At 49.3% G+C, this 288358-nt stretch overlaps 2 protein-coding genes and 2 pseudogenes across 4 annotated transcripts; 3 read left to right on the forward strand and 1 right to left on the reverse strand.

Moving 5' to 3' along the window:
* The first annotated feature begins 107386 nt into the window (after positions 1-107386).
* LOC308251818 (tetratricopeptide repeat protein 4-like) lies at positions 107387-108579 on the forward strand (annotated as a pseudogene). Its single transcript has 2 exons — positions 107387-107582; positions 107996-108579. The product of its transcript is annotated as a tetratricopeptide repeat protein 4-like (transcript).
* Positions 108580-115183: 6604 nt separating this feature from the next.
* Positions 115184-204783, forward strand: RYBP (RING1 and YY1 binding protein). The gene is made up of 5 exons (XM_080675336.1): positions 115184-115402; positions 116387-116512; positions 203451-203627; positions 203719-203817; positions 204226-204783. Exons 1-5 carry the CDS (start codon positions 115371-115373, stop codon positions 204476-204478), a joined length of 687 nt encoding a protein of 228 aa, XP_080531462.1. The 5' UTR covers positions 115184-115370; the 3' UTR covers positions 204479-204783.
* LOC308250622 (non-histone chromosomal protein HMG-17-like) lies at positions 133773-134658 on the reverse strand (annotated as a pseudogene). Its single transcript has 2 exons — positions 134650-134658; positions 133773-134032 (listed from the first exon to the last, which is right to left on the reverse strand). The product of its transcript is annotated as a non-histone chromosomal protein HMG-17-like (transcript).
* Positions 204784-243767: 38984 nt separating the features above from the next.
* Positions 243768-244549, forward strand: LOC308251819 (small nuclear ribonucleoprotein Sm D3-like; the record flags this gene model as incomplete). The annotated part of the gene is made up of 2 exons (XM_080675497.1): positions 243768-243780; positions 244107-244549. 2 exons carry the CDS (start codon positions 243768-243770, stop codon positions 244547-244549), a joined length of 456 nt encoding a protein of 151 aa, XP_080531623.1.
* Positions 244550-288358: the final 43809 nt, after the last annotated feature.

Raw genomic sequence — 288358 nt, forward strand, 5'->3', positions numbered from 1 at the left:
AAGTTCACTATTAGTGTATAGAAATGCCATAGATTTCTTGACATTCATTTTGTATCCTGCTACATTGCTGAATTCATTTATTAAGTCTAATAATTTTTTGATGTAGTCTTTAGGGTTTTCTATGTATAGTATCATGTCATCTGCAAATAAAGACAGTTTTACTTCTTCTTTTCCAATTTGGACGCCTTTTATTTCTTCTTCTTGTCTGATTGCAATGGCTAGTACTTCCAGCACTATGTTGAACAGGAGTGGTGAGAGTGGGCATCCCTGTCTTGTTCCTGTTCTTAGGGGAAATGGTTTTAGTTTTTGCCCATTGAGTATGATGTTGGCTGTGGGTTGTCCTATATGGCTTTTATTATGTTGAGGTATGATCCTTCTATTCCCACCTTGTTGAGAGTTTTTATCAAGAAAGGGTGTTGGATTTTGTCAAATGCTTTTTCTGCATCAATTGATATGACTATGTGATTTTTATCTCTCAATTTGTTTATGTGATGTATCACGTTTATTGATTTGCGGATATTGTACCATCCTTGCATTTCTGGGATAAATCCTACTTGGTCATGGTGTATGATCTTTCTGATGTACTGCTGGATCCAATTTGCTAGAATTTTGTTGAGGATTTTGGCATCTATGTTCATGAGGGATATTGGTCTGTAATTCTCTTTCATTGTGTTGTCTTTTTCTGGTTTTGGTATTAGGGCGATGCTGGCTTCATAGAAGGAGCTTGGAAGTGTTCCTTCCTCTCGAATTTTTTGGAATAGTCTGAGGAGGATAGGTTTTAGTTCTTCCTTGAATGTTTGGTATAATTCCCCTGTGAAGCCATCTGGCCCTGGGCTTTTGTTTGCTGGAAGCTTTTTGATGACTGCTTCAATTTCTTCCATACTTATCAGCCTATTGAGATTTTTAATACCTTCCTGAGTAAGTTTTGGAAGGTTGAGTTTTTCTAGGAATGTGTCCATTTCCTCCAGGTTGTCTAGTTTGTTAGAATAGAGTTGTTCATAGTATTTTTTAACAATCCTTTGTATTTCTGTGGGGTCTGTTGTTATTTCGCCTCTCTCATTTCTGATTTTGTTTATCTGAGTCCTCTCTCTTTGCTTCTTGGTGAGCCTGGCTAGAGGTTCATCCATCTTGTTTATCCTTTCAAAGAACCAGCTCTTGTTTTCATTGATCTTTTGTATTGTTATTTTGGTCTCTATGTCATTCATTTCTGCTCTGATCTTTAATATTTCCTTCCTTCTCCTCGCTGTGGGCTTTTCTTGTTGCTCTCTTTCTAATTCTTTGAGTTGTTGAGTTAGATGACTTATTACCATTTTTTTCTTGTTTTTTTGAGGTAGACCTGTAGAGCTATAAACTTCCCTCTTAGGACTGCTTTCATTGTGTCCCATAGTATTTGCATTGTTGTGTTTTTATTGTCATTAGTCTCCAGGATGTTTTTAATTTCTTCTTTGATCTCATTGATAACCCAATCATTGTTTAATAGCATGCTATTCAGCTTCCAAGTGTTTGAATTTTTTTGAATGTTTTTATTGTAGTTTATTTCTAATATTATGCCATTGTGGTCTGAGAAAATGCTTGATATAATTTCAGTTTTTTGAATTTGGAGATACTTTGCTTGTGACCCAATATGTGGTCTATTTTTGAAAATGTCCCATGTGCACTTGAGAAGAACATATATTCCATGGCTTTGGGGTGAAATGCTCTGAAGATGTCAATTAGGTCTATCTGATCTAGTGAGTCATTTAGAATTGCTCTTTCTTTGCTGATTTTTTGTCTAGAGGATTTATCCAGTGATGTCAGTGGTGTATTAAAGTCCCCTACTATGATTGTATTGTTGTCGATCTCTCCCTTGATATCTTCCAGGAGTTTTTTTTATGTATTTGGATGCTCCTGCATTGGGTTCATATATGTTTATCAGGGATATATCCTCTTGTTGTATCGATCCCTTTATTATTATGAAGTGGCCTTTCTTATCTCTTGTTATGGCCTTTACTTTGAGGTCTATTTTGTCAGAAATAAGTACTGCTACCCCAGCTTTTTTTTTTTTTTCATTTCCATTTGCCTGAAAGATGTTTTTCCATCCCTTCACTCTCAGTTTGTATGAGTCCCTTTTTCTGAGGTGGGTCTCTTGTAGACAGCATATATATGGGTCATGTTTTTTTATCCATTCAGCCACTCGATGTCTTTTGATTGAAGTATTTAGTCCATTTACGTTTGAAGTTATTATTGAAAGGAACTTATTTGTAGCCATTTTTATTTTTTGTGTCTGTGTTCCTTCTTACCCTTTTAATTTCTTCCTTTTACACCAGTCCCTTTAGCATCTCTTGCATTGCTGGCTTGGTAGTGATAAACTCCCTTAGCATTTTTATGTCTGTGAAGCTCCTATTTCCCCTTCAATTTTGAATGATAACCTTGATGGATAGAGTATTCTTGGATTCAGTCCCTTGGTTTGCATCACTTTGTAAATTTCCTTCCCTTCTTTTCTGGCCTGATGTGTTTCTGTTGAAAAATCATTTGATAATCTAATGGGAGTTCCCTTGTATGTAACTTTCTGTTTCTCTCTTGCAGCCTTTAAGATTCTCTCTTTGTCCTGAATATTTGCCATCATAATTATGATGTGTCTTGGTGTGGGTCTTTTTGGGTTCATCCTGTTTGGGACTCTCTGTGCTTGTGTGACTTTTTTCTTTGTCACATCAGGGAAGTTTTCTGACATTATTTCTTCAAATAGTTCTTCTAACCCTTGTTCCTCTTCCTGTTGTTCTGGCACCCCTATTATTCGTATGCTGCTTCGTTTCATGTTGTCCCATAGCTCCCTTAGGCTCTCCTCCTGTCTTTTAATTTTTTTTCTCCAGTTGCCATTCAGTTTGGCTGTGTTTTCTTCCCTGTCTTCTAGTTCACTAATTCGGTCCTCTGCTTCTCCTAGTACACCGTTGAAACTTTCCATGGTGTGTTTTTTTTTTTATTTCAGCTATATCACTCTTCATTTCTTCTTGATTCTCACATAAGTTGTTGATTTTTTTATCCATTTCTTCTTGATTCTTACATAAGGTGTTGATTTTTTCTTCCATCTTGTTTATGAACTCTATGACCCTTATTCTGAATTCTTTTTCTGACATATTGCATGCCTCGGTTTCACTTAGCTGCTTTTCTGGCAATTCCTCCTTTTCTTTCCTTTGGGAGTATCTTTGTCTACCCATTTTTCATCTCACCGACTGATCTAGATGTTGAGCTGTGCAGGGGCTGCTCCTTGGGTGGCAGTGGCTTCTCTGGCTGCGGTTGCTCCTCGGCCAGTTACAGTAGCAGCTGCTTCTCAGTTGGCAGCGGCTCTTCTGGTGGGTGCTGTTCGCAGCAGTGGTGCCTCCTCTGGCTAGTGGGTGAGGCTGCTCCTATAGCTGCTGTTCCTTGGACGGGGGTGGGCTGATTATGAGGTTGCTGCTCCTCGGATGGGGACGGGTTGCTCGTGTCCGCTGTCCTTGGATGGGGGCCAGCTGCTCACGTGGCTGCTGCTCCTCGGACAGGGGCAGATTGCTCACGTGGCTGCTGTTCTTTAGATGGGGGCTGGCTGCGTGCTGCTGCTGTTCCTCAGATGGGATGGGCTACTCATGATGCCGCCACTCCTTGGACAGGGGTGGGTTGCTTGCAGGGCTGCTGCTACTTGTATGGGTGTGGGTTGCTCATGCAGCTGCTTCTCTTCAGATGGGGGGTGGTCTGCTCATGCAGCTGCTGCTCCTCGTGTGGGAATGAGCTGCTCGTGCTTTTGATGCTCCTCGGACAGGGATGGGCCTCTCACCCGGCTCCTTCTCATCGGACAGGTGCAGGCTGCGTGGAGGTGCTGCACCTCGGACCAGTGCGGACTGCACAGGGCTGCTGCTCCTTGGACATGAGCAATCTGCTTATGTGGCTGCTGCTCTTCAGATGGGGGGAGGCTGCTTGTGTGGCTGCTGCTCCTCAGAAGGGGGTGGACGGCTCACACAGCTGCTGCTCCTTGGATGTGGGAGGGTTGCTCATACAGCTGCTGCTCCTCAGATGTGGGCTGGCAGCTCGTGTGTCTGTTGCTCCTCAGAAGGGGGTGGGCTGCTCACATAGGTGCTGCTCCTCAGATGAGGGCAGGCGGATCACACAACTGCTGCTCCTTGGATGGGGGCGGGCTGCTTGCACAGCTGCTGCTCCTTGGAAGGCAGCTGGCTGCTCATGCGGCACAGCTGCTGCTCTTCGGACAGGTGATGGGTGTGGGCTGCGCGCAGCTGCTGCTCCTCAGAGGGGGCCAGCTGCATGGGGCTGCCGGTCCTCAGTAATGGGTGGGCTGCTCAAGCGGCTGCTGCTCCTTGGATGGGGTGAGCTGCTCGCATGGTTGCTGCTCCTCAGACAGGGGAACTGGCTGCTCACACAGCTGCTGCTCCTTGGACAGGGGCAGGCCACGTGAAGCTGCTGCTCTTAGGCCTGAGGCAGGCTGCTCGCGGGACTGCTGCTCCTTGGACAGGAGCAGGCTGCTCATGTGTCTGCTGTTCACGTGGTTGCAGTGCCCTGGGATAAAGCGTTGGGCCGGTCAAAGGGGAGCCTGCTTCCGAACTCACAGGAGCCTGTGCCCAGGGCGGCTGGAGCCTCGTTGACTGTGGGATCACAGCCTAGGTAGCATGTCCCTGGCAGGGGTGGCTGTAGAGTCCCAGGTGTTATCTGAGGGCACTCTGGGTGGAGTTGAGGCTGGGAACCCAGTTACAGCAGCTCTCCCCTTCAAAAAAGCTAGGCCTCTAAGGACAAGCTGGCCTCCTGGTACTGTTTGTAATGGTAGCAGAAGCTGCCTAGTTAGGCAAGCCTGATTAGCCTGCCCCTGAAGGATCTGTGGGATCTAACTGTGCCTCACTCACTCTCTAACATACACACACACACACACGCACATACTCTACCTGACCACACGCTCCTCTTTAACTCCCTCACTCACTCATGCTCTTTCCCTCACTGCCACATTCTTCCTGCCTCTATATTTGGGTCTGGGGTGTTATTGACTCGTTCGTGGATGGAGTTTCCTCTCCAGGTGTCTGGTTATGTGGCTTGCTCTCAAGCCCCTTGACCAGACAGGATAAAATTCACCTCAAAAAGACACAACACAGAGGGAACTAAGCACAAATGTACACACGACACCAATAACCCCAATATAAGTGACCACCTGAGCAAAGAGAGTTAGGGCAAAGAGAGCACAAATGCTATGGAAGAGAGAGAAAAAGATAAGGGATAAAAGATAAAGGAATAAAAAGGAGAACATATATATATGTATGTGGGGGTAAGACACCACAGAACCAATAGATAAACAAACAAAACAAAACAACAACAACAACAACAAAAAAAAAAACCACACACCCAGCAAAGAAGATTGGGGCAGAATCTGTAGAGGCTGAGCTTATATAGTGAAAATAAGATTAAGAATTGGATGAAGAAGAACATCAGCAGATGTAGAACCAAAATGGCAGCGGAATAGAAAGATGTGTCCCGAGCCTTGTCCCGGAGCAGATAGAAAGAACAGCTGAGGGTTGCACGAGGAGTGTCTGTTGGAGAGTTAAGGTACAGCTATACTCCAGGAGAAGGTGGAGGACTGCTGGACAGGGTTCCCCTGACCGGGCAGCCCCCACTACTGCTGGGTTCCCTCCCAGAGCCACTGGCTTGGACACGGAGACCACGCCATCTTGAAGGGGAAAGTGGATGTTATTAGAAACCTGAAAATCTACAACTGCGGCACCCACTGAACAGCTGTGAACCCCAGAGCACCGGTCCCCAATTGGCGCAAACACACGGGTTCAGAGGAGCTCTACACTCCACCACAGAAAGGTCAGATTTCACCTGGGATAAGGTGAGGTCTCTGGTCCTGGCAGGACAGAAAAACGCGTGCACTGCGGGAGCTGGAGGATTGGGGGAAGTCTGAGCCTAGAAAAATCTGTGGCTGTTGGGACTGGCGTGATCCGTGAATGTGGAAGGGGGTCCTCAGAGCTGCTAACAGAGGGGTCTCTAAAAAGCAACCCATTTTGATCTGATGCAGAATGACAGCCTAAAAACTCTGGGAGTGTGCCAGCTGTTTGGACACAAGGGGGAAAAGGGGATTGCACAGGCTTATGAGCAAGCCCAAAGTTTGCACACTTGCACTTTCTCCTCTTTGAATCCTTGTTTCTGATTACTGAGCCCAATACATAGGATCACCCAGTTGGGGAGACTGCAGGAGAAAGTTGTGTTTCTGGAACATGGGGATCAGAGCAGGGAGTGACCATCAGAGAACCAGCTCTGGGGCAGCCCACTCCCACAAACCAGTATTGAGTGCCATAGGGAAAGCCGGATCTAAAGCAGAGGCTAGAAAGGACCCATAGACCCGGAAGTCAACCCAGAAACACTGCCACCCAGGGGCTGAATCACAAATTGACTCTTGTTTAATCACAAATTAAGGAATACAAGAAATTAAGACACACCGCCTGCTTAAAAATCAGAACTGGCTTACAACACTGAAGGGTAGTGGAACGCAGGGAACTGCAATACTGTCCTGACTGGGAAACAGGTGTGCCAAACAGAACAATAGAGGAAGTGAATGGCCTTCACTACTGCACATTTTATTTTATTTTTTTAATTATTTATTATTTTTTTATTTTTCATCTTTTACTTAAGAAACTAATTTTTTCCTCACTTGATTTTACCTTTTTAATTATTACATTTTTATTTTCAATCAGCATTGTTACTACTTCTATTTTACCTTTTTTTAAAAAAAAGTCATTTTATTTTCTCTTTATTTGACTTTGAGATTAGTGTTCTACATTCTATTTGTATCTTTCCTTTAGCATCATTCTACTCTATCTCAACTCTATCTTTATGCCATCACTCTCTTCCTAACTTTTGCCCTTTTGTTGTCCTGTTTCTCTTACCCTTTTCCTGCTTTAGATTTTCCCTATTCTTTCTTTTTACCCGCTGTTAAAATTTCACCCTACTTATATATCTAATTTCCAATCCCCTGCTCCGAGTTCATACACACCTCTCTCTTCTCTGTCTTCACTATCCAAAAATTGTTTTCTCTCTGTCCTTTTGTTCTTGTTGTTTGCTCAAATGTTGATTATATCATTTTTTAATGCTTGTTTGTGAGATTCTATTGCTTATTCTTTTTTGGTTTGTTTTCTTCTTTGCTTTGCTTTTGTTTGTTTTTTTTGCATCTGTTTTTCCTCACCTCACTTGATATTAATTGTTGTTTGTAGTTTGTATTCATCTCCAGGTACTTGTTGCTGGCATTTGCTGGGATTAGTGGCTGTTCTATTGGAGTTTTCCCCCATATATACAGTTTGTTCCCATTTTCTTCTTCTCTTTCTTTTCTCTCTTACTTTATTTTTCCTTTTCCCAATTTCATTTTGGCACTCCTTTATTTTTTTCTTCTTCTTTTTCCCCCCTCTCTTCTTTCTCTCCTATCCCCTAATTTGCCTTTCTCTGGTGGTCACCTTTATTTGGAGTTATTAATATTGTGAATACATTTCTGTTCAGTGCCTTGTGTGTGGTATTGGTTGTGTTGTATTCTGTGCCTTTAAATCAACACAGGAGAGAGAGAACTACATAGCCAGACACCCGGAGAAGCAGAGACCATGGGGAGACAAAGAAACAGCCCGCATATAAAAGAAAAGCAGGCATCACCAGAAAAGGAAGTAAACGAAATGGAGGCAAGCAACCTGCTTGAGAAAGAATTCAGAGAAATGGTCATAAGGTGGCTGAACAGAATGGAAGAAAAATTTGACAATATGAGTAAGAACCAAGAGGAAATGAAGAAGAACCAAGAAGAAATGAAAAATGACATCGCTGCTGTAAAGAACTCAATAGAAAGCATCAAGAGTAGACTAGAAGAAGCAGAGGACCGCATCAGTGAGCTAGAAGACAAGATGGGAAAAAATACCCAAGTAGAGCAACTTCTAGAAAAAAAAATTAAAAGGCAGGAGAAGAGCCTAAGGGAACTTTGGGACAACACGAAACAAAACAACATCCACATAATAGGGGTTCCAGAAGGAGAGGAGAAATAATGACAGAAAACTTCTCTGATATAGGGAAGAAAAAATCCACACAAATCCAAGAAGCTTACAGAATCCCGAGCAAAATGAACCCTAAAACACCGACACCAAGGCACATTATAATTAAATTGGCAAACACAAACGACAAAGTAAGAATCTTAAAAGCGGCCAGAGAGAGACAGAAAGTTACCTACAAAGGAACCCCCATCAGACTAGCAACTGATTTCTCAACAGAAACTCATCAGGGCAGAAGGGAAGGGAATGAAATATACAAAGTCATGCAAAGGAAGGGTCTGAATCCAAGAATACTGTACCCAGCAAGGCTATCAATAAAAATTGAAGGTGAAATCAGGAGCTTCACAGACAAAAAAGGACTAAGGGAATTTATTACCACCAAACCAGCAATGCAAGAAATGCTAAAGGGTCTGCTGTAAAAAAAAGAAATAGGAAGCGAAGAAGGAACACAGGGGTAAAGAATAAAAATGGCAACAAGTAAGTACCTATCAATAATAACTTTAAATGTAAATGGATTAAATGCCCCAATCAAAAGTCATAGGGTAACGGATTGGATTAGAAAACATGACCCATATATCTGCTGTCTACAAGAGAACCACCTCAGAAAAAAAGATGCACACAGACTGAGGGTGAAGGGATGGAAAAAGGTTTTTCAGGCGAATGGAAATGAAAAGAAAGCTGGGGTAGCAAAACTTATATCTGACAAATTAGATCTCAAAGTGAAAGACATAACAAGAGATAAGGAAGGCCACTTCATAATACTAAAGGGAGCAATCCAACAAGAAGAAATAACTCTGGTAAACATATATGCACCCAATACAGGAACACCCCAAATACATAAAAAAAACTCCTGGAAGATATCAAAGGAGAAATTGACAGCAATACAATCATAGTAGGAAACTTTAATACCCCACTATCACCATTGGACAAATCCTCTAGACAAAAAATCAGCAAAGAAACATCAATCCTAAATGACTCACTAGTTCAGATGGAATTAATTGACACCTTCAGAATATTTCACTCCAAAGCCACAGAATATACATTCTTCTCAAGTGCACATGGGTCATTTTCAAAGATAGACCATATGTTCGGTCATAGGCAAAGTCTCTTCAAATTCAAGAAGATAGAAATCATATCAAGCATCTTCTCAGATCACAGTGGCATAAAACTGGAAATCAACTACAATAAAAACAATCCAAAAAAATCAAACACATGGAGACTAAAGAGCATGCTATTAAACAATGACTGGGTTACCAGAGAGATCAAGGAAGAAATAAAAAACATCGTGGCAACAAATGACAATGAAAACACAACAATCCAAAATCTATGGGACACTGCGAAAGCAGTCTTGAGAGGGAAGTTCATAGCTCTACAAGCCTACTGCAAAAAGTAAGAAACAATGGAAATAAATTACCTAACCCTACAATTCAAAGAGTTAGAAAGAGAGCAATAAGAAAAGCCCAGTGTAAGCAGAAGGAAGGAAATAATAAAGATCAGAGTGGAGATAAACGACATTGAAACAAAAAAAAAACAATACAAAAGATCAATGAAACCAAGAGCTGGTTCTTTGAAAGGATAAACAAGATCAATGAACCTCCAGCCAGGCTCACCAAGAAGCAGAGAGAGGACCCAAATAAACAAAATCAGAAATGAAAGAGGTGGAATAACAACAGACCCCACTGAAATACAAAGGATTGTTAAAAAATACTATGAACAACTCTAAAGACTACATCAAAAAATTATTAGACTTAATAAATGAATTCAGCAATGTAGCAGGATACAAAATGAATGTCAAGAAATCTATGGCATTTCTATACACCAATATTGAACGTACAGAAAGAGAGACTAAAAAATCAATCCCATTTACCATCGCACCAAAAAAATTAAGATACCAGGAATAAACTAAACTAGGGAGGTAAAAGACCTATAGGTGGAAAACTACATGACACTGAAAAAAGAGATAGAGGAAGGTAAAGACGGGGTTTCCCTGGCTGGAACTGGGCTGAGTACACCGGAGTGAAGTGAAGCAGTCTAGCTTGGTAAGGGGTCTCCTCTCCCCGGGGTCACCTCGCAGGTATGCGGCTTCAGTATTGAGCTTTTCCATAGCCATGCTGATCCACAGCCTTGCTGTATTACAATTGAGCTATTTGCACTGAATAAAGTTTTCTCCTTCACTGCACCCCAAATTAGGGATTCCTGTAGGTGTTAAATCGGTACTAACACTCAGTGGTTGACACCATCCCTATTTGTTAAGAGACAGGGTAAGTTGCCACACAAAGAGAGTCCAAGTTATGGTGGTTTATACCGAGTACAATTAATTTCTCATGTCTCAGAGGTGGCAATTCAGGGCTGGTCAGAGCTCTGTTCTCACCATATGGCACTCGTCCATTTTTTTCCTAGGACAAGATCCAGATTGGTACCAGTATTGATCTTTCCAGCCCATTGGTCACACCAAACGGCAAGGGGTTAGGAAATGTGGTCTTTACCTGGGCAGTCTCTACATTGAAAAGTGGGGAGGATGGGCTGGAGAGGGTGACAACCAGCAGTCTGCACACCATCCTTGAGAGACCGTGAGACTATCCGCAGGAGTGTGACCTAAAAGTGCCAGCCCCAATCCCTGCTGACTCCTTGGGGGTCATCCCAAAGCCCCACTCACGTGTGATGCAATTTCCTAAGGAGGAGGCAGAGAGGAGGCCAGGCTTCTGGGAGAAACTGCCAAGAGAGAAAGTCAGGAGCTGAGTTTCCTATGTGCGGAGACCTTTGAACCTTTTGAAAGACCCGTTCTTAGAAAACAGCTCACCTGTGGCCAGAAGCCGGCCAATGGAAGAAGCCTCCTTCCAGCCTGAGGCTTGAGCTGCTGACCCTGACTCACCGTGCAAGGTGAGCGAGAGGCAGAGGAGGCTGCCCAGAGTCATCCAGAAGTTTCTTACGTTTTTGTAAAGAAGAATAAAAAGGGGAGGAGGAGGGGGAGGAGGAGAAACTCCCCCTTGCACATCAAAGCCCCCCTTAGTTGACCTGCCAATTTCTGGAATGCTGTGATTTTTCGTATTATTTGAATGACAGTATGTTTGATGGATTAGGGTCCCTGAGAAGGGGGAAACCTCAGCAGATAATGAGGCTCTGGGATTCAGTTGCCCTTTAGGAAGTCTTGCTGCTATGATTTCTAGTGAAATAGCCCAAGGTATTTTCTGAGTTTTCCCTCAGAATATTCATTCCTAACCCCTCCACTTGTCAAGGAAAATGCAAAACTGGGGAATTTCTTTTAAAAGATCATAGGATGGACCTAGGGAAGACAGAGACTAAATAAAAAAGGTGACGTTTTATTGTGAAAAATTTAACTCACACACAGCAAACCCAGCCATAGCGATCTCCAACACCTGGCCAGTATCACCTCCCCCCTCACCTCCTGCCTTCCCTCAGGGTTATTTTGAGTAAATCTCAGCATTATGTCATTTTATCTGTGTATTTCAATAAATGTCTCTGAAAGATAAGAAATCTTTACAAAAGACATAACTGTAATACACTTTAAAAATCTGTAACAATCACTTAATATCCTGTGTGTTTAATTTTCTGCCACTCTTCTCTCTTTTGTGATTGATTTGTTTACATCAGGATCCAAACAAGGTGTACTTGTTGCATTTGGTTGCTATGTCCCTTAAATTTCTTTTAATCTATAGGTTCCCACTTTGTCTGTGTTTTTCTTCTTTATCCTGTAAAGTGTCCCAAGGTCTGGATTTGCTGGCTTCATCCCAGTGGTGTCACTTAACATGCTCTTCACCCTGCAATTCCTGATGCCCAGTTGCTAGACCCTGAGGCTTGGTCCTATTCAGGTGAATTTGACTTTAAAGGTGCATGTTCATACAGCAGGCGGCCCAGCATGCCTGGTTCTCTCTCTCTGATGTTAGCAGACATCGATGATCATCTGCTTATTCCATTATTTCAAAAAGGTTTTCAAAATGCAATACTCCAATTAGGTTTTCTTTTTTGTTGACTAGCTAGAATACTTCTGGAGATGAAATGTTTCCTCCTCAGCTATTATGGTTGCTCCAAAACACAGCTCCTATAAGAAAGAAAGACAAATGCTAGACTCTTCCTCTTTGCTGAACCATTTTCAGAATAAAGAACTGTTTCCTTATAAGCTTCCTAAGGGACTGAGAAGTTTTTAAAATTTGTTAGTGCTTTGTGGTTTACGGACTCATGAATTTTTGCTTATGCAATGAGGTTCAGTCTTCCATGGTTATTCTTAATGATGCTCAACATCCCATCATTAGCTACTGAGTCTTTTTGCCGTGACCCCAGTAGTATTTAGTAGCTTTCTGATATAATTCAATGTCCAGAATTATCTTGTACATTCTTTCTCTAGAACTGGAATCAGTAATTTCTGGAAAATGCCCTGTTTCTTTTAGTGGCAAATGTATTTACTTCAAACAATTTTTAGGAAAGTATCTCTTTAATCTGAAAATGAAGTATAAGCATTGCAAAGATCATTTCAATTCAGGTACAAAATGAAAAAGTTAAATAAGAATGCTCCAGAATAACACTGTCCCATAGAACTTCCAGCAATAATAGGAATATCCCATATCTGAGTTATCCAAAATGGTAGCCACATGTGGCTATTGAGACTGGGAATGTGCATATACAATGGAGGAAATGGTATTTTAAATTTAATCTTAGAACTTACAGTCAAAATAGTTGAATAGGCAGACGCTGTGCTCACCTCCTCCCATAACCACACCAAAATGACAACTAAATTATAGAACAACCACCCTTGGGAACCACCTGAAGACTAGCTGAATAGAACTCCTATAGCTGAGATCATAAAGAAGAAGCCACATTGAGACTGGTAGAGGGGTGAAGACTCCAAATGTGCTGGTCCCACACCTCTGTGTGGCATGTAAGAATCAGGAAGGATACCTTAGCTATAGAGGTTCCCCTGAAAAGTGAGGGGTCCAGCCCCAAACGAACTCCCCAGTCCAAAGCACCAGTGCTGGGAAGAGGAGCCCCTACAGCTTATGGCTGTAAAATTAGTGGGGACTCTATCCAGGTAAGAGGGAGGGCTGCTGTGGATTCAGGAGAGTCACTTACTCATAAGCACTCTCCCTAAGCTCCAATGAAGGGACAGCAGCCTGAAAAATGCCAAGGACGTACAACGAGGAACTGAATTGTCTGGATTCGGGGTGAGAGCAGAAAGAACAGCTCTCTCTGGAACAGAATTGCTGGCAGGCTCCATTGTTTCCTTGTTGAGCCACACTCCCCACCCCAGCAGGGGCAGAAGGGCACCAAATCTGAGTCTCCGTGTCTCTATTAACCCGTTAACAATGTTCACCCCACCCAGGTGGTAACTGAGATCCCTCCCCACTAAACTCTCTAACCCAGCCCCAGCTTATTTCACACAAGCAGCCACCTTGGCCCACAAACAACATTTTCTGGAATCTTTCAAAGGTCCAAATACTCAAACTAGCAGCAGCTGGCCACAGCATGTCCTGTGCCTCTTGCTGAGAAGCCCCAAGCACAGAATTAGTGGCAACTGACCTCATTTAACAGCATAGCCTCTCCCAGGGCCCTCCAAGGTTAGGACAGGCAGCTCCAAAATGCACATCGTTTTCTGGCTTTTACCAGGTGCCCTCAACCAGGCTCAGGCAGCAGCTGAACTTGGCCTGCACCAGAGCCCTTTCCAAGAGGCCCCAGAATGAACATATCTGGTGGCCAGCTTCAGACTACACCACACCACCCAATTAGTTCCACAAATGACACACCCAAGAAATGACTCAGCAGGCACCACAGCCCCACTAAAGCAAATCTTGCTCAGTCAAGGCCCCCATACAACAGATCATTCATTATAGGTGAGATCTGGCATCCAGGCTGGAGGGAGAAACATGCAGAGCAGGGACTAGAGTCTCAGCGGGAGACTGAGCTCCACCAAATCCGCAGCCCTTAGGGTCAGTGTAGCCCTAGAATGTGGAAGGGTGTCCACAAGGCTGCTGGCAGAGGGGGACACTAGATCTAAGCCCACAGCCATGGGAGACTGCACCCAGAAAGGCAGCCTGAACTTCTATACCGGCTGCACAGTGCCAGGGGGAGAAAGACGTGAGTCATGTGGTTCCTTTGTCTTTTTCACTTCCTTGCTTTTGCTTGCTAAGCTCAGTACATAGGATCTTCCAATTAAAAACACTGACCGAGACTGCAGAGGAAGGTGGTTTTTGTGGAAACTAGGGATCAGAATAAGGAGAGATGAGCGGGAAGAGCTGGTTCTTTTAAAGGATAAACAAGATCGACGAACCTCTAGCCAGGTTCACCAAGAAGCAAAGAGAGAGGACCCAAATAAACAAAATCAGAAATGAAAGAGGTGAAGTAACAATTGGTCCCACAGAAAAACAAAGGATTATGAAAAAATACCATGAACAACTCTATTCCAACAAAATGGACAACCTAGACGAAATGGACATATTCTTAGAAAAAATACAAGCTCCCAAAACTCAATCAGGAAAAATCAAAAAACCCGAATAGGCCGATAACCACCGTAGAAATTGAAGCAGTGATCAAAAATCTTCCAGCAAACAAAAGATCTGTTCAGACTGCTTTACAGGGGATTTCTACCAATCATTCAAAGAAGAACTAAAACCTATCCTCCTCAGACTATTCCAAAAAATTCAAGAGGAAGGCACACTTCCAAGCTCTTTATATGAAGCCAGCATTATGCTAATTCCAAAACAAGATAAAGACACCACAAAAAAAGATAACTACAGGCCAATATCCTTGATGAACATAGATGCTAAAATCCTCAACAAAATTCTAGCAAATAGGATCCAGCAGTACATCAGAAAGATCATACACCATGACCAAGTAGGATTTATTCCAGGGATGCAAGGGTGGTACAACATTCGCAAATCAATAAATGTGATACATTGTATAAACAAATTGAGAGACAAAAATCACATAATCATATCAATTGATGCAGAAAAAGCATTTGACAAAATCCAACACCCCTTCTTGATAAAAACTCTCAGCAAAGTGGGAACAGAGGGATCATACCTCAACATAATAAAAGCCTTATATGACAAACCTACAGCCAACATCATACTCAGTGGGCAAAAACTAAACTCATTTCCCCTAAGAAAGGGAACAAGACAGGGATGCCCACTCTCACCACTCCTGTTCGATATAGTACTAGGAAGTACTAGCCATAGCAATCAGACAAGAAGAAGAAGTAAAAAGCATCCAAATAGGAAAAGAAGAAGTAAAACTGTCCTTATTCTCAGATGACATGATACTGTACATAGAAAACCCCAAAGACTCCATGAAAAAAACTACTAGACCTAATAAATGAATTCGGCAATGTAGCAGGATACAAAATTAACACCCAGAAATCTATGGCCTTTTTATACACCAATAATGAACTCACAGAAAGAGAAACTTAAAAAGCAATCCCATATACCATTGCACCCAAAAAAATAAGATATCTAAGAATAAACTTAACTAAGGAGGGAAAAGACCTGTACTCAGAAAAAAGAAATAGAGGAAGGCATAAACAAATGGAAGAGCATACCATGTTCATGGATTGGTAGAATCAACATCATTAAAATGTCCATACTACCCAAAGCTACAGATTCAATGCAATCCCCATTAAAATACCAACGGCATATTTCCAAGATCTAGAACAGCCGTGGGCAAACTACGGCCCACGGGCCGGATCCGGCTGTTCTATCTGGTTCTCTTGCTCTCCCCTCTGCTCCTTTACTTTGAATTTATATTAGTTCACACAAACACTCCATCCATGCTTTTGTTCCGGCCCACCGGTCCAGTTTAAGAACCCATTGTGGCCCTCGAGTCAAAAAGTTTGCCCAGGAGGAGAAACCAAGATGGCGGCATAGGTAAGCACCTAAACTGCTGCCTCACACAACAATTTCAAAACTACAACTAAAAGACAGAACGGACACCATCCAGAACCACAGGAAAGCTGGCTGAGTGAAAATTCTACAACTAGAAGGAAAGAGAAAAGCTCACAGAGAATTGGAGGTACGACAAAGGGTCTTTGTGCACGCAGAGAGGAAGGGCGGCTGAGAGCCTGGTTGACTTTCTCTGGCAGAAGGGGGAAGGAAGCCCCCGACCGCACTGAACCCCAGTTCTGACTGCACTGAACCCCAGTTCCGGGCAAGCCCCTGGGGACCCATACTCTTACGGAGGGAGTCTGGACTCTCGGGCGGAGACTCGGGAGCTGGGGAAGGCAGAAGTCTGAAGGCGCGCGCGTGCCAGTGCGCACAAAGGCTGTGGAGGTTGCCACAGGCTTTCCCTAGTGGAAGGGAGTTGGAGGCTCCTGACTGCACTGAGCCCCAGTTCTGACTGCACTGAACCCCAGTTCCAGGCAAGCCCCTGGGGACCCACGCTCTTGTGGGGGGAGTCTGGACTCTCGGGCGGAGACTAGGGAGCCGGGGAAGGCAGAGGTCTGAAGGCGCGCACATGCGCGCAAGGGCAAGGCTGACGGGAAGCCAAGACTGAGACTCCACCCCATCCAAGCTGAGCACAGAGGCTATTGCAATTTGGCAAGTCTAATCCTATAAGGCTGTCTCCAGCACCAAACTTCTCCCAGCATAGACACAGCTGATCCTTACAGCCAACTGGCCTGGAGGTCAATTCTTCCCAGTGATACCAACAACAATCAAGACTTAATTACAATAAGGCTGTACACACAGTCCACAAAGGGGTGCACCAAGAGTGTCCACCTCAGGTTAACTGGGGAGGCCGACCCACTGGGCCATATAGGAAACCTAGTACACAAAGCTACTCTACCAACTCAGGGAAGCAGTGAAAAATGGGGAGACGAAGAAACAGATCACAAACAAAAGAAATGGAGGAAAACAAACGACTGGATATAGAATTCAAAACCACGGTTATAAGGCTTTTCAAGAATATCCTAGAAAAGGCCGATAAATATAACGAGACCCTCGAAGATATGAAAAAGGACCAACTAGAAATTAAACATACACTGACTGAAATAAAAAATATTATACAGAGACCCAAAAACAGACTAGAGGAACACAAAAATCAAGTCAAAGAATTGAAATACAAAGAAGCAAAAAACACTCAACTGAAAAAGCAAAAAGCAAAAAAAAAAAAAATCCAAAAAGTTGAAGATAGTGTAAGAAGACTCTGGGACAACTTCAAGCGTACCAACATCAGAATTATGGGGGTGCCAGAAGAAGAGAGAGAGCAAGACACTGAAAACCTATTTGAATCAGAATTATGGGGGTGCCAGAAGAAGAGAGAGAGCAAGACACTGAAAACCTATTTGAAGAAATAATGATCAAAAACTTCCCCCACCTGGTGAAAGAAATAGACTTACAAGTCCAGGAAGCACAGAGAACCCCAAACAAAAGGAATCCAAAGAGGACCACACCAAGACACATCATAATTAAAATGCCAAGAGCAAAAGACAAAGAGAGAATATTAAAAGCAGCAAGAGAAAAACAGTTACCTACAAGGGAGCACCCATACGACTGTCAGCTGATTTCTCAACAGAAACTATGCAGGCCAAACGGGAGTGGCAAGAAATTTTCAATGTGATGAATAGCAAGAACCTACAACCAAGATTACTCTACCCAGCAAAGCTATCATTCAGAATTGAAGGGCAGATAAAGAGCTTCACAGATAAAAAAAAAAAAGGCTAAAGGAGTTCATCACCACCAAACCAGTATTATATGAAATGCTGAAAGGTATTCTTAAAGAAGAGGAAGAAGAAAAAAGTAAAGATAAAAATTATGAACAACAAATACATATCTATCAACAAGTGAACCTAAAAATCAAGTGAATTAAAAACCTGAGGAACAGAATAATCTGGTGAATATAATAGAATCAGGGGCATAGAAAGGGAGTGGACTGATAATTCTCAGGGGGAAAGGGGTATGGCGGGTTCATGAAGAGACTGGACTTAAATGTAAGACAGGAAACCATAAAAATCCTACATGACTCCATAGGCAGCAAAATGGCACACATATGTCATAGCAATATCTTTACTGACACAGCTCCTAGGGCAAGGGAGACTGAGGAGAAAATAAACAAATGGGACTACATCAAAATAAAAAGCTTCTTCACAGCTAAAATAACAATCATCAAAACAACAAGAAAGCCCACTGCATGGGAGAACATATTTGCCAATGTTATCTCTGATAAGGGTTTAATCTCCAGAATTTACAGAAAACTCATACAACTTAACAAAAGGAAGATAAACTATCCAATCAAAAAATGGGCAAAGGACCTAAGTAGACACTTTTTGAAAGAGGACGTACAGAAGGCTGAGAGACATATGAAAACATGCTCAAAGTCACTAATCATTGAGAGATGCAAATCAAAGCAAAAATGAGGTACCATCTCACATCTGTCAGAATGGCTATTATCAACAAATCAACAAACAAGTGCTGGCGAGGATGCAGAGAAAAAAGAACTCTCGTGCACTGCTGGTGGGAATGCAGACTGGTGCAGCCACTGTGGAAGACAGTATGGAGTTTCCTCAAAAAGTTAAAAATGGAACTCCCATTTGACCCAGTGATCCCACTTCTAGGAATATATCCCAAGAAACCAGAAACACAAATCAGAAAGGATATATGCACCCCTATGTTCAAAGCAGCACAATTCACCATAGCTAAGATTTGGAAACAACCTAAGTGCCCATCAGCAGATGAGTGTATTAAAAAACTGTGGTAAATCTACACAATGGAATACTATGCTGCTATAAAAAATAAGGAAATTTTACCATTTGCAGCAGCATGGATGGAACTGGAGAGCATTATGCTAAGTGAAATAAGCCAGTCAGAGAAAGATAGATATCACATGATCTCACTCATATGTGGGATATAATCTATCTATATAAAAGCCTAAGCGACCATCGCAACTGAACGAACGACCAAACAGGCTGCATGGGGCGACCAGGCCAGCAGGGGTTTTAGTGAGGGGCGACCAGCCTGGTGGAGGGGGGCAGTGAGGGGTGACCAGGCCAGTGGCAGGAGGGGAAGTTGGGGTGACCAGGCCAGCATGGGGGACAGTAAGGGGCAACTAGGCCAGCAAGGGGGGGGGGAAGTTAGGGGCAACCAGGCCAGCGGAAGGACAGTTGGGGGTGACCAGGCTGGCAGGAGGGGTAGTAAGGGGCAACCAGGTCAGTGGGGGAGCAGTTAGGGGTGACCAGGCTGGTGGGGAGGGGTGGCAGTTGGGGGCAACCAGGCCAGTAGGGGGGGTAGTTGGGGGTGACCAGGTCAGCAGGGGGGGCAGTTAGGGGCGATCAGGCAGGCAGGCAGGTGAGCAGTTAGGAGCCAGTGGTCCCGGTTTAGGCCCGATCTAAACCAGCAGTCGGACATCCCCCGAGGGGTCCCAGATTGGAGAGGGTGCAGGCTGGGCTAAGGGGAGCCCCCCCATGCACAAATTTCATGCACCGGGCCTCTAGTCCCATATAATAAAAGCCTAGGTGGCGTTGCGTGACACCCTCACGCAACGTCGTCACAAGATGGCCACCGCGACATCATCACAATGTGGCCACCACAAGATGGCCAGCAGGGGAGGGCAGTTGTGGGCAATCAGGCTGGCAGGGGAGGGCAGTTGGAGGGGCAACCAAGCCAACAGGGGAGGGCAGTTGGGGGGGGGCAGGCCTACAGTTGAGGGCAGTTAGGGGTGAACAGGCTGGCAGGGGAAGGCAGTTAGGGGTGACCTGGCTGGCAGGGGAGGGCAGTTCCTGGAGACCAGGCCTGCAGGGGAGGGCAGTTGGGGACAACCAGGCCGGCAGGAGAGGGCAGTTGGGGGCAACCAGGCTGGCAGGGGAGGGCAGTTGGGGGGCAAACAAACCAGCAGGGGAGGGCAGTTGGGGGGCAAAGAAACCAGCAGGGGAGGGCAGTTGGGGGTGATTGGGCCTGCAGGAGAGGGCTGTTGAGGGGGGACAAGGCCTGCAGGGGAGGTCAGTTGAGGAGGACCAGGCCTGCAGGTGAGGGCAGTTAGAGGCAACCAGGCTGGCATGAGAGGGCAGTTAGGGGCAACCAGGCAGGCAGGGGAGGGCAGTTGGGGATGACCAGGCTGGCAGGGGAGGGCTGTTGGGGGTGATATCAGGCCAGCAGGGAGGGCAGTTGGGGGTGAGATCAGGCCAGCAGGGAGGGCAGTTGGGGGAGACCAAGTTGGCAGTGGAGGGCAGTTAGGGGCAATCAGGCAGGCAGGCAGGCAAGTGGTTAGGATCCAGCAGTCCCAGATTGTGAGAGGGATGTCTGACTGTCGGTTTAGTTCTGATCCCTGCAGGATCAGGCCTAAAACGGCAGTCAGACATCCCTCGAGGGGTCCTAGATTGGAGAGGGGACAGGCCGGGCTGAGAGACAACACCCCCCCCCTTACCCCCATGCACGAATTTCATTCACTGGGCCTCTAGTGATCAACATAATTTGATGAACAAAAATAGATTCAGAGACAAATGGCAGAGGAGGTGGCGGGGGGGGGGGTTAGATAGCAACCAAAGGACTGTATGCATGCATATTGGCATAACCAATGGACACAGACACTGGGGCAGTAGGGGCTTGCCTGGGGTGGGAAGGGCTGGGGGTGTCAATCGGGGAAAAAGGAGACATATGTAAAACTTTAGACAATTAAAAATAAATAAATAAATAAATACATAAATAAATAAATTAATTAATTAATAGAAAACCTATTTGAAAAATAATGACTGAAAATTTCCCTAACCTAGTGAGGAAAAAAGACTTACCATTTCAGGCAGCACTGAGAGTGCCAAACAGTATGAACCCAAAGAGGCCCACACCATGACACATCATAATTAAAATACCAAAGGTTAAAGACAAAGAGAATGTTAAAAGCAGCAAGAGAAAATCAGTTAGTTACCTACAAGGAAGCTCCCCTAAGACTGTCAGTTGATTTCTTAATAGAAACTTTGCAGACCAGAAGGGATGGGCATGAAATATTCAAAGTGATGAATAGTAAGGACCTACAACCAAGATTACTCTACCCAGCAAGGCTATCATTTGGAACTGAAGGAGAGATAAAGACTTTTCCAGGCAAGAAAAAGTTGAAGAACTTCATCACCACCACACCTTTACAAGAATGTTAAAGGGATGTCCTTATGAGGAAGAAAAACAAAAACAAAAACAGAAGAGGAGGATAATAAAGATCAAAACTATGAATATGAAAAATATGGCAAAGAAAACAATTCTTACTGACAAAGGCAAACACATAATAAAAGTAGCAGATAACCAACACTAAAACTAGTAGAAAGGTTAAAAGGCAAAAGTACAAAGATCATGTGTAATTACAACAGTAAGTCAAGGGATACACACAAACACACAAAAGAAGTAAAAAAGAAGAAAAACAAACTTGGAGCAGTTGAGTGAAAAATGTAGTGATTTTAGAATGTGTTCAAATTTAAGTGAACATCAGCTTAAAATAGTCTGCTCTAAACATCTATATATATAAAAGCCCAGCAACCGGAACGGCGGAACAATCAGAACGACAAGAGTGACCAATGGCTATGACATGCACTGTGGCAGCCAACCAGCCTGATCCGGGTCCCAATCACCAGCCCACTGGCTGGCCCAGTCCCCAATAGGCCCCCAACACCCTGATCAGGGATGGGGCCGGCCAGCCAATCACCTGCAGCCCCTGCCCCCTACCAGCCTGGCCAGATGGGCCCCCATTGGGGCAGCCTGGCCGGACTTCACCCGTGCATGAATTCATGCACAGGGCCTCTAGTAGTTGGTATAAATGAAAAATATGGTAATCATAAATCTAAAAGTGATATACAAGGAACAAAGAGAAAAGAATTCAAACACACTATAAAAAGTCATCAACATACAAGAGAGAAAGAGAACTAGCCCAGCCAGTGTGGCTCAGTGTTTGAACATCAACCTATGACCCAGGAGGTCACGGTTCGATTCCCGTCATGGCACATGCTTGGATTGTGGGCTCAATCTCCGGTGGGGGACATGCAGGCAGCCAGTCAATGATTCTCTCTCATCATTGATATTTCTAGCTCTCTCTCCCTCTCCCTTCCTCTCTGAAATCAATAAAAATATATTTTAAAAAAGAGAGAACTATGAAAACAAAATAGAATCAGAAAGCAAAATAGTAATAACAACATACATATCAATAAACCCTTTAAATATAAATAGATTAAATTCTCCAAACCAAAAGACAATGGGTGGCCTTGGCTGGTGCTCAGTGGTTAGAGCATCTGACACCAAAGGGTCGCAGGTTTGATTCTGAGACAAGGGCACATACCTTGGTTGCAGGATTGATCCCCGGCATGTGTGTGAGGCAACAATCAATGTGTCTCTCTCACCTCGATGTTTCCCTCTCTCTCTCTCCCGTCTCTCCCATTCTATCTAAAGGAATGGGAAAATATCCTCACATTTATATACTAAACATAGTAGCACTTAACATACAAAGGAAATATTAGCAGACATAAAGAGATTGACAGTAAAACAGTAATAGCAGGGGACTTTAACACCCATTGATGTCAAAGGATAGATCATCCAGGCAGAAAATCAATAAGGAAACAGCAGCCTTAAATGACACATTAGACCAGATTGATTTAATTAATATTTTCAAAGCATTTCAACCCAAAGTAGCAGAATATACATTTTTTTCAAGTGCACATGGAATACTTTCTAGGATAGACCACATGTTGGGGAACACAACAAGACTCAGTAAATTTAAGAAGATTAAAGTCATATCAACCATTCTTTCTGATCACAGTGGTATAAAACTAGAAATCAATTACAAGAAAAAAAAACTAGAAAACACACAAACACATGGAGACTAAATAATATGTACTAAACAATGAATGGTTAACAATGAGATCAAGAAAGATATCAAAATATACCCTGAAAAAAAGTGAAAATGAAAACACAATTACTCAAAATCGATGAAACAAAACCAATGCAGTCTTAAGATAGAAATTCATAGGAGTACAGGCATATCTCAAGAAGAAAAAAAGAAAAACCTCAAATAAACAAACTAATCTCATACTAAAGGAACTAGAAAAAGAAGAACAAAGTACAAAGTGAGTAAAAGAAAAGAAATAATAAAGATCAGAGTGGAAATAAATGAAATGGAGTTTTTAAAATACAAAAGATCAGTGAAACCAAGATTTGGTTCTTTGAAAAGTTAATGAAATTGGAAAACCTTTAAGCAGACTCATTCAGAAAAACAGAAAGAGGTCCCAAATAGATAAAATCAGAAATGAAAGAGGAATAACAACTGACACCACAGAAATACAAAGGATTATAAAAAAAAATACTACAATTATATGCCAACAGATTGGAAAACTTGGAAGAAATGGATAAATTCCTAGAAATATACAATCTTCTAAGATTGAATCAAAAAGAAAGAGAAAATCTGGACAGACTTGATAACTACTAACAAAATCGAATTAGTAATTAAAAAATTCTCAACAAACAAAAGGCTTGGACCAGATGCTTTTACATGGTAATTTTACTATTCAAAGAAGAATTAACACATCTTTTTCAAAAAATTAAAGAGACAGCAAGGCTTCTTTACTATTGCTACCTCAGTTTTTTTTATTTCATTTTTTGAGGCCAGCCATTATGCTGATTCCAAAATCAGAAAAAAGACACTACAAAAAAATTGTAAGCCAATATCTCTGATGAACATAGATGCAAAAATCCTCAACAAAATATTAGCAAACCGAATTAAGTGGGATTTGTTCCTGAAATGTAAGGTTGGTTCAATATTTGCAAATCAATTCATGTGATATACTACATAAACCAAATAAAGGATAAAAATCACATGATCATATCAATAGATGCAGTAAAAATCCAATATCCATTTATGATAAAACTCTCAGCAAAGTGGAAATAGAAGGAACATACCTCAGCATAATAAAGGCCATGTATAATAAACCCACAGCTAACATCATATCAACAATGAAGAGTTAAAAGTATTTTCCTTAAGATCAGGAACAAGAAAAGAATGTCCACATTCACCACTGTTATTCAGCATAGTCCTAGAAGTCCTAGCCACAGCAATCAGAGAAGAAGAAGAAATAGAAGACATCCAAATGGAAAAGAAGTAGTAAAACTTTCATTATTTGGTGATAACATGATACTATATGTAGAAAACACTAAATTATCCACCAAAAAGTTGTTAGAACTAATAAATGAATTCAGTAAAGTAGAAGAATACAAAATTAATATTCAGAAATCAGGTGCATTTTTATACACCAAGAACAAGCCATGAAAAAGAGAAATTAAGAAAACAATTTCATTTACAATTGCATAAAAAACACCTAAGAATATATTTAACCAAGGTGGTAAAAGACCTGTACTTGGAAAACTATAAGACATTGAAGAAGATACAAATAAATGGAAGCATATAACATTCTCACGAATTGGAAGAATTAGTATTGTTAAAATGTCTATATTACCCAATATACAGATTCAGTTCAACTCCTATCAAGATACTAATGGCATATTTCATAGAATTAGAGCTGATAATCCTAAAATTATATAAAACCACAAAAGTCCCCAAATAACTGGAGTAATGTTCAGAAAGAAAAACAATGTTGGTGGTATCACTCTCTCTGATATCAAGCTACACTACAGGCTGCAGTCATGAAAACAGCCTGGCACCATAGACATGCAGTCATGAAAACCGCATGGCGCTCGCAGACATGCAGTCATGAAAACCGCATGGCACTCACAGACATCCTATCTAATAAAAGAGTAATATGCAGATTGACCATCACTCCAACACACAAGATGGCTGCCCCCATGTGGTCAAAGATCCTGCCCCCATGTGGACACAAGATGGCCACCACAAGATTGCCAGCAAGGGAGGGCAGTTGGGAGGAGGGACCAGGCCTGCAGGGGAGGGCAGTTGTGGGCTATCAGGCCAGCAGCGTAGGGCAGTTGAGAGGGACCAGGCCTGCAGGGGAGGGCAATTAGGGGTGACCAGGCCGGCAGGGGAGGGCAGTTAGGGGCAAACAGGCTGGCAGGGGAGCAGTTAGGCATCAATCAGGCTGGCAGGGAAGTGGTTAGGGGGTGATCAGGCTGGCAGGCAGAAGTGGTTAGGCGCAATCAGGAAGGCAGGCAGGCGAGCAGTTGGGAGCCAGCAGTCCTGGATTATGAGAGGCATGTCCTACCAGGATCGGGCCTAAACAGGCAGTTGGACATCCTTTGAGGGGTCCCAGATTGGAGAGGGTGCAGGCTGGGCTGAGGGACACCCCTCTTCCCCGTGCACGAATTTCGTGCACTGGGCCTCTAGTGTAGTCATAAAAACCGCATGGCACTCGCAGACATGCAGTCATAAAAATAGCATGGCATTAACAGACAACAGTGTAGCGAAGGCCTGAGGAGGGAGCAGGTGTGGGGGAGGGGGCCAAGGTTGGGAAAAGGTATACATCTGTAATACTTTCAACAATAAAGATAAATTAAAAAAAAAAAGAAACACAGCATGGTACTGGCTTAAAACACATATATAGCCCTAACCAGTTTGGCTCAGTGGATAGAGCGTTGGCCTGTGGACTGAAGGGTCCCAGGTTTGATTCCGGTCAAGGGCATGTACCTTGGTTGTGGGCACATCCCCAGTAGGGGGTGTGTAGGAGGTGGCTGATCGATGTTTTTCTCTCATTGATATTTCTAACTCTATCTCTCTCCCTTCCTCTCTGTAAAAAATCAATAAAAATATTTTTTTAAAAAACAGACATATAGATGAATGGAACAGAATAGAGAGCCCAGAAATAAACCCATGCCTATATGGTGAATTTCATGCACTGGGACTCTAGTCTTTAAAATAAACATCCAGTGCCTTGGGTGTGTTGGGGTGTTTGATGGTCATGTGACGGGCCAGTGGCACTTCCGGGTGCTGTGTCTGGGCAGAGCCAGAAGCTACTGTACCCGGTGCTCAGGGCCACACAATGAGAGCATGTCCCGTTTAGAGCCTGGAGTGATCATTCTGACCTGCTTCATGTGAAAATACTGAGATTCTATTCCAGCCACACTGATTCAGGTAATTGAAATCACATGATGAAAAGAAATCAGACTGCATAAAGGAAATCAAAAGTGGTGGGTATAATGTTTAAATACCTCCCAATGTACCTTACTTTCATGGATGTCAATGCAGGTTTTAAAAAAATATTTTTATTGATTTCAGAGAGGAAGGGAGAGGGAGAGAGAGAGAGATAGAAACATCAATGATGGGAGAGAATCATTGATCGGCTGCCTCCCGCATGCCCCACACTGGGGATCGAGCCTGCAACCTGGGCCTTTGTCCTTGATCTGGAATCGAACCCTGACCTCCTGGTTCATAGGTCGACACTCAACCATTGAGCCAGCCGGCTGGGCTCAGTGCAGTTTTTTTTTAGCTGTAGCCCTTGTCCTACGATTGTTGCAGAAAACAGGAGGGAGCTGGCCCCAGGGAGGAAATGTCACAGGCAGTGGTTGACAGACACAGGAAGAATAAACAGCCCTCCTGTAGGAGGCTCCCGTGGGCATGGATGCCAGGCCAGGGGAGCAGAAAGGCCTGCGGCCAGGCAGCCCTGTCCCTAGGGCCTGGGTCTCACCCAGAGAGAGGAGCTGAGATGCTCCGAGGCCTGAGCCAGAAGCTGCAGAGAAATGAGGGGCTCAGCCTGGAGGTGCAGGCGGAGGACGCTGCGTGGTGGCTCTCCTGGGGCAGGAGGACCAGACACCCTCTGCAGACACCTGCGAGGGACTCTCCCGGATTCGACAGGAGCCACCCTCGAAGGATTCCCACCCAGCCGCCCCTCTCCCAGCACCAGTGAAGCCGTCAGCAGCCCCATGTTCAGGTGCCATCGGTGTTTCGTTGTTTGTGCTGTAACACACACACACACACACACACACACACACACACACACACGTACAAATCCTAAGCCCGCTACCCAGTGCACACGTACAGACCCGCCATGCAAATAGGGTGCAGACCCCGTCAACACCGCTGCCAAGGCCTTCAGCACGTCTTCCTGGGCCACCAAGGTCAGTTTATCCATATGCCCTGATGAACATCTGGGTGTTCACAGGTGCCATCTTGAGAGAGAGAATATAAAGCATGGAAACCTCTCAAGATGAGAGAAACCACCCCCTTAAAAGCTGGACCTTAAAGAGACCATTTTAAGCCAGAAGAATGACCTCCAATTGTCGAGGTCACATCGTCACCTTCATCTGCAGAAATGGGGCTCCAGAAGTCAGTGAAGTGGGTTAACAGACTTTTTAGTGGTATTTTTTGCACATCTGTCCAAGAGTGTACAGCGGAGCCCCCAGACGGTGGCTTCTGGCTTCCTAAGACGGCGCCGGCTGCTCTAGGCTGTAGGCCAGGGGCTGCCTTACGTTAAAGCACTAACAACTTGGATGAGAGACACTGGAGAGGTTGTGCATGGAAAACAGGGTGAGTCCTAGAGGAAGGTGTGGCGGGGGAGTGAGTCTGGCCTGGGCAGCAGCGCCACCACCAGCCAGGCAACACTTCCTTCGCGTGCACCGTTGGTCAGGGCCGTTCTCAGCCCAACCCGCTCACCTGCAGAGAGTGGGCGGAGCCTGCGGAGGCCCTCGATGGTCCCAGTGACCAGGGGACGCTAAACGGGGCCACGGGAAAGCCCGGGAGTCGGGGCTGGCTCACCTTCAGGTGAGCACCGTGGTCCAGGCGCGAGGGCGTTTCACCGACGGGGCCTTCCTGTCCAGGGCAGGGCAGGGCGGGGCGGCGGAAGGGAACGGCCCGCCGGGCTCGTTGGCCGGAGCGTCATCTGCGCAGCAGAAGGTGGCGGGTCCCTTCCTCGTCAGGGCACTCGCCTGGGTTGCAGTTTCGACCCCGTTCGGGGCGAGGATGGGAGGCAACCAAACGACGTTTCTCTCTCAATTGATGTTTCTCTATCCCTTCCTCTCTCTAAAATCATAAAAAGGGGGGGGGGGGCATAGAATGATAACTGCACGCCGCGGCCTCCGTGGTGTCCGAGGGCGCCGCTCCGGGGCAGTGCAGGCGCAGCCCCGCCCTCACGGACAGCCCGCCGGCCTGGGCTCCCGGGGGCGGCAGGGGGCTCGGCGCCCACAGCGGGAGCCGGGGCTTCTCTCCAGAACCTGGTTCTGCGGTGGCTGCGGCACAGCCTGGGCTTCAGAGAGCCAGACCCCTGGCCCCTCCTGCTGCTCGTGTTTGTGACCCAGAAATAAACTGCGGCTGCTTCCAGCCGCTGCTACCGGGCTTGTTAACTAGCCCGCCTCCCCCCGCCCCGCCCCGCCCCGCCCCGCCCCGCCTTCCCCCCCGCCCCGCCTCCACCCCCCGCCCCGCCTCCACCCCCGCCCCGCCTCCACCCCCCGCCCCGCCTCCACCCCCCGCCCCGCCCCGTGCTCTGTGACCAGGGCTCCTCACCCCACTCTAAGCCAAGGGCGGACGCTTCACCTCTGGTCCAAGACCAGCCACTGACGCATTCTCAAACCGCGAGTGCCCAGACACCCAGCCCGGCGGGGCTGCAGCCAGCACAGAGCACAGGGCACAGGCCTGGAGTAAGGGTGGCAAATGGGGGGACTGCGGAGAGAGGGGCTGAGAAAGGAGGGAGCCCCTAACCAGCCCGACCTCGACTGTGCCGTTCCTCCCTATGTGGTTGCTGGCGCCGTTCCCTGCTTTCCGCGCCCGCGAGACCCCGTAGACCGACCCTAACTCACCCCTTTTCACCCCTTTACTCCAAGGCCGGTGCCCGGAGAAAAGCGGGCGCAGGTGCAGGGCTAACAGGAGGCTGCCTGCCTGTGGGCGGGCCTGCCAAGCACATTGTAGGAATCAGCTCCCCTATTCTCCCGGGAACATCACGGGGCACGTACTTTCTTTTATAATGATAACTTCGTAATATTTTTAATGTTGTTTTATTACATGGATTGGGGTGACATTGGTCAACATGGACATACAGGTTTCAGATGTGGGTTTCTATGCTACAAGCCCACCACCCAGAGTCAGATCTTCTCCGTCAACTTATGTCCTTCTCCCCACCCCTGCCCACTGGCACCCCCACAATGCTGTTTGTGTCCAGGAGTTGCAGTTTTATATCCCACATGTGAGTGAAATCGTGTGGTGCTTGGCTTTTTCTGACGGAGCCTGATGTGCTCCAGGTCCAGCAGGTTGTTGCAAACGTCTGACACTCACGTTGCACAGGTAGGAAGCAGAGGCACAGGGCCCAGCGCCTTCCCCAGGTCACCTCGCGGACTGGCGGCTGGTTACACCCACGCTTTAAGCCACTGTACTTATAGTGACTTCCCATGTCATTGGTGATGCTTAGTTACATAAGGATTTTTTTAAATTCTGCTTTAGCATGTTAAAATTAAAATGTTTATTTAGTTTAGCTGTGATGATTTTTTAAATGTAAGCATTGTCTTCAGAAATGTATACTAAAATATTTGTGAATAAAATGTGATGTCTGGGATTTGCTTTGAATAATGAGGGAAGCTGGGAATGGGTGGGTGGCAATAGATATAACATGATTAGACAGGAGTTGATCATTGTTGAAACTGGGTGATGGGGGTGGGCATTATTATATTGCTATTGACTCGGTGCACGAAATTCGTGCACATTAAAAGGGGATTAATTAGAGGAAATAATTTAATATTGCTATTTGCCCTTTCTCTATAATAGAAGTGTCAGAGATGAAAGAAAATTAGTAAAATGTTGAAAACCTTCCTCCTGTCAGAATCTGGGGCTCACCACGGGACCCAGAGTCAAGTCCCTGCCCACCCACATGCACCTCAAAATCACGTGAGACACAGACCTGGCCGGCCCCTGCCCCCATTGGGCTAGATCCAGACCCAGCCAGTCCCACCCTTGTCAAGCCCTGCCGGGCAGGGGGTGCAGCCTCAGGTCTCCTGGCCTGATGCCAGGACGCGGGGCATGGCCTGAGGTCCCCCAGCCCAGACCGGGATGGGGGTCGTGCCTTGAGGTCCTCTGTCAAACCCTGCCAGGTGGGGGACACGGCCTGAGGTCCCCTGTCAAGCCCCGCCAAGTGGGGAGGCGCAGCCTCAGGTCCCCGGGCCCAGCACCGGGAGGGGGGCGCAGCCTCAGGTCCCCTGTCAAGCCCCACTGGCAGGGGGGCACAGCCTCAGGTCCCCCATCAAGTCCCGCTGGGTGGGGGCATGGCCTGAGTTCCCCCAACCCAGCACTGGGGGTGCATCTTGAGATCCCCCGTCAAGTCCCACTGGGTGGGTGGGCACGGCCTGAGGTCCCCTGTCAAGCCCCACCTGGTGGGGGGCGCGGCCTGAGGTCCCCCTGCCTGGTACTGGGGTGGGGGGAGCAGCCTGAGGTCCCCTAGCCAAGCACCAGGACGGGAAGAGCACCTTTAGGTCCCCCATCAAGCCCCACTGGGTGAGGGGCGCGGCCTGAAGTCCCCTATCAAGCCCCATGGGGGTGGGGGAGGGCATAACCTCAGGTCCCTGCTGATTGCTCATTAAGGCTCCTTATGGGAACTTGGCCTCAGCTGTGGGTGCAGCCATCTTTGTGATGGAGTGATGGTCAATTAGCATATTCCCTCTTTATTAGATAGGATTCCCTCTGCTTTATATATGTCTGAAAGTTCCATAATAAAATGCAATAAACAAATAAATAACAATAGGAAAAGGCATGGAAATGGTTGGAGTTGGTGCCAAACTTAAAGGGGACCTTTTACCTTCCGTAAGCTATATTCATTTAGAGCAGGGGTTTGCGAACTGTGGCTGGTGGGGCAAATGTTTTTATACAGTTTGTAAGCTATGAATGGTTTTTACTAATGATTGAAAAAGCATGTATTTCACAAATTTCAAATTTTAGTGTCAACAAGATTTGGCTGGGACAGAGCCACACCCATTGGTTTCTTTCTTGTCCGTGATGGCTCAGACACTACAAGGGTGAGTGGGTCCTTGTGGAAGAGACCAGGTGGCCACAAAACCTAACACATGGCCCTTCATAGGAAAGAAGTTGTTGACCTTTTTTCAGAAGGGGATTTACTCATGCATAACTGTAAGTTAGGGAAGCAATACAAGACCACAGTGGACTGTAGAATGCACCGAAGAGAATACAGGGGAGTGTGCAGTGACCCGGGCACCCACTCCTGGCTGTCCTCCCACTTCTCATGACACAGTGAAGCTGCTCCCCGTCCAGGAAAAGGGGATTATCTTCTGGTGCCCAGTTAGACAAACCCTGTGACAGCTGTGAGGCCTCTGGGATCTTACTAGGATTAAATTGTACCATAAACCTCACCTGTGTCTCTAAATCCACCTGTAATAAATCTGAGGAGGTGGGCATCATAGTGACCATTGAATACAGATACAAGAACTGATAGTCAAGGTGTGACGCCAGTTACCAAATCCCTGGGGGTGGGGATGGGGAATAGCAACTTTAAAACTGACAACCAACTTTATTTTTTTTTTGAGTCTTTTTTTTTATTAAGGTATTATATGTGTACATATCTTACCATTGCCCCCCCCACCCCACTCCCATACGTGCCCTCACCCCCCAAAGTTTTGCATCCATTGGTTACTCTTATATGCATGCATATAAGTCCTTCAGTTGATCTCTTATTTCCCCCACCTCTCCCTAACTTTACTGCTGTAATTTGACAGTCTGTTTGATGCTTTACTGCCTCTGTATCTATCTTTTTGTTCTTCAGTTTATAATGTTTTTCATTATCCCCAAATGAGTGAGATCATGTGGTATTTTTCTTTCATTGACTGGCTTATTTCACTTAGCATGATGTTCTCTAATTCCATCCAGGTGCCTACAAATGGTAGTAATTCCTTCTTTTTTATGGCAGCATAGTATTCCATTGTGTAGATGTACCATAGTTTTCTGATCCAGTCATCTGCTGACGGGCACCTAGGCTGTTTCCAAATCTTAGCTATTGTAAATTGTGCTGCTATGAACATAGTGGTGCATATATCCTTTCTGATTGGTGTTTCTAGTTTCTTAGGATATATTCCTAGGAGTGGGATTACTGGGTCAAATGGGAGTTCCATTTTCAGTTTTTTGAGGAAACTGCATACTGTTCTCCACAGTGGCTGCACCAGTCTGCATTCCCACCAGCAGTGCACGAGGGTTCCTTTTTCTCCACATCCTCGCCAACACTTGTCGTTTGTTGATTTGTTAATGATAGCCATTCTGACAGGTGTGAGATGGTACTGCATTGTCGTTTTGATTTGCATCTCTTGGATAATTAGTGACTTTGAGCATGTTTTCATGTGTCTCTTGGCCTTCCTTCTGTCTTCTTTCGAAAAGTGTCTATTTAGGTCCGTTGCCCATTTTTTTATTGGATCATTTATCTTCCTTTTATTAAGTTGTATAAGCTGCCTGTAGATGTTGGAGATTAAACCTTTATCAGTGATAACATTTGCAAATATGTTCTCCCATACAGTGGGGTTTCTTGTTTTGTTGATGGTTTCTTTTGCTGTGCAAAAGCTTTTTATTTTGATGTAGTCCCATTTGTTTATTTTCTCTTTGGCTTCCATTGCCCTAGGGGCAGTATCAGTGAAAAAGTTCTTTTGGCATATGTCTGAGATTTTGCTGCCTGTGGATTCCTCTAGTATTTTTATGGTTTCCCGTCTTATATTTAAGTCCTGTATCCATTTTGAGTTTATTTTTGTGTATGGTGTAAGTTGGTGATCTAGTTTCATTTTTTTGCATGTATCTGTCCAATTTTCCCAACACCATTTATTGAAGAGACTGTCTTGACTCCATTGCATGCTCATGCCTCCTTTGTCAAATATTAATTGCGCATATTGGTTTGGGTCGATATCTGGATTCTCTATTCTATTCCATTGATAAATATGTCTGTTCTTGTGCCAGCACCAGGCTGTTTTGAGGACAGTGGCTTTGTAATACAGCTTGAAATCTGGTATTGAGATCCCTCCTACTTTATTCTTCTTTCTCAGGATTGCTGTGGCTATTCGGGGTCTTTTTTTATTCCAGATGAATTTTTGGAGAGTTCTTTCTAGGTCTGTGAAATATGCCGTTGGTATGTTAATGGGGAGTGCATTGAATCTATAGATTACTTTGAGTAGTATGGACATTTTAATGATGTTGATTCTACCAATCCATGGTATGTTCTTCCATCTGTTTATGTCTTTCTCTATCTCTTTTTTCAGTGTCCTGTAGTTTTCTGCGTATAGGTCTTTTACCTCCTTGGTTAGGTTTATTCCTAGGTATCTTAATTTTTTTGGTGTGATGGAAAATGGCATTGCTTTTTTAGTCTCTCTTTCTGTAAGTTCACTGTTGGTGTATAGAAATGCCATAGATTTCTTGGCATTAATTTTGTATCCTGCTACATTGCCGAATTCATTTATTAAGTCTGTTAGTTTTTTGATGGAGTCTTTCCGGTTTTTTATGTACAATATCATGTCATCTGCAAATAAGGACAGCTTTACTTCTTCTTTTCCGATTTGGATGCCTTTTATTTCTTCTTCTTGTCTAATTGCAATGGCTAATACTTCCAGTAATATGTCAAACAGGAGTGGTGAGAGTGGGCATCCCTGTCTTCTTCCTGTTCTTAGGGGAAATGGTTTTAGTTTTTGCCCATTGAGTATGATGTTAGCTGTGGGTTTATCATATATGGCTTTTATTATGTTGAGGTATGATCCTTCTATTCCCACATGTTGAGAGTTTTTATCAAGAAAGGGTGTTGGATTTTGTCAAATGCTTTTTCTGCATCAATTGATATGACTATGTGATTTTTATCTCTCAATTTGTTTATGTGATGTATCACGTTTATTGATTTGCGGATATTGTACCATCCTTGCATTCCTGGGATAAACCCTACTTGGTCATGGTGTATGATCTTTCTGATGTACTGCTGGATCCGATTTGCTAGAATTTTGTTGAGGACTTTGGCATCTACATTCATGAGGGATATTAGCCTGTAATTCTCCTTCATTGTGTTGTCTTTATCTGGTTTTGGTATTAGGGTGATGCTGGCTTCATAGAAAGAGCTTGGAAGTGTTCCTTCCTCTTGAATTTTTTGGAATAGTCTGAGGAGGATAGGGTTTAGTTCTTCCTTGAATGTTTGGTAAAACTCTCCTGTGAAGCCGTCTGGCCCCGGGCTTTTGTTTGCTGGGAGCTCTTTGATGACTGCTTCAATTTCTTCCATAGTGACTGGCATATTGAGCTGTTTAGATTCTTCGTGATTGAGTTTTGGAAGGTTGTATTTTTCTAGGAATATGTCCATTTCCTCCAGGTTGTCCAGTTTGTTGGAATAGAGTTGTTTGTAGTATTTTTAACAATCCTTTGTATTTTGGTGGGATCTGTTGTTATTTCACCTCTTTCAATTCTGATTTTGTTTATTTGAGTCCTCTCTCTTTGCTTCTTGGTGAGCATGGCTAGAGGTTCATCAATCTTGTTTATCCTTTCAAAGAACCAGCTCTTGGTTTTGTTGATCTTTTGTATTGTTTCTTTGGTCTCTATGTCATTTATCTCCACTCTGATCTTTATTATTTCCTTCCTTCTGCGTACACTGGGCTTTTCTTGTTGCTCTTTTTCCAACTCTTTGAGTTGTTGGGTTAGGTAATTTATTACTATTGTTTCTTGTTTTTTGCAGTAGGCTTGTAGAGCTATGAACTTCCCTCTCAATACTGCTTTTGCTATGTCCCATAGATTTTGGATTGTTGTATTTTCATTGTCATTTGTTGTCATGATGTTTTTTATTTCTTCTTTGATCTCTCTGGTAACCCAGTCATGGTTTAATAGCATGCTGTTTAGTCTCCATGTGTTTGATTTCTTTGGGTTGTTTTTATTGTAGTTGATTTCCAGTTTTATGCCACTGTGGTCTGAGAAGATGCTTGATATGATTTCTATCTTCTTGAATTTGAAGAGACTTTGCCTATGACCGAACATATGGTCTATCTTTGAAAATGACCCATGTGCACTTGAGAAGAATGTATATTCTGTGGCTTTGGGGTGAAATGTTCTGAAGATGTCAATTAATTCCATCTGGTCTAGTGAGTCATTTAGGATTGATGTTTCTTTGCTGATTTTTTGTCTAGAGGATTTGTCCAATGGTGATAGTGGGGTATTAAAGTTTCCTACTATGATTGTATTGCTGTCAATCTCTCCCTTGATATCCTCCAGGAGTTTTTTTATGTATTTGGGTGCTCCTCTATTGGGTGTGTATATGTTTACCAGAGTTATTTCTTCTTGTTGGATTGCTCCCTTTAGTATTATGAAGTGGCCTTCCTTATCTCTTTTTATGTCCTTCACTTTGAGATCTAATTTGTCAGATATATGTATTGCTACCCCAGCTTTTTTTTCAGTTCCATTTGCCTGGAAAACCTTTTTCCATCCCTTCACCCTCAGTCTGTGTGCGTCTTTTTTTCTGAGGTGGGTTTCTTGTAGACAGCAGATATATGGGTCATGTTTTCTAATCCAATCCGTTACCCTATGTCTTTTGATTGGGGCATTTAATCCATTTACATTTAAAGTTATTATTGATAGGTACTTATTTGTCGCCATTCCAATTATTTACCCCTGTGTTCCTTCTTCGCTTACTATTTCTTTCTTTTTTTTTTTTTTTACAGCAGACCCTTTAGCATTTCTTGCATTGCTGGTTTGGTGGTAATAAATTCCCTTAGTCCTTTTTTGTCTGTGAAGCTCCTGATTTCACCTTCAATTTTTATTGATAGCCTTGCTGGGTACAGTATTCTTGGATTCAGACCCTTCCTTTGCATGACTTTGTATATTTAATTCCCTTCCCTTCTGGCCTGATGAATTTCTGTTGAGAAATCAGTTGCTAGTCTGATGGGGGTTCCTTTGTAGGTAACTTTCTGTCTCTCTCTGGCCGCTTTTAAGATTCTTACTTTGTCGTTTGTGTTTGCCAATTTAATTATAATGTGCCTTGGCGTCGGTCTTTTGGGGTTCATTTTGCTCAGGACTCTGTGAGCTTCTTGGATTTGTGTGGGTTTTTTCTTCCCTATATCAGGGAAATTTTCTGTCATTATTTCTTCAAAGAGGTTTTCTATTCCTTGCTCAGCTTCCTTTCCTTCTGGAACCCCTATTATGCGGATGTTGTTTTGTTTCGTGTTGTCCCAAAGTTCCCTTAGGCTCTCCTCCTGCCTTTTAATTTTTTTTTCTAGAAGTTGCTCTACTTGGGTATTTTTTCCCATCTTGTCTTCTAGCTCACTGATGCGGTCCTCTGCTTCTTCTGCTCTACTCTTGATGCTTTCTATTGAGTTCTTTACAGCAGCAATGTCATTTTTCATTTCCTCTTGGTTCTTGCTCATATTGTCGAATTTGTCTTCCATTCTTTTCAGCCACCTTATGACCATTTCTCTGAATTCTTTTTCTGGAAGGTTGCTTGCCTCCATTTCGTTTACTTCCTTTTCTGGTGATGCCTGCTTTTCTTTCATATGCGGGCTGTTTCTTTGTCTCCCCATGGTCTCTCTTCTCTGGGTGTCTGGTTATGTAGTTCTCTCTCTCCTGTGTTGATTTAAAGGCACAAAATACAGCACTACCAGGTACAACACACAAGGCACTGAACAGAAATGTATTCACGATATTAATAACCTCCAATAAAGGTGACCACCAGAGAAAGGCAAATTAGGGGATAGGAGAGAAAGAAGAAGAGGAAAAAGAAAGAAAGAAGAAAAAAAAAGGAGTGTCAAAATGAAATTGGGAAAAGGGAAAAATAAAGTAAGAGAGACAAGAAAGAGACTAAGAGAGAAAGGGGAACAGACTATATATATTGGGGATAAAACTCCAATAGAACATTCACTAATCCCAGCAAATGCCAGCAACAAGTACCTGGGGATTAATACAAACTACTACACCAACTAATATTGAGTGAGGCAAGGGAAAACAGAAGCACAAAACAAACAAAAAAATAAAAGAAGAATAAGCAAAACAATCTCACAAAAAAGCATAAAAATTCGATATAATCTACATTCAAGCGAACAATAACAAAAGGACAGAGAGAAAAACAATTTTTTGGATAGTTAAGACAGCAAAGAGAGAGGTGTGTATGGACTTGGAGCAGGGGATTGGAGATTAGATATGTAATTAAGGTGAAATTTTAACAAGGGGTAAACAGAAAGAATAGGGAAAATCTAAAGCAGGAAAGGGGTAAGATAAACAGGACACCAAAAAGGGGAAGGTTAGGAAGAGAGTGATGGCATAAAGGTAGAGTTGAGATAGAGTAAAACGATGCTAAAGGAAAGATAAAAATAGAATGTAGAACACTAATCCCAAAATAAAATGAAGAGAAAATAAAATGACACTTAAAAAAAAAAACATAAAATAGCAGTAGTAATAATACGGATTGAAAATAAAAATGTAATAATTAAAAAGGTAAAATCAAGTGAGGAAAAAAGAAAAAAATAGTTTCTTGAGTAAAAGATGCAAAAAATGAAAATAAAAAATAAAAATAAAATGTGGAGTAATGAAGGTCATTCACTTCCTCTGTTGTTCTGTTTGGCATGCCTGTTTCTCAGTCAGGACAGTATTGCAGTTCCCTGCGTTCCACTGCTCTTTAGTGTTGTAAGCCAGTCCTGATTTTAAGCAGGTGGTGTGCCTTAATTTCTCGTATTCCTTTATTTTTGATTACACAAGAGTCAATTTGTGATTCAGCCCCTGGGTGGCAGTGTTTCTGGATTGACTTCCGGGTCTATCTATGGCCTCTCTAGGCAGTGTTAGAGCCTTCTTTCCCTGTGGCACTCACTACTGGTTTGTGGGAGTGGGCTGCCTCAGAGCTGGTTCTCCGATGGTCACTCCCCGCTCCGATCCCCAGGTTCCAGAAAAACAACTTTCCCCTGCAGTCTCCCAGGGTGTCCCCAACTGGGTGATCCTATGTATTGGGCTTAGTAATCAGAAGCAAGGATTTGAAGAGGAAAAAGCCCAAGTGTGCGAACTCCGGGGCTGCGCGTAAGTCTAGGCAGCCGGCACACCCCTGAAATTCTTAGGGTGTCCCTGCACGTCAGATCAAAATGGGTTGCTTTTTAGAGAGCCCTTCTGTTAGCAGCTCTGAGGACCCCCTTCCACATTCACAGATCACGCCAGCCCCAACAGCTGTGGATTTTTCTAGGCACAGACTTCCCTGATCTTCCAGCTCCCGCAAAACGCACGTTCCTCTCTCCCGCCGGGACCAGAGACCTCACCTTATCCCAGGCGAAATCTGACCTTTCCGTGGTGGAGTGTAGAGCTCCTCTGAACCCGTGTGTTTGCGCCAATTGGGGACCGGTGTTCTGGGGCTCGCAGCTGTTCAGTGAGTGCTGCAGTTGTGGATTCTCAGGCTTCCAATAAGCTCCACTTTCCGGTTCCAGATGGCGCAGACTCCACGTCCAAGCCCGCAGCTCTGGGAGGGGACCCAGCTGCAGTGGGGGCTGCCAGGTCAGGGGAACCCCGTCTAGCAGTCCCCCACCTTCTTCTGGAGTTCAGCTGTCCCCCAACTTGCCAACAAACACTCCTCGTGCGACTCTCAGCTGATCTTTCTTTCTGCTCCGGGACAAGGCTCGGAACACGTCTGTCTATTCCACCGCCATTTTTCCCCTCTATCTGACTTAACCAACTTTAATCACAGCGGCCAAACATCCATCAACAGGTGGGTAAACACAATGTGACATAAACACACAACGGGATATTCCTCAGCCTTAAACAGGAAGGCAGTTCTGGCACGTGGTGCACCGTGGATGAGCCCTGAGGACTTATGCTGAGTGCAATGCCAGTCACAAGAGACAAGCTGTGTGCCTGCGCTCACAGGAGGTGGTCGTCGCGCCTCGCTTAAAGCCTGAGGGCTGGCCAGTGAGGCTCACGCTCACTCTCCTCGGTGGGTGGAGTCAAGTTTACCAGGAGGCATCTTGCAGAGCTGCCTTGAGGGGCTGCTGTTACCCCCAGCATCACAAGTGCCGTCATCCCTGGGCTGCTCCCTCCGCCCTCTTGGGAAGGCTGGCCAAGCCCCATTTTGCTGACTAGTCTCTCTAGACAGGCCAATACCTTGATCCACTGAGAGCCTCGCATACCTAGCCTTAGCGTGATACCATGGCTGCCACGGGACTTCACACAGCTCAGCTCGCAGCCGTCATAGATAGATTTAGAGCTCAGCATCAGTGGGGAGCCCTATCTTCCTTACTTGCAAGTGTTTAGGAAGTCTGGGCCCCAGGACTCTTTCCAGGAGCATCCAGACAGCAATAAAGGACACATCTCATCATCAAAAGCCTCTCCAGCCCCCTTTCTAGCCTCCACGGTGGAGCAGGAGTTGGTAAATTCTTCTGTAAAGGCCACATAATAAATGTGTTAGGGCTCTTCCATAACTACTACACTCTGTTGTTACAGTGCTAACAGCAGCTATAGACAATACATAGAGGAATGCGTGTGCCTGTGTTCAACAAAACCTTGTTATCAAATGCAGCGGGCTGGCCAGGTGCTGCTGGGGCTGTGTTTGTGCTCCCTGGGCTGGGAGATCCTCATTGCTCTGATGGTCCTCCCGGCTCCTGCTGCCTTCCCTCACCGGCCTTTTTGAAGAATTCATTTCCATCATATTTCAGAGGATTTAGACAGAGTTTGAGAATAGTCCTTCTGTGGAAACAGCAAATGGAAGATTGATTTCAACTAGAAAAGGCGAGACATACTAGTTTACACACGATGGAGGAATGTGTGGGAAAGAAACAGAATGCGAACATGGAAAAGCATTAAGCGTATGTAATCCAGTGAACAGACGATGACACAAGGCTCAGGAGAGGTCGGCACATCTCCTCCACGTCAGATACTGGCAATGAGAGTAGCAGCACCAGCACAACATGGACGACATTACCTGAAAACTTCATGTGCCAACACTCCGTGTTTTCCTAAAGATCAGATTCAGCACTGGGCTTGCCCTCCCTCTGCCACCACCAGCTGACACACCACTTAGCTGCTCTGAGCCTCGGTTTCTTCATCCATTGAATGCCATCTGAGAGTGACCTGGGGGAAGCACTCAGCACGTGCGCTAGGTGACCGCGTGGCGAGACTCGGGCTTTGTTGTTAGGACCTGTGGAGGGGCCGGGTTGTACTTCGTGCCCCAGCGCTGAGCGATGAAGTCGGAAGGTGGGACCTTCAGAAAGAGAGATTCCCACCCCAGAAAGACTTGTTGACCCAGCACTTCTGAGATATCCGGGGTATGAGGGATGTTGGTAGATCATTCTTTTTTAATTGAATCTATTGGTGTGACATTGGTTAATCATATTACATAGGTTCCTGGTATACAATTCTGTAGGCAGATGATTCTTAAAGAAAGTGTTTTTAGTCAAGTAAATTTGAGAAATTATCGTTAAGCAACGTTAAACAATTGTCTCAATGGTTATATTTCTTAGAGCTCAGACTAGACTACTGTGGTATGACTCTAAGCAGATAATATCACAAGCAGTGTTTTCCAACCATATTTATCCACCAATCATTTCCGATCCCCAGGGCACCTTTGCAGATTAGTTTCTCAGAAAACCCTTTGGGAGAAAACAGCTGGAGTTGTCTGCAATAGACTGTGTACACAGTGGCGAGTCCCTCGCTGAGGGAGGTGAGCAAGGCCCGATGCCCAAGGCAGGGCTGTGGACAGGAATGGATGTGGGCCGAGTCCTCCCCGCAGGGCTGGTCCGTTCCAGCTCTGGGAGCTGTGCTGCTTCTCTGTCCTGGTCCTGGAATTTTGGATTCGATTTTGAACAACACCAAGGAAGGAGCCTTTTGGGGTGAAGGGTGATGCTGGGCAGTTCTGATAACCGGAAGTTAAGAGGCCCAGAGGAGCAGGCTGACCCTCCCCCCACTTTGGGGTCCCCCTCAGGTCTCCTGTTGTTCAAGGTCATCCATCAAGGACAGTGAAATAACATTGTCTGACATATCCCAGGAGCTCGGAAAGGTGTTTCTCTTTGAGACCCACCCTGAGCGCGTGAGGTGTCGGCAAGAAGGACAGACAGCCCAGCTGTCTGACAGCCCTGAGGCTGCTGTTCGATTTTGCCACTTGCCAGCCAGCTGACCTGGGCCTCCAGTTCCTTGTGTGTGAAATGGGGGGTCAAGTCGCCCTCCTCATCCTGTGGTGAGGATTCCTAGCAACGCTGGTGTCGCCGGTCTGTCCCAGCTGCAGCTGGGGAGGCGGGTGCAGGCAGGCTGGGCACCGGCTCAAGGCACACGGCCTCTCTGAGGCCTTGAGCTTCTGTGCCAGGAGCAACCCCACCCGAGGCCCGGAACCTGGACCTTGGGTGCCCAGCAGCCCTGCTCCTCGGGGCAGGCATGGCACTGGAGGTCTCGCAGGAGTCGGCTGTCAGCCCACAGCGGAGATGTCAGTGACTGGCCCACATTCACATTTGCCCTTTCCCTTTCTCCTCTCTACTCCCTCCTCTTGCTTCCTGAGATCACCTCCTAAGGAAACCTCCAGCACCCAGATTCTTGTCTCAGGCTCTGCTTTGGGGAGAAGTCCCTGCCTGTGGAACACCTGGCTATGATAGTGCTCAGTAATTAATAACTCTGATTATTATTGAAACAATAGAGTCTGACCACCCTGTGGTCTCCACCGTGCCACCACCCATGCACACATGCACTTACACCAACAATTCTGGGGCTACTTGATGAAATTTCCCACATCTACCCAGAGATGCAAGAGCAATCTGGGCAAATAAGCCCCCCTCCTTATTTTAACTAAATATGCACAGTTGTGGGTTACACTAGGACTGTTCCCTTTCTTCTTCCAGAGCCAGGGCCGGCCCTGCTCTGGGCTCCCTTTCCGCCTGCTCACACTGTCTCGGTCACCAGAAAGGCCAAGCCAGGGGCTGGCTTTGTTGACAAGGGCAAGAGGTGGCTCTGAGGGCACTGGGCACAGCAGGGGCAGTTTTGAAGACTGGAGATGGTGTGGGTTAATAGATGTTCAGCAATAAGGGGGGGGTGGATATTTATTTAGTGAGCAGCTGATGCCAGGAGCAGGCAAGCCACCCCTCTGCCTCTGACAGCTCTGTGGTAAGAGGCTCTCTGTCTTCAGCACAATCAGAGCTTTTCCTCTCATTACTGAAAGGATTAAAGAGGATAAAACAGGCAGAGAAAGACTTACTGTGCTTAGCAGAGATTTTGCAGAAAGCTTGCAGCCTTGAGCACAGCATAGGTCAGGTCACCAGGAGACACCTGGCATGGGAAGAGCCAAGGACGGACCGGACACCCACGTCAGCAGAGCGGCTTGCAGCCAGCAAGGATTAATAAAAACCTATTGTGGGAACCCCTTTCACGTCCCGCGTGGTTCAGGGCCCACTCAGGGTCCGGTTTCTGGAGAAGGCCACACACAAATGAAGAGAGAGACTAGAAAAGTATTAATTTGGAAATATTGGGGGGCCAGGTGGGAGCCCACCTCTAGTGGGAGGACTACCCCTTGCTCTGGCCTTGCAATCCCTTTTATTGAGACTATGGGATACGCCCATAACCTTTAGGCAGGAAATTCCAATAACAGAAATTTACATAGGAGTAACAGGTGGAGGCTGCTTCAACTACCAATGTCTCAACTAAACAATGAGTGATTAGCTCCAACCTTTCAGAGCATTTCCACATCTATTAGTGGGACAATGATCGGTTTCCGGCATCTCCCCCGTTTCTTTCCTTAAAAGAAAATCTTGCATCTGCAAACTAGAAATAAATGTATGAGAGAAAAAAAAATGTTTGAGTCCCAATTTCAATGTCCAACAGTTCTGAGTCCCAGTTTCAGTGTCAAACAGTTGTGAGTCCCTTTCAGTGTCAAACAGTTCCTTATGTGTATACGTCAGCAATGATATCTGGATGGTGGCAGTGCAGGTCCGACCCTCTCTGGTTTGGTCCTGGGCAACCTGCAGCGACGCACAGCTGCCGACTGCAGCGTCTTCCATCTCTAGACTGTTTCTCCTCTTGTCTTCATGGTTGGAGCAGACCTGTCACAATTCCTCTCTGTTGCAGGAGTCCACATGGTCTTGGAGTTGTTTTCTGAAAATATACAAACATATTCTTGACCAAAAGTTAATAAAGGAATCTTTTCTCATCTCCACCTTCTGAGGTCTAATGCATTGGTTATCAATTACAATCCATATGATATTTGAAGGAAACCTCTTTATTTCCTTCCAAAATAATTTTCAGGCTACAGAGAGTTTCATTTAAAAATCTTTGTCACATGAAACAATTTCTCTTAAGGTTATGGTGACCACTAGTACAGATTAGATTTAATATTTTAATAACAATCCTCAGTATATCCTGTAAATACCAGTGAAAGAGATTTCAAAATTTTCAAATTTCTCCCTTTCTATTAAGCTGGAATTTTATTTTTTAAGAGTATCCCAATTAGCTAATTTGCATATACAGAGGGATCATGGGAAGCCTTCAGTAACTTTCTTAGAATACTTAAATCAAATTGCTTACAAAGACATTGTCTTATTCCAAAGGAAAGGGTTGGCCCCTATGGCTTCCAAGGAGACCAGCAAGCCATGTGGCCATCATGGTGGCTGTCTAATCCATTCTTTTAAAAGACAGTCAAATTTATATTGCTGACAAACAAAAATCTCACTAGCTGTTTCTGGTCTTTATTAGAATTGTTTATAAAAATATTGGCTTTTCATTTAGCTGAAAACCTTGATTATAATTTAAAAAGCTAATTTATTTAAGTAATTAAAGTAGGTATCTTCATTTAAAAAGCAAAGCAAATTTAGTAAATGTTTATGTCTGATTCACAAGCAGCAAATGTTGCCCCGCCTCTTAGCTTAATTAAGAATGCAGGCGGCTATGGGCTTTTTGTCATTTTAAATTCTGCTGTTGGATTATAAGAAATATTTAGTTACTTCATTTTGTCCTTCTTAGAGGACAAAACCTTCATAACATTTAAAATATATTTATTAATTTTTATTTGATAAGTTTTTCCATGCTATTTCAAGTATATTAGATCTGTTAAATTTAAAAAGATTTCCTTTAAGAAGAGAGAATAAATTTCTTGTATTACTCCGGGCCCTTGGAGTTTTCCAAGAATCATCTCTGTTAAAGCCTTGAAATTTTAACATGGAAAAAAAACCATCAAATATATATATATCCATATATGATTTAAAGATTATAATACTTTTTATAATTATCTTAAGATATCAATTAGATTTTAAACTAGTTTTTGCCTAGAAAAATTTGAATTAATCCTCTTTTAATTAGACCAATAATAAGCAACTTATTTTGAATTCCTAATTATTAGAGAAAACACAACATTTTATTTTCTCAAAAATAAGTTCTTATACTTTAGACATTTAATTACCACAACTATATAATTTCTCCCAATTTAATTTGCACTTTGAACTTTTAAAGCTGGCAAGTCAAATATATTTAGTATTTCCTAGATTAATAACACTTGACATTTTTAAGAAAAATACAAGACATAATCAATTAATAGATTCAATTCTGTCCTCTAGGTTTTTTATGAGGCAAATTTAAACTTTACTTTTTATTTGCCAGTAGCTCTGTAAAACCGGGTTTGGTTTATTCTAATGTAAATTACCACATTTTTCAAAGATGGTTCCTGGCAGGAAACTAGATTACCTGTCTGCTGGGGGAAGGGCGTCTACCCCTTCCTCCATTAACAAAGGGCATAGCCAGTTACCTGGGCTACTTAGCTCTTTATAATTAATACATTATTTATCTATATTTCAACAATTTCTTTGAGATTCTAGAGTCAATTATAATTATTTTCAAGCATTCACTTTGGATAAATTCTATAACAGAGACAAATTTACTTATTTTCTCCTAGGCCTTAAAAGTTAATTTTTAACAAGGTTCATTAGCATTTGAAAAACTACTGTTGCTGGAATTAGCTTGAATTTCTTTCAAGAAGACTTTTTCGCCATTTTTCTTAGGAAAAAGAACCAGTTCTGGGTTTCTCATTTTCTATAGCTTTTGCAGAGAGATTCCAGCTGAAGACAATCTAAATGTCCGAAATCGGACCATGCGCGCATTCTGTCTTATAGCTAGGTTCTCTCCCCACAAGCACAGAAATTCCAGACACATTTCTAAATTTTTAAGACTTTTTCATGGCGAGAAAGGAAACTTTAAATTAGCATACTGGGAGAGTGGGCTTCCATATTGGATCTCCACGTGTCTCCCTTCCCCCACGTCCTGCTTACTTCAGGGGAAGTTTCAGCAACAGATCTGGCCGAATTTCTTTTCATGCCTAAAAGATAGATCTTAAATTTTTTCTTTCTTTTTCGCTTTCCAAAGTAATAACTAGCACCCAATTTGGCCATGATTTGCATTTCCCTGCGGGTTCTTTTATAATTTTTAAAAGAAACCTTAAGTGATCTCATTGCGGGAGAGCGGATAGCCCTGCCCTCTCCTGCCACCTTTGAATTTCTCCGCACCAGAGGTGGTTTCAGCAGTGGAGTTTCTTTTCTTATTACAGATTTTAAATTCCAAATACCAATTAAGATTTTAATTTGAACAAGAAGCCACATTATTTTATAACCTAATTCTTCCCCATTAGCCTGGCTGAAAAAGACGTTCCCACCCTACTTACAGTTCGCGACTCTGCAGTTAGTCCGTGGGCTTTGCGTGCGGTGAATTTCCCTCACCTTTTCTCGGTGAATTTTCCTCACCTTTTTCCGGTGAATTTCCCTCACCTTTTCTCGGTGAATTTTCCTCACCTTTTTCCGGTGAATTTCCCTCACCTTTTTCTGGTGAATATCCACACCTTTTCTGGTGAATTTCCCTCACCTTTTTTCAGTGAATTTCCACACCTTTTTCTCGGTGTAATTTTTTTCCTTCCTTCGCTCTTAGGCGAAAAATACCTTCTCCTCCAGAAGTCCCGCGTTGAAGGCGCCAGATGTGGGAACCCCTTTCACGTCCCGCGTGGTTCAGGGCCCACTCAGGGTCCGGTTTCTGGAGAAGGCCGCACACAAATGAAGAGAGAGACTAGAAAAGTATTAATTTGGAAAAATGGGGGGCCAGGCGGGAGCCCACCTCTAGTGGGAGGACTCCCCTTGCTCTGGCCTTGCAATCCCTTTTATTGAGACTATGGGATACGCCCATAACCTTTAGGCAGGAAATTCCAATAACAGAAATTTACATAGGAGTAACAGGTGGAGGCTGCTTCAACTACCAATGTCTCAACTAAACAATGAGTGATTAGCTCCAACCTTTCAGAGCATTTCCACATCTATTAGTGGGACAATGATCGGTTTCCGGCAACCTATCTCCCTGCTCTCTTCACTGATGCCTTTCTCAGTCTCAGCCCACCTGCACCCATGTGCCCGGAATAAAATCTCTTTTGATATATTATGGCCTCATGTCATGGGTGCACGATCCCGGCCCACCCCGAACCTTTCAATTACAAGCCAGTGTCCCACCCTTTATAGCACACGTCTGGCTCCAGGAGTGGGCAGTGTCTTCGTTAAAAACCCACCACTCGCTGAAACCGGTTTGGCTTAGTGGATAGAGCGTCAGCCTGCAGACTGAAAGGTCCCAGGTTCGATTCCGGTCAAGGGCACGTACCTTGGTTGTGGGCACATCCCCAGTAGGAGGTGTGCAGGAGGCAGCTGATCGATGTTTCTCTCTCATCGATGTTTCTAACTCTCTATCCCTCTCCTTTCCTCTCTATAAAAAATCAATAAAATATATTTAAAAAGAAAAACAAAACAAACAAACAAACAAAAAAAAACCCACCACTCATCATCACATTCTTCCTTTTCCCAGAGAAGTGGGGCATGTGTGGGAACTACGGCCATTATGACCACTGGAGACCCCGGCCCAGTTCCCCTCTGTGCTATTTCTTCTTCAAAGTGTGAACTAAAGATGCTGTTGGCAAAAACCTTCTCAGTGACCGCCCCGCCCGCATCTGTGCGCTGCCTGCTTGTTGACTTGGTGGTTAATTAGACAAGTTTTCCAGTAATAAAAGGTGACCTCAAAGTAAATGAAAGTTATTTCTTGATCTAAATCAAGACAGCGAACCTCATTTAAAGGAAAGAATCTGGTTGTGTGGTTACAAGGATGCACAAGGCACAGTGGAAGGAGCCTGGGCCTCAGGCCTGAGATTGAATCTGGCTGTGACAGTTACTTGCTGTGCATTCTGGGTAAGTCACTTCACTTCTCTGGGCCTCAATTTCTTTATCATTATAAATGGGGTGAATTGGACTATGCAGCCATCCTTTCCCCTCTTTTCTTTTTGTCTGCCCAGGACAAAACTCCATCTCCTGTTGACAGCATCTTCTCTTTTCTGTGGCTCTAGTGGAGATGCCAATCACAGTACTATCTATTCCTCACCATTCCCCATGCCCGGCCAATAAAGCAAGGGCCTTTCTTAAGATTTTATATGTACATACTGGAAGAGAGGCCCTTTCTCTGTCCTTTGCTCTCACCCTTCCTCTATCCCACTTTGTCCACCTCTCTCCGCCCTCCTTTCCGCTGCCCTGGAGAGAAAATAACGCCAATAGCCAGAGAGAAGCACCTGTCAGCAGGGATGGGGCTGGGGGTGGGGGATCCCAACAGCATTGCTGAAGTTTCTTTTGACTTCTACTTGTAATTATTATTACTTTTTCATTTTGATTAGGGTTTTGCTATTATTTAAAACAAGTAGGGGCTTTAGAGATCATTGAGCGAGTCTTTATTGTTTTCCAGATGAATAAAATGGAGTCAAGAGAGGCAGTATCTTCTCTCAAGCCAGTCAGCTTTGGAGTCAGGACTACCCACCCTGCCTCGGAGACCTTGGTACTGGGGTGGTATCAGGCCGTGGGGAACTCAGAGGCTGATCATGTGTATAATCCCAGGTCGCTGGGTGGCATCTCCCCACCTCACTGCCCCAGATTCTCATCTTGCCGCCTCCCCTTCCTCAAACTAACAGAGTCCAAAATGCCATCATTGCATCGGTGCTTCTAATGGGAGCGGTGATGCAGACAACTAATTTAAATTATTGGATGAATCGCCGAAACCGGTTTGGCTCAATGGATAGAGCGTCGGCCTGCGGACTGAAAGGTCCCGGGTTCGATTCCGGTCAAGGGCATGTACCTTGGCTGCGGGCACATCCTCAGTGGGAGGTGTGCAGGAGGCAGCTGATCGATGTTTCTCTCTCATCGATGTTTCTAGCTTTCTATCCCTCTCCCTTCCTTTCTGTGAAATATCAATAAAATATATTAAAAAAAAAAACACAATAAATTATTGGATGAATTGCTTTTGACCCTCTTTCATCATAAAATAACTGGTTTCAGCTATCTTAAGAGAGTGGATTAAAGCGGGTGGATGACGTGGACAATGGTTCCAAAAGTGGGCACCTGGTGTAGAAAGAGCGTAGAGCCCCTGAAGACTGTACTTCCGGCTTAGAATCCGCATCTCCTCTCCCGCATCCCCTCTAAGTGCCCCACACAGAACCCAGGCTGCTGGCTCTGCAGCCACTGCCTCCCTCGCTCCCTGGCTGTAGAGTCCACCTCCCACTTCAGAGGCTGAAAGTGCAACTCACTTTCCCATCTTGCCTTGCAGCTGGCGTAGGTGACCTATTCCTGTCCTGTTAGACATGAAGGGAAGTCTGGGGGAGTTAATTTTAGGAAAGGCTTTTTTCCTGAAGAGATGCACAGGGAAAGCCCCCTTTATTTCTGCCTTAAAAAACACACCTCTTTATTGATTTCAGAGAGGAGGGAGGGGAGAGAGAGATAGAAACATCAATTATGAGACAACCACTGAGCGCTGCCTCCTGCACGCCCCCTACTGGGGACTGAGCTCGCGACCTGACCAGGAATGAGCTAGCCACCTCCTGGCTCATGGGTTGAGGCTCAACCACTGAGCCCGGCCCGGCTCTGCAGTCTCTGCCTCTGAATGTGATAACATAGATGACCGCTGTGGCTGCTGCAGCTGCCCTGCAATCACACGGAGCAAGTCTAAGGCAGAAAGCCAGCACACGAGGCGTGTGGTGAGGAAAGATGCAGAGACAGGGTCTGGATTACACCATTTCAGCACAGACACAGTCCCTGCCAGCCCGCTGCTCCATCTCTCCTTAGGTAAGAGAGTGCCTAGCCGTCACCGTTTAGCCACATTTAGTTGGGTTCTTTCTTTCTTGAAACCTAAAATCTTCCTGTTAGTATGTCTTATTCTTGTTCCCAAGAAGTTTCCTTGATGGAATATACTTTTGTCTCTAAAATAAAGTTTTTCTTTGATATCGCTTTGTATTTTTTTTTACTAAAAGTTCCATTCGATTATTTTTAAATTAAATTTATTGGGGTGGCCCTAACCGGTTTGGCTCAGTGGATAGAGCGTCGGCCTGCAGACTGAAGGGTCCCGGGTTCGATTCCGGTCAAGGGCATGTACCTTGGTTGCAGGCACATCCCCAGTAGGGGGTGTGCAGGAGGCAGCTGATTGATGTTTCTCTCTCATCGATGTTTCTAACTCTCTATCCCTCTCCCTTCCTCTCTGTAAAAAATCAATAAAATATATTTTAAAAAATTAAATTTATTGGGGTGACTCTGGTCAGTAGGGTCGTACAGGTTTCAAGTGTACACTGCTGTGGTACATTAGCTGTACACTGCATTGTGCACCCACCACCCAAGTCAGAGCATCTTCTGTCACCATAGTTTTGGCCCCTTTCCTGCCACCCCCAACCCCTTCCCTCTGGGAACCACCGTACTGTCCTCTGTCTGTGTGTCAGGTTTATATCCCACATATGAGTGAAACCTATGGTTCTTGGCTTTTACTGACTGGCTTACTTCACTTGGACTTTTCAAGGTCCATCCGTGTTGTTGCCAATGGTGATATTACACTTTTTTCTTACAGCTGAGCAGTATTGCATTGTGTATATGTACCACATCTTCTGTACCCAGTCCTCTATCGCAGGACACCTTGCTTGTCTACATGTCTTGGTCACCGTGAAATAATGCTGCAGTGAACATAGGGGTACATATATGTCTTTGTGAATACATGTTTTTGAGGGTTTTGGGTGAATACACAGAAGAGGGATTGCTGAGTCATATGGTAACTCTATTTTTAGTTTTTGAGAAACCACCAGACGGTTTTCCATCATGGCTGTAACAATTTATTTCTCACCAGGAGTGAATGAGGGTTCATTTTTTCTTCACAATCTCTCCAACACTTATTACCTATCTTGTTGAGAATAGCCATTCTGTAAGGTGTGAGGTGGTGTCTCATTGTAGTTTTGAGTTGAACATCTTTTCATATATTTGATGACCATGTGTATGTCTTCTTGGGAGAAGTGTCTGTTCAGGGCCTCTGCTCATTTTTTAACTGGAGTGTTTGTTTGGTGTTGAGTTTTATGAGTTCTTTATATATTTTGGATATTAATCCCTTGTCTGAGATCTTGCTTGCAAATATCATCTCCCCTTTAGTTGGTTGCCCTTTTGTTTTGTTGTCGGTTTCTTTTGCTGTACAGAAGCTTTTTAGTTTGATGTAGTCCCTTTAATTTATTTGTGCCTTTACTTCCCTTGTCTTTAGGGTCAAATTTATAAAATGTCCTCTATGACCAAGGTCCATAAGTTTAGTACCTGTTTTCTTCTATGTACTTTATGTTTCAGATCTTATATTTAGGTCTTTGATTCATTTTTTAAAATATATTTTTATTTTCAGAGAGGGGAAGGGAGAGGGAGAGAGAGAGATAGAAATATCAATGATGAGAGAGAATCATTGATCGGCTGCTTCCTGCACGCCCCACACTGGGGATCAAGCCCTCAATCCGGGCATGTACCCTGACCAGGAATCGAACCAACTGTGACCTCCTGGTTCACAGGTCGAAGCTCAATCATTGAGCCACGCCGGCCAAGCTGATTCATTTTTAATTCATTGTGCTACAAAGGGAAAAACAGTAGTTAGTTTCATTCTTTTGCATGTGGCTTTCCAATCCTCCCAACACCATTTATTAAAGAGCTTTCTTTTTGTGAATTTGTGGCTCCTTTTTCAAAAATTATTTGTCCATGTACATGTGGTTTTATTTCTGGACTCTCAATTCTGTTCTGTTGGTCTGTGTGTCTGTTTCTCTGCCAATACCATGATGTTTTGATTATCATAGCTCTGTAGTATACGTTGAAACCAGCTCGTGTGGCTTTGTTCTTTGTCTCAGGACTGCTTTGGCGATTCCTGGTCTTTTGTGGTTCCATACAAATCTGGCGAGCGACTGGGTAACTTGGTCATTTCCTTCCCCGTGTAGATATCCTTGACCTTGTCCTCTATGACCATAAGCATAGTAAGCATGGTGGCCTTATACTTTGTCTGATAGTATATTGAATGTCTTAGCAGGACTATTTCTGCTGGCTGCTGTTTCTGCTGTTCTTATTCATGGTGACTTGTTTCTTTTTATTCCTGGTTATCTTTGATTTTATGCTGCTCATTGTATCGGAAAGATTAGCAATGATTTGACAACTAGAATGAAGGCACCTTCCTCCAGAGAGGATGTGTGTTTGCATTCGCCAGGGGCCTGTGGAGAACCTTAAACCAGGTTCAAGGTTTATGGTGCTGGGACACCAAACACCGTGAATCCTGGCTGCAAATCCAACACGGAAGGCCTAGGTTACTTGTGGCCCACTTTCCCCAAGGGTGCAGGGCTTTAAGGTCCCTGTTATTGCAGAGAGGGTCTCCAATTAGATCGCCCTTTTGATATTGGCCTGCCTTATCCCACAAGGCCATCAAAACAAAAGTTCAAATTAAGCTCTACTTCTCTCTTTGGGTTCTTGTTTTTCCTTTAATAATGTCTTACTATAGAATTCACTCTTAAGTGCTTGTAAAATGCTCCATTTATTCAGGAAGTTTAGTTGTTTCCTGAAGGAGAGTTGGTCCAAATAAACTAACACATCATTAGCAAATGCAGAAGTTTTTTTTTATTTCTTTATTGATTAAGGTATTACATATGTGTCCTCATCTCTCCATTAACCCCCCAAACCGCCCCCACTCATGCCCTCACCCCCCTGGTGTTCGTGTCCATTGGTTAGGCTTATATTCATGCATGCAATTCCTTTGGTTGATCTTTCCTCCTTTCCCCCACCCTCCCCTACCTTCCCTCTGAGGTTTGACAGTCTGATCGATGCTTCTCTGTCTCTGGATCTGTCCCTGTTCATCAGTTTATGTTGTTCATTATATTCCATAAATGAGTGAGATCAAGTAGTATTTATCTTTCTCTGACTGGCTTATTTCACTTAGCATAATGCTCTCCAGTTCCATCCATGCTGTTGCAAATGTTAGGAACTCCTTCTTTTTTACCACAGCATAGTATTCCATTGTGTAGATGTACCACAGTTTTTTAATCCACTCATCTGCTGATGGGCACTTAGGTTGTTTCCAAATCTTAGCTATGGTTAATTGTGCTGCTATGAACATAGGGGTGCATATATCCTTTCTGATTGGTGTTTCTAGCTTCTTGGGGTATATTCCTAGAAGTGGGATCGCAGGGTCAAATGAGAGTTCCATTTTTAGTTTTTTGAGGAAACTCCATACTGTTCTCCTCAGTGGCTGCACCAGTCTGCATTCCCACCAGCGGTGCAAAAGAGTTCCTTTCTCTCCTCATCCTCGCCAACACTTGTCGTTTGTTGATGATAGCCATTCTGACAGGTGTGAGATGATACCGCATTGTCGTTTTGATTTGCGTCTCTCAGATAATTAGTGACTTTGAGCATGTTTTCATATGTCTCTTGGCCTTCCTTCTGTCCTCCTTCGAAAAGTGTCTATTTAGATCCATTGCCCATTTTTTGATTGGATTGTTTATCTTCCTTTTGTTAAGTTGTATGAGTTCCCTGTAAATGTTGGAGATTAAACCCTTATCGGTGATGATATTAGCAAATATGTTCTCACATGCAGTGGGCTTTCTTATTGTTTTGTTGATGGTCTCATTTGCTGTGCAAAAGCTTTTTTTTGATGTAGTCCCATTTGTTTACTTTCTCTTTTGTTTCCATTACCCTAGGAGCAGTATCAGTGAAGAAATTGCTTCGGCATATGTCTGAGATTTCGCTGCCTGTGGATTCCTCTAGTATTTTTATGGTTTCCCATCTTATGTTTAAGTCCTTTGTCCATTTTGAGTTTATTTTTGTGTATGGTGTAAGTTGTTGGTCTAGTTTTATTTTTTTTGCATGTATCTGTCCAATTTTCCCAATACCATTTGTTGAAGAGACTGTCTTGACTCCATTGTATGGTCATGCCTCCTTTGTCAAATATAAATTGGGCATAGTGGTTTGGGTCGATATCTGGGTTCTCTATTCAATTCCACTGATCTATATGTCTGTTCTTGTGCCAGAACCAGGCTGTTTTAAGAACAGTGGCTTTGTAATACAGCTTGATATCTGGTATTGAGATCCCACCTACTTTGTTCTTCTTTCTCAGGATTGCTGTAGCTATTTGGGGTCTTTTTTTATTCCAGATGAATTTTTGGAAAGTCGTTGTAGGTCTGTGAAATATGCCGTTGGTATTTTAATGGGGAGTGCATTGAATCTATAGATTGCTTTGGGCAGTATGGACATTTTGATGATGTTGATTCTACCAATCCATGAACACGGTATGTTCTTCCATCTGTTTATGTCTTCCTCTATTTCTTTTTTTCAGTGTCGTGTAGTTTTCCACCTATAGGTCTTTTACCTCCTTAGTTAAGGTTATTCCTAGGTATCTTAATTTTTTTGGTGCAATGGTAAATGGGATTGCTTTTTTAGTCTCTCTTTCTGTAAGTTCACTATTAGTGTAAAGAAATACCATAGGTTTCTTGGCATTAATTTGTATCCTGCTACATTGCCAAATTCATTTATTAAGTCTAATAGTTTTTTTGATAGAGTCTTTAGGGATTTTTATGTACAATATCATGTCATCTGCGAATAAGGACAGTTTTACTTCTTCTTTTCCAATTTGGACGCCTTTTATCTCTTCTTCTTGTCTGATCGCAATGGCTAGTACTTCCAGTACTATGTCAAACAGGAGTGGTGAGAGTGGGCATCCCTGTCTTCTTCCTGTTCTTAGGGGAAATGGTTTTAGTTTTTGTCCATTGAGTATGATGTTGGCTGTGGGTTTATCATATATGGATTTTATTATGTTGAGGTATGATCCTTCTATTCCCACATGTTGAGAGTTTTTATCAAGAAAGGGTGTTGGATTTTGTCAAATGCTTTTTCTGCATCAATTGATATGATTATGTGATTTTTTCTCTCAATTTGTTTATGTGATGTATCACGTTTATTGATTTGCGGATATTGTACCATCCTTGCATTCCTGGCATAAATCCTACTTGGTCATGGTGTTTGATGTTTCTGATGTACTGCTGGAACTGATTTGCTAGAATTTTGTTGAGGATTTTGGCATCTATGTTCATGAGGGATATTGGCCTGTAATTCTCTTTCATTGTGTTGTCTTTTTCTGGTTTTGGTATTAGGGTGATGCTGGCTTCATAGAAGGAGCTTGGAAGTGTTCCTTCCTCTTGAATTTCTTGGAATAGTCTGAGGAGGATAGGTTTTAGTTCTTCCTTGAATGTTTGGTATAACTCCGCTGTGAAGCCAACTGGCCCCGGGCTTTTGTTTGCTGGGAGCTTTTTGATGATTGCTTCAATTTCTTCCATAGTTATCGGCCTATTGAGATTTTTAGAATCTTCCCGATTGAGTTTTGGAAGGTTGTATTTTTCTAGGAATATGTCCATTTCCTCCAGGTTGTCTAGTTTGTTGGAGTAGAGTTGCTCATAGTATTTTTTAACAATCCTTTGTATTTCTGTGGGGTCTGTTGTTATTTCGCCTCTCTCATTTCTGATTTTGTTTATTTGAGTCCTCTCTGTTTGCTTCTTGGTGAGCCTGGCTAGAGGTTCATCAATCTTGTTTATCCTTTCAAAGAACCAGCTCTTGGTTTCATTGATCTTTTGTATTGGGTGTTTTTTTTTTTGGTCTCTATGTCATTTATTTCTGTTCTGATCTTTATTATATCCTTCCTTCTGCTCACTCTGGGCTTTTCTTGTTGCTTTCTTTCTAATTCTTTGAGTTGTAGAGTTAGATGATTTACTACCATTTTTTCTTGTTTTTTGAGGTAGGCCTGTAGAGCTATAAACTTCCCTCTTAGGACTGCTTTCATTGTGTTCCATAGATTTTGGGATTGTTGTGTTTTTGTTGTCATTAGTTTCCAGGATGCTTTTAATTTCTTCTTTGATCTCATTGGTAACCCAGTCTTTATTTAATAGCATGCTATTCAGCTTCCAAGTGTTTGAGATTTTTGGATTGTTTTTATTGTAGTTTATTTCTAATTTTATGGCATTGTGGTCTGAGAAGATGCTTGGTATGATTTCAATCTTCTTGAATTTGCAGAGACTTTGCTTGTGACCCAATATGTGGTCTATTTTTGAAAATGTCCCATGTGCACTTGAGAAGAACGTATATTCTGTGGCTTTGGGGCAAAATGTTCTGAAGATGTCAGTTAAGTCCATCTGATCTAGTGGGTCATTTAGGATTGCTGTGTCTTTCCTGATTTTTTGTCTAGAGGATTTATCCAGTGATGTCAGTGGTGGATTAAAGTCCCCTACTATGCTGTATTGTTGTCGGTCTCTCCCTTGATATCTTCCAGGAGTTTTGTTATGTATTTGGGTGCTCCTGTGTTGGGTGCATATATGTTCATCAGGGTTATATCCTGTTGTTGTATTGATCCCTTCAGTATTAAGAAGTGGCCTTCCTTATCTCTTGTTATGGCATTCACTTTGAGGTCTATTTTGTATTGTTACCCCAGCTTTTTTTTCACTTCCATTTGCCTGAAAGATATTTTTCCATCCCTTCACTTTCAGTCTGTGTGAGTCTCTTGTTCTGAGTTGGGTATCTTGTAGACAGCATATATATGGGTCATGTTTTTTTATCCATTCAGCCACTCAATGTCTTTTGATTGGAGCATTTAGTCCGTTTACGTTTAAAGTTATTACTGAAAGGTACTTGTTTGTAGTCATATCTATTTTTGTGCCTGTGTTCCTTCTTACCTTTTTATTTCTTCTTTTTACAGCATTCCCTTTAGCATTTCTTCCATAGCTGGTTTGGTGGTGATAAACTCCCTTAGCCTTTTTTTGTCTGCTAAGCTCCTTATTTCCCCTTCAATTTTGATTGATAGTCTTGCTAGATAGAGTATTCTTGGATTCAGTCCTTTGCTTTGCAACACTTTGTATACCTCCTTCCATTCCTTTCTAGCTTGATGTGTTTCTGTTGAGAAATCATTTGATAATCTGATGGGGGATCCTTTGTAGGTAACTCTCTGTCTCTCTCTTGCTGACTTTAAGATTCTCTCTTTGTCATTAATATTTGCCATTGAAATTATGACATGTCTAGGTGTGGGTCTTTTGGGATTGATCTTACTTGGAACTCTTTGTACTTGTGTAACTTTTTTCTTTCCCATATCCTTGAAGTTTTCTGTCATTATTTCTTCAAATAGATTTTCTAATCCTTGCTGCTCTTCTTGTCCTTCTGGCAGCCCTATTATATGTATGTTACTTCGTTTCATGTTGTCCCAAAGCTCCCTTAGGCTCTCTTCCTGCTTTTTAATTTTTTTCTCCAGTTGCTGTTCAGATTGAGCTTGTTTTTCTACCTTATCTTCTAATGCACTAAATTGGTCCTCTGCTTCTTCTAGTCTGCTGTTGAAACTTTCCACGGTGTTTTTGATTGTAGCTATATCACTTTTCATTTCTTCCTGATTCTTGCATAGGTTGTTGATTTTCTCATCCATCCGATGTATAAATTCCACAACCATTACTCTGAATTCTTTTTCAGTCATGTTGGATGCTTCAATTTCCTTTCTTGGCGACCCCTCATTTTCTTTCCTCTGGGGATTGTGTTATCTCCCCATTCTGACTATCACCAGAAGGTTCAAACTTCGAGTTGCGTGGAGCTGGGCCATGTGCTGTGGGAGCTTCGCACCACCCAAGTGTCACTGATGTGCTCTGATACTAAGATGTGTGGCTGCCGTGGGTTGGTGGTAACTAGGCTTGCCCAGGGCCAGTGTTACCAGCTTTTAGTGTGGTCTCGTGTGTGCACCTAGAATCAGGGACCCCACCTGCACCACGCTGTTGGCATGTGCCACAAATCAGAGTCCTCTAGCGCGTGCCAGGAGTCAGAGTTTCCCTATGTCTGCACCAAGAATCGAGTATCAGAGTCTCTGTTGCCTTGTGCAGCTTCTTGCTGAGAATCAGGGTCCCTGTGTGTGCATGCACCAAGAATTGGAGTCACTGGCTCTTAGTGTGAATGAACTGTGAGTCAGGGATCCCAGGCACACGTGATAAGAAACAGAGTCAAGTCAGTGGTGCTCAGTGCTGCCTCCCGCTGGGAGAATCTGGGTCCCGGTCACCATGGGGGACTGGGTTGCACAGTAGCACTGTGGCATGCTTGCGCTGTGGAAAACAGACTTCCGTGTGCACTGCGGAAAACAGGCTTCCATGTGCGCTTGCCCAGAACCGAAGTCAGGTGGCAGTGCCGCCCTGAGTGGGCTTCGGGTTTGGTCGCCCGATTGCATTGAGGGGAGCAGATTCCAGTCTCTGTGCTCAAATTCCCGTAGTAGCTCTGCGGTTCATGCACGCGTGCGCACGCTCCCAAGCTCAAATTCCCGTAGGGGCGCTGCAGCCTGTGTGAGGGGCGAGTCTATCAGTTACTATGGCACTATCCCCAAGCCTGCAGGGAGGAGGATAGGCTCTTTGACCCACAGAAATATGCGGCTGGGATGTCTGGATTCTTGTCAGTTGGTCTGAAGCTGTGGTCACAGGTCTTTGTCCCCAGCGGCTGCAGGGTCCTGGTTTGCATCTGAGACACAACTGGGTGGTGCTGAGGCCAGGATCCTAGTCTCAAGCAGCTCTGTTTCTCAAGATGGTGTGGTCTCTGTGCCCGCACTGGCCACCCAGAAGTGTCCGCTTTGTGCGTGGGGCTCCACTGTCTAAGACTGCGTGGTTTGGCAGCCCCTTGGAAGACCTGCAGACTCTAACTGTCCCTAGCTCATACACACACACACCACACACGTCTACACTCTCCTCTTTCGCTCCCTCACTTTCTCACACTCTCTCCCTCCCTACCTTCCTGCCGGTCACCCAGAAGTTGTTCTTTGCCCTGCCACCAAGTTCCTTATGTATTTTGGATGTTAACCCTTTATCAGATGTGTCATTGCCAAATATGTTCTCTCATACAGTGGGCTCCCTTTTCATTTTGTTGATGGTTTCTTTTGCTGTGCAGAAGCTTTTATTTTGATGTAGTCCCATTTGTTTATTTTCTCCTTAGTTTCCTTTGCCCTAGGAGATGTATCCACAAACATATTGCTATGAGAGATGTCGAAAATTTTGCTGCCTATGTTTTCTTCTAGGATTTTTATGGTTTCATGGCTTACATTTATGTCTTTTATCCATTTTGAATTTATTCTTGTGTATGGTGTAAATTTGTGGTCTAGTTTCATTTTTTTTGCATGTACGTGTCCAATTTTCCCAACATCATGTGTTGAAGAGACAGTCTTTACTCCATTGTATGCTCTTGCTTCCTTTGTCAAATATTAATGGAGCATAATGGTTTGGGTCAATTTCTGGATTCTCTGTTCTGTTTCATTGTTCTATATGCCTGTTCTTGTGCCCAAACCAGGCTGTTTTGATTACAGTGGTTTTGTAATATAACTTGATATCTGGTATTGTGATCCCTCCAAATTTGTTCTTCTTTCTCAAGATTACTGGGGCTATTCAAGGTCTTTTTTGTTTCCACATAAATTTTTGGAGTGTTTGTTCTAGATCTGTGAAATATGCTGTTGGTATTTTAATAGGGATTGCATTGAATCTATAGATTACTTTGGGTAGCATTCACATTTTAATGATGTTAATTCTACCAATGCATGAACACGGTATTTTCTTCCACTTGTTTATGTCTTTTTCTTTCTCTTTTATCAAAGTCCAATAGTTTTCAGAGTATAGTCCTTTTACCACCTTGGTAAAGTTTATTCCTAAGTATCTTAATTGTTTTGCTTCAATGGTAAATGGGATTTTTTTAAATTTTTTTTTAGTTTCTCTTTCTGAGAGATCATTATTGGTGTATAAAAATACCATAGATTTCTGGGTGTTAATTCTGTATCCTGCTACATTGCTGAATTCATTTTTTAAATCTAGTAGTTTTTTGGTGAATTCCTTAGGGTTTTCTATATACAATATCAGTGGTCGGCAAACTGCGGCTCGCGAGCCACATGTGGCTCTTTGGCCCCTTGAGTGTGGCTCTTCCACAAAATACCACATGCGGGCACGCACGTACAATGCGATCGAAACTTCGTGGCCCATGCGCAGAAGTCAGTTTTCGGCTCTCAAAAGAAATTTCCATCGTTGTACTGTTGATATTTGGCTCTGTTGACTAATGAGTTTGCCAACCACTGTACAATATCATGTCATCTGCAAATAATGACAATTTTACTTCCTTTTTTCCAATTTGAATGCCTTTTTTTTTTCTTCTTGCTTGATCACTGTGGCTAGGACTTCCAATACTACCTTTAGTAAGAGTGGTGATTTGCCCATTGAGTATGATGTTGGCTGTAAGTTTGTCATATATGGCCTTTATTGTGTTGAAATATGATCCCTTTATTCCCACTTTGCTGAGAGTTTTTATCAAAAAAGGGTGTTGGATTTTGTCAAGTGCTTTTTCTGCATCAATTGCTATGATCATGTGATTTTTGTCTTTCAATTTGTTTTATGTGATGTATCATGTTTATTGATTTGTGAATATTGTACCAGCCTTGCATCTTTAGAATAAATCCCACTTGGTAATGTATTGCTGCATCCAATTTGCTAATATTTTGTTGAGGATTTTAGTATCTGTGTTCATCAGGGATATTGCCCTGTAATTCTCTTTCTTTGTCTTGTCTTTATCTGGTTTTGGAATTAGGATAATGCTGACCTCATAAAAAGAGCTTGGAAGTGTTCCTTACTCTTGGATTTTTTTAAAAGTTTGAGGAGGATAGGAGGAGGATAGTAAAACTCCCATGTGAAGCCATCTAGACCAGGGATTTTGTTTCCTGGAGTGTTTTTTAATTACTGCTTCAATTTTGTCAGTTGTTATTGGCCTATTCAGATTTTCTGATTCTTCCTGATTCAGTTTTGGAAGGTTGTATGTTTCTAGGAATTTGTCTATTTCATCTAGGTTATCCAGCTTGTTGGCATATAGTTGTTCATAGTATTTTGTTACACTTTGTATATCTGTGGTGTCAGTTGTAACTTCACAGCTTTTGTTTCTGATTTTACTTATTTGGGTCCTCTCTCTTTATTTCTTGATGAGTCTGGTTAAAGGTTCATCAAACTCGTTTATCTTTTCAAAGAATCAGCTCTTGGATTTATTGGTCTTTTGTATTGTTGGGTCTTTTTAGTCTCGATATCATTTATTTCTGCTCTGATCTTTATTATTTTCTTCCTTCTACTTACTCTGGGCTTTTCTTGTTGTTCTCTTTCTAATTTTTTAGTTGTAGGGTTAGATAGTTTATCAGAAGTTTTCTTGTTTTTTGAGGTAGGCCTGTAATGCTATGAACTTCCCTCTCAGGACTGCTTTTGCTGTGTCCCAGAGGTTTGGGGTTGTTGTATATTCATTTTCATTTGTTTCCAGGATGTTTTTTATTTCTTCCTTGATTTCATTGGTAACCCATTCATTGTTTAATAACATGCTATTTAGCCTCCATGTGTTTGAATGTTTGAGTGTTTTTATTGTGATTGATTTCTAGTTTCATGCCATTGTGATCCAAGAAGATGCTTGATATAATTTCAATCCTCTGAACTGTAGAGACTTTTTTTGTGTCCTAACATGTGGTCTGTCTTTGAGAACATTCCATGTGCAATTGAGAAGAATGTCTATTCTGCAGCTTTGGGGTGGAATATTCTGAAAATGTCAATTAATTCCATCTGATCTATTGTATCATTTAGGCTCACTGTTTCCTTGTTGATTTTTTGTCTTGAAGATCTATCCAGTGAAGGTATTGAAGTCCCCTACTATGACTGTATTGCTATCTTAAGGTTCTCTGAGAATTTGTTATATATTTGGATGCTGTTATGTTTTGTGCATACATATTTACCAAGGTTATATCCTCTTGTTGTATTGATTCCTTTCATATTATGGAATAGCCATCTTTGTCTCTTTTTATGGACTTTGCTTTGAAGTCTATTTTGTCAGATATAAGTATGGCTACCCCAGCTTTTTTTTTCATTTCCATTTGCACAGAATTTTTTTCCAACCCTTCACTCTCATCCTGTGTGAATCTTTTGTTCTGAGGTGGGTCTCTTGTAGACAGCATATACATGGGTCATGTTTTCTTATACATTCAGCTACTCTGTCTTTTGATTGGAACATTTAATCCATTTACATTATTGATAGGTACTTACTTACTGCCATTTTTTTTCTTTATACCTATGTCCTTCTCCCTCTCAATTTCTTCTTATTCTTAGAGCAGTCCCTTTAACATTTCCTGCAATGCTGGTTTGGTGGTCATGTACTCCTTTAGCCTTTTCTGGTCTGGGAAGCTCTTTATTTCCCCTTCAATTAGAAATATTAGCCTTGCTGGATAGAGTAGTCTTGGATTCAGGTCCTTGTTTTTCAATATTTTGAGTACTTCATGTCAAGCCCTTCTGGCCTGAAGTATTTCTGTTGAGAAATCAGCTGACATTCTAATGGGTACTCCCTTATAGGTAACTTTCTGTCTTTCTCTTGCTGCCTTTAATATTCTTAGTCTTTAATGTTTGACATTTTGCTTATGATGTGTCTTGGATTGGGTCTCTTTGGGTTCATCTTGATTGGAATTCTCTGTGCTACCAGAACTTGTGTGACTTTTTCCTTCTTCAGGTTAAGGAAGTTTTCTGTCATCATTTTTAAAAATAGGTTCTCTATTATTTGCTCACTTTCTTTTCCTTCTGGCATCTTTATGATGTGAATGTTGTTATATTTCATGTTGTCCCAAAGTTCCCTTAAATCATTCTCTTGCTTTTTAATTCTTTTTTCTTTTCGCTGTCTAATTGGGTGTTTTTTTCTACATTGTCCTCCAAGTCACTGATTTGATCTTTTGCCTCATTTAACCTACTTTTGATTCCTTTCAGTGTGCCATTGATGTCAGATATGTTATTCCTCATTTCCAATTAATTCTTAGTTGTGCTTTCTATTTCATGTTTCATGCTGTTGTAATTTCCACTGAGTTTCTTGAAATTCTAACTAAGTTCCTTGAGCAACCTTATAACCATTTCTTTGAACTCTATATCTGACAAATTGCTTGCCTCCATTTCGTTTAGCTCTCTTTCTGGAGTTTACTCCTTTTTCTTCATTTGGGGGTTGTTTCTTTGTCTCCCACTTTTTATGTCCCTTTGTATTTGTTTTTGTATATTAGAGCAAATTGCTATGTCTCCCAGTCTTCATGGAGTAAGTGTTTTATCTGACCCAGTGGTGCAGTCTCTTAGACACCATGAGCTGGGTGCTCTAGGAACAACCCTTGTGTGAATTACTTGGGCTCTCACTTGTAACTGGGTCCTGAATGCTGTTGTCCCATTTGTGTGAGGAATCTCCTCTCAGGCTGGCTGACTGTGAGGCTCACCCTGACCACATCATGAGAACTGTTGTGCTGGTGTTGGCAGAATAAAACAAAACACAACAAAATAGAAACAAAACGACAACATATACAGGACCCCTACAACAACAACAAAAGCAACCACAAAAGAAGAGAGAATTAGGAAGGTGTAAAGAGAATCATAACAGAAGAAAAGGAAAGATGAGGAGAAAAAAAGGGAAGAAAGAGGAATATGAAAGGGCAGAGATAATAGAAAGAAAATAAGAATAAAGAATAGGTAAAGGATGCCCAGCTGACATGGCTCAGTGGTTGAGTGTTGACCTATGAACCAGGAGGTCACAGTTTAATTCCCAGTCAAGACACATGCCCGGCTTATGGGCTCGAGTCCCAGGGTGGTGTGCAGGAGGCAGCCAATCAATGATTCTCTCTCATCATTGATGTTTCTATCTCTCTTTCCCTCTTCCTTCTTTTCTGAAATCAATAAAAATATATTTTAAAAAAAGAATAGGGGAAGGAAATGGTATAAAAGAAAAGAGGTAGAAAATGTCCTATGTAATAAAAGCCTAGGTGGTGTCACACCCTCACACAACATCATCCCAAGATGGCCACCACAAGATGGCCACCATAAGATGGCTGGCAGGGGAGGGCAGTTGGGAGCAACTGAGCCAGAAGGGGAGGGCACTTGGGGGCAACCAGGCCTGCAGGGGAGTTCAGTTGGGGGCAACCAGGCCAGCAGGGGAGGGCAGTTGGGGGTGACCAGGCCAGCAGGGGAGGGCAGTTTGGGGCGATCAGGTTGGCAGGGGAAGACAGTTGGGGGTGATCGTGCTGGCAGGTGAGGGCAGTTGTGGGCAATCAGGCCGGCAGGGGAGTAGTCAGGCGTCAATCAGGCAGGCAGGCAGGCGAGCGGTTAGGAGCCAGCAGTCCTGGATTCTGAGAGGGATGTCTGACTGCTGGTTTAGGCCCGATCCCTGTGGGATCATGCCTAAATCAGAAGTCGGACATTCCCCAAGGGGTCCCAGATTGGAGAGGGTGCAGGCTGGGCTGAGGGACACACACCCCCATGCACAGATTTCGTGCACTGGGCCTCTCATCCTATATAACAAAGAGGGAATATGCAAATTGACCGTAACTCCACAACAAAGATGGAAGAGCCCACATCCAATAAGGAGGGAATATGCAAATTGACCATCACTCTGTGACAAAGATGGTGGCTACTGGGCCAGGATGCTTACATTGTTGCCATGGTGACGACACAGGCTTTCCACCCTACCCCACCCACGGAGGGCTGCTTTGTCGCCACTGCCATGGGGACCGGAGGAGCAGAGACACAAGCCCACAGGGGGGCCCGGCACCCAGCAGCCCAAAGCCCCATGGCCACAGTGGTACTAGGGCCGCTGGGGCCGCAACGGAGACACAAACCTGCAGGAAACCTGTGGAAAGGGAGATAAACTATCATAACTTTACCTCCCTTTCCACAAGATGATAAAACTGACCCTGATTTATTTAGTGATGTGACCCACACCTTTCTACAAGCACAGGGTATTTTATGACCACTCCTAGGAAGGTCTGGTCAGAATACCATCTCCAGGGAATAATGCTACCGTGGAAAATCATCTAAGAGAGGAAACAAGCTTTTGTTGGGTTTATTCTGAAGGTCAGAGAACATGCCACCCCAACATATGCCGTGTTGTTATATTGATGATCCTGAGCTGCAGATGCTTAAAAATCAGCAAATGCAAGGAGAGGCTTTCACTGAAGTCTCCTGATCTGCCTAAAATCAGACCCCCCCTAAAGGAGCGTAAATGTCATAGGTCCCCTTGACAGGAGAAGTGTCATCAGCCAGCGAAGACTGACTCCTGTCACAGGACAGGAGACTGGAAGTTGACATAACACCCAATCTTTGTTACAACTACCTCCCCTCACCTCCATTCATCATTCCTAAAAATCATTTACTCTCCTCTAAGAAGCCTACATCTCCCGTCCCCTTTCCCTAGGAAGAAGGTATTTAAATCTGGATTCTAAGCCACCTTGGAGAGTTATCCATTTTCCCCTGGGATCTCCCACATATACATGAGGTACACATGTTAGTGAACTTTTGTTTTTCTCTTGGTAATCTGTCTTTCATTACAAGGGCCTCCACTAAGAACTCAGAAAGGTAGAGGAAACCTATTTTTCCTCCTCCATAATTCTATCTCGGGACAAAGTCCCCAGCTGAACAGTGAGGTTGGCTCAAGTACCAAGCAGTCCCGGCTGAGGGGAGGGAAGCTTCTAGGGGGAGATCAATGATATTGGCATCAAAGTAGGACAGAGGGCACATGCATGGTTGCTGCTGGGAGTTTAAAGTGGTTCAACATTTTTGGAGGATAATTTGGCAAAATCGATAGAAATGGTCAAGGTACATCCAAGAGTCTTCTACTAGGAATCACATCTGCTGAGATAAAGCACAAGCGCATAAGCCCTGGTCAGAACCCAGGATGCTACTGTGGGCTCCCCTTCCACAATAGGAAAACCTGGGAACAACCTGCATTTTTAGGACAAGGTGGCATCTATACTAATAAAAGGGTAATATGCTAATTAGACTGAACATCTTCCAAACGACCTTCTGGACGTCCTTCTGGACAAAGCCATGGTGGTGGGGCTGAGGCAGAGGCAGTTAGAGGCAATCACGCAGGCAGGGGAGAGCAGTTAGGGGGATCAGACCATCAGGGGAGAGCAGTTAGGGGGATCAGGCTGGCAGGGGAGAGCAGTTAAAAGGATCAGGCCAGCAGGCAGGTGAGTGGTTAGGAGCCAGCAGTCCTGAGGGGTCCCGGATTGGAGAGGGTGCAGGCCAGGCTGAGGGACCCCCCCTCCCATGCACGAATTTCATGCACCAGGCCTCTACTATATGTGTAAAAGGCTAATATGCTAAGTGTTCATCTGAACGGTAGCTATGACACACTCTGACCACCAGGGGGCAGACGCTCAACGCAGGACCTGCCGAGCTGCAGTGATGGTTCTTGGGTGACGCATCCAGAAACCAGAGAGGAGAGAGCCCGATTTCTTGTGGCCGTGGGTTATGTTGTTGCTGGGGCACTGTCGCCCCGAATCTGGTTTATTGCACACTTGTGTTTGCATTCCACACCCTGTATGACAGCACTTTGCAGAGTGCCCTCTTGCACTCCAGGACCCTTTGGGGGATGTCAGAGAGCCAGTTTTGGCTCAATCCCCGCAGGCCAGGCCAAGGGACCCCTCCTGCTGGAGGGACCCTGTTCACTCTGCAGATGCCCTTCGAGCCATGGCGCCACCCCAGGTTTGGCCAGCAGGGGAGGGACCATGGGAGGTTGGCTCCAGGGCATTTCCCACCCGTCTCACCCAGTCCTGCCCTGCTGGCCACCTTCTAATTAATTTGCTTTCAATGTGCACGAATCCATGCACTGGGTCACTAGTAATTATATAAAGGAAAATAGAGGAGAAAGCAGATAGACAAAAAATAAGAAAAGGAAAAATTAAGAGAAAGCAGAACTAATAAAAAATAGGATAAGAAAAGGAAATGAAGAAGTCGATCTATGAAAGAAAACTAAAGTAATAACAAATCAATCAATAAGAGAGATACAGAAGATAAGAAAGTGAAGTGGCGTTGGTCTCGGCAGAGCTCAGTGCCTCCTGGGCGCTCTCTGTGGATCCTACTCTTCCAATGAGTGATGCCAGCTGCTCTGTCTGCTCACCCTGGGCTCCCCGGGCACTCAGGCCGCCCCACAGTCAGCACTGCCCTCCTCTGGCTCTCAGCACCTGTTTGGAGCTTCAAGCCCGCTACCACTTGCATGTCTCCTCAGGACTTGGCCACATGCGGGAGGGGCCAAGCTGCACTGAAGGGTGGTTCCTTAGCAGGTCGGGGCCCAGTGATGGGTCAGCATCCTTTCCAGGCTCCCCAGGCTCTGCCTCCACCTCCACCTGCCTGCCAGTCAGGTGTCAGCCTTAATCACTCAAAAGCCTGTTTCTGAAAGGGCTTTAGGCAGAGCTGGGAATCTAGGCCCTTGGTCTCAGGTGAGGGGGAGACGCCATTCAGATTCAGGGAAAGTGAGGAATGTTCCCTGTCCCAGAGCCGTTCCTCCGAGAGTGACCCAGGACGTGGCTCTGCCCTCGGTTGGCAGACCCTCCTATGCAGCCCCTTGGGGTCAGTTGGAAACCTGAGTTCCTATCCGCTCTCCTGGGAGGGGAGGCCAGACAGTGTCCGGGGAGCGGGCAGTCGGCCCACCCGCACCAGTGGCTGCCGCTCCTGAGACTGCTCAACCCGAGGCTTGGCCTCCAGCCATCTCCTCTGCAAAGCTCCAGATGCAGGCGGCTCCTGAGGACGAGTGGGGGTATCGCCAAGGGTGGGGAGTTCCTTTCCTGAGCTGTGGTCCCGGGAGGGGCCGGGCCTCTCAGGAAAAAATGGCCATTTTGGTTTGGGCGGTGGGTGGGACCAAATGCAGGTCCCCTGCTGCCCCTTTTCCACTCTGCCCCAGTGCTCCCACCCCAGCCTCGCCTTAGGCCCTCAGCCCGCACCGCCTCCCTCCACTGAAGGGGGTTGCTGTAAATGAAAATCCTGGGCTCTGGGTTTTAAAACAACCAAACAAACCAAACAAAACCCTGCAGCTTCAGGTCTGACCAGCTCCAGACTCCAGCGGCCAGCAGCCCCGCCACCTTTCACGCTGCATGTGACGCGGCCCTGCTCCCGGTGCTGGGCCCAACCTGGGTTCCAGGCCTCTATCTTCTCAGGGAAGCATCCCCCCCCTTCCAGCTGGTCAGCCCCCCCCTCCAAACTGGTCAGCCCCCCCTTCCAGCTGGTCAGCCCCCACCTTTCAGCTGGTCAGCCCCCCCTCCTTCCAGCTGGTCAGCCCCCCCTTCCAGCTGGTCAGCACCCCCCTCCTTTCAGCTGGTCAGCCCCCGCTTCCAGCTGGTCAGGCCCCACCTTTCAGCTGGTCAGCCCCCCCTTCCAGCTGGTCAGCACCTCCTTCCAGCTGGTCAGGCCCCCACGGCCTTGCCCTCCCCACCCGTCCCAGGTGTTTCCTGTCCTTCCTCCATACAAGCCTCCTCCTCAGCTGGACCTCAGGTGGTAATTTCATCAGTGCTACTCTTCGTACCCTCCATTCCTCATCCATGATCATCCATGAAATGGTGCTAATGGTGCCTTCTTCATGAGTTTGTTGTGGGAAAAAGAGAGAAAAGGGTCTGGCCAGTGCAGCTCAGTGGTTGAGCGTCGACCTATAAACCAGGAGGTCACAGTTTCATTCCCGGTCAGGGCACCTGCCCAGGTTGCGGGCTCCATCCCCAGTGGGGAGTGTGCAGGAGGCAGCCGATCAGTGATTCTCTCTCATCATTGATGTTTCTATCTCTCTCCCTTCCCCTTCCTCTCTGAAGGCATATTTAGCACAGTCCCTGCAAACCAAAAGCACTCAACAAAAGTATTACCATTATCAAGGTTAATAGTATTAAGATCCACTTCCCTCCAATATGGCGGCCATTGGCTCATCACAGGGCTGGTCATCCCGCGTCCCCACTGAGTCACGCCACCTGAAGCGTGACTTCATTTCGCAGCAGTGTTGGGGGAGCTTCTCCCAAGTGGCCCTCTTTAAAGACACATGTTCCTCAGGATTCACATGTGGTTGGATTTGTTTAATGAGATGACTAGTTAAGTCAAGTCCTGCTCCATGAGGTTGCGAGATTGCAATATGAGACAAGCTATGTTCACAGTTTAAAGAAAATCCTGGTTCCTCATGTACAAGAGTCATTTTTTAGCAAATCAGAGGCCCAGCAGAAGGCAAAGATGATTAGGCTCCTACAGCATGTGTGACCTTGCAGGTGTTTGGCATAAACACCCATAGGATTTAAGATAACAGAGATCAAATACAACCTCCTCATTTGGCAGATGAGGAAACAAAGACTCAGAGACATAGAATGACCTGCTCAGGGCCACACAGTTTATTGGTGACAAATCCAGGACAAGAATCTGGATTTTGGTTCTACAGTTAACCAGCCATGTGGCATGCCAATTGCTGTGGTTTAAAACATGTCTGCAAATATGTCCACAAAGTCTTTGCCATTTCTCCCTGCCAAAGACAGGGCAATTCTCTTCCCCTACAATATGGGCTGCACTCAGTGACTCGCTTCTGATGAATAGAATCAGAGGTTGGGTCATAAAAAATAGATAATTACCTGGTTCTCCCTCCCTGGATTCAGCCTTATGCTTTGAGGACTCTCAATAGGACCTGGGGGAGGCCTCCTGGGGAGGCCTGAGGCCGCTCACCAGCTTGGCGCCGAGGGCTGCCTGCGCAGCAGTGAGTGGTTTCTCAGGCATGGCCAAGTCTTTAGGAGACTCAGGACCTGGCCGACGTCATGGCTGCAGCCTCACGTGGGAACCGGCCAGAGCTGCAGCGCTACCTCCCCTCACATTCCCGATTCCCAGAAACTGTGGAGATTGTGCATGTGCCTTGTCTTAAGCAGGGAAGTTTTGGGATCATTGTTAAGCAGGGATACATACCAAATGAACTGATTACTAACACTAACATTTAGTTTAATACTAATATTTACTCAGGACTTTGTGAGTTGGAAGTGATAAAACCCACTCAACTCATGAGGAAAAGAATTATTCTTGCTCCTGTACTGGGAAGACCAGAGACGGAGCTAGCTTCAGGGATGCAAATATTCCATGCTTCTTCTCTCCTCCACAGGCCTCCTCGGGGCCTGTGAGTTGCCCTGGCTAGAGGCACCCCTGGGCCCTTCATCCCCACTTATTGGCCCTAAAAAAACAAAACAGAGGGCCTCCAGGTCCCGGGGAAGACTGTACCTGGCCAGGGTTGGCTGCCAGGCCTGTGCCTGAGCCAGTCACTCTGGTCAGCGAAATGGGGCACTTCACGTGACTGGCTCCTAGGACCTTGTCCCACATGCCAAAGCTAACTTCCGACTAACTTGCTTTTCGAAGTGTGGTGCGTGGTCTGCCACTGCCTCGGGCCTGGTTGGAAGGCCAGTCTTGGCTTCTCTCCAGATTCTCTCAACTAGAACATAAGTTTCACAAAATCTCCAGGTGAGTTGTATGCACATTAAAATGTGGGAAGCGCTCTTCTCAACAAAAAGTGATCTCTCCCTCTCATAGACGATGCCGATTTGCACCCTCCCCCCACCTGCTTGGGAGAGCACATTTGCCACTTGACCCTCTTATCTATTTTGTGTGCAGATCTTACCTCCCACCCAACCTGGGTCCTTAAGACAGAATCCAATGTCTGAGGGACAGTGCCCACGTCTGTAAAATGGGGACAGTGCTAGTCACTGTCTAGGGGTCTCTGAGGACTGAGTGGGATAGCACACATGGGTGCATAGCCCAGTTATCTGTGTGTGTTATGGGTGGATTATAGGGTGAGAGCTGACACTGTTCCCTGAACTGCCATGTATTGTTTACCATACAGCAAGCGCTGGGATAGGCCCTTTATTGCGTTTTCTTGTTGAATCTTCATTATAAAGCTTACAACTATATTGTAAGGGAAACAGATAGTGTGACGATTTGGATACAGTCACACACTGCTTAACTACAGAGATGCACTCTGAGAAACGTGTCATTAGGGGATGCTGCTGTCACGTGAACACACATAGCGCACCCACACAAGCCGGGACGGCCTTGCCCGCCGCGCGCCCAGCCACACGTGCAGCCTATTGCTCCTGGGCTGCAAGCCTGTGTAGCATGTAACTACACAACCACACGAGAGGGTTCCAGCACAAGAGGAGACGGTGCAATCCAGACACATGTGCACACGAGATGGACGGGCTGCTGCCTGAGTAACACGCGCTGTTTTACACGACGAAAATGGCAGCAGTGAGCACAGAAACCGGGACAGTCGTGTCAGCAAGTGCCGCGTGCTGTGCAGGGCTGCGGGTTGCGGGCTGCGGGCTGCACCTGTCCCTGTTGTGCGTGACATTACCACAGCTACAACGTCACCAGGTGATAGGCATTTCTAGCTCCATTATGCTCTTGTGAGACCACCGTTGTATATTCAGTTCATCGATGACTCAAACATCATTATGTAGTAAATGACTGTATTTAGATAATTTCTAAATTTCCTCATTTAGAAATCAGAAAATGGAGCAGGTCATACAGCTGGTAAGTAATCAAGTCAGCATTGAACCTGGAACTCTCTGCGCCATAGCCCAGTCCTCATAGCTCTGCACACTGTGTTCATCATGAAGTCCCTCACCCAGTACTGGCTGCATTAGAGAATAAAGTCTCCGCACTCCCTCAGTCAAGGATCAGCAGGCCAGAGCGAGTGGGCCAGGCGGGTCATGTGACTGAGAGCCCAATGCCACAGCTGAGGACACATCTCTCTCCTCTTTATTGTAAGGGGCAGGCAAGTGTGATGACAAACAGCAGGCGACCTTCCCCTCAGTGTCAAGGAGACAGAGGGCAGGAGACCCGGGGACTGGAGAGCACAAGGGCAGGCGGGCCCGCGGGCAGCACGGCAGGCACGGGTGAGACGTTTTGAATCTGAGCTCTGACACGGTGGACTCTGTTGTCAGACAGGACTTTTCAAATGCAGCCCGAGATCTGGACTTTCATGTGAAATCTTGGACTTTTAAATATTGGTGATTAATTTATTTTTTAAGTGTGTGGGCCCGACCTGAGGCAGAGTCGGCAGGTTGGTGACCTCTGTGTAAATGATAAGGAAATCTGCAGTTTTCTGTTTGCTGACCTGGTACAAGACGAATAAGATAAGAGGAAAGGAAAGAAAGGAGGGAGGTGGGCAAAGAAGGGGCGAAAGAAAAAGCCCGCCACTCGGCCACAGGTGTCTCAAGTTTCAACTAAGAGAGAAGACAGCTGCCCACAGGGAGGGAGGAGGCCAAGGGGAGGGCTCCTGGAAGCTATTGTCCTCCATCCCACCAAGGCCAGCCACTAGGCAACCTTTTTAAAATCACTTTGGAGACTCTCTTCCTCTGTGTTCAGCTATAATCTTTCTTAATTAGATAATTGAAATAATCATCCAATTAAGTGGGTTCACCCCTTCCCCCCCCCCCCCCCCCCACCCACCACAACCTTGCTTGGGGAGTCGCTGAGTCCAGCTGGCTTCTTGTTCCCGCTGACTCCACTCCTCGCCTCGTGCAGGGTCTGAGCAGGTTCAAGCTGTTTTTTTGTTCCTCTATTTTGTTCGCCATTTCAGGTCATAGGAGCTACAACTAAAGTTCAGTCCTGGCTGATGTCAAAATAGATTCCAAGAGCAACTGAAAGCCGAAAGTTGGAACTGGCACCCACACAGCGGTGGCTGAGAGTTTCAGACCCACAGGGGTCTGCCACTTCCTGCCTGGGTGGCCTGGAGTGTGTGCATGACCTTTCAGAACAGCAGTCTCCTCATCTGTGAAATGGGAATGAACAGAGGACTCCCCCACAGTCGGGTTGTGTGATCCCATTGAGACCGCAGGAGCCCTGTGCCTGGCACAGAGGGAACACTCCCCATATGGGGGGGGGGGGGTTAACATGGAAAATGGTGTATTCTTATTGGCTCAAATAGTTGGCATCATATATTTGTCATCAAAATGGGAAAAAGAAAAAGAGGGACATAAGGAGATATAAGATGTAAAATGATTCTGGCTACGAGGCATGGTGTTTATGTGCTGTTCTAATGTCTTGATCCCGTCTTCCTTCAAGTCAGTTCTAAAGCACCTAGGGACATGGGCAGACCGGCGCTTCCTGCAGACAGTCTCAGTGAGTGATTCCAGCAGCAGAGTGAGCTCTGACTTACTGTTATTGGTAGGTTCTTGGCAACTGACTGTAAACAAAACAATGGATAAGAAACCAATTGTACCATAGCCTGCTTGATATAAACAAGAGTTAAGTTACTGTCACATATTTCTGATCACAAAAACACAACCAAATCTTAATAAAACCACAAATACTTCTAATAGTTGACATTGAAATAAATGTGAGCTATACACATATTTCAGGAAGATGAATAAACACGAATGAGAGACTTCTTTGCCAACCGCTTACTCCTGGTCGGGGTTGCAGTGGCGGAGCCTGTCCCAGCAGCTAGGGCACCCGGGACAGGGCGCCCCTCCAGCGCAGCCCTCACCGGGGACTGGGAGACAGGCCAGCCAACCTAGTGGGCGGAGCTCTGGGACGTGGGAGGAGCCGGAGGCCGGAGAAAACCCGCAGACCTGGGCTAGCCACGCTCTGCGCGGGAATCAGTGTGCTCCTTGTAAGGGTTACGATGAGATGACCACACTGGACAAAGCATCGTTTGAGACCTGCTGCGCTCTCCTCCGCTGTCCACCAGAATGGACGGTCCATGTGGGCAGGCTGTGCCTGGCAGGAGCATCATTGTCCTCGGGGAATTATCAACAATAACTGTGGAGCCTGGAGGAACTTTCTTTAAAAGGACATGAGAGCCATTTCTGGCAGGAACGCTTTAAAACAAGGATAGCAGGTACCTGACACACTAGCTAAGGATGGAGAAAAATTTAGAACAAGGCTAGTGTTACTAGGATCTCAGAGTAAAACCAAGGTCAGTTGTGACTCCAAAACCCACACATCCAAGCCTCACCCTAACCAGCTTCAAGTTCCCCAGACACCGGGCAGCAGTGCACAGCGGCCCTGGGCCCAGGCAGCTGATGGCACCTTCGGGACAGACTCCTGCGCACGCGTGGCAGGAGAGCCCGGTGCTGGAAGAGCTCTATGAAGAGTATATCTTTTAAATGCTTTCCAATCTTTTAAAAATTATACGTGGCACACCATTTTTTAAATGAGAAAAATGTCCTTAAGTAGAAAGAAGAATGACTTTTCAGACTGTTTTTTGGTGTTTTTTTCCTGGATGTACCTTTGAAAAGTGGTGACCATCAGCCTAGGTAAGGCACAGAGCGCGTTACAGGCAGGGTGTTTCTCCTGCCACAAGAGCAAATGCTCCCAGCATTGCTCTTCTCTTAAATGTATTAACTTTGGAGAGAGAAGCACCCATCGTTGTCCTGCTTATTTCTGCATTCACCGGTCATTCTTGTATGTGCCCTTGCCCTGGCCAGGGCTCGAACCCGCAACCTTGGTGTACCAGGATGAAGCTCTGACCAACTGCGCTGCTTGGCCAAGACCAGCTTTGCTCTCGCATTCAGCAATGGGCAGGGCTGAAGTTTCCCGTTCCTCAGAACCATGCCCTGCAGTCCTGACGACTGGGCGGCGGCTGGTGGGACCTCAAGCTAGGGATGGTGGGAGGCAGTAGACTTCCTGGACAGCTGCCCAGGCACTGGTGTGCCCAGCGTGCTCCGCACGGCCTCTGTGCCGCGTGCCCGCTGTTGGCAGTCTCCCAGGGGGCCCCACTTCCCTTACCTCTTGTTGTTCACGTGTTTACAGAGGGCTGGCTCATGGAACCAGTAAAATATTGCAGGGACGATGGAGTGGGACTTTCAGGCTAAGTCATCAGAGTCACTGCAGTTTCTACTCTCCCCTCTTGCATCACCTGTGTGAGGACCCCACGCAGGCCTGGGCCTGGGTCAGTGTGTGAGGACCCCACGCAGGCCTGGGCCTGGGTCTGTGTGTGAGGACCCCACGCAGGCCTGGGCCTGGGTCTGTGTGTGAGGACCCCAGGCAGGCCTGGGCCTGGGTCAGTGTGTGAGGACCCCAGGCAGGCCTGGGCCTGGGTCTGTGTGTGAGGACCCCACGCAGGCCTGGGCCTGGGTCAGTGTGTGAGGACCCCACACAGGTTGGGCCTGGGTCAGTGTGTGAGGACCCCACGCAGGCCTGGGCCTGGGTCTGTGTGTGAGGACCCCACGCAGGTTGGGCCTGGGTCTGTGTGTGAGCACCCTACGCAGGCCTGGGCTGGGTCAGTGTGTGAGGACCCCACGCAGGTTGGGCCTGGGTCTGTGTGTGAGGACCCCACGCAGGCCTGGGCCTGGGTCTGTGTGTGAGGACCCCACGCAGGTTGGGCCTGGGTCTGTGTGTGAGCACCCTACGCAGGCCTGGGCTGGGTCAGTGTGTGAGGACCCCACGCAGGTTGGGCCTGGGTCAGTGTGTGAGGATCCCACGCAGGTTGGGCCTGGGTCTTGTGTGAGGACCCCACGCAGGCCTGGGCCTGGGTCAGTGTGTGAGGACCCCACGCAGGCCTGGGCCTGGGTCAGTGTGTGAGGACCCCACGCAGGCCTGGGCCTGGGTCTTGTGTGAGGACCCCACGCAGGCCTGGGCCTCGGTCAGTGTGTGAGGACCCCACGCAGGCCTGGGCCTGGGTCTGTGTGTGAGGACCCCACACAGGTTGGGCCTGGGTCTGTGTGTGAGCACCCTACGCAGGCCTGGGCTGGGTCAGTGTGTGAGGACCCCACGCAGGTTGGGCCTGGGTCTGTGTGTGAGGACCCCACGCAGGCCTGGGCCTGGGTCTGTGTGTGAGGACCCCACGCAGGTTGGGCCTGGGTCTGTGTGTGAGCACCCTACGCAGGCCTGGGCCTGGGTCTGTGTGAGGAGACCATGGCAATCACGGCAGCAGATCTGCTGCTCCAGACAAGCCTTCCTGGATGGCAGCCAGCCAGTCACTGACTGCTCCCTGATAGGACCACCAGCGAGGCCACGCTCAGGTCCTGCCCATTGGATGCGGGTGAGATGCATTTATTTTTGTGTAAAGCTGCCATGTTTTGCAGTAATTGGTTATGCCTCGGAAGGTGATTAGTGCAGAACCAGCCTTCCTGTGTAGAAGGCTAGTTCTTCCCTCTCCCTCAAGCCTGAGTTCATTCCTCTTCCTGCCGGAGTCCCCGGTCCAGAGGGGCTCTCCTCCCTCTAAGTCCTAGCACCACATGGGCCCTTTGTGGGTGCTCCCCCGCAAGAAGGGCGCCACTCACCAGACCACCTGCTGTAGCGGAGCACACATCTTACCGCCCTCAGGGAGGGAGGCACCCTGAGTGAACAAAAGTGCTACTAATAATGATGCGGGATCAGCCAAACCCAGGGCCATCCTGCAACACCAGCCACCACTCTCAGCCCTCCCTCTGTGGGAGGCCTGCACCTCTTGGAAATGCAAAACAAATACAATAAAATAAAAACGTAGCTTCTTAAGTATTTTAGTGATAGATCCTTTTACTTGCGGATCTCGGCCCAGCTAGATAGTAAAGGGGAATGTGATTTCATGCAACCTAGTCATTTAAGCAGCCTCCCAGGTTGCTCAGTTGTTACATGAATGAATAGAGGGACAGGGGCTGAGTTCTGAGCCCTGTCTCCCTGGCTCATCACTGCAGACCCCTCTCACCTCTGAGTAGGGAACTATGGCCTGTGGGGGACAAGTAGGCAGTGGAAGGGGATCAAGGGCTGTTGGCCCACCCTCTAAGGAATTGATTGGTCTTAGCTGCTACCTGGATTAGAAGACAGCTATAGGGCAATTGGCCCACCCAAATTTTCCTAGCATCTCTAACAGGTGTGGGGTCGTGATTTGCTCAGAGGAGTGGAAATCTAGCCAATGCTTTGCTAGCCAAGCCATGAACCCATGGGGCTGTGTGTGTCAGAAGCTTTTCCTCTGCACAAAGGCATCCTGGGGGCTGATACAGACCCTGGCGGCACCCAGAGTCCAAGTTCTTTGCTCCTGGCTTGTCTTCTTTGCCTGTGGAAGCTTGTGGGGCCTGATCCTAGGCGGAGCCTCATCACACTCCTGCTGCCACCTGTAAGCCACCTCCCTGGCTGGAGGGACACTGGGCTTTAAGCAAGAGGCAGTCCCCGGGGCTGACACCTCCTCGCACTGGGCCCTAGGTGTGGTCCAGGTCCTCTGATGTGTGAGAACTTCCCATCATTTTCTCGATGTTTCTAAACCTTTTCTCCAAAGATATCTGACTTTATCAACGGCCTTCAGGTTTTCCTTCTCTTCCCACCATCATCCAGGGTGGCACGAGCAGGTTGGGACGCTCCTGAGAATGACAGAACTCAGTGACCAGAGTGCTCCACGCCCCTCCGCCTCTTCCCTCCACCCCCGCTGTTCCCATGGTAGCACACAGAGAAAAGGCTCCCCAGATTCTGCCAGGCCGGAGGGGACCAAGAGCAGGGGGTCCAAGTCTCTTGGGGGTTGTAGAGGCCCTCGGTTGGGAAGCCCTCCTAGAGCATTCAGCCTGCACTTGTAGGCACGGCGTAGCTGAGAAATACCTGCCCCTTCATTGAGTCTGGCTTTCAAGGCCATTGTCTCTCTGCAGAGGTCAAGACCCTTCCCCTTGGAGACAATACTGACCAATGGCCTCCTCAGCTGAAAAGACCTTTCTCCTTCCCTGGACAGTGAGCCTGGGGCTCAGCTCTGAGCTGGGAAGCAGCAAGGCAACACACTTTCCCCGTAGGAAGCCCCCGCACGGCCTGACATGTATGGGCCAGGATCCCCAAGGCCCCTCAGGGCTCTTGTTCTGCCGAGGGGCCTGCACAGGAGGGAGGCCAGCCCAGCTCCCTGTGCCTCTCCCAGGCAGCCACATCCCCACAGACTCACTCTGCTGGCTTTGAGCTTCACATACAGAACGTACTTCAGCACGAGGTCCTTTGTCCGCCCGCTTTCCCTGGCTGCGTGTCACTCGTGTCCCACAGCTGCAGGCCGCCTGCTCCTTCTCTCTGCTCTGCAGTATTTATTCTGTTGTAGCAAAATGCCTGCAACTTGCGTAGCCTGTCCACCCTGCAGGGGACCGTTTCCGATGTAGTCAGCTCTCGCTCAGGAGCCGCTCTGGCCAGCGGTGCAGCCTGGCTGGGCGTCCTCCTGTGCATCCGGAGGTTGCGGTTCGGCTGGGCCAGGGCACATGCCCAGGTTGCGGGCAAAATGTTCCTCTCTCTCTAAAATTGATAAAGACCTATTTTGTAAAAAAAAAAGCTATGAGCCTTTTGTTCACGCCTCCTAGCAGACATCATTCATCCCACCTGTTATGTGGGAATTTAGAAACATTCCTGTTACAGTAACACTTGCTTGTTCCTGATAAAAGCCACACATGTTCACTCTGGAAGGAACATCCAAAATGCAAAGTTTTTAAAAGTCGTCATCAATGTACAGTTTTATACTTGGCTTTTTCACTCCAAATATCATGAGCATTTTTTCATCACAGTCCTTATGAAGGAGTCTCCTCTTTTTAATTCCTTTTGGCCTGGTTCCTACTCCAGGCTGTTAGCCAGCATTTGGGATGGTTCTGAGGTTTTGCCCAGAGAGACCATCCCTCCAGCCGCAGATTGTGCTTCAGAAGGCGGAAGGCGAAAGGGCATTTTCTTCCACAGGGCTGGGCCAAGGCCCTGCAGGTGCAGGAGGAGACAGACGCTGTGGGGCGGGGAGCAGGGGGAGCGGGAGCTGTGCTCCCAGGCCTCGTTGAAGGGTTTGGGTGGCACAGCCTGCACAGAAACTGCTTCATTGTGTCCTGAAACGGAAAATTATGGACAAACACAAAGTGAATGGCTTCCCTTTTCCTTCTACTCTTAGCTCATTTCAAATACTGGACAAGTTTTCTCTCTTGTTTCCACTCTTGTTCTGGTTATGTTTGATCATAAACAGAAGTGTCTCTCTGGTTATGTGCTGGTTATGTTTGATCATAAACCGAAGTATCTCCCTGAACGTGTCTTTTCACCTGTAAAATGAGGTGAGCGATCGTCCTTATCTCCTAGTGGAGGGTTTCTACCTCGACACGACGGATAGACGTGCTGTGGGCACAGGATTGTCACAGGACGCTTAGCGGTATCTCCGACCTCTACCCACTAGATGTCGATGATAGACCCATCCCACCCAGTGTGACAACCAAAATGTCTGCAGACATTGCCCAACTCCCCTGGGGGCGAGCGGGAGTCCCTGCTTGGGAAGCGCTGGCTTGGCGGTCCTCTAATTTGAGACGATGCAGGTGAAGTGCTGGGGAGGGGCAGGGAGGGGGGCGCAGCAGGACACGGTGCTGCACCGTGAAGACCTGGGGAGGTGGCTGCTGGCTGGGCTACTTCACACCCAACTTGCTTATTTATTCCCTCATTGTTATTTTCTGCATCTTCAGTTTTCCCTTCTTGAAGCCCATGGCTTCAAAGCTTTTTTTTTTTTTTATGAGGAGTGCCTTCTTTTGTAGGTACAAGTATCAGAAATAAAACTCAGGAGTACTGGCATTTGCAAATGGCTTTTGAAACTGGAAAATGTCAAAGAAATGTAAATCCTACTCTTGCGTGAGTGTGTCTTTTAAAGAGCTTTCCAAACCATTAACTCATCAACAACTCCACAGGACTGAGGGTCCCAGCGGAGCCCCTGGATCTGAGCCCTGTTTGGGAGAGGGCTGGGATGGAGGAGGAGGGGGATATTCTGAGGCCTATGAGTCCTGAGGAAGTCAAAGAGGAAGGCGTGGGCGGGGTTCAGCCTTCACTCAGCTGAAGGGCCCCAGGAGCTGGGTTGGAGTGTCCTTACATCACATCCCTCTGCCACAGGAACTGTTAGCAGAAGCATCGGAACCAGGAACCTCCAGACAGCCCGGTCCAAAGGGTTTGGGGTCCCCTTCACACCGGGCCCCATGACCACTGGCAGAGCAGTGTGACTGGCCTCTCCCGGTGTTTTCCCAGGCCCCTAGGGCCTGTCCTCCTCTTTGGCTCGGCTTCTCCCCTGACATCCTCAAAGTCAGCCTCGGAGTCCCGCCCTGTGGTCAGTGAGGCCTCCGGTCAGCTGCCCCTGCCCATGAGGCAGACAGTGCCCCCATCTGTCCCCGTCTCCACTGCAGCCAACCCACAGCTGCCACCCAGCAGGCCCAGCTGTGACCACCGTTGCTGGGCCTCCCTCCTAGGCTGCCTCCAGCCAGGCGGCTGCCCTGCCCCGAGTGTCTGAGAAATGACTCCCAGGACCCTGCTGCCTGGGGAATCCCTGCCCGCTTCACCTGGATGAAGACCAATATAGGAGAGGCCAACGGTCAGTACCTGGACGCTGGGGCTTTCAAAACTTTGCATACAAAGCTCCTCACTGCATCAGCCTGCTCTCCCCATTGGGCCTGCACCTCCCATCCCCTGCACCCCATCCCCCTGCACTCCCATCTCCCTGCACTCCCCATCGCCCTGTATCCCTACCCCCTGACCCCCATCCCCCTGCACCCTCCATCCCCCTGCACCCCCATCCCCTGCACCCCCATCCCCCTGCACCCCCATCCCCTTGCACTCCTTATCTCCCTGCACTCCCATCCCCCTGCACTCCCCATCGCCCTGTACCCCTACCCCATGACCCCCATCCCCCTGCACCCTCCATCTCCCTGCACCCCCATCCCCTGCACCCCCATCCCCTGCACCCCCATACCCCTGCACCCCCATCCCCTTGCACTCCTTATCCCCCTGCACTCCCCATCCCCTTGCACTCCCATCCCCCTGCACTCCCATCCCCCCGCACTCCCATCCCCCTGCACTCCCCATTCCCCTGCACTCCCATCCCCCTGCACTCCCCATCCCCCTGCACTCCCATCCCCCTGCACTCCCATCCCCTTGCATTCCCATCCCCCTGCACCCCCATCCCCCTGCACTCCCATCCCCCTGCATTCCCATCCCCCCGCACTCCCATCCCCTTGCACTCCTTATCCCCCTGCACTCCCCATCCCCTTGCACTCCCATCCCCCTGCACTCCCATCCCCCCGCACTCCCATCCCCCTGCACTCCCCATTCCCCTGCACTCCCATCCCCCTGCACTCCCCATCCCCCTGCACTCCCATCCCCCTGCACTCCCATCCCCTTGCATTCCCATCCCCCTGCACCCCCATCCCCCTGCACTCCCATCCCCCTGCATTCCCATCCCCCTGCATTCCCATCCCCCCGCACTCCCATCCCCCCCGCACTCCCTGCTGCCCTTCTCTCCAACTCCTGTTTTTTTCTCTGAGTAGAAGGCAGGTGGCCCAGGAGCACCCTGGGACTGTTTATACCCTTTCCCTCTGCGTGGCACTCGAAGTACCACTGGCCCCCCAAACGTATGTGTGCAGCCCAGTAAAATGTGACTTCCCATTCTTCCCCCTGCCTCTGGGGTCCTCACCAGGTAGGCTGTGCCAACTCAGCCCTGAGCCCAGGTCACACCCTGGGAAGCCCTCCACAGGTCTGCACTCCCTGCCCCCTGCCTCTGGGCCAAGAGCTCTGCCCAGTGGGGCTGTGTCTGCTGAGCCCAGTGAACAGGAGCCATTAGCCTGTGAGTGTTCCCTCTTCTCTCGTCCCACCTGGGGCACCTGGTAGGTGGCAGCCCTGTCCTCGTCGGGCCGACAAGAGGGTTCACTCAGGTTGGTGAGATAGATATCAGTGTTATAAAGAAATGGAAGCCCTGACTGGTGTGGCTCAATGGATAGAGCATCATCAGTCTCTGGACTAAAGGGTCCTGGGTTCAATCCCCAGTCAGGGCACATGCCTGGGTTGCGGGCTCCATCCTCAGTGGGGGGCCTGCAGGAGGCAGCAAATCAATGATTCTCCCATCATTGATGTTTCTATCTCTCTCCCTTCCACTCTGAAATCAATAAAAAAAATTTTTTTAAGAAATGGAGAGAGGAGGGAGGGGAAAAGTGTATCAATGAGGGATTCTCAAACCTAATAAGCATTGGAACCATCCAGGAATCTTGTTAAGATGCAGATTCTGCCCCAGCCGGTTTGGCTCAGTGGATAGAGTGTCGGCCTGCGGACTGAAAGGTTCCAGATTCAATTCTGGTCAAGGGCACCTGCCCAGGTTGCAGGCTCGATCCCCAGTAGGGGGCATGCAGGAGGCAGCTGATCAATGGTTCTCTCTTATCATTGATGTTTCTCTCTCTCTCCCTCTCCCTTCCTCTCTGATCAATAAAAAAGTAATTTTAAAAAAGATGCAGATTCTGATACATCAGGAGCCTGAGACCATTTCTAACAAGCTCTCAGGGGATGCAGATGCTCATGTTCCACAGACCACGTTTTGCAAAGCAAAGGGGGAGGTTCTATGTAACTGGAGAGAGAAAGTCTGTGGAAGAAATGGCTGGAAGAGAAGAGGGGTTTATGTATCGACACAACCCCTGTCTTTATTCGTTTCTCACCACTCTCACGAGACGCAAGGATGCCCATTGTTTGTCGGCTGCCCAGCCTCTAGTCCCTCTTCTGCTGAGCTCTCCATGCTGCCTGATGGAGTGAGGGCAGGCACCTACCTCCACAGTGCATGTCCCCACAAGGCCAATGCCGGGGTTCTTGTCCCAGCGTTACAAAGGTTGCAGCAATCTGGAGAAAGGAGCTACGTGTAGATTAAGAAGGAGTCCAAAGATGAAAGATAATTTTGAAAGGCATTGGGGGTCAGAGGATCTTCAGCTAAAGGAGCTACCCCTTGTCTAAGGACTCCATGCTATTTATTAACACAATCTGTCCTAAGGCAAGGTGGAGACATACACTTCAAAGGGTAGGGTTTACAGAGATTGGGGAATAGCCTACAGCTGTTCAGGTGTTGGGCCAACAGGAGGCAATAACATGCAGATTTAAGATGCCCTGAGCTGTCTAGCAGTTAACAATCCTATATACAAATCTTTAGGTTTGGGGAAATGTCCTATTAAGGTTTGGGGGAGATGCCCTCCAGCCGTTCCAACAGGTAATTACATATGTGGCTCAGTCCTTGTTGAGCCACCCAAGCTTCACCAACCTTTTGATGAAACTCTTGTAATTATTACATGCTGGAATTGGTTTCCGGCAGGCCAATGAGGCTGCACTCTGAACTCTAAGTCATTGATTCAGGCACAAAATAGAGAAGAGTTGGAGCTTTCTCGTTCCAGCCAAGGCAGCTGGGTGAGATTTTGAGTGTTTGCTGCTGCCAAGAATCTTCTGGAGATTCGGTGCCTGGTTGGTCCAACCTGAGTCCTTTGCCTCTCTTTGCTCTAGTGTACTCTCCAATATCCATCCAAGAAATTATCTTTTTGGCCTAGATGAACCAGAGTCAGTTTCTGTTGCTTGCAATCAAAGCACCTTAATGGAATACACTCCTTAACCAGGGTAACATTGTGAGCTATTCTTTGGAAATAATGTCTTACTGTATTTTCTGATTCTCTCTGTGTGTTTTAATTATAACATCACCTCACCACGTGGGCTGAACCCATGGGTGCTGGTTTTATCAGGTTACATTTGGGGTCTGTGCCTCGCCCTGGCCTGAGAGAAACGCCCTCGGTGCTCAGTGACTGCCTGTGCGAAGAAGAGCACTCCCATGCACCAGCACAGCCCTGGCACCCAGCTGCCCCTCTGCCTGGAGGAGTAAGTGGCATCGAGCGCTGACTGGCCCAGGCTGGCAGGAAAGGAGCCGGCTGGTGCGCCTCTCGCCTTTTCTTCACTTCTCCTGCCTCCCTGTATTTTTCAAAAGCAAAGTGCTACAGGAGGTCAGAACGGACCATGCTTTGTTTTATGAATATGTGTAGCTGGCTTGGTCAGTGGATAGAGCTTTGGCCTGTGGACTGACGGGTTTGATTCTGGTCAAGGGCACATGCCTCAGTTGCAAGCTGGATCAGGTGTGTGCAGGAGGCAACCAATTGATATGTTTCTCTTTGTGTCTCTCTCCCTCTCCTCCACTCTCTCTAAAAATCAATGGAAAATATCCCCCGGTGAAGATTAACAAAAAATATAAATAAATAAAAAATAAAATATTCCCCATTAAATGAGAAGGATGCTAGTATATCCATTGTGGCATTTCCAGCTGTGTGGCTATTGCTAGGAGGCTAGCTCTAAATACACTAAGAGGTTAATAGGCCAGTATATAGATACAAAAACATCTTTGTTCAAATTCACCCAACCGTACTGTAAGCTCACTGTCCTTGGGCATGCTGCTGAAGTTCTTGGATCTCTGCTTCCCCACCTGTGAGACAGGCACAGGGTGGCATCTCCTCAGGGGGCTGCAGTGAGGATTCAGGAAGGCAATGCATCTAGAACACTGGAGCACTGTCGGTATTCAGTAAGTATAAGCTATTATTAAAACTCATGTTTTTCATAAAAGCCAGAATGTATACTCCTTCTCACCCACTCTTAAATAGAAATCTTAAAATGTTTATCATTTGAAACAATTATGATAAAAACTAGTGGCCCGGCGCACATTAAAAGGGGATTAATTAGAGGAAATAATTTAATATTGCTATCTGCCCTTTCTCTATAATAGAAGTGTCAGAGATGAAAGAAAATTAGTAAAATGTATATGAAAACCTTCAGAGTGCCCTGTCAGAGTCTGGGGCTCACCACAGGATCCAGAGTCAAGTCCCCACCCACCCACATGCACCTCAAAATCACATGAGACCCAGACCCAGCCGCCCCCCTTCCCCCATTGGGCTAGATCCAGACCCGGCCAGTCCCACCCTTGTCAAGCCCTGCCAGGCAGGGGGCGTAGCCTCAGGTCCCCTGTCAAGCCCCATGGGCAGGGGTCGTAGCCTCAGGTCCCCCGTCAAGCCCCGCTGGCTGGAGGCTTGGCCTGAGGTCCCCCGACCCAGCACTGGGGGTGCACCTTGAGGTCCCCCATCAAGCCCCGCTGGGTGGGGGGCACAGCCTGAGGTCCCCCGGCCTGGTGCTAAGGCGGGGGAGCAGCCTGAGGTCCCCTAGCCCAGCACCAGGATGGGAAGCGCACCTTGAGGTCCCCTGTCAAGCCCTGCCAGGTGGGGGGCATGGCCTGAGGTCCCCTATCAAGCCCTGCCAGGTGGGGGGCGTGGCCTGAAGTCCCCTGGCCTGGTGCTGGGGCAAGGGGAGAAGCCTGAGGTCCCCTAGCCCAGCACCAGGAGGGGAAGCGCACCTTGAGGTCCCCCGTCAAGCCCTGCCAGGTGGGGGGGTGTGGCCTGAAGTCCCCTGTCAAGCTCTGCCAGGTGGGGGGCACGGCCTGAGGCCCCCTGTCAAGCCCCACGGGGGCAGGGGAGGGCGTAGCCTCAGGTCCCTGCTGATTGCTCGTTAAGGCTCCTTATGGGAACTTGGCCTCAGCTGTGGGTGCAGCCATCTTTGTGACGGAGTGATGGTCAATTAGCATATTCCCTCTTTATTAGATAGGATTATCATATACATGAGGAAAAGACAAAGAATCGCACTACAGTTTTTAAATTTTTTTATGGGTGTGGCATTATGTATAATTTTTATTTTCCTCTTTCAGATTTCTATGTTTTCCTGATTCTTTTGCAATGAGCATGTACATTACTTTTATGACCAGAAGAAAAGACCTTACAAATACTCTCTTTAAAAGAGAAGAAAACTATTGCAGTGAAATGCAACATGGTTTTGTGACTCCTCAACCCGCAAAAAAAATCCCAGTCAGGTGGAGAAATGGATGTTTGCTGGTCAAGAACTTACTAGGAGGGAAATGACATCAAACTGGGCTCACAGCAGTACAGGTGGCAAAATCTCATGGAAAGGGAGCACATGCAGGGAGCTGGGCCCACACCAGGGCTCGCCAGTGAAGCATCGAGCCAGAAATGATCTCCAGAGGCTGTGACCTTGCCCTCCCTCGCCTCCAGGTCAGAATGACCTGAGTGTGAGCCTTCTGGGAAGTAGCTACATGCACTCCCTCCTCTTGGGCTCAGAGGGGCTCCGTCAGCTCTGCAGGCCCCTGGGCCGCCCCCTCCAGCCTCCTTCTCTCCTGGAAGAGGCCCGGAAGTTACCCCAGGTCTCTCCTACTCACCCTGATCCTTGTCCAACAACCCTCACCCCCCCGGAACTCGGTTTTGTCACCTGGGAGCAGGGATAGGAAGGGAGAGCTGGGGTTCAATGTGGGCGTCTCGCCGGGACAATGCCCACTGTGAAACCATGTCTGTGCCACCCTGTGGGGAAGTGACAGGCAGACAGAGGCAAGTAGACTGTGTGCAAAGCTGACAGGTATCTGACTGGGGATGGCCAGGCTGTGAAAGGAAGCGAGGGCCCCTGGGAAAGCAAAGCAAGGAGAGACTGAGAGGAGAGGGGGAGAAAACACCAGGGGGGCGGTGCTCAGCAGAGCAGTTGTGGGGGTCAAGGGGGAGTAGGAGGTGCCCTGCAGGCCGAAGAGAGCTCTGCCCGCTGCTGAGGCTTCTGTCCTGCGGGACTGGGAGCCCCTCCTGTCTCCACAGCCTTGGGCCAGCCTGTGCCCAGGCCTCTCAGTCACCCAGGCAGCGAACTGTCCGGCAGCAGAGGGCAGGGCCATGAGCAGTCTCAAGAGCAGACAGGACTGTTAAGGACCAGGGAACAGCAGTGACCATGGCTGCAGCCATACTGACCACAGAAGGGAGGTCTTCTGGAAATCTGTGGTGTTTATGAGGGAGAATTTTCAAAGCGCTGCAGTACAGCCTGAGACTGCTGTCCTGGTTATTGAAGGAAAGGGTGGCTCCTGAATCCCCGGAGCCTGGGGCGTGTAGGTGTGAGTTGGGGAGTACCAGTGGAGCGTTAACTGCTATTGCTGTGCATTTGCCTTCCCCTCCTTCCAGGCTTGGATGAGCTCCCAAATCCATTCTCCAGAGACCGAATCCATGAACCCCTGCCACACTCCGGCCTCCGCACGCTGATGAGCGGCCTGTGGTATTCAATTAAAGGCCTCCTGAGGTTGGAGAGGCCGCTTCCTGCTCATCCCCTCCTCCACCCACAGGCCTGGTGACCTCATCGGAAAGGAAAGGGAATTGGCTCGGAATGAGTGGCTCTTCCCAGAGCCATGTGGATCCCTCACCTCCCCCGCGGCTGCCGGCAGCAGGTCTGCCAGCCTCGTGTTGCATGGAGATCTCACAACTGAGAAGCTGGAGGTGACAAGGAATGCTGATTCTCACACAGTTTCTGTAGGTCAGGAGGCAGGGAGTAACTTAGCTGGTGGCTGCGCCTGGGTTTGCTCAAGAGTCTGCAGTCAAGATGTGGCCTGAAAACGCAGTTACCTGAAGTTGGGCGGAGACGGCTTCCAGGTGACTCACGCATGGCTGGCAGGCTGGTGCTCCGCGAGGTCACAGGAGCCCGTGGCGTGGTAGCTAGCTTCCTCCAGATTGCATGATCCCAGCGGTGAGGCAGAGCCCGTGTCCTTCCTGGCCCAGCCTCAGAAGTCTAAGCTGTCATTTCTGCAACACCTACTGGTTACAGAGGTCAGCTGGGGGAGGGTCATCCAAGGGCATGACTATCAAAACGTGAGAACCACTGGGGTCGTGGGAGCCTGGCCCGTACCCCAGGCTCCAGCGAGGCTGACCATGTGCGAGTCCCAGAACCACCATGTTCTCTTCTTTCTACATGAACATGAAGTTGGCCAATTTCCTTTTTTTGTTGTTGTTCATCCTCACCTGAGGATATTTTTCCATTGATTTCTAGAGAGAGAGTGAAAGGAAGGGAGGAGAGAGAGGGAGGGGGAGAGAGAGAGAAACATCGATGTGAGAGAGACACATAGATTTGTTTTTTCCTGCACAAGCCCTGACTATGGCTGGGAACCTGCAACTGAAGTACATGCCCTTGCCCAGGAATTGAACCCACGACCCATTAGTCTGTGGGCCAACACTCTAACCACTGAGCACCAGCCAGGGCAAAGGCCAATTTTCAGTTGTGTGAATTATAATGATGATCCCACTTGACATTTGTGTATCCATTTCATCATCTTCCGGGTGCTATTGCTGCATTGTGCTGCAGACAAAAAAGTGAAGGCTCAGCGAGGGTAGACCACTTGTCCAATGTCCCCACATTAGAAAGTTCTGGAAGGCTGGGAACTAAACTTGGGTGCTGTAGCTCCCAGGCTAGTGCCCTTGCCATCAGACCATCCTGCCACCAAGCCTCAAAGACAACACATGCCTCCTTCCCTTCTAGGATAAATGAGAATTAGAAACAGTTGTAGTGTGGAAAAGGAAGTCTCATCTTCGTTTTAAAAAATAATTTATTACACAGGTGGTTCATGCTCATTATGGAAAAGCTACTAAATAAAAATACATTTTTAAAAAAGAAGAAGGAAAGACATAGCCCCACAGTCCTACCACCCAGATCCACCCTGTTAGTCCCTAAGCGTATTCCCCTAAGAACAAGGGACTGGTTTTAAAATCCATGATATTAACGGCATCTCCAGGGCCGGCTCCGAAGGAAACCCCAGCCATGGGGCTTGGTCTGGGGGAGGGTGTGGAGCAGGAGCTGTGGTGCGCAGGCTGTGCGTGTGCTCCTGTGCACACATGTGTGCATGCCTGCGGCTTTTCTGCCCAGACCTAAAGGGGCTCAGCACATAAGCAGCTAGCGAGTGGCAGGGAGTTCATGACAAGCCTAGTGAGAGAGTGTTTCTTTAAGGGGGAGGCCGGGCAGCCGGGCTCCAAGGGGCAAAGCTGTCGGCTTTGGGGAGGGTTCTAGGGAGGGAAGATGGATTGAGTTTCACCCAATCCACCTGGCCCTCTAAGTGCCTGCTGAGAGCCGGTGCCTGCTGCCAGGGCACTCCAAGGCCCTCTTCATCATTCTCCTTAAATATGAAAGGTCTTGCTTGTGACCGGCTCCCTGGCCCCTTCCCAACCAGGTCAGTCCCGGAGCCAGGGCCTGAACTGCCTGTCGCCTGCGTCTGTCTCTCGGCCCCTGCCTTGCTGCCTGGCAGGTGTAACACTCGAACCCACTTGCACTGAACTGACGTCAGGGTTGGGGGTGCACGCCGGGTAGCTGCCGGGCATCTGCATTTGTATCCAGAAGGAACCAGCCCCACACGAGGGGTCCATGTCCGAGCCGCAGGCACCTTCTGTGTGACCTGCTTGTAACTCAGGACCCGAGGTCATCTTGCCACCTGGGAACCAGGGCCAGGCCCCGGGCTTCTCTCCCAGGAACCACTGGAGGTGCTTCATGTGCCCTCGCACAGGGGCTGGAGGGCAGAGGGCGGAGCGCTCCGCTCCTGAGAGGCCCAGAGGCGGGCGCCGCGTCATGGGTCAGGTGCCGGGAACTGAATGTCAGGTCATCTGACTTCAGCTGTGAGTTTTGTTGACCTGTCAGCCTCCCTGTCCTCACCTGTGAAATGAGACCGATAGTACGAAAGTTGCAGTGTTATGCTGCTTAAATGAGGGCCTTGCACACTGTCCATGTCTAAGAATATACTTTTTTTCCCTCTGGGAATATCTTTCTTAACCTTGACAATCTGACAGCATTGCCCACCACACAACCCCCAAGGCTTCTGCAAGAGGAGCTCATTGATGAATCCTGCCCACAGGTGGCCTCCTACTGGCAGCACTTGTATGCCTCACACAGACCCTCTCCCATGCGACTAGGAGATGCTGAAGGACACCTCTAGGCAGTGAGACCAGTGGTCCACCCAGAAGTCCTGGGAGCTCACGCCCAGCACCACCCATGGAGTCAGGGCTCAGAGGAGGCTGGGCCTGAGAGAGGACAGCGGCCTCCTTTCTCCTGCTGGTTGGGACAGACAGCGCTCTTTGCTGTAGGTCCAGGAACTGAAGCTGAACCCAAGAAGACCAAGGCCTCAGAGATCACCCGAGGGCCTGGTGAGGTGGGTCAAGGGGGCCTCTGGGGCTGCCGGCCAGTCTCTTGCTGGACCCTTGCCACCCTCTGGCATCTTTCTGTGGACCTGGCTCTTCTGTCACTGCCTCTTTCACTATGGCAACTTCTTTCTTCATCAAAACATACCGATTCCCAGAGGGACTCTAAAAGTAATTGCTTTGGCAATCCAGAAGGAAGAGGTACCAGGTCACCATCTGAATAGATGACAATAACAGTTAACTAGGTGTTTCCTGAAGACACTGCTTGCATTTATCTCCTGGGCTGTAAGACTGGAAGTCATGCCCTTCCTGCCTCCAGGGTCCCCCATCTTCCCACAGCAGCTGGGAAGCAGTCACAGGGTTCGTTGTTTGTCATCTCAGATCTAGACAAAGCCCAGCCTCATTTGGGTGATGAGAAACTGAAGATTTTTAGAGTTGAAGGTGAAGGACTTCTCTAAAGTCTCATGGCGACTTTGTGGCAGAATTCCAGGGGAAAACAGATCTCCTGACATATTTCCAATGGCCTGTCCCTGACTGTAGAATCATTCTACTCAGAATGTGATCTGGGAGCCTGTGTCCCCGGGAGCTTGTCAAAGGCTCAGGATCTTATGACCAGCCCTGACCTGCTGAGGCAGAATCTGCATCTAACAGGAGCTCCAGCTGGTTCCAGAGCACTTTAGAATTTGAAAGCACTGGTCTAGAATTTCCATGTTTTCCATGATTCCTTTGTCATCATTGCTTCAGCCCCAAGGGTCTCGGGCCCTCTGAGACTGACCTTAACCCAGTCCTAACATACAATGTTCAAGAAGTCCTGGAGTCATTACCTATATCACAGTTTTCTGGTGGAAAATATTTCTGCCCTGATTTCCGACATTTTTCTCTTTGCCTTATTTAAAATTCTAAAAAGAAGTCCTTGTTAATGGAGTCCTTTTGATAAAGGTCAGGAGAATCCAGCATCTTGAATTCCTGGCAGAAAATGTAAGACAGACACGTAGGAAGTAGCCCCTGGGTAGTGAATGTGTGTGAAAGCATTTCGTCAAAAAAAAAAAAAAAGAAAGAAAGCACTTCGTCAGTTCTAACTCAACACACACATGTCACCTCCTCCAACTCCAGATTACAGGACCACAGGACGAGATTCTCGTGAGCCCATTCAGAGTAAAAATCCTTTCCAGGAATATAATGCAAAACTCACAGTTTTCTAATTATTGTCATTTTATTAGACATCTTAAAGAACTAGAATAGTGATTATTAACATGGCTATACATCAGAATAACTTGGGGAGCTTTATTTTAAAACTAGAGGCCCGGTGCATGAAATTTGTGCACGGGGGGGGGGGGGGGGGGGCGGCCCAGCCTGCACCATCTCCAATTTGGGACCCCTTGAGGGATGTCCAACTGCCTGTTTAGGCCCAATCCCACTCAGATCGGGCCTAAACGGGCAGTCGGACATTCCCCTCACAATCCAGGACTTCTGGCTCCCAACCGCTCACCTGCCTGCCTGCCTGATTGCCCCTAACTGCTTCTGCCTGACAGTCTGATCACCCCCTAACCACTCCCCTGCCAGCCTGATCGATGCTTATCTGCTCCCTTGCCAGCCTGATTGCCCATAACTGCCCTCCCCTGCCGGCCTGGTCCCCCCCAACTGCTTTCCCCTGCAGGCCTGGTCCCTCCCAACTGCCCTCCCCTGCAGACCTGATTGCCCCCAACTGCCCTCCCTTGCAGGCCTGGTCCCTCCCAACTGCCTTCCCCTGCTGGCCATCTTCTGTCCACATGGGGGTGGCCATCTTTGACCACATGGGGGCAGCCATCTTGTGTGTTGGAGTGATGGTCAATTTGCATATTACCTTTTTATTAGATAGGATACCTGAGCCTAGGGCTCTCATCATAGATTCTATTTCTTGAGGTTTTGAGGGTCAGGGCTGGGCAAGGGTATATTTTTAAACACTCCTAAGTGATTCTAATACCCAGAACCACTGAGCTGCAAAGTTGTTATTTCCAGGTGTAGGGTAAATATATGTGACTGAGCGTTTTATCCATATTTATGCAATGGCTAAAGCCCAAATTTTCTAATTTCTAAATCTTAATGATAAACTACCAGGAGATACAGCCTGAACTGGAATATTAATGGCTGCTGGTTCGAAATGGCATTAACTGGGGATGACAATTTCATTCATCGTTTACTTGCTCAGTGTATAGGGCCAGCCAACAAGCACACCGTGGGGTGGCCTGAGACCCTGTCCGCATGCAGGCTAGTCCCCCAGGGTTCCAAGCAGATTCTCAAATCACTTCTGTTTCTTACTCCAGTGGGAAATGTCTTCATAACACAAGCTTCACAGAACATCGGTGAGGATTTCGGAGACTAAGTTCCTGGCAGCATTCTTCCCTGGACTTGTCTGACCTTGGGTCAGATCCTACTCTGGAAAATGTGGGTGTTGGACAGGTGGTCATCAAGTCTGGCCAACCATCAGATGTCCTTGGAGAGCTTGCAAAGCCACAGATTTCAGCGTCCCAGAGCTACCAAATCTACACTTCTAGGATTGTGGAAGCAAGATTTAAAAGTGAATCCTGAAAGTTGATTGGAGGATGAGCTGTGTTTGGGAGCCATTGGACAAGATAAGCTCCTAAGTACTTTTTCCCTCTAAGAATTTATGACACTGCATCTACTTAGTTATGTTCTTATATCAGAAGAAGCTGGTAGGGGGACAGGGCCTGGCCAGCAGGCAGGGTCTACAGAGTGATCAAACAGAACACAAACAGGAAGAGGCACTGTCCTTGCCCACCTTCTCCATGTATCTCAAGATTTTGTGTTCATGAAACTTCGCAGGTTTTTCATCAGAGTCTTGTTGCTAACCATGGACCTGCCATCTCATCACATTACCACAAAAAGCTGTTGAGAGGTGACCTTTGTTCACGGAGGGCATGATGCTTCCCGCTGCCCACCTGACTGTGATTCTGCTCCAAGCCTGGTTTCGGGTGTGAGAGTCTTCTGGGAAGCCTGTTTGAAACACGGACTCCTGAGCTTCACCCGATTATAATTCAGGAGTCTGGGTTGGGCTTAAAAAGCTGCATTCTTACAGGCATCCAAACTGCTTTTGCTATCCCTGTAAACTTAGTGTGCAGCCTTTCTCAAGTTTCCCTAATGATAAGAATCTGCTGGGCCCATCAACAAATGAGTGGATAAACAACATGTATGGTCTGTCCATGCAATGAAATATTACTCAGCCATAAAAAGAAATGAAGCATTGACACAGGCTACTACAGGGATGAACCTTGAAAAGATTAGGCTAATTGAAAATATCCAGACACAAAAGGCCATGATTGTACTATTCCACTTATGAAATATCCAGAATTGGTAAATCCATGGAGACAGAGAGTCAATCAGTGGTTGTTAGGGTTTGGAGGGAGATAGGAATGCAGAGTGCCTGCTCATGGGCAGGGTTCCTTTAGGGTGATGAAATGTCCTCAGAAAGGGGGAATGTTTGCACAATTTTGTGAATATATTAAAAACCACTGAATTGCACACTTTAAAGGGGTGGATTTTCTGGTATATAACTTATCTATCCTATATAATAAAAGCCTAATATGCAAATCGACCAAACAGTGGAATGACTGGTCACTATAACACACACTGACCATCAGGGGGCAGATGCTCAATGCAGGAGCTGCCCCCCTGGTGGTCAGTGCCCTCCCACAGCCAATCTCCCACAGCTCCTCCCTCTAGCCGGCCAGCCCCCATTGGCCCCTGGTGCTAAACCATTGGTAGAGATCTGCTTCTGGGTCAGGGTTTTGTATGTAGCAGAGCAGTGCCCTTGCTGCAATCTATTGAAAGTCAGCCCTCAATACAAGGGTTTGTCTTGCTCCCATCCTCTCCCTTCCCTGGGGGCCACCCACGCGCTGCAGTGGTAGCATGGTGGCGAGGGAAGGAGGAGGGGGGGAGGCAGGGAACTACATGGTGGTGGGGTGCCGACAGCAGCATCAGCATCCATTCCTTCCATGCCTGGCCCGGCGACCATCGCCTGCTCTCCCGACCCCGCCAGAGCCCTCGGGCGCTGGCTGGGACAGGGAACCAGGAATGGGTGGTGACAGATGCGGCCCCTTTCCCAGAGGGTCCAAGGGCCGGCTCCTTCCTTGGGGGCCGGCGGCCAACCTCCCATGGTTCTCCCCCCTCCCCCCATGCACGAATTTATGCCCCAGGCCTCTAGTACCTTAATAATAAGAAATAATCCCTGGATAGTTTTTTTAAAAACAGATACCTGGGACATAACGAAGACCCACTGATTTGGCACCTACAGGGGAGGAACCTAAAACTTTGTTTTTAATGAGCCTCCCAAGTGATTCTACTCCAAAGGGAAGTTTATGAAAAGCTCCTTGGTACCCTGCGAGCTGAGCCCTTCCTGTGGGCCTGGGTGCCATCTGTGGCCAGCAGCCCCTCAACGGCCCCTCGAGCCCTGCCTCCTGACGCTGGCTCCAGGTGACCATGGACTGCACTTTCCGACTCACGTCTAACGAGCAGAATACAACAGAAGTGATGGGATATTCCTTCCGATAACAAGTTTTCGAAAGACTGTGACTTCCATCTAAAGAACAAACTATACAGATGGCTAATAGCCCCGTGAGAGACGCTCAACATCCCTAATCATAAGTGACGCAGACCAAACCTCAGTGAGGTACGACCTCACACCACTATGTCGCCACTATTGAAGGAAAAAAGAAAACAGAAAATAACAATGGTGGTGACAATGCAGAGTAACTGTAAGGCACGCGGTGGCACGCTTGGTTGGAATGTAAAATGGTGCAGCAGCTGTGGAAACAGTATGGCGGGTCCCCCAAAATTAAAAATAGAACTTACAGCAGTCCCAGGCCTGGGTATATATTCCAAAGAATTAGAAGCAGGACCTTGCAAAGATATTTGCACATCTGTACTCACAGCAGCATTATTCACAAAACCCAAGGGATGGAAGCACCCAGATGCCCATTAACAGATGGACAGGTGAAAAAGAGATGATGGTCCACATACCATGGGACATTATTCAGCTTTAACTGCTATAGGAAATCGCACCTGTACTATGGATGAACCTGAAGACATTACACTATGTGAAATAATCCAGGAACAAAACAAAAATAGATAATGTCAGATTCCATTTATGTGACATCCCTAGAGTGGTCAAATTCAAAAGACAGAGAATGGGTGGTGGCTGCCAGGGGCTGGGGGAGGGGCGGAGAGGTGCTCAGTGAGTATGGAGTACTGGTTTGCAAGATGAGAAAGTTCTGGAGAGCCACACACCGCTCTGTGAGTGCATGCACACCACTGACGTGTGCACTGAAACATGGGAGGGAGGTTGCAAAAGAAGGAAGATGCGGCTCCATGCAGGCTCCCCTCTCTCCTGCACTCACTCCGCTGCTCTCGGGTCTGGCTCTTTCAGATCACTCACTCAACGTGGAGGCGAACTTTCTGAGGCTGCCAGCAGGTGACAAACTTGGAAGTAGATCTTCAGCCCCCAAATCAACTAAGACCCTTCAGTTGACCTTGGACTAGAGGCACTCAACTAGCTGTATCTGACTGCTGACTCCTGGAAGGCTTGTCATTTTAAGCTGCTAAATTTGGGGGTAATTTGTTATGCAGCAATAGGTAACTGATAAAACATTAATTAAATTTTACTCAGTCAGTCAGATTGCAATGCAGACCCCACCAGGGCTCAGCTACAACGCTTTTCAGGATATAAAAGTATATAGACATTGTGGCAGGCCACCTAATGGGCTCCCCAAAATGTCCATATCCTAATCCCTGGAACCTGTGAATATGTCATGTCACCTGGGAAAAGGGACTTTGCAGATGTAATTAAGATTACAAACTTTAAAGAAGAGAGATTAGCCCTAACTGGTTTGGCTCAGTGGATAGAGCATCGGCCTATGGACTGAAGGGTCCCAAGTTCGATTCCGGTCAAGGGCATGTACCTTGGTTGCAGGCATATCCCCAGTGGGGAGTGTGCAAGAGGCAGCTGAATCAATGTTTCTCACTCTCTATCCCACTCCTTTCCTCTCTGTAAAAAAATCAATAAAATATATTTAAAAAAAATAAAAAATAAAAAAATAAAGAAGAGAGATTAGCTGGGTGATCCACCTGGGCCCAAATCTAATCACATGAACTCTAAAAGGGGACAGGACAGGAGAGATTCCAAGTGTGAGAGGAGCCCCATCACTGTGGGGCGGGGCGGGCAGTGTGTGAGCGTGAAGAGGATGCAGGCGCCTCTGGAGGAGAGAGCAGCAGCAGCAGCTGGGGAGGAGACTGGGACTAGGTCTACATCTGTAAGGAACTGAATTCAGCCCCAAACCGGAATGAGCTTGGAAACTCAACCAGGAAGTCTCCAGGAAGGAACACAGCCCTGATGACTCCTTGATTTTGGACTTATGAAAACCAGAGTAGAGAAGCCAGTCCAGCCACCAGGACTTGAGATGTACAGAGGTGTGAGCTAAAGTGTGTGCTACTTCAGGACACCAAGTTTGGGGTCATTTGTCAAGTAGCAACAGAAAACACGTATTTATATGTATGATACCCGTTGGTTTTCAGTCCTTTCCTCCCAGGTGTCATGGCTGCACAACTATGGCACTGGTAGGAAAAAAGTGATGCCTTGATCACTTCCCACTTGTTCTGCTGACGCAATCGCCACGGCCACCGCACCTCCCTGTGCTGCAGGCTGAGTTCCAGGCGGTGTTTCCCAGACTCCCCGGGAAGGCCTCCTGCCTGGGCTGGAGATGCCCGAGTGTGTGTGCGTGCGGGCTTGCCTGAGGTTGCTAGCCTGCGCTCCCCACGAGGACTGCTCCGTGCCTCACCACACGCTGCTCTGCGCCCCAGAGCAGGCCCACGGTGTCAACTCATGTACTGGCAATATGCGTATTCTTCAAATGCAAGACCCAAATTGCATTCATAACTTCTCTGAATTCAGTTTGGAGTTTTGCCAATGGCAACATAATGTTGCTAACAATGTACAGCCAGCACAGGGCAAGCGGGGGGCTGGGTGGAAGTAGTGGTGTTTATGGTTTTTGAAGATATTTTGAATGGACACTGCTTGGGTTGTTGACCACCTTCTGCACAACTGGGTGAAGCTGCCATCTGTGTTCCCACGCCGGCCAAGAAGTGTGTGCACAAGTGCCCACGGCCTGGGGCAAGCAGCTGCCTTCCCAACAGAGAAGCTTGTGAAAAGCTCCCTGGTAAAGAGCCCGGAAGAGTCTAAAGAACCTAGGTTGCACCCAAAGTGTGTGTTTTTCAGGGGACGCACCATAAAGCCTGCATCACATAGCATGGCGGTGCTCTGAGGAAAGGGGCGCCCCTGTGCTCCTGGGTGTGTTTAAATGGTCGCAACTGTCAAACAGTTGTTTGGATTAAAAACCAAAATAGTTAACCCAATCAGGCTTTCTAGAGACAGTTATTTTGATTAAAGAAATCATATCTGAATGCCCTTTGGCAACTTCTTAGATACAGTCAATGGACCCCACACACTCAGCCCTTCGGAGGAGCAGGGCGTTGCTTGCTCAGGAAAAAGGGGTTCATGGGAAGAGAAGACACGTGGACCTCACTGACAAACACATCGCCCGGCCGCCCAGGGACTGGGAGGCCATTAGGAACCACAGAAGGCTGCTCCTCCATCCTTTCCTCATCTCTTTTTGAATGTGGCTTTAGGCCTTTCTTTCATGGTTCTGAAGTTTCCCTAAAACTCCTTTTAATTGAGTCTGTCCAGGCTAAGCTGCAGGATTTAAGTAATTCAATAACACTTGGAAAGGAGTTCTCAGGATGTCACTCTTTCCCTGTAAGCTGGGTGAGACTGTCTGCAGCTTTCTGCTTTCAGTCCCGGAGAACACTCTGGGAACGAGACTAGGCTGCGTCAGGGCCACGTTTCTTATTGTGTTCTGCATAGTGAGGGCTGAAATCAAGGCTGCCCTCCACTCCCCACCACCTGGCCATCCTAGGGCACCAGGGGAGGGGGTCTGTGAGCTGGGGGCAGCCTCGGACAGACAACCCATCATTCCGGATCCCCTGCTTTAGGTTCTGATTGTGATTTGTGACAATGCCATTTCTAGAGAATACCTCTAATCTCCAAACTGGAGAAAGGAACCCAGATTCTGTAAGTCATCCTGAAGGGAGAGAGGGGCTGACAGTGGTGGTTGGAACTGGGTCTCCACTCCCGCTCCTCTCCCCCTCTGCCCGACGCCCTAATCCAAGCCCCAGGGGGGCAAGGCCAGCAGCTTGGGGAATGGCGAGGAAAGAAACTGAACTCAGCAAAATGACTGTCTGAAGACCCAGTCTGGAGCAGCCAATATTATCCCGGGAAAGGCTGGCGGCCTTCGCCCTCTTCCTCCCCTGGGACACACTGGGTGCAGCGTGGGGTCATCTTGCACTTGCAGCCTCTCAGTGTTTGTTCGGATGGTCACAGATGTCTTCCCAGCCCTGCCATGACTGTGACTGTGCATGTGTGCTCGTCCTGAAATGTGCACATCTTGGAATATATTTGGAACAGAAATAGGATTTTAAAGAAACAAGAACTATGGGTTTCAGGACCCCTTTCTCTGCCCCTCTCCCCCCAGCTCGCTCTGCCAGGGCACCTGGGCCGTGAGCACAGGCTGAGCACCGTGGTCCGGAGACAGAGCCGGGCGCCGGATTCATCGCTGGCTCTCATGAGCTGCATAGCCTTAACCAAACTGCGTAGACATTCAAGGCCTCGTTTTCTGCAAAACAGATAATGCAGGTGTGTCTCCAGGGCCTCCAGGGAGATGCGCAGGTGAAGCACTGAGCACCGAGCTGTGCCAGAGCGCTCGATGCCGCCTCTTCTCATGTCTCGAGTCAACCGAACCACGTGGGGAGCCTGTGCCATCCCCAGACAGCTGTGTCATCTTTTGTTGGAGGCCCCTCTTTCCTCCCGTCAGAATGTGACCCTTGTGCCCCAAGCGTTGCCTGTGTCATTGCTGTCCCCGGAAGGAGTCCTGGTCCCAGGCGGGCCCTTAGCCCATGCGCACGCCTAACCACCTCGTTCTGCAGGCCCCAGAGGTGCCGTGAAGACCAGTGAGCTGCGAACAGGGCGAGATGGAAGGAGCGTGCTGTCTGCTGGATGTGCTTTAGTTGCAAAATTGTGTGGAACGTGAAATGCTGAAGTCTCAGGGCACTGGTGAACAGGATGCTTACGGCAGCCCATTCCCCACTCCAACATGCAACTGCCCCCCTCTGGGTCTAGCAGAGCTTGCCAGCAGCTTCTTCTCACCTGCGGAGTGTGTATGTGTGTGTGTGGGGGGGGGGGGGGGGGGCGGGCGGGTGTGACCTCTGGGACAGGGCCCAGGGCTGGCTGCTGCTAGCTGAGGGGCTCAGGCAAATGACCCATCTCCACACACTTCTGTTTCCTCCTCCTAAAACAGAGCTACTCCTGGCGCCTACCTCTCCCCCTTGCTCTGAGGAGGAGCTGGGTGGTGAGTGTGAAGGGCCTGGCACAGTGGGCGCTCCGTGAGTACAGCACCCTGTCACCAGCTCCATCACCAGAACTGTACCTCATCTTGGTGGCGCTCAGGGTACGAAATAAAGTCGGAAAGCAATCTGCCCTGAACTAGGAGTGAGCCAGCTTCCTGCCCTTTGCCCCTGTCTCCCCAGGCATTTCCCTGAACAGGTTATCCACCTTCAAGACTGTGGTGACTCCCACGGCCACGGCGACCCCACACCCACATCGCCAGCGCAGCTCTCGCCTCAGCACCAGACCCCACCCTCCCGGGAGGAGGATGTGTCCTCTGACATCCCCACACGACCATCAGCTCTGTCCCCCACAAACAACTTCTCTGTGACACTCCTCACCACTCACAGGAGTGCTCCACTGGGAACCTCAGAGCGACCCCACAGCCCTTCTCCCCCAACCTCCAAGTACTCATCAGTATAAAATGTCGGGAGGGGGGACACATGATGTAGTGCTTTCAACAGTAAAGATGCTCAGTGAAGGAATGACATGCCTCTCTCCTCATGAGTCTGCTGCAGGCTCCCGGCCTGTCCCCTCTCCAACCACCTGCACTGCCTCTCCCCTCTCCAACCACCCGCACACGCTAGAGCGAATGCCCCAACCAAACTGAATGCCACTGAGGTCACAACCTTCCAAGGAGGCGGTGCGTGTGAGGGTGTTGGTGAGGAGCTGCGCGAGCCACCGTGCCCATCACCTGGCACAGAAGACCCTCTCATCAGCTATGTGCACGCTGGAATATGTGCTCCCACCCTCCCACCCTCCCTGCACCCTTAGCTCAGGCTCCTGAGTGCCTTTCCCGCCACTGCTCCCAGCATCCTGATCAAAATGCACTTCTTCCCTGAAGCACCCCTGAGCCCTGCCTGGGCAGACTTTCCCAGCCGGGCATGTGGCACGTGGGGCTGGGTAATTCGGCGGGGGGGGTGGGGGGGGACAGTGAGGTGCTTAGAGGCATCCCTGGCCTCTCTCTACATACTAGATGCTGGTGGCCCTCCTCCCCCAGGTGCAACAACCAAGAATGTGTCCAGATGTTTACGGGTGTCTCCTGGGGCAGGGGGCGGGGGGGGGGACTATCCCTATGGACAACCATGGGCCCTCTAATCACCTCACCGTGCCCTGCTCCAGGACCGCAATGCCCAGCTTGACTTGTCTGATTGGCTCATCTGTTTCCAGACTATTCTCTCCCATAGGCACCCCCCAACCCACACACGCAGGCGTGCATTCGAGTGAGTTCCGTGCGGGACGATGTCTGCGTCTGCCTCGCGCCCAGGCCGGTGCTGGCACGCGGGAAGCCTCCACAACCAGGTATTGAATGAAGGAGAGATGGAAGCCATGCAAACGATTCTTTTTCTGTGGAACTTGTGTTCAGTGTCTCAGTGAAGGCCAGTCTTCTCTTCACAGTGTGATCTCTGAAGGTCGCCCTGTCTCTCAGCGCCTGTTATCTGGAGAATAATTACAGTCGTTAACAAACGTTTGTGGAAACTCAATCTGCTTTCCATTCCCGGCCTCTCTGGAAACAGAAACACTAGGCCCTGTGCTCTGTCCGGGACCTCATGGTCTCCCTTCTCCTGGCCCTGCTCCTCTGCTCTCAGCCCCGCCACACGCACAGTCACCTCCCTTCCTTCTCTGGCGCCACAGAGAGCAAGAGCTCAGAGCTGCCAAGAACTGAGGCCCCCTTCACTGTGTGCTGGCCCGGCCTGCCACTGAGCTCTGAGCGCGCATGGCTCCTCCCAAGACAGGAGGCCCACCCGGCAGCACCCCAGCACCGGCAGCACCCCAGCACCCAGCAGCACAGCATCCTGCAGCACCCCAGCACCCGGCAGCACCCTGGCACCCAGCAGCACCCCAGCACTCAGCAGCACAGCATCCTGCAGCACCCCAGCACCCGGCAGCACCCCAGCATCCGGCAGCACCCCAGCACCCGGCAGCACAGCATCCTGCAGCACCCCAGCACCCAGCAGCACCCCTGCACCTGGCAGACAACCTGACAGCCAAGAGGCTCCAGTGGGCTTCACAGTGGAAAAGAGCTGGGGTACTTTTTTAACTTTTTAAAAAGAACTTTAAATTGTCATTTTCAATGACAATTTACATTTAATATGATTTTGTTTTAGATTCAGATGTTGCCGTGGTGCCATTAAAGGAAGCCAACCTTCAAACTGGCTGCGGGGGAGCGGGGAGCGGTGATGCCCGGCAGGGGGTCAGGTGCCCCTCCCGTCGCAAAGGCCTGTGGGGAAGATGGCAAGTTCGTATTTTACGTTTGGCATCCAGCCTTCCCCCTAAGCGAGGCCCGGGGTTTGGTCTGAGATGGGCTCCACCTCCACGGCCAGGCCAGGTGCAGACACACCTGCAGGACCTGTGAACGCTGCTGCAATCCAGATGTTTGGTGCTCTCTTTCAGCATCTTCCGCAGGGTGCTCTGGACCACAGACTTGGGACCAAGCCCACTTTCCTTGCCAGAGTCCAGAAGCAGTAGCAGCTGCAGCCTCGCCGGTGCCGAGGGATCGTCCACGGGGTGGTGAGCAAGTGGGAGCAGGGCAGGAGGCGGCAGGACAGAGGCCCGCCCACGGCCGCCTCGCTGGGAGGCACTGAGCAGGGGACAGCGTCAGGCTGTAATGACAGCCCTGACCACCACGATCTGTGTGGCAAACTGGCCTCAAAGCAGCTGCTATCGCTAGTAACGGTGGGTTTGCCACATTGCCGAGTTCCAGGGTTTTCCTAGTCACACACTTTCCCTCTAAAATGTGCACTCACTTTGCCGCAAGAATGAGGAGTTTGAACTTTTTTTTTTTTAAATATATTTTATTGATTTATTACAGTGAGGAAGGGAGAGGGATAGAGAGCTAGAAACATCGATGAGATAGAAACATCGATCAGCTGCCTCCTGCACACCTCCCACTGGGGATGTGCCCGCAACCAAGGTACATGCCCTTGACCGGAATCGAACCCTTCAGTCTGCAGGCCGACGCTCTATCCACTGAGCCAAACCGGTTTCGGCGAGGAGTTTGAACTTTTAATGCAAAGTACATATGTTGTTTGGGTTTTGTTTGTTTGTTTTTATGGTTGCAATATATGTACTATCAAACAAGAACCACATAGCAATAAAGTAATGTAATGCAAATCCTCCAAAAGGATAGGCCGTATTTCTAGTGGAAGGAAACAGCGGCTGGTTTATCCGCAGAAAAATCCAAGTGCTGCGGTGCCGCCTTCCCAGGGCACGGCACCTGCTCTCCCTGCGCCCGGCCAGCCTTGCTCAGGGAGGCACGGAGTGGGGGTTCCGCCATGCAGCAGCTTCTGGCTGGTGAGGGGCCCTGATGCTGGCAGCCAGGCAACCGGAGTTTGGGCTTGACTTTGGCCCTGGCCCCTGGCTCTCAGCCGCAGCGCTCCATTCAGCGCTCTTGCCAAGGGCCCCATGCCCTTCTGATGGCTAAGTCCCCCAGGCACTTTTCATCTGCTTCTGAGCTGATTGGTCATCAGCAGATGACAGCGTTGTCCACTCTTTCCTTTGTAAGGTCCTCTGGCTGCCTGTCCTCCACGACGCGATCCTGCGGGGGGCTCCCGCCCCCCCCTTCCCTGTCTCTCTCAGACCCTCGAGTCTGGTCTCTTTTCCGCCAAGAGCTATGAGAAGCTGCTGTGGGCTGAGGTCCTGGGAGGCTTTGTGTTCATCTCTTATCAGCTCTTTCCAGCAACCCTGCAGGGTAGGACTTAGTGGTTCCATTTTACAAACAGGGACAGTGAGGCTCTGAGTGGCGCAGGGCCCTCACCAGGTCCCACTGCTAACGACGTGCAGCAGGACTGGGATTCCCTCTAGGTCCCTTTGAGTTCAGAGTCAGGCTTTCAGCAACCACTGTCAGGTCTCTTCTTCAGGCAGCCCCTCATGTGGAGGGTGTCTCCGGGTTCTGCTAGGCCCCCTTCTCTCTGCCTCCTCTCATAGCTCCTCTATGATGTCTTCAGGCAAATGCTGGCCTCTGACCCTCATTTCCCACTGTTTCCAAGACTTGTCCACTTACGTGGGCCGGTCACCACTCCCACTGCCAGTCCCACTGGTGATTGCCCAAACCCGTGCCTGCTTAAGGACTGGGCACGCGACCTGATTCTGCCGATCAAACATGATGGGAGAGATGGCTGGGAAAGGCTGGGAGAGGCAGTTGTCCCGCTGAGCCAGACTGAGAGATGGTTCCCTTTCTCCCTCTGGATGCGGAGCCTGAGCATTGGGGTGGTTGCAACCACCTGCACCCCGTGGGCGGGTGGGACCCAGTTAGAGAAGGAGCCGGGCATGGCCACGAGCTGCATCTTCGCTGGAATGGCCTCCTGCTCTGTGACCTAACGCACTTCCCCACTGTCCCAGGGTTTATTTTGCAGTTGTTCTTACTTGCAGCCAAAGCCCCCTAAGTGACCCTCACCTTTGTCACATCGTCACCTCAACTCACTGTCTCCTTCTAGAGGCCACCCTCCCAGCTCTGATCATGTTCCCACAATGCACTCATTTGCCCAGTTACAATCCTGGGAATCATCCTTGCCTCCTCCCTCTGCATCCCCTCCACTTGCGCCCCCAAAGTCCAATCAGGAATTAAGTCCAAGAGATTCTACTGTTGAAAAATCTCTCATTCTTTCTTCCCACTGCCCTGCTCTTTGTTTTTTTCAGTTATTGCCATTTTTACTGGCCTTCTGTCCCCTTTCTCATTTTGACCCAGCCACCACCATCTATACTGCTCCCAGAGATTCTAAAAACTCAGTACAAGTCCTGCAAGCTAGTAATGTGTTCATAGGCTACCTTTGTCTTCAAGATACAACCCAACGGATCTGTATGGTTGTGAGCTGCTTCAGGATGGGTTTGCTCCAGCCTTCCCCCCCCCCCCCCCCCGCCACCCCGCCCCTCCCGCCACGTGCACTGAGCTCCAGCACACGGATCTCCTGCGTCCAGGCACTGCTCCTACTGTCACGCAGCTGTGCCCTATGCTGGGCGCCCGCCCCCACTTGTCTCCTTTCTCCTGCACTTTGCTTTGCCTCTGGCATAACCAGCACCCCAGCACTGCTCCTACTCTGGCATAACCAGCACCCTTATTTTCATGTTGACCCCAGTCAGCTTGCTGCTTCCCGTTTCCTCAGCACTTGCCTCAGGGGCAGACCCTGGTGCCAGGTGCCGGTCTCAGAGCATCTGCTCATCTCAGGTGCCACCGGCCTGGTTTTCTCTCCACCTTGCCTTCACGTCCAGGAGTCGTCTTGACAACGCCCACTCCTCCGGGTCCAGAATCGCTGTCAGGAAGCCTTGGCTTTGTCTGCACCAATGCCATCCCCATCGCTCCTGCTTCGAGGTCTTGCCACTCTTGTGGAGCCCTGTTTGCTGAGAGGCCACTCTGCTCGGTGTCCCTCAGCCCCTCCTTTTTAGCACTTCCCGCCTCCCTCCCTCCCATGGCAGCTGGGAAGGTTTTTCTCATCTGGAAAAAGCACACCCCTCCACTTCCTTCTTCCAAACATGTGTCTGTCCTGTGCCTTCCCGAGAAAGTTCTCCTGTGGGAATTCAGGGTGAGGAGAGGTTAGGTGGAACACAAGAGACAGAAGCTGACAGGACTTTTTAAAAAATACATCTACATTTTTATTGATTTCAGAGAGGAAGGGAGAGGGAGAGAGAGAGAAACATCAATGATGAGAGAGAATCATGGATCAGCTGCCTCCTGCACCCCCTCACTGGGGATCGAGCCTGCAACCCAGGCATGTGCCCTGACCAGGAATTGAACTGTGACCTCCTGGTTCATAGGTCAGCGCTCAACCACCAAGCCAGACGGCTGGGCACTGACAGGCCTTTTGCTTCTACTCTATCACGTTTCTTCCTGACAACAGAGAACACGAGCCCACTAACGCCTGGGAAAGGGAACGATACCAGAAGACAAAGGAGCACAGAGGGGCGATGGTGGCCACTGACCTCATGACCCTCCCACCACAGTCGTTACCTGTGTTTGTGTCCGCTTCCCCCGACCGCTTCCTGGAGGCCAAGGCCTACTGTGTCCTTCATCTGCGGGGTCAGCACCTGGCTCAGGCACATAGTAGTTGCCTCATAAATAGCTGTCAAACTTAAAATAAAAGTAAGAAGCGTGGACTTTGGAGTCAAGGAGATCTGAATGACTCTTGCCAGCTGCCTTCCTAGTGGTGTGAGCTGTGGCAGACTGCTGGGCCTTTCTGTCCACAGGCAGCAGCAACAGGGAGGAGAGGACCGAGCAGAGGGAGGGCCCAGCACTCCTGCAGCTCTGTCCTTTGCCCATTTCCCTCTTCCTCGCCTTTCTGGCTCAATTCTACCGTCTCTCCTGACCCTCAAGTGGCCCAGCCTCCCATGTCAGATGCCCCTGCAAACTTACTCACCCCTCCCTCCCTCTAAGTAATGATATTTAGGAGCCTTGAGTTCCAGGGATTCAGTTTGTGAGTAAGTACAAAGAACGTAAATTCTGGTTCCACCCTGCCCTGACTGTGGAATGTTGGACAAGTGAGTATCAGTTTCCTCATGTGAAAAACAGGAATGATATCTAACCTTATCAGGTTCTTGAAAGAATGGGCTCAGGAGCCCAGGAGCCCAGGAGCCCAGGAGCCCAGGAGCCCATGAGCCCATGAGCCCAGGAGCCCATGAGCCCAGGAGCCCAGGAGCCCAGGAGCCCAGGAGCCCAGGAGCCCAGGAGCCTTGGGTTCAAAGCCCAGCCCTGCTGCTTTCAAAATGTGCAGCTCCGCGAAAGTGACTGTTTTTGGTCCTACTCCCCTTATTTATAAACGGGGCCTCATCACAGAACCTACCCTGCAGGGTTATCATTCGCAGTCATTGAGTTAAAGCACCTAAAGTGTTTACATGCTGCCTGAGTAAATACTCCATAGATTTTGGTTATTATCCCACAGGCAATGTTTCTTTAGCCACACACAAATTCATAACATGTGTATAGTTTGCTCGGGCAGCCATAACAACATAACACAGACTGGCAGCTTAAATAACAGAATCTATTGCTTCACAGTGGTAAAGGCTGGAAGTGCAAGGTCGAGGTGTCAGCAGGTTGGTTTCTCCTGCGGCCTCTCTCCTTGGCTGTAGGTGGCTGCCTTCTTGCTGTGCCTCACGTGGCCTTTCCCCTAAACACGTGTGGCCCTGGGGTTTCTTCCTCTGTGTATAAGGCCACAGTGAGATGGGGTCAGGGCCACCCTAACAGACTCATTTTAATTTAAGGCCCTGTAAAAGCCCTGCCTCTTAATGCAGTCACATTATGAGGTACTAGGGAAGGAAGCCTTAATGAATTTAAGGGGGAAAGAGTTCAGTGCAAGACAACACTAGATGTTGAGCCTATGGTGAGCCTCTTTCTTAATCTAATTCGTAATTAATGAATCCCAGGATGTTTGGGTTCTAGGGACTCCATTTGTGGTCACAGTAGAAAGAACTTGGGATGAGGTTTTAAAACTGAGCTCAAAACCTGCTCAGGTTCTATGGCAGTGGTTCTCAACCTTCCTAATGCCGCGACCCTTTCAAACAGTTCCTCATGTTGTGGTGACCCCCAACCATAAAATTATCTTCGTTGCTACTTTATAACTGTAATTTTGCTACTGTTATGAATCGTAATGTAAATATCTGTGTTTGAGGAGCCAGGGCTGCTGACGGCATGGGAGGCGGTGCTGGTCCAGGACAGTGTTGGGGGGGCATCTGTGGCCTCCGCGCTCCGGGTTTCTGCCTTTGAACTCAAAAGACAGGCCTGGATGAATGGACTTCCCTCTCCTTCCCACCCTCAGAATTCTGTGACTCTGATTCTAAGGGTGGAAATTTAAGTATCAAGGACAAGCTGCTGGGGAAGCAGTTTCTGGGCCCGAGGCATCAATACCTATTATTGACTCAATGAAGGAAATCATGCTGTTACAGGGAACCCCCCTCTTTGCATATTCCTAAGGCCCAGACAGGAGCAGCGCCCACGCATTCCCTGGCACATGTGGCTGCCTGCTTTGGCAGGAACTCACAGGAACAGGGACTAACAAACTAGGAGTACAAGGGACAGGGAACCGCCTGAATTCACGGGGACCCTGGGCCCTCTGTCGGAAAGGACCAGGCCAACTTCCCTGCCTGCCCACCTTCCTGGCCTCTCCAGAACCTCCAGTCCTCTCAGTGGCGTGTGCTTCAGAAGCAGTGTGGCAAAGAGAGAGGTCAGGGGTGGACTGGGAGATCAACTGTTGAGTATGAATTCAAATTCTGACCCTGACTCTGGCCAAATCACTTCTCTAAGTTTCCTCATCTACCAACTAGGGCAACAATAGGTCTTACTCACTGAGTCATTTGGGGTTTCAATGGGGTAACAAATATAAAAGTGTTTCATTCATTCTATACATAATTTTTGTGTTCCTGCTATGTGTGGGAACATATACTATACTGCCCTTTTTACTAGAGATACAGAATAAAACAAGACAAAGTCACTGTCCTGATAGAAATTAAATTCTAGTGGAAGACTCAGACGAAAACAAACAATGAAACGCTCAGTCATAAGGTTGTAAAGAAAAAGGCAGTAGGACAAGGGACGGCGCTGACTCAGGGGAGGCTATGCAGGACGCCTTAGTTAGGGCGGGCCTCCTGAAGGGGGGCTGTGAGCAGGCCCCGGATGAACAGAGATGTGCCCTGGAGCTTCTGGGAGGACAGCTGGGAAGGCCCAGGAGTGACTGGACTTGGCAGACACCATCCGAGGTCAGTGCACCTAGAGCTGACCAGCGGCCTTGAAGCTGAGGGTCAAGATTCTGAATTTTAATTGGTGTCATGAGAAGTCATTAGAGGACTTCAAGCAGGGGGACTTTGTCACATGGGTCTTAAAAGAACCTGCTGTTGGAAGAAGAGGGTTTAAAGGATCATGGTAATCACAAACTGCTGGCCCAGTGTTCCCAGCTCTCACCGCCTGGCACGCGGAGGGCTGTCTCCTGCTGCCAACGGGCCATGCAGCTTTGTGAGCAGAAGTCACAGTGTCACTTCCAGGCCAGGCAGTTCTTGCACTTGGGAGGCCCTGCTCCTGGGCTCAGTGGCCGGCACTGTTCAGGTGGCGCTGCCCCTCCTGCCGGAGTGCCATGGAGGCCCGTGGGCCCTGCAGCGACTGTGAGGCCACTTCAGTGAGCACCTGCCCTCTGCAGGGATGTCATGAAGATTTGGAACTCACACCACAGCACAGTCTAGAATGACCTGACAGTTCAAGAGCGGAAGTAGGGAGGCCAATCACGAGTCTAAAAGACGAGCCTGCGCTGGAATGAGTGGCAGCAGCAGCGATGAGGAGGAGGAGCCGGAGCAGTGCTGGGCGCCGGGACAGCGGGGCTGTGGCCGGAGGACCCAGGAGCTGCCATGGAGCTGCCATGGAGCGGCTGTGCTGGACGCTGCCTCCGATGACGACCACGTGGACTTGTTCCCGGAGAAGTTCCAGAGCCAGGCTTACTGTGGCCGCTTCCGCGAGGACCGGAGGGGAAGAGGAATTTGAAAAGATCCCGTTTATGAAGAAAGCACCACCAGAAATTGATCCCAAGGAGAATCCTGACTTGGCTTGCCTCCAGTCAGTTATTTTTGGTGACGAGCGATCTCCAGAAGAACAGGCCAAGACAATGAACACGTTAAAGAAAAGGATGATGAAAAGCTGTGGTTTCGCAGACTGAAGCTTAAAGGAGAATGTGCACACCCTGATCTGAATGTTGTTCTTTTTTTTAAATTTTTTTATGAAGGTATTATATGTGTACATATCTTACTATTGGCCCCCCCCCTCCACTCCCATTCATGCCCTCACCCCCCAATGTTTTGCATCCATTGGTTACTCTTATATGCATGCATGTAAGTCCTTCAGTTTGAATGTTGTTCTTTAACCGAGCAGCAGCGCCGTACAATCTGGGCATTGCTCTCCATGATGTGACGGCTGCCAGAAAACCAAAACCCTGCCACCTCAACGCAATGTAAGGGGTGCCTTATGCCATCTGGAGCGGAAAAACTGCTGAGGCTGTGAACTGGTGTGATGAGGGGCTGTAGATAGATGCCAAAGAGAAGAAGCTTCTGGAAATGAGGACTAAAGCAGATACACTAAAGCGAACTGAACCGAGGGATACAAGGAAAGCAAAATTGAAAGAGAAGAAGGAGCAGAACCAGAAGGAGACCCCCAGGCCCTCGGGCTAGGAGCCCTGGGCCAGTGATGATGAAGGCGCTGCCTCGGGAGGGCTGAGTGCACTCAGGGGGCTCAGATGGAGAACTCCTACGCGCCAGGCTGAGCAGAGGTGACCAGGACAGACTGAGCTGCCTGTGCTTTTTCGGGACCCAGAGTATGCCCAGTCAGACTTCCTCTCTGCCTTTCATGAGGACTCCAGGTTTACTGATCATCTAATGGAGATGTTTGGTGGAACACCCTCTTGGGACTTAGAGCAAAAATACTGCCCTGCTGCCCGGCTGGCGTGGCTCAGTGGTTGAGCGTTGACCTGTGAACCAGGAGGTTATGGTTCGATTCCCAGTCAGGGCACATGCCCGGGTTGGGGGCTCGATCCCCAGTGTGGGGTGTGCAGGAGGTGGCTAATCAGAGATGCTCTCTTGTCATTGATGTTTCTCTCTTTCCCTCCCTCTCCCAAATAAAATTAAGAAAAATACTTCCCTGATAATTTAGAGGTCTACTTTGAGGATGAGGACAGGACAGAGCTGTACCACGTGCCTCCTAAGAGCACCCAGCTGCAGGTGCTGCAGCACCCCAGGTACTTTGTAAAAACCCTGACACCAGCATTTTTGGTCTGTGTGAGATTCTCTCCTTTTTGTAGAAATTATCTCCAGGGGAGAAAGGTGCAACAGGTAGAGCGACTGAGCCAGGCTGATGAGCTAGGCCACCTGGATCTCCTCCCAGATCCTCCTCTGCCTGGAATACAGCATTCCTGAATCAGCTGGACATTGTTCTGGAATTCAGCACCTTCTCTCTGTCACCCTGGACACGGTCCTTCCTCACGATGTGGGCGGGGAAGGGCTGCTGCCTTCCCAGAGCTGCAGCTGCTGGTCAAGGTGCTGAGCCTCAGCGAGTCCTCGCTCTCTTCTGTTGATGCAGAGCTCTGTGCCCTGGTCATGACATCCTTGGGCTCTGGGCTGTGCTAACCCAGCCTCTCTCTCTTAAGGGACCATCTGCTGCAGTTACCACAGCAGCTGACCCAAAGCACTCCCTGGACTGACTCTGAACCTTGGTGGAGGATCCAGCTGCCTGGCTCTGAACCTTGGTGGAGGTAGAGGCTTTGGAGAAGCTACCCCTCAAACTGCACATGCCATGCATGTAATTTAAGGCACTGAAGTTGAGACTGGCCTCCAGTTTTCTCATGAGGAAGGAGGGCTGCTCTGTGGATACTAAAGAGGCCTAGGGGGAGGATGGGGCCAGGAAAGCTGGGTCCTGTTGCTGCATCTATAAACACCTACAATCTGGGACCCTCCAGAACCCCTGTAAGGTTTGCCGGTTTTCCTGATCTTTGCCATAGGAGGACTATGATACACTTGGGCAGTGGACTCTGTATTCTTCCTTAGTTTCCACATTTTAGAATTTTGTGCCTTTTAAACTGGAAAACCTTTTGGCATATTGAGTCATTGTCATCAATTGTACCTAGAGGGTTTCCTATGTCCTTACCTGCAGGCAGGTGACTTCTTGCAGCGCCCACCCCCTCCCCAGGGGAGGAGTGGACTTCCGTGAAGAGCCATGGTGTGGAACATTCATGTTCTTTTCCCTTTGCCATGAGAACATATTTTCCAAATGGAGGCTGGTTTTTCAACCTGGGTACCAGAATGGTAAGACATGTGGGGCAGAGCTGCACCACCGATTGGAACATGAATGAGGAATAAAGGCTGTTGTGGCAATGGCAAAAAAAGGAGTCGGATTCAGGATCTATACTGAAGGTTAAGCACAAAGGGTTTGCTGATGGGTTGATGTAGGGGGTAGGGAAAGAGAGGAGTCAGGAATGACTCCAAGATGTATGGCCCCAGTAGTGAAAAGAACACTCAGAAAAGGACAGGCTTACCCCCGGGGCAGGTACACAGCTAAACTACAGCACGCTAGCTCTGTGGCTATTACTTGAAGGGAGCAGGCAATGTGGAATGCAGAGGCTTGGAGAACTCTTCATTCTGAATGACCAGAAGCCAGATGATTAAAGTGTAGTTTGTATACAGTAAAATTTACTCTTTTTGGCATATATGTCCAAGCTTTGACAAATGCATTTTTGTCTTGTAACCACCCCCACAATCAAGATGTAAATTATGTCCATCACCTCTCCAAATTCCCTTTTGCTGCTCTTCCTTTATATTCAAACCCTCATTCCACCCCTCACCCCGGAAGCCACTGATCTGTTCTCCATCCTATAATTTTGCCTTTTCCAGAATGTCCCATGAGTAGGATCACAAAGTATGTGACCTTGGAGACTGGCTCCTTTCACGTAGGCTATGAAGTCGAGATTCCGCTGTGCTGCACATGTAAATCGTTTCTTCCTTTTTCTTCCATGGCGTGGATGGACAGCATCCACTTGCTGAAGGGCATTCGGGCTGCTTCCAGCTTTTGGTGCCAAGAGAGAAGGTTAGGAAGCCAACACAGAACCATCAACTTGTGATCTGACCAACTGAGGACATTTGAAGAAAGCCCACTACCATCTGCTCTTGCCACGGCTCCTCTAAAAGGGGCGCCTGGTTACCCGGCCTCTAGGCTCTCTGGAGCATGCGCATCTTCCCCTCCTTCCGCCAGGCACTTTCTTTTCCTCTTTCTCCTTGGCTCCAAGGGCCCTTCTTGGGCCCTGTAACTGGTTCCTGGGTCCACGCAGCCCAGCTGGCTCCCTTCTATCTCTGTGACTTTCTAAATAAACTTTCATGTGTATTTGAAAAAAATGACAAAAATTTACCCAACCCTCCAAGAAACTATTTGGAAAGACATAATCTCCAAATAAAAAAGTTTTTCCCCAAGAATCAACTGTTGGTAATTTACTTGGGTGTAGACAAATATTTATACATTTACCCCTTAGTTTTCTCATTTCACTGCAGATTGGTGAAAACCCCGCCCCAAACCACAATTTGGAACTCAGACCATAAGAAGGTGTAACAGGGTGGGGTGGTGTAAGCCCTGAGCTATTTGGAGAAAGGCCTTTTGCTTTTGCTTGTTTATGATAACTTTATTGGGTGTTCCTAAGGTTCAAAGTCCGGGTCTCAGTGAGTATTTATGTTTTCTGCCTGGGAGTAATGTTTGCAAATAAAGACAGGAGGATGCTGTGTTGATAATAATCCAGATCCTGACTTTGCAGGCACCAGTAGTTTTTGCTTCTTTCTTGAATAAAAGAAAGGAAGGAGGCCCACGCAAGCTGCCCCTCCTGGTCCATTTCTCTGGCCAATCTAAAGTTTCCCTCCCGATCTCCTCCCCCAGGGCTCTGCATTCTCCCAGCATCTCAGTCACTAAGGTAGACTGCAGGCAGTCCCAGGTAGAAAAATATTCTTGGCAAACTTATCAATGGTGTGGATAAAAAGAGGGTGCTGTACAAAATCATAAATTCCTAACTGGGCAGCTCATGGTGGGTAGTACCCTCAGGCCTATAACTTCTTTAGTGAAAGGTTTTTAAGCCAGCCCTGCCCATTGTTATTGAGCATCAAGGTTAATGCACCTTTGAAATGCCAGATTAACATCCCTCGAGAGAGCACCTAATTTTAACTAGCCTGTAATCTAATCCTACCTTGCTTTCTTTCATCTCCATGTAATATTCCCATGTTCCCACCTTATTTCCAAATGCACAAAAGAAAATGCAAATTGTTATTCTCCAGAACATTTGTGACCTTGGTTTAGCAATTGTCACTTTTGGCACAAATATACTCATAAAAATTTTATACAGGATGTTCCTTACTTAGACAATGGCTTCCATGCACTCAGGATGAAGACCCCATTCCCAGCTAAGCCTGCCCTCCCCACAGGACCCAGCCAGAACCTGTCTCGTCAGCCTTATCTCTCCTCTCCCCTGGGGACACTGGGCTCCAGCCCAGCCGCTGGCCTTCAGCTTTCAGCTCCTCCAAAGCGCCCCTCAGCCCGCCCCTTGGAACTGGCTTTCCTTCCCCCTGCTCCGCAGCCTGAACTTCTTCAGGACTTCCCTCCCTCCCTCCCTCCCTCCCTCCCTCTCCTTTGGCCTCGCATCCTGTACTTTGCCTTTGCAGCAGTTGTCACAATCATAATTAATTAATTGTAAAAAGTTTGGCTTCTCAACTAGAATGTGAACTCCAAAAGGTTAGGAATCAAGTCTATTTTGTTTATCTGATCTTCTAGTCCCTGGAATGAGGCATGGCACCTAGATTCGGCTCAAGATTTTTAGACTCTGGTGACTGGGATCCCTCACTGAAAATCTGACTTTGGGACAGAGACCTGGAGGAAGATAGGCAGGTGAAAATGTGGTCATCTGGGGGACAGAGCAGCAAGTGCGAAGGCCCTGGGTGGGAGGGTGACAGTTCCAGGAACGGCAAAGAAGCCGGCGTGACTGGACTGGAGGGACCTGGAGGCGGAATGTGGTCTTTTACTCTATGCTATGATCCGTGAAATCATTTACAGGAGATGCTTCTATCCAACATCTATTCTTAAACCATGGGTTTCAAATAATTTTTACAGCAGTAGAACCCTTTCTGTAAGTGAAACATGAACTAGAAGTTCCAGATAGGAAACAGAGGGGCAGGGGAGGGGCTGGCTCCTCACCACATTTCACACCAGGATGGTTCACAGCAACACTGCAGAGGGAGGTCTGCCCCGCCACTCAGGCTTCCCTGCAGAGCAGAGCCTGCTATCCCGCAGCGCCTGCCTCAGAGGAGTACTGTCCATCTCTGTCACTACAAGGAAACTTTCAGGGGGCGCGAATGAAACGAGAGCCTCTACAGTTCCAGCCACATGGCGATGTTGGGTCTGATATGTTCCTAGAAATTAGTTCTCTGTATTGGGACTTCTCTTTTTCCCCTTAAAGCATGTTTAAATCTATGTGTTTTTTTTTGAAAAGGTAAAACAGCTTAAAATACAAACACACACACACAAAACAAAAAAACAACACTAAAAAAGTCAGTCTCCTATGGGTGACAACTAAATTATGTTGTATTTGTAGTGGAATTCTACACACTTAAGCAAGCAAACAAAAATGAACTACTGATATAGGCAACAATATGGATAAATACCACAATTATTACGTTGAGAAAAAGGTACCAGACATATGCGTGCATACCATAAACCCAGGTACATGACAGCCACAAACAGGCAGAGCGAGTCTTTGGTGACAGAAGTTGAAATAGTGGTTACCTGCGGGGAAGGGATGAAAGGGTGAAAATATTCTCTATCTTGATTTGGATGGTGGATACAAAGGCTTAGTATCTATCTATCATCTATTAATTCACAGTGCTGCAAAATGATTTGTGCATTTTATTCTACATTAATGATAATAATAATAATAACAAAGTAAGTCTCCTTCCCATACCTGTGGCTCCCAGCTACCCAGTTCTCTTCCCCAGATGCCCCTTCTGCAGCTGGAACTTTACCACCCATTTCCTCTCAGCACCTTCACCCCAGGGCTGGGGTCCTGGAAGCATGCCAGGCTGACACCAGAGGTCAAGGCTGCGGGCACAGGGCCAGGCTTGTGTGCATGCCCCGTGGCTTTCTCTGTCCCCTTGGGCTCTCTGCCCCCCTACCTCCCTCCTCCACTTCGTCCTTTCCTGTCTGAGAAGCAGGTGGCAGAGTGACCTGAGGGGCACTGACCCTCGCTGCACAGTGCTGTCCCTCCTGGTGTGCCTGCCTAGAAAGGACAGCATGTGCTGATCAAGCTTCCAGTTGACACATTCCTTCCCTCTTTCCTTCTCTGGTTTCTGATCCCGGGACTAACCCTAGGACTTCCTGCTCCCTGGCTTCAGTGTACTTCTCTTCCGTGGGGCAGTCCTGATAATAACCCACTTTTGTTTACATATAAATGGGGCCTATCACAGTGGATGCTGAGCGGATATCCCCAACCTCTAGCAGCAATCTTTGACTCCGTCCTACCCCCACAGGGCTTCAGCCCGCCAAGCCTTTTATCTTATCACCTGGGATCCTCCCCTACCAGGACTGCCGAGTGCCTGAAGGGCCTGAGTCGCGTTCCAGTCAGTTTGGCCGGCAGCCTTAGAGCGGGCAGAAAGCCATGGGTGCTGCGCGGCTAAAGTGGGGGGAGTGGGGCACAGCCCAGGCCCCGTTATGGTAGCTCTCACCCAGGGTTTTGTATGGTCCTTTCCAAGTGCCAGGTACTGACCTGCGTGCTTATCGGGCATAGGTCTCTGAATTTTTAAAACAATCCTAGGAGGAGGGTTATTAGCCTCATTTTGGAGATAAAGGAACTGAGGCCCAAAGTTTGACTGCTGGCACGTGGCTGCCAGGATTCCAGCAGCTACTTCCTTAGGGAAACGCCCTATTTAGGTTCTGGGCGGGCTACGGAGGGAGTCGGTGCGCAGCGGCCGTGCCCGGCCCTAGGGAAGCTTTACTTGTGCCACACCCTTTCTGCAGTCCCCCCAGCGCCAGGGGCCTGCGCGGGGTCTTAGGGCTGGAGATGGGCTGGGAGAAGCAGATGCCAGCTCTGCGTGGCAGAGGAGCGCAAGGGCGCGGGCGAACCCAGGCCAAAGAGGCCCGCCGGCTCCGGGGCACTGCCAGCTTCTAGGCGTTGCTAGCGGCGCGGCTGTTGAAAGCCTCCGCGTGGAACTACTTCCCCGGGGCGCGGTCGAGCTGCGGGCCCGAGGACGGCTGCACTAGGCGACCGCGCGCAGTTCCAAGCCGGATACGGGCTACGGGGGCTCCGGGCACGGCCACGGACGCCCCGCCGGGCACGCCCGCTCCGCCGCGGGGCCGCGGGACCGCGGGGCCGCCAGCAGGCACGCGCGCTACCAGAGTGCACGGCAGCGCACGCACCCCGCCAGCCGGCCCACGTCTGCCCGCCCCGCTCCCCGCCCCGTGGCGCAGGCCGTGGCTTCCCATTGGCCGCACGAGGCGTGACGCGCGGCGCCAGGCCCCGCCCCTCGTCAGTCACTCGGCGGAGGCGGCGCTGGCGGGGACTAGTCTCGGCCGGAGACTGGCGGCGGCGGCGACGGCAGCTGGAGCTCGAGCCGCAGCGGCTGAGGGCGGGTGCGCGCGGGGGAGGGAGGGGGGTCGGTCCGCGAAGACTCCCCGGACGGCGTTTCTCCTCCGAGGCGCGCCGGTTTCGGCTTTGGTGGGGCGGCGGTCCAGCCTATCCATGACCATGGGCGACAAGAAGAGCCCGACCAGGTACCTGCTTGGAGCCGGGGCGGAAGGGGAGGGAGGACGGGGCGGGCGGGGGCCGCCGGCTAGGCCCGGAGCCCCCGGGCGGGGGAGGTGCCGCTAAGATGGAGATCGGGGGCGGGGGCGGCGTCGCTGCGCTCGGGCCGGCGGCCGTGCGCGCCGCAGCCATGGCGGCTCCTCCCGGGCCTCCGCTGCCGCTCCGCCCAGACAAAGGGAGATTTAACCAGGTGGGCGGGAGAGGAGGGGGGCGGCCCTGCCCCGCCGCCGTCGCGGGCGGCCCTGCGCGCCCCGGGTCCGGCCGCCGCGCCTCCCGGCCTCCGGCCCCACGCTCGGGTTGCCGAATCCGCCAGCTTCCTGCGCGGCCGCGGCCCAGCTCCGGAGCCGCCCGCCGCCCGCCGTGGGAGGCCACGCGGCCCGGAGGTTGCAGGGCGCCGGTGGGGGCCGGGTCCCTCCTCTAGTTTCGGAAAAGGCGGGTGGGTGGTCGCCGGAGCGAAGTTTCCAGCCCAGGATTCCTTCGAAATTACGACGGCTCACCAGCGCCTGTGATTTCCTCTCCCCTCTCCCCTCTCCCCTCTCCCCTCTCCCCTCTCCCCTCTCCCCTCTCCCCTCTCCCCTCTCCCCTCTCCCCTCTCCCCTCTCCCCTCTCCCCTCTCCCCTCTCCCCTCTCCCCTCTCCCCTCTCCCCTCTCCCCTCTCCCCTCTCCCCTCTCCCCTCTCCCCTCTCCCCTCTCCCCTCTCCCCTCTCCCCTCTCCCCTCTCCCCTCTCCCCTCTCCCCTCTCCCCTCTCCCCTCTCCCCTCTCCCCTCTCCCCTCTCCCCTCTCCCCTCTCCCCTCTCCCCTCTCCCCTCTCCCCTCTCCCCTCTCCCCTCTCCCCTCTCCCCTCTCCCCTCTCCCCTCTCCCCTCTCCCCTCTCCCCTCTCCCCTCTCCCCTCTCCCCTCTCCCCTCTCCCCTCTCCCCTCTCCCCTCTCCCCTCTCCCCTCTCCCCTGCAGGCCGAAAAGACAAGCGAAACCTGCCGCAGACGAAGGCTTTTGGGATTGTAGCGTCTGCACCTTCAGAAACAGCGCGGAAGCCTTTAAATGCAGCATCTGTGATGTGAGGAAAGGCACCTCCACCAGGTACTTGAAGATCTGTTACCTTCTGTTAAAGGACTTTTTTGTTTTTAAATGTGGAGGAGAGGGTAGTGAGCTATTCATTCTGCCCTCTTTCCAACTTGTTGATTACGGCTTCTACCATTGGTGGGTAGGTGATGTGTGGTTTTGGTTGTATTTCGTTTTGGCTGCAAAGCCGCATGTTGAATAAATGATCTATAGTTTTTGTCTTATTTCAAACAGACACTGAATTTACTTTATACTTGTATTCATTGGCTCATTGGTATTGGCTCCCTAAAGAGAGGAAGCAGGACTTTGCTATGGATTGTAGGACAGAAGAGCTTTTATTTTTGGCTTGCGCAGAATATTTTTAATTTGCCTGTCTTGAATTATTTTTCTCTTTGAGAAATTTAGTGGTGGTTATACAGTAACGCTGGTTGTGCTTTTCCTGTCTTGAGCTGCAAATGTTTGTTATTTTTGTGCACTTGAAAATAAAGATTGAGCTTTGATAAAGAAAATGCATTTTTTTTTGAAAGCCTAGCTGTCCGTTTGGTGTGTTTTTGCCTGATCTTGGCGCAGAGCGCTGATGGAAGACGATTTTGCGAAATGGTGAAATGAATTGTGTGACCATATTGAAGTTGGCGTTTAAAACTTTATGATAATGAAAAGCGCTGAAAGAATTTCTTGTTATGTTGGTGACAGTAGTGAACTGCATCTGGTATCAAAACGAGTAACATGTCCATGCACTGGAGTGAAAGAAAGGTCAGAGTCGGTTTTGTAGCCTTCCAGTCATCTTTTCACTTACATCTTGAATTTCTTTCATTGATGTTATAGTTTGAAGTTAAACTATTCTTGATGTCATATAACGTGCTTGATGTCATATAACGTGCAGACATTGGGTTGTGTGTGTGAAATCGAGACAGAATGAGTGAGTTTCTGGTAAGTCCTTGAAGACAACTTTGATTTGCCAGAGGTCTCATTTCATCAGGTACTTGTTTTTGAATTGGTGGTATTCCAATATGACAAGTAGTACTCCATAGTTTTAACTGGATATTTTTCTTTCGCTAACTCAGTGTGTCTGTTAGGATATCATTGCTTTATTTATACCTGGGATTAAATAGGATATTGGGTAGGCTAAAGAATATATCAGATTAATTGGTCCTATTACTGATGGAACAGTTCTGTGAATTCCACTACATCTGTTAGAAATGAGACCTTTGAATAAAAATACTCAAAAAGTGAAGGTATTTCATCAAAAGTAGTTTTTAAAGTAAATTCAGATCAATTATTTTGTATTATAGAATAGATTAATTTAAAGTAAAAACACTCCTTGTGAGCTTAATAGGTTTTTCTCTTTTTTGTTGTTAATCCTCACCAAGGATATTTTTCCACTGATTTTTAAAGAGAGTGGGAGGGAGAGGGAGAGGCAGAGTAGTATTGATGTGAGAGAGACACCTTGGTTGCCTTCAGCACGCTCGCACCCAGAAATTGAGCCTGCAATCAAGGGACCTGCCGTGCCCTTTTCGGGATCTGAACCCAGAACTCTTCAGCCCGTTCTGAGGGGCCAGTGCTCTTCATTGAGCCAAACCAAGCGAGGGCTAGATTTTGTTTTGCTATCTGAAACAGGGAATTTGATCAAATGGCATGGAAGTTTAGAAATGTACGTGTTGTTTAAAGCAATTGTGATGGTATTTATGAGTACTTTTTTTTACATGTAGACTCCCTCAGAGGCCAGACCTCTTTATTGTGGTTTTGTTTTGATTTACCGTAGATGATGTTCAAGTAAGTGACTAGGAAACGCATAAGAACTTGAGAACTTTACTGGTGAAAAGAAACTTATTACCAAATTCAAAAGTTTGCATATGATATATTGCTGGGGAATACTTATCTCACATAACGAAATGCATTTCAGTTTTTACATGTATTAAAAATCTGACTCTTAACTTTTTGGAAGCACGTGGAAGATTTTGACTTTAAAAACAATATGGAAAAAAAGGAAAAAATATGGATGTTTAAAGTTTTTTTCAGAGTCACAGATGACAGTGAAAATCAGTTTTTAAGCAAACATTAGTTATTAAAATATTTTAGAGTCTGTTCAGGAATAGGATACTCACCTAGTATCTTTAAGGATCTTTGTGTAATTTTTTTATTAAGTAGGCTTTGAACACAGATTTCAGAGACCTGAGGACTTAATGTTTTATCAGCTCATGATAGATACTCTTACCATCTAAATTTGTTTCATTTGGTTATTGCCAGTATTTTGGTGTTTTAGAGCTATTCTAGAAGTCATCACTAATGGAAGGCAAATAATATTTGTACTTCATGTGGAAAGGTAAATTTCATAGATTTTCATCTTATCCTACTTAGCGTATTGATTAATTTTTCTGATTCTAGTTACTTCATTTTTTTTTTTTTCTGGGACTTTTTCTTGTAATTTTCTCTGTACTTCAAAGGTTTGACATTTTCTGCCTTGCATAATGTTTTAGTCAGACTTGGTAGTGATGGTAGTAGAAAACATGTTGCTCGGTTTTTGGATGGTGGGCAATATGCAAAAATTAGTAATTTTAAATAATAAAAGGGTTTTTCTAACCTGTTGACTGGCATAGAAACTGGGTTTTGTGTTCTGAGCTAGTGTTTGGTTTTAGAACAGCAGCTGCTTGGCTAGCCCAAGGTGATTTTTGAGTTAGTTCATCCTTCTTGTCATCATTGTTGCCATCATTGACCAGTCAACCAAAGAAGTCAGCTTTGAATTATCGGTAGTGCAGTAGGACTCAGAACTGTATTTATCCTCTGAGAATAGAATTGATATTCCTCAGTTTGGTTAGGAAAATACTGTCCCTTATCTAGAGAACATTTTTATATTCTCTGGATGTGAAAGATACTGTTCAAGACATTGGGGAGAGGAGGAGGGTGTTAAAGGTTGGTAAGACATGTACCGGAATGACCATACTCCCAGTTATCAAGGCCCTAAGAGAGGTATAAAAAGCTATGGGAGGTTGGAGCAGTCCGACTTGGGGATCAATTAGGAGGAGTCCCCCTTCCCTTTACTTCTTCAGAACAGAACTGATTTCTACAAAATTACCTGCCAACTCTTCACTATTGTTGCCATATATACCAAATATATTTAATTCTGCAGGTGGAGTCATGACAGTGATTCAGAAGGTATTTATTCTTCCTTTTTGGAGCAGCATAGAGCAGAATGAAAGGAAGTTTAGAAACTCCTAAGGAATATGTTACGGGAAGGAGGGAATACTTAATAGACTACTTGGAGTTCAGAGGGAAATAGAGATCTTACATTTTGGATGTATTATCAGTTATGTGTTGGGTCTACTCCTTGCTGGTTGTTTTTTATAGCTTTATTGAGGTATAGTATACATACCATAACATTTACCAATTGTAATGACTTAGTAATTTTGAAGAGTGTGGGACGCTCCCTACAAACCAGGTTAGAACATTTCCATCCTGGGTCTCCCCCTGCCTGTGGTGTGATTCACTGTTAAGTCTTGACAGTGGCACTTGAGGAGCCACTGCAGTGAGGAAGGTTGCTTCTGCACTCACCCACCCTGCTGACAGATTCAGCCTTGCAAGCTGAAAAGGGAGGGAGTGTGTGTGTGTGTAAGGCGATGGTGGTGGGGAAGAAACACCATTCCTTCCTAGGTAATAGCTAGTATTTCCCAGCCCACTTCGCCAATTTCATGAAAGAGAGGACACCAGCTTTAAGAGGAAAAAAATAATACCCCACAAATTGGCAAATTTATTTAACCATTGTTAAGCTGCAGTTCTTGAATGTTGGGCAGAGTAAGTATATTTTACTTTTAGTCTTGTTGTTTCTGTGAATGCAGTGATGTCTTTATTGTAAAATAAAAATTACCAAGATGGTTTGCAAGTCTTGCTGATGGTTTTTTACTTGGAGCTACTGCTTAAATCACACTCACTTGAAAAATTAGAAACTTTTTGCTTTGCGTAATTACCAGAGATTTAGCACTTCATTGGTCTTCAACTCCAGATTTTATCACCATGTTGAGTTGCAATCATGTTTTATTTAATCCCTGTTTATTTTAATGCTACCTCTCTGAAAATAGTACTGTTTCTAGAGATTTTACAGACAAGTAAAAGTGAGCCATTTACTTTAGATGTGTAATAAGATTGTGTAGCTTAATAAAAAGTTGGTGCTTTAGGATATTGAATTGGAAGTTGGTACTCAGTTGTTTTGTGTGTACAATGTTTTCCTTGTTCCCTGATTCTTTGCAGTTGTAACTGGACTTTTTCTCCCTTTAAATTCCGATACGCTGACAACTCAGAATCTCTTTAGCAGACATGAAGTACTTTAGAAGTTATAGGGGGTCACATACATAATTAGTGATGTCAAAATTTTGATCTTTGCTGAAGCTTCACAAGTGCATCATCCTGTAATACGTTTCAGAGAGGAAAACGCCAAGAGAGCAGAAGGAGTAGGTACCTAATCTGGAGCAGGGTAAGCCTCTTCTCCAGGGCCTCAGTCACCCACCACTGGGCTTTTGTTCTTTTCTTTTTTTTTTTTTTTTTTTTAAATATATTTTATTGATATTTCACAGAGAGGAAGGGAGAGAGATAGAGAGCTAGAAACATCGATGAGAGAGAAACATCGATCAGCTGCCTCCTGCACACCTCCCACCGGGGATGTGCCCGCAACCAAGGCACATGCCCTTGACCGGAATCGAACCCGGGACCCTTCAGTCCGCAGGCCGACGCTCTATCCACTGAGCCAAACCGGTTTCGGCTGGGCTTTTGTTCTTTAGGTCAGATTGATTTTATTATAGTGTTTGTCTTTCATAAAACTTCAAAAAATACATAGAAAATTACCTGTCTTCCAAATTTTCAAACCTTGTCTAACCTCTAACCTGGTATAAAAGCTGGGTCAGTTACTCTCACCCAGAAATAGGTGACCTTGAACCTACCGATTTCTTGGTATTGATATGATCTTATGGATGTGTACTAGTCCTTGGGGACCTTAAAGTAAATTACCTGGGTAGCTGTGGTCATTTAACAAGTTTTTGTTGAGCACACAGCCATCTGGGCTATGCCTACAGTGGTAGTGGTATAAAGACAGATAAGGTCCTTGTTCTTACGGAGCTTAAAATGCTATGGAGAGAAAGAAAATAAACAAGTAAACAAGATAATTTCAGCGAGTGGCAAGTGCTACAAAGAATTTACAGCAGGATTGAGAACTTTATAATCAGGAATTTATTACTTTAATAAAATTTTCAGGCCGCAAAGGAGGGCAGAAATAATACCTTACTTTACAAAGCCTTTGCTTAACAGAATGCTTTTCTCTTTTTTAAAATACGTTTTTATTGATTTGAGAGAGGAAGGGAGAGGGATAGAGAGAAACATCGCCGAGAAACATCACTGATAGGCTGCCTCCTGCACCCCTCTTTCTGAAACCCCGGGCATGTGCCTTGAGGATCGTGAACTTGAGAGTGATGAGAGCTGGGTGAAGTGACTGCTGTATAGATGGTGGAGATGCAAATTTGCCTTTCTAGGAAACAATAATGCTTTCTTTTGGAAAAGGGGATAGCTATTCCTGTAGGTTGACTAGTGCCATTTAGTTCATTTGTTTGGAACAGTAAAGTTGGAACCATGGTGTACAAGCTACTCAACGTTTTTTAGTTGCTTGTTGCATACTAAACTTAGGCAGCTAACTTGCCAGTGTATCTTTTTTTTAATGTTTTTATTGATTTTTTTTTTTTTAAGAGAAAAAGGAAGGGAGAGGGATAGAGAGAGAGAGAAACATGGATGAGAGAGAAACATGGATTGGCTGCCTCCTGCATGCCCCCTTCTGGGGATCAAGTCTGCAACCTGGGCATGTGCCCTGATGGGGAATTGAACCAGCGACCTCTTGGTTCATGGGTTGATGCTCAACCACCAAACCACACCGGCCAGATTGCCAGGGTATCTTATTAGTTCCTGGGTGGGAGGTTCAGAATGGATTCAGTTGTGTATTTGTTAATGTGGCATACATTTACAATGTGCTTCCATAGATGCTGAAGGAATTTTAAGATTAATAAAAAGTTCCTCAAGTGGCTATAATTTACCAAAATAGTTCTCAGCACTAATTCATTAATTAGTACTTTAGGTAACAGTAGGTCTCTAAATGTCTGCTTTCCCACTTGAATTAAAACATTCTACAGTCTTTCTGGCTCTTTTCTCTTTTGCCCCATCACCAGGGCCTTTTCTTTGTGGCTCCTCATCACTGGTGCTTCCTCTTGTTTTTTTTTTTTTTTTCCTGTTGATTTCAGTAAATGTTTTGAACTGCAGTATACATATGAAGAATTGTGCAGTCAATGGTAAGACTTGATGAACTTTCACAAAGTGAGCACACCTGTGTAACCAGCACCCAGGTTAAGAAGCAGAACAGTACGAGAACTCCAGAAGCCCCTGGTACGCGGTTGTCACCCCCCTTCTCCCTGCTGCGCTCCCCCCCCCCCCCCCCCCCGCCCACTCTTCTAACACCTGAGATGAGTTTTGCTTACTTTTGAAGGTTATGTTAAGTGGATCGCACGGTATGTACACGTCTGGGTTATGAGACCCATCCCAGTTGTGTGTGGTTTGCTTATTTTACCAGGGTTGTTGAATTCAAAGAATATCTGAGAGCTCAACTGTGCATGCAGACCCTTATGCATTCTAGAGATGGGATTTTTCTCAACTAGAGTTGTCTCCTCCCAACAGTAGCATAAATCCCCACATCATAAGGTGAAAGGGACAAAACCTGGTGTGTGGAACTTTCTAGAGTACATAAGTGGAAGTAAACTTTGTCTCTCATCGGTAGTATTGTTCATCAGTCATTTATATTTCAAGATATTGGTTAAATGGACAGAAAATTTCTGCTTTCAGGGAACCTAACAAATTTGTTGAAAAGTTAAGACCATAGGAAGATAACCAGTGGTGTGAAGCAGCCAGTGAATGAATGAACGTCACGGCAGGCGTGGGGTGGATGGTACATGGTAGAGAACACAAGTGCTTTTCAGAGGAGGCAGAGTCCCTCAGTCTGAGGGGGGCATTGAGGTGTGCCTCACTCAGTCTGGGCTGTAAACTAGGCCTTTATGATTCGTGGATGTAGGGTTTGCTCTATAGGCTGACTTATGCAAGTTAAGTAGTTCTTTGTTTCCTCCTACCTCCTTATTAACTGTACTGTGTTCAGATGGTATCCACACTGTCCACTACTCCCACAGGCTGGAAATCCCTAAATACACCTGGCACCGCCCCATACACACATACTAGAACATGGGACACAAACATCCAGCTGGTTCTTGGGCCTCTCCTCTTGGACAACTTAAATTACCTCCTGGTTCCCACTGCCACTAGGATACAATCCAGATCCTGAGCATCACAGGGGACTTTTTAGTTGGTTCTTTACTGTTTTTTCTTTATTTTTGTTTTTTTGACGTGTCTTTTTTGTTTGTTTTCATGGCTGTGGTTTATTACAGTAAAAACATAAAGCAAAAGAGCAAAGGGAAAAGGTGCATGGGACAGAGCCTGGCTGTTCTTTCTTTAGACTGTCTGGAAGCAGCCTGCCATCATAAACAGTTTGTGCGTTTCATACCAAATTGCTTGGTGTTTTCCAAGCAAGGATTATGATGTCTTGTTTCCATACCTTTAAACAGTCTGTTCCTCTGGATTGTCTTCTGAAATGCCTTTCCTTTCCTTTTGTGTCTTGGCTGACTCTTGTCTGTCCTTCTGGATGTTTCCATCGCCCTTCACTGGGATAGACCTCCTCATGACAGTTGAACTGTGTTGTCATTGATTACTTTTGCTGTTTTCACCTTTGTTTTGGGTGGGACCTTTCTTTTCATAGCTTTATTTTCCTATGTCTGTCACAGTGCCTGGCACTTGGCAGGGGTTCAGTATTATGTATAGAATAAATGAAGACCCGGGGTTTCAATCGGAGTCCCCTTTAAAACAGTTCTAGTTAAGAGTTCCAATAAATATTCTTTCATATTAGGGCATCTGTCTTGTGTATGTAAATGTCACTGGATTAGGGGGAAGTTGTCTTTAGAAGTATGTCCCTGAAAGCAGTATGCCTGCTTTTCGGCTTTGTTTCCTAAATGTGTACTAGAAATGAAACAGAATTAGCACTTCGGAGGCTGTAGCCAGTGCACTGACAGTGCTTCCAGGAATGGCTTTAGTGGCCTACGTTATAGTAACTGGGATGCTTCTTAATCCTTTCTGGTTGCTCATTTGCTGGTTTAAGCAACCAAAAGACGTATTGAAAAGCCTGGTAATAAAGCAGAGGCCCATTTTGTTGTGCAAAACCAATTTTGAGATCTGATAAGGAACTGGATGGGTGTGCTGGTAAGTTGACACCTAAAGGTAGTTTTAAAATGGCTACAGAACATTTTGGGTTATAGAAATGTTATGCTGTCCACTTACTCATAATTTGGGCATTGTACCATGTACATGGTGTACATTACTATTCTGTTTAGTAATTTGGATAAATTACTTCTGTTAGGTTGAAATCTTGACTCATTCGCTTTATTTTATATATCTATATCTATATCTATACATACCTATGCCTAAGCCACCGGCTGACTGGCTGGTAGCTATGATGTGCACTGATCACCAGGGGCCAGATGCTCAACCCAGGAGCTGCTGAACGACAGCAACTTTGCAGAGTACCCTCTCGCACTCCGGGACCCCTTGGGGGATATCAGGCTGCCAGTTTAGGCTCGATCCCAACTGGGGGCAAGCCGAGGGACCCCACTGATGCACGAATCTGTGCACCGGGCCTCTAGTTTAGTTTTAATTTCACTTCCATGTATGAAGGATATGAGGTTTATGCACTGTTCTCTTCATTCTTTTACAAAATTAAAAGTTGTTTAATTTCTTAAGTGCTGCAAGAATATTCAGGGTTGCAAGAAATGGGAATTTAACTTAAATGACATTAATTCGGGGAAAAAAAAAGAATTTACTGGCCCACATAACACAACAAAGACAAGGATACCATTTGAACTCAGAATCAAAGCAATAACTGCAGGAATCAGGACTCCTGTCACTTGCCCAATTCCTGGACCATTTGTAGTTGTCTGGAGGGTGGGATACTGTGATTGGCCAACCCTAACACATCTGCAGGAGCTGTTACGTGAAGGGAGAATAGACATTTAAGCCAGGTGGACAGGAAATAGCTGCCATAGTTTAGTACTCCATTTCAGTTTGTTACTGGATTAATACTCATGATAGGCTCCGTTCTAAATTCAAACTATAATTTCTTACCCCAGCACCTTAATTTTTATCACATAGTTAAAATAAAAATTGTCAGTGATGTTCTATAGGTTAATTTCCTTTATCATTATATATGGTCACTGGTTCTTTGTCCTTTATTTTAGTTAATGAAGGTAATGCTTCCTCATTACAGAAAATTTGGGGGAAAACAACTAAAAACGTAAACAAAGGTCACTCATAATTCTGCTATCCAGAATTATTATTTTTTAAATATATTTTTATTGATTTCTGAGAGGAAGGAAGAGGGAGAGAGAGATAGAAACATCAATGATGAGAGAGAGTCATTGATTGGCTGCCTCCTGCACGACCCCACTGGGGATCAAGCCCACAACCCGGGCATGTGACCTTGACTGGAATTGAACCTGGGACCCTTCAGTCTTCAGACGATGCTCTATCCACTGAGCCAAACCGGGCAGGACCAGAATTATTTTTACTTACTAAGCAATTTATTCAGGAAACCACTAATATTTAAGAAACTATAGTTTTTCACATGCCGTGTTTTAATTATGCTAGTTCATTGAATTTTCAAAATGATGTAGATCAGGGGTCCTCAAACTACGGCCCGCGGGCCACATGCAGCCCGCTGAGGACATTTATCCAGCCTGCCGGGTGCCGCTGCTGCCTGTCCTGCTTAGCAGCCGACTCGTCCCGGGCCCGCAGTGCGCATAGGAATTTGTTCATAGTTTTTTTTTTTAAAACTATAGTCCGGCCCTCCAACGGTCTGAGGGACAGTGAACTGGCCCCCTGTTTAAAAAGTTTGAGGACCCCTGATAGATGATAGTCCCATGTGGGAGTTGGGAAGTCAGGCAGTATGTGATAAATTAAGTCTCTTGATTTGAAAAATATGTAGTAAATTCATTTAAAAAATTTTTTTTTGAAATAGTTTGGCAGTTTCTTACAAAACTAAACATGTACTTATCATATGACCTAGCATTTGCACTCGTGGTATTTGTCCCAGAGAAGTAAAAAACTTACATTCACATAAAACCTGTATGTGGCATCTTTATGTTTAATAGCTGATTAGTTTATATGTTCATTTTGGATTCTTCTAAGGAAACTTTTTGTGAACACTTAATAGCTTTAGGATTCCTACTTGTAGAAAATAAGGCTAAAATCCAGTTTGCAGGTGTTTTCTTAATTTAATTTGGGGAAGAACGAAAATGTCATTGAATTAATATATCTGTAGCATAATTTACGTCTCCCAAATCCTTTATCAAACATCAGTTATGGCCCTAGCTGGCTTGGCTCAGTGGATAGAGCGTCAGTCTGCGGACTGAAGGGTCCCAGGTTCGATTCCGGCCAAGGGCACAGGCCTGGGTTGCGGGCTCGATCCCCAGTGGGGGGCATGCAGGAGGCAGCCGATCGATGATTCTCTCTCAACATTGATGTTTCTCTCTCTCCTTCTCCCTTCCTCTCTGAAATCAAAGAAATATAAAAAAAAAACAACAACAATTATGTACATAAGACAACCTGGATTTAATGTTTTCATGTTAAGTTTGTTTAGATTGGCGGTTCTCAAACTGTAGTATGCATCAGAATCACCTGGAAGGCTGTTGAACCATATTGCTGGGCCCCAACCCCAGAATGTTGGATTAAGTAGGTCTGGGGTGCCTGAGAATTTGCATTTTTATAAGTTCTTGGGTGACGGTGATGCTGCTTGTCTGGGGAGCGCACTTTGAGAACTGCTGGTTTAGATGGCCAGCCAGGCTTCCTACTGAAGCTGGTTGATAGTGTTTGGTGTTTGTTATGGCAAATGATGCCTTGACATTCAAAGTGAACTTAGAGAAATAAGGGATCAACATTCTAGGAACCATCCTGGAGCTGGCACCAGAGGAGATGCCTTAATTATCAATACCTCGTGTGAAGTGTAGTGATGCTTATAAATTGGGAGACTTAGCTATAACCTCGTATATTATTTACATTCTAAAATCAGTTATTGTCTCCCATTACTAGCACTTGCATTGGATTTCAGGTGTATGTATTTTAAAAAGGTATTTTTTTTGTATCATATGCAAGAGAAACAGAACTAGGTCTTTATAATCAGTAAATCCACATTCCAATAGTGTTGGCAAAGAACATAACAGGTAATTCGTAAGAGAACAAATTGTTAGAAAAGATGAGAAATGTATAACCTTCCCATTTCTCGAATACAAAAAAAAAAGCTAATACTTTTTAGGAAGTCAAATATTAATTTTTTGGTGAGGTTGGAAAATGGGCATTCTCTCACAGACCTTTGGCAGGTGGGTAAGTTGACTTATGTTTTCTGAAGACTATTATGTATGGTGGTTGGCATCAAATTTCTTTAAAATATTTGTACCCTGTGACCCAATTCTAGGAATATGTGTGATTTGCATGTAAAAATTTTTGTGTATGTACAGGTATATTAATTGTGCCCTTATTATAACAAAATGAAAATTACCTATATAGGAATCAGCAGGGAGTTGTTTAAAAAAGTATGGAATAGCCATGGATATTTTGCATCTCTTGAAAATGTTTTGAGATCTCATACATTGGGAATGGGATGTAAAATAGCACAACTACTCTGGAAAATAGTTTGGCAGTTTCTTACAAAACTAAACATATACCTATCATATGACCTAGGGTTTGCACTCGTGTTATTTATCCCAGAGAAGTAAAAACTTAACTTTCACATAAAACCTGTTTGTGGCATCTTTGTGTATAGTTGCCTAAAACTGGAAACAACCTAAATGCCCTCCAGTAGGTGAATGGTACCTTTATGCCATGGAGTACTACTCAGCGATCTAAAAGGAGCATACTGTTGACACATGCAACTGTTATGGGTCTCAGGGGTATTATTCTGAGTGGAAAAGCCAGTCTCTAAAGGGCACATGCTGGAGGGTACCATTAACATTCTTGAAATGACAAAGCAGAGAACTGATTAGTGGTCACCAGGGTTTAGGGCTTGTGGGGAGCAGGGAGATGGGTGTGACTATAAAGGGTAACAAGAGAGATCTTTGTGGTTGTGAATCGATCTGTGTCTTAATTTTGGTCATGGTTACGTGAAACTGTGTGTGTGATAAAATGGCAAAGACCTATGTACACACACAGTGTACCAATGTCAACTTTCTGGTTTTGATATTGTTCTATAATCAAGAAGATGCAACCATTTCCAGGAAACTGGATGATGGGTATATGGGACCTCGTACTATTTTTGCAACTTCCTGTGAATCTGTCATTTCAAAATAAAAAATAAAAATTTCAGGAAGACTATGTAATAAAAGATAATGTCATAATAGAAAGAAGCAAGTTACAAAATGATAAGCAGTGTGAATCCACTTTAAGTAGTATTCGTACCATTTAATATACTAGTACACACCTAGAAGTAATTACTGATCAGAATATTCTGATTGGTAGGATGATGGATTATCCTTGTGTGAGTTTTTCTGTAATTTCTATAGTATGGATGAGTTGGTATCACTTTTGTAGTTGGAAATACTAATTTTAAACTTGCAGTGAGATATCTCACATTCTTTTTTTCATAAGTCTTCAAAATTTGGTGTGCATGTTACAATTATGGCCATATTGGAGAGTAGGTGAGAGCAGGGCTTTGGTGTCACACCAGCCTGCTCTATCATTCGCTAACCTTGTGACTTGGGCATGCTACTTAAGCTTGTGCTTTCATTTTTCATGTGTGGATAGTAACTTCTCCACAGGAGGTGGACATTGTAAGGATTAAATGAGTGTAGCATACTAGGCATAGGACCTGGCACAGAATACATAGTGTAAGCAGTATTCATTCACCTGTTGGTAATTTTATTGTTATTCCAATAGAGTGTGTATTAGATTAAATGACTGATCATTCTAAAGACATGACTGATTTCTTTTAATATTACTAGTGAATAAACGTAGAATTAGTACAAGAGGTAATCTTTATATTATGACTAGTGAATGGACAGATACTTGAGCACCAGCCATTTGAATATTTTAAGATGATATTCTCCAGTACCATATATTAGCCCAGTATTTTACATTTTGCATGTCCATTTTATATGCACGGACCCACTGTAACACTCAGAATCCCGAGAGAGACTCGTTATTCATCTCACAGGTGAAGAAGCCCGGGCTCAGAAAAGCCTAGTTGATTTAGTTGATTTCACACTCAGTAGAGGAGAAGAAATAGAAAGGTGGCTTACTTGAATGGACACATTATTCACTGCATTCTTTTGATTCTTTCCCTTGCACCTGGGCTGTCTTGGAGAGAGGGCATCCTCCTCCTCCTCCAGGGCCATATGAATTAGAAGAGGGGATGATAATTACCCCGAGATTATTAGCCTAATCAGATCAGCTATGATGTAAAAAGTTAACATATGCCTCTGTAGATTAGTTGGTTTATTTTGCTTGTTGCGATGTTTCTCTTTCTAGAGCAGCCTTGGGCAAATTACGGCCCGTGGACCAGATCTGGCCCGCAGAGCCGAAAGAGCGGAGGGTTCTCTTGCTCTCCCCTCCACTCCTTTACTTTGAATTTATGTTAGTTCACACAAACACTCCATTCATGCTTTTGTTCCGGCCCTCCGGTCCAGTTTAAGAACCCATTGTGGCCCTCGAGTCAAAAAGTTTGCCCACCCCTGTTCTAGAGTGTTTATCATTCTGTCTCTTGGGCTAAATCCTTTCTAATAAAAGAGTAATATGCAAATTAACCATCACTCTACTACACCCACAAGCCACGCCTGCCAGCCACTCCCACCAGCCAATCAGGAGTTAGTATGCAAATTAACCCAACCAAGATGGCTGCAGCCACGGAGTGAACAGAAGGGAGGCTTGGGTTTCCCCAGTGATGGAGGAAGCCAAGCTTTCTGCACACCCTGGCTGGCCCAGGCCTCGCTTAAGGCTACAAAGTTTCAATTATAGAAGATAAATAAATTCCAACAGAAATGGCTGCCACCACGGAGAGAGCAGAAGGCTTGGCTCCACTCCACGCTACAAAGTTTCAATTGTAGAAGATAAATAAACCCCAGATACCAGGGCCTCCGCTTGGGTCACCGAGGGGCGTGGCCGGCCTGCAAACCACCACAGGCCCCTCGCCCAGGCCGCTCCACGCCCCAAGGGAACCCCCACCCTGATCCAGGACACCCTTAAGGGCAAACCGGCCGGCCTCCACCTGTGCACCAGGCCTCTATCCCAACCTATCTAATGAAAGAGTAATATGCAAATTAACCATCACTCCAACACACAAGATGGCTGCCCCCATGTGGTCAAAGATCCTGCCCCCATGTGGACACAAGATGGCCACCACAAGATGGCCAGCAAGGGAGGGCAGTTGGGAGGGAGCAGGCCTGCAAGGGAGGGCAGTTGGGGGTGACCAAGCTGGCAGAGGAGGGAAGTTGGGGACGACCGGGCCTGCAGGGAAGGGCAGTTGTGGGGGACCCAAGCCTGCATGGGAGAGGGATTGGGGGGGACCAGGCCTGCAGGGGAGGGCAGTTAGGGGCAAACAGGCTAGCAGGGGAGCAGTTAGGCATCAATCAGGCTGGCAGGGGAGTGGTTAGGGGGTGATCAGGCTGGCAGGCAGAAGCGGTTAGGGGCAATCAGGAAGGAAGGCAGGCGAGCAGTTGGGAGCCAGAAGTCCTGGATTGTGAGAGGGATATCCGACTGCCCGTTTAGGCCCGATCCTACCAGGCAGTTGGACATCCCTCGAGGGGTCCCAGATTGGAGAGGGTGGAGGCTGGGCTGAGGAAAACACACACACACACACACACACACACACACACACACACACACACCCCGTGCACGATTTCGTGCACTGGACCTCTAGTCCTATATAGTGAAGATATAATATGCAAATGGTCGTTACACCGTGAAGTGTAAGGACCAACCACATAATGACCAGATTACGGATCAGCAGAAGGGTGGGGCAGAGAGCTATAGGAGGGGGCAGGGCAGCAAGCTATGAGGGAGGGTGGGGGGAGCTACAGGAGGGCGGGGCAGTGGGCGGAGAGCTACTGGAGGGCGGCAGCTAGCTACTGGCACACAGATTCGTGTGCAGGGCTGATAGTCCTATATGATAAAGAGCTAATATGCTAATTAGACCAAATAGCAGAATAACTGTCTGGATGACCTTCCGGACGAGGGCCAGCAGAGGCAGCTGGGGCTTTGAGGGCCAAGCCCCTTGCACAAATTTTGTGCATTGGGCCTCTAGTGCATTTGTAATGGGTAATTTTGTATTGGTGCTCAGAATTGGGGAAGTAGGTGGTGTATTCTTTGCCCCTTCTTTTTCTACCTTTTCAGATTTTTTTTCCCCTTTGGCTTCACATTATTTGCCTGAGAATGCAATGCCTCTCTTCTTTTCTACCTAACCTTTACTATAGATCTAGGACTATAAATCCTATACAAAAACCCATCAGAATCTTATGCTAAGAACTGATCACTCCTGATCTTGGTGAATCTTAGCAACATAAAATTCTTCATTGGTGCTTTCTTTATTGAAGGGTTGTGAGGGTTGTGGAATGTAGCTATCCCAATAGAATTTTGGGATGAAGTTTTGTGTAACGCAATCACGTTTCAAATATTTCTGTTTTGGCAGGGGGAATCTCGGTGCCTAGGATTTCTGAAAAGTGTAATTGTACCCAGTCACTGCTACTGCAGTTATATTGTGAATAAAAACTTTAAAAATAACCACATTGTAAGACACTAAATATGTGCAGATAGGTATCTATGCTGAGTTTGGATTTTAAAATGTGCGTTGCAATTAATATTTGAAATTTTCTGAAATTTTGGGAACTAGATGATTTCTATGTCTTCTTTGGTTCTAAAATACTGTGATTTTTGTAGCTTTGGCAATTTATAATAAATAATAAAGTGACCCTTAGCTATCACAGTGCCAAATTGTCTAAAAATACACAGAAAATAATTTATTTGTAATGTCTCACCTCCCAATATATATTCAAAGATATTTATGCATTTCAGAGTATCTGAATAGGAAAGCTTTATCTTTTAAAATGTTTTGGCATTGTAGAGTTTATGTGTAGCTGAACAGTTTCCTTATTTAAGTTATAGTTAATGTTTTTATTTTGCAATCCTTCATGTATGGGTAACATAATCCTTGTGCCTGATATCCCAGTCTTTAAGAAATTCATTGCAGCTGACCAAAATACTAGATTCAGTTAATCTTCTGTTAAGGATGTTTTAGATAAGGGCTTCCTCTTAGAACACCTAGTATGGAAGATGAGGGATCTTTTTTGTTTCGTTTTGTGTGTGTGTGTTTCCAAACTGTATCCAGCTTTATTAAAGATACTTTTCATAAACAATCATGGTATTTCAGGCAGGACATGGGCAGCTGATTGTTCATAGTATACAACAACTTTCAAACTCCCTTCTTCAATGAACTACCAAAATCAGAAAGCCACTGTAAAACCCAATAAAGTCTTCATATGATGCTCTGAACAGGGAAAGTTTAGGGTGAGCGTTGACATTTCACATTGAGCATGTTGTTTAACAACTTTTCACAAGCCTACCCTGACTTTCAGGAAATGAAATGAAATGGCAGAGAATATCAGTCTGCAGACCCACAATCTAAAAAGGAACTGCTGCTCTTTTGAGGAATGCCATCGCAATGGTGACACTGGAAAGTCCAGATTGCCCAAAATACTGGAAACCAATTTTTTTTGGGTCAGGTCCCAATAGGTCTCTGGACTTAAGAGAGCCAAAGTCTATGCTTAAAGTGGAGAGGGAGGAAAGGACATAAAAACAAATTTTAGTTTTCCCACAGGACAAGTGTTTGTGCCAAGATGACTAATGTGTGTCAATATCAAGAGATCCCTCCTCCCAGGAATTAAGAGGAAGTTTCTCAAAAGTAGAAGGGAAAGGTGCTTTCCCTCATGTCAGTCCAGCTTTGGAGACATTCTATTAGTACTATATGTCCTTCCTCCAAAAATAACAATGAAGTGTTCTGTGTGCTAACATAGCTTAAAAAAAAAAGTAAAACAAAGTTCTGCATTTTTATAAAACTTGATAAAAAATAGTATTTCAAACTGTACAGTCACCAGAAATACAGTTCATCAAAAATGCACACACTTCACTTGGCATCTGCAGCACCTTCAGCTTTCTGCACATAGTCTGTTTGGCATCTCCATTTTCTGCAGGGTTATTCCCACCCTTGCCAGCACCAGCTTTCCCCTTTTCCCTTTCTGCACCTTCTCTCCCTTTGCAGGGGCCTTTTAAGGCTTGGGCTCTGGCTCTGGAGGAGCAGGTTTAGCTGATAACCTGGCGGATCTTCTCTGTGGTTTGTCCTTCACCTTGGCTTTATCTCCTTTAGCATACCCTTTCAGCCTTTCTCTTGGGCGTGATGGCGATTGTGGCGGGATGTCCAGGCGGGACGCGGGGATGCAGCAGTGCGTGAGATTTGCTACAGGTGTACTACAGCCCTCGGGATATTACTTTGGCCCTAGCCAGTTTGTTTCAGTGGATAGACTCACAGGGGTCCTCAAACTTTTTAAACAGTGGGCCAGTTCACTGTTCCTCAGACCGTTGGAGGGCCGGACTATAGTTTAAAAAAAACAAACTATGAACAAATTCCTATGCGCACTGCAGGCCCGGGACAAGTTGGCTGCTAAGCAGGACAGGCAGCGTCACCCGGCGGGCCGGATAAATGTCCTCGGCGGGCCGTAGTTTGAGGACGCCTGGAGAGCGTTGGCCTGCAGGCTGAAGGGTCCCAGGTTTGATTCCGTTTAAGGGCACAGACCTTGGTTGCAGCCTCCCGGCCATGGTCAGGGGCATGCGGGAGGCAATCAATCGATGTGTCTCTCTCACATCGGTGTTTCTTTCTCTCCCTCTCCCACTCGCTCTAAAAACGAATGGAAAAAATATCCTCTGGTGAGGATTTAAAAAAAAAAAAATGACTTGGGTCCATCTTTTTTTTTTTTTTGGAAATATTTATATTACTGAAATAGTACTTGGGTCATGCCCCAAGGCAATGTTTGGTTCTAATAGAACAGGTGTATCTTGGACATTTTTCATGCTTAGCATTTTTTAACAACTTTTACTGAGTTAGCTAGGTGCTGTAAGGGTAACGCAGGCCCAGAAGGAACTTCATTAGATAACACGAAGACCTTGGCTGATCTTCATCCATTCCAGTAAGAATGCTTGTAAGGGCCAACATTTAATAGGTGTTGAATAGTGCAGTTACTGTGTTAAATCCATTTCATGCATGGTCTCATTTAACCTAAGGGTCTATGATGTATATGTAGATATATTCCCATTTACAGGTAACAAACAGTCCTAAAGCTCCATTCCTAACCCAAGTTTATATAGCAGAGCTGCCCTGGACTCTGATCTTTCCCAGTGTCACAGTATTGTCTGTTGTTTCTCTTCAGTTTTTTTTCTCTAGTAATGGCACTATCATCAATCTACTGATAGCCACCCAATCTATAGACTCAATCTAGACATCCATTCATAGCAATCACAAAAAGGGACCCTTGCATATTCATGTGTTGCCAAGAAATCTTAAGCATTCTCATCACCAGAAAAAAAATTGATAACTATGTATGATGACATGTTAACTATATACAGTATAGTGATGATCATTTCACAATACTGTATGTATGAATAGTGAATTGTTATGTTGTACACCTGAAACTAATAATTGTAATAATATAATGTATGTCAATGATAACTGCAATATAACATGCCTGGCCGATGAACCAGGAGGTCACATGCCCAGGTTGCTGGCAGGATCCCGGTGTTGGGTGTGGGAAGTGGCTAATCAATGATTCTCATTATTGATGTTTCTCTCTCTCCCTCTCATTCCCTCTCTGAAGTCAGTTTAAAAAATATTCTGAAGCACTGTCTGTTTAAAAAAAGGTGACCTATCAGGAGAACTAAAGAATGCCTTCCTCTGGAATAAATTGCATTCTGTTCTGTGCGTCTGGCTTAAGGTTTTGGAAACAGGTATCTCAAAAAGGTCTGTAAAGCAGTGACTATAGAGCAGCAGTCACCAATCGGTGGTCCATGGACCACTGGTGGTCCATGAGGTCTGAAAGGTTGGTGACCGCTGCTAGAGAGGGCCTTTCAAGACGAAGAATATGGCTTAAGGAGGATAAAATTGGCAAGATCATGAAGTCTGTGTTTTTCTTAGAAATTTTGTAGCTGAGTTAGGACTCATAATGGTTGTTAATTCTCTTAGGAGAGGATTTTCAAGAGGTAGGCTACAGACTTTTTTGAACTGATGAATAATTTAGATAATAGAATTTTATCTGTTATAGAGGCCCGGTACACGAAATTGGTGCATTTAGGGGCAGGGGAGGTGTCCCTCAGCCCCGCCTGCTCCCTCTTGCAGTCTGCCATGGAGACGGGAGAGGCTCCTGACACCGCCACTGTGCTCACCAGCTGTGAGCCCGGCTCAGGGCTTCTGGCTGAGTGGGAGAACACTGACCACAAGAGGGCATTGAGCATCTGGCCCCTGGTGGTCAGTGCATGTCATAGCGACTGGTCGTTCCGCTGTTCGGTCGATTGACATATTAGCCTTTTATTATATAGGATTCTTCAGGAGTGAAGTTCTGGATGGTCTTTCCCTCTCAGCTGGTTCTGTTTTAAAATGAAGTGTTAGGATTGCATGTTAGCATTTTCAGAACTCTGGCCTAATAATGAATTTTATGAGAGAAGATATTTCTCAGGATGAATTGGGATGTTTTGTTAAAAAGAGGATTTGTTACATTAATCACTTACTGGAACATGAACTTTGAGAATAGATAAATTCTCAGTGAAAATAGAGATTAATAGTGAACCTCAAGAGTTGGTTTCTAAATAGATGTTATATGAAAGCTTTTGTGAAGTCAAGCTAGTTTTAAAAAATAGCTACAACCGAAAATGTCCTATACAAAAATAAGTACATTTAGTACATAGCAACCAGGTTGTTCCCTAGATGGGGGAATTTTCACAAAATTTACTTAATCCCAATAGTTAAACCAAGTAATGGTAACTTGGGTCATTTTGAAAGGTGTACATTATTTTTAGAATTTTATTGATAACATGATCATGGAGAATTAGCATAAGGGTATTATTTTGTCTCAGTGACAGTATCATCTTTAAAATGCACTTTTAAGCTTTGCTTTGTTATCACCAGCAGTTTATTTTGCTTCCAGTTGTGATTTTGTCAGGTAAATATGTCCTGATTATCTCTTCCTACTTCCCTCTCCTTTATCCAGGCTCTATAGTTTTGTATGAAATAATGCTTTAGAAGTGAGACTTCTAAAAAAAATATTTTTATTGATTTCAGAGAGGAAGGAAGAGGGAGAGAGAGAGATAGAAACATCAATGATGAGAGAGAGAGTCATTGATTGGCTGCCTCCTGCACGACCCCACTGGGGATCGAGCCCACAACCCGGGCATGTGCCCTTGACCGGAATCGAACCTGGGACCCTTCAGTCTGCAGGCCGATGCTCTATCCACTGAGCCAAATCGGGCAGGGCAATGAGACTTTTTATTAGTAAGTCTTTAGTTACAACTGTCATGTCTATAAAGTGAAATTCAAATTCACAGTAGTTTTTATTGTTCTCCAACTTCTTAGTAATATGCAGTGTCCCATATCTTGGACATTTTTGTGCCATTTTAACTTCTGCTTCTAGTGATAATGAACCAAATTTTCCAGGAAAGTGATAAGAAAGAGCTAAAACTTCTAACTTTGGTTTTATGGCGGCATCCACTACTTAGATTTTCACTTTAAAACTTTTGTCTATATAATAATACATGTATCTGAATTTTAGGAAGTAAGATACAGTATGTTGTTTTCTTGTGTTCTTTATGGTTTATTCTTTCCTTTAAAGAATAGATGTGGACTGATGGATTGTTTTTTTAAAAATCTTTATTGTTGAAAGTATTACATGTGTCCACTTTTCCCCCCATGGACCCCTTCTAGTCCGCCCCTGCCCCAGGCCTTCCCCACCCTATTGTCTGTGTCCATGGGTTATGCATATCCATAAAAGTTCTTTGGTTGATCTCTTCCCACCTACCCGACCCACCCTACCCGTCTTCTCTTTGAGATTTCACAGTCTGTTCCATGCTTCTATGTCTCTGGGTCTATTTTGTTCTACAGTTTATTTTGTTCATTAGATTCTGCATATGAGTGAGATCATGTGATACTTGTCTTTCTCTGACTGGCTTATTTCGCTTAGCATAATACTCTCCACGTCCATCCATGCTGTACCAAAGGGTAAACATTCTATCTTTTTTACTGCTGCATAGTATTTCCATGGTATAAATGTACCACAGCTTTTTTATCCACTCATTTGCTGATGGGCACTTGGGCTGTTTCCAAATCTTAGCTATGGTAAATTGTGCTGCTGTGAACATAGGGGTGCATATATTCTTTCTGATTGGCGTTTCAGGATTCTTAGGTTATAGTCCTAGAAGTGGGATCACTGGGTCAAATGGGAGTTCCATTTTTAATTTTTTGAGAAAACTCCATACTGTGGATTTTTCTTTAATAAGAATCAGGATATGTGTAGCGTGCAGATAAATCAGACTTTTTATAGTTCTGTTCTTGAGTATATAATTTGACCTTTAGTTTAGCAAGTATTTGCATTAAGTTGTGGAGTATTTTTTATTGTATATGAATGAACACATTTTAAATTCTTGCCATGGGCTATTTATATTTAGAATCAGAAACAGCAATCCTGCCGGCCTCTCTTCTGCTGTACAGCAGAAAGCAACATAGCAATGATGAATGCAGAGCAGTTAGCCCAGTTGTTTCCAGTTGTTTTAAGATTTAGAATTTTCTCATCTAACCCTAAAATTTATTTTAATCATTACCTTTGGACCTTTTCATCACTACCACTACCTCCCCAAAACCCAAATCCTGGAATTAAAGAAAAGAAGGCTTCTGGCAAATGAAGATTGATTTACTGTGGTTTTTTTTTTCTTCTTTTCTTTACCTTTTGCTTTTTAAGGTTCAGGGATTCAAAAGTAGTGAAAGAAATCCTACCTCTCCCATTGTCCAGCTGCAAGAAACTGTTAATCGTCATCTGAGGATATTTTTCCAGTGAATTTTTAGAGAGTAGAAGTGAGGAGGAGAGACGGAGAGCGCAAAACATCAATATGAGAGAGACACATTGATTGGTTGCCTCCTGCACATGCCTCGACCAGTGCCGGGATCGAGCCTGCAGCCAAGGTACATGCCCTTGACTGGCATCTTCAGTCCACAGGCCTGCACTCGAGCCACTGAGCCAAACCATCCAGAGCTGCAGGAAAACTGAGACAGTAGGAAGCAGGAAAGAGCTAACTAGGTGACTGACTTTTGAGTAAACTCAGCCTGGTTGTGTCTTTCTTTGCACATGCTTTCTTGTGCTGTCCCTAAAAATGTTTGGCCCAATACCGTGTGGAGATGAGGAAAAGAGTCGGATTACTCTGCTGTAGGGAATAGGAGAAATAGCGTAGTGACCGCAAGTAGGTGAAGTTGTAAACAGGCTGGATTTATGATCTCTTCCCATCATCAGGAAAGCCACTCGATGCCTTGGTGGAACCCTGGCTGAACAGATTGTTTCTAAAGAGACACATGTTATAATTTGTAGGGGGTGTGTATGATGGTATTCATGGTATCTATAATAATAAAGGCGTAATATGCTAATTAGACTGGATAGCTGAACGACCTTTTGGGCAGTCCTTCCAGATGACCATCTGGATGAATCCGGGGCTGCAAGTGCCAAGCCCCTTGCACGAATTTCATTCATTGGGCTTCTAGTTGATAATAAATTTACAGCTAAAATGTTAGGCTCTATGATAATAACTAGGAATGAAGATACAGCATTTTGAAAATATCTCCTATATAATAAGAGAGGAATATGCTAATTAGTAACGACTGATCGAGTAACGACCGGATCGTGGATCTGCAGGAGGATGGGGCAGAGAACTACAAACGGGTGGTGGAGAGCTACAGGAGGGGGCAGGGCAGCAAGCTATGAATGGGGAGGCGGGGGAGAGCAGGGTGGCAGCGACCTACTGGTACACGGATTTGTGCGCAGGGCTACTAGTTTCTCTATAAAAATATGCTCTATTTTGTAGCATTTCTAGAATACATCATAAATAATTATAAACAACTAGATTTTATCTTGATTTTAAAAGGTGATAAACAGTAACCCTTATAAAATAAATCTTGTGCACTAGTGTATAGTTTCTGTATTTCTGTAGTGATCACTTCTGTCACCTCTAAAACATTTCTCTTCCTCTTAGTCATTCCTTTTATGTCCTCAGGCAACATTGTTCTGCTTTGTCACTATAGGTTAGTTTGCGTTGTCTTTAATCCTGTCTAATAAAGGGGTATGCTAATTGACCCTCATGCCTTTGCAAAGATGGCCGCACCCACAGCCGATAAGGAGGGAATATGCTAATTGGCTGCCCCGCCCTCAAAGATGGCTGCGCCACAGCCAATAAGGAGAAAATACGCTAATTGACTGCCACGCCCTCAGAGAGGTGGTGCCCACAGCCACAAGATGGTGGCACCCAGTCCCCTCAGCCTTACTGGGGCTGCAGGTGCACAGCAAGGCGGGGCGGGCCCGGCTGCTCCGTGCACCTGCCTCCCGAGTCCCCCAGTCCCCTCAGCCCCCCAGCTGCCAAGGGCCAGCCCAGGGCGCAGGCCAGCTTGGGATGGCGGCTGCCCAGCTGCCCAGGGCCGCCCGAGGCTCATGTAACCAGGGACGGCCGAGGCTTGTGCTGCCAGCAGCGTCAGCAGCAGAGGTGTGATGGGGTGTCGCCTTCCTCTGATCACCAGGTCACCTCCCACCCCTGAGGGCTCCCGGACTGTGAGAGGGGGCAGGCTGGGCTGAGAGACCACCCCTCCAGTGCATGAATTTTCATGCACCGGGCCTCTAGTTTTATAGAAATGTAATCATGTATGTATTATTCTGGGGGGTGGGTCTATTGTCTTGCATTCAGCCTGCTCATGAGATTCATCCATGTACATCCCTTTTTATTGCTGAATAATATTTTATTGTGTGCATATTCTGCTGTTTATCCATTCACCCTTTGGCAGACATTTGAGTTTCCATGTTCTGGCTGTTCTAAAGCTGCTTTGTCAATTCCTGAACACCTCTCTGTGGACATATGCTCTCATTTCTCATGGTTAAAGATCTAGGAGGGAATCAGTGGGTAAGTTTTAACTTAACTGCCAAACTGTTTTTAAAGTAACTAGAGGCCCAGTGCACGAATTCGTGCATGGGTGGGGTCCGGCCAGCTCAGCCCCAATCAGGGTGGATTGGGGCTGGACCTGTCAGGAGGAGGAGACGGCAGGAGGTTGGCTGGCCAGTCTGCCCTGATCAGGGCCCAATCAGGGCTGGGCCAGCTGGGGGCAGGGTGGCCGATTTGGGGTGGGGCCAGCTGTGGGGAGGGGCTGTGGTGAGTCGGCTGGCCCCACCCCCGAATGGGGTTGGGGAGCCAATTGGGAGTCAGTGGCCAGGGGAGGGGGCATGGGGGTTGGCTGGCCAACCCCACCCCCGATTGGTGTATGTGGGGCCGATTGGGGGTGGAGCTGGCGGGGGGGAGGGGCTGCAGGCTGATTGGGGTGGTGAGGGTCGATTAGGGGTGGGGCTGGCCATGGGGAGGGGCTTCAGGCGGTGGGTGGGCTGGCCCTGCCCCTGATTGGGGTGGGGGGACAATCTGGGGTGGGGCCAAGTGGGGGTAGTGGCTGCAGGAGGTTGGGGTAGGGAGGCGATCAGGGGTGGGGCCGGCTGGAGGGAGGCCGCTGCAGGCCATTTGGGGTGGTGGGGGCACATTGGGGGTGGGGCAAGCCAGGGGGAGGGGCTGCAGGAGGTTGGCTGGAAGGCCCCACCCCCCATCGGGTGGTTCTCTGGACGTAGTGGGTGTCATAGCAACCGGTCGTTTAGGTCGTTATGGCATTCTGGTCACTGGCTTTTTATATATATACTAGAGGCCTGATGCATGAAGATTCGTGCAAGAATGGGCCTTCCTTCCCCTGGCTGCCGGCAGCGCCTTCGCTCTGGCCAGAGCTGCCTTTCCGCCTTCCCATGCTGCCCAGAGGCCCTGAGTGGCTGGGGTGGTGCGGATTGCCTGGCAAGCATCCCACCCCGCCCCCAGCTGCTTGGGGCCTGTGTATGCAAACTAACCTTCCATCTTTGTTGGGTTAATTTGCATACTCGCTCCTGATTGGTGGGCATAGCGAAGGTATGGTCAATTAGCATGTTACTCTTTTATTAGGTAGATAGATTGTATCTTTGCTAAGAGTTCTGATTGTTTCGCATCCTAGCTAGCCTTGATATGGTTAGTCTTTTTCATTTTAGACCAGGGGTCCTCAAACTGCGGCCCGCCGAGGACATTTATCTGGCCCGCTGGGTGCCACTGCCTGTCCTGCTTAGCAGCTGACTCGTCTCAGGCCCGCAGTGCACATAGGAATTTGTTCATAGTTTTTTTTTTTTTTTTTTTTAAACTATAGTTCGGTCCTCCAATGGTCTGAGGGACAGTGAACTGGCCCCCTGTTTAAAAAGTTTGAGGACCCCTGTTTTAGACTGATAGCGGGTATCTAATGGTAGCTCTTTATTGTTTTAATTTGTGTTTCCTAATAACTAAATTATGCTGACATGTTTTCATGCGCTTATTTACCATCTGATCTTTTTTCTTTTTTTTGCTTACTCCACCTTTTTTGTATATTTTCCTTTTAAGTTATTTTCTTTTCGTAGTTTTTACAAGCCATTTTTAAATTTCATTGTTTAATTTATTGAATTGTGAGGGCTCATTTTTCTGGATTGAGGTATATGTTTTCAAAGTCTTTTGAAGAGCAGACTTACTAATTTTGATGAAGCCCAATTATTTTTTTAAATAAGTTTCACTTTTTGTGTCATATTTAAGAAATCTTTGCCAAATTCAACATTACTAAGGTTTTCTCCATCTTTACTTCAGTTTTATAGTTTTACCTCCTACAGTTCTTTAGTCTATTTTGAGTTAATACCTGTATACCAATTTGTAAGGGTGAGACAATTTTTTATTACTTTCGGCTATTTAGGTGTTCCAGCACCATTTATTGAAAAGATGATTCTCTCCTCACTGAGTTGCCTTGGCATTTCTTTTGAAAATTGATGAAACTGTATGTCATTCTGTTTCTAGACTGTTTTTTTCTATTGACCTATTTGTCTTTTTTTACATGGGTACTACTATCTTAATGTAGATTTATAATGTCTTGAAAAATCAGAGAGTATAACACTTGTAACTTTGTTCATTCTCAAAGTTATTTTGGCAATTCTAGATCCTTTGCGTTTCTATGTAAATTTTAGAATCATCTTGTCAATTTGTGCAAAAAGCCTGCTATAATTTTTATTGGGATGTATTGAATCTGTAGATAAACTTGGGGTAAACTGACATTTCAACAATATTGAATTCAGTATTCTAATCCCTGAACATGGTATAGCTCTCCATTTATGTAAGTCTTCTCTCAGTATTGTTTTTGTGGTTTTCAAGCCTTGCATATCGTCTATAAAATTTATCACAAAGTGCTTAACACTTTTTATGCTAAGTAAATGTTACTGCTTTAAGTTTCACAATTTCTGGTTGTAGCTGATGTATAGAAATCGTTAATTTTGTATACTGCAACTTTGCTAAACTTAGCTATTCTAAGTAGGTGTTTTTTTCTTTGTAGTTTTTCTCATAGATGATTTTGTATGTGAATGAAGGTAGTTTTACTTTTCTAATTTGAATGCTTTTCTTTTTTTTTACTTGCCTATTGCACTGGCTAACACTTTCATTATGGTGTTGAATGGAAGTTGTAAGAGTGAACATCCTTATGTTTCTGATTTTTAAGGGAGGGTTTACTATTAAGTATGGTATAAGCCAGTGGTCGGCAAACTCATTAGTCAACAGAGCCAAATATCAACAGTACAATGATTGAAATTTATTTTGAGAGCCGAAAACCAACTTCTGCGCATGGGCCACGAAGTTTCAATCGCACTGTATGTGTGCGCCCTCACGTGGTATTTTTTGGAAGAACCACACTCAAGGGGCCAAAGAGCCACATGTGGCTCGCGAGCCGCAGTTTGCCGACCACTGGTATAAGCTATAGGGTGTTTTTTGTTGTTTGTTTTGTTTTGTTTTTGGTAGATTTGAGGAAGTTTCTTTCTATCCTGGTTTGCTGATACTTTATATTAAGGAATAGATGTTGGACTTGGTTAAATACATTTTTCATCCTACATTAAGATAATTTTATGGTTTTTCATATTAAATGCTGAATTACATTGGTTGATTTTTAGAATTATAAACCAATCTGGTATTTCTGGGGTAAATCTCACTTTGTCATGATGTATTCTCATAGCAGTAATCCATGTTGGATATGTTTGGTAGAATTCACCAGTGGGGCCATCTGGCCCTAGATAGATTTTAACTATAAATTAAACTTCTTTAAAATGTACAGGAATACTCAAATTACTCTTTTCTTTTTGAGTGAACTTTGGCAGTTTGTGCTTCTCAAAGAATATAGGACTTTGACCATTCATTGAAATAAAGTTATTCTTAATATGCTCATATCATCCTTTTCAGCATCTATAGAAATGTCACCTCTCTTATTTCTCAATGATAATTTATTTCTTCTCTTTTTCCTGGTGAGTTTGGCTTACTAGGATTTTATTGATCTCAACAAGCTTTTGATTTCACTGAGTTTTCTTTGTTTCCCCTTTGTATTTTATTGATTTCTTGTCTGATCTTTACTATTTACTTTCTTTTGCTTAAATGTTATTCTTCTCTCCATAGTTTCTTAAGGTATAAATTGAGGGCACTGATTTGGGAACCTTGTTTTTCAGGTTATGTATTTGGTAATTTCCCTCTCAAGTACTACTTTTGTTACAACCCATAAAGTTAAGTAATTTTGTGTTTTCATTTTCATTCAATTCAAAATACATCCTAATTTTCCCTTTAATTTTTGTTTGACTCATACATTACAGTCATGTGCTGCCTAATGACCAGGATTCAGTCTGAGAAATGTGTCTGGTGATTCCTTTGTTATGCAAACATCATAGAGTGCACTTACCCAAACCTAAGTGGTGTCGCTACTTCTGTAACTGTGTACACTGTTATGCAACTGGCAGTGGAGTAGGTGTGTTGATACCAGCATCGCCAAAAAACACATGCGTAATGTGTTGGGCTGCAACATTAAGACTCCTGTGACATCACTAGGCGATAGGAATTTGCAGCTCTCTTACAGTCTTATGGGATCACCATCATATATGTGGCCTGACTTTGACCAAGATGTCATTATATGGTGCATGACTGTATTTAGAATTATGTTACTTAGTTTCAGAGTATGTGTGGATTTTCCAGATAACTTTCTGTTTTGACATCTAATTTTAATTATGTCAGTTTTGTTATTAGGTGCATAAACATTTAGAATTCCTCAGTGGAGTCTTTCGTCACTATGAAATGTCCCTGGTAATTTTATTGCTCTGATATCTACTTTGTCATAAAATGAAATAGCCACTCCAGCTTTTTTTGCTTGTTTGTTTGACTTGGGTTAGCATGGCTTACCTTTTCCCATTTTTTGTGTCTATGTTTGAAATGGGTGTCTTATATAGTATAGTTTACATAAATTACAGATAGTTGGATTTTGTTTTTTCTCATCATAATCTTTGCATTTAAATTGTGGTAGGACTATTTACATTTAATGTGATTACTGATATGATTGGTTTTAAATCTACTCTTTTGCCATTTTCTATTTTTCCCTCCCATTCTTTGTTCCCTCTTTTCTGCTTTCTTTTGGATTGAGTAATTTTTTAAATCCCATATATGTTTTTTCTTAACTTCTTAGCTGTAACTCTTGGTTGTCTTAGTTGCTTTTGTATACATCTTTAACTTACCACAATTTTCCTTCAAGTGATATTCTACTTCTTTACATATAGCATAAGAACCTTACAGTAGTATACTGCACCTTTCCTACACCAAGCCTTTACAAAATTTTAAGAACGTTTTTATTGATTTTTAGAGGGGAAGGGAGAGAGAGAGAAATAGACAGATCACTGATTGGCTGCCTCCAGCACGCCCCTACTGAGGATTGAGCCCGCAACCAGGGCATGTGCCCTGACCGGAGTCTTGGTTCCTGGGTGGATTCTCAGCCTCTGAAACCCTTGGCGGAGCTACACCAAAGGCTTTGTGGTATTATTGGCATGTACTGACTCACACACATGTTGTAGCCCCCCACAAATTAACTTTTCCTTTAAGTAATCAATTATCTTTTAAAGGGATTTCAAAATATAATGGAAGAAGTCTTATATTTTCCCACATATTTACTTGCCATTTTTGGTGTTCTTCATTCCTTTGTTGTGGATCCAGATTTCCCTGCGGTAGGTGATTATTTTGTGTCTGTGTTTTATGTCTAACAAGTTTTTATTTTGCTTTTCAGTTAACAGCTTTATTAAGATACAATTCACATATTATTTAGTTCATCTATTTAGAGTGTGTAATTCACTGATGTTTTGTGTATTCAGAATTGTGACATCACCACATTCCATCAACCCAAAAGAAATCCATACTTTTTAGCTGTGGTCCTCAAGGTACTCCAACTCCTTCCCCACATACCCATCCCCAGTCCTAAGAAACCACTAATATAATTTTTGTCTCTAAAGATCCGCCTATTCTGGCTATTCCATAGAAATGGAATCATAATATGTAGTCTTTTGTGATTGGCTTCTTTCACTAGTGTAATGTTTCCAAGTCTATGATTTGGTTTGCTTGGTAAGTAAACAACTTATTTGATACAAGAGGCCTTGGGTGTGAACTTGCTTTCTCTTGATATATTTCTGTTTTTCTTCCCACCTAATTCTCTCAGTGGGAAGTAGGTGTGTGTGGGTGCTTTGGCAGAAGTGGAATGCTTTACTTGTCTTTATCCTTTTTGAAGCTTATCTGATTGGTTGTACATTTCTATGCACTTGAAGCTGGTTATATGAGGTTCTCAGAAGGTTCTTAGAAGTGCATGATGAAACAGGAGTTTTTCAATGAAAAGTTGAAATGTTAAAATATTTTAGAGAAAATACTTAAAAAAATTGAGAATTTTTAAAAAGTCTGATTTATTGAGGTATTTAAATAGAGTAAAATTACCCTTTTCAGTATGCAGGTCTGTGAATTTTGGTGAACTAAGTTTTGTAATTACAATGAAGAAAAATAATATTTTTATTGTCCTAAAAAGTGCCATTTTGCTTTCTGAGCAGCAGTGTAGGAATTCTAATTTCTGTGCAGCCTCCTCAGTATTTGGTATTGCCAGTTGTTTTGCATTTAAAAGCCAGTCTAGTAGATGGTATCCCATTGTAATTTTAATTGGCATTTCCCTAATGACTAATAATAATCGTCTTTTCATGTGCTTATATAAGTCATCCATATATCTTTTTGTTGAAGTGACTTCAAATTGGCCCATTTTTAAATTCTGTTCTTTATTATTGAGCTCCTAGAGTTTAGCATATGTTCTGATAATAGTTCTTTATCAGATGTATTTTGTAAATGTTTTCTTCTAGTCTGGCTTTTCTTCAGTGTCTTTCAGGGGTGTGGAGAATTGGAGGAAGGTGGTCAAAAGGTATAACCTTTTAGTTATCCTATATAATAAAAGGCTAATATGCAAATAGACCGAATGGTAGAACAACTGGAACAACTGAACAACTGGCTGTTATGACATGTGCAGACCACCAGGGGGCGTGTACAGAACATGGCGGGCGTTGGCCAAGGTGGGATGGTGGAGCAGGTAAGTGGGGGCACCCAGACCAAGGCGGGGCGCTGGTTGCTGCCATTGGGACAAGCCTCTGGTGGTTACTGAAAAATGCTTCGCTCCTATGTGCTGTGGTCCCGCCCGACGCTCGCACCTGCTGCTGGTGCCTGGTGCAGGTTCCAATCACTTGGTGCCATCAGTGGGTGTGAGTGGTGGCTGCCAGCCCTAATCATCCCTGAGGGCTTCTCCGCCTCCCCCTGCTCTTGAGGGGTGATTGGGGCAGCAGCCGCCACTTGCACCCGCTGACTGCACCGGCCCTGCTCGCACCTGCAGTTGGCACCGCCCCCCCAGTTGCTCGGCGGCGGCGTCAGCAGGTGCAAGCGTTGTCAGCACGTGGGAGCGGGGCTTCAGATAGACAGTACCAGGGGCCGTGGTGGGAGGGGCCGAGACCTGCCCCTGTGCCTACCGTGGCCTCGCCACCCACAGTTCCTTTCAAGGTGCACGAATTCGCACACTGGGCCCATCTATACTAATAAAAGGGTAATATGCTAATTAGACTGGGTGACCAGACATCTCCCTGGCCTCTGCTCAAGGAGGGGCTGGGAGTCTGGGTCACTGGGGGCGGGGGTGTGTGGCCAGCCTGAAAATGGCCCTTAGCCCCTTATCCAGGCTGGCCACACCTCCATGGGGTGAGGGTCCCCACTGGGGAGCTTGGCCAGCCTGCAAACAGCCATCAGCCCCTCACCCAGGCTGGCCAAGCACCCCAATGGGGACCCTCACCCTGAAGGGGTGTGGCCAGCCTGAAAACGGCCCCCAGCCCCTTACCCAGGCTGGCCAGGCACCTCAGCGGGACCCCCTACCCTGAAGCGGGTGTGGCCATCCTGCAAACAGCCCTCAGCCCCTCACCCAGACTGGCCATGCTCCCATGGGGTGAGGGTCCCCGCTGGGAGGCCTGGCCAGCCTGCAAACAGCCCTCAGCCCCTCAACCCAGGCTGGCCAGGCACCTCAGCGGGACCCCCTACCCTGAAGAGGGTGTGGCCAGCTTGAAAACAGCCCTCAGCCCCTCACCCAGGCTGGCCACTCCCCCCAGTGGGGAACCCTCACCCCATAGGGTCATGGCTGGCCTGCAAACCACCACAGGCCCCTCGCCCAGGCTGCCCCATGCCCCAAGGGAACCCCCACCCCGATCCGGGACACTATTCAGGGCAAACCAGCCAGCCCCCACCTGTGCACCAGGCCTCTATCTATACTAATAAAAAGGGTAATATGCTAATTAGATTGGGAGACCTTCCAGGAAATCTTCCGGACATTCTTCTGGACAAAGCCATGGTGGCGGGGCCGAAGTAGAGGTGGTTAGAGGCCAAGAGGGGAGGGCAGTTGGGGGTGAACAGGCCGGTGGAGGGGGGCAGTTGGGGGTGAGCAGACCAGCAGGGGGGCCAGTTGGGAGTGAGCAGGCTGTTAGTGGGGTCAGTTTGGGGGTGATCAGGACAGCGGGGGCAGTTGGGGGTGAGCAGGCAAGCAGGGGGGGGCAGTTGGGGGTGAGCAGGCCAGTGGGGAGGACAGGTGGAGGCAAGCAGGCCAGCAGGGGGGGGGCAGTTGGGCAAGCAGGCCGGCTTGGGGGGCAGTTGGGGGTGAGCACGCTGGCACGGGGGGCAGTTGGGGGTGATCAGGCTGGAGGGGGGGCACTTGTGGGGGGGCATTTGGGGCGAGCAGGCTGGCAGGCAGAGTGGTTAGGGGCAATCAATCAAGCAGGCAGGCAGGTGAGTGGTTAGGAGCCAGCAGTCCCAGATTGTGAGAGGGATGTCCGACTGCCGGTTTAGGCCCAATCCCTGTAAATCGGCAGTAGGACATCCTTCGAGGGGTCCCAGATTGGAGAGGGTGCAGGCCGGGCTGAGGGACAGCCCCCCACACAACCGCCCTGTGCATGAATTTCGTGCACCGTGCCACTAGTAAGGAATAAGATATGAGAATATTTTGAAAAGTAAATTAGCTTCAATATTAACACTTCTAGAGAATTGGGGTTTTTAAGTTTTTGCTTTGCTTTGCTTGGCTGGTGTTGCTCAGTGGTTTGGGTGTCAATCTATGAACCAGGAAGTCACGGTTCGATTCCCAGTCAGGACACATACCCGGGTTTCAGGCTCGATTGCAGGAGCAGCCGATCAATAATTCTCTCTCATCACTGATGTTTCTATTTCTCTCTCCTTCTCCCTTCCTCTCTGAAATCAATTTTTTAAAAGTTTTCACTTTTAACAGCGTGTTAAATAATTTATTGTACAATTCTCCTATCAGATAATTCAGTGAGTTTTAGTGAACTTACACAGTTATACAATCACTAGAGGCCCAGTGCATGAAATTCGTGCAGGGGGGGGGGGTGTCCCTCAGCCCAGCCTGCACCCTCTCCAATCTGGGATCCCTCTCACAATCCAGGACTGCTGGCTCCCAACTGCTCGCCTACCTGCCTTCCTGATTGCCCCTAACCGCTTCTGCCTGCCAGCCTGATCACCCCCTAACCACTCCCCTGCCAGCCTGATTGATGCCTAACTGCTCCCCTGCCAGCCCGATTGCCCCTAACTGCCCTTCCCTGCAGGCCTGGTCCCCCCCAACTGCTCTCCCCTGCAGGCCTGGGTCCCCCCCTCAACTGCCCTCTCCTGCAGGCTTGATCGCCCCCAACTGCCCTCCCCTGCTGGCCATCTTGTGGTGGCCATCTTGTGTCCACATGGGGGCAGCCATCTTGTGTGTTGGGGTGACAGTCAATTTGCATATTACTCTTTTATTAGACAGGATTATTAGATAGGATCATAATACCATAGCCCAGTGTAGAACCCAACACCTCAAAAATTTCCTTTGTGCCTGTTTGCAGTCAGTTCTCACTCTTCGGGCAACCAACCCTCGATCTCCGTGTAGTCTCTAGGAATTTCATGTCAGTGGGATCATTCGGTGGATAGTCTTTGTGTCTGGCTTCTCTCAGTTAACATGACTGTTTTTGCGGTCCGTCCACCTTGTTACATTATTTCTGTGTAGTGTTTCCTTGCATGGGTAAACCACATTTTCTGTATTTACCTGTTAGTGGATTAAGATTGTTTCTAATTTGTGGGTGTGATGAATAATGCTGCTGTAAACATTTGTGTGGCACATGTGTTCTTAAGTAGATAACATAGGTGTGGATTGCTGATTTATATGGTTAACTGTGTAAAAAAAGTCAAACTGTTTCCAAAGTGGTTTTATGACTTTATATTAACCACCAGCAATATCTGAGGGTTCCTCACCAACACCTGGCATTGTCTTTGTGGTACAGCCCTGTTGGTGGGTATATTGTGGAACCTCTTTGTGGCTGTAATTTGCATTTCTCAAGTGACGAATGATGTCAAGCATCTCTTGTGCTTATTAGCCATCTGTATATCTTTAGTCAATTGTTCATTATTTTATCTATTTTTAAAATTGGGTTGTCTGTCTTTTAAGAGTTGCAAGAGTTCCTTCTATATTCTGGTATATGCCCTTTATCAAGTATATGTCTTTTAATTTTCTTACTGATGTGTTTTGAAGAGCAAAAGTTTTACATTTTGATAAACTTCAATTTATCCTTTTGTTCTTATAAAAGAAATTTTTTTTAAGAAGGCTGCTGTACCAGTGAGAGAATGATGTATATGTCTTATGAGCTGAGCCTTTATTAGTCTGTTTCTAAAATGTTATTGGGTTACTGCCTTAATTCTTGTGTTTTAGTGTTCTTACCTCCCAAATGAAAAAACAGGTAATAGTATCTCTCTCTTTTTTTTTTTGTCCCCAAACTTCTGAATGTATTATAAATCTTGTGTGAAATGTTTTGGTTTTCATCATATTACTTTATATTGAAAAAGCAAGAAATACTTTCATCAGACCTGTTCAGGACATTTTCTTGAAGAGCAAGTAATAAAGTTGATTGAGATGCAATGTGTTTGTGTGTGTGTGTGCATGTGTGTGTGAGAAAGCTAACACGGAGTGCCGTCAGATCATTATGAGAAATTCAGGCTAGTTGGGAACAAGTATCTCTATTGGAGCTCTGTTGTCCTCATTCTGTTTAGAACTCGGAGGAGAAGAATAAAAAGACCAATTTTTTCTTTTGTAGCTTTTTAATGTAGATTTGATTGTTGCAGCAAACTTTTTAAAAATTGCCATCTAGAGGTCAATTACAGCACTAATTTTGGCTTGAGAGATGTCAAAAATATTTTTAATATATATTTTTTATTGATTTCAGAGAGGGAGACGGAGAAATAGAAACATTAATGATGAGAGAGAATCATTGGTCGGCTGCCTCCTGCACTCCCCTCACTGGGGATCCTGCCCGCAACCCAGGCGTGTGCCCTGACTGGGAATTGAACCATAACCTCCTGGTTCATAGGTGCATGTTAACCACTGAGCGATACTGGCAGGGCGAGAGATGTCAAAATTTTGTGATAATTTTTCCTCCCTTCATACCTATATATCTCAATTCTGTCTTTATTTGTCATTGGCTCACTATTACTAGACTAGAAACGCGGTGCACAAAATTCGTGCATGGTGTGGGGGGGTCCCCTCAGCCCAGCCTGTACCCTCTCCAGTCCGGGACTCCTTGGGGGAATGTCCGACTACCCCCCTCTGCCGGCCTGATCGCCCCTCACTGCCTCTGCGTGCCGGCCTGGGTTGTCCTCAACTGTCCTGTCGCCCCCTCCCCCACCGGCCTATTCGCCCCTAACTGCGCGCCCCCCCCCGCCCCCCGCCAGCCTGGTTGTCCCACACAGCCTGCTGTTCAGTCATCCCTCACCCCCCTGCCAGCCTGGTTGTAGGCAGCCATCTTGTGAGGGTGTGAGGGTTAATTTGCATATTACCTCTTTATTATATAGAATTATCAAAGTGCAAGGTAGATCTTGAGTAAAACTTTCAAAAAAATGGAGAAACTCTGATAAAGGAAGGAATGCCAACTGGACACTTAATTATGGCATCAGGGTTAGATTTCTTACCCAGTCATCTTTGTATGCAAAAGGCAGCACAGTGATAACAGTTAATTGAATGTGAGCATCTAAGGTGGGTACACGTTACGAGATGGAGAGCCCCCCCGCCCCCATAAGCTTAACCCTGCTCTGCAGCAGCCATCTTTTATGAGTCTCACCTGTGCAGTACAGTCCTGGCTCTAGGGCAGTGTGCAGCCATGTATGGACTGCAGGCCAACTCAGTGACTGATCAGGAGGGTCAGAAAGTAGAGGGGCCTGAGGTCAGCTCTCAGATAAGACACAATGGCGTGGACTAAGTAGTGTAAACTTCCTAATTCATGTGCGTGTTGTGTCCTGCAGAAGCTCCAACTGTTTCTTACTAAGAAGTCAAAGGACATATCTAAACTTGGTGACAAGATTGGGGCTGCGGGGGGCTGGTAAGAGGAATTGTGGTGTTGCTTCACTGAAAAGCTTCTTACGTGAGAGAATTCTGTGAGGGAGAAAGTGTGTGTGGCATGTGGCATTCCCATCAGAGAATAGCTGTGCCTTTTTGTAAGGTGTCTCCTTTGTTCTTCATCGAACACAATTATCTGGAGGCTTCTAGCATGGGAACGCCTGCTTGTGCAGACATTTTACTTCATACAGTGTTTTTATTTTTATTTTTAGTTTTGTTTTTACATCATAGCTGGAAACGAAAATATGGGAAACTGTTGTAATATGCATGCTATAATCTTTTTTTTTTTTTTTTTTTTAAATATATTTTATTGACTTTTTACAGAGAGGAAGGGAGAGGGAGAGAGAGTTAGAAACATCAATGAGAGAGAAACACCAATCAGCTGCCTCCTGCACATCTCCTACTGGGGATGTGCCCGCAACCAAGGTACATGCCCCTGACCAGAATCGAACCCGGGACCCTTGAGTCCACAGGCAGACGCTCTATCCACTGAGCCAAACCAGCCAGGGCCATGCTATAATCTTTTAAACATCTACTCTCGAGTTTTGTCTGAAACGGATTTCAATAAGGGCTTGCAGCTTTCCCTGGTGGGGGTCCTGCGGAGTTAACCATAAGCTTTTGCTGCGCTGCAGGTACAGGCAGTCTGGTCCTGTCCTCCTACCAACCACACTAGGCAGTTGAGTGTATAGCCCTTGAGCTGACTTGAATGCTTTCCCTCAGTCACACACCAGAAAGCATGTTTTGCAGACGATTGAAGAAATGTGGGTATTCAACAAGCAGGTGACTGGATGTAATTGATGATTTGGTCTCACTGGCCACATTTTTACTCTATGATTTAATTATGTTCATATCTTTGGGAGGAGGGTGTTTGGGGAAGGAATTTTGAATTTACCAGGAAACTTGACCTGATGTCTAGGCTGCTCTATTCCATTTAAGCATTCTACCTAATAAAGAGGGAATATGCTAATTGACTGCTTCCCCTCAAAGATGGCGGCATCCACAGCAGAGACCAAGTTCCCGTAATGAGCCTTAACAATAATCAGCAGGGACCTGAGGCTGTGCCCCCCTCCCACTGGGGCTTGACAGGGGTTCTCAGACCACGTCCCCCACCCGGCTGGGCTTGACGGGGGACCTCAAGGTGTGCCCCCTACCCCAGACTGGGCTGGGGGACCTCAGGCCGTGCCCCCCACCTGGCAGGGCTTGATGGGGGAACCTCAGGCCACACGCCCCCAGCCCTGGTGCCAGGCCGGGGACCTGAGGCTGCACCCCCTACCCTGCGGGGCTTCACGGGGGACCTGAGGCTGCGACCCTGCCCGGCACCAGGCCAGGGGACCTGTGGCTGTGCCCCCTGCCTGGCGGGGCTTGACAAGGGTGGGGCTGGCCGGGTCTGGATCTCGCCCAGTGGGGGGTGGGTCTGGCTGGTTCTGGGTCTTGTTCAAATTTGAAGCACCGCGGATGGGCGGGACTTGCCTCTGGATCCTGTGGCGCGCCCCAGACACTGATAGGAGGAAGATTTTCATATACATTTTATTAATTTTCTTTCATCTCTGACACTTCTATTACAGAGAAAGGCCAAATAGCAATATTAAAATATTTCCTCTAATTAATCCCCCTTTAATGTGCACAAATCTCGTGCACCGGGCCACTAATAAATATGTATAAAAAGGTAAATGTGCCAACAAGTAATCTCATTTGGTGCAATATAGGAAAATTTGTTAGATTATGTCATCTCTTATTCACATCATTAGTGTGCCTGCCCGAGGACCGATTGGTAGGAACCCTTCTGAATCTTTTGAGAATAAAGGTAAACCAACCTCAATCCCTCCCTCCCCCCCATTTTGGCCTTTAAAGCACAAAATGAAACAAAACAAAAAAACATTTATAGTCCTGGTCACCTAAGAAATGGTTCCATGGGACCTGGGAGATCATCTTTTTACATTAGTTTCACTCGTTTACTAGTGACAAATATGGAGATAGCTTCTCATCACAGGCTTACAAATTGGCTGCATCATCCTTAAATTTTGCTATTTGTTGGTCTAGAATTTGTCATTTTCCTTAAGTACAGAATGTACTTGGTTTATATATTCTGAGGTGTCTCTATATTTTGAAGTTTTTGAGTAGATCACAGCAAAAGCTAAGTGATAACCACTGTTAGAACCTGCAGCCCAGTGAAAGTAAGTTACTTTGGCTTGAGCCACGTAAATTCAAACTTCACTTATTCCTTCTGGCAAAGCAAAGGTGCTATTAAAGTTGAATTTGTAAAATATCTTGTTACAGAACCTCAAAGATGGAATTTGTATTTTAAGCTTTAATTAAAACCTGCTATAAAATTGCCTGCATGTAAGTTAGATGTTCTTAGCACATTAGAGGACATTTCTCCTGACTAAATAATCAGTTCCTCACTGCCTAGAACATGCATATCAATAATAGAGTAAGCGAATTCAAAGGTATTTCAGACCTTAAAATGTCAACCTGGAAACACAACCAGATATGCCTAGTTATTATAGTGCATGGTCAAGTGAGTATAAATGCGGAGTCTGTGCAGCATACAATGTAGAGCTCTTTCTCCCATCTTTGCTGTTGCTAATGATTACTCCAGCATAAAGTCCTTTTGTTTTGAAGTGAGGTGGGTCAATTGAAAAGAGGACCAGCAGGGAACCGAAGTGGAGAGTGGGGAGCCTTTTGAGCTCTGTGCTGCCGGTGCCTGAGCACCACGTGGGACTTTAGGCAGTCACCTAAACCTCCCCTGGTTTTTGCTTTCTAATCAACACAATGAAAGGCTCATACTTGCTAGACCTCAGCAGTGCCTCCCAGCTTAAATCCTCTAATGTGTGGGCTGTACTTTTTTTTTTTTTTTAATCAAGTTTTGTTTTAAATATACCATCTGAGAGAATTATTAGCACACATCTCACTGCCTTTTCTCCTTTCACCGCTTTGTGAAAAATATAACAGCGATGGAAATTCCTTATTTACTAGCTTTCATGTAAGGGCACAGAGCTCACATTGAGTTATATATACTGTCAACAGATGGTCTTTAGGGCCAATTCAATGCCAATAGGAATTCCTAATTTGGGGTGTGGTAAAGGAGGAAAGATTATACAGTACAAACAGCTCAATTAAGACTGCAGGAGTAGGGGACAGCATGGCTCTGAGGTAGCCCTGGGGCTAGACAGCTCTGCTTCCTTCCTTCCTGCTCTGCTGCCAGAGAAATGCAGGCCTCAGTCTTAGGTGGAAAGGGAAAGTGTCCTCCCCAAGCTAGAGGGGAAATGACTTATATAAAGAGAAGTCCCTGCCCCTGGTCCCTGATTGGTCCAAATCTTCATAGTTTGTTTTGGTCCAAAAATCACTGTGCAGATTGGTTAGTGAGTAAGTTAATGGGGGCGGGGGTTAATAGCTGGAAATCGCCTATTGTACAAGGAAAGTCTATAGCCTGTTGAAATAGGATTCCAGAAACTCTTATAGGTTGGCTCAGATGGCGAGAACACGGTGCAGGAGGCTTCTCCCGCAAGTGCAGTTTCTGTGAGAGGCCTCTGTTTAGCATTGGCTGCTGGGCTGTTTATATATTTGAGCCCAGTTAGCTGGCAGGAGCCCTTCTCAAGAGTGCATTTATTCTTGGGATCAGTGATAATGCTTTGTGTTCAGTACTAAGATAACTGCAAAGACAGTCTTCTTCTTCAACCCAAAAGCCTTTCTTAACCGATTTTGAGAGAATTAAGCTCTATTGCTCTAAGGCAGGGGTCCTCAAACTTTTTAAACGGGGCCAGTTCACTGTCCCTCAGACCGTTGGAGGGCCGGACTATAGTTTAAAAAAACAAACAAACTATGAACAAATTCATATGCACACTGCACGTATCTTATTTTGAAGTAAAATAACAAAACGGGAACAAATACAATATTCAAAATGAAGAACAAGTAAAGTTAAATCAACAAAGTTACCAGTATTTCAATGGGAACTATGAGCCTGCTTTTGGTTAATGAGATGGTCAATGTCCGGTTCCTTATTTGTCACTGCTAGTCATAACAAGTGATGCAAGTGTGCATCAGTTAGTCTAGATCAGGTTGGAGATTTCAGATGTTTCATTCTGGAAGAAGTCTGTTCACAGACATAAGTGCTGCCAAAGATGGTTGCCATTTTGAGTGTATGGTTCCTGAGATTAGGATATGTCTCAGAGGGGAGAGATGCATAGAAATTAGGAAGGCTGATTGACTTGAATGCGTCTTTCAGAGTCACAATTCTGCAGTTCAGCCAGTTCCATTTGGTAAATTGTATCCACATTTTCAATGGCAATAGAAAATGGGTTACGGAAAAGCTATATGTCCTGTTCATGGAGATGAAGCTCTTTAAATCTAAATTGGAACTCCTTTTGCAACTTTTCCAGTGAATCCATACATGTTTTGTTTGGGAATGCAACCAATGGTTTTTCCGCTAACAGATTTTGAGTTGTGGCTAGATGGCAGAAATTTTCCTCCTTCACTTGTTTGATGAGGAGGCCTAATTTTACTTCAAATGCTTTCACATGTGATTACATATCACAGATGAGCTTCCCCTTTCCTTGAAGTTGCACATTGAAACTGTTGAGTAGCTCTGTTACATCTGTCAGAAAGGCAAGGTGCCATTTCCATTCTGCATCATTGAGCTCTGGTACTTCTTTGTTTTTTTGAAAGCAGAAAAGCTGTAATCTGTGGAAGTAAGTCATAGAAATGTTTCAAAACTCTCCCTCGACTCAGCCAACGGACTTCTGTGTGGTACAGAACATCTTCATAGGCAACATTTAGCTCAGATAGAAATTCCTGAAATTGTCTGTGGTTTAGTGCATTAGCTCTAATGAAGTTAACACAAGATACCACAATTTTCATAACAGAGTCCCACTTCAGTGATTTACTACACAGCGCTTATTGGTGGATGAGGCAGTGTATGGCTATTGGATGAGAATGGTTATGTTTGTCCATCTCTTGGTTAATACGAGCAATTACTCCTTTCTTAGACCCCACCATGCTAGGGGCACCATCAGTTGTCACACTGGCTAGTTTAGCCCAGTCCAGCTCCAAACCATTCACAGTTTGGCAAACTTTTTCATAGATATCCTCTCCTGTAGTTGTTCCTTCGATGCTTTGCAGTGCAGCAAGCTCTTCTGTGACTTCGAAATAGTCATTCGTCCCACGAATAAAAATTAGAAGTTGTGCAGAATCACAAACATCATTACTTTTGTCGAGTGCCAAGGAAAAATAGGAAAGTTTTTTTGCGGAGTTTTGCAAATGCTGATGCAAATTGTCTCCCATTTCTTCAATCCTCCGTGTAATTGTAGGTCCTGAAAGACTCACTGTACTAAATAAATTGGCCTTCTCTGGACACATCTCTTTGGCAACAGAAAGAAGGCATTCTTTAACAAATTCTCCCTCCACAAATGGTCTGCCAGTGCACGCTATTAGCTTGGCAACTTGAAAACTTGTTTGCAGTGATGAAATATTTAGGTGCTTCTGCTTCACAAAAGTATTTTGCTGAGTTGTCAATGTTTTTTTCAGTTTTAATATTTTATCTTTTCTCACTTCTCCGACCAAACAATCATAAATATCTTTGTTGAGTTTGATAGTGTCGACGCAAATTGCATTCTTTGAACACAGACACTATATTCTGGCATATCAAACACACAGCTCTTTCCTTGTACTGAATGAAAAAGTAATCATAAGTCCACTGTTCTTTGAATATCCTACACTCCGAGTCAATTTTTCTCTTTCTTGATATCATTGTTTCCTAGGGATTCCAAATTGCTATTAGTAAAATACCAATATATATATACAGCTCTGCAAAAACAATATACCAGCAATAACTTTGCCCACACAGAGACATATAGACTGCACTGCCCATCAATGCAGTCTGATCAGTGTCCATCAATGCAGCCTTGCCAGTCCACATCATTTCAGCCTCACCAGTGCCCATATTGGTGGAACTCCGCTTTTACCTCAGGCTCACACTGGTGCAGTGCGGGAACCGGCACGATTACAGAGCCGGTTCCTCCACCACCTTTCCAGTTCACACTACCCTGTGCAAACCGCACTGCGATCTGTGAACTCGCCCAGGAATCTGATCACATGGGTGAGAAGACCCATGCAATCAGAGTCCACTGCAGGAAAAAAGAAGGCACGTATGCCTTTTTTCTTCCGAATCTATTGCGAGTTTAGCCATACAAGCATATGGCTGAACTCGCACTGCTCAGAGATCGCAACAGTGTGAACCGGGGCTTACACAGCACACAACATACAACATCATACACAACTGAATAGCAGTCAAAATATAAATGCACTTACTGTCAATTAAATTGGGTTTCCTACTCCTCGGCTGTCTGCAGAGCCGGATTAAGTTCCCATGGGGCCCTAGGCAGATTACCAGTTTGGGGCCCCCATGCGATAGATAACACTGAGCACTGACCATTTGCATTAACACTGACCGCTGACCATTTGCGATAACACTGACCGCTGACAGTTTGCATTAATACTGAGCGCTGACAATTTGCATTAGCACTGAGCGCTGACTATTTGCGTCATCAATGTGATGCAACCCCCCTAGAAACCACCCCCAACCAACTAACCAACTTAAAAAAAAAAAAAGGCTCTCCTAACTTCAAAAAAGGCGCCCCTATCTGCAAAAAGAACAACACAGAAAACCTAACTTCAGAAAAAAAGGCCCCCCTTAACCACAAAAAAAAAGGCCCTACTAACTGCAAAATAAAAAAAAAAAAATAGATCCTAACTTGTTCTTACCTCGGTCCTCAGGCAGCAGCAGGCTCTGCACAGGCAAGCTAGTGACTCATCTGATCACACTCGAGACTGAGAGGAGGAGTCGAGAGACAGAGAGGAGCGGGTCGGAGAGTGCAGCGCACATTCCACACATGCGCACTGCGGGCCCGGACGAGTCGGCTGCTAAGCAGGACAGGCAGTGGCGGCAAAAACACCCAGCGGGCCGGATAAATGTCCTCGGTGGGCCCCATGTGGCCCGCGGGCCGTAGTTTGAGGACCCCTGCTCTAAGGTTTCCATCAGAGATAGTGAATTACCTTCCCCTCTGTGGACCTCGTCCATTCTCATGTGAATTTAAAAATGCAAAATTGGCAACACAGATGTTCTTTGTACTTGACACTCCCCTCCCCCATACACACACTCCAATATGCACCCCCCCCCCAACCCAAATACTTAGTGAACACCTGCAGTTCTTCCTGTTACTAGTGATACTGTGCCTTACAGGTGTTTTTCTCTCTAGGGATGTTCTCTTTGTTCACCTGATTGATTGAGTACTCCCTCAGTCCTTTTGTTTACTCACCTCTCAGGGCAAAGTTGGTATTCACTCTTTTGTGCCACAATACCTGGCCTCATGACCATCATCTTCCACATTTAAAATTGTCTCACCCCTCCTGACCTTACTTGTCCGCAGAGAGCAGGGACTATAAGACTTGTCACTGTCCACTGTATATTGGTTGAATATTGAATGATTCATTTATGCTCTCTTGCTGTGTAATGGTAGACATTTATAGTAAAGGTTTCCACTAGTAACAGCAGCAGTGTATCTGGGCACCAAATAGCAGAACACATTGGTCTGCATGGAGATAGAAATACAGTCTTGGCTTCATTAACCGAACACTCAAATGAGCTGAACCCATAACTACTACTACTGGGATAAAGACATTTAAACATGTCCCAAGTTGCATACATTCATTCTGATTGGTGTTTGGGGATTCTTAGAATATATTCCCAGAAGTGGGATTGCTGGTCCAATGGCAGTTACATTTTTAATTTTTTGAGGAACCTCCATACTGTTTTCCATAATGGCTGCTCCAGTCTGCATTTACACCAGCAGTGAGCTAGGGCCCCTTTTCTCCACCTCCTTGCCAAAGTTGTTATTTATTGATGGTAGCCATTCTGACAGTGTGAGATGATACCTCATTGTAGTTTTAATTTGCATCTCTGATGATCAGTGACGTTAAGCATCTTTTCATATGTCTGTTGACCATCTGTATGTCCACTTTGGAGAAGTGTCTATTCAGGTCCTTTGCCCACTTATTAATTGGATTGTTTGTCTTTCTTTTGTTGAGTTGTATGTGTTCTTTATATATTTTGGAAATTAACCCCTTATCAAATGTATCATTGCTGAATATGTTCTCCCACACAGTGGATTCGCTTTTCATTTTGTTGATGGTTTCTTTTGCTGTGTAGAAGGTTTTTTAGATACATGCTCCCCTATGTTCTTAGCAGAATTATTTACAATACCCAAGATCTGGAAACGGCCAAGTGCCCATCAGTAGTAGATGAGTGAATTAAAACAATGATACACAGTGGAATACTATGCAGTTGTAAAAAGGAACTCTTACATTTTGCAACAGCATGGATGTACCTGGAACTTACTATGCTAAGTGAAATAAGTCAGTCAGAGAAAGACAAGTACCATATGATCTCACCTATAGGTGGAATCTAAATGAACAACATAAACTGATGGACGAAACAGGACCAGAGGTATGGATACATGGAACTGACAGATTTCAGAAGGGAAGAAGGGAGGTGACAGGAAGAGATTGGCCAAAGAACTTGTATGCATAGCCCATGGACACAGACAATAGGGTTGTAAAGGACTGGCTGGGGTGGAGGTGGGCAAAAGGAGGGGAAATGGGAGACATCTGTAATGGTGTCAACAATCTATACTAATAAAAGGGTAATATGCTAATTAGACCGGACATCTTCTGGACGTCTTTCCGGACAAAGCCACGGTGTTGGGGGCTGAGGCAGAGGAAGTTAGGGGCGATCAGGCCAGCAGAGGGGAGCAGTTAGGGGGCAGTCCAGTTGGCAGGGGAGGGCAGTTGGGGGGGGCAAGCAAGGCAGTTAGGGGCGATTAGGCCGGCAGGGGCAGGCAGTTAGGGCAGGGGTGGGCAAACTTTTTCACTCGAGGGCCACAATGGGTTCTTAAACTGGACCGGACGGCTGGAACAAAAGCATGGATGCAGTGTTTGTGTGAACTAATATAAATTCAAAGTAAACATCATTACATAAAAGGGTACGGTCTTTTTTTTTATTTCAATAGTTTTATTCATTTCAAACATTTTAACAAGAAGAATGTAAACACTAATTATTATAATTCGAAACTTCAAAAAATGGAGGAATCATAGCACAATAACATACCTTATATTGAAGATGGCAAAGGCAAAATAAAATTGCCTAACAAAGGAAAGGTACAAAAGCCTTTCAAATTAAACTTAAATATAATAAAATAATTTAAAACTAAAACAAATAGAAAAGAACAAAATGTGTAAACAGTAAATTAAACATTTTCTTTAGTGAAACGTCCAAATTATGCCCGGGATATAGATGTAGATGGCAATGTAGACTGGGTTGAAAGGTTTTTGGTCTTTAAAACATCAACTTCAGTGGGAACAGTGTTGTTGGTCTCTTCTCCCTAAATCACCACGATAACGTGTCTACGCATTCCCAGGGTGATGTCGGGGGACGCGTCTGCAGGCATTACAAGGAGCCTCTGGAAGATTGAGAGGTTGTTCCTTCTACTGAATGGGCAGATATAAATCCGCCCACTCAGAAGAAGGAGCTGTGGCTGTGTTTCCCGACGTTGCCATGTTAACACTGCTGCTGGTGAAGGAGCGGAGGGGAGAGCAAGAGAACCCTCTGCTCTTTTGGCTCCGCGGGCCAGATAGAACAGCCGAACGGGCCGGATCCAGCCTGCGGGCCGTAGTTTGCCCACGGCTGAGTTAGGGGCAATCAGGCCAGCAGGCCGACGTGGTTAGGGGCAATCAGGCAGGCAGGCAGGCAGGCGAGCATTTAGGAGCCAGAGGTCCTGGATTGCAAGAGGGATGTCCGACTGCTGGTTTAGGGATTGGGCCTAAACTGGCAGTCGGATATCCCACAAGGGGGTCCTAGATTGGAGAGGGTGCAGGCCGGGTTGTGCATGAATTTCGTGCATCGGGCCTCTAGTAATTAAGTAAGTAAGTAAATAAGACATGTCTTGAGTGATGTAAGGCAATAACCAAATATTGGTATGTATTTAATGGCAGAGAACAAGTCAATGGAGTCTTTTAACAAATGGATGGATGGGATGATTGACTTAGATTAGATAAGATGGATAATAGATAGAGCCTCAAAGGAAGTATGTACCTAGAAGAGGAAAATGAGATTGCCTTCATTGTCATTAGTTAGAAGGTTTTAAAAGGTCAATACCATCTCTAGGCCTCTCATAGTTTCCTTATTTGGGAAATCCTTGTTTTGAGAGAATTGCTTAAGAGTGTATGAGCAACTGTGTTGAAAGGAGAAAGCAACAAAATAGAACTTTGAAGTGTAAGGAAACCAAACAAATTCTAGGTTTCTAGCTATCTCTTGTCATTCAGTCAGGTTAATAAATATAGTGGATGTTTATGAGAGATTTCTTGAGTGAACTGGAAAAAGTGAGGCTTCAGGATATAATGAACAAGAATGACTAAGTTGAATTGGAGTGCAGAAAGAGTAGTCCTGCTAAAGGTACTTCTTGCGAATGTCTAGAAGCACCAGTGCATTCTTGGGAATGGATAGTGAAGGTAAGAGCCCAGATCTAGCCCATAGTGCATTTGGAAACGCATGCTGATACTTTTGAGGAAGGGGAGTGGTATAATTAATTTGTGACAGCAGTAGAATGAATTTTTCCATTCTTGGTGATAAACTCAACAAAGAGGAGGTTTGTAGTGAGTAGCAGAAGATGAGATAATAATCTTTATAATTGAGTGACTATTATATGTCAGGCCTGATACAAGGCAAATTCTAGATCAGTGGTCACCAACCTTTCAGACCTCACGGACCACCAGTGGTCCACGGACCACCGGTTGGTGACTGCTGTTCTAGATGACTTTAATCAGTACAGTAGCTATGAAGATACCTAGTATTATTCCAATATTAAAGATGAGGATAGACAAAACCCATCCATAGCATACATACAGTAGTACTAGGGGCCCAGTGCATGAATTCGTGCACCTTAAAAGGAACTGTGGGCTGCAAGGCTGTGGTAGACACAGGGGTGGGTCTCGGCTCATCCTCTGCACCGCTGCCCAGCCCCTCCCACTGTGGCCCCGGACCCCTGTCTGCCGCAGTCCCGCTCCCGCCACTGCCACTCCCATGCACTGATGGCACCGGCCCCACTCGCACCCGCTGATGGCACGGAGTGATTGGAGCTGGTGCGAGCAGGGCCGGCGCTGTCAGCGGGTGCGAGTGGCTGGAGGCTGCCCCAATCGCCCCTTAGGAGCAGGGGGAGGTGGAGAAGCCCTCAGGGATGATTAGGGCCGGCAGCCGCCACTCATACCCACTGATGGCGCTGAGTGATTGGGACCAGCGCCCCGTCACTGGCAGAGGGTGTGAGCGGTGGCTCCGGTGCTGGCTGCAGGAGTGAGCGGAGCTGGTGCTGGCAGTGGGTGCGAGCAGCGGCTCCAGTTCTGGCAGCGGGTGTGAGTGGGGCTGGCGCTGGCAGCAGGTGCAAGTGCCTGGCAGGATCGCGGTGCACAGGAGCAAAGAATTTTCAGTAACCACCAGAGGCTTGCCCCGATGACAGCGACCAGCACCCCGCCTTGGTGTGGTGCCCCCGCTCACCTGCTCCACCATCCCGCTGTGGCCAACGCCCGCCATGTTCCACACACACCTCCTGGTGGTCAATGCACGTCATAGCGACCGGTTCGGTTGTTCTGCTATTCTGTCTATTTGCCTATTAGCCTTTTATTACATAGGATTGGATGATATACTAACTTGAGTTGCAGAGGAAGGAGGTACATCAAAGTGGGGGGAAGTAGGGGTGGTGTGAAGGATTGCCTCCAACTGTGACCTCTTGAGGCTTTGCCTTTACAGATTTGATGGAGAACTAAGGTGAAGCTGGTTTTGATTTCTGTGGAAATGGTACTTGGTTTTGTTCAAATTATTTACTAATTATTATTTAAATAAGTCAGGCCTTTAAGTTTGTTCTGTTATGGTGAACATTAATCTTACTGTGAGGAAGGATCTTTAACCACTTTGAGAATGTATATTATTTTTAAAAGATTTTCTGATGAATGACTGGTGGTGATGTATTAAAAATTCTGAATTTGGGAGAAAAATAAGTTACATACTTTTGAATGTAAAGCTAAGGACTGTTCAGTAATTAATTTTTCACTTCACTAACTTAATCACATTAACCACCCGAAGAAGAGATGAAAACAAAGTTTTTACCCTTCCGTCTTGTCTGTGCACATGCATTGGTGGTGGCTTCATCGCCCCTTTCTCCAGCAGGTATGTCATTTTCCTCTTGTGTGTTCACACTTCTTTGCCTTCTGTAGACCCTATAGATTTATACACAGTGAGTCACTTCATTTACGTTTTCTATTCCTGCATGCCAGCCTTTCTAATTGCATTTATTTTTGAAGTGTGCCTTATATCAGTTTGTCAGATTTCTCCCCTCAGTAACCTTAGAAATGTGAATTACGTAGCTTTCTATAATATCAGGAAGTGTTCACCTATAGGAGTTGTGATGATTTATTGCAACATACTACCATTTGTCCTTTGCTTTTTTATTCACCAGTTTACTAAATGCACTATTTAGCTTGCATTGAATATGTTATTTTATTATTATTTTTACTTTGTGTGTTCTGAATATTTTGTGTTGTTTATAGGTTAGGTCATAATCTCTAAAAGGGAATTGTAATGTCTTTCATTTGTTTAGTATTGAGCTTAGCCCAGTATAAACAGTCTCATAACTTTAAACAGAGTTTTAGTAAGAAGGTGTGTGTGTGTGTGTGTGTGTGTTTTAAGCTACTTTAATCAGATTAAAAACTAAAGGTAAAGAAATGTGTTTGAAAAAGATGCCTGAGGTATGATACAGTAATTTTTCACTATTTAGTTCTAGCTTTTATAACATGTTATGTTTTGTAAAACACAAAGACATATACTGTTGCCTTAGGTGATAATGGAATAGAGTACACATTTACAAGAATGCAACATTGTTAAAAGGACTGGATGACATTTCAAATCATCTTATTCCCCAAAGTGTAACTGTGTTTTGAGAAGGAAATAAAAATTGGAATGAAATGTGTTTTAGACTATGTCATCAAAAGTTGGAATGGGAATGTTCTTGTTTCCTGGATTTAAAGAAAAAAAATTCTAATGTGTGTTTGAAAGTTACAGAAGTTTGGAGGCGAAAGGCATTTGCTGAGCAGGCATTATTCTCATTCATTCATTCAAGACTCTCTTTAAAGATACTTTATGTGAAGCTGACAATCCCATATAGGTTATATAGTTCAGGCACAAGGTCAAGTGTTCAACCTGTAGCTTACAGGAAGGAAAGGCATTAAGGAGCCCAATAATCCATTCTCAAATCAGCTCTGTACTGTGGTCAGTGGAACTGGGGAGAGATTTTAGGTATTAAGTGGGATGGGTAAGAAAAGGCACTTCTGCCATGGATGTGAGACTCTTTAAAATGGAAAATGACTTCAAAATAATGGTGCCTATGTGGTGTGATTTATAATTTCCCCAGGTTCATTTTAGGATGGAAAGTTCTTGGAAAGAGCGATTTTTTCCTCATTGTGTCACTTATTCTTATTCTGGTCTGCACTGGTCTGCTCTGGCAAAACATATGGGGGGTAAAGCAGTCTTCAGTGGGAAGGGAAAGTACTCTCAGAGCCGGAGGGGAGCTGATTTATAAGCAGATTGGTGTGTCCTCATGCAGATCAGGACATCAAGTCCTCACAGTTTGATTGGTCCAGAAGACACTGTCCTGATTGGTCAGAATGGAGCTGCTCTGATTGGTCAGTGAAGAATCTGATGGGAATATACTCCTGAGTGGATGGGGAAAGCTTCAGTCCTTTGGCTGAAATAGGGTTCTAGGAACTCCTTTATAAAGGTTGGCTCAGAAGGCAGGAGCACAGTGCAGGCAGGTGGGCCAGGTTGGGAAACCTGCAGCTTAGAGCAGGTCTGCTGTTTGCACTAGAGGCCCTTATTTAGAAATGGCTGCTAGGCTCTTTTTTTTAATATATTTTTATTGGTTACAGAGAGAAAGGGAGAGGGAGAGAGAAACATTAATGATGAGAGAGAATCATTGATAGCCTCCTTCCTGCACACCCCACACTGGGAATTGAGCCTGCAACCAGGGCATGTGGCTTGACCGGGAATCGAACCCTGACCTCCTTGTTCATAGGTCACCGCTCAACCACCAGCTATGCTGGCTGGGTAAACTCTGTTTTTTTACAATTTGAGTCTAGTTGTCTACTTGGAGCTCTAGTTGGTAGGTATCTCCTTTCTCAGGGTCCACACACATCACATGGACTAGCAGTTTTGTTATGTAACAAAATACAAGCCAAAGTCTGCCTACTTAAATTCAGGCAATTTTAATAGTTTAAGAGTTGACCTATACTAGAGTTATAACTGTCACTTGCCTGTAACTTCAGGAGCCAATTTAAAGGCACTCCTCTCCTAGTTTCTTGAGACACTGCTGACTAATATTCTCAGCTTCTCAAAGCTTTTTGCCTGGGACACAGGTGAACAACATTCAAGTAGCTTCCCTTTCCTTGTTCTTTCCCTTTCTTTGCTGGCGATAGAGGTGAGCCTCTTTTTCTTGGACAGAAGTCAGCCACCTTATGGATTTTACCCTCTTCCACAAACGAGTTTTTACTAGAATATTCAAGATTGAATTGCTTACTGTCCAACTCAACACCTCACTCCACCCCCCACTTCATTTTTTTATACCAACTTGCTCGTTTGAAAGGGTATGGGAAGAATGAGTGTTCTTCCCTGGGATTTAGCTGCTCCGATGTGCTTGGAGACAGTGCAGTGGGTTAACTTGGGGGTCGGCGGGAATGTCTAGGTGTAGGGAAGGGCTCTGAGAAACAGCAATTTCTGAGAAGTTAGGACGCTCTGCCTAAGACAACCGGTTCTCTACCCACACTTCACATTAGAGTCTCATGGGGATCCATTTAAAACACTTTCTCCTAGGTGGGCCCCTTCTCAGATCCATTAAAGGAATAACTGTTGCTGGAGCCAGAGCCCCCGTTTATTCAAATCAGCCAGATTTGAGAATCACTGACAAGGGTAGGCATAGATGAGAATCAGCAATCTGTCTGCCAGGCTGCTTATTTCTTTGGCAATTTGTGTGTATTTTGTTCAGCATTTCAGCATATTCCTATCGATGTGGCCAGTGAGTTTTAAGTTTCCATCTCTATAGTCCTATAGTAGACTGTAGAGGGGATTTGTAGTCGCTGAATACATGGTCCTAAATGAGAGTGCCTATCTGGCTCCCTGCCTGCCTTCCTGCCTCACCTGTGGTGTGGTCTTAACAGCGACATGGTCTTCCTTCTATCTTGGCAGTACCTGAGACTCGCCCCTCCCTGGTTAACTTCCTCACCCCAAAGCCACTTTCTTTGAATATGCCCCTGATGTTCCTGTTTTTGAGAACACTTCCCTCAGTGGTAATATTTCATTGATGTGTGTGCTTATTTGCTGCTTTCGCTCCCTGTTTAGACCAAGTTCTTGAAGAGCAGGGATTGCCTGTTTTCACACACCATTGCATTTCTAGCATCTAGCACAAAGCTTGACATACAGCATATGTGGAATGAATGAATGAAAAAAAGTGCAGGGCAACTGGATAAAAATTGCACTAGCTAACATGTGTCTATAGAACCAAATAAATAGGAGAGCTCAGAAAAAGACTTCTGTGGCTGCTAGGGTCGACAGCAGCAGTGCGGCAGGGATTTTAAGTAGAGAAGTAGGGAAGAAAGGAACCCTAGGGGTGGGGTCCACATTTACTGCCAGACCTCTGTGGTTGGGGCAGCGATTTGCAGCCAGTGTGCTGCAAGAATGTTTAAAACATACAGTACCTGACTATTTAGTCTGAGGCACTGGCCTCTTCTCCTTTAGATTGTCAAGTTAGAAAATGACAACAGCCAACACAAACAATAGCTGTCCAGTGTGAGTGAATCAAAATTACAAGTATTTATTTTTTGTCAGATTGGCAAAAAATATATTTTTCGGTGTGCTGTAGAATTAGTTTATGTGTGCCATGGAATGAAAAAGGTTAAAATTGCTTAACTGTAGCAACAGTATATATTCTTTTTCCCTGGTCTTAATTTTCTGCATTTTTCATTAGCATTGATTAAATATGTACATGTAATTAAAAATTTTTCAAACTGCCTCACCCTTTGTGGAACACAGTGGAAGGAGAATAAAATAATGGTTATATATTTTTAAGTACCATATCAGCCCATTAAATATTACTTTCACGTCCACTCTGTACTTTGAAACATTTAGACCTTTCCTATTCTTTTCAACCCCATTGAAGTAATACATGGAATACATTTATTGTCAAGGAGATGATTAGCCATGGCATAGCACTAAATTTATTAAATAAATTTAAGGAAATGTAAGTTTTCTTAGAACATTGAGTTTTCTTAAAGTTCTTAATGTTTTCATTTTTAAAGAATTCCACTTAAGTATGTACAGTCACATCTTCATACTAAGTGTGTCTAAAATATTGAAGACTTTAAACCAGCGGTCACCAACCGGTGGTCTGCGGACCCCTGGTGTTCCTTGAAGTCTGAAAGGTTGGCGACCACTGCTTGTACCTCCATTGCAACCAGATCCGTACCTGTCACCAGATGCCCGGGTAGGATAATGAGGCTTCACTAATGCTCTCAGCCAGCACGCAGGAGACCATGTCGCCAGGTGAGTGCAGGACTTCGTAGGGCACAGAGAGTATCCAGCTATTCATTTGTGGCAGGGGTAGCTGGATCTCAATGTTTCCTCTGGGGGTTTTCAGGGTCATTGATTGGCCCAACAGACTGATTTTAAGTGCTTCACTTTCACTTGAAGAGAGTACATTTAACAAGGTTTTATTCGGGGGTGGGAGGGATGAATTTTGGGAAGATTAGTGGGTCTATAATTTAGAGATAGAGACAAAACACTGTCTTTTAAGGCAGATGAATCAAGGAAATTGCATCCCCTTCAGAAAACATTTCATTGGCTTCTTAGAGAATTTTCCTGCTAGAGAACCTAAGCAAATGAAATATTCTCCAGACTTCAGTTTATTTTCATTGCCTCTTTTTTAGTATAAGAGCACTGCTTACTGACCACTTAATGTCAATTAAGTAGGCAGAATTAAATTATTTTAGGCTTGTTCATGTTTGTTTTAAGTATAAATCATGGATTTTGGCCATTCAGATAAACATTTTAGCTCCACCAGGTGAAGTCTGTACACCAAGAGAAAATGACTGAGCAGAGGTTGAGCAGCTAGTGCCAGTGGGGAAGGACTAGGCACTGGAGTCTCCTGGCTCTTAGCGCTACGAGGGCTTATGTAACGATTACTCTTATTCCAACCATAGAGTTGTGTGTACCTTAAAAAAAAAAAAATCTGTAACTTATGGGGTTTTAAAGCCAGAGCATGTGATAATGGCAGTAATTGATGGTGAACTGCATAACTCCTTGCTGTGTTGGCTAACCAGTATATCATGCTTGCTATTCAAACCCCTTACTTGCTTATGATAAATTTATTTGCTGGAACATTATGACCATCACCATTTCGCCCTGAATATTCTGACTGAAACAAATTTGCATTTTTGCAGTTTGATACAATAGGTCTTTGTTCTTAGGACTCTGATATTGAGATACTGTTAACTTTGGAATGGCAGCTGTTGCTCTCATGAAAAAGCAGCTATTCTAGTTACAAGTTTTGTTGCTGTTTTATTAAGATTTGCATACTATGCAACCTATGGGGGAGTTCTTTGAAATATAGACACTGAAAGTTTCAGATTTGCTTTAGTATGAGAAACCATATACTTTTTATGGCCTACTAGACTCTAGTTGTCAAACTATGGCTCAACACTTGTATTTTTAAATGGTCGTTACTGTGTCTACATAATCATCTTACTTTGACTCCTAGCCTATAAAGATTAAATAGTTTGCTTTAATGTCTGAAGAGTTGGCTATGAGGTCAGAGCTGGGTTACTTACATTAATTGTTTCACTTCTGGCTTCCTCAAGTTAACCATTATTCCCTCAATAGTAGATCTGATCAGAATATTTTGTAGAAAATAGATGTGTCATAACCTGGAGCATTTTCTAGGCATTTTTCTATATTTTATTTAAAAATTAATGTGGGAGACTTGTGTCTGTTATGAGTTATCTATTGCTGTGTAACAAATCCCCAAAATAACCATTAAAACATATATTATCCCATACACCTTTTTTCTTTCAGTTTTATTGCGACACAATTGACAATCAGCACTCTATACATTTAAGGTGTATAGCATCATGACTTGACTCACATACACTGTGAAATGGTTATCACAGTAGGTTTAGTTAAACACATCACTTCATTAGGTACAGAAAAGTTCTATTTTTCTTTGTGATGGGAATGTTTAGGATTTACTCTCTTAGCAGCATTCCAATGTACCATTCAACATTGTTAACCATTGTCATCATGCTTTACATAACATCTCCAGTAATTACTTAGTCTTACATCTAGAAGTTTGTACCTTTTGGACCACCTTTATCCAATTCTCACACCTTTTTTAAGAGTTAGGATTTTACAAGTGGTTTGGGCTCAGGGTCCCCAATGAGGTTGTAGCAAGATGTTGGAATGGGCTGCAGTCATCTGAAGGCTTGACTGGGGCTGGAGGATCCGATTTTCAAGATGACTTACAGGACTTTGCCGAGACCTCCTGTTCCTTGCTGGCTGTTGGCAGGCAACGCAGGCGTTCTTAGTTGCTCACCATCTGAACCTTTTCTGAAGGCTTTCCAAGTGTCCTCATGACAGGACTGCTGGCTTCCTCAGTGGTCCAAGAAGTGCCAGGAGAAAGCCTCATTCCTTTATACTTAAGCTCAGAAATCACTTAAGTCATATTCTGTTTGTTAGGTGTATATCATTAAGGGCGGCTCAAAGCCAAGAAGAAAATTAGGATCCCTAGTTTTGGGGTGTTTTGTGTTTGTGAAGTGAGAAGTATCAAAGAATTTGGACAGATTTTAAAACCAGCACCATCTATTTCAGTGGTGATAGTGGTAGAAACTGGGGGTGGTATGTGCTTTGGGAGGTGTGAATCGGATCTGTTCTTGTGTGAATGTATTACATATAGTACATCAAGTGTTGGCAGCTTTTCTAGGTAAGTGACAGTGAAGGTGTGTGGGTATGTGTCTCTTGGGTGGTATATCTCTGTGTGTATTTTGTTGGTGTCAGTGTGTGTGTTTGAAGAGCATGTGCATTTGAGGAATCTATCGGCCTTTGTGGGGTGGATTTGGGGGTGGCTTGAGGGGTATGGTAAGTTTCCCCAGTATCTGAAAGTAGAGTGTTCTTATGAAACCTCCCCTCCCCTCGTCTTTCTTCCTTTCTCTCATTTCTTTTTTGTTTTTTGTTGTTAATCCTCACCTGAGGATATTTTTCCCATTGATTTTTAGAGACAGAGGGAGGGAGGGGGAGGGAGAGAGAGAGAGAGAGTGAGAGAGAAAGAGAGAGAGTGAGAGACAGGGGAGGGAGGGAGAGAGAGAGAGAGAGAGAGAGAGAGAGAGACATCAGTATGAGAGGGACACATTGATTGGCTGCCTCCTGGATGTGCCCCAACTAGGGCCAGGGATCGGATCCATCCTGCAACTGAGGTACATGCCCTTGACCAGAATCAAACCCATGCCAACGTTCTAACCACTGAGCAAACCAACCAGGACAAAACCTTTCTCAATGGCATAAATGGTGTAAGACAAAGAAGCAGCTAACCATTAGCCTATATGGAAAAATTTTTGAGTGGTAACTTCCTGGAACACCAAACTTTGCACACCCATCAACCTAGTCAAACACTACTTCCTATTTTCCAAATACTGGATGCCCACTAAAGAGACCACTTTGCTACCAGCATAACCAACCGCAATTTCCGCAGCCTTCAAGAGTTTTCTCTCTGAATATAAATAGTGCGAATGGTGGATGCACACCACTTTAAGCACATACAATGTCTATTTCCTACACCAAGATCAAAATACCTAATTATGTGCAGTTCTACACCAAGCATGACACCCCTGCCAGCTCTCAGGCTTTGTGATACCTGAGGACAGTGTTGCGGAGTAAGGGGAGAAAAAGCCCTGGTCTCACGGACAGGCCCACGCTCTGGCAGCTGGAGGCTGAGATGCTGAGTGTGGTTCCCAGGGAAGGAGCTTGGCAGGCCCTGGGCATGCTCCCTCTATAGTGGCTGCTGCAAAACAAACTTTATTTTGCCTTTCTTCATAAAAGCGATTGTTAATCATGAAATACAGGTACTAATGTAGGTCTTTCCTAAAAGCAAGTGGCATATGCAAATTTTTAAAAACTGAAGGGTGCCAGCACTTAGTGTTGCTGGACAGCATTTATAATCACGCACCTGCAATGAGATTGCCCTTGGAAATGTAATGAGTAAAATGTATAAACTCATTACCCTCTTGGTTACTAACTCAGCCTTTGTATCACAAACACTTAGCATATTTTGGAGTTACTAGAAAAAAGGAAAACAATCACAACTTGAACCTCTTCCATCCCACCCCTCAGAAGAAAAGCATGTCCTATAGATTAGCTTGATAGTGACACCGACGGGGCACAGAAGCAAACCATGCGAAAGCTGGAAAGTCAGTGAGCGTGACTGGAAACAACCCAAGCCACAGAAGGTTCTGCGATCAAATAAATGTGGAATTGCTGGGTAAAACAAAGCTGCACACATTTACTATAGAACTTGAAGGTCTTAAAGGCTTACCATCTGTTGTGAACCTTAAAGAGGCCTCTGTGAGGTGTGTCTCTCAAATGGATTTCTTGAGGAAGCGTCTGTTTGCACTTTGCCAAACACTACTTGACAAATGCTCTGGGTTTCTGTAAGTCACAATAGGACTGCAGGGCTAAGCTAAATCTTGAAGGGTTTGAAATCTTGTTTATTCCCTAAAACCCACTTGAAGCCTTCCCTTTTAAGGTTTTTTTTTGGTCACACCAACTACAACTACACTTACTTTCCTCTTTGCATGAAATTCTGATACACTTTGTGGCTTTTTAGTATTTATCCTGCTGTAGCTATATGGTCCTGTCTTGTCATTTTCTTACAGCATCTAGTAGGGGTCACTTTTGCATTTAGTACATTAAGAGGAGGCCCTTAATGTGTATAGATGTGAAACCCTATCCTCCCTGATAAACAGCACAAGACATAGACAAGCATCTCTCTGGCTTTTTCTGAAGCACTGCTTATTTCCCTCTCCGCAGTGCAGCTGTGCAGGGACAGGATCGGGGCTTCTGGCAAGATCCTATTGGCCCACAGAATGGCTTTTCAGGAGCTTAGTGCCATATGGAAGCTTGACTGTCAGCCCCTGGTCCAGACTAGTCACTGCCACCTGTGGATCTTGGACTGTGGATAACCACTCACACCTCAACAGGTTGGAGTGGGAAATTGCTTCGTGCCGCCCCGCCCCCCACAGTTAACCCCTACTCTCCTTATTACTTCTCTGTTTTAAAAACATTTATATTTTTCTTAACTCTGTGGGATAGTTTGTTCCGTTTTGCCAAAGCTTAAGTCATCAGAGGTTCATCATGTTTTTCAGCAGCTGAAAAGGTTGAATGAAACTAATTCTGTTATTCACAACAAATCAGTTTAAATGCTAATTAATATTATTTAGAACTTTGTACTTTTGTAAAAATTAGGGATTGAGTTTTCTAATTCTTTCAGAAGACGTGTTATTTGCTAGGTAGGAAACACCTCTTCTATGATTAAGATTTTAATGGTTAGTCTGATAAGTCTTCACCCATATCCCTGTCCATCAAAAATACTGTATATTTCCTAGCTGGTGTTTGAAGTGAAGGATTTTGGTCTTAAATTACTGTATTTGTCATTCCCATGAGATAATATTTCATACTTACAGAATGAATATGATTATTGATGTGTTTGTGTCTTGAATTTTTCCTTACTGGATTTTCAGTTTGGGATGTGCATACATATTGAGAAAGCATGGTTGTAGCTTATTTGTTAAGAACAGTTAAGTATGGAGGAAGTTTAAAATATATTTTTATGACTGATTCAATGCAATAACTCATCTGCAAGAACAATTTTCTTTAAACAATGCTGAATTTTAGTGGTCAAAAGCATTTAATCTGCTTCTGAAACAATTATATTCTCAATTCTAGCATATTATTTTAAGTGAATTTTGGTCTCCCAAAATGAGAGTGGGTGTGGATGGCTCCTACATTACCAGCAGGAACAATGGACAGCTCCTGGGGCAGGGGTTGGGAACATCTGGCCATGAGAAATCATTTGGTCTGGGTGAGTTAATTGAATGTTTGAACAAATACAGCAGGCTAATTTCTAAGTTGATAATTTTGTATGGGCCACAAATGACATTATATAAAAAACCAAATGTCCCTTGGCAGAAAAAAGGTTCCCCACCCCTGTTCTAGGGTAAGGATGGCATAATAGATGGCAGTGTCATTGGTGCCTACCATGGCAGCGGTGGCGCAGCTCGACGGGCTGCAGTAGTTCTGCATGCTCCTCCAGAGAATCTCGCTGTGATCACAGCCTAACGCAATCAGAGGTTAGACGTTTTTCATGTTGTGTTCAATAATATGAGAAATATGCAGAACCAGTTTTAAACCAGTTTAAAAACACTATTTGGCACTGGGCAGAGTTCCTTTTCCAGGAAACTCACTCATGAATCACAGGATGGCCAGTAAGGTTTGTCCTTTTCTTGTTGGAGTGTTTACGTATTGTCAACCCTCTGAGATGCATATTGGTGTAAAACTTGGAAAAATATTCTTCTGTTTTTACTAAAACCGAACCTTTTAAAGCTTTAGTTTGCTTATGAATATGTACATGTGTGAATGTGAAAACCAAAATAACTTCCTATACTTTGCCCCCCAAATATTTGGCTGGTTCCAACATTTTTTCCTCAACCACACGTAGCACAGATTCTCTCTCTCGCTTATCAATTGGGAACACTGAGGCTGAAGCCTGTGGTTCTTTGTTATAAGTCATCCTGCAAATGGATGAAAAGAACTAGGGCTGTACGTTTGCTTTCTTAACATCTGCCGCTCTTCACTGGGCCAGTTACATTCAGATGAAGAAATACAGCAAGCAGGTTATCTCCGTAAATACTGCTATCCTGTAAAGCCAGTAGCCGATCTCAAAGTCGCCATTGCAATTCACTGAACCCCTTCAGATTTCCCTTCTGCTGTCTGAAGTGCTAGGTAGCCCCCAAGCCACCCTTTCCCTGGGCCTGTCCACTGATGTCTAAAAACCTTGCTGATTGGCTGTCCTTCCTGGGCCCTTGTACCTCAGTTCAGACATTAAGACAGCCCCTGGGTATGCATATTTTTTATTATTATTATTTTTTTTTAATGAACACTAAGACACAGTAGAGACAACAGTCTCTCTGTCAGTCATCCAGCTTTGTCAGTTATCATATTGACAAGCTTATTGGTCTACACAAATATTGTAAAAGCCATCAACTATGCATGTATAGAAGTGTGTCCTAGCCTTAGCCAGTTTGTCTCAGTGGCTAGAACGTAGGCCCTAGGACTGAAGGGTCCCAGGTTCGATTCCAGTCAAGAGCATCTGCCTTGGTTGCAGGCTTGATCCCCGGCCCTGATTGGCAAGTGTGGGAGGCAGCCAGCCGATGTGGCATCATGTTTCTTACTCTCCCCAGCCCCCCTTGCATTCTCTGAAAAGCAGTGAAAAAAAATATCCCGGGTGAGTATTAACCAAAAAATGTGTGGTTTTTTATATCTGAATTCTACTTCATTAAAATTTATCCTAGACAAAAATTGGCCAAGTCAGCAAACCTCAGCACTTGTTTGTTACTCTTCCTAGTCCTCTTTTTTGTTTGTTTGTGTGTGTGGCAGGAGACCACGCAGCCATAAGCGAGCAGGGAGTAATTGTAGGGATCCCGCTAGTCTGACATCTGTCTCATTCCTCCTGGCACTTTGACCTCTGGCTGTAGAATATGATGTCTGTAGTTTCCTGTGAGTAGAGGGCATTAGATGAGTGCATGCATTCTGAGAAAATGCTCTCATTAGATCAGGGCTCCCACTGTCTTCCACACCACCCAGCTTCTGTTAATGGGATATCATGCCATTAGGATAGGATGTAAGGGTTTATCATTTTTCACGACTGACAAGTTATTATATTCTTTCTCTAGCTCGTCTGCAATGTATTTGCTGTGGGTGGTGGTGGTGGTGGTGGGTTTTTGTTTTTTGTTTTTTGTTTTTTTTTTGTAGTACAGTGCTTAGGACTGTAAAATAGTCTAAGGAACATTTATTTGTTCCTAAAAGCTTCTCGATTCTAAGGGCTCAAGGATGGAAGTCATCAAAAGATCTTGACCTGAAGGAAGAGCTTCTGGTGGCAGCTCCAAAACCTGGGCACCTTGAGCAGCAAGCATGTAGCGCTGGATTCTGACCCAGGGGATAAAATGAATATTTGTGAGCTTGTACATATGTCAGTCATTTCATGAGTAAGTAAGTGGGAAAGAAGAGACATTTACACAAGAATTTCAGTCAATAGATGCAGAGGGAAAGGGTTCCCCATTAGGCCAAAACAAACAAAAAGAGTAAATTTTTGCAGAATCTACATTTGGATCCTAATCTCAAAATGTCTCTTCTAAGATATTTATTTAAAAGACTAGAGGCCTGGTGCATGAAATTTCGTGCACCGGGGGTGGGGGGGTGGGGTGTCCCTCAGCTCAGCCTGCACCCTCTCCAATCTGGGACCCTTCGAGGGATATCCGACTGCCCTCTCACAATCCAGGACTGCTGGCTCCCAACTGCTCACCTGATTGCCCCTAACTGCTTCTGCCTGCCAGCCTGTTTGCCCCTAACTGCCTTCCCCTGCAGGCCTGGTCACCCCTAACTGCCCTCCACTGCAGGCCTGGGTCCCCCCCAACTGCCCTTCTGTGCAGACCTAGTCACCCCCAACTTCCCTCCTCTGCTGGCCAGGTCATCCCTAACTGCCCTTTCCAGCAGGCTTGATCGCCCCCAACTGCCCTCCCTTGCAGGCCTGGTCCCTCCCAACTGCCCTCCCCTGCTGGCCTGATTGCCCACAACTGCCCTCCCTTGCAGGCCTGGTTCCTCCCAACCGCCCTCCCCTGCTGGCCATCTTGTGTGTTGGAGTGATGGTCAATCTGCATATTACTCTTTTATTAGATAGGATAGAGGCCTGGTGCATGGGTGGGGGCCAGCTGGTTTGCCCTGAAGGGTGTCGGATCAGGGTGGGGGTTCCCTTGGGGTGTGGGGCGGCCTGGGTGAGGGGCCTGTGGTGGTTTGCAGGCCAGCCACGCCCCCCGGCGACCCAAGCAGAGGCCCTGGGATCTGGGATTTATTTATCTTCTACAATTGAAACTTTGTAGCCTGGAGCAGAGCCAAGCCTTCTGCTCGCTCCGTGGCGGCGGCCATTTCTGTTGGGATTTATGTATCTTCTATAATTAAAACTTTGTAGCCTTAAGCGGAGGCCAGGGCTGCAGAAGCTTGGCTTCCTCCATTGCTGGGGGCAACCCTAGCCTCCTGCTCTTTCCAGCTCCGTGGCTGCCACCATTTCTGTTGGAATTTATTTATCTTCTATAATTGAAACTTCATAGCGTTGAATGGAGGCCTGGGCTGGCAAGAGCAGGTGGAAAGCTTGGCTTCCTCCATTGCCAGGGAAACCCAAGCCTCCCTCCTGCTCTCTGTGGCTGCAGTCATCTTGGGTAGGTTTATTTGTATATTCCCTCCTGATTGGCTTGTGGGCGTGGCTTGTGGGCGTAGCAGAGGTATGGTCAATTTGCATATTACTCTTTTATTAGATAGGATAGTAACTGTAAAGTGAAGAAACCTGGTAGACACCACCATAGCCCAAGATTGTGGTTAATATCGCCCGTAATAAGACATAGAAATATCATGAGCCCCTTAATTCAAAGCACCTGGAGGACACACATCTTTGCTGTGGTATTGTCAAAACACATAACCTCATTCCTGACCCTAAGCAAACACCAGACAGCCTGGCCAGCAGGCTCCGTTGGTTCCAGCGTCCTGTACACGAAAAGGTTACGGGGTTGGATCCTTGGTCAGGGTACCTATGGGAGTCAGCCGATCCATGTTTCTCTGTAATATCAACGTCTCTCTATGCCCTGCTTCCCTTCCTCTCTCTAAAATCAAGAAAAACACACCTGCAGGTGAAGTTTTAAAAAAAGCAAACATCGGACAAACCCAAATTGAGGGACATTTCTACCAAATAACTAATGTCTTCAAAAGTGTCAAGGACATTAAAAACAGGAGACAAAAATGAGAACAGCAGAAAGTGACATGGGAACCTGGATACAATGCTGAAACAGAACAGGAAGTTCATGGGAAAGCTGGTGTGAGAATAAAAAAAAAAGTGTTTAGTTAGCGGTGTTGTAAACTAAACCAGGGCTCATTTTCTGGTTTTGATAATTATACCATGTTTATATGAGAGGTGAACATTAGAAGCTGGGTGAGATGGTACAGGAACTCTGTACTTTGTTTGCAACTCTGACATCAGTTAAAATGAAATGACTAAAACTTCAGACTTACAAAAGGCATTAGAGACATCTGCGTTATCCTTGCGACTTACTGAATCATACTTTCGGCAAGTCTTTGAAGACAGTGCGCTTGCAGCAGCTTAGCTTACGAGGAAAAGCAGTCTTTTTCAAACACACATTTCAGAGTTGTTTATGGGACACAATAGGATCCTCACCTTATTGCAAACTTATGATAAGGCATGCACATGGCTTACTTTGATACCAAAGATAATTGCGGAATACCAACTTGAAAACCTTGTATGAGAACGATGGCAACTGTTTGCATGTATGTACTGCACCACCTTCCCAGTGTGTCCACATCTGTGGAATGGGGAGCTTGGTGGTCATGTGGCATCTCCCTTGATGCCATAGTGCTTATTACTCTTGTGACGATGTGGTTTTCTAGGGTGAAGTGAGCAGTTCTTTTGTTACACTTCATTGGGCGGGCAGTGTGGATTAGTGTAAAGAGCATAAACTTGACTTAAACTCTTGCTTAGTTGTCTTTTTACTGTGGAGTCTTTAGGCTTTGGTTCCTTCAGCAACTTCAAAAAGTTTTGAGAATGTAGAATATTCATCACAGTGCCTCCTTACATGAAGAAGCACTATCATTACCTGTGAAGTTTCTTACTTTCCCCCCCTTTAAACTGGGAGTTCCTCTGTCACTAGAGTAGATATTTATATTCATTGAGAGCCTCCTATGTCCTAGGCTTTTCGCTTGGGGATGGCAGTATGAAAGATGAGTTATTCAAATTCCCTCCGATCTGAGGCCCAGAGAGACTGTTAAGTCTAACATTATAATGCAGTGTGATGTTCCCTGCTGGTGCACCACTCTACAGAGGACATTCGTTTTTGCAGCCAGCATTTAACTGAGCTACTGTCAGGAAACAATTATTTTGAAGCAGGTTTTGGGGGAGTATAGCATAGAATTTAGAGGTCTCTGTCGCCTCAGAGATGTTCATAATCTCTAGTAGGGAGAGACAGAAGCCGGATGATGTTCTAAGAGCATTAAGTAGTAGAGGCATGTCAGGGTAGTGTGGGAACCCTGCAGATCCGTGCACACACTGTTATCTGGCAGGAGAAATGGAGCAACTGCTGGCATTTGAACTGGATTTTAAAGTACGTGTGGGTTCTGCAGGTGCAGTATGTGGAAGGACATTTCAGAAACGTAGGGATCAGCAGATGAAAGTGGCCGAGTTACCTTCTGAAAAGGTAAAGTCCTGTATGGCTTAAGCGAGAACTCAGAAGCAACGTGGGGTGGCAAGTGGAGGAAGAGGAAAGGTGAGCTGGTAAGGAATGTGGAACTGAATTATAGGAGCCCTGTGATAGCAAGCCAGAGAGTTAAGATTTACTTCTGTAAGCCACAGTGTGGGCAGACGTTTCAAGCATAGAAATAAGTTGCACTTCCTTTTTTGGACCTGTAGTCTCAAGATAACTAGAGGGAAAGCAAAAATGACCAGGACATTGTGGAGAAAGGTGTGTCGGTCCTGGACTAAAGGGAAAAGGGCGACGAAGACTTGGCGATAGAGGTGGTGTGCAGTATTCGGAGGTCCTCGTGGCTCATGAAGAATGAGGAAGAGGAGAGAGAGCGAATTCCAGAGTATTCCCAGGAAGTGCTCGGAACATTGCAGTAGGACATACTTGCCACTCGCCACACTTCCTTGCTAGGAAAGTTCTTTTGAGAAGTTTGCTTAGGTAAGAAAAGTACTCATGGGCAGCGGCTGCACATGCTTGTTAATGTAATGTCCTGAACACCACTTATTTAGGTCCTTCAGAATTAAAAGGGTACAGACTAAGTTGGTTATCAAGATTTTCCCACAAATGTTTTGTTTAGCTAAAGCGGCTTTTGATGTTAGCAGGACTGATTTTCTAGGCACTGAGAGATGGTGATTTGTTAGGATGTTAGATATGACTATTAACGGTAATCTTAAAATCTCCTGTTTACTCAAGTTTCTGTTCCTAGCCAAATAATTCTAATGTTTTCTGATTATTTCTTAGAAATGTTTAATCCACTTGTAACAAATATGATCAACATTAATTTAAGATTTACTGTACTGTTTAAATTTATATATGATTTCCCATCTTCAACCTGTGTCGCATGCTCACCCACTGCCCCAGTAAAACAAAATCCTATCTATTGAGTTAAAGGAATTTTCAAACTCAGTGCTAGTGTCTAGCTGAGAGCTGCTGGTGGTCTCAGAGTCTTCACCTTCATTCCATCTAATTTTTAACTATTTGAAGTAGCAAGACACCCTAAAATCCCCTTCCCTTCCTGGAAATAAAGAACACGATTAACCCGCAATGCCTGAGGTATAGATGATATTAACTGTCAGAATTTGTAATTGTGTAGAGATCATCTAAGTAGTCTTCCCTCAAGACTCTGTCTGGTGATTGGCCCAGCTGGTCTCAGGTCTTATACACAGAGGTTCTCTACACATTGCCCTGGGTTCCCCTAGAATAGGTGCTGCACATGAAAATAATGTTCCTTAGATCTAAGCAGCTGATAGGTTCCTGACCAAGTGTGATGCTTAGAAGAACCAAAGACATCATTTTTAAAAAGTGTAAATGGTATATCTTACAATGAGTGAGTCTGTGTGCTGCTATGCAGTACAGGACTTTATTTAATAAAACTACTGTAAAAAATTATTTTTAATCTTTATTGTTGAGATTATTACAGATGTCCCTCTTTTTCCCCTTCATTGCTCCCCTTCACCCAGTTCCTGCCCCAGGCCTTCACCATCCTATTGAGAGTGTCCATAGGTAATGCATCTCCTCCTCCTCCTCCTATATAATAAAAGCCTAATATGCAAATTGTTCAACTGGGAGTTCGACTGCTCGCTTTGATGCGTGCTGACCACCAGGGGGCAGCATGGAACATGATGGGCATTGGCGATGTGACGCTGGCAGCAGGCAGCAGTGGAGGCGCTGCCAGCCCCAATGGGCCCCAACAAGAGCGACCAGTGGCATGGGGTGGGGTCGCCACCCGGCTCCCAGGTGCTGAGGGAGCCAGGCGGGGGGCTGGGCCCCAGGTGGGATGGGGAACTGGATCTAGAGCAGCCGTGGGCAAACTACGGCCCGCGGGCCGGATCCGGCCCGTTTGGCTGTTCTATCTGGCCCGCAGAGCCAAAAGAGTGGAGGGTTCTCTTGCAGTGGAGGCGCTGCCAGCCCCAATGGGCCCCAACGAGAGCGACCAGTGGCATGGGGTGGGGTTGCCACCCAGCAGCCAGGTGCTAAGGGAGCCAGGCGGGGGGCTGGGCCCCAGGATGGGATGGGGAACTGGATCTAGAGCAGCCGTGGGCAAACTACGGTCCGCGGGCCAGATCCGGCCCGTTCGGCTGTTCTATCCGGCCTGCGGAGCCGAAAGAGCGGAGGGTTCTCTTGCTCTCCCCACCGCTCCTTTACTTTGAATTTATATTAGTTCACACAAACACTCCATCCATGCTTTTGTTCCGGCCCTCCGGTCCAGTTTAAGAACCCATTGTGGCCCTCGAGTCAAAAAGTTTGCCCGCCCCTGGTTTAATCTCTTCCCACCCTTCTTCCTTCTGAGAATCATCAGTCTGTTCCATTTCCATGCCTCTGAGTCTATTTTATTCACCAGTTTATTCTGTTCATTAGATTTCTTATTTGTTTATTTTTAGATCCAGTTGTTGATAGGTGGTATTTGTTGCCATTTTGCTGTTAATATTTTTTTTTTATCATTTTCTTCTTCTTCCTCCTCTTCTTAAAGAATATCCTTCAACATTTCCTATAATACTGGTTTCTTGGTGATTGAACTCCTTAGCTTTTTCTTGTCTGTGAAGTTCTTTAACTGACCTTCAATTCTAAATAATAGCTATGCTGGGTAGAGTAATCTTGGTTGTAGGTCTTTGCTTCATCACTTTGAGTATTTCTTGTCACTCCCTTCTAGCCTGCATAGTTTCTGTTGAGAAATCAGCTGACAGTTGTATGGGCACTCCATTGGAGGTAACTAACTGCTTTTCTTTTGCTGCTTTTAAGATTCTCTGTCTTTTGCCCTTGGCATTTTAATTATGATGTGTCTTGGTGTGGGCCTCTTTGGGTTCCTCTTGTTTGGGACTCTGTGCTTCTTGGATTTGTAAGTCTATTTCTTTCACCAGGTAGGGGGAGTGTTCTGTCATTATTTCTTAAAATACCGTGCTTTCCCGAAAATAAGACAGTGTATTATATTAATTTTTGTCCCCAAAGACACGCTAGGTCTTATTTTCAAGGGAAGTCTTATTTTTCCATGAAGAAGAATACGGTACACATTTATTGTTAAATGAAAATAAAGGAAATTTATTACCTGTATATGGTACAGTAGTACGGTAGTTGTCAACACAAACCAGACAAACTGTGAATCCTACAGTATCAAGAATTTACTCATTTATTCAATGACAATCATGTCATCATCTTCTGGAACATCATCATAACAATCCAATTCCTGAATTTCCTGGTGAATTTCTTGTGACTCCATTTCTTTCAGAATCAGTGGACCAAATCTCTCATGTTTAGCAATAGCACTGTCTTTAAATGAGTACTTCTTGTCAAGGGTAGCCTGCTCGCAGTGCATTTGCAATGCAACTGTCAGTGATTTTCTCCCATGAATTCTTCACCCAAGTCACAACTTCTTGCAGTTTAGGTTTCACAAAGTTTCCACGCTGATTTCTCTCCATTCTATTTTCAATGTAGTCATTAATTTCCATGCACAAATTGTCTTTGAATGGCTTGTTTATTGCAATATCAAGAGTCTGGAGATAGGCCGTCATTCCTGCGGGAATCATTATCTGATCTATTTTTCTTTCGTGAAGAAATGTCTTCATGTCTTTAGCGCGGTGAGTGCTGGCTGCATCCCAGACTAGCAGACCTCTTTGGCTCCCTCTCATAACAAGCGGCAGCATTAAATCGACCCACTTCCTTATAACTGCTTGTGTGGCCCAGGCTTTTTCAGTTTCAAGAATAAAAACGCCCAAAACACGTTCAATCTTTTCCTTCTTGCCCTTAGAAATGATTAAAGGTGGGATTTTAGTGCCATCCAGACGAATTGCCAAAATACAGGAAACACGTGCACTTTCGTAAGCAGTGGAGGGAATGTACGCCAAGGAGGCACCCCGCTGTTCAGTTGTTGTTTGAGATGATTGGCCCATAAACACTGCAGTTTCATCCATAGCAATCATGTTGGAAAGATTGTATTTAGAGAAGTCAGCATCATCAATAAAGGACTTGAATGCAAGTGCTCGCTTAATAACTTGAGTATCTTCCAACCTAAACAATGTTGTAGATCTTCTTAAAGACAGTTCACTTTGCTGAAGGAAATTATCCAGCCAATGTTGTGATGCTTTGAAGTCTTCGGGGGCTATGTCAAACTGTGGTGCCATTGCAAGGGCAAATTCTTGAATCTGAGCCCTATTCACAACCAAAGCCTTTGCTCACCAGTCAACAACCCATTCACAGATCAGGTCTTCCAGCTCGGAAAATAATGGTTGCCGACCTGATCCACACTTGCGCTTTTTAGCATTTCCCTTGTCCACTTGTTCAATGAGGTTACCATACTCTGCTTGCCATTTTCGGACATATCGGATACTCAATATCTTCTCTTTGCGGAAAGCAGTAAGATTTTTGGCCCCAAGAGTCTTCCACGATTCCTTTCTTGTACTCCACGGAGTAGCTTTTTCTTTTTGTGCTCATTTCTACCGTAGGGGTAAAAAAAAAGGAATTGGGGTATCAAGGTGGGGGGAGAGGGATCACTCAAAATGACACGGGGGATCAGAGGGGGGAATCAAAATGGCACAGGAGAATCAGAGGGGGGATTACTATTATAGTAACCCCTTTTGATTACTATTTTAGTAACCCCTGTGTCATTTTGATTGCCCCCTCTGATCCTCCTGTGTCATTTTAAGTGATCCCCCTCCCCCACCCCTGTGCCACTGAACACCTTCACCAGACATCCCCCCTACCCCTTTATCAGACATTTACCCCCTGGGGCCTGCCTGGGGACTGTCACTGGGCTTGCTGGTGCCTGGATCTGGGCTGGAGCAGGGTCTGCCACTGACTGAGAACCTTCAGTCATCATGAAGGTGGCCGCGAGCATCAGGTAGCGTCACCAGAGACAGACCAGCACTCAGCACCTTCGCCGTGTCCCGTCCGCTCTAATTCTCCTGTTCTTCTACACGCATCTGCGAAAGTCTCCTCCTCTCTCCCGCCCCGCGCTCACCGCTCACTCCGACCTCCGCTCCGCCCTCCACACAGCAGTGACGTCAGGACTCTGCGTAACATCACTGGTTGCTAGACGCCAGTCGGGGCGGCCCTAGCGACCAGTTTACGGCAAATTAATTTTCATTCTGAGACAGAGCCCGGGGGCCTTATTTTCTGGTGATGCCTTATATTTCACTCAGAAGGACACATGTGAGTAGGTCTTATTTTTGGAGGATGTTTTATTTTAGGGGAAACACGGTAGGTTTTCAATATCTTGCTCTCTTTCTTCTCCTTCTGGCACCCCCATAATGCGAATGTTGGTATGCTTGAAGTTGTCCCAGAGGCTCCTTACGCTATCTTCATATTTTTGGATTCTTCTTTCTTTTTGCTCTTCAGTTTGGGTGTTTTTTGCTTCCTCATATTTCACAACGTTGATTTGATTCTCAGAATCCTCTACTGTTGAATCCCTGTATATTATTCTTTATTTCAGTCAGTGTATGCTTAATTTCTGACTGGTCTTTTTCTATTTTTTTTTTTTTTTGGAGGTTTCTGGAATATTCTTGAGTAACCTTATAACTGTGGTTTTGAACTCTATATCCAATAGTTTGCTTTCTTCCATTTCTTTCATTTGTGACATGTTTCTTTGTCTCCGTGTTTTGGCTGCTTCTCTGCGTTTGCTTCTATGTATTGGGTAGAGCTGCTATGTCTCCTTGAGTTGGTAGAGTGTCTTTTTGTAGTAGGTGTCCTATAGTGCCCAATGGCTCAGCCTCCCCAGTCACCTGAACTGGGCACTCCAGGTGCACCCCTTTGTGGGCTGTGAGCACAGTCTTGTCGCAGTTGAGCCTTTATTGCTGTTGATGTCACTGGGAGGAATTGACCTCCAGGCCAATTGCTGTTGAGGACCAGCTGTGACTACAGTGGGAGGGCTGCTGTGCAGGAGACACCCTTATGGAACAGGACTGGCAGTGGGGCTTTGATGCTCACTGAGTCTGCCCCTTGAGTGTGTCACTTATGGATGTGAAGAGTTGTAATCTGGATGGTCTCACTCTGACCACTGGGTACACTGGCTCTTGGGTCTCCAGGGAGGTGCAAAGTCAGCCACTGCCTGGGGCCACCCAGTAGGAGCTACAGAAAGATCTGCAGATTCCTCCTCTTTGTATCAGTTTGGAAGGGCTCAGACGAGGCCCAGCTGTGAAGCAGGACAGGCTGGTGCTGGTGCTGGGCCTTGTGCCTTTTATTGATAGGTTTGGTGTTCCCTGACCCAGCTTCAGCTTGTTTGAGCGTTTTTACCCTCAGCCAGGACAGACCATTCATATGCAAAAGCCACTGTGCACAGCTTGGGTGGGCTATAAATTGGGTGAGGCGGGGTCTCACGGAATCACCAGGGTGAAACAAACAGAAATGGTTGCCAGTCAGCCCTGAAATCTCTTCATATGTGTCTGTGTCCCCCAGAGCCTCGTCCTGGTGCTGGAGCTCAGAGAAAGCGGGGCCTTCTAAGTTCACTTAGTGGTACTGGCCTTTTAAGACGAACAACTGGGTCTCCAGCAGCCTGTGTGTCACTTAGCCCCAATCTGCACTGGTTTTTACAGTCCGTAGATCTTATTATTTATTTATTTTTTTTTTGGTTGATCTCTCCCCCTTACCCCCCCTCCCCTACCTTCCCTGAGGTTTCACGTTCTTTTTTTTTTTTTAATTTAATAGATCTTTATTGTTCAGATTATTACAATTGTTTCTCCTTTTCCCCCCCATAGCTCCCCTCCACCCGGTTCCCACCCCACCCTCTGCCCTTACCTCCCCCCCCCCCACTGTCCTCATCCATAGGTGTACGATTTTTGTCCAGTCTCCTCCCGCACCCCCATTCCCCTTTCCCCCTGAGAATTATCAGTCCACTCCCTTTCTATGCCCCTGATTCTATTATATTCACCAGTTTATTCTGTTCCTCAGATTTTTAATTCACTTGATTTTTAGGTTCACTTGTTGATAGATATGTATTTGTTGTTCATAATTTTTCTCTTTATTTTTTTCTTCCTCTTCTTAAAGAATACCTTTCAGCATTTCATATAATACTGGTTTGGTGGTGATGAACTCCTTTAGCTTTTTCTTATCTGTGAAGCTCTTTATCTGACCTTCAATTCTGAATGATAACTTTGCTGGGTAGAGTGATCTTCGTTGTAGGTTCTTGCTATTCATCACTTTGAATATTTCTTGCCACTCCAGTCTGGCCTGCATAGTTTCTGTTGAGAAATCAGCTGATAATCGTATGGGTGCTCCCTTGTAGGTAATTAACTGTTTTTCTCTTGCTGCTTTTAATATTCTCTGTCTTTTGCTCTTGGCATTTTAATTATGATGTGTCTTGGTGTGGTCCTCTTTGGATTCCTTTTGTTTGGGGTTCTGTGCACTTCCTGGACTTGTAAGTCTATTTCTTTCACCAGGTGGGGGAAGTTTTCAGTCATTATTTCTTCAAGTAGGTTTTCAGTGTCTTCCTCTCTCTCTTCTTCTGGCACCCCCATAATTCGGATGTTGGTACGCTTGAAATTGTCCCAGAGGCTCCTTACACTATCTTCATATTTTTGGATTTTTTTTTTCTTTTCTGGTTGAGTGTTTTTTGCTTCTTTGTATTTCAACTTTGACTTGATTCTTGCATTCCTCTAGTCTGCTGTTGGGTCTCTGTATATTTTTTATTTCAGTCAGTGTATGTTTAATTTCTAGTTGGTCCTTTTTCATATCTTTGAGGGTCTCGCTAAATTTATTGGCCTTTTCTAGGATATTCTTGAAAAGCCTTATAACCGTGGTTTTGAATTCTATATCCAGTCGTTTGTTTTCCTCCATTTCTTTAGTTTGTGATCTGTTTCTTTGTCTCCACATTTTTTGTTGTTTCCCTGAGTTGGTAGGGTAGCTTTGTGTGCTAGGTTTCCTATATGGCCCAATGGGTTGGCCTTCCCAGTTAACCTGAGGTGGACACTCTTGGTGCACCCCTTTATGGACTGTGTGTACAGCCTTGTTGTAGTTAAGTCTTGATCGTTGTTGGTATCACTGGGAGGAATTGACCTGCAGGCCAGTTGGCTGTGAGGATCAGCTGTGTCTACACTGGGAGAAGTCTACAGCCCGTAGATCTCACTGCCCATAGGGACTTCTTGCCCCAGCTCTTGGGACCCTGGGTTGGGGGTCTGGTGTGGGACTGGGACCCCTTACTCCTCTGGGTGGCCTCCACAGAGACAGTCTCCCTCTCAATTGAAAAAGCAGAACACATGGGTGCTGGACCAGCCCGTTCCGCGCCTCTGCACCTCCCACCAGTCTCAGTGCGCTTCTTTCTTTACCCCTCTAGTTGCAGGACTTCCACTCAGCCAGCTTTCCCGTGGGTCTGGATGATGGTGGTTCTGTGTTTTAGTTCTAATTTTTATGTGATTGTGGGAGGTGGCAAGTACAAGCCTTTACTTACCTACACCGCCATCTTCCAAACTACTGCAAAATTTTTGAGAAGCATGATCTTACAACTTAATATGTGTTTTAAAAACACAGCCATAATGTCAGTATATTCAGTGTTCTAGGATTCTTCTCCTAAATCCTACTCTCTTTAAGAGTGATGAACACTTTACAGATGTTTTTGATAGATACCTTGGATTAATTTTTGAAGTGCTGTTTTTTTTTTTCTGGGATGCCTTCACACTTTTGTGAATATTTCCATTCTCCTGTATCCTTATGTAGATGAATGGTTCTCTCTTGGGAGTAATGTTCCCACCCAGGGAACATGTGGTAATGTCTGGAGAGATTCTTCTTCTTCTTTTTTTTTTTTTAATATATTTTATTGTGTTTTTTATGGAGAGAAGGGAGAGGGACAGAGAGTTAGAAACATCCATGAGAGAGAAACATCAATCAGCTGCCTCCTGCACACCCCCTCCCGGGGATGTGCCTGCAACAAGGTACATGCCCTTGACCAGAATCGAACCTGGAACCCTTCAGTCTGCCGGCCGACGCTCTATCCACTGAGCCAAACCGGTCAGGGCTGGAGAGATTCTTACCTGTCACAACTAGTGGTTGGTTGGGCTACTGTATTCTAGTGGGTAGAAGCTGGGGCTGCCACGAAACACCCTGCAGTGTGTCAGCACAGCCCCCGTAGCAAAGACTGTGAGGTCCCTCACAGCAGCAGCACTGTGGGTAAGAAACCCTAAAGTAGACATCCTTCTGAAGTGGTGATAGGCTTTAAGAAAGCTTTGATTCCCAGTGATTTAGGAGGCCCATTATAACATACCTTGACCATGAACGAGGTTGTTGGGTAGAACTGTCATTTTCTAGTATGCATGTTTCTACTGGGAGGAGTAGAATTGAAGGGCTTCTTTAAAGAGTCAATCGCTTTAAATTTTACTGGTGAGGAAACCCAGACCTGAAGAGAGCAGCTGATTTCAGTTCTTGGGTTTCTTTGAATTACCTCACTGCTTTTTATTCTTTGAAGAATTACTGATTCTTTTGTGTGTTTTGCAAGTGCCCAGTTTTTGTGACATGAGCTGTTAATTCAAAATGGTTAAATGCTTTTTAAATGGGATTTTGACAACTATGAATTTGTAGAGCATATTGGATTGCTTTAGTGTAGTGTTTCTTGGAGAAAGAGCTGATTGATCATCATGTTTATTTGAAGATATGGTTTGCTTAGAGATTTGTAGTTTCTGAGAGTCCTCTTAAATCATTGACATGATTTAAAAGGTAATTTTGTATTATCTTTTGGGGGGCAAGGGAGAGGTCATATCAAAGTCATTAAACCAACACTATAGTTCTAGTTTGTAGAATGTGCCTCATGATGATTATTTCAGACTTTCAAAAAAAGGACTAAATGAGTTACTAACAGCATAAACTGCAAGCTTGCCTGTTGGGCCTTAAGAACAAATGCTCTATTTAGTTGTCTTCATTAAATGTTAAATACAAGTGTCTGAGTTAAAGGAACGGTAGGAATGGCTTACTCTAGTCTCTCTACCAGTGAGGAAACACAAGTGTTGGAGAGCATATAACTCATCTGAGGTCACTGAGTAAGATTCCCAAAGAAATACAGAAAGTAGAGGTGAGAGCTCAGGCACCTCGCCTGTGAAGTCCTATGGTCCAGCTTGTGTGCAGGCTGCACCCCATAAACACAAGGGCCCTTCACCAGAGATCTAGGCCACTGACTATCGTGTCATGTCTTAGCAACTTCATGGAAAATGAGCACATATCCACACCATGCAAGCATAAGCAGGACCTGTCTCAGCATACACTAGGTCCCAGGAAAAGTCTCTTTAAAGAATTTGGAACCATAAGCCAGAATGCCAAAGGTGAAACGGATAGGAGACAGCAGAATGCATGTTACATCTCCGCTTCTTTACCCAAGCAGGGTTTGAGAAGCACGGGAGGTGGCCCAGAGAGAGTAGACATTGGAGGCCTCCATGGGCTTTCCTCCTCAGAAACATGGCAGGTGAAGAAAGGCGTGTCTCCACTACACCTGCTTGCAGTGCCAGTAGCTGCTGGGACACGCACACTGGCTCAGGTTTGCCAGTGACCTTGCACTGCTCCCCAGACCCAGTCCTCAGCAGAGGTCTGGCCTTGCTCTGAGGATTTGGCCTACATTGTACATTCTTTTTCAGTGGGTTGGCTTCTGGGGAAATGCTGTGTGAGATCCAAAGGGCGTATTTATTATGGGACATTTACTTAAACTATTCGAATGACCACAATACAGTGATTTTTAGGCACCACAGGGGAGAGGAAGCCAAATCTATACTCTGGTGAAATACCTTAAGCCCAGCCCCAACCGGTTTGGCTTAGTGGATAGAGCGTCAGCCTGTGGACTCAAGGGTCCCAGGTTCGTTTCCGGTCAAGGGCATGTATCTTGGTTGTGGGCATGTATGCAGTAGGGAGTGTGCAGGAGGCAGCTGATCGATGTTTCTAACTCTATATCCCTCTCCCTTCCTCTCTGCAAAAAAATCAATAAAATATATTTTTTTAAAAAAAGAAAAATATTTTAAGCCCACTTCTTGAATGTTCGGGTGTTTAGTAAGCTTAAAATTGTTATTTTCAGCCTGGCTAGTAAAGTCTTAGAATTATTATAGAAAACAAAATCACTATGGAAGTAGTTGTGGCCTCGTCGCCTCCCCTTCTCCCCTCCCCCCAGGGTTTTGAGGACCCCAGGAGGCTAAGACACCTATCTGTTGCTGCCAAGTTGGCTTATGAAATAGATGTTTTGTTTTTAAGAATCTAAGCTACTTGTAGCTCCTTTTACTTATTGAATGTATGTTCCTGAGTTGCAGAGAAGTCATAGTGCCCACACTTAGTAGTGCTCAGTTGTATGTTAACTAAGTGTGCTTTCAGGACATAGAATCATCTGAATATTCAAAATGATAATTGTGAATCTAGAGTAGAACATTTCTGATTCTGCTGTCTATTATGTTAAGAATGATATGTTAGTTCTTTTGGAGCCAGTTGTTCCTAACCAAGTTGTATGTGGTGAGTGTGCATGTGGTACCATGTATATTGTACAGTTGAAGTCTGGTGGCCTCCTAAAGGCATCCTTTTTTAAAAGGAATATCTGCAAAACCAAAATTCAGTCTGAAACATGCAGGAAAAGCAGGGTTAAGTCAGTGAGCATGCCTAGTGCTGCTGTTGCTGTGGACAGCCTGGCTAATGTGAGGGCTCTGCATCTGGAGCCACGGCCTGGAGGAAGACTGCCCTGCCCGCCCCCTGCCCGCCGCTTCTGTTTGTGCCGCTTCCCACTGAGCCCAGCGCTGAGGCCGGTGGGAGGTACTGCTTTGAAATGTATGTATTATTTTTAAGGGAATTATTTTGTTGAATAGCTACATGCTGTATGTACATACATTATTGCAACAACTAAGTGAACTTGACCTTAATCGACTTCAACACTGTTAAATTAGGTGTGCCCCCATTTTGAGTAATTTACCTGAGCTTAGTTAGCTAGGTCTGGATAAAAGTCCAAAGGCTGTCATACTCAAAGTCCATACCTGCCTAGCATGTGAAAGTGACAGAAGGAAGAATAGGTGGGAGAAAGGGGACAGCTTGTCTCCTCCCCTCACCTTGTTTTTTTATTGAATAATTTGTAGTCAGTTTGAGGGAAAATAACAAGTTGTCTGATCAGCAGTTCTCCTGAGTGAAGGATATGTACTTATGGGGAAGAATAATCTAGAAGAGGGGAAAGAACTATTTAGGAGAGAAACACACACACACACACACACACACACACACACACACACACAAAGATGAGACACTATTTGGGGAGCAGAGGGAAATTAATAATGCCATGCCATGTATGATTCAGCATGGTGACAGTGAACCTCTGAGTTATCCTTGTTTGATGATGTTGGCTTCGTGGCCTGACACTATAGCAAGAGCAGTTCTGGCCATGAGTACTCATTTCCCAGAGCACGGCCCGCTAGGGCTGAGTCATGTAGTCATGGGCCTGAACCAGCCAGCCAAACGGGACCGCTGTCACTGGGACTGACCACTACTAGTACGAGGTCTTCTGTCCTGCATCAGGGAAGACTTAGGCTGGACCTGTTATGTGGTTTCATCTTCCCATAGCTGAACAGATGAATATTTGTCCAATGTTCTCAAGGTTATCAGTCCTTTAAAATGACTGCAAAGGCCCAGCCGGCGTGGCTCAGTGGTTGAGCATCGACCTATGAACCAGGAGATCATAGTTCAATTCCTGGTCAGGGCATATGCCCAGGTTGCGGACTCAATCCCCAGTAGGGGACATGCAGGAGGCAGGCGATCAATGATTCTTTCTCATTATTGATATTACTATCTCTCCCTCCCCCTTCCTCTCTGAAACCAATAAGAAAGTAATAAATAAATAAATAAAATGACTGAAAAGAAAGCACTTACCTGGAAACTCCCTGGGAATTTACTTATAAACCAAATTATGTACCATATTTCCTCATATGTTATTTATTCTCCATTGGGATCACATTGGTGATTCTTAGTAATACTGAACTATAACACCACAACATGTGAAATATGAAAAAGGTACAGAAAACTTTAAGGTATTAAAATCTTTTATTTAAAAGAAGCATTCAGCCAGCATGGTGTAGCTGAAAGGATATCAGACTAATAGTCTAGAAATTCTGATTCTCTTTGCTCTGGTTGTTAACCCTCTCTTTTTTAACTAATCTTTTAGAATTGCTGAGGCTAAAGTGGGGCATTAGTCATTTAACAAAAAATACAGGTGGAGGGGAAAGACCCCAAAAAATAGCCTGCTTACTTTAAATCTGTCCTATGCATTTCTAGATTTTTAAAAAGTCTTGTATCACCTTTAAAGGTCTCATAATTAGTGTGTGTGTGATTTACTTTTTAAATTTAAATCATTTTTTACTTTTCAATTGCAGATGACATACAATATTATATTAATTTACGGTATACACTCTAGTGGTTGACCTTACATAATTTGCTAAGTGGTCCTTCGATAAATCTCAGATCCATTCAACATAAGGTCTTGTGGTTGTTAATGCTGGAGTTAGAACTCTTCTGGGTTTCACTCGCAGCATTTCTCCTCCCCATCTCTCCGTTATCTTTGATATTTTCCAAAATTGAATGAATTGGGAGCTGGGTAAAATGGACAGAAAACAAGTAGTTCCTGTAGGCCTCTTCAGTATTAGCCATCAAAGCCTGGAGCATTCTGTTCAGTGGAAGGTATTGTTGGGATAGACAAACCCTCCATGTTTAACACTTACATTGCCTTAGAGAGAAATTCAGGCTTTACCCACTTAAATGCAGGCTTTACCCAATTTAAAAGTGGATTGTAGTCTACAAATGTATTTGCAGTTTGGTTGTTTACAACTTGGAATGCATTATTGTATGCAGACTAGTTCAAAGATCAGATTTATTAACCTCATTGTGGTTTAACAAGATACTTTTGCAAAGAAAAATTTTGTTTCCTTTATAAAGCATTTTTACACATTTGGCCTACCCAGTTTCCTAAGGTTGAATTTACTGTAACCCCTATTTTATTTTTAGAACTAGAGGCCCAGTGCATGAAATTTGTGCACTTGGGGGGGGTCCCCTCATCCCAGCCTGCCCCCTCTCACAGACTGGGAGCCCTTAGGGGATGTCCTACTGATGGCTTAGGCCCGTTAGGGGAGCGGGCCTAAGCCACAGTCTGGCCTCCTTCTGCGGGAGGTGACCGGGCTGATCAGGGGAAGGCTCCAGCCCCATCACCCCACTGCTGCTGACACTGCCGGCTGCTGCAGCCGCCAAGGTGTTTTCATCAACACGGACTCCAGTCCCTTCACCACGAAAAAATGACAACTTTCTTTAGGCATTTTCAAGATGTGTCTTTCATAGGATATGACATTTCTTTCTTTCTTTTTTTTAACCTCACCTGAGGATATTTTTCCATTGATTTTTAGCATGGAAGAGAGAGGGAAAGACAGACAGAAACATCAATGTGAGAGGAACACTTCGATTGGTTGCCTCCTTCTTGAGCCCTGACCTGGACCCTGGCCAGGGAGGAGCCTGCAACCTAGGTACATGCCCTTGATCAGAATCGGACCTGAACCCTGCGGTCCGCTGAGCCAAACCAGCTAGGGCAGGATATGACATTTCTTAGCCCCTCCAGGAGCGGACCTTAGTTTTTTCCTCCAGGATTGAGGTGCAAAAACCCTAGATCACCTTCTTGAATTCTTATTACCCAAGTTACCAAGAACACTGTGTGTGACGTACCGGGAGCTTAGCCAATGAGCGGTCAGAAAAGGTGTTTTCCTCTGCAGCTAATGCGCAGAGCCCCCCCTGCATTGTGTTTGCTAGGGTGGGGGCGTGCTGCCTGCCCAGACGCCCTCCCTCCCTCTGCAGCGGGGACGCAGGACGCCGCCATCTTTGTGGTGGAGTGACAGTTAATTTGCATATTAGATTAGATGTTTTAGTGGGTGTTACTAAATAACGGCCATGCACAGAATACTTTGCTTCCCCCCCCCCCCCCCCCCAGCTAGTACTTATGTTTTGGGATATCAGTAATGCAAAAATTCATCCCTGTCCCAGCCGCCCAATGCACATGTTTAGGATGATCTGTTGAGTATAGGGATAGGAAAATGGGTCACGTGGAGAGGCTCCTTGTGCTTACAGTACCACGGGGTGATGTCATGAAGAATCATGGGCTCCTGGTAGAGTGAGCTAAGTGGAAAGGCATTCACAGAGTCGTTAAACTCTTGAAGTTGTTCATTCCTCAGCAAACAGATGGCCAGGGCAAGGGAGGGGTTGGGAGCATTGTAGAGGCGCGATGTCCAGAGAACTCCAGGGCAGTGTTTGTTGTTGATCTTCACCCAAGGATATTTTCCTGCTGATTCTTAGAGAGAGTGGGAGGGAGGGAGACAGACAGAGACACAGTGATGTGAGACACATCGATTGATTGCCTCTTGCACGTAACCCAATGATCAGGGCCAGTGATTGAGCCTGCAACTGAGGTACATGATGTTGACCGGAATTGAACCCACGACCCTTCAGTCCACGGGATGATGCTCTATCCACTGAGCCAAACCAGCCAGAGCAACTTGAACACCGTTTGTAACCTGCTCCTTTTTTTTTTTTTTTTTTTTTAATACATTTCATCGATTTCTTTACAGAGAGAAAGGGAAAGGGATAGAAAGCCAGAAACATCAATGAGAGAGAAACATCGATCAGTTGTCTCCTGCTCAACTCCCACTGGGGATGTGCCCGCAACCAAGGTACATGCCCTTGACCAGGATCGAACCTGGGACCTTTCAGTCCACAGGCCGATGCTCTATCCAACGAACCAAACCGGTTAGGGCCCCCCTCCTTGATGGGTGAATTGTCTGATTTTAGCGCCTTTGTTATATTTTAAATGAAAAAGGCACAAATGATCAATTAGGAAGAGCTGAACATGAGAAAAAGCCAGGATTTGTTGGAGATGCCTATTGCTCTTGGTTGCCTGAACCACAGGACTTGTATGCCTGTTGCTTGTTGTGGTCACTGAGGTATGGAGAATCACAGTGAGAGACGAGTGGCAAGATCTCAGGTTCCCCGAGTGCTCAAAAGAAAAAGGAAAAGGTATATGGTAGACCTGTCTCTTTAAAAGGTAGGGTTTGCCTATGTTCCCCAGTGGCACAGGTACACATATCAAAACAACCCTGAAAGGTATCTTGTTTTGTGATCTCATTCATATATGCTTGAACTCTGAAATTTTGCCTTTTCAAATTGATGTCTTGAGACATCTAGATGTCTCTAGATAAAGATTTACTTTACTTTTTATGGAATAGATTTTTCTGAAATATTAGCTATTTAAATGCAAATAGATTTTTCCTGATGATGACTGGTATATTGCAATTTCACAACAGATTTTCACTTGTAAACTATTGAAATAAAAATAGATCTTATAAAATAATTTTAAGAAGACACATTTTCCCACAGTTGACGTACAATATTATATTAGTTTCAGGTGTACAACACAGTAATTAGACATTTCTATAACTTATAAAGTGATCCACCCCAGTAAGTCTAGTATTCACCTGACACCATACATAGTTAATACAGTATTATTGACTACTAGTAGCCCGGTGCATGAAATTCATGCACTTTAAAAGGGAATTAATTAGAGGAAATACTTTAATATTGCTACTTGCTCTTTCTCTATAATAGAAATGTCAGAGATGAAAGAAAATTAGTGAAATGTATATGAAAATCTCCCTTCTGTCAGAGTCTGGGGCACACTGCTGGACCCAGAGTCAAGTGTCCCCCCGCCCCCCACACACACGCGTGCCTCGAAATCGCGTGAGACCCAGACCCAGCCAGCCCCACCGCCATCAAGCCCCGCAGGGCAAAGGGCACAGCCTCAGTTCCCCTGGCCCTGCGCTGGGTGGGGGGTGCAGCCTCAGGTCCTCCAGCCCCGACGCAAGGGTGTGACAATCATTTGCATATTAGCTCTTCATTATATAGGACTAGAGGCCCGGTGCACGAAATTCGTGTATGGGAGAGGGGGGTGTCTCTCAGCCCAGCCTGCACCCTCTCTAATCTGGGACCCCTCGAGGGATGTCCCGACTGCCCGTTTAGGCCCGATCCAGGATCGGGCCTAAACGGGCAGTCAGACATCTCTCTCACAATCCAGGACTGCTGGCTCCCAACTGCTCGCCTGCCTACCTTCCTGATTGCCCCTAACTGCTTCTGCCTGCCAGCCTGATCACCCCCTAACCACTCCTCTGCCAGCCTGATTGATGCCTAACTGTTCCCCTGCCAGCCTGTTTTCCCCTAACTGCCCTCCCCTGCAGGCCTGGTCACCCCTAACTGCTCTCTCCTGCAGGACTGGTCCCCCCCAACTGCTCTCCCCTGCAGGCCTGGTCCTCCCAACTGCCCTCCCCTGCTGGCCTGATCGCCCACAACTGCCCTCCCTTGCAGGCCTGGTCCCTCCCAACTGCCCTCCCTTGCTGGCCATCTTGTGGCAGCCATCTTGTGTCCACATGGGGGCAGGATCTTTGACCACATGGGGGCAGCCATCTTGTGTGTTGGAGTGATGGTCAATCTGCATATTACTCTTTTATTAGATAGGATAGAGGCCTGGTGCACGGGTGGGGGCCAGCTGGTTTGCCCTGAAGGGTGTCCCGGATCAGGGTGGGGGTTCCCTTGGGGTGTAGGGTGGCCTGGGCGAGGGGTCTGTGGTGGTTTGCAGGCTGACCACGCCCCCTGGCAACCCAAGTGGAGGCCCTGGTATCTGGGGTTTATTTATCTTCTACAATTGAAACTTTGTAGCCTGGAGCAGAGCCAAGCCTTCTGCTCGCTCCGTGGTGGCAGTCATTTCTCTTGGGATTCATGTATCTTCTATAATTGAAACTTTGTAGCCTTAAGCGGAGGCCTGGGCGGGCCAGGGTGTGGGGAAAGCTTGGCTTCCTCCATCACCAGGGGCAACCCTAGCCTCCTGCTCTTTCCAGCTCCTTGGCTGCCGCCATTTCTGTTTGGGTTTATGTATCTTCTGTCATTGAAACTTTGTAGCCTTGAGTGGAGGCCTAGGCTGGCAAGGGCAGGCGGAAAGCTTGGCTTCCTCCATTGCCGGGGAAACCCAAGCCTCCCTCATCTTGGTTGGGTTTATTTGCATATTCGCTCCTGATTGGCTGGTGGGCGTGGCTTGTGGGCGGAGCGGAGTGATGGTTAATTTGCATATTACTCTTTTATTATACAGGACATTCCCTGTGCTGTACTTTACATCCCCCGTGACTATTCTGTAACTTCTTACTTCCTTCACCTTTTTCACCCATCCTCCCAACCCCCCTTCTATCTGGCAACTGTCAAGATGTTTTCTGTATCTGTAAGTCTGTTTCTGTTCTGCTTGTCTGCTTATTTTGTTAAAAATGTATAGTTTTGAAGAAGAAGATACAAAAAACTCATTCGGTGCCAAACTTCTTCATCCAGGAAACCAGACCCCCTGTTTATAGCATTTCTGGTCAAATAGGGCTTTTTATTTGTTTGGTGTTGGTGGTGGTTGATTAGCTTTTATTGGAGGCTTAGGCACCAAAAGCTATAAGCCATGTGCTGTCATCTAATGTTTTCCACTATATTGTGGCAGCTGTTAATTGCTTATTTAAGGTTTGTTAGTTGGGAAACTTGGGTCATTGTGGAGACCCACATTGGAGCATTGACTTTCCTACAGCACGTTCAAAGTTCTGCCCATCAAACGAGCTGTTGGCAGTTTGTTGTGTGACTCGGGGAAGACTTCATTGAGCAGCTAATCTGTGGGAAGGACTCTGTCAGGGTCAGCAGTGTTCACTATCTGATCGGGGTTCATTCCTTACAGACAGGGGGAGACATTCTTGCCAGCTTCTCCTCCCCCTTTTCCCTTCTCTGAAGGACACCCCAGTGGTGTCTTCTTGTCAGAGTAAAGCTGGTGAGACGAGTGAGGACACTGGGACTCTCTGGAGGTGTCTAAACCATAGCCTGGGGTTGACCTGGGCTTTTCATCCCTAGTACCTTCTGCTGGAGCACCCCCTCCCCCAACACACACACCTAAAAACAAGTCTGGGCTCTTCCAAAGTAGAGAGACTCATTTGCAGTTCCTTCATAAGAGGAACCCATGGAAATTCCAGATGGATTTGGGTTAAAAATCCCAGCTCAGCCACTTAACTAACTAACCCTTAGCTACGTTTCTTAATCTTTCTGTCTTCATTGTAAAAGGGAAGTAGTCTTCCTCCTCTAGAGGCTGTTGTGCTACATCCAGCTGCGTGGTGGGCCTGTCTGGGCTGCCTGTGGACCACTCCGCCTCTCTGACTTCAGGCACAGCTTGTAATGCCTGACTTGGAAGCTAGCTGGCTTTGGGCTGCGCAGGAGTGAAGTGTGTGTAGCTCTGTTCCTGGGGGCTGGCAATTTTCATTCTGTCGCACGTAGTCAGAGCACATTAGCCTAGACACAGAGGGGCACATGGCAAGAGCTGCCGGAGCATTGGGGTACGTACCACCTTCATTGCAAGAGCAAGGGGTCTCCTCCCCTTCCCCTTCCAAGGGGCTGTGCTGCTTTTTGAGCCAGGATACACACACAAACACACGCACACACACATACACACACACACGTATGCCTAAGCGACTGGATGCCCAGCTGGTAGCTATGAACACACACTGACCACCAGGGACAGCTGCTCAACACAGGAGCTGCCAAGCGACAGCAGCTTTGCAGAGTGTTTTCTTGCACTCCGGAACCCCTCAGGGGATGTCAGACTGCCAGTTTCGGCCGATCCCCACAGGCCAGGCTGAAGGACCCCCCACCTGACAGGGACCCTGCTCATTCCGCAGACACCCTTCAAGCCCCAGCACCGCCCCAGGTGAGGCCAACTGGGGAGGGACTGTGGGAGGTTGGCTCCAGGGCATATCAAGCCCGTCTCATCCAGCCCTGCCTCGCCTGGCCACCTTCTAATTAATTTCCTTTCAATGTGCACTAATCTGTGCACGAGGCCTCTTACTAGACCTCTTACCGACCGTCCGGTAGGTATGATGCACACTGACCACCAGGGGGCAGATGCTCAACGCAGGAGCTGCTAAGCTGCAGTGACTTGGCAGTGGTGGTTATTGGGTAACGCACCCAGAACCAGAGAGGAGGGAGCAGGATTCCTCACAGGGCTGTGCGATTCCACCTTTGGCCATGGGTTATGTTGTTGATGGGGCACCGTCAGCCCCAAATCTGGTTTACTGCTGAGCTGCGGTGACCGCAGATGCTCCTCAAGCTGCGGCGCTGCCCCACGTGCGGCCAGCCCGGGAGGGACCGTGGGAGGTTGGCTCCAGGGTGTGTCCGGCCCGTCTTGCCCAGTCCTGCCCCACCGTCCACCTTCTAATTTCCTTTCAATGTGCACCGGGCCTCTAGTTTCTTGGTAACAGGCAGATCCCAGATAGCCTTGGCTCCTACTCACTTGTGAAATTTTGTTTGGCTGAGCATTAGAGGAGAGGGGCACTGGACTATTCTACCATTCTAGTCATTTTCTTAGGAGCATGGGAGAGCATGTGCACGGCTGGCACCCCTGTGAAGGGGTGTAGCTCATCTCACCTGTTGCACATGTAAGTTTGTACTACTGATCCTGGATTATGGAGCTGGGCTGAAGAATCTTGGGGGTGTGTTTGACGACATGTTAGAGGATTGCCCGTGGCAGAGACATGGCGACAGGCAGCTCCCTGGTGTCCAGGATGCCCATAGCTGAGTGGAGTGCCTGAGTAGGGGATGGCCCATTCTGGATAAGCTTGTCGGGCAGCTGAGAGCGTCCGTAAAGCACACCACGCTCAGGCCATTGAGGCCGTGTGTGAGATGCAGAACTCCCTTCTCTCTGCTCATCACCAGCTCTCTTGCTGCTGCTCTGCGTGCTGCCCACCAGACCAGCGCTATGTCTAGTGCCCATGGTTTCTGAATCTCCTCTCTGCCTTTTCATTTCCATGTTCCACTACAGCCCCTTACCTAGTATCCCTCTCCTGTCTCAGAGGAAAAGTGTCCCCACTTATTCCCCAGGACTTCTTGAGTGTGTTCTTTTACTCCTCTGTCCCCTGAATTAACTCCTAACTCGATGGCCGTCTGTCTTTCTCATTCTTTCAGTGCACAACACAGTGTGTCTCCTTTCCTATAGAAATCTCCAACCTGCTCACCCTTCTAGTAGGTTCTCAAAGAAGGCTCTGAATTACCCCCTGGTGGTAATTACCCCCTGGGTGCCCTGGCCTGTGCAGCCTGCTCCCATGGGGCCTGCTCCAAAAGTCGGCAGTGACTTCCTGCACCACCAGAGTTTGGGCCCTCTCCTCAGTCCTCATTCTGCTTTGTTTTTCTCTGCAATGTTTGTTTATTCGTTATTTACCCAGTAGGTAATTTTACTAACAAAGATGATTAGGATGCAGTTTTGCCACTGAGGAGTATATAGTTGATTGGCAATTACAGTGCCCCGTGGTAGTGATATCAGATGGGGCAGGCGTCCTGGAGTGGCCAGGCGCCTGGTGACTCTGTTGAAGATACTCCTGGACTGGTGTCCAGATGTCCTCTTGTTCTTGTGTGAGATTTCCCTGGAGTACAGCACATGTACTGGCGTAATGGAAATTCTCCTCAAGGTGTAGCTCTTCTGAGTTTTAATGGATTGTTCACAGTGTTAACACTGGCTGAGTCTGGTTAGTGTGGATGACATGCAGACGGAAATGGTTGGTGATCCCTGTGGACAGCGAGCTATTATGTTCCCAGCTAGCATCTGTGAAATGCATGACCTTCTTCATGAGGGTGCCCGTATCACACTTCTGCTTGAAGGAGGAGAGGCTCCAAATGGCTGCTGCTGCTGCTGCTGCCGCCGCCGCCGCCGCCGCCGCCGCCGCCGCCTGCCGGCGGGCGTGGCTTAGGGTAAGCCCCTCCCTCCCTTTCTAGGGGTACTCCCACCTATGTTTGAAGCCCTTGCCCAGTGACAAGTACGGCCCTTTGCGATCCAGTCTGAGGTGTACTTGACTGGCTTCCATGGGGCGGCAGCCGACCAAAGCCTGTGCTGCCAGAGCCCCAGGAAACTGGCTCTGAGCGTGCTCTTTGTTGGCATGTTTCTAGTGAAGGCACATGCCACTGAGTGCTGACCGCTTGGAGCAGACCGTGCCTAGCGCGGGGCAGCCATGGATCCAGCAAACTCGTTTTGTTTTGTTTTGTTTTTCTTATGTTTGCTTTTCTCTTGTCCAGTCCTCCATCCTGGGGAGCAAAGAGGGAGCTGTAGGTCTGAGGGCATAGTTAATGGTGGCAACTAGTCGTTTCACCTCAAGAGTGGATCCATTTTCTGTTTGTTCCCTGCCTTGTGCTCGGAGAGTTTATTATGCTGTACATGTCCATCTGGTGGACTGTCTCTGAAGATGAGTACTGTACAGGCTTCCTTTCCGTCTGCCTTCCACGTGGGCCTGCATGGTCGTGCAGAGTGAGAAGGGTTGGCACCACTTACAATTGGTAAACAATCATGCTGAGAGCCAGTGTCAACTGCAGGTTGGTGAGGACATGATGGTTGCTCTCACAATGGATGTGTCATCATCTAAGGGTTTTTATAGTGACTTTCTGTCTTCACCCCCTTTATTGCTCTGTGTTGTCTGTTGTCCGTGCCAGTCACAGAGCTGCAGGGAGCAGACCACGTCGGGATCATTGAGGGGAAATGTCACACTTGTGATTTTATCCCCTTCTCAAGGGGTTACCAGTGTCCGGGTGAACCCTCTGCGGGGGGGGGGGGGGCATTTGTGTGATCCTGACAGCTCAAAAGAAGTAGCTCTCAGCACTCCCAGAGCCAACACAGTACCCTCATGGCTGAGATGCACTTCGCTGCTCATGTAAGCACCTGTACGTGCCCTTAAAGGTAGATGTGCAAGAAGTGAGTTTGAAAGAGAAGGTTTATGGACTCCTCCGTGCTACAGGGAAGTAGTAATGTAGAAATAGCACCATCTAATTGAGTTCTGAGATGACAGACACTAGTAATAAAATACGTGAGAAATTAGAAGACCAAAAAAAGACTGGTATTTATAAAGCAAGTAATGGTGTGTCTTTCCTTGAATGTTTTAGAAAACCTCGAATCAATTCTCAGCTGGTGGCACAGCAGGTGGCACAGCAGTATGCCACCCCACCACCCCCGAAGAAGGAGAAGAAGGAGAAAGTTGAAAAGCAAGACAAAGAGAAACCTGAGAAAGATAAGGAAATTAGTCCCAGTGTTACCAAGAAAAATAGCAACAAGAAAACAAAGTAAGTTCCTGGGTAACTCGGCATGATATGTTATTTTGCAGGTGAATCAAAGATACCTTTTAAACGTCTCTTGGTCCCCCCACCCCTTTAGACCAAAGTCCGATGTCCTGAAAGATCCTCCTAGTGAAGCAAACAGTATACAGTCTGCAAATGCTACAACCAAGACCAGCGAGTCAAATCACACCTCAAGGTACCGAAACTAGAATGCAAAACTCAAGTGCTGCTCTAGGGTACTGAGTCCTACTCAAGAACCAGATGGTTTTGTGCCTCTGGGTTTATAGGCTGAGGGGTAGGGTGGAGAACTAGGTCTGAGACTGTCAGCTGCATGCGTACGTGCATGTGTGTGTGTGTGCCCGTGCGTGTACGTGCTGCTTTATACCACTGTGGCCAAACAGGAGACAGATACATTGATGATAATTTTGGAGTGGTCCAAAGCTTTGCCAACGGGCAGTGGTTTCTGTTACTGCTGAGGTTAAGCTGCAGGTTTTGTGGTCAGCTGTGGCATGTGGTGGGTGTCATGAAATCTTTGTGTTGATGTCTGCCAGAACTGCTTCTAATCCGTAGCTTATGTAACTGTTCCCCGTGCTGGTGCTTTTAGGCCCCGACTGAAAAATGTGGACAGGAGCACCGCACAACAGCTGGCAGTGACTGTGGGCAACGTCACCGTCATTATCACAGACTTTAAGGAAAAGACTCGCTCCTCCTCCACGTCCTCCTCCACAGTGACCTCCAGTGCAGGGTCCGAACAGCAGCACCAGAGCAGCTCGGGGTCGGAGAGCACAGACAAGGGCTCTTCCCGCTCCTCCACTCCCAAGGGCGACCTGTCCGCAGTGAACGACGAGTCTTTCTGAAATTGCACATGGAATTGTGAAAACTATGAATCAGGGTCTGAAATTCAAATCTCCACCTGCCCATGCTGCTTGCACCTGGAGAACCTTCTGTGGACATCGACCTATTAGTGATGCTGCCAGGATCATTTCTGCTTGCCATGGGCATTTGGCCACCAAGGAATTTCGCACCCTGACAATTACTCTTGACACTTTTATGTATTCCATTGTTTTATATGATTTTCCTAACAATCATTTATAATTGGATGTGCTCCTGAATCTACTTTTTATAAAAAAAAATCTGCTGTGCACAATTTTCCATGTACATTACAATTGGTTTTTGTTTTTGTTTTGTTGGGGGGTGGCCTGGGAGGGGGAGGGAACTTTTATTTATTGTGTTCACAAGCTCCATCCTCACAGCATATCCTTCTAAGTTTATTTCTTTCTTCCAGTTATACTATGTACTATCAGTTTTGATATAACTATATATAAATATAAAATTATATATAAAGGGTTATTTGAAACCAATCCATGGCAACGCTGGTGCTTGATACACTGTGAAGTGAGTACAACCTTGAACAGTTACAGACCCGGGACAGTCCCTTCTACGGAAGCGCTGACATTGCATTAAAATCGGTCTTACACGAGCTGTGTTCCGGCCCACGGGCAGCTTGGCTCTCTGTCTAAAGAGTACTGGATGATAGGAAAACATAGATTTTTAAACAATGTGATCTCCCATTTCAGGACTGCTCCAGATAGCCTGCACTAGTAGCGGAATAGCTGACACCCAGGTGCTGGTTGAGAGGCTCTGTCCATCAGCAGTACCCAGCGAGCTCCCATGCCGAGTGTCGCACGGATTGCGGTAGTGTTCACAGTGCTGTTCTTACATGGCGCTCGCTCGTGAAAACACGGTATTCTATCCGCGATTCCACCACTTCCCAGGCCTCTGTTCGGGGCTGAGGTCAGTCTATAAATTGTCGCTTAGTTTTAGGATTAAAACTGACTAAACTGCATTTTTGGTCCATACAAGAAGCAAATTCCTGACTCCACTCCGCACAGGGCCCTGCCCTGGTGGTTTTGTCATTGAAATTGGTTTGCCTCCTGCCCTCCTTTCCCTCATGTGTTCCTTTATTCAGTGGTGGGAATTGTTTTTCTTCCTTAAAACTCCACTCCTTTCTTGTCCTGAGGAGCTGCAGGCACTCACCTCCCTGCTGGGAAGAGCACTTGTGGGAGCCTGCGGCTCCTTCCTGGGCCTGAGGATAGCTTGAGTAAACTCAGTTGTAAAGTTTCTTTTCACCCATTTTTACTATGGGGGGGAAGGGGGGGAGACGAAAACAAAGACCACTAAGGTTTCCACCCGCCAGCGTTTTACATTGTTGTGTTTTGTCATTTGATTAGGGTCTCTCTTCTGTGTAACTCCCACCACGTGTGTCCAGAGTCCCAGACTTCAGTCAAGTCGGGGACTTGATGCCACCTTCTTTTATTTGGTCATAACTTGAGGGTGCCTGGGAGGGCAGCTGGTTGTAAGGAAGCCCCCCGTGTGGGTGTGAGAAACCTGGTATGCTTAAGAATAGAAGTCACTTCTGTCTGGAGGCCACAGTGCAAAGGAAACATGAACAGCTTGATTTGAGTAGCCGACAGGAAAGGCTCCTTTCCCATTGACGTTAGGACTCTCCCGTCACTCCTGCGCATGAGCTCAGTCTGTTCTCCAAGCACAGGGTCCAACGCAGTGCCGTGGTGTCTATGGTCCTACTCGCAAAGGCTCGGACATGTCCCCTCTTCACAATGATGCTTGCATCTGGGATGCAAGCTGTGCTTACCTTTTTAGATACATTTTTCAAGTATTTATTAATGAACCAAAGGAAATCAAATGCTTTCTGTAAGTATCAGAATATATAATACATAGTGATTTGACTATGAATTTTAAATCCACAATTTAATATTCGTGGGATATTGCAAAGACATTCCTTCTAAAGTTTTAATATTCCTTTTATTAAGGGTCTCAGGGAGGGTAAATTAGTCAGCCATATTTATTTTCCAGAGATTTAAGGAATTGCTAAGTTTGAAAATTACCTTTTTAATAAGAAAAATTAGATGTCACCAAACTCGTGGGTTGCACTGCTTTCCAAACCATAAAGTGTTGGTGTGCATTTCAGAAACACTGTGTAACTTTTCAAAATTAGTCTCCTGTAAAGTGATTGGACTCCTAGATTAGTGGGGAAAGCTGATGAACCAGCTACTCGGCTGCTAATTAATGATTGCCAGTGTCTTGGTGTTTTGGCTTTGCCTCATGATGAACAGAGAACAGGAGGTGACGGATGGAAGGGTGCTTTAGGACAGGTGGGATGACGTGGCCATTTTGGTGGAACTGCAAGTGACAGTGGAGCCTTCTGGGCCCGTGTCCTGGGCCGGCCCCTGGACCTGCAGGCTGCTGAGGCCCGAAGTGGAGGGCACTTGAGGCTCCATGTCTGACATTGAGATTCCTCAGACATGTGCTCTGGAGACGGAATTCGTGGAACTTCCTGCATTTGCAGTTTGCCCTATAGGGTGGGCAGTGTGTACAAACACTAGTGTAGATTAGAAAGGTATATATTAAAGGGTCAGAAATACCTGGTATTCGGTAGCACAGTAAGCAGGTCATAAAGCCAAAACAAAAAGCACAGTGTTACCCTTGCAAGTCTCCATTGGTTTTAACCACCCGATCTTCAGCGTGAGCACACAGCTTACCTGACATGCTCTGTTTGAGCAGTTGAAAGGTGAAGTATTTTGACACCCACAGAACATTTCAATCAAAGCCCTTCTGTTTCAGTCTGGGATATTTGAAAACAATGGCAGAAGCTTCTGGGAGTTGTGTTCCGCAAAGACGTCTCACCTGCCTTATCAAGACCATTCTCAGCCTACTTTTCTAAGCTACCATATCGTAAATTATTGAAAATTTATTAATTGCTGAATATATAATAACCTTTGCTTGTATGTAACCGAAAATGGTTTAAGAGCCAACATTTAGAGTATGACAATGGAGCTGAACAGTTTTTAATGCGCAAGCAGTTCTGTTCTTGTGTATGACTTGTAACCTTAATTTACTGTGTAAAGATGGTTACATTATTTCCTTAGCTTTGTTTGTTGGAGACCAATAGAGAATGCTTGTTAAATATGTCAAACATAATCTTGTGAATTTTTGTTACTGTATTATACGAGCTATATTTTTCATTTTCCCAGGAAGACAGCTTGTCTCGCTTCGGAGGTTTCTGCTCTGTCTGTCTTTATAGCTGAGTCTTAGGTCTGATTTTTCTTCATGCGCAAGTGTCAGTTGGTGGTTTTGTGAACTGGTCAGAAATTCACAGGTCTTAAATGTTTGGGGGAATTTATATTGGACACTGCTCTTCGTCTAGCAAATAAAGATGTTAATATATTCCTGTTGCTGGCATGTGCACGACTGTGTTATTAGAAGCCACTTTATCATTTTCCTGCTTTAAATAGAAATGTCTATTTATGAATTCTGCTTGTAGTTTTTTCACAAATAAAATAGTAAAATTTACATTGAAATCTTAGTTTTGTGTGGGAAATGATTCCTTTTCGAACTTAAGTTTGTTAACTGGTAGAGTATACCCATTGGGAGCAGGAAGCAAAGGGCGTGTGTGGGGAGCTGGCATGGCCCGTGGCTCGGGGCGTGGCACGTGGCTGCAGGAAGTGCTTGGGCAAGGGATGGCAGAGTTTTGGAAGGAAATGAGCGATGTGTCACGCACATCCTTTGGAACGGGCGCAGTGAGCTGAAGGAGGCAGTGGGGAAGGCGCCACAGTGGTTAGTTCAGTGATGCTGAAAGCCTCAGAAGACAGCCTGGTTCTGGTCCTGCAGTTAAGTAAATGATCGGCTGAAGCAGAAGACAGTGTCAGACCTGGCGCCCCACAGACAGAGCTGGCTCCCTGCCTGGGAGGCCCCGGCAGCTGCCTCCAGAGCCCCAGGGCATCCCCGGGGACTGCCCCATCAGCGCGTGCACCAGCACTGAAGGGAAGGGACTAGAAATGGCTCAGGACTCTCATTTGAAAATAGGTTTGTCCTGGTAACAGAAAGTTGGCACGTTCCTTTGTCCTTGTCCTAATTTCCTGGGGTCAAACCCAAGTCTAGCCCCTCAGAAATCTGGAACGTTTCAGGGGGGGCTCATGGTGTCTGGTGTCTCCCAGGGGCGTTGTGGGTGCAGGCTTTCTGTGCTACCTGAGGAGTCCTGAGGGTCGGTCCTTGCTGGGCACTGGCTTCACCATTTGGGAGGATGGGAGCTGTCCCCACACTAGACAGCGTGCAGCAGGGTGGTTCCCGACAGGGAAAGTGCAAGGAGGGAGGCGAGGCTCACCCCAGGGTATCACTCCCGTTTAGATACCCTGTAGGAATGCCCTGGCTGAGTGGGGCTCCATGGTGGTAAAAAGCTCTTGCTGGGTTAATCTTGGTCAAGGGTAGCAAGATGTTTTAAGCTGGAATGCGCCCAAGCTTATTATGCTCTGCTCTCAGCATCTTCCTGGGCAGCGAAGAGGAGATGGGAGCAGTTGGGGGCCCTTGGTCCTTGACTCCAGCAGTTCTGAGGGGCTATGCTGAAACCTTGGGACCATGGCAAGGAAAAGGTTAGAGCCGCCCTGTGTTGGGATTAAAAACAAGCGTCTGCTCAGACTCCTGTTTGCTGAGTATCTAAAGGAGCCAGTCCAGTCCGGCTGCCGTCATGGCGTTTGTCAGGAAGGGCTGTTAAGCACAATCACGTGAGCCCCTGCAAGCTCTGATTTTCATTAGAAAGTTCGTAGGGCACATCTGGGAAGATGGGATGGGGCTCAGAGCCTGGACTGAAAGGAGACATCCAGATGTGCGGGGTAAAGCCACCTGTGCTGGCAGGAGCCCTGGGCCGGGCGGGCTCGCTGTGAGGCAGGCAGGGTGCAGAGGGGGACACTGGGCAGGCCACTCCCAAGGCAGGTGCAGGTGCTCTTGATGCCACCCCGGCTGCCCTCCTGGGCTGTGCCAGGCATCACCAATCAATCACAGCACTCCGGGTCAGCGGATTCACTGCACATCTCCCTCCACCTGCTCTGGTGCCACGACCCCATGTTCCTGTGAGTCACAATTCGTGTCATCCCTGCCCTGGACACACCCACCCAAAGCACCTGGGACCTGGCACGGCTGTGTTTACTCAGCTCTTCCCTGGAGGGAGCTGGCGAGCGGCTTGGAGGGTCAGGAAGAAGAGAACTCGGTATCCAACACCCAACTCTACCGAAGGCTCGGCACTTCTTCAAAAGTGGACCGGACCAAGCGGCCGGTGCAGCTCTAAATGCCAGACCCATGGCCTGCCAGCCATGCAGGCCCGACGGGACCTGCCCCAGCTGCCACGCTGGTTCTGTCAGCCCCAGGGGCTCTCGTTATGGCACAAGGCCCGAGGGATTCCTGGAAACCACATGTTCCTGTGGCGTCAGCCACACCCGCTTGCCTGGGTGCGGGACGCAGCCCCCTGGCTCGCTCACTGTCTCGTCTTAGAAACACCTCCCGTGCCCTTCCCTGTGCCGGGGGCCCTGTGCCGTGCCCAGTGCTTGCTTGTAATATGCTGTGTTTTTAATGGGAAGCGGCGATTTTTTCTGAACACTTTTTCTAATGTTTCACTGGTGTCAACACCAGGCATGAACAAAAGGGCTTATTTTGTTTTGAGATTGTTTTATCCTGTTTTCAAAGGTCAAATGTCATTTATTTATTTACGTATTTGTTTTCTCAGAGGGAGGGGCAATCGGTCACATGAAATAAAGCCCCTGGTACTGTTGACAGCTGCCCCGTGTGTGTCTGTCTGCAAATAATGTTTACAATGAACACGGCTTTTCTTCACTGAAAGTGTGTTATGGTGCTTGCTGACCTGGTGTGAGTAAAGGAGAGTGAGTGGAGCCCAGGGAGAGGAGAGGTCTGCAGAGAGTCTGGCACCATGCACAGTAGGCACATAGTGAGTGTGAGTGCTGGGTCACATGTACGCACTTGTGTACACACACAGGAGCGGCATATCAATTAAATGGGAGTTTTAAAAATTTATTTTTCAATTACAGTTGACATACGATGTTCTATTAGATTGAGGTGTACAGCAGTGGTGCACATTAATACCCCTTACAACGTGGTCACCCCAAGAAGTCTCAGGGCACACAATGGGGTTTGTTAATTCAGGCGTGAATGGCGCGAGCTGCTAGCGCAGAGAAGTTTGGGCTGCATACCCACTAGACAGCCACAGTGCCCTCGGGTGGCACTGGGTGAGCATTGTTGCTCAGCCGGAGCCCCCGCCACCAGCAGCCTCCCAAGGAGGAGCTCCGTGCGTGGGCAAGGCAGACATGCATTGCACTCTCTGCCTCTCACGTCAAGGGGACTGGCACCCATGTGGGGAAGTGGACTGTGGCTGGGATGGTAGCGCCTGCCAGGGTGGAGAATCGGTGCCGGCGAGGCATCCCGAGCGGCTGGGCCCTCTGACGAATGGCACTTGCAGAGTCATCCCGACAGGTGGATAGGCAGCAAGCAAACAGGCAACCATCACCTGTCCACCCTGTGGCAGACCTCCCCATGAGGTGGCAGAAGGTGAGGACCACTTTGGTGGGCATCTGGCCAGGTTCCCCGCTTCTCAGTAGAAGCTGACAAATTCAAGTGGGAACTTTTGCCCAAACGCGGGCCTGGAGACATGTGAGTGGGGGTGGGCCCTGCGGCAGCTCCGCTGCATCCTGACTCCACCATTTGTACCCGCTCTGCGAGGCGTGGGTCCTGTTGAAAGGGCCTCAGCGGTGCGTGAGCACGGCAGCACTGAGTGCAGCTGCGGAGGCCTGTGACGTGGTCAGAGGAGACTCCAGCGTCTGTCAGTGAGGTCTGCGCCCACTTCATGCATTGTCTAGGGCTGTTTTCCCACATCCTGATGACAGACTGTGGCCCTCAGAGCTGGGTTTGTTACCTGGCACCGTAAATAAAAAGTATCTCTGGCCCCGGAAGTGCGCTGCACAGGAGGGAGAGGGCACCCTCCCGGCCTCGGGCGGTGCAGGGTGCAGGAGGGAGGGCCTGCCTGCTCCACCTGCGGGACACACTGGAGAGGGCAGGGCCGCCCAGCTGGAGGAGTCGGAAGCTGAATGCCCTCAGCCGCAGCCTGGCTCTCGTGCCAAGAGGCTGAATGGGGAGCTTGTTCAAAACCGCGTCCCTTGGAAGCCACTCAGCCCTCCGCCACGTAAGCGTGGCAGCCACCGCTAACATACACAGCTAACATACACGCCCACCTGGCGTTGCAGTCACGCCAGCATGTCAAAGGCTCAGGGCGCTCTGCACGTTCTTTAATGTTTTTAAAACTCATTTGGCCCACCTTCTCCCAATGAATGTAACAGGAAAGGCCTCGTGGTGTCTTGTGGTAAAGACACTGGGACAAATTGTGTCTCGGCCCCGGCCTGCCCTGTGGTGGTGAGGAGTGAGCGGCCCTGGCTCCGGCCCTGCACGCCCCACACACCTGCCAGCCAGCCCCACGGAGACATCTGAGCTGTGCCAGCTCTGCCAGGGCTGCTCCTCACCCTCAGGTGCCCGTTCAGTTACAGGGCAGGACCATCGGAGCTAAAACAACACGCCACCAAGCAGGAAGGCCTGCTTCTAACTGCGAACAGGAGAGTGTCCCCGGCATGTCTGTCCACAGTGCAGCGTGTCCAGCCCGGCCTCTGCGATCCGGCATCTGTGGGCGCCAGAGTTACAGGCGCTTCCCGGACACCAAGGCCTTTCTCCTGACAGCAGGGGCAGCTGCAGCCCTGGGGTGGCGACACTTCAGCGCCTTCAAGATACCCTCCCCCACCCGCCCAGTCCCAGCCGTCCCAGCCGCCCAGCGGAGGGGAGGGGCTGGGAGCCCTGGGCCTGGGAGCCGCGGAGGCAGCTAAACACAGGACTACCTGGCAGCCTGGCAGTGCGGGAGGAACAACCCCACGTAGGTTTTAGAAATAAAGCACAGACCTCAGCTACACTCCTGCCTGGCAGGTGCTGCAGCTGCAGAGTGGGTTCCCTGTTGCTTTCCTGCCCACCCATGGAGCCTAACTTGAAGAGGGCTGGATGTGATTGAAGTAGGGGCGGGTCACGGCCCTGCGGGTGCATCACTGTGCCCAGCCCTCGCACACTCCCACCCCCGACTGCCTCAGAAACTCGGGAACCACTGTGGAAAGGGAAGCTGGCCCTTCCGCCCTCTGTGGTTTGTCCCCCATAAAGCTGACTCCCCCTCAGGAAGTCCGCATTGACTGATGTTAAAATGGCATCATTTCAAGGCAGTGACCTTGCTGATACCCTGGTCCCTTCCCTTGGCTCCGCCCCGTACTGAAGACCCCACCTTCATCGGGCCCCAGGCTCGCCCATTCCAGCCCCGTCCTGCTGGGAGCTGCGTCCCAAGGGCAGCAGGCCTTGGGGGGAAGGCGGGGGGCCTTGGGGGGGGGGGCAGGAGGGGCAGCCTCCCACTGCTCTTTGAAAGGCTTAGCGATCCACTCCTGGAAGATGGGAGGAGGGCAGCATCCGTTGCTGTGCCTGATTCCTCATGCTTGCATCTTAGAACTCGACCTTGAGGGTTGACACTCTATCAGTCATCTTGGACTATGAGGTGACCTTAAGATGGAAGCTACATCCTGGGGGGAGGGGGTAATAGAAATTGGATCACAAGGCTGAGAAGTCCCCCAATCTGCCATCTTCAAGCTGGAGACCTAGGAGAAACCGTGGGTTATTCAGTCTGAGTTTGCAGGAGACTCTGGGGCCAATGATAGAAACCCCAGTCTGAGTCCATAATCTCAAGAACCAGAAACGCTGGTGTCTGAGGGCGGAGATGATGGTGTCCCAGCTCAGGCAGGGACGGGGAATGCATCCTTTCTCCACCTTCCTGTGCTATTGGGCCTCCGGGGGCTGAGGGCAGATCTTCCCGAGTCGGTCACTGATTCCACTGATATCTCTTCCAGACACACGCGCACAGACACACCCAGAAATAATTTAACCTGCTGTCTTGAGTGTCCCTTAGCCCAGGCAAGTTGACATGTAGAATTGACCATCACACACTGATACTTGGGGTTTTTCTGTTATATGCAGATGCTAAAAAAATTCCTAGTGAAAATGGTGCTTCAGCAAAACATGCTACATTTCTCATGCAGGGTCCTGTGCCTGGGTTTGAGTGGCAGGGCCGTGGGCAATGCCAGGTCTGAAGCCGGTAGATTTAGGGTAAGATCCAATTCTCACTTGCCAGCTGGAGGGCCTTGAGTTTTCCTGTACAATGAATGCCTCCCAATACACTGTTGTGTTTAGTTCAACACACTTGTCTTGATGATCTCCTTTGTGCTGACACTGGTGACCTGCAGCTAGGGGAGGCGTCCTCGAGCGGAGGGAGGGCTCTGACATGCCGTGTCAGGTCTTAGCTCTCCAACTTAGCTTCTGCTGCTGGGGATTTTTGAAGAAAGACTGAAGTTAGACCTTAAATCAGAGGTGATTCAGAGGTGCGGTGAAGTCCTTGAAATTATTTACTAAAAATGTGTGTCTTTTACTGCAATTATGCATTTCTACAGAGGGCAGTGTTTAGAGGTTTTATTGGATTCTAGAATGGTTCCATGATCCCAAATTGAAGTACCACTACAGGCTAAGAAGGATCCAGATGATTTTGGTATGGCTCTCTCTTCTCCTTCTAAATGATGTCCTCCATGAAAAGGAAGAATCTATATTATTCAGAGAATGTGATGCCTGTATGAGTTAATGGGGACCTGTTGAGGCAGCTTCAGACGGAAGAAATCCTCACCTTAGTCAGCTCAAGCTATATTTTGCTGCTATAACAAATGCCCTTAAAGCTCCAAAGCTGAGAACAACAAAGGTTGATTGTCACCCACCCTGCAAATCTCTCACAGCTCCATCTCATGTCGTCTTTGCTCTGGAAACCAGCCGATGGAGCAGCCTCTCTCGGATGTCATAGTCAGTGTTCAGGCAGAAGGGACAGTGACCCATGCTCGGGCTGTCAAGCCTATGAGAGGTCACTCATGTGTCTGCTTATTGAGTTTTAGAGAGAGTGGAAGAGAGAGGGACAGAGAGAAACAGCGATGTGAGAGAAACACATCGATTGGTTGCCTCTTGTACGACCCCTGACCAGGGCCTGGGCCGGGGAGGAGCCTGCAACCAAGGTATGTGCCCTTGACCATTATTGAACCTGGGACCCTTCAGTCCACAGGCCGATGCTCTATTCACTGAGCCACACTGGCCAGGGCCCTGTTTCTCCATTCTCGCTGCATTGTTGGAGTTGGAAGAAAAGTGAAGCCAGTGGTTGCAGGTGGCATTAGGAAGGGCCATGTGGGGTGAGCAGCTCCACGGTCCCAGCCACCATTTTGCTTCTCGTCAGGCTTCTCTAAAGCGAAGACTGAGAACGGTCACTAGAGTTGGGTGGCTTGTGGTCTGAGCTTCGGGGCGGGAAGAGATGTACTTTTAGTCACACCTTGTTTCTGCTCTGGCAGAGCTTCCTGTGAATCTGGTCCCTCTTTGTAGTTCTTGACGGTGACTCTGATGACCCGAAGGACTCATGGTGTCTGTCTAACAACGTCCATGGTTAGCCTGGCTCTCCATGCCCCATCCTGGCATTAAAGCAGGATGCTTGACACGTGGCGGTGCTCCAGACACACCATATTCAAAACACCTGAGTCTAAAGAATCCCCTAGATCAGCCTTGGGCAAACTACGGCCACGGGCCGGATCCGGCTATTCTATCCGGTTCTCTTGCTCTCCCCTCCGCTCCTTTACTTTGAATTTATATTAGTTCACACAAACACTCCATCCATGCTTTTGTTCCGGCCCTCCGGTCCAGTTTAAGAACCCATGGTGGCCCTCGAGTCAAAAAGTTTGCCCACCCCTGCCCTAGATCAACAAGGAATGCTAAATGTTATGATCGAATTATTTCCCAGAATTCATAGGTGGAAGCCCTAACTCTATTACATATATTGTATGATTCTATTGCTATGTAATGTCCAGAACTGGCAAATCTATAGAGACAGAGCAGAGTAGTGGTGGCCTAGGACTGGGGAGAGGGTTGGAGAAAAATGGGGAACAACTGATACAGGGTGTGTTGGGGAGTGATGAAAATGTTCTGAAGGTTATTTCGGCAGTGCTTACACAGCTCTATAAATATGCTAAAAGACCGTGACTTGTACACTTCACATGGTGGGCTTGTGTGGTATGAACTATAGATAATATGTAAATCAATCTGTGTTAAGAAAACGTGGATATCTGGCGTTGCAGGTCTACGCAAGCCTTTGGTGGCTGAGGAAGTAGTTGGGCTGAGTTGCAAATCAGCATAATGCACTGCAGGTTTGGAGACAGTCGGTCCTGGACAATGGGTCCGGTAGACCTGAGGGGCTCTTGGATGAATCGCAGCGTCTCTCAGTTACAGAGTCTGTGGAACACGATCAATAGAGAGGACATTATGTTCAAGGCAGCACTCTGTTCATAGACTCCAGGAGACGCTGGCTGCCACCAGGGAGAATGCCTGCAGGGACAGGCCAGGCAGGACTCCTTTGGCTGCAGGAGACGGACAAAGAAAGCAGTTGGGGTGAAGGGAGTGAACTGGCTGTGTCACTGGGAAATCCAGCTCAGGCAGCTGGGTCAGGGGCTTCCCGACGTCACCTCCTCCTTCCCTTGTTCACTCGGTGGAGTGGTGAGAGTCAAGACTCTGGTGTCTGGATTTCACTCTTGCTCGTCATGGGACCTTTTGCAAGTTCCATAACCTTTCTGTGCCTTGGCTTCCGGGCCTTGTGGCTGGTGATGGTGGCAAGAGGAGAGTTGTGGGGATTCGCTGAGGTAATGTATGCAGTGTGCTTAGAATAGTGCTTGGAACAGTAACACTATATAATATTTAACTGTTTTCTTCATCATCATAATCATCATTATCTCTGTTGTTAGCCAGCAGGAGCCAGAAACATTCTATCCGGCAAGAAAGCTGGTCCTGGAAGCTGGGGCGTAATCCTGACAGCAGAGAATTGAATCTGTTTTCTAAGAGGAGGACTGTCTATGCTGTCAGTCCTAGGGAGCCTGGGCATGTGCCGTTCCTGACCCAAACAGGGCTGGGACCCAATGCTCGGCCCACCCAAAGCCCAGAACAGGGACCATGCTGACAGCCTGTGAACACGTGTAGACACGTGGGGTGAGGAGGGGCCAGAGGACGCAGGCAGAAACCAGCATTGCCCCATCTTCAAGGACACTTGGCAGCAGAGAAGTGGATTCTGGGAAGGCTGTGATGGCGAAGGGCTTGGCCTGCTCTGTGCTTGTCATTCAGCGACCACAGGAAGAGTGAGGCCTCGCGCTCCCCGGAGGCGGAGGAAGGCTACATGGCATGTATCACCCACCAGCGACGCACCATTTACCTTCCCACAGTCGGGAGCAAGAAGACCTGAGAGTGCCCGGGATTCTCACTGTGGCCCAGAACTGGAGACCCCCTTACTTTTGCAACCAGACCAACAGGTTGAAAAGGATAGTGGTCTTCAGTCTAAGTGGAAAAACAAGAAAACCTACATTCTAGATGGTTTGGGAGGCTCGGCGAGGCCTCTGGTTCACCCAGCTCCCTCGGGCCCCTGGAGAGGCGGTTCTGGGCTGTGGGGGCCGTGGGGGCTAGGGGCACCGGGGGGGGGGGAGAGCGGGCCATGGGGGCCGTGGGCACTGGGGGGGCCGTGTAGGCCGGGGGCACCAGGGGGGGGCTGTGGGGCCGGGGGCACCGTGGGGGCCGGGGTCTGCTTGGCCAGTGAGCCCGCACTCCCCGGCGTGGAGGTCCAGGGCTCCTCTTGGAGAACTGAAACAGACGCTTCCAACAAAGGGGTCTCAGAGGTTGGTTTGTAGGAACCTTTCTGTGTCACATGAAATTTCTCAACTAAATGGAGCCAGAAAAGTAGGTTCCACTTTAATCATTAGCAGGTACTTGGAAACGGCAGTCCCAACAGGCTTTACGGAGGGTGAGTGCTGCCTGCTGGGTGTTCGTGAGCCGTCCCGTCTGAACATCCCATCTCTCTCCACTCTGGTGGGGTTCTCGGGTCCCCGACACCCAGCTGTGAGGGGCAGCACCCAGCTTTGGGGCGGCTCCATCCCGCCCTCATGTAGTCAGCGGCAACCTTCGGTCCGTCTGCCCCTTTGGTCCGTCTGCCCTGCTTTCCACAGAGCCTGCCCGGCCGCACGCGGGAAATGCTTGGAATGTGAATGCCTTTGGACGCTGCGTGGCCGGCCAAGCTGCCCGCCACCAGGAAGCACCAGCCTGGGCGGCTTAAGAGAAATTCATGGTGTCCAGTTCTGGGACCAGAAGTCCAAGGTTAAGGTTTCTTCTGCAGCTGAGGGAGCAGCTCACAGGGCTGGCTCTACTGGCTCGTAGGAGGCCATTTTCCCTGTGTCTCTTTAAAAAAAAAAAAATCCTCACCAAGGATATGCTGTTTTACTGATTTATAGAGCGAGGGAGGGAGAGAAAGCAATATCAATATGAGAGAGAAACAGCAATCAATTGTCTTCCCTCTTCACCTCCACCAACCAGGGATGGAACCTGCAACCTCAGTTGTGGCCTGACCGGGACTCAAACCCGCAACCTTTGTGGTGCCCAGGACCAGGCTCCGCCAGACGGAGCCACTGCCAGGGCCCCGGTGTCTCTGCACGCCAGCGTCCCTCTCGGTCCAAGTTCCCCCTTCCCATAAGAATAAGGCATACTGGCTCGGGCCACCTAGTGCCTCGTCTGCATCCACCTTCTACAAGGACTCTCCTCGGAAGGTTACATTCTGGGGTGCTAAGCATTAAGGCTCCAACATACACTTTTTGAGGGAACACGTCAACCTGCAACCTGCTGTGTTTCCTTCCACTCCTGAGGCCACCCTGGCGCCTCCCACTAGCACTTCCCCGGCCTCTGCTGCTCTTGGACTGTGGCTCTGCCCTCATTTAAGTTCATTTCTCACTCATGTGTTCAATCCATCAAACATAAAAGTGCCTCCATCGCAAGGTTGCTGAGAAAATGAGATAGGTATGTTCATGTTAGCTTAATGTCTGCCACATAGTCAGTGTTCAACCACATTTATTCATCTCTTCATTTCCAATGTTTAAGTGCCAGGAGCCGGGCTGGGCAGAGCCAGGCCCACGTGTTTGCCACAGCGGGCGGTGCGCACCACCTGTGGGAAAGGCTGGGCCGGAGCTGACTCAGTGGGGCGAGAGGAAGAGAGGCAAGAAGCACGAGATGGGCCTGTGGCCCACGGGAAGGCACTGGGCTCCCACTGGTGTAGCAGAGGGCACAGGAGCAGATGACACCGAGGGGTCAGGTTGGAGTGGACGGGGAGCCCTGGGAAGCTACAGCCGGTGATGTTGAACTTGAGGCAGAGGAGTCCAGACTCGATCAAGCACGAAGACTGAGTGGCAATCATCTATCTGCTCATTGCATGGGTGCCTGAGCAGTTGTGCACGCACACACCTGCAGGCGCCCAGGACCGCAGGGCACAAGGCAGAGCGCCTGTGCGAGGGGCACTCTGTGGGGAGATGGACCACACCCCGGGCACGCAGGTGAGTATCTGCCGAGGGAGGAAACGGGGCCAGATGAGGCGAAGGGAGTGGCTGCAGGTGCCTCGGGGGAGCAGACAGGAAGGCTCTCTGAAGGTGGCATTTGAGCGGAAGCTGCATGGGGATCATGAGCTAGATCAGAGCGTGCAAAGGCCCCCAGGAAGCAGAGTGAGGCTCAGAAGCTGGCCTGGCAGACGAAGGGCGTCCCCCTGCTGGGCCAGGAGAAGCCGCTCACGAAGGCCTGACGCAGGAGCGTGACGCTGAAAACCGGGGTAGAACGCTGGGGCCTCTGTCCACATGGCCCCCTTTTTGCTTAACTTGGTTTCAATTGATTTTGCCACCAAGTGTCTTGATTAAGACGTTGAGGAAGAAAAACTTGTCTTGGATCTTATTAAGATCCATGAGGCACAGAAAGTTTTGGCTGCGTGGGGCCCAGGGCTGAGCACAGCCAGCAGCCCGCCTGCTCCCCAGGGAGAATAGGCCAGGGCCCAGCCGCTCTGCACAGCCCCAAGGGGAGGTTTGCGTGACCTTCACTGGAAGTCACTGTTTGGAAACCCCGGAGCCGAGTGCGTGCCACCCTTTTACAGATGGGGAAACTGAGTCTGGGGAGATGCCTAAGAGCCACACATCTGGGAAGAGGCCGCCCTGGTGGTGGATGTGCAGCCCTCACTCCAAGGCCGTGCTGGGAAGAAGGCTGCCTCCCCGAGGCCTGGGCTGCCAGTCTGCTGGGCGTCTGAGTAGGAGCACGCCCGCCCTTCCCAGGACTCACAGGCTGGGGCTGGAGGCAGGGGCCAAGGCCTTTCGAGCTTCTTTCTGGGGCTCCACACAAGTCCAAGGTGACTTCCCCAACCCAGCATCCCTTGGGGCTGGCAGTGCCCAGGACCATGAGGCAGAGGGACCTGGGGCACAAGCTTGATCGTCAGGTCTGACTGAGTTCAGGTCCTGAGTCTGCCTCTCGTGCGAGGTGGGATGTGGGCACACCCCTGGAAATCTCTGAGCCTCATTTCCTCATCTCAGGAAGGATGAGTGCAGCCCCACAGGAGCCTGAGAGAACCAAGTGCAACTCTGCACACACGCGTGCACCACAGGGCCTGGCTGCACACACATGTATAACAGTGCCTGGCTGCACACAAGCGTGTAACAGTGCCTGGCTGCACACACGCGTGTAACGGCCTGGCTGCACACAAGCATGTAACAGTGCCTGGCTGCACACGCATGTGTAACAGGGCCTGGCTGCACACAAGCATGTAACAGTGCCTGGCTGCACACACGCGTGTAACAGGGCCTGGCTGCACACATGCATGCACCACAGGGCACCAGGGCCTGTTCAGTTGTTGCTCCGCTGCTCCCATGGAACGAGGCTTATCACTGCATCCAAGGCCCTCGCCGCGTCTGTAAGAGCAGAGCCTGAAACCTGGACTGGGGCCTGGTCTGTCAATTGGCATTAACATGTCCACCCGCAGTGGATTTCCGATGGAAATGAAGTGGGGGCACCCCATGCTTCCCACTGGACGGAATCGCGCCCTTTCTTCCAGCCGCGCTGGCTCTCGGGTTAAAGCTGTAGCGAATGCTGGCACTGTTCACCTGTCTCTGTTTATTTTACTTGTTTGATGAACAATCAAACACATGAACTGGCCGTGTGGTTTCTAGGAACTAAACAGAAAACAGAGAAGACAAGATGCCCCGGTTCGGTTCCCCTTCTCCCGGGCCAGCCCGGGAGTCTTCCCTAAGGGACACACTTGCTGCATCCCGTTCCCAAGGCCCAAGGAGCAGAGGACGTTCAGGCAGCGTTACTCCTCCAGGGGCTTGGAGGGCACGCGAGTGTAAAGCTGACGTGTGGAGCCAGAGCATTGCCCTGGCCCTGGGACTGCTCCTGTGTATTCTCGGAACTCGTCCCCAGCCCAGGATGGTTATGACTCCCTTTTGCAGCGAGGACACTGTGGGTGAGGAGGCCAGGCGCAGCGGCAGGGACTTCAGGCTCCAGAGAAGGTGCTGACGCTGCCGGCTGCAAAGACTGGGAGCTGGACGGCGGGTGCGGTGAACGATGGCGGCCAGGCTTTCCTGCTCACCACAGCATTTCCCCAGAACACAGACGGCGCAGCCTGAGCGCTGACTCCCCCTGGGAACACTGGTGACTTCACAACAGTGCCCTCCTGGCGTGGCCCTCTGGCACGGCATGTGGGGCAGGCCTGCTGGGATACAGCCACACAGCAAACACTCCCCACGTCACGGCACTCACAAGAGCCACGGCCCAGGTGTCTCGCTCTGGACTGTGGGTCATCAGGGAAGGTCTGCATTAGGCTTGGGGTCTGTGACCAGGCCTGTCCCATGTATTTCTTCACTGGGAACCAGTGGTCACCCCAAGAATGATGATAAAGGGAAAGGGCACAGAGACCAGGACAGATGAAGCAGACATGCTGGACGCCTCTGCCCGCACACCCACTCACCTGCTGGCCACACGCAGTCCAACGGCCAGCGTCCGCCGATGTGGGATGATGGACAATCCGCTTTTGCTGCGGCCGACCTCCTGCCCAGACCACGCGAGGCACCAGCCCGCTGCCACGACAAGGGCTTTGTCTCTTCTTTCCTTGACGGCAGGCTGAGAGTTTGAGAAGGAACCGCACAGACTGAAGGAAGAGGCAGCCAGGCTGTGGCGGGTCCGCTGCCCAGAGCCCGTTTGGCAGTAAGCGGTCTCGATTTCCCTCTGAGGAGTCGCCTCGCCCCACTCCCAGGCTCTGTGATGTGGGGGTGAGTGCTGTCCTCACCGCTGACTTCAGCAGTGACACCGGATCCATTTCTGGCCAATGGGAATACTGCATCCCCTTGGCCAAATGATTGGTTAGAGGCTGGTCATGTGACCCACGCTGGGCCGATGATGATGATGATGATGATGATGATGATGATGATGATAATGATACTCGGGACTTTGGTAGAACTGCTGGATGGAGGGTCACGTTTCCAGTGAGTCTGTGACGGAGGCAGCAGCCCAGGCCACCTCTGGACCCAAAGCAACGCCGAGGGAGGACAGAGGGCTAGAGGGTGAGAGGGGCTGTGGAGGTACTGACATCGGGTCCAGCTGCGCTGAAAGCCCTGAACTTTACAATAAATTCTTTTTGGGGACGGAGGTGGGCCTCAGCCGGTTTGAACTGGATATTGCACCTTACACCATAAACACCTTACAAATTCAGAACTAGAGCTGAAGGTGGTGAAGTGAGATGCTAAGATCAGCCCTGGGTTCAGATCCGGTCTCCATGGAGAGCTGCGGCCTTGCTGAGCCGTCTCCTCGCGAGACCTGGGTGCTCCCCTCGCCAGCCGCCATGCTGGCTCCTTCCTGGGGAGGTGCGGTCAGGGTGGCCAGGCGGCAGGGCCTTCCTGCTCCCGTGAGCCCGGCGCACAGCCTGTCTGCCCACAGCTCCCAGTTGCGGACATCCCTGCCGCCAGCGCCCCAGGCTTGCAGGAGGGCCGAGGAGACTGGGTGGGGTAGACTGAGGCTCTCAGAGCTCATCAGTGGTGCCCCCAGAATTTACACCTGGTCGCTGCCTCACCCGCTGCCCTGTTGGTCACAGACAATGTTAGAGGACACGCTAATGGGTGCTTTCAATGGTCACAGCTTTGTATTTATCTGGTCAGCTATCCTCCAGCCCTTCCACATGAGAATGCCAGACCCCAAGACAGGGACTTGCTGCTTCCTCCTGGTCTCCAGAGCCTGGTGGTCCACACAGGCGCTGCCCTGGTGACCTGGCGTCCTGGCGTCCCTGTCCGTGAGTGGGGGCAGGGGGTGGGAATCCCAGGTGCTGGCTCTCTCTTCTCCAGAGAAAGTTCTCTCGGGAAACTCGTGCAGCAGGAGGAGGAGGCCCGCTGGAAGGCAGCGCTGAGGGAATGGCAGGTGGTGTGTGCAGTGGGGGTCCCTCCTGGCAGGTCTGTGATCCCCACAGCGCGTCCTGTGGCTGTAGTGGAGCCGCCCGTCCCGGATGAGCCTTTCCTGCGGCAGCTGCAAGGATTGCCCGCACGGAGGGCTGTGGCCACGGAGTGCGTTTCCAGTCCCGGCACAATGTCTGAACCGGCACAATGTCTGAACCGGTGGCAGGGCCTCTCCAGGTCCCGAGGGCGAGGCCTTTCTGCTCCCTTCCGCTTCTGCTGCTTGGGCGCTCCTCTCCACCCTCTCCACGTGGCCTTGTCTTCTGTCTGTGTCTTAAAAGCACACGTGCCATTGGATTCAGGGCCCACCTACCGGGCCACCCAGAACTGAGGTCCTAACAGCCACAGCCACTGCACCCCCAGTTTAAATACAGCCACAGCCACAGGCTCCAAGGCAGGGCCTGGACATGCCTTCTCCTGCGGCTCCCTGCGCCTCCGGGGAAGGGACCTGAGGGACGTTTGGTGGGGCCTGAGCGAGCAGGGCTCCTCCAGGCACATCGGCTTCCCCCTCTGGCTAAAAAATTCCTGAAGGAGAGGCTGAGGGGGGTGGGGGGTGTGCCGCCACTCTGCAGGTGTCCTGTGGCCACAGACTCCGAGGCTCCTCTCTGACCAGGCTGTGAGGGGAGTGGAGGGAGCAGGTGTGAGGAAGGGCTGGGAGACCGCAGGCCTGGTGCCAACATGCCTGTGCTGTAGCCCCTCAACGAAGATCCATAGCCCCCGCCAGTGCCAGGCGATGGCAGCACAGGGGCCGAGCCGGCCTCGTGGGGGAGAGCGATTGCAAGGGAACCTGCAGACAAGCGAGGAAAACTTCCCACGCGCCTTCTCACTCTCCCCACACTACTGAGCCCTAGCACACCCTGGGGTTGAAGTGCTGGCTTCCTTTTTCACACCCCCCCAAGAGTCAGGCAAACAGCCCTCGTGATTGAGCCCTTGTTGTGTGCCGGGTAGGGCCACTGTGAACAGGGGCTGAGGCGGCGGCTGCTCCAACAGGCTGAGCAGGACCCCGGAGCTGTGCCAGGTGGGCAGCCAGCGGCTCAAAGCCACGGTGGCTGGAGGTTCCTGACTCCAGACCACAGAGGAGGACGTGCTGTGGGCAGACGGGACACGCCCAGTGCCCTGAGCCCAACATCCTTCAGCATTGATTGAGCATTCTATCAAATCCTGCTATAATGGGAAAACGAAGGGGTGGTCACTGCCTAAGGTCACAGCTCTAGCAACCTGCTGAGCTCTGGGGCTGAGTCCCTGCCTCAAGAAGGAATTCCTGCGTAGGAGGCCCAGGAGGCTCCCCGCCCCCCTCCCCCCCCCCCCCCCCCGCCCGCCCTCTCCTGGCTGTGGACGGGGGCTGCCTGCCTGGTCCCAGGTGGTTTACACTCTGGTAGCTGTGAAGCTCAGGGCCTCAGGAGCCCCGGGGGAACATGCGGTAGCGGTAGTGCGGAGGGAGTGTCCTGGGCTCACACTGGGTTCTCAGCCTTGTGGGGAGAGTCCGCCCCCCCCCCCCAGACTCAGAGGACAGCGTGGCCTTTCTACTGGCCCTGGAGCGCCAGGCCCGGCCCTCGGGAAAGAGGGCCCTGCCCAACAGGCCTGCTCCTGACAGCCGGGCTCTCAGCTTCTCCCAGGGGAACCCAGAGAAGTCCCTCCTCCTGTGCCTCCCTGTCCCTGGGGGCCAGAGCCCATCGCTGAGGTGTCTGGAGCAGCTGGTGTCCCCAGAGAGTCTGTGGAGCCTGTGGGGGCACAGGTAAGCATTTCAGTGGGGCTGGCCAGGCTCAGTGAAGGAGCCACTGCTGCCCCTCCCTCCCCTTTCGGGGTGGGGTTCATGGCTTCCCAGATGCATTTGCATCAAGCACCTTCATTAACCTGACACATCCCCCTCAAGACAGCACTGCTCACTGTGGGAGCCTACATTTCTTGGTTGCTCGCTCGCTTCCTGCGCCAAGCGGAAGCCTTTACCTGGATTCGGGGGTTTTTCTCTTGACAAGCTGACAGCCGAAGAGCCGAAGAGCCGTGTGTCAGCCTTCCTCCTGTCTGTGGGCAAGGAAGCGTGGCTGCCTGTGCCAGAGGCATCTGTGAACCGTCTGCGCTCTGCCCGCAGCCTTCTGTTAGAAGATCTGTCTGGCGAATGAGGAAACTGAGGCTCCAAGAGGCGAGTGCCTTCCCAAAGGCTTCCCACTGCCCCAGCCCTGCGCCTTCCTGGGGAGCGAAGGAGGCAGAGCTCATATCCTCCTGGGGCTGCGTGAGGCCCTGGGCTGCTCCCTCAGCCCTGACGGGGCACAGGTAACAGGGGAGCTGACAGGTACACTGTCCTTCCCAGCCCAGCTTGCAGGCCTGACTTGCCAGTGGCCTTGCCCTCCCCACCACGGGCTTTCCTTCCCTGCCCTGCCCCGCCCCCTACGAAGCTGCTGGAATTGGAATGCTGTTGGGGAGTTATTGGCTCAATATCTTTATAGGTTTTGCCCATGCCCTCTCTCCCCTGGCAGCCCCCCGTCCTGCCCCCCCGGGATGCCTGCTCCCAGGCTGCACAACTCCCAGTAGGCCGGATGCTTCTGGGACAGGCAGGGACTGTACAGGTTGCCCCAAAGGTAGCGAGACAGCAGGCAGCCTGTCATCGTGTCACCGTCAGAGCCCAACGTGCCATTAGGGGTCAGGGCCACACCGGGAGGCAGGGCCACTCGCAGCAGAAACTGGCCAGGCAGCCAGGGACTGACTGTCCGTGGGACCTGCTCATACCAGTCATGGCGGGTCTCCGCCACCCAGCCAGTCACTGCCGCAGTCACACTCAGCGACACACCGGGGCTGCAGGGTCACTCGCAGCCACTCATAGTGTGTCCGCAGCCAGTCAGGCAGGCAGGTCAGTCAGCCCATCTGCACCAGCCGGCCAGCCACACGGTGTCTTCTGTCACCCAACAGCCAATCAGAACCAGCCAGCCAGTCACCACGTCCAAGTGGCCAGTGGGTAGGACAGTGACTCAGCCAGTCCCCCAGACAGCCAGCCAGCCAGGTGCACCAGGCCCCTTGGTGACCTCAGGCCGTTGTTTTCAATGATTACGCAGATCATCCGTCCCCCGTCAGCCCAGGCGGCTGGGCAATGTCAGTTTCTGAGTTTCTGTCTGTGAAACTTCGTCGCAGGCAGCCGCTGTCTGTGGCTGGTCAGTCACAGCCACGAAGAAACACCAGCCAGCCAGGCATTCTCCAGGTCAGACGTGCTGCACAGGCCCCGGGATCACTAAACACCGGCACCTGCTCGGTCAGCACGAGTCACTGCGCAGCCAGCTAATTCAGGCGAGACCCTCCCCGACCAGCAGCGGGAGCCTAGCCCCAGCGTCGGGGTGAGCAGCAGCCGCACTGAACGCGCCAGCCAGCCACAGCAGCCAAAGCACCCATCACAGGAAGCTCCTCGTTCTCCAATCAATTTGAATTAGGCGACCAAGCAAATACCAGGCCCATTGCCATCAAGCAACCAACCAGCCAGGCAGCCCTGGTGGTGAGCCAGCCTCCCAGCCAGCCAGGTGCTTCGCCCGTCAGACTCCACCCGTCAGCCCAGGCCTGGCCAGGCAGGCGTGGGTAGTCACAGGCTCTGTGTGCGAGGCCTGTCAGTCCCTGGCCAGCAGGCCAGCCTCTGCAGCCACCACCACTCAGTGAGCCTTGGCCACACTGAGGCACAGGCTGGCTTCTTACAGAGTAAACCAGCCACAGGGACTCACGGACAGAAACCCTAAATCCAACGGAAGATGTGCCTTTGCCCCCTTCAGCAATGTCCAGAGCCAGTGGCCCCAAGCCAGCCTCCTGCTCTGGGCTCGTAGGAAGGACGGGCTGAGGGGACGGGCTGACCCATGATTCCCACGTGTCGGCCAGAGAGGCACGGCAGAGGATGCCGCGGAGACGGGCAGGGCACCTTGGCAGCTCTCTGCCCCCACACCTGAGGGTCTTCTCAGAGCCAGGCCCCAGGCCTTCCGAGCAGGGGAGACTGAGAGCAGGCCCCTCGCTGAAATCTTGGGCTCCTCCCCCTTCCTCCATCATCAGTGCCCCCTGCTCTGCCCAGATAGGCGCCCACCACTTTCCATAGCTCAGACCCTGCAGCTGACGCCCCCCAGTGCCACTCCTGAGTGCGTGCACGTGCACACACACATACACACACATGCATGCATACACATGCACATACACACACGCTCATAGTACGCACACGCACACACATGCATGTGCATACACACATACACACACTCACATGCGCACACATACACACGCTCATAGTGTGCACACACATACACACATGCACATATACTCATGCACACACATGCACACACACTCATGCACACACATACACTCATACACACGCACACACACATGCACACACACACTTGCATGCGCACGCACACACATACTCACAGGCACGCGCTCACACACACGTCCTCGGCCGCCTGGCTTCTTGGCTGGCCTTCTCATTTCAGAACAGCCTGATCCAAGCTGCCTGCCCCCTACTCTCGGGTACTCCTGCTAGGCCCGGCCCTTGCTGGACTCCCTTTCCTGGCATGAGTGCAGTGACGGGGTGTGGGCTTCCTGCTGCAGCGTGGCCTCCTCCAAGCCCTTGCACAGGGGACAGCACACAGCGGCCGGAGGGCGTGTGTCCTGCTCAGGGAACACGGTGCCTGCGGGACTTTCCCGGAGCCAGGCCAGGAGGGCTCCCTTGTTACTGTCGCTACTGGGCAGACCCTGGCTCCGTGCAGCTTCTGTCCACCAGGGCTAAGCCCGGGGGACTGTCGGTCTCTGAGACAAGGCTGTGCCTCGCAGAGGGGGGCTCTGGACCCTGTCAGCGTCTGTGACTGCCAACATGGGACTGGTGTTTCCAAGCAAGCAAACGGGTGCCCAGGCCAGGGCTCCGAGAGGCGTCTCCCACGGCCCTTCTCTCCCCCTGGTCACACAGCCCTGCCCCGCCCCATTTTAGAGAGGAAGAAGCAGAGGTCCCAGAAGCTGCAGTTTCACACTCCCCGGCTGCCAACAAAGGAGAGGCAGACGCATGCTCAGTGAAGTTGGGGGGACTAAGGAAGCTGCTTGCTGTCAGTCACAGCTGGAAAGAGGACATCGGCTAGAATGGGCATGGCCACTGCAAGTGAGCAGAAATGTGGGGGCTCATAAACCCCTAAACAGGAATTCATACTCTTGGTGCTTTTGGTGCTCGGGTGCTCCTGGCTGGTTCCTGGCTTCCTGGTCTCCACCCCGATGGCCACGGCCTTGCAGGCCCCACACCTTGGACAGATGGGCGCAGCTGCCTGACATAGACATGGACTGTGAGCACATGGAGCGGAAGCTCGGGCTCTGCTCGGACGCAGCTCCCGGCCCCAGCAGCACTGCTCCTGTGCCTGTGCGGGGAAATGGGACTGTGGAAAGCAGGAAGCAGAGCTGTCTGCCATGTTACATTGGCCCCGGGGGACTGGACATGCTAATTCCAGCGGAACCTCACAAACTCCATCCCCACAAGCAACCGAGGAAGACAAGGCACACTCCCCTCCGATGACACCACACCCCCACCTGCCCAGCATCCCCCCTGTGGCACCTCTAGCCTTCCTCCCTCCTCCTGTACATGCTGGCTTCCTGTCCCGCACTGGGCTTTGCTCTTGCCTGAAGCTGTTCAATATTTGTTGTCCTGCTTCCTGAGAAATCGAACCCTCACATGACCCTGGAATAACAATGCCCTTCCCAGCAGGCCCAGCTGCTGGGTGGCCACATGCCTGAGTGGAGGTATCGGGCTTCTCTCACCTCTGGGGTGCCCTCTCTGAAAGTCAGAACAGGCCCTTCCTTTGGGCACATGCTGCATGTGGTTGGGCACGGTGGGTGGCGCTGCACCAGCAAGAAGGGGGCCGCACAAGAGGAGCAGCCCCCCCAGCACACAGGCAAGGCCAGTGGGCCTGGGCCTTCCACTCCCCTCACCCCACGAAGGCAGTCCTGGCACTGGCACGTGGCTCAGAGGCCCAGGCCTCAGGCTGCTGTGGCCGTGGGAGCAGAGGGAGCAGGGGGCCCAGAGGGAGCAGAGGGCCCAGAGGGAGCAGAGGGCCCAGAGGGAGCAGAGGGAGCAGAGGGAGCAGAGAGCCCAGAGGGAGCAGAGGGAGCAGAGAGCCCAGAGGGAGCAGAGAGCCCAGAGGGAGCAGAGGGCCTGGAGGGAGCAGAGGGAGCAGAGGGAGCAGAGGGCCCAGAGGGAGCAGAGGGCCCAGAGGGAGCAGAGGGCCCGGAGGGAGCAGAGGGAGCAGAGGGCCCAGAGGGAGCAGAGGGCCCAGAGGGAGCAGAAGGAGCAGAGGGAGCAGAGGGAGCAGAGGGCCCAGAGGGAGCAGAGGGCCCAGAGGTAGCAGAGGGCCCAGAGGGAGCAGAGGGAGCAGAGGGCCCAGAGGGAGCAGAGGGAGCAGAGGGCCCAGAGGGAGCAGAGGGCCCAGAGGGAGCAGAGGGCCCAGAGGGAGCAGAGGGAGCAGAGGGCCCAGAGGGAGCAGAGGGAGCAGAGGGCCCAGAGGGAGCAGAGGGCCCAGAGGGAGCAGAGAGCCCAGAGGGAGCAGAGGGCCCAGAGGGAGCAGAGGGCCCAGAGGGAGCAGAGGGAGCAGAGGGAGCAGAGGGAGCAGAGGGCCCAGAGGGAGCAGAGGGAGCAGAGGGCCTGGAGGGAGCAGAGGGCCTGGAGGGAGCAGAGGGAGCAGAGGGCCCAGAGGGAGCAGAGGGCCCAGAGGGAGCAGAGGGCCCAGAGGGAGCAGAGGGCCCAGAGGGAGCAGAGGGAGCAGAGGGCCCAGAGGGAGCAGAGGGAGCAGAGGGAGCAGAGGGAGCAGAGGGCCCAGAGGGAGCAGAGGGAGCAGAGGGAGCAGAGGGCCCAGAGGGAGCAGAGGGAGCAGAGGGAGCAGAGGGCCCAGAGGGAGCAGAGGGAGCAGAGGGCCAAGAGGGAGCAGAGGGCCCAGAGGGAGCAGAGGGAGCAGAGGGAGCAGAGGGAGCAGAGAGCCCAGAGGGAGCAGAGGGAGCAGAGGGCCCAGAGGGAGCAGAGGGAGCAGAGGGAGCAGAGGGCCCAGAGGGAGCAGAGGGCCCAGAGGGAGCAGAGGGAGCAGAGGGAGCAGAGGGAGCAGAGAGCCCAGAGGGAGCAGAGGGAGCAGAGGGAGCAGAGGGCCCAGAGGGAGCAGAGGGAGCAGAGGGAGCAGAGGGCCCAGAGGGAGCAGAGGGCCCAGAGGGAGCAGAGGGAGCAGAGGGAGCAGAGGGAGCAGAGAGCCCAGAGGGAGCAGAGGGAGCAGAGGGCCCAGAGGGAGCAGAGGGAGCAGAGGGAGCAGAGGGCCCAGAGGGCCCAGAGGGAGCAGAGGGAGCAGAGGGCCCAGAGGGAGCAGAGGGCCCAGAGGGAGCAGAGGGAGCAGAGGGAGCAGAGGGCCCAGAGGGAGCAGAGGGCCCAGAGGGAGCAGAGGGAGCAGAGGGAGCAGAGAGCCCAGAGGGAGCAGAGGGAGCAGAGGGTCCAGAGGGAGCAGAGGGAGCAGAGGGAGCAGAGGGAGCAGAGGGCCCAGAGGGAGCAGAGGGAGCAGAGGGCCTGGAGGGAGCAGAGGGCCCAGAGGGAGCAGAGGGCCCAGAGGGAGCAGAGGGAGCAGAGGGCCCAGAGGGAGCAGAGGGAGCAGAGGGCCCAGAGGGAGCAGAGGGCCCAGAGGGAGCAGAGGGGGCAGAGGGCCCAGAGGGCCCAGAGGGAGCAGAGGGCCCAGAGGGAGCAGAGGGAGCAGAGGGCCCAGAGGGAGCAGAGGGAGCAGAGGGAGCAGAGGGAGCAGAGGGCCCAGAGGGAGCAGAGGGAGCAGAGGGCCTGGAGGGAGCAGAGGGCCTGGAGGGAGCAGAGAGAGCAGAGGGCCCAGAGGGAGCAGAGGGAGCAGAGGGCCCAGAGGGAGCAGAGGGAGCAGAGGGCCCAGAGGGAGCAGAGGGCCCAGAGGGAGCAGAGGGAGCAGAGTGCCCAGTGGGAGCAGAGGGAGCAGAGGGCCCAGAGGGAGCAGAGGGCCCAGAGGGAGCAGAGGGAGCAGAGTGCCCAGAGGGCCCAGAGGGAGCAGAGGGAGCAGAGGGAGCAGAGGGCCCAGAGGGAGCAGAGGGCCCAGAGGGAGCAGAGGGAGCAGAGGGCCCAGAGGGAGCAGAGGGAGCAGAGGGAGCAGAGGGAGCAGAGGGAGCAGAGGGCCTGGAGGGAGCAGAGAGCCCAGAGGGAGAGGAGGGCCCAGAGGGAGCAGAGGGAGCAGAGGGCCCAGAGGGAGCAGAGGGAGCAGAGGGAGCAGAGGGAGCAGAGGGAGCAGAGGGCCTGGAGGGAGCAGAGAGCCCAGAGGGAGCAGAGGGCCCAGAAGGAGCAGAGGGAGCAGAGGGCCCAGAGGGAGCAGAGGGCCCAGAGGGAGCAGAGGGATCAGAGGGCCCAGAGGGAGCAGAGGGCCCAGAGGGAGCAGAGGGCCCAGAGGGAGCAGAGGGAGCAGAGGGCCCAGAGGGAGCAGAGGGAGCAGAGGGAGCAGAGGGAGCAGAGGGAGCAGAGGGCCTGGAGGGAGCAGAGAGCCCAGAGGGAGCAGAGGGCCCAGAGGGAGCAGAGGGAGCAGAGGGCCCAGAGGGAGCAGAGGGAGCAGAGGGAGCAGAGGGAGCAGAGGGAGCAGAGGGCCTGGAGGGAGCAGAGAGCCCAGAGGGAGCAGAGGGCCCAGAAGGAGCAGAGGGAGCAGAGGGCCCAGAGGGAGCAGAGGGCCCAGAGGGAGCAGAGGGATCAGAGGGCCCAGAGGGAGCAGAGGGCCCAGAGGGAGCAGAGGGCCCAGAGGGAGCAGAGGGAGCCTTTGCTGTGAGGGATGTGGCCTGGGCCATTGGACTTCCTGCCCCTCTCCCCTCCCCCTTCTGCTCCTCCCTGCTCTCTTGCTCTGTCCATCCTCCCCTCTCCCCTGCCTCCTCTCCTCCCTCTCAGTTCCCCTCTCCTCACTCCTCTCCCCCTCCCCCTCCACACTCAGCCCTCCCCTCCCGCCCCCTCCCCTCTACCCACATGCCTTCCTTTCCTTTTCTGGCTTCTTTCTAATCAGCAGGTCCTCCTCTGCTCCAGAGCGCCTGTGGGCACCTCTTCCTTCCAGCCCTCCTACTCCTGCTCCTCCTCAGTCAGTCTGTCTCCTTCTGTCTCTACCTGTCCTCCCGCCCTCTCTCCTGGTCCTTCCACCTCCAGGGACTCGGGGAGCTCAGGGCTGCAGGAGTGGCCACGTCTGTAGAGTCTCCGTGAAAGCCTGACCCAGCTCCAAGCTGCAGCCTGCACGCAGGGGGCTGGCCTGGAGTCAGATGGGGCTCTGCAGTGAGACACATGGCCCTCATCATCGGCCCCCTCCCCCGAGGCCCAGCCCCCTCCCCCCAGACACAGCCTCCTCCCTCCAGGCCCGGCCCCCTCCCTTCAGGTCCAGCCTCCTCCTCCCAGGCCCGGCCCCCTCCCCCCAGATACGGCCCCCTCCCCCCCAGGCCTGGCCACCTCTCCCCAGGCCTGGCCACCATCCTCTTCCCCGGGACCATTCTCCTCTCTCCCCTCTGGGCACCCAGCCTGATCCTCTAGGTTCGGGCAGCTGCCACAGCCGCTGAGGGGAGGTGGCCTTGAGCCCCGTAGCTGTGAGGAGGGCCCACCCAGGCCCTGTGTGCATGAGCCACTAAGGGTCTCCTCCTGAGTCCTCCCCAGCAGCAAGGACACAACACCAAGGCCTGTTACACATCCCTCTGCCCGACTTCCCTGCACTCCCAGTCCCCACCCTGCACATCACACCCAGGTCCTAGGGGGCAGGGCACACGCCTGTGCTGGGCCTGTGGGGAGCCCTGTCAGCCGGCTCCTCTCAGGGCAGCCTCCACTTGAACAGTCCTGGGCTTCAAAGACAACCTGCGAGGGCTGTGCTGTCTGCTGCATTTGCCGGTGCAGTCTGCCGGGCTTCAGCTCCCGTGGGGCTCCCTGACCCAGCTGTCCCTCCCATGGGGCCCTGTCGGGCTGATGGGGGCTGGGTGCATGTGGCTGGAGCCGGAGACTGGGCGAAAGGTAATGACTCAGCAGCTTGGGTCTGGCTGAAGAATTTGAGCCTGAAGGGAATGGAGCATCTTTTTGGGGGGACGTGGAGACCTTGGTCTAGACCCATGATCTGCAAACTGCGGCTCGCGAGCCACATGCGGCTCTTTGGCCCCTTGAGTGTGGCTCTTCCACAAAATACCACGGCCTGGGCGAGTCTATTTTGAAGAAGTGGCATTAGAAGAAGTTTAAGTGTAAAAAATTTGGCTCTCAAAAGAAATTTCAATCGTTGTACTGTTGATATTTGGCTCTGTTGACTAATCAGTTTGCCCACCACTGGTCTAGACCACAGGAGTGTCAACAGCAGCTCCTCACAGACCCCAGCTCCGCGGCGGCAGCTGTCACAGCCCTTCCCAGCACAGTGAGTGCGGACAGCTCTGTCAGCCCCTGACAGCGCCCAGTAGCCCTGCCTGCGGTGGCCTTTTTAGACATGGGTTCACACTGGGCTGTGAGGCCTTCTGAGGGGCTCAGGGTGGGAGTGGGCAGCAGAGCTCTTCATTCCCAACAGAGAGGGCTTTGCAAAGGCAGTTCTCCCTGCTGAGCACCCACATTTCCCTCATGTCCCGGCTCAGACGAGAGCAGGCCAGAGCGTGTAAAAGGCTCTTCTAAGAACCCTGCTGGTGACAGGCTCGGAAGAAAAAGGCAGATGGCTCCCCACTGCCCTTGGAGGACAGCCACAGGGCCTGCCTGCTGCGTTAGCAAAGGCTGGCTTCGTCTGGCCTCCAGGCCTGGCTCCTGCCCCTGCCTTTGCCACAGGCAGCTCTTCCAGCCACTGGAACTTCTTTAGTCTTTGGTCTTCAGAGGAGATGTCCTGGCCACCCAACCTGCCCCTATAGAGAATACTCTTCTCCTATCACCTCTTGGTTAATGCCTCTGCATCCTTTAGGACTTGGATGCCACTTCCTCCAGGAAGCCTTCCTAGAATGCCTCAGGGGAGAGGCAGTAGAGCATACCTGTTAGGATCAGCCATACTTGGGTTAGAATCCTACTTCCTAGCTTTATTAGGTTTTCTAGGACTCAAACAATTGGAACTCATTGGTGAAGTCTGAAACCAGCGTGTCAGCAGAGCTGGTTCTTTCTGAGAGTTGCGAGAAGGAACAGCCTGCCCAGTGCACAGAGGCCTCAGCTCCTTGGCTGGGCGATGGCACTCTCCCCGTGCCTTTGCATTGCATGGTCTTCTTTGTGTGATGTCCCTGTCCAGACTTCCTCTTCTCATAAGGACACCTGGCATATTGCAATTAGGGTCCACCCTAATGACCTCGACTTAACTTAATTACATTTGTAAAAACCCCATTTCCCAATGGGGTCAGATTCTGAGGACCCAGGGGCTGTGACTTCAATATGTCTTTTTTGGGAAACACAATTCAACCCATCACACTGCTCTGTGACCTTGAAAGGTGTTACTTAACCTTTCTGAGCCCTGTTTTCCTCATCTGTTCAATGAGAATTGTGAAAAGAAGAATTAATTGACCCAGGATGCTGGGGGCTTTGATTTGAGGTTGAGTTCTACTCACCAACTGTGTGACCTTGAGCAAGTCCCTTAACCTCTCTGAATCAGTCTGAGACAGGCCAGTAAGCCAGGACAAGTGGAACAGGGAAGCTGAGAGAGAGCTGAACAAACTGACAGATAGTTCAACAGCAGGTACAGAAGGTCCTCTCCTAGAAATGACATCTAGGCCTCAGTTGTATTTCAGCTGTGGACCCAGAAAAGCAGCAAAACCAGGTGGATAGCAGCAGGACCAGATGCAGTGACTGATGAGCCCCTGCGTGACACTGACCATCGGTGGAGACCATGCCCTGGAGGAGCCCACCTGGGAACTGAGGCATATTCTGTTGGAACCTCCCTAAGGTTCCTGCCTGCGAGGGGGGCGGGGGGAGGGGGGGGGGAGAGAGAGAGAGAGAGAGAGAGAGAGAGAGAGAGAGAGAGAGAGAGAGAAAGAGAGCCTCCAGACAAAGGACCCAGAGTCTGTCCTCCCTCGGGGAGTAGCCCCTGCAGTCCCCTCCCCTCTCCCCCACAGGCACACATTCCTAAACCCTCAGGGGCCCCATGAGACTTGCAGCCAGGGCAGCAATGGGCAGCAGCATCTCGTCTCAGGCTCACCCCATCCTGTCCCCAAGGCCCCTTTCCTGTGACTTCCCAGAGAGCTGGGTGGCCCACCTGGGCTCTCCTGTGGCTTCTTCCAGGCGCAGCCCTTTCTTGTTTTATGTCTCCAGCTTTAATGAACATTCCCGCATAGTCACCCGGGCTTGTGAAAATTTCCCTGCATGAAGTCAAGAACCCACAGCCTACGTGTCAGCCCTGGGCCAGGTCCCCTCTCCACCAACAGGTCTATTGCTGCAAGGAAAGCACCGCCAAGCTTAGTGGCTTCAAACAATAACCATCGTAGGTTTTGTCCATAAATCTGCAGTTTGGACAGAGTTCAGTGGGGAGAGATGTCCTCAGTTTCACACGACAAAAGCAGAGCTGGAGCTGGAGGGTGAGTCGCATGCCATCACGGGCCCTCCTGCAGGTGCTGGCATTGGCGGGAGCCGGCCAGGCGTGGGGCCAAGCACCGGGCTCTTCCTGTGAGTCTTCCCCTGGCGCTTGGGCTTCCCCTGAGCAGGGTGGGTGGGTCCAGGAACCAGGTCCCCAGAGAACCAGGTGGAAGGGGCCGGCCTGTTAGGACCCAGCCTGGGAAGTCACGTGGTGTCATTTCCACTAAAGCCGCAAGGCTGCTCAGATTCCAGGAGAGTGTCAGTGATGGTAGCCAGCCATTCATATGAGGAAGAAAGCCAAAGGGAACTAATAATCTTAATAGACGGGAAGCAGAAGCAGGTACTGGAACAGAAGGAGACTTAGTCCTCGGAATGAGACAGGAAGTCTCCAAGACTGCCAAAGCCCAGAAACGAGGGGGAAGTTCCTGTGCGGCACCTGCGCGGGGAACTGGGTGCGGTAAGGAAGAGTGGCCGGCAGTGTGATCAGCGTGAGAGGACAGGGCAGGGCTTCACCGGCCAGCAATCCGAAAGGCAATCGGATTGGACCGAGGACAGGAAACAAATAGAATTTACTGGGAGGAGGGCCCAGTCCAGGCCCAGGAAAAGTTAGGAATTTGGGTTGGATAGTTTGAATGGTTCTTTGTCCTTTACCTGAGCCAAGAAGAGGTGGGGCGGTGCTGTAGAGCCTGCCCACCCTCCATGGCCCGAGGGTGCATTCATCCCCTCAATTCACAAGAGGGTCTTGCCTTCTCGGCTAAGCCTCTCCACGCGTGTTGAAAGTCTTTTCTCACGTCGCCACTTACACTGGCAACAGAGGAGGACGCTCCTCCGATGGGAGGCGTGCCGGTCATACACGGTGGAGATGCCACTGCTCCCTCCCTTACACTCTCTGTAGAAGTTAATGGAAACATATCCTCTGGTGAGGATTTAAACAACTGTCTCACCTGAGGCCGGAGGAAGCGGGGTGTTTGACCCGCCCTCTGCCCTCCGTGCTGGGATCTGCCGTGGGTGCGTCCCTGCGTGCCCTTTGCAGGCCAAGGACTTCCAGACGGATCCTGGGCCTGCCATGCCCACCTCAGCAGCCTTTGGAGGCCAAACAGCAGGGCTTCAGTTTGGCCTCTGCGGGCGTCCTGATTCTGGATGTTCTCCAAAGAAAATAGGATTCTATTTGCCATCTCCCTCAGTCCACGACCTGCCCCTACACTGGGGGGCACATTGCTCCCTCAGAATGATGGGTCTCTGTCTTGAGTGAGCCCTCCTCATGCCGGTACCTCTTCCAGCTTTTTCTCCCCGAACCTCTGCCACAGGGCCTCCTGCCCAGGCTGGGAGCGTGGGGCTGGCTGGCAGGCCCGGGAGGAGCTGGCTTGCGTGGGGCATTGGAAACATTCTTGGCTGAAGGAGTCGGGCGAAGGTTCTCTCCTGGGGGTCAGGCGACGGGGCGGGGGGGGGGCGGGGCTGGGGGGTGGCCATTGGCTGTTTGCCTGGCCTGGCCTGGCCTGGCTCTGAGTCCTGTGCAGGGCGTGTTAGTGGGGCCTGCCTTTCCCTGCCTGTGCCTGCCGGGCTGGGGCCCAGCCCTGCCTGGTCACCACCTGGTCCTGGCTGGACAGCCTCTCCTCCCCTGGTGCCTTCCTCTGCACCTGTGGGCGGGCCTGCTTCCTCGCTCCCTCCCGGGAGATGTGCTGTGACATGTGACAGTGACCAGGGAGGTGACCTTAGCCTGAGCCGGGCTCTTCCTGGGGGTCTTCCCCTGGCGCGTGGGCTTCCTCCGAGCACGGCGGTCGGCTCTGGGAGGGTTTGAGCCTGGGAGCATCCTGGGAGCCTCACAGGCCTTTGGCCTAGAGGTGGGGGTCCATTCAGCCATCTTGGCATTGGGGTCACAGCTGAGGACACCCCAGGAGACCCAGGCAGGACGCAGGTGGAGGGCTGCAGAAGCTCAGAAGCCGTACGGGCTGTGGGCAGACCACAGGCACGTGCTGTCTCCACTCCCAACAGCCGGAACCGGGAACCGTGCTGTGTCCTGGCCACAAAGCATGGCACCTCGCCAGCGCAGCAAGGCGGGATTAGGAGCGTTAATTGTCTTTATTTTCTCGGTGAGGAGACGGAGGCTTGGGGAGGAGGCACAGAGCTGGTCAGAGCGGGGATTAGAACCCACATCGGGGCGAGACTCCAGCATCTGGATCTTCACCACAAACACAGCAAAAAGAAAGTCCTCCTTCATGCTGAAGAGGAGGAAGGAAAACACATTGAGAAGGACACATTGAAAATGCAAATCCGAGGAGATTGCTAAGCAGGCAAGAGGCTTCTCCAAGCAGGACCAGCTACGTCATGTGCTGGACCCAGAACAAAACCAAAATACAGGTTCCTGTGAAACAGGACTGAGGATCCAACATGGAGCCGAGGAACATGAAACAGCGCAGCCCTGTGACAAGTCACGTTCTCTGCTTTGAGCGGCCAGTGCGCACAGCAGGGCTCTCTCTGCAGGTGGTGAGGGGCGGGCTCCAGGGTCAGGTGTCTGGGTAGGAATCCTGGGTTTTCAGTGTGGGGCTAGAAAGTAATGTACCTTCCCTCCCACCAGCTAAGCTCTTCTGGCTGGACTAGCAATCGAAGGAACAGAAACAGACTCACAGGAGGAAATCGAAGTTGAACACATGCGTGGGAACTCACATGGACACGAGAAATCCACGGAAACCCTGACGGCCGCGAGGCAGCGCTGGGGCTGGAGACGTCTGCGCAGGAGAGGGAGCAGTGGGTGCTGGTTTCAGTGTGAGAGGGAAAGAGGAGGGTCAAAGCTCCCCTAGCTGAACACCGTCACCCCAAAGCGGCTCAAGGCGGCAGCACGCAGGTCCCTTCACCAGCTTCCAAGCTAATGACCTTGAGCAACTTGGTTGAGCCCCTGAGCCTCAGTTTCCTTATCTGCAATACGAGGTGTTCCTCTGCTCTGGGAGTGTCTGAGGCAGAAGTAGAGTGGTGCAGGAACAGCACTGAGTGCATGCCAGCAGCGCCAGCACCAGAGGCGCTGCTCCTCTCTGCGCCACCTCCCTCGGGCACAGCCCCCAGGAGCCGCCCGTCTCAGCGCAGGACCTCTGTGCTGCAGCCCAGTGTGGCCGCCTCCTGCTCTGGCAGCCCATCCTCCCTTCCCCACCCCCAGGCTTTAAATGAGTTTGAATTTTCATTAAATCATTCTTCCTGCAACACAGGGCAGGGAAAGGCTAAAAATAGCTCCCAGCGCCACATGCAGCTCCAAGTGCGGAGGCTGCAGCAGCGGCACACGTGGGACTGGTTTCCTAGGAAATGAGAGTGGTTGTGAGGCCGCTGCCAGGCAGCCGCCAACGCAGCGGGCGCCTGCGAAGACACATGTTTCCTGTGGCATCCTCAGTGCCAGGCGAGGGTGTGGGCTGGGAGGCACACGGGCAGATCCATGGGCTGGTGCCCTGGGGCAGTGGTCGGCAAACCGCGGTTCGCGAGCCACATGCGGCTCTTTGGCCCCTTGAGTGCGGCTCTTCCACAAAATACTACGGCCTGGGCGAGTCTATTTTGAAGAAGTGGCGTTAGAAGAAGTTTAAGTTTAAAAAATTTGGCTCTCAAAAGAAATTTCAATCGTTGTACTGTTGATATTTGGCTCTGTTGACTAATCAGTTTGCCGACCACTGCCCTGGGGTCTTAGCCAGAAGCTACTCCTTGCTTTCAGAGAAAGGGGACCCAAGGCCAGGGCTTCCTCACTCCGGGCCCCTGCACCACCCCTCCCACCAGGGACTGGCCGGTATTTGCCTTGTCAGCAGGAGAGATGGGTTTCCTCTTCTGACACGCTCTGCCCCACGATCCTGTCTTCAACAACTTGCATCTAAAGGTATTTTATTATTTGGTAAGGAAAGCAAGTCCGCTGATAAACACCCCCACGGAAGCCTTGCTGGGCTCCTCTGCGCACCCTCCCCCGCAGTGTGGGGAACTCCTATCCCAGGCCTGTTTCCAGTGCCCTCCCCCGCAGTGTGGGGTAGCTCCTATCCCAGGTGTTTCCAGACCGCAACCTTGAGTGCATCGCAGACACCAGGAGGCGTGTGCCTGGCCCTCGAGTGTCCTGTCCAGCACGTCTGGGGTCGGGCCTGGCCCTCAAGTGTCCTGTCCAGCAGGTCTGGGGTCAGGCCATGAACATGCACATCTGGCTGGTTCTGGGGTCAGGCCATGAACATGCACATCTGGCTGGTTCTGGGGTTGGGCCATGAACATGCACATCTGATGCGGATGCTGCCCTCAGGGAAATGAACTTTATTTTTTTGGTTCATCCTCATCCAAGGATATTTTCCCATTGAATTTTAGAGAGAGTGCAGGGGAGGAGGAGACAGAGAGAGAGAGAGAAACATCGATGTGAGAGAGACACATCAATTGGTTGCCTCCTGCATGAACCCTGACCAGGGCTGGGAATCGAGCCTGCAACTGAGGTCCATGCCCTTGACTGGAATTGGACCTGGGACCCTTCAGTTCAAGGGTCAATGCTCTATCCACTGAGCCAAACTGGCCAGGGCAGGGAAACAAGAACCTCTGTCCTAGACACTGTGGCCCAGTTTTGCCCAGCCTCCTCCCCCTCCTTGTCCTCCCTCACACTCTGGCAGCAACCTTCAATGCGCCGGCCCTACTTTCCACAGACTTTCTGGCCCCTGGATCTTGGCTCTGGGTCTTGCTGCCTGGGGTGCCCTCCCTCCCACTTCTCACTTGTGCTTTAAGTCTAAGTAGTAAGAGCAACCACTTATTGATCAGTAAGCACATATGCTTCCCTCTTCACAATTCACATAGTGAGCACTGTTATCATCTCTATTCTAAAGTGAAAAACCTGGCATTCAGATGGCAAGTCACTACCCAAGTCCCGGGGTTAGGCAAGGTCTGAATTTCAAACTCACCTCACACCCTCAGGAAGCCTTTTCTAAAGCTTCCAGATGGACTGTGTACACCTTCTTGGAGACCCTGCACTCCCTGTATGTCAAGGCACTGGACCAGGGGTGGGCAAATTTTTTGACTCGAGGGCCACAGTGGGTTCTTAAACTGGACCGGAGGGCCAGAACAAAAGCATGGATGGAGTGTTTGTGTGAACTAATATAAATTCAAAGTAAAGGAGCAGAGGGGAGAGCAAGAGAACCGGATAGAACAGCCGGATCCGGCCCGCGGGCCGTAGTTTGCCCAAGGCTGGTCTAGGTGGATCTTCTGTGCATGACTGAGACCACAGAACAGATCCAGACTGCAAGCTGATGCTTTATTTTATAGTCAGAGGTAAACAAGGTAATTTACAATGTTCTTGTAAGTTTCACTTGTTTTGGCAGCACTTGCTGCACCTCCCACAGCCCATTAGCTACCAAGGAAAGATCTAGGAAGCAGTCACAAGATCAAGCTTAATTATGCTAAGAGGGCTATACCCTCTAAGCTGGGACTTGTTTGTGGCTTTGCCAGCAGGTCAGTCCAAGGCTTAACCCTATAACCACTCCCTACAGCTTCCCGCCCTCCTCCCTTCCCTCTGAGATTCATCAGTATGTTTTATGTTTCCATGCCTGTTGTTTCCACTCCTGCGTTGAGCATCTGCACCCTGTGGTCATTATGTGTCATAGCTATCAGCCAGTCAGCTGGTCACTTAGGCTTTTATATATATATAAATAGTACTGGAAGTCCTAGCCACAGTGATCAGACAAGAAGAAGAAATAAAAGGCTTCCAAATTCGAAAGGAGGAAGTAAAACTCTGATTATTCACAGATGACATGATATTGTACATAAAAAACCCTAAAGAATTCACCAAAAGACTACTAGATTTAATAAATGAATTTTGCAATGTAGCAGGATCCAAAATAAACACCCAAAAATTGATGGCTTTTTTTATACACCAACTAGAGGCCCAGTGCACGAAATTTGTGCACTGGGGGGGGGGGTGTCCCTCAGCCCAGCCTGCAGCTGCTACAATCCAGGACTGCTGGCTCCTAACCATTTGCCTGCCTGCCTGCCTGATTGCTCCTAACCACTTCTGCCTGCCAGCCTGATCACCCCCTAACCGCTCCCCTGCTGGCCTGATTAACACTAAACTGCTTCCCTGCTGGCCCGATAACCTCCAACTGCCCTCCCCTGCTGGCCTGATCTCACCCTCAACTGCCCTCCCTGTTGGCCTGATGGCCCCCAACTGCCATCCCCTGCTGGCCTGGTCACCCCCAACTGCCCTCCCCTGACCACGTGGTTGCCCCCAACTGCCCTTTCCTACCAGCCTGATCATCCCTAACTGCCTCTGCCTGCCTGATCACCCCTAACTGCCCTCCCCTGCTGGCCTGATCTCGCCCCCAACTGCCCTCCCCTGCAGGCCTGATCTCGCCCCCAACTGCCCTCCCCTGCAGGCCTGATCTCGCCCCCAACTGCCCTCCCCTACAGGCCTGATCTCGCCCCCAACTGCCCTCCTCTGCAGGCCAATTTGGTTCTGATTGGTCAGTTTCTATGCCAGTCAACGTCAAAAGCTTTGCCTCCTAGGCAGCCATTGGCTCCTCACAGTTCACCCAGATTTGGTTCTGATTGGTCAATTTTTATGCCAGTCAGCATCAAAAGCTCTGCCTCCTGGGCAGCCATTGGCTCCTCACACTTCACCCAGATTTGGTTCTGATTGGTCAGTTTCTATGCCAGTCAGCATCAAAAGCTCCGCCTTCTAGGCAGCCATTGGCTCCTCACACTTCACCCAGATTTGGTTCTGATTGGTTGGTTTCTATGCCAGTCAGCGTCTCTGGGCCTATCAATGGGGCCTGATCAGAAGGGCGGGGCTGATCAGCAGCCCTGGTGGAGTCCTGGAGAGAAATGGAGGCACAGCTGTGGGCCAGACTGGAGAGAAATAGAAAGGCAAGTGCTGATCAACAGCTGCCACAGAGCCTATGGATCAGACCCTGCTTCTCTCTTCAGGCCTCTCTCCAGGCCTGATTCACAGCCTCCTCAGCAGTCAGTGCTGGGTCACCACGGCAACCCAGCGCTGACTGCAGGACTGACATCTTGTTGGTCGAGTCTCCGGTCATGATGGACCCAGGGTTTTTATATATTAGGATGATGAATTATCAGAAAGAGACCTAAACAAACAATCTCATTTACCACTACAACAAAAACATTAAGATACTTAGGAATGAACTTAACAAAGGAGTCAAAAGACCTGTACTTGGAAAACTACAGGACATTGAAAAGAGAGATAAAAGAACATATAAACAAGTGGAAGAATATACCATGTTCATGGATTAGTAGAATCAACATAATTAAAATGTCCATACTACCTGAGGCAATCTACAGATTCAATGTAATCCCTATTAAAATACCAACAGCATATTTCACAGATCTAGAACAAACTCTTCAAAACTTTATATGGAACCAGAAAGACCCCAAGTAACCATAGCAATCTTGAGAAAGAAGAATGAAGTTTGTGGAATCACAATACCAGATTTCATGTTATACTACGAAGCCACCCAGTACTGACACAGGAACAGGCATATAGATCAATGGAATAGAATAGAGAGCCCAGCAATTAACCCAAGCCATTACACTCAATTAATATTTGACAAAGGAGGCAAGAGCATATAATGGAGTCAAGACAGCCTCTTCAATAAATGGTGTTGGAAAAATTGGACAGATACATGCAAAAAATGAAACTACACCACCAACTTACACCATACACAAGAATAAACTCAAAATGGATAAAAGACTTAAATGTAAGTCAGGAAACTATAAAAATCCTAGAAGAAACCATAGGCAGCAAAATCTCAAACATCTTTCATAGCAATATGTTTATGGATACATCTCCTAGGGCAGTGGTTGGCAAACTGCGGTTCGTGAGCCACATGTGGCCCTTTGGCCCCTTGAGTGTGGCTCTTCCACAAAATACCATGGCCTGGGCGAGTCTATTTTGAAGAAGTGGTGTTAGAAGAAGTTTAAGTTTAAAAAATTTGGCTCTCAAAAGAAATTTCCATCGTTGTACTGTTGATATTTGACTCTATTGACTAATGAGTTTGCCGACCACTGTCCTAGGGCAAAGGAATCTAAGGAGAAAATAAATAAATGGGACTACATTAAAGTAAAAAGCTTCTGCACAGCAAAAGAAATCATCAACAAAACGAAACACTGTATGGGAGAACATATTTGGCAATGACACATCTGAAAAAGGGTTAATATCCAAAATATATAAGGAACTCGTACAACTTAACAAAAGGAAGACAATCCAATTAAAAAATCGGCAAAAAACCTAAAAAGACCCTTCTCCAAGGTGGACACACAGATGGCCAAGAGACAAATGAAAAAATGCTCAAAGTCACTGATCATCCGAGAGATGCAAATTAAAACAATAATGAGGCACCATCTCACACCTGTCAGAATGGCTACTATCGACAAATGACACGTGCTGGTGAGGACTCAGAGGAATAGGGAACCTTCATGCACTGCTGGTGCAGCCATTGCAGAAAACACTGTGAAGTTTACTTAAAAAATAAGTAAATATGGAACTGCCATTTGACCCAGTGATCCTATTTCTAGGAAAATACCTAAGAAATTAGAAACACCAATCAGAAAGAATATATGCACCCCTATGTTCACAGCAGCACAATTTACAATAGCTAAGATCTGGAAACAGCCCAAGTGCCCACCGCAGATGAGTGGCTAAAAATGCTGTGGTAGCATTCTGGGAGCACGGGACCGCCATTCACTCGCCTCACGCTCTCGCAGTCTCCTGAGTCGCCGCTGCCGCCGCACCGGGAGGAAAGAGGAGGCCGGAGCCGAGCTCGCTTCCCGCCAAGATATCTATCGGTGTGCCCATCAAAGTCCTGCACAAAGCCGAGGGCCACATCTTGACGTGCGAGGCCAACACGGGCGAGGTGTACCGCGGGAAGCTCATCGAGGCGGAGGACAACATGAACTGCCAGATGTCCAACATCACAGTCACATACAGAGATGGCCGAGTGGCCCAGCTGGAGCAGGTGTACATCCGTGGGAGCAAGATCCGCTTTCTGATTTTGCCTGACATGCTGAAGAACGCGCCCATGCTGAAGAGCATGAAGAACAAAAACCAAGGCTCGGGCGCCGGCCGGGGGAAAGCTGCTATTCTCAAGGCCCAAGTGGCCGCGAGAGGAAGAGGACGTGGAATGGGACGCGGGAACATCTTCCAGAAGCGAAGATAAATGTCTCTGCTGCTCAGAACTTTTCCCTTATTCTAGGTCATCTGGGTTCAGTGGAGTGTGTGCTCTGTGTATGGTCCTGTTGTTTTGACATCTTTCTTTTTAGATCAGGAGAAATGTTCAACTAAATAAATATGGTGGCTGTTTTTTTCTTTTTGTGAAAAAAATAAAAATAAAAATGCTGTGGTACATTTATACCATGGAATACTAGGCAGCTATAAAAAAGAAGGATCTTGTACTCTTTGAGACAGCATGGTGGGACCTGGAGAGTATCATGTTAAGTGAAAAAAGTCAGTCAGAGAAAGACAAGTATCACATGATCTCACTCATATGTGGAATCTAATAAACAAAATAAAATGATGAACAAAATAGATCCAGAGACATGGAGTGTGGAATCTCGGAGGGAAGGCAGGGGAGGATGGTGGGGTGGGGTGGGAAGTAATCAACCAAAGACCATATTTGTATATATGCATGGCCATGGACACAGACAATGGGGCGGTGAAGGCCTGGGGCGGGGGTGGGGAATAAGGGAATAGTGGCCTAAAAATGTTCCATATGCACAATGAAATCAAGGAAGAAATCAAAAGATAACTTGAAACAATTGAAAATGAGAACACAAAAAACCCAAATCTATGGGACACAGCAAAATCAGTCTTAAGAGGGAAATTCATAGCATTACAGGCCTATCTCAAAAAACAAAAAAATTTTCAAATAATCTAACTTTACACTTAAAATAACTTGAAAAAGAACAACAGACAAAGCTCCAAAGGAGTAGAAGGAAGGAAATAATAAAGATCAGAGCAGAAATACATGAAATTGAGTCTAAAAACACAATACAAGGAATCAATAAACCAAGAGCTGGTTCTTTGAAAACATAAACAAGATTGACAAACCAGACTCATCAAGAAGAAAAGAAAGAGGACCCAAATAATTAAAATCATAAATGAAAGAGGAGAATAAAATACATTTGTTTCAAGTTATCTTTTGATTTCTTGATTGCTTTCATTATTAACTGACACCAAAGAAATACAAAAAATTCTAAGAAAATACTATGAACAACTCTATGCCAATCTATCTAATCTGGAAGAAATAGATAAATTCCTAAAAACATACAATCTTCCAAAAATGAATTAGAAAGAATCAGAGAATCTAAATAGACAGATTATAATAGGACATTTCAGTAAGAATAAAAAACTCCCAACAAACAAAAGTCTTAGACTGCATGGCTTCACAGGTGAATTTTACCAAACATTCAAAGAAGAGCTAACACTTATCTTTCTCAAACTATTCCAAAAAATCCAAGAGGAGGAAAGACTCATTCTATGAGGCCAGCTTTATCCTAATTCTAAAACCAGATAAGGACACTACCAAGAAAGAGAATTATAGGATGACTAGAGGCCCGGTGCACGAAATTCATGCACGGGGGTGTGTGTCCCTCAGCCCAGCCTGCACCCTCTCCAATCTGGGACCCCTCAAGGGATGTCTGACTGCCCGTTTAGGCCCGATCCCAATGGGTCACCCCCAACTGCCCAGTGGGATCGGGTATAAACGGGCAGTCAGACATCGCTCTCACAATCCAGGCCTGCTGGCTCCCAACCCCTCACCTGCCTGCCTGCCTGATTGCCCCTAACCGCTTCTGCCTGCCAGCCTGATCACCCCTAATCACTCCCCTGCCAGCCTGATCGATGCCTAACTGCTCCCCTGCCAGCCCGATTGCCCCTAACTGCCTTCTCCTGCTAGCCTGGTCACCCCTAAATGTCCTCCCCTGCAGGCCTGGTCGCCCCCAACTGCCCTCCCCTGCTGGCCCAGTCACCCCTAAATGCCCTCCCTTGCCAGCCTGGTTGCCCCTAACTGCCCTTCCCTGCCGACCTGGTCACCCCTAACTGCCCTCCCCTGCCGGCCTGGTCATCTTTAAATGTCCTCCGCTGCAGGCCTGGTCACCCCCAACTTCCCTCCCCTGCAGGCCTTGTCCCTCCAACTGCCCTCCCCTGCAGGCCTTGTCCCTCCAACTGCCCTCCCCTGCAGGCCCAGTCACCCCTAACTGCCCTCCCTTGCAGGCCTGATTGCCCCCAACTGCTTCCCCTGCAGGTCTGATTGCCCACAACTGCCCTCCCCTGCTGGCCATCTTGTGGTGGCCATCTTGTGTCCACATGGGAGCGGCCATCTTTGACCACATGGAGGCAGCCATTTGTGTGTTGGAGTGATGGTCAATTTGCATATTAGGCTTTTATTATATAGGATATTCCTGATGAACATAGATGCTAAAATCCTTAACAAAATATTAGCAAACCAGATCCAGCAATACATGAAAAAGATCATACACCACAACCAAGTGGGATTTATTCTGGAGATGCAAGGCTGATACAATATCCACCAATCAATAAAGGCGATACAACACACAAACAAAATGAAGGCTAGAAACCACATGATGCCTGGCCAGTGTGCTCAGTGGGCTGAGCGTTGTTCTGTGCACCAAAAGGTCTCCCGTTCGATTCCTGGTCAGAAGCCATGAGCTCACCCAGGAAAGCAATTCACTCTGCCCTTATAGTCTTGCCTGTTTGATCTGCCCATTTTCTACACTGGCCAGGCATTCGTCTCTGCCTTGTGGTTTGGAAGAGAATGAAATTGCACAATTCAAGGAAAGCATTATGGTCAGTGCGTGAACCCTAATAAATCCATTTAGTTAATGGCAACTCTGTCCTTGCAGAAACGCAGCCATATTCCTAGGCATAATCCTCAAATTATCTACATTCTACTTGTAACATGTCTGAAGACCTACTCGGCGCTCCCCCCCCCCCACCTCCTCTGCAGGGCTGGGCCACCACCTCCTGTGGCCCCCCTGCGGCAGCCCCTGGGGGTTCTGCCCCAGGCCTGGCCCTGCAGCCTCTCTCCACACAACCAGCATTGGCTCATCTCTCCATTCTGCCCCAAAGAGTCCACTCCTCTCAGCATAACAAGCAAGCTTCCTTCAGTGGCCCGCAGGCCTGTGTGAACAGGGACCACTCCCACCCAATGCAGGGACCTCCTCGCTCTCACGGGCTCCTTGCACTCTGAGGACAGAGGACCAGCCAGCACGTCCTGTCTCAGCTTTCCATCCCGTTCCCCTGACTCGCTTTGCCTGCGGATGTCCACGCGGCTCACTCCTTCACCTCTTTCAGGTCATGGAGTGACGTCACCTTCTTTTTTTTTTTTTAAATGTATTTTATTGATTTTTTACAGAGAGGAAAGGAGAGGGATAGAGAGTGAGAAACATCGATGAGAGAGAAACATCGATTCAGCTGCCTCTTGCACACTCCCCACTGGGGGTGTGCCCGCAACCAAGGTACATGCCCTTGACCAGAATCGAACCTGGGACCCTTCAGTCCGCAGGCCGACGCTCTATCCACTGAGCCAAACCAGTTAGGGTGACGTCACCTTCTTGAGGCCTCTCCTTACCACCTGTTTCAACTGACTTCCCATCCTCCTCCTCCTAAGTTTTCTCCGAGCACCTATCTTTCTAACACACTCATCTCTTCTTATTTACCTTGTTTACTGTCACCCTCCACTGGAGTATAAGCCTGATGAGGACAGATTTTTTTTTTGTCTGTTTTGGTTCCTACCTGTGGGACAATCCCTGGCACATAGTAGGTGCTTAATAAATACTTGCTGAATGAATGGCTGTTGGCTGTTGTTATGGGGAGGGGCACAGTGAGGAAGCTATTGAGCTACACCAGGTGTGACAGACTATGGTTGAGGGAAATATGGGCTGTGGCATCTGCTGCAGGGGGGCGGGGGGGCGGGAAGGGGATGTGACTCCCGGTGTCCTGGCCTGTGCACCGAGCATTCCTTTTGGAGGCTCAGTGGAAGGAGTTGGCTTGGAGGGAGGACCAGATGGCCAACTGGTACAGGACAAGTTTGAGGTGCTGCTGGCATGTCCAGGTGATGCATAGTCACTGACAGAAACAGGGACCAGGGTGCCGTGGGAGGTCCAGCATGGCAGAGTGCTGGGAACCTCCAGGCAGCGAGAGTGGAGCCCCTCAGGACGAACCTGGAGAACAGAGTCCCTCACTCCCGTTCCCATGGCAGTTGGGCAGACATTAGGGAGTAGTGGGGCCTGCGGCTAAGGGAAGTGCCCAGCACAGCTGGAGACGACGCAGCCTCTCAGGTGCTTGGTGTGTGGAAGAAGACAGGTGAGGCTTGTAAGAGCTTTTGGTTTGTCAAGAGAAGAAAGTTTGGTTTTTTAAAGTAAATTTATTTTTTTTAAAAAGACATTTTATTCAAACTTTGCAAAAGTGCCATATAGGCCAAATATTCCATATCTGCAAGCTGGATCAGTCTAGGGGCAATCCACTGATTACCTCTAGAGTAAGAGGGAGGAGGAAGCAGGCTGGGCAGGACCTGGAGGGAATGCAGGCGCAGGGGCGCTGTCTGGCCAAAGACAAGGGAGGTGGGAGTGGTGAGCAGGGGCACATCCGAGAGCTGGGTGTCATGGGGGCCGGGAGTTTGAGAAGGAAATTTATCCCTTAGGAGATCACATGGGATGTTAACAGGAGGCTGTGCCATGGCAGGGGTAGAAGCCAGACTGCTCCGAGGTGGGGTCCATCCTTTCTATACTTTCTTACAAGGGACAATGAAGGGGAGCCGCTGGTTTCCCTGGATGAGGGTGAGCAGGACAGCCAGTGTGGGCTGAGTCCCCAGCCACGGGCGGGAGGGGGCACTGCTGACATCCTGCCGAGGCCCCTGGGTACCACAAGTCACAGACATTTTGAAGTTAAATGTGAAAGATGTTAGAACAGGGGAGTGAGAGTCACCGACCCACACTCCCAGTACCAAGTCCTGAGCTGGGTGGACACCTGTCACTGTGCCTTTGAGTCACTGTGAAAGCCCAAGAGCTCCACCCAGAACCTCCCACGTGAATGACAGAGCTTTCCATCTGGCCGCCAGCATGGCAGCCACGGACACACATGGCTACTGAGCACGTAAGTGCTTCGTGTGACTGAGCAGTGGGATGTAAACATGCAAGTCTACTAGCCTCGCCGAGCCAGTACTGAGAGCGCAGGTCCAGACTTTTGGAAGAAATCCTTCCCTGGCCTCCTTTCTCACGGCCACAGAGGAGGCGATGCTAGTGGGGAGCTGGCTTCCAGTCAGCAGAGCACCCCAGGCAGAGGCGCTCTCTCTCCTTTCTCACGGGCAGCGGCGTCTCTGCCGCTGGTCACGCCAGGGCTCAGCAGACCAGGAGCCAGTGGTCGTGGGCCTATACCCCATGCCTCTGCTGCCACACACCCGCAGCTCTGCCTGCCTAGGCACAGCCCCCCTCATAATAAAACGTCCACTTTGTTTCCTTCCCCTGATCTGTCTGTGAGTTTGTCTCCCAAAGGGACGCTGTGAGCAGGAAAGTGTGGGGCAGGGGAGAGGGGCTCTGGTTTGGCAGGATCCAAGCATTCCTGAATTCTTAGAACATTTGCATCTGATAAGGTCTCAGGCCCCTTACAATGCTGTTTTCTTATTTTTTTCTTCTGGTATTCTAATAAAAAAAGGACTTTACATATGATACTCAAATACATTCCCTTTATAAATGTACAGTAATCCAAAAGGTCTTACCCAGGGCTAAAATTGGCTATGGGTTTCCTCCAAGTTTTCCTTCTGCACACACGTGTGTGCACATGCACATACACGCATGCACACACATGCACACGCACACACACCCGTGCAGTGTTTTCACACACACGCATACACATGCACACACACACACACACACACACACCCGTGCAGTGTTTTCGCTCCCAAATGGGATCATACTGTACATGTTGCTCCATGACCTGCTTGTCTCACTGGCCGTGCCTTGGGGATTCTGTCCATGTGGGTAAGGAGAGAGGCCCCGTGTCTCTGGAACTGCTGCCTAGCACTCCACTGTATTCATGTGGTTCATGGAACATTCCTGTTGATGGATATTTGTTTTTTCTCCAGGTTTCAACAGCACAAACTGTGTGGCAGCAAACATTCTCTTTTTATCCTTACCGGAGGATACATTTATGGATTTCATGTACAGAGAGAGAAACATCGATGTGAGAGAAAACATCGATCGGTTGCCTCCTGTGTGCCCTGACCAGGAATCAAGCCCACAACCGTTTTGGTGCACAGGATGATGCTCCAAGCAGCTGAGCCCCCGGCCAGGGCAGCAGGAGTCCTGTGACACGAGTGCGCAGAGCAGACACGCGTGGCAGGGAGCTGTGCAGACGGGATGACTGTTGTGTATGAGTCACTTTTCCCACTCAGACTTCCCAGGGGCAGTGTGGCTCCCGGTCCCACTGACAGGTTGGGGTGGAGCCTAGGCCTTAAGAGGCTTTGAATGTTCCCACTTGTCCCCCTGGTGGTCCTGCTGTGGCCAGGAGAGCAACATTTCCTTGGAGGGTGGCCCCGCCTGGACCAGTCTAACCCTCATTGAGCCAGAAAATAAATGCTTGTTTTGTGCAGCTGAAATATCAAGATTTTTGCACCATAGAGATGCCTGGCCCAGGAGTGAAAGCTGGGAGAGTGTTGAGTATCGATCCGCATGTTAATCACTTGCCCTCTGACCCAGAATCCCAGCCACCCCGTCCAGGTGTGCAGTCTGTGAAGCGCTCCCTATGGCGGCACAGGAGCAATGCCCCTTAGGTGACGCCCACTCGGGAAGAGAGGGTGTCCTTCCCTCCCATCTGGTCATAGGGCCCCAGCTTCGAGCCATGAAACCACTCAGCAGCTCACCCCGGGGCCTGGCACCCGGTGAGACAGCCCCGCAGTCGGCCGACTGGCATGGGCACCACCAGGCCTGTCTGCATGCAGCTTGTCACTTCGAGGGTCTCGGAATTTGATGACCTGGGAGCCTTTTCCAGCAGGACCTGTGGCACGTGGTGCCATCCCTGGGGTGGGGGAGGAGGGGACTGGCTGGGAGAAAAGCTAGGAATGCCGGAAAGAAGGATTTCCCCGGGATTGAGATTGCCTGTTTCTATTCACCCTCCCCCACCAGCCAATCTCTTCTCATCCAAGAGCTGCACTTTTCACTCTCCCCAGGCCCTCCCGCCCCGCCTCGTGGGGGACATCTTCCTTGGGTAGGAAGATGCTCTGGGCTGAAGCAGGAGGTTTGCTTCCTGGGCTCCTGCCTCCTTCCTCAGCGGCTCATGGAAGGTCCAGGGGGAGGAACTGGGACGTGGATCTTCTGCAGACTGCTGTGGGCCGGGCGAGCGGGACCCTGGCACTCCTGTCCCCTCGCAGGTGCCCCTGTCGCCGCAGCCAGTGCTGAGTCTGTGGAACTGAGCTCTCGCCTGCGCCCCGCTGGGCAGGGAACCGAGTGGAGAGGCATTTCCCAGCGGAACTCACTGCGCCCCTGTCCACTTGAAGAGGCTGCTGTCGGAGGGGATGGGGCCTCACGCAGGGGATGAGGCCTTGGGGGGGGGGGTGTCTCCATGCCCAGACAAGATGATGGGCATCTGTGCATCAGCCTGCAGTGTCTGCCCCACAGGGGAGCGGGGAGTGAGGAAATGGCCATCACCACCTTGAACGTCCAGGAGCCCATCCAGGCGAACTGCTCCGACTCTCAGCTGGCCGTGGGGAGGGGAAGGGTGCTGTTTGGGGACAGCAGCACCTTCACACTGGCTGATGTGGCGGGGCAGGGATGACGGGGAGGAGGCGACCACTGATGGAGTTGGTGTGGGCCCAGGCCGGTCAGTGCCTTCACAGGCTCCAGGCATGCAGCGCTGGCAAGGTGGCACAGCAGCATCCACCTCAGGGCTGCACAGCCTCCCTTGGCAGTGGGAAAGGCTCATTTCATCCTCAGAACAGCTCTGTGAGGCAGGCACTACTCCCACCATTTAGCAGATGCGTAAACTGAGGCACGGAGAAGTTCAGAATCCTGCCCATGACCACACAGCGAGTCAGTGGCAGAACTGGGATGCGAGCCCAGGCCGGCCCGCCCACAGCGCCCTGCTGCAGGGGCTGCCCCCTGAGACAGGCCAGCCCTCCAGGATGGGCTAGTCCTGCTCTGACGAGGAAGACACGGCCCGAGCCCCGGCATGACAGCAGCCTCCCTGTCTACACTGTTCTGAGCAGCAGGTGGCGCTGGTCTGGGATCAGCAGCCTGATCTGAAGCCCTTGCTTCCAGTGGCTCGCTTTGCCTCAAGTCAGCGGATACTGGCGGCTGAGGCCAGTCACGCATCTGGAGCCAGTGGCCTCACACTGGACTGGCTCTTCCGCAGGGAAGCCTGGCCCTTCTGTGGCCCACGTGGGGTGACCACTGTCAAAGCCAGGGCCCTTGACCGGGCATCAGCTCTTTTTTGGTCTGGATATCAGCTTTTTTTTTTTTTTTTTGAAAGAGAGGGAGAGAGAGAGAAAGATTGATGAGAGAGAGGAACAATGGATTGGCTGCCTCCTACAGGCCCCACACCTGGGATAGAGCCTGCAACCCAGGCATGTGCCCTGACTGGGAATCAAACCGGCAACTTTTCAGTGCACAGGGCACACCCAAACAACTGAGCCACACAGGCCAGACCCAGCGTCAGCAATCAGAGACCCCAGGCCTGGTGGGGACTGACCTTTCCTTCTCTGGGCACAAGTGGGGTGCAAATGCTTCCAGCTTCCTGTAAGCACCCTGAAACATGGGAGTGGGGGAGGGGGGCTGTGCTGCTCAGGCCCACACCCACCCTTCAATATCTGCCCTCCCGGGCTGGGCCAACTCTCCTACTTACATTCGAAGGTGTGGCTGCAGCTCAGGCTGTTCCTGGCCCCTCTTTCCTGGGCCTGGGATGGACCTGCGAGAGGGGCACCACTTGTGAGGGGTGCGGGAGCCATGGGAGACGGCAGGCGGGCAGGCCTCCCATGAGGAGAGTGACTGGCGATGATAGCAGTGACTTAGCAGTGCTCCCCTGCCAGGCGCTGGGCGAGGTCTTTCCCATGCACTTTCATGTTAGTTCTCACCCGGGGTCCCGAGGCAGGCAGTGGTAGCATCGATTCGCAGGCTGGAAAACAGAGGTAACGGAAAGTGAGGCGTTTGCCCGAAGGCCCCCCGCTGGTAAGAAGTGGGCCCAAGTGAGCCCTGGGGGTTCTGAAATGAAACGCTCCAGGCTGGCAGCTCCATGCACTGAGTGAAGCCTGGTGAGCTCAGTGCCATGGGGCTCCGGCACGCGGCCCATCCAAGGCTGAGCTTCAGCTAGTTGTCGCCACAAAGAAATAGTGGGCCCAGGGGCAGCTCCTCTGCCTCTGAGAGAAACCATAGTGGGTTTGTTTTCGCAATCAGGAGGAAAATCCATGTTTATACATCCACAGGCTTTTATTTGACGTGTTACAACTTTAAATGTTGGCAACACATTCCTCTTTTAAAAACCACACGGGAGCCAGGTCCAAGCTTTGGTGACAGCCCCACTCAGGCATCAGCTCCTGCGCCTGCTCCCACAGGGCCACCTGACAGGAAGGGCCTGGGGGGAGGGAGGCAGCAGTGACCCCGTTCACCCTCTTCTGGGGAAGATGCCGGATGGCGCATGGCAGGAGGAGCCGGCAAGAACCTGGTTTCCTGGGCCGAGCCAAGCACAGCCGCCAGCCAGCCAGGCAGGGAACTGGGAACCAACACACCTTCAGGGAGGGAGAGGTCTCACACCTGCCTGCATGTCAGTGGGGCCAGGGCCCGAGAAGCTGCTGCTGTGACCCACCCCCTAGCTTGGATCTGCAGCCCTGGACCCGGGTCCAGCTCCCGGTGCCATCCCCTCCCATACCCCAGGTCAGTTCCGCGATGAGCAGTCCCGGGGCCTCTGAGTGGGGAGCTGTGAATACTCCTTGGTGATTCTAATATGCGGCCAAGTCTAACACCCACTGAGCCAGAGGTGAAACAGCTGGAGGGAAAGGCCTCCCTCAACCCCCACAAACCCCCGACTCTGCCTTCACAGAGGAGCCAGGGGCCTCCCAGGAGGGGGAGCAGCTGCAGTGCAAGCCCAAGGGGAGTGAGCATCGCAGCAGCCTGAGGAGAGCTGGGTGGTGGGGTACAGACAGTGCCCACACCTCCGTGTGAGCTGGGTGATGGGGTACAGACAGTGCCCACACCTCCGTGTGAGCTGGGTGATGGGGTACAGACAGTGCCCACACCTCCGTGTGAGCTGGGTGATGGGGTACAGACAGTGCCCACACCTCCACGTGAGCTGGGTGATGGGGTACAGACAGTGCCCACACCTCCTCCTGAGCTGGGTGATGGGGTACAGACAGTGCCCACACCTCCTCCTGAGCTGGGTGATGGGGTACAGACAGTGCCCACAACTCCACGTGAGCTGGGTGCCCTCTCACTCAGTCGTTGCGGCAACACTCTCAAGTAGGTGCTTTAGAACCCATTTCACAGATGAGGAGACCGATTCAGACAGACCACGTGACTTGTCCATGGCTGATCCAGAGCTGGGTTGGAGCCCTTGACTCTAGTTCTGAAAGTGATACTTGAGGCTCCTGGTACCGATGTGGGAACTCGATCTAAGGCCACAGGGATCTGGGGTCACTGAGGTCAAGCAAATGGAGAGTTGCATGCGAGGGGGAGCACGTAGGGCAGTGGGGCAGAGGCAGGCTGGCATGTCTGTGTAGAAGGGAGTGAGTGACCGAAGGGTGGGGGTGTCCTAGCAAAGGAGGCCTCCTGGCCACAGCTCTGGGAGCCTTTTAAGCTTTTGTTCCCTTTCTGTGAGGGGCCTCCCTGCCGCTGACCTCCCTGGCCCTCTAGCCTCCTGGCCTTTCTTTGCACGTGCTGTTCTCCGGGCTGGAACTGTTTCGCACCTCCCACCCCCCCCCCCCCCCCCCCCCCCCGCCGCTGCCCATCCTCCGTGCATAGCTCCCTGACTCTCTCTTCAGGAGTCACCCAAACTGAGCTTGGAGTTTGAACTTTGACATTTAATAACCCTGTTGTGGGCCAAGTTATTCACCCTCTCATTGTTGTCCAAAGAAAGTGAAAATAGTCCTGCCTCGGTGGCGCCCTGAGGGTTAAATGCTACCAGCAGGGACTCTAGAATAGCCCCTCGCTCTCCGGAATGGGGTGGGGACTAGCGCTTCCAAGGCTAGCGCCCTACTGCCCTGTCGCTGCCACGGCTGCCTTCCAACTGCTACCTTCCAACTGCTACCTTCCAACTGCTACCTTCCAACTGCTACCTGTCTGCCTGCCTCCTCCCTGAGTCCCAGGCAGAGGCGCCCTGGCCTCCTCGGAACCCGTGCCCAGCACGGTGCTTGCGTGGCAAGGTTCTGTGCGAACGGGGCCTTCTGACCTGGCCTAGAGGTGAGGTCTTGGGGTGATAGAGATGCTGCATGCAACCGCTCTCCTCCTCGCAGCAGATCCCGATGCCAGTGGGAAAGCCAGTCCCCTCTGGAGAACCACACGCGACAGTCTCCCAACCAGGCTGTCTGAGGCGGGGTCTCCAGAGTGGACTCCGAGGCAAACATGCAAGAGCCCACAGTTTCCTGGGAAGGCACCTCGGGGAAAGTTTGCATGGAACCTAGGGACTGTGTTAGTGAGCAAGCAGAGCCTCTGCGGGGGAGAACAGGCCCCAGTCCCCACCCCGGAGTGAGAAAGGTGGCTATTGTCCACTGACTGCTGTCTGTCTTGGCCTCCTGGGGAAGGGGGACAGCACTGCACAGATGGCAAGCAGTGGCAGCAGCAGGGGTGTGGCCAGCTGCCTGCAGCCCGGGGAAGGAAAGCCCTGATAGGCCCTGATCTCAGGCCAGGCCTAGGGACTCTACCCGAGGGGTCCTGGATTGTGAGAGGGTGCGGGCTGGGCTGAGGAACCCCCCTGAGTGCATGAATTTTCGTGCACTGGGCCTCTAGTCCTATCTAATAAAGAGGGAATATGCTAATTGACCCTCATGCTGTCACAAAGATAGTGATGCCCACAGCCAATAAGGAGGGGATATGCTAATTGACTGCCTCACCCTCAAATATGGTGGCGCCCACAGCCAATAAGGAGGGAATATGCTAATTACTGCCATGCCCTCAAAGATGGCAGCGCCCACAGCCACAATATGGCAGTGCCCAGTCCCCTCAGCCCCGCCGGGGTGACAGGCGTGCGGCAAGGCCAGGCCTGCCCCCAGGTGGGCCCGGCCTTACAATGCGCCTGCCTCCAGAGTCCCCCAGGCCCTCAGCCCCCCCAACCCCCCAGCAGCCCAGGGCCAGCTCAAGGCTCAGGTAACCAGGGCTGGCCAAGGCTTGCACTGCTGGCAGCGGCAGCAGCAGAGGTGTGATGGGGTGTCACCTTCCCCTGATCGCCGGGTCACCTCCTGCCCCTGAGGGCTCCCAGACTGTGAGAGGGGGCATGCCGGGCTGAGGGACCCCCCCTCCAGTGCATGAATTTTCATGCACTGGGCCTCTAGTAATAAATAAAAGAGACACAGACTCATATACGTATGTTTTAAGTTGTTGCATGAAATGTATATTGCAGGCCCCTCATTATACATGTCCCATTAGGAGACTCTCTCTGTGGGCTGAGCTAGCAAGGTCTCTTACAATCGAGTAGCACAGATGGGAGGGAAGACTCCACTTCTTGAAGTAAGCAGCTGAGTGTCCTTCCTGCTGTGGCACTCACACTGCAGGGGGCTTTCATACTGCAGGGAGGGGCATTCACCCTGCATGCAGGGAGGGCTTCCACACTGCATGGAGGGTTTCCACACTGGAGGGAGGGTTTCCACACTACAGGGACAGTGTTCACACTGCAGGGAGGCTTTCACACTGCAGGGAGGGCTTTCATACTGCAGGGAGGGCATTCACACTGCAGGGGGGCTTTCACACTGCAGGAAGGGTTTCCACACTGCAGAGAGGGCTTCCACACTGCAGGGAGGGCATTCACACTGCAGGGAGGGCGTTCACACTGCAGGGAGGGCATTCACACTGCAGGGAGGGTGTTCACACTGCAGGGAGGACATTCACACTGCAGGGAGGCTTTCACACTGCAGGGAGGTCTTTCACACTGCAGGGAGGCATTCACACTGCAGGTAGAGCTTTCACACTGCAGGGAGGGCATTCACACTACAGGGAGGCTTTCACACTGCAGGGAGGCATTCACACTGCAGGGAGGCTTTCACACTGCAGGGAGGGCTTTCATACTGCAGGGAGGGCATTCACACTGCAGGGGGGCTTTCACACTGCAGGAAGGGTTTCCACACTGCAGAGAGGGCTTCCACACTGCAGGGAGGGCATTCACACTGCAGGGAGGGCGTTCACACTGCAGGGATGGCATTCACACTGCAGGGAGGGTGTTCACACTGCAGGGAGGACATTCACACTGCAGGGAGGCTTTCACACTGCAGGGAGGTCTTTCACATTGCAGGGAGGCATTCACACTGCAGGTAGAGCTTTCACACTGCAGGGAGAGCATTCACACTACAGGGAGGCTTTCACACTGCAGGGAGGCATTCACACTGCAGGTAGAGCTTTCACACTGCAGGGAGGGCATTCACACTACAGGGAGGCTTTCACACTGCAGGGAGGGTGTTCACACTGCAGGGAGGGCGTTCACACTGCAGGGAGGACCCTGCCCAGTCCCCTCTTTAGCTCGCATCTCAGCACAGCTGAAGGGCTTCCCGGAACACCAGGGTTTGTGCAGCATGGATGTCTCACAGTCCTGCTCTGCTGTTTACTATTCTTTTTTTCAAATTTATTTATTTATTTATTTATTTATTTATTTATTTATTTATTTATTTAATTTACTAAATCTTTATTGTTCAGATTATTACAATTATTTCTCCTTTTCCCCCCCATAGCTCCCCTCCACCCGGTTCCCACCCCACCCTTTGCCCTTACCTCCCCCCACACTGTCCTCATCCATAGGTGTACAATTTTTGTCCAGTCTTTTCCTGCACCCCCACCCCCCTTTCCCCCTGAGAATTGTCAGTCCACTCCCTTTCTATACCCCTGATTCTATTATATTCACCAGTTTATTTTGTTCAACAGATTTTTAATTCACTTGATTTTTAGGTTCACTTGTTGATAGATATGTATTTGTTGTTCATAATTTTTCTCTTTATTTTTTTCTTCTTCCTCTTCTTAAAGAATACCTTTCAGCATTTCATATAATACTGGTTTGGCGGTGATGAACTCCTTTAGCTTTTTCTTATCTGTGAAGCTCTTTATCTGACCTTCCATTCTAAATAATAGCTTTGCTGGGTAGAGTAGTCTTGGTTGTAGGTTCTTGCTATTCATCACTTTGAATATTTCTTGCCACTCCCATCTGGCCTGCATAGTTTCTGCTGAGAAATCACCTGACAGTTGTATGGGTGCTCCCTTGTAGGTAACTAACTGTTTTTCTCTTGCTGCTTTTAATATTCTCTCTTTGTCTTTTGCTCTTGGCATTTTAATTATGATGTGTCTTGGTGTGGTCCTCTTTGGATTCCTTTTGTTTGGGGTTCTCTGCACTTCCTGGACTTGTAAGTCTATTTCTTTCACCAGGTGGGGAAGTTTTCGGTCATTATTTCTTCAAATAGGTTTTCAGTATCTTGCTCTCTCTCTTCTTCTGGCACCCCCATAATTCTGATGTTGGTACGCTTGAAGTTGTCCCAGAGTCTTCTTACACTATCTTCAACTTTTTGGATTCTTTTTTCTTTTTTTTGCTTTTCCGGTTGAGTGTTTTTTGCTTCTTTGTATTTCAAATCTTTGACTTGATTCTTGCGTTCCTCTAGTCTGCTGTTGGGTCTCTGTATAATATTTTTTATTTCAGTCAGTGTATGTTTAATTTCTAGTTGGTCCTTTTTCATATCTTCGAGGGTCTTGTTATATTTATTGGCCTTTTCTAGGATATTCTTGAAAAGCCTTATAACCCTGGCTTTGAATTCTATATCCAGTCATTTGTTTTCCTCCATTTCTTTCATTTGTGATCTGTTTCTTCGTCTCCCCATTTTTCACTGCTTCCCAGAGTTGGTAGGGTAGCTTTGTGTGCTAGGTTTCCTGTATGGCCCAGTGGGTCGGCCTCCCCAGTTAACCTGAGGTGGACACTCTTGGTGCACCCCTTTGTGGACTGTGTGTACAGCCTTGTTGTAGTTAAGTCTTATTGTTGTTGGTATCACTGGGAGGAATTGACCTGCAGGCCAGTTGGCTGTGAGGATCAGCTGTGTCTACACTGGGAGATTTTCGGTGCTGGAGACAACCTTATAGGATTAGCCTTGCCAAATTGCAAAAGCCTCTGTGCTCAGCTTGGAAGGGGTGGAGTCTCAGGGCAGAGCAGACAGTCTTGGCTTCCCGTCAGCCCCGCCCTTGCGCGCGAGTCTCCAGACCTCTGCCTTCCGCGGTTCCCGAGTTTCTGCCTTACAGTCCAGATTTCCCCCTTAAGAGCGTGGGTCCCCAGGGGCTCGCCCGGAACTGCGGTTCAGTGCAGTCGGATTTGGGGTTCAGTGCAGTCAGAACTGGGGTTCAGTGCAGTCAGGAGCTTCCGACTGCCTTCCGCTAGGGGATAGCCTGTGGCAACCCCCGAAGTCATTCTCTGTGTGCACTCGCGCCTTCAGACCCCTTCTGCCATGGCTCCCCTGAGTCTTGAGTCTCCGAGTCTCCGTGTGCCTTTCTCTCTACCTGACAGTCAAAACTCCCCCTGTATGAGCCTGGGTCCACAGGGTTTCGCCCAGAACTGAGGTTCAGTGCAGTCGGAACTGGGGTTCAGTGCAGTCGGGGGCTTCCTTCCCCCTCCTGCCAGAGAAAGCCAGCGAGGCACTCCGCCGCCCTTCCTCTCTATGTGTGCGTCTCTCTGTACCTCAGCTCTTTGCCACTCCTTCTCCGTGAGCTTTCCTTTTTCCTTCTAGTTGCTTTCCTCTTTCCTTCTAGTTGTAGAATTTCCACTCAGCCAGCTTTCCTGTGGTTCTGGATGGTGTCCGTTCTGTCTTTTAGTTGTAGTTTTGAAATTGTTGTGCGGGGCAGCAGTTTAGGTGCTTACCTATGCCGTCATCTTGGTTTCTCGTGTTTACTATTCTTTTTAAGTCATAGAAAGAAAGGCCGTAGCCATGCGCTCATCAGCTGTGGTGGGTGGGAGGGAGGAAGGTGCCTGCAGGCAAACACAGGAGACAGAACATTCTGCTTAAGGCTACTGGACCCGACACTGAAACCCGCATTGCCCCAGCAGCTGGCTGTTTGGGGAGCTGTCTGACCTCTACAGGCTGTGCCCAGCTCAGCCCAGGCCCTGCACGCCGAGGCCCACACTGGTTTCTTTCCTGCTCTGCAGTCACCACCTTGAAGCTCCTAACACGTTTTAAACAAGGTTGCCCCATCCTCATTTTGTGCTGACCTCGTAAAACCACGTGGCTACTCTGGTCTTGGACCTCAGTGGTCGAATCTGTGAGCAGCAGCAAGAACGGGCCCTCCAGCCGCTGGGAGGGTCACGGGCCAGGCCAGAGCAGACACTCAGGGGCTGTGGTTGCGAGTGGGTCCAGGACCAGCTCAGGAGGAAGTCTTTATAGGCCTGTGACTAGCAGCTGCAGAGCCTTTGAAATTCTCAGTTTATTATTTCTGTTCTTCCTATCTGTCTCCTGCTTCAGTGAACTCCTTAAGTTAAAAGTCCTGTGGACTTGTGTGGGGGATGAGAAGCAGGGAGTGAGGGGGAAGTTAGGGGACGAGTGAGGGGCAGTTGGGGGGAAGGAAGGGGAGCAGTTGGGGGACCCTGCCCGGTGGAGAGTCCCTGAGGGCGACATGGCTGAGCTGAGAAAACAGGCTGAGTTCCCAGGCTTCTGCAAGAGAGGAAGGAAGAGAAGAGAGAGGGGAATGAAGTTTCTTTTGGGGACAATGAAAATGTTCTACAATTAGATTTTTGGGGATCACTGTGCAACTCTACAAACAAAACCAAAAACCATTAAAATGTACACTTTCCACTGATAAGTTTTACATGTTAATTAAGTATATTTCAATAAAGCTGTTTTTTTTTGTTTGTTTGTTTTTGTTTTTAAAGAAACAAGCAAACAAAAAGAAACCAGCAGGGACAGGGGGGCTGGAGCAGGATGAGGGAGGACCCGGGGCAGGTCCCAGAGCACCACAGTGGGAAGCTGGGTTCTATCCTGCGAACGAGAGCGGTTGAGTCCGGCCCTGCCCGCGGGTGGTTCTGATCATTCATTTTCAGGGCAGCGCGGGGTGAGGGGTGTGGCCCTGGTGCCTGGGTTCAAGTCATGGCTGAGCCCGGTCCAGCCAGCGCTGCAGCAGGTGCTGTGGCCTCTCCGGGGTCTCTAGTTCTCAGCGTGAAATGGGATTGAAGAGCATCCCTCCCAGGAGCTTCGCTGGTGCGCACTCGGCAGCGCGCAGGATGCCTGGCCGCAAGGTCTCACTAGCCGCTCATCTGCTGCGGAGGGCGCCTGGCCAGCCAGGGCCTGCTTCCAGCAGCTCTCAGCTTCCCTGGCTCTGTCCAGCAGGTGGTGGCTCCTGAGGCTTCCTTCCAAAGGGACACTCAGTCCGCGGGTTCCTGTGGCCAGAGGCTGGGGCCTCAGGAAGGTGCCGCCGCCTGCCTCCGCCACAGGGCACCTGGCCGCTCACAGCACAGCATCGGGGCAAGAATGTCCATGAGCTTCGGGATGAAAGTGGTCAGAGAAACGCCTCCTAAGCCTTCCGGATGCCCCGCGGCTTGCTTCAGGCAGGAGGCGCGAGTGGGTCCTCGGGGCTGCGAGGGAGGCAGGTCCCGGATCGCGGTGCCTTCCAAGGGCCGAGCACAGGTAGGGATGGGGCCGCGAGGGCGAGCTGCAAAGAAGGGAGGCTGGCTCTGCTCCCCCCCCCCACCCCCCTTCGTGGGCTGCGTGAAAGCATGGCTCCTCTCCAGACTCCTTCCCTCCCCCGCGATGCTCGTGGGGACGGGGTGGGGGAAGCAGTGGGAGCTGAAGTCAACCCGTCCGCCCAGGAGGTGCTCAGAGACTAAAGGCCTTTCATGAAGGAGCCTGTTGTCCCGTGGCCTCCACTGCCCGCGCCCCTGGGCGGCCAGGGCCGGGGGGCACCCGTGCTGGGTGTTCTGCGTGGGCTGGCAGGGCCGGTGGTTTCTAGGGTTTGGCTTATGAATGATGCGGCTGCGGACGTGGGGTTCGTGCGGGCCCCTCTGGTTTGGGACGAGTGGAGCGCTCCTTCCAATGAGGGGGCAGTATGGGGCGCACGGGGGAGGGCAGCATGCAGACCCGTCGCCCGCTGGCCAGGGCCCTGTGACGGTCCTGGGTGAGCTGGGCCTGCGGGCGGGCGGAAGCAGGAGGCGGGTGCGGGGATGTGCGGAGGGTGGTGGTAGTGGGGGGAGCGGCTGGAGCGTAGGGTGACTGCGCAGGCTCTGGGAGCGACGGCTTCCTTTTCTGCCTGTTTTCTCAGCTGTCCCTGGAAGCCATGGTGGTGCTTTCTTGACGGGCAGGTCGGGGCTGTGCAGAGAACAGGACGGCGAGGGGGGAGGGGCGTGGAGTGGGAGGGACGGGCTCGCGCCAGGGGCGCCGGCGCTGGGGGCCCAGAGCCTGGGGCGCCTTCCAGTCCCCGGACAGGAGAACCGCGTCTGAGCGCAGTGAGGCGGGGACCCACCCCTTTGCTCTCAACATCAGGCGCTAGAGAGGCTGCCCCACCCCCGCTCCCCGCAGGCTCGGCCACCTCGCAGACCCCCAGTCCGCTGCATCCGGACCCCTCGTCCCAGCCTCGATGACGCAAGGAGTAACCATCCCAGGGCAAAGTGAACGAGGGGGGATGAGCAGTGTGTGGCTCTATTAAGGGGGGAGGAGGGAGTGCAGCAATCAGGGAGCAGCCGCCGCTGAGCCCCAAAGCCAGAGGGGAGCACAACTACACATTCTCCATGGCCTCTGACTCCAAGTCCCTGTGCGGCGTGGGGGCTAGGTCTCGTCCCACAGGGAACCGCGCCACGCCCAGCAGCGAGGAAACGTGCCCAGGTCGCCCAGTCCGAGGGGCGGTGCTGAGGTGGCCCGGCTGCCCGTGGGCGCCCTCCGCCTCCTGCCTGGGTGCAGGCCTCTGCGAGGGTGAGAGCTGGGAAGAGGACCAGGCAGGGAGGCAGGGCTGTGGTTTTAGGTCCAGGGAGAGAGGCCACCCTGTCCACAGTCTGACCCACCCAGCACCCTGCAGCGTTACAAGGGCCACCAGGCTGCCTTTGGGGACCCCAGGGCAGAGGGTTAGGAGGCCATTGGGCTTAGATGTGCCCTGGGGCCAGGGAGGGGCTGGGCACCTATGCTGCAATGCACACCCCCTCTGCCAGGCAGGTGTGTCTTGCAGCTGAGCCAGGCTTGTGCCAGGGACTTCAGAGGAGCCACAAAACCCAGCCATGGTGAGTTTGATCCCCAAGTTTCCGGTTCAGTCCCCAGTCAGGGCACAGAGGGGAATTGTTCTAGCTCAGGTCTCTCTCTCTCGCTCTCTCTCTCTCTCTCTCTCTCTCTCTCTCCACACACACACACACACACACACACACACACACACACACACACACGATGCAAAGTAGTGCGACTTTGCAGGAATCCCAATCAGGGAATCCCGAAAGTGGGTGGAGACCTAACTGGGCCAGATTACAGGACTGTGATGAGGTATGCCAGGGAGGTGGGTCATTGCTCAGAGGTCAGTGAGGAAGCAGTATGGAGGTTCCTCAAAAAATTAAAAATAGCAGCACCATATGACCCAGCAATTCGACTCTTTGTATTTATCTGAAAAAATCCAAAACACTAATCTGAAAAGACATATGAACCCCTATGCTCACTGCAGCATCATTTACAAGAGCCAAGAGAGGGAAGCGACCCAAGTGCCCTCAGCAGATGGGTGGATGAGCCCTGCCCGGTCGATCGGCGGGTTAGAGCGTCGTCCTGAGACACCAAGTTTCTGTTCGATCCCCAGTCAGGGCACATACAAGAATCAACCAGAGCATCAGTGAATGGAACAACAAATTGATGTTTCTCTCCCCCTTCCTCTCTCAAATCAATAAATTTAAAACACATTTTAAAAATAGACGAGTGGATAAAGAGCATAAACAAAGTCATAGATACAGAGAACAGACCAATGGTTGCCAGAGGGAAAAGGAGTTTGGGGTTTGGGTGAAAAAGATGAAGGGATTAAGAAATACAAATTGGTTATTACAAAATAGTCCTGGGGATGTAAAGTACAGCTTAGGAAATATAGTCAGTAATCCCATCTAATAAAGAGGGAATATGCTAATTGACCATCACTCCATCACAAAGATGGCTGCACCCACAGCTGAGGCCAAGTTCCCATAAGGAGCCTTAATGAGCAATCAGCAGGGACCTGAGGCTATGCCCTCCCCCGCCCCTGTGGGGCTTGACAGGGGACCTCAGGCCATGCCCCCCACCTGGCAGGGCTTGACAGGGGATCTCAGGCCGTGCCCCCCACCTGGCAGGGCTTGATAGGGGACCTCAGGACGTGCCCCCCCACCTGGTAGGGCTTGACAGGGGACCTCAAGGTGTGCTTCCCGTCCTGGTGCTGGGCTAGGGGACCTCAGGCTGCTCCCCCCACCTCAGCACCAGGCTGGGGGACCTCAGGCTGTGCCCCCCACCAGGTGGGGCTTGACAGGGGACTTCAGGCTGCACCCCCCACCCCGGCACCAGGCTGGGGGACCTCAGACTGCACCCCCCGCCCAGCAGGGCTTGACAGGGGACTCAGGCTGCGCGCCCCCCCCTGCCCCAGCACTGGGCCAGGGGACCTGAGGCTGTGCCCCCCTGCCTGGCTGGGCTTGAAAGGGGACCTCAGGCTGTGCCCCCCACCCAGTGGGCTTGATGGGGGACCTCAGGGTGCACCCCCAGTGCTGGGTCGGGGGACCTCAGGCCGAGCCTCCACCCAGCGGGGCTTGACAGGGGACCTGAGGCTACACCCCCTGCCTGGCAGGGCTTGACAAGGGTTGGGACTGGCCGGGTCTGGATCTAGCCCAATGTGGGGGGTGTGGCTAGGTCTGGGTCTCATGCAATTTTGAGGTGCATGTGGGTGGGTGGGGACTTGACTCTGGGTCCTGTGGTGAGCCCCAGACTCTGAGAGGAGGAAGGTTTTCATATACATTTTACTAATTTTCTTTCATCTTTGACACTTCTATTATAGAGAAAGGGCAAACAGCAATATTAAATTGTTTCCTCTAATTAATCCCCTTTTAATGTGCACGAATTTCGTGCACCGGGCCACTAGTTTTATAATAAGTGTGAATGCTGGGTTCCTGAGATATTAGGGGAATCACTTCATAAGGCATAAAATGTCTACTCACCATATGACACACCTGGAAGTAATGTAACATTGTATGCCAACTGTAAATAAAATTTTAAAATCAATGGGAAGCCTTTGAAGAATTGTATGTGAGAGAGTAACTTTTAAATTTGTTTTAGAAAGATTATGTCAACTCCATCCCGAATTACATCCTGAAGCCAGAGAGAGCAGTTAGGGACTGTTGCAAAAATCCAGGAGGGGACTGGTGGTGTCTTAGAGTAAAGAAGTGGCAGTGGGGATGGAGAGATGGATGAAGGTCAAGGACAAGATCAAGGTGACGGCCACTCCTTATGGTGGGGAGGGAGGGACCGAGGGTGCCCACAGCGCCATGGCCTGAGCAGCTGCGGGGGAGGCGGGCTGGGTGTCCAGGGTTAGGTGGGTGAGGAGGCTGGGGCCCTGGTGGATCTCACAGTGGAGGTTTTCCTGAGGCAGTTCCACAAATCAGAAGCAGAGGTGGAGGTGGAGGCGGAGGCTGCTGATTGAGAAATGGGCGGCACAGACAGTAAGGATAGTCAGGGCAGCTGCAGCCGCTCAGGAAGGCAAGGCCCTTCGAGGGAAGAAGGGACACTGGGCGGGGGTTGGGGTCAAGAGCCAGGAGGCACCTGGGTTCTTGTCTCTGTCACTCCCTGGCTGGTGAGTTTGGCCGGTGATTTCTCTCTCCCGCCCCCATACTACACTTGGGTAAGGTCAGAGGTCTCCGTGGCCCACGAGCCTTGGAGGTCCCAGGAAGCCCTCAGCAGCAGCGGCGGCCAGGGGCGTTGCGTAGCTCTGGCTCAGGGACTGTAGTCGTTTCGCTTCAATTTGTTTTGTAATGTGGCCTCTGACTAAGATCTGATTTGGAGAAAGATCCCCATGACTCAAAGAGGGTGCTGCAGCACCAGCCTCAGCCCCTGGTTGCAGGGTCACGGGAGGCCTGGGGGGCGGGATGGGGACAAGCAGGTGAGGTGGTATGCCGGGGCTCAAGCCAGACTGAAAATAGTTTAATTTTTAATAACCTCAGCTAGTATTTCATGGATCCTTATCAGCATATCCCCCCAACTCCTCTGAAGGTGGAATTGGACGCATTGGCTGGAGGTGGACCTGGCCGCGGTGTACGTTTGGTGGGTAGAGCTAGGAGGCCTCACTTCCCAGCCAACTTTTCTATGTGCATTTGGAGCTTTTTTTGTTCTTGGAGGGCAAGTTGGGCCACACATATATATATATTTTATTGATTTCAGAGAGGAAGGGAGAGGGAGAGAGAGATAGAAACATCAACGATGAGACAGAAACATCGACTGGCTGCAGCCAGTATGCCCCCTACTGGGGATTGAGCCTGCAACCCGGGCATGTGCCCTGACTGGGAATCGAACTGGTTCACAGGTTGATGTTCAACCACTGAGCCACACCATCTGGCCCACCATTTTTTATTAACGATTTCCCTCCCCACAGGGACCAAGGATTTTCCTGGGAGAAAAGAATCTAGGATTCTGGCCTTGGCCTTGTATTCAAATGTAAAAACATCCTCATCTTTTGGGCATGGCTGTTCCAGTCAAGGCCGATCCTTTGAAAGGACTCAGGATTTGGAGCAGGTGCTCCTAAGGGAAGGGGGGCTGGAGGCAGCGGGACTCAGCCCTAGGTCCAGTGGCTGGAGGCGGGCTCCTCACCGCTCGAGCTCAAGGAAGCTCAGGCAGCATGGCCACGGTGCCTGACCTGGGGAGCTGGTTGCTCACACCTGCTCTGAAGGGACGGGAGGCCTCTGTAGACTGGGTCCCGGCAGCAAGTGTGATCGCTGCAGCGGTCGGACGGAGAGGACGGGGCAGAGAACCACAGCAGCTACAGTGTCCAGTCTCAAGGACAAGACTTCAGGCAGCAAAGATGCTGGGGACTGAGCTGATCGCCAGTTTAACTGAGGCTGTCTGCATGACAGCGCACCTGTACCTCATAGCTGAGTGGCTTAACCGCTCTGCCTTCTTAGCCGTAAGGTAGGGAGCGAGCACCCTGCCATAACGTTGTTACAAAGATTAGTTAACACAGGTAGAGTTACATGTACCTGACGGTTGTGACTGATGGCTGACTCACATGCACTGGTGGCCTTAAAAGGCAGCATTTGAGAAGGGAACCCTGGGGAAAGCTGGAAATTCTGTTTGTTTGGAAGGTGGGGCCTTAGGGAAGTGGTTCTCCAGACTGAGAGTGGATCAGAATCACCTGGAAGGTCCCGCCCCCAGGAGGTACAGCTGGGCCAGGCCCTGCTTTCTCACCAGCCCAGGAGCTGCCTGCTGCTGGGCCAGCACACGGGGAGCAGCGCCTGCGACTGTAAGTGCACTTTCTTTGCCTCTGAGGTGTGGCCCTGGTGCCTGAGTGGGACCTCGGAGTCACTTTGTGACTAGACTGGAAACGCCGGGGTGGCCCATGGCTTCCCTCCCAGTGTACATGGCACCTGACACAGGAAGGAGAGAAACACCATTGCAGCAATGATGTTCTTGTGCACATCTTCCCGGTTAAATCCGCTCCCCCCCCTCCCCCCCCGCCCCCCCCCCCCCCCCCCCCCCCCCCCCCCCGCTCCCGGCTGGTTGCAGTCTCCCTCATGGCTCTGGGGGAGGGGACAGCCTGCCCAGCTGGACCAGGGGCGACACACTCCTAGAGGCAGAGGAAGCCAAGGGCCTGTGAAGGGCGTCCTGGTCCCTAGTCTGTCCTTGGCACCTAATGGGCCACTGTGCTCCCTTTCCCCGGCTTCTGCCGCAGTTCTGCCCACAACGGTGCCCACACCTGCCAGCCCCTCGGTCCAGGTCCTGCCATGTGCCCCCACTCTCTCTCCTGGTTGCGTGTGTGTGTGTGTGTGTGTGTGTGTGTGTGTGAGAGAGAGAGAGAGAGAGAGAGAGAGAGAGAGAGAGAGAGAGAGAGAATGTGTGTGTGTGAGAATGTGTGTGAGGCTCTCAGTCTCTGGGCTCCGCAGGGAACCATGGGCTGGGCTGGAAGCTGCTTGAAGAAGGGAGTGGTCCCACCCGTGTCCTGGGCCTGGCACAGGGCCTGGGTCCTGAGCCTTGAAGTCGCTGGGGAGTCTCAGTAGCTCAGTGTAGTCCTCAGCTCGGTCTCTAGTTTTTAGCTGTTGAAAGACAATCCAAGAATGAAAAGGCCGCACAGCATGAGGCCGGCCAGTCTGGGGAGCCCGGCTCCCGGAGCAAGCTGGCGCCTGCAGGCAGTCACCTGGCCTGCAGCCTCCAGGCCCACGCTGGCTCAGCCAGGCAGAGCCCCAGGCAGAGCCCCAGGCAGAGAGCCAATTCAGACCAGTGGTTCCTCCCTCACGTCCCTGCCCCCGCCCCCCAGCAGTATTTTTCACCAGGAGGAGGTGAAATGACTTGTTATGGGCTGTGTCCCCAAGGAGCATTCTGTGGCCAAGCTCCTGCTCAGAGCTGTGCATCGCCTGCCTCCTCAAGCGAGTGGCACAGACACCAGCTGGCTGTGCCACGGACACTCCATGGCAGCGCCCAGGCCTTGAAGGGAAGCTGCTGGCAGCAGCCCGCTTGGCAGGCAGTGGAAGGCGCTTGGGAAATGCTGTTCCTGGTCTGCCCGGCTCCCCTCAGCTGCAGCCCAGGCGGGGGCGGGCGAGGCAGGTGGAGGTCAGAGCGCTGCTGGCATCACTGCGTTCAGGCTCAGGTACCGGGCACCAGCCAGTGGGAGGGGGGCGGGCAGGAAGAGGGGGCCTCCACACAGCCCTCCAGCCCAGAATGCCCGCCCAGACTCATGCAGGGCTGCTGTGATAGAAAGAAAAGACAAAATGGTCCTGGATGGTGGCCTGGAGCTGCCAGCTTCGTTGAGAGGCAGCGTGGATGCCTGCTGCGCGCATGGCCGGCTGGGATGGTAGCGGCAGTGGCTGAAGCTCCCCGTGCACCTGGGTCCCCGGCACTCCAGGAGTATTCACATGTCACTCTAACCCATCCTCACAGGAAGTGTGCAGCTGCTAAAGGCCAGCCTGCGCGGGCCCACACAAGTGGAGGTGGGGTTTGCACTCGGGCCATCTGCCTGGAGTACCCACATCTTTGCCCATGGCTTCTTCACGCCAGTGCCAGCGATAGTAGAAGCTATGTTCAGAGGAAAGCACATGAGTTGGTCAGCTTCCAGCTCTGCCTTGGAGCCAGGAACCCTCGGGTGGTCCCGCCCAGGGTCCCCTTCCGGGCACCTCACTCTGACCTGCAGGCTGCTGTTGGATGGGTGGAACTGTGTGCCCCACGACACGTGTTGAAGCCTAACCCCAGGCCCTCACGGTGTGAGCTTCTTTGGAAATAAGGTCATGGCAGATGTGATTAGCTGAGGCATATGGAGTAGCTGGTCCCTTCATCTACCAGGGGAACACGTGAGCGGCGGCGTGACCCGTGGAGACAGCCTGGCCAGGAGCACTGCTGGGAGCTGCTGGGAGCTGCAGAGGCCAGAAGGCTCTTCCCTGGAGCCTCAGGGCACTGGCTCCTCCTACCCCTTTACTCTGGGCGTCTGCCTGCCAGAACTATGAGCAAATACTCTCAGTTGTTTTAAGTCTCCTGTGCTTGTTGCAGTGGGACAGAAGCTGATACAGGGCCTTGTCCTGACAGATGGAGGCTAGAAAGTAATGTACCTTCCCTCCCACCGGCTAAGCTCTTCTGGCTGGACTAGCAATCGAAGGAACAGAAACAGACTCACAGGAGGAAATCGAAGTTGAACACATGCGTGAGAACTCACATGGACACGAGAAATCCACGGAAACCCTGACGGCCGCGAGGCAGCGCTGGGGCTGGAGACGTCTGCGCAGGAGAGGGAGCAGTGGGTGCTGGTTTCAGTGTGAGAGGGGCGGCCACAGGGCGAGGAGGAGCGGACCAGGGTGAGAGGCCTTGCTGGCAGCTCAGAGATGGGGTGGAGACTGCTCCCAGGCCAGATCTCCCCCTAGAGCTGGGGGGAGGGGAAGGGGAGGGGACTAAGCCTGGCTCCCTCCTGAAGCAGGTTCTCTGTCTGCATCTCCTGGGCAGGAAAGAAGGGTCAAAGCTCCCCTGAGCCGTGTTTCTCACTAGCCAGCTGAACACCGTCACCCCAAAGTGGCTCAAGGCGGCAGCACGCGGGTCCCTTCACTGCCCTGGAAACCCTGGCAGCATGGAGTCCAGGCCCTTGGTGGCTCTCCAGGTGCAGAAGCTGGGCCCAGAGCCGCTGGCCGCCGGCAGTCGCTCGGTCGCTGCCTCAGGAAGCAGCCTGTGCAGGCCTGACCGGGGCCATGCTGGCGCCAGCTTTGTCACTGGCAGGGCATTCAGAGGGGTGGCACAGTCTCTCAGGACATCGGGGGGATGGAGCCCAGCTGCCCACAGGCACGGCCCAGTTATTACCATGCCCCCGGGGCTCTCCTGTGTGCTCCCTGGATCTGCTCTAGAACAGACTGCTTGCATCTGAACCCGGGGCTCAGGTCCTGGGAAAGAGGCGGGAGGGGGTGGGGGTGCCGGTGCAGTGGCTCCTCCTGGGCTCACCCAGCAGCTCTGAGGGGAGACACCGGGACTCGCAGACAGAGCCGCACAGGGAGTGGACTCACAGGCCTGGGGAGAGGCAGCAGGCTGAGGGGCGGCTCCCCCAGAATACTAGGGGACTCTGGGATACTCAGGCGGGGTCAGGGGTCAGGGCCTGAAGTCTTAGGAGCTGGCAAAGGTGAGGGAGAGATGAGGAGAGGCTGGGTTGAGGGCTTCATGATCCCCCCAGGGACTCCTCAGGTCTTCCCCAAAATGACTAACAAAAAATTCACACACGTAACAGGGTTTCTTATGAAATGAGTGATGGAGCCAGGTCCACGCACAGTCCCAACCGAGAAGGCACAGCAGAGCCTGGAGTGAAGTGAGGTGGGCAGTCGGCCACGGGTGAGGATGAGCTGGAACCTGCAGGCTGAGAACAGACGTGGTCGCCTGTGGCTGCCCGTCACCAGGACCCTCTCCCTCCTGGTGGGTAACTCCCCACGTTTTCAGCGCTGCCGTGTGAAGGTGGAAGAAAGAAGACACGCTTACTAGATCCCCTCGCATCTAGAACAGAATGCCATTTTCTGCACCCTCCAGGCACCAGGGGAGCCTGTGGTCAGGACTGGGCACTGTGAGGAAGCAGCCACACGGAGGTCCCGGCGCCTGGCGAGCGATGGCCTCCGACTCTGCTCGTGGGCCTTCCGGGCAGTGCTCTGGCCCAGCAGCTCATGGCCTTGACCGGGGACATCCACAGGGTGTGGACAGGGTTCCTGGCCATGGTGCTGTGGAACAGCCTTCCGTAGCCTTCCCAGGGTTCTGCGAGCCATCTGGTCTCCTCCAGTACGTTCTTCTCTGCTTAAGCAAGCTCGAGCGAATTCTGTCATGTTTCCAGCAACCCTGCCCAGTACAGGCCCGAGTGACTCCTGGGTTTCAGTGACAGTTCATCTTTCCTGGGTTCCTACGAGGCCTGGTGCCCCGGCCCGCATTGTTCCAATCCATCCCAGTCGCATGGGGAGAGCGAGTGGCCTGCTCAGGTCCAGATGGGCCCAACGCTTGTATTTTTCACTTTCTTTTAGGACCATTGGACCTGTGGCAACATTTCTCATGGGCCGTGACAGGCAGTGTTGGGTCCGAGCTCCTCAGCCAGGGATGGAATCTCTTTGGATGCTGGGAATTGGAAAAAGACATGAGCAGCTGTAGGCAGATGGGTCGTGTTTTAGTGCAATCACTGCAGCCACAGAAGCCCCACCAGCTGTTCAGCAACACATTTTTATGCAACTCAGACAAAAGAGGCTTCCTGTCGAACAGTGCATCGGGTTACTTACACTAAAGGTGCGCCTGCGCAGTGGGCACACTAAAACTGCTGTGTCATTTCTGGTGCACATGCATGTGGCACATGGGCCTTTAACATTCTGTGTACTCTGGTCAGGGTCCCCGCAGGTGGCAAACCACCTACCTTGTTCTGTGTACAAGACTCTGTTGAAGTGACACTTCCTCTGTGTTGCCCCTCTCCAAGACCCAGTGCGGAAAGAAGGAGTAAATGCATCCATGATGGAAGGAGACTGCTCACACAGAAGCTCATGCTGCCTCCACTCAGCTGAGCAGAAAGGATGTCAGATAGTCCTGCTATCAAATATGCATCTCTCTTGATGGGGAAAGGGAGACATTTTCGGGGGCTAGCAATCTGAATCTGTGCCAGTACCTAATGCACATTCTTCTTAGCCTATAGTCTAGTCACTGCCCCTTCCTTAATTATCTGGTCCTGCAGGACCTGTTTACATAAGTACTCCCATTTTACAGAGGCCATAAACCATGAACAATACACAACCCCCAGAGGGAGTTATCAGTGCCGGCACAAGGCCAGGCCTTGAGATGTGGTCTCACGGCCCCATCCCAGCACATGGGGCTTTTTGCAAAGCCCATGAAAGGTCTGGAAGTTCCATCCCATATTTGGGTGACGAACAAACCAAAGGGTATAAAGGGAAAGCTTTCTCCATGTTGGGGGGCTCAGGATTTGGAGAGAAACCGCCTCCCCTGAGTCCTGTGCTGGTCCATGTGAAACGTCTGGAAATAAATGGGTTTTTCCTGTGCCTCCGGTACTCCTGTGTATTTTTCGGTTGCCTGATAAATTCTGTAACACTCTGACCCAATACATAATCAATACTGGGCTGTCACGTAGCGTGAGCTCAGAAGTGTTTGCTTTGAGCTCTTTCTAAAGACGACTGTACTGTGGACACAGGAAATTTGTCCATCTTCAGACACCCCGGCAATTTAATAGCTGCACAGGACACAGAGAAACACCAGCTAAGGTGCAGCGCTTACACCTGCCAGCTGCACACTCAGCTCTAGAATCTGCTGCCCACTCAAGGCGATGGCTAACAGCACCTTCCAGTGAGGCGGCTGCACCCCGAGGGGAAGGGGGTTGCAGAAACTGCAGGGCCGGCACTGCAGAGCCTTGTTCTTCTTAACTGCCACTCAGAAACACATCCCAAGAAACACCCCTTAAGCCCTCCCATCCAGTTTAAATCATGTTTGAATTTCCGAAATGTTGCAAGATGAAGGTGAGGTGAGTGTCTCAGGAGTAAGAAAATACGGAAGCTCTAGGCTTTTGGAGGAGCTCTGGGAGCTCCCATAACTCACCTTATCCAAAGGCTATGCTCCTTTCCCTTGCCCATCACAGACAAGGAGACCCCAAGGCCCAGCTCAGCTCCCTACAGACCCCAAGGCCCAGCTCGGCTCCTACAGACCCCATGGCCCAGCTCAGCTTCCTACAGACTCCACAGTTCAGCTCAGCTCAGCTCCCTATAGACCACAAAACACAGCTCAGCTCCCTACACACCCCACGGCCCAGTTCACCTCCCTACAGACCCCACAGCCCAGCTCAGCTCCCTACAGACCTCACAGCTCAGCTCCCTACACAACCCACAGCTCAGCTCCCTACAGACCCCACAGCTCAGCTCCCTACAGCCCCACAGCTCAGCTCCCTACAGACCCCACAGCTCAGCTCCCTACAGACCGCACAGCTCAGCTCAGCTCCCTACAGACCCCACAGCTCAGCTCAGCTCCCTACAGACCCCACGGCCAGCTCAGCTCCCTACAGAACCCATGGCCCAACTCAGCTCCCTACAGACCCCACAGCTCAGCTCCCTACACACCACAAAGCTCAGCTCCCTACAGACTCCATGGCCCAGCTCAGCTCAGCTCGCTACAGACCTCACAGCTCAGCTCCCTACAGACCCCACAGCTCAGATCAGCTCCCTCCACACCCCAGAGCTCAGCTCCCTACAGACCCCACAGCTCAGCTCCCTACACACCCCACAGCTCAGCTCCCTACAGACCCCACAGCTCAGCTCCCTACAGACCCCACAGCTCAGCTCAGCTTGCTACAGACCTCACAGCTCAGCACCCTACAGAGCAGACAGCTCAGATCAGCACCCTCCACACCCCAGAGCTCAGCTCCCTACAGACCCCACAGCTCAGCTCCCTACAGACCCCACAGCTCAGCTCAGCTCCCTCCCTACAGACCCCACAGCTCAGCTCTGCTCCCTCCCTACAGACCCCAGAGCTCAGCTCAGCTCCATACAGACCCCACGGCCCAACTCAGCTCCCTCCCTACAGACCCCACAGCTCAGCTCCCTACAGACTCCACGGACCAGCTCAGCTCCCTCCCTACAGACCCCACAGCTCAGCTCCCTACACACCTCACAGCTCAGCTCCCTACAGACCCCACAGCTCAGTTCAGCTCCCTACAGACCCCACGGCCCAGCTCAGTTCCCTACAGACCCCATGGCCCAGCTCAGCTCCCTACAGACCCCACATCTCAGCTCCCTATACACCACATAGCACAGCTCCCTACAGACCCCACGGCCCAGCTCAGCTCCCGCCCAACAGAACCCACGGCCCAGCTCAGCTCCCTACCTACAGACCCCACGCCCCAGCTCAGCTATCTCCCTAGAGACCCCACGGCCCAGCTCAGCTCCCTACAGACCCCACGGCCCAGCTCAGCTCTCTCCCTACAGACCCCACGGCACAGCTCAGCTCCCTACAGACCCCACAGCCCAGCTCAGCTCTCTCCCTACAGACCCCACGGCCCAGCTAAGCACCCTCCCTACAGACCCCAGATCTAAGCTCAGCTCCATACGGACCCCACGGCCCAACTCAGCTCCCTCCCTACAGACCCCACAGCTCAGCTCCCTACAGACCCCACAGCTAAGCTCAGCATCCTACAGACCCCACAGCTCAGCTCAGCTCCCTCCCTACAGACCCCAGAGCTCAGCTCAGCTCCATGCAGACCCCACAGCTCAGATCAGCTCCCACCCTACAGACCCCACCGCTCAGCACCCTACAGACCCCACAGCTCAGCTCAGCTCCCTACAGACCCAAAGGCCCAGCTCAGCTCCCTCCCTACAGAACCCACAGCTCAGCTCCCTATAGACTCCATGGCCCAGCTCAGCTCCCTCCCTACAGACCCCACAGATCAGCTCCCTACACACCCCACAGCTCAGCTCCCTATAGACCCCACAGCTCAGCACCCTACAGACCCCACAGCTCAGCTCAGCTCCCTACAGACCCCATGGCCCAGCTCAGTTCCCTACAGACCCCATGGCCCAGCTCAGCTCCCTACAGACCCCACGGCCCAGCTCAGCTCTCTCCCTACAGACCCCACGGCCCAGCTCAGCTCTCTCCCTACAGACCCCATGGCCCAGCTCAGCTCCCTACCGACCCCACAGCTCAGCACCCACAGACCCCACAGCTCAGCTCAGTTCTCTACAGACCCCACGGCCCAGCTCAGTTCCCTACAGACCCCCAGCTCAGCTCCCTACACACCCCACAGCTCAGCTCCCTACAGACCCCACGGCCCAGCTCAGCTCCCTAAAGACCCCACGGCCCAACTCAGCTCACTACAGACTCCACGGCCCAGCTCAGCTCCCTCCCTACAGACCCCACAGCCCAGCTCCCTACACACCCCACAGCTCAGCTTTCTACAGACCCCACAGCTCAGCTCCCTAAAGACCCCAAAGCTCAGCTCCCTACAAACCACATAGCACAGCTGCCTACAGACCCCACGGCCCAGCTCAGCTCCCTCCCTACAGACCCCACGGCCCAGCTCAGCTCCCTACAGACCCCACAGCCCAGCTCAGCTCTCTCCCTACAGACCCCACGGCCCAGCTCAGCTCTCTACAGACCCCACAGCTCAGCTCAGCTCCCTCCCTACAGACCCCAGATCTAAGCTCAGCTCCATACAGACCCCACGGCCCAACTCAGCTCCCTCCCTACCGACCCCACAGCTCAGCTCCCACAGACCCCACAGCTCAGCTCAGTTCTCTACAGACCCCACGGCCCAGCTCAGTTCCCTACAGACCCCCAGCTCAGCTCCCTACACACCCCACAGCTCAGCTCCCTACAGACCCCACGGCCCAGCTCAGCTCCCTAAAGACCCCACGGCCCAACTCAGCTCCCTACAGACTCCACGGCCCAGCTCAGCTCCCTCCCTACAGACCCCACAGCTCAGCTCCCTACAGACCCCAAAGCTCAGCTCAGCACCCTACAGACCCCACAGCTCAGCTCAGCTCCCTCCCTACAGACCCCAGAGCTCAGCTCAGCTCCATGCAGACCCCACAGCTCAGCTCAGCTCCCTCCCTACAGACCCCACTGCTCAGCACCCCACAGACCCCACAGCTCAGCTCAGCTCCCTACAGACCCAACGACCCAGCTCAGCTCCCTCCCTACAGAACCCACAGCTCAGCTCCCTATAGACTCCATGGCCCAGCTCAGCTCTCTCCCTACAGACCCCACAGATCAGCTCCCTAAACACCCGACAGCTCAGCTCCCTACAGACCCCACAGCTCAGCTCCCTACAGACCCCACAGCTCAGCTCAGCTCCCTACAGACCCCATGGCCCAGCTCAGTTCCCTACAGACCCCATGGCCCAGCTCCGCTCCCTACAGACCCCAAGGCCCAGCACACCTCCCTCCCTACAGACCCCACAGCCCAGCTCAGCTCCCTACAGACCCCTCAGCTCAGCTCCCTACAGACCCCAGACCTCAGCTCAGCTCCCTCCCTACAGACCCCAGAGCTCAGCTCCCTACAGACCCCACAGCTCAGCTCAGCTCCCTACAGATCCCACGGCCCAGCTCCCTACACACCCCACAGCTCAGCTCCCTACAGACCCCAAGCTCAGCTCCCACAGACCCCAGAGCTCAGCTCAGCTCAGCTCTCTACAGACCCCACGGCCCAGCTCAGTTCCCTACAGACCCCATGGCACAGCTCAGCTCCCTACAGACCCCGCAGCTCAGCTCCCTCCCTACAGACCCCACAGCTCAGCTCCCTACACACCCCACAGCTCAGCTCCCTACAGACCCCACAGCTCAGCTCCCACAGACCCCACAGCTCAGCTCAGTTCTCTACAGACCCCACGGCCCAGCTCAGTTCCCTACAGACCCCATGGCCCAGCTAAGCTCCCTACAGACCCCCCAGCTTAGCTCCCTTCAGACCCCACAGCTCAGTTCCCTACACACCCCACAGCTCAACTCCCTACAGACCCCATGGCCCAGCTCTACTCCCTACAGACCCCACAGCTCAGCTCCCTACAGACCCCACGGCCCAGCTCAGCTCCATACAGATCCCATGGCCCAGCTCTACTCCCTACAGACCCCACAGCTCAGCTCCGTACAGACCTCACAGCTCAGCTCAGCTCCCTACAGACCCCACAGCTCAGCTCCCTACAGACCCCACAGCTCAGCTCAGCTCCCTACAGACCCCACAGCTCAGCTCAGCTCCCTCCCTACAGACCCCACGGCCCAAATCAGCTCCCTACAGACCCCACAGCTCAGCTCCGTACAGACCTCACAGCTCAGCTCAGATCCCTACAGACCCCAGAGCTCAGCTCCCTACAGACCTCACGGCCCAGCTCAGCTCTCTACAGACCCCACAGCTCAGCTCAGCTCCCTCCCTACAGACCCAAGATCTAAGCTCAGCTCCATACAGACCCCACGGCCCAACTCAGCTCCCTCCCTACAGACCCCACAGCTCAGCTCCCTACAGACCCCACAGCTCAGCTCAGCACCCTACAGACCCCACAGCTCAGCTCAGCTCCCTCCCTACAGACCCCAGAGCTCAGCTCAGCTCCATGCAGACCCCACAGCTCAGCTCAGCTCCCTCCCAACAGACCCCACGGCTCAGCACCCTACAGACCCCACAGCTCAACTCAGCTCCCTACAGACCCAACGGCCCAGCTCAGCTCCCTCCCTACAGAACCCACAGCTCAGCTCCCTATAGACTCCATGGCCCAGCTCAGCTCCCTCCCTACAGACCCCACAGCTCAGCTCCCTACAGACCCCACAGCTCAGCTCAGCTCCCTACTACCCCATGGCCCAGCTCAGTTCCCTACAGACCCCATGGCCCAGCTCCGCTCCCTACAGACCCCAAGGCCCAGCACAGCTCCCTCCCTACAGACCCCACAGCTCAGCTCAGCTCCCTACAGACCCCACAGCTCAGCTCAGCTCCCTACAGACCCCTCAGCTCAGCTCCCTACAGACCCCAGAGCTCAGCTCAGCTCCCTCCCTACAGACCCCAGAGCTCAGCTCCCTACAGACCCCACAGCTCAGCTCAGCTCCCTACAGATCCCACGGCCCAGCTCCCTACACACCCCACAGCTCAGCTCCCTACAGACCCCAAGCTCAGCTCCCACAGACCCCAGAGCTCAGCTCAGCTCAGCTCTCTACAGACCCCACGGCCCAGCTCAGTTCCCTACAGACCCCATGGCACAGCTCAGCTCCCTACAGACCCCGCAGCTCAGCTCCCTCCCTACAGACCCCACAGCTCAGCTCCCTACACACCCCACAGCTCAGCTCCCTACAGACCCCACAGCTCAGCTCCCACAGACCCCACAGCTCAGCTCAGTTCTCTACAGACCCCACGGCCCAGCTCAGTTCCCTACAGACCCCATGGCCCAGCTAAGCTCCCTACAGACCCCCCAGCTTAGCTCCCTTCAGACCCCACAGCTCAGTTTCCTACACACCCCACAGCTCAACTCCCTACAGACCCCATGGCCCAGCTCTACTCCCTACAGACCCCACAGCTCAGCTCCCTACAGACCCCACGGCCCAGCTCAGCTCCATACAGATCCCATGGCCCAGCTCTACTCCCTACAGACCCCACAGCTCAGCTCCGTACAGACCTCACAGCTCAGCTCAGCTCCCTACAGACCCCACAGCTCAGCTCAGCTCCCTCCCTACAGACCCCACGGCCCAAATCAGCTCCCTACAGACCCCACAGCTCAGCTCCGTACAGACCTCACAGCTCAGCTCAGCTCCCTACAGACCCCACAGCTCAGCTCCCTACAGACCCCACAGCTCAGCTCAGCTCCCTACAGACCCCACAGCTCAGCTCAGCTCCCTCCCTACAGACCCCACGGCCCAAATCAGCTCCCTACAGACCCCACAGCTCAGCTCCGTACAGACCTCACAGCTCAGCTCAGATCCCTACAGACCCCAGAGCTCAGCTCCCTACAGACCTCACGGCCCAGCTCAGCTCTCTACAGACCCCACAGCTCAGCTCAGCTCCCTACAGACCCCACAGCTCAGCTCAGCTCCCTCCCTACAGACCCCACGGCCCAAATCAGCTCCCTACAGACCCCACAGCTCAGCTCCGTACAGACCTCACAGCTCAGCTCAGCTCCCTACAGACCCCACAGCTCAGCTCCCTACAGACCCCACAGCTCAGCTCAGCTCCCTACAGACCCCATGGCCCAGCTCAGTTCCCTACAGACCCAATGGCCCAGCTCCGCTCCCTACAGACCCCAAGGCCCAGCACACCTCCCTCCCTATAGACCCCACAGCTCAGCTCAGCTCCCTACAGACCCCACAGCCCAGCTCAGCTCCCTACAGACCCCTCAGCTCAGCTCCCTACAGACCCCAGAGCTCAGCTGAGCTCCCTCCCTACAGACCCCAAAGCTCAGCTCCCTACAGACCCCACAGCTCAGCTCAGCTCTCTACAGATCCCACGGCCCAACTCCCTACACACCCCACAGCTCAGCTCCCTACAGACCCCAAGCTCAGCTCCCACAGACCCCAGAGCTCAGCTCAGCTCAGCTCTCTACAGACCCCACGGCCCAGCTCAGTTCCCTACAGACCCCATTGCCCAGCTCAGCTCCCTACAGACCCCGCAGCTCAGCTCCCTCCCTACAGTCCCCACAGCTCAGCTCCCTACAGACTCCACAGCTCAGCTCCCTCCCTACAGACCCCACAGCTCAGCTCCCTACACACCCCACAGCTCAGCTCCCTACAGACCCCACAGCTCAGCTCCCACAGACCCCACAGCTCAGCTCAGGTCCCTACAGACCCCACGGCCCAGCTCAGCTCCCTCCCTACAGACCCCACAGCTCAGCTCAGCTCCCTACAGACCCCACAGCTCAGCTCAGCTCCCTACCGACCCCATGGCCCAGCTCAGTTCCCTACAGACCCCATGGCCCAGCTCAGCTCCCTACAGACCCCTCAGCTCAGCTCCCTCCCTACAGACCCCACAGCTCAGCTCAGCTCCCTACAGACCCCACAGCCCAGCTCAGCTCCCTACAGACCCCTCAGCTCAGCTCCCTACAGACCCCACAGCTCAGCTCAGCTCCCTCCCTACAGACCCCACAGCTCAGCTCCCACAGACCCCAGAGCTCAGCTCAGCTCAGCTCTCTACAGACCCCACGGCCCAGCTCAGTTCCCTACAGACCCCATGGCCCAGCTCAGCTCCCTACAGACCCCGAGGCTCAGCTCCCTCCCTACAGACCCCACAGCTCAGCTCCCTACAGACTCAACAGATCAGCTCCCTCCCTACAGACCCCACAGCTCAGATCCCTACACACCCCACACCTCAGCTCCCTACAGACCCCACAGCTCAGCTCCCACAGACCCCACAGCTCAGCTCAGTTCTCTACAGACCCCACGGCCCAGCTCAGTTCCCTACAGACCCCATGGCCCAGCTAAGCTCCCTACAGACCCCCCAGCTCAGCTCCCTACAGACCCCACAGCTCAGTTCCCTACAGACCCCACAGCTCAGCTCCCACAGACCCCACAGCTCAGCTCCCACAGACCCCACAGCTCAGCTCAGTTCTCTACAGACCCCACGGCCCAGCTCAGTTCCCTACAGACCCCAAGGCCCAGCTAAGCTCCCTACAGACCCCCCAGCTCAGCTCCCTACAGACCCCACAGCTCAATTCCCTACACACCCCACAGCTCAGCTCCCTACAGACCCCATGGCCCAGCTCTACTCCCTACAGACCCCACAGCTCAGCTCCCTACAGACCCCACGGCCCAGCTCAGCTCCCTACAGACCCCACAGCTCAGCTCCGTACAGACCTCACAGCTCAGCTCAGCTCCCTACAGACCCCACAGCTCAGCTCCCTACAGACCCCACAGCTCAGCTCAGCTCCCTACAGACCCCATGGCCCAGCTCAGTTCCCTACAGACCCAATGGCCCAGCTCCGCTCCCTACAGACCCCAAGGCCCAGCACACCTCCCTCCCTATAGACCCCACAGCTCAGCTCAGCTCCCTACAGACCCCACAGCCCAGCTCAGCTCCCTACAGACCCCTCAGCTCAGCTCCCTACAGACCCCAGAGCTCAGCTGAGCTCCCTCCCTACAGACCCCAAAGCTCAGCTCCCTACAGACCCCACAGCTCAGCTCAGCTCTCTACAGATCCCACGGCCCAACTCCCTACACACCCCACAGCTCAGCTCCCTACAGACCCCAAGCTCAGCTCCCACAGACCCCAGAGCTCAGCTCAGCTCAGCTCTCTACAGACCCCACGGCCCAGCTCAGTTCCCTACAGACCCCATTGCCCAGCTCAGCTCCCTACAGACCCCGCAGCTCAGCTCCCTCCCTACAGTCCCCACAGCTCAGCTCCCTACAGACTCCACAGATCAGCTCCCTCCCTACAGACCCCACAGCTCAGCTCCCTACACACCCCACAGCTCAGCTCCCTACAGACCCCACAGCTCAGCTCCCACAGACCCCACAGCTCAGCTCAGTTCTCTACAGACCCCACGGCCCAGCTCAGTTCCCTACAAACCCCATGGCCCAGCTAAGCTCCCTACAGACCCCCCAGCTCAGCTCCCTACAGACCCCACAGCTCAATTCCCTACACACCCCACAGCTCAGCTCCCTACAGACCCCATGGCCCAGCTCTACTCCCTACAGACCCCACAGCTCAGCTCCCTACAGACCCCACGGCCCAGCTCAGCTCCCTACAGACCCCACAGCTCAGCTCCGTACAGACCTCACAGCTCAGCTCAGCTCCCTACAGACCCCACAGCTCAGCTCCCTACAGACCCCACAGCTCAGCTCAGGTCCCTACAGACCCCACGGCCCAGCTCAGCTCCCTCCCTACAGACCCCACAGCTCAGCTCAGCTCCCTACAGACCCCACAGCTCAGCTCAGCTCCCTACCGACCCCATGGCCCAGCTCAGTTCCCTACAGACCCCATGGCCCAGCTCAGCTCCCTACAGACCCCTCAGCTCAGCTCCCTCCCTACAGACCCCACAGCTCAGCTCAGCTCCCTACAGACCCCACAGCCCAGCTCAGCTCCCTACAGACCCCTCAGCTCAGCTCCCTACAGACCCCACAGCTCAGCTCAGCTCCCTCCCTACAGACCCCACAGCTCAGCTCCCACAGACCCCAGAGCTCAGCTCAGCTCAGCTCTCTACAGACCCCACGGCCCAGCTCAGTTCCCTACAGACCCCATGGCCCAGCTCAGCTCCCTACAGACCCCGAGGCTCAGCTCCCTCCCTACAGACCCCACAGCTCAGCTCCCTACAGACTCAACAGATCAGCTCCCTCCCTACAGACCCCACAGCTCAGATCCCTACACACCCCACACCTCAGCTCCCTACAGACCCCACAGCTCAGCTCCCACAGACCCCACAGCTCAGCTCAGTTCTCTACAGACCCCACGGCCCAGCTCAGTTCCCTACAGACCCCATGGCCCAGCTAAGCTCCCTACAGACCCCCCAGCTCAGCTCCCTACAGACCCCACAGCTCAGTTCCCTACACACCCCACAGCTCAGCTCCCTACAGACCCTACGGCCCAGCTCAGCTCCCTACAGACCCCACAGCTCAGCTCCGTACAGACCTCACAGCTCAGCTCAGCTCCCTACAGACCCCACAGCTCAGCTCAGCTCCCTACAGACCCCACAGCTCTGCTCAGCTCCCTACAGACCCCACGGCCCAGCTCAGCTCCCTCCCTACAGACCCCACAACTCAGCTCCCTACAGACTCCACAGCTCAGCTCCGTTAAGACTCCACAGCTCAGCTCAGCTCCCTATAGACCCCACAGCTCAGCTCTCTACAGACTCCACAGCTTAGCTCCCTCCCTACAGACCCCAGAGCTCAGCTCCCTACAGACACCACAGCTCAGCTCAGCTCCCTACAGACCCCACGGCCCAGCTCAGCTCCCTCCCTACAGACCCCACAGCTCAGCTCAGCTCCCTACAGACCCCACAGCTCAGCTCAGCTCAGCTCCCTACAGACCCCACAGTTCATCTACCGACAGACCACACAGCCCAGCTTAACTTCCTACAAACTCCAAAGCTCAGTTCCCTACAGACCCCATGGCTCAGCTCAGCTCCCTACAGACCCCACAGCTCAGCTCCCTACACACCACATAGCACAGCTCCCTACAGACCCTACGGCCCAGCTCAGCTCTCTCCCTACAGACCCCACGGCCCAGCTCAGCTCTCTACAGACCCCACAGCTCAGCTCAGCTCCCTCCCTACAGACCCCAGATCTAAGCTCAGCTCCATACAGACCCCACGGCCCAACTCAGCTCCCTCCCTACAGACCCCACAGCTCAGCTCCCTACAGACCCCACAGCTCAGCTCAGCTTCCTACAGACTCCACAGCACAGCTCTCTACAGACCCCATGGCCCAGCTCAGCTCCCTAAAGACCCCACAGCTCAAATCCCTACACACCACATAGCACAGCTCCCTACAGACCCCTCGGCCCAGCTCAGCTCCCTCCCTACAGACCCCACGGCCCAGCTCAGCTCTCTACAGACCCCACAGCTCAGCTCAGCTCCCTCCCTACAGACCCCAGATCTAAGCTCAGCTCCATACAGACCCCACGGCCCAACTCAGCTCCCTCCCTACAGACCCCACAGCTCAGCTCCCTACAGACCCCACAGCTCAGCTCCCTACAGACCCCACAGCTCAGCTCAGCACCCTACAGACCCCACAGCTCAGCTAAGCTCCCTCCCTACAGACCCCACTGCTCAGCACCCTACATACCCCACAGCTCAGCTCAGCTCCCTACAGACCCAACGGCCCAGCTCAGCTCCCTCCCTACAGAACCCACAGCTCAGCTCCCTACAGACCCCACGGCCCAGCTCAGATCCCTACAGACCCCACGGCCCAGCTCAGATCTATCCCTACAGACCCCACAGCTCAGCTCCCTACAGACCCCACCGTTCAGCTCCCTACACACCCCACAGCTCAGCTCAGCTCCCTTCCTACAGACCACAGAGCTCAGCTCAGCTTTCTACAGACCCCACAGCCCAGCTCAGCTCCCTACAGACCCCTCAGCTCAGCTCCCTACAGACTCCACAGCTCAGCTCAGCCCCCTACAGACCCCACAGCTCAGCTCCCTACAGACCCCACAGCTCAGTCCAGCTCCCTACAGACCAAAAGGCCCAGCTCAGCTCCCTACTGACCCCACAGCTTAGCTCCCTACAGACCCCACAGTTCAGTTACCTACAGACCGCACAGCCCAGCTTACCTCCTACAAACTCCAAAGCTCAGTTCCCTACAGACCCCATGGCTCAGCTCAGTTCCCTACAGACCCCATGGCCCAGCTCAGCTCCCTACTGACCCCACAGCTTAGCTCCCTACAGACCCCACAGTTCAGTTACCTACAGACCGCACAGCCCAGCTTACCTTCCTACAAACTCCAAAGCTCAGTTCCCTACAGACCCCATGGCTCAGCTCAGTTCCCTACAGACCCCATGGCTCAGCTCAGCTCCCTACAGACCCCACAGCTCAGCTCCCTACACACCCCACAGCTCAGCTCAGCTCCCTACACACTCCACAGCTCAGCTCAGCTCCCTACAAACCCCATGGCCCAACTCAGCTCTCTACAGACCCCACAGCTTAGCTCAGTTCCCTACAGACCCCACGGCCCAGCTCAGTTCCCTACAGACCCCACAGCTCAGCTCAGTTCCCTACAGACCCCACGGCCCAGCTCAGTTCCCTACAGACCACACGGCCCAGCTCAGCTCCCTACAGACCCCACAGCTCAGCTCCCTACACACCCCAGAGCTCAGCTCAGCTCCCTCCCTACAGACCCCAGAGCTTAGCTCAGCTCCATACAGACCCCACGGCCCAACTCAGCTCCCTCCCTACAGACCCCACAGCTCAGCTTCCTACAGATCCCACAGCTCAGCTCAGCTCCATACAAACCCCACGGCCCAACTCAGCTCCCTCCCTACAGACCCCACAGCTCAGCTCCCTACAGACCCCACCGTTCAGCTCCCTACACACCCCACAGCTCAGCTCAGCTCCGTTCCTACAGACCACAGAGCTCAGCTCAGCTTTCTACAGACCCCACAGCCCAGCTCAGCTCCCTACAGACCCCTCAGCTCAGCTCCCTACAGACTCCACAGCTCAGCTCAGCCCCCTACAGACCCCACAGCTCAGCTCCCTACAGACCCCACAGCTCAGTTCAGCTCCCTACAGACCAAAAGACCCAGCTCAGCTCCCTACAGACCCCACAGCTTAGCTCCCTACAGACCCCACAGTTCAGTTACCTACAGACCGCACAGCCCAGCTTACCTTCCTACAAACTCCAAAGCTCAGTTCCCTACAGACCCCATGGCTCAGCTCAGTTCCCTACAGACCCCATGGCTCAGCTCAGCTCCCTACAGACCCCACAGCTCAGCTCCCTACACACCCCACAGCTCAGCTCAGCTCCCTACACACCCCACAGCTCAGCTCAGCTCCCTACAGACCCCATGGCCCAACTCAGCTCCCTACAGACCCCACAGCTTAGCTCTCTACACACCCCACAGCTCAGCTCCCTACAGACCCCACAGCTCAGCTCCCTACAGACCCCACAGCTCAGCTCAGTTCCCTACAGACCCCACGGCCCAGCTCAGTTCCCTACAGACCACACGGCCCAGCTCAGCTCCCTACAGACCCCACAGCTCAGCTCCCTACAGACCCCAGAGCTCAGCTCAGCTCCCTTCCTACAGACCCCAGAGCTTAGCTCAGCTCCATACAGACCCCACGGCCCAACTCAGCTCCCTCCCTAGAGACCCCACAGCTCAGCTCCCTACAGATCCCACAGCTCAGCTCAGCTCTATACAGACCCCACGGCCCAACTCAGCTCCCTCCCTACAGACCCCACAGCTCAGCCCCTACAGACCCCACAGCTCAGCTCAGCTCCCTCCCTACAACCCCAGAGCTCAGCTCAGCTCAGCTCCATACAGACCCCACAGCTCAGCTCAGCTCCCTCCCTACAGACCCCACTGCTCAGCACCCTACAGACCCCACAGCTCAGCTCAGCTCCCTACAGACCCAACGGCCCAGCTCAGCTCCCTACCTACAGAAGCCACAGCTCAGCTCCCTACAGACTCCATGGCCCAGCTCAGCTCACTCCCTACAGACCCCACAGCTCAGCTCCCTACACACCCCACAGCTCAGCTCCCTACTGACCCCACAGCTCCGTTCCCTACAGACCCCACAGCTCAGCTCAGCTCCCTACAGATCCCATGGTCCAGCTCAGTTCCCTACAGACCCCATGGCCCAGCTCGGCTCCCTACAGACCCCTCAGCTCAGCTCCCTACTGACCCCATGGCCCAGCTCAGCTCCCTCCCTACAGACCCCAAAGCTCAGCTCCGCTCCCTACAGACCCCAAGGCCCAGCACAGCTCCCTCCCTACAGACCCCACTGCTCAGCTCAGCTCCCTACAGACGCCACAGCCCAGCTCAGCTCCCTACGGACCCCTCAGCTCAGCTCCCTACAGACTCCACAGCTCAGCTCAGCCCCCTACAGACACCACAGCTCAGCTCCCTACAGACCCCACAGCTCAGTTCAGCTCCCTATAGACCAAAAGGCCAGCTCAGCTCCCTACAGACCCCACAGCTTAGCTCCCTACAGACCCCAAAGTTCAGTTACCTACAGACCGCACAGCCCAGCTTAACTTCCTACAAACTCCAAAGCTCAGTTCCCTACAGACCCCATGGCTCAGCTCAGCTCCCTACAGACCCCACAGCTCAGCTCCCTACACACCCCACAGCTCAGCTCCCTACACACCCCACAGCTCAGCTCCCTACACACCCCACAGCTCAGCTCAGCTCCCTACACACCCCACAGCTCAGCTCAGCTCCCTACAGACCCCATGGCCTAACTCAGCTCCCTACAGACCCCACAGCTTAGCTCTCTACACACCCCACAGCTCAGCTCCCTAAAGACCCCACAGCTCAGCTCCCTACAGACCCCACAGCTCAGCTCAGTTTTCTACAGACCCCACGGCCCAGCTCAGTTCCCTACAGACCCCAGGGCCCAGCTCAGCTCCCTACAGAACCCACAGCTCAGCTCCCTACAGACCCCACAGCTCAGCTCAGCTCCCTCCCTACAGACCCCAGAGCTTAGCTCAGCTCCATACAGACCCCACGGCCCAACTCAGCTCCCTCCCTACAGACCCCACAGCTCAGCTCAGCTCCCTACAGACCCCATGGCCGAGCTCAGTTTCCTATAGACGCCATGGCCCAGCTCAGCTCCCTACCGACCCCACGGCCCAGCTCAGATCCCTACAGACCCCACGGCCCAGCTCAGCTCTCTCCCTACAGACCCCACAGCTCAGCTCCCTACAGACCCCACCGTTCAGCTCCCTACACACCCCACAGCTCAGCTCAGCTCCCTTCCTACAGACCACAGAGCTCAGCTCAGCTTTCTACAGACCCCACAGCTCAGCTCAACCCCCTACAGACCCCACAGCTCAGCTCCCTACAGACCCCACAGCTCAGTTCAGCTCCCTACAGACCAAAAGGCCCAGCTCAGCTCCCTACAGACCCTACAGCTTAGCTCCCTACAGACCCCACAGTTCAGTTACCTACAGACCGCACAGCCCAGCTTAACTTCCTACAAACTCCAAAGCTCAGTTCCCTACAGACCCCATGGCTCAGCTCAGTTTCCTACAGACCCCATGGCTCAGCTCAGCTCCCTACAGACCCCACAGCTCAGCTCCCTACACACCCCACAG

Source organism: Plecotus auritus, assembly GCF_963455305.1.
Source record: "Plecotus auritus genome assembly, chromosome: 6".
Classification (NCBI taxonomy): domain Eukaryota; kingdom Metazoa; phylum Chordata; class Mammalia; order Chiroptera; family Vespertilionidae; genus Plecotus; species Plecotus auritus.

Bases quoted from the DNA above. Each gene is read 5' to 3' on its own strand.
- RYBP (XM_080675336.1), top strand. From the start codon at position 115,371: ATGACCATGGGCGACAAGAAGAGCCCGACCAG. The intron at 115,403-116,386 runs GTACCTGCTTGG...TCTCCCCTGCAG, and splicing joins GACAAGAAGAGCCCGACCAG to GCCGAAAAGACAAGCGAAAC. The intron at 116,513-203,450 runs GTACTTGAAGAT...TGAATGTTTTAG, and splicing joins AGGAAAGGCACCTCCACCAG to AAAACCTCGAATCAATTCTC.